General features: G+C 42.2%; 13 protein-coding genes across 31 annotated transcripts; 7 read left to right on the forward strand and 6 right to left on the reverse strand.

Annotated features, from left to right (window-relative positions):
- Positions 1-20,695: 20,695 nt before the first annotated feature.
- Positions 20,696-60,437, forward strand: LOC115112076 (PHD finger protein 21A-like). Of its 5 annotated transcripts, none has more exons than XM_029638839.2 (18): positions 20,696-20,954; positions 26,148-26,203; positions 29,338-29,436; positions 30,597-30,629; positions 31,701-31,766; positions 50,887-51,060; positions 51,162-51,416; positions 51,781-51,864; positions 52,520-52,846; positions 53,402-53,524; positions 53,654-53,705; positions 53,868-53,947; positions 54,206-54,266; positions 55,554-55,720; positions 56,276-56,431; positions 58,258-58,333; positions 58,442-58,545; positions 58,665-60,437. In XM_029638839.2, exons 2-18 carry the CDS (start codon positions 26,162-26,164, stop codon positions 59,061-59,063), a joined length of 2,298 nt encoding a protein of 765 aa, XP_029494699.1. In that variant the 5' UTR covers positions 20,696-20,954; positions 26,148-26,161; the 3' UTR covers positions 59,064-60,437. The 5 variants fall into 5 exon arrangements, with proteins under 5 accessions (XP_029494699.1, XP_029494700.1, XP_029494703.1 ...); XM_029638840.2 differs by having other exon boundaries at positions 20,696-20,937; XM_029638843.2 differs by lacking the exon at positions 56,276-56,431.
- A 2,565-nt stretch (positions 60,438-63,002) lies between these two features.
- zgc:110699 (uncharacterized protein LOC325371 homolog) lies at positions 63,003-67,097 on the reverse strand. 4 transcript variants are annotated; one of them, XM_029638845.2, is made up of 7 exons: positions 66,953-67,097; positions 66,427-66,548; positions 66,071-66,127; positions 65,900-65,973; positions 65,054-65,201; positions 64,378-64,471; positions 63,003-64,105 (listed from the first exon to the last, which is right to left on the reverse strand). In XM_029638845.2, exons 2-7 carry the CDS (start codon positions 66,503-66,505, stop codon positions 63,916-63,918), a joined length of 642 nt encoding a protein of 213 aa, XP_029494705.1. In that variant the 5' UTR covers positions 66,506-66,548; positions 66,953-67,097; the 3' UTR covers positions 63,003-63,915. The 4 variants fall into 4 exon arrangements, with proteins under 4 accessions (XP_029494705.1, XP_029494706.1, XP_064867921.1 ...); XM_029638846.2 differs by having other exon boundaries at positions 66,949-67,097; XM_065011849.1 differs by having other exon boundaries at positions 66,945-67,097.
- Positions 67,098-67,362: 265 nt separating this feature from the next.
- Positions 67,363-70,283, reverse strand: harbi1 (harbinger transposase derived 1). Its single transcript, XM_029636979.2, has 3 exons — positions 70,211-70,283; positions 69,227-69,913; positions 67,363-69,099 (listed from the first exon to the last, which is right to left on the reverse strand). Exons 2-3 carry the CDS (start codon positions 69,894-69,896, stop codon positions 68,723-68,725), a joined length of 1,047 nt encoding a protein of 348 aa, XP_029492839.1. The 5' UTR covers positions 69,897-69,913; positions 70,211-70,283; the 3' UTR covers positions 67,363-68,722.
- A 203-nt stretch (positions 70,284-70,486) lies between these two features.
- atg13 (ATG13 autophagy related 13 homolog (S. cerevisiae)) lies at positions 70,487-80,103 on the forward strand. 7 transcript variants are annotated; one of them, XM_029638849.2, is made up of 18 exons: positions 70,487-70,694; positions 71,148-71,228; positions 71,348-71,428; positions 71,538-71,657; positions 71,794-71,840; positions 71,939-72,079; positions 72,192-72,232; positions 73,706-73,802; positions 73,982-74,080; positions 74,226-74,316; positions 74,766-74,864; positions 76,113-76,220; positions 76,879-77,012; positions 77,142-77,262; positions 77,409-77,486; positions 77,602-77,715; positions 78,827-78,955; positions 79,223-80,103. In XM_029638849.2, exons 2-18 carry the CDS (start codon positions 71,157-71,159, stop codon positions 79,298-79,300), a joined length of 1,650 nt encoding a protein of 549 aa, XP_029494709.1. In that variant the 5' UTR covers positions 70,487-70,694; positions 71,148-71,156; the 3' UTR covers positions 79,301-80,103. The 7 variants fall into 7 exon arrangements, with proteins under 7 accessions (XP_029494709.1, XP_029494710.1, XP_029494712.1 ...); XM_029638850.2 differs by having other exon boundaries at positions 76,113-76,208; XM_029638852.2 differs by lacking the exon at positions 74,766-74,864.
- Positions 80,104-81,364: 1,261 nt separating this feature from the next.
- Positions 81,365-87,624, reverse strand: LOC115112080 (rho GTPase-activating protein 1-like). The gene is made up of 13 exons (XM_029638857.2): positions 87,469-87,624; positions 85,943-86,140; positions 84,793-84,888; positions 84,603-84,690; positions 84,294-84,425; positions 83,955-84,041; positions 83,773-83,871; positions 83,520-83,627; positions 83,330-83,406; positions 83,021-83,098; positions 82,727-82,855; positions 82,431-82,534; positions 81,365-82,211 (listed from the first exon to the last, which is right to left on the reverse strand). Exons 2-13 carry the CDS (start codon positions 86,079-86,081, stop codon positions 82,041-82,043), a joined length of 1,308 nt encoding a protein of 435 aa, XP_029494717.1. The 5' UTR covers positions 86,082-86,140; positions 87,469-87,624; the 3' UTR covers positions 81,365-82,040.
- A 268-nt stretch (positions 87,625-87,892) lies between these two features.
- LOC115112078 (prothrombin-like) lies at positions 87,893-92,855 on the reverse strand. The gene is made up of 14 exons (XM_029638848.2): positions 92,554-92,855; positions 92,216-92,376; positions 92,025-92,049; positions 91,658-91,729; positions 91,360-91,465; positions 91,116-91,249; positions 90,633-90,941; positions 90,398-90,508; positions 90,171-90,297; positions 89,084-89,251; positions 88,741-88,914; positions 88,456-88,634; positions 88,224-88,294; positions 87,893-88,122 (listed from the first exon to the last, which is right to left on the reverse strand). Exons 1-14 carry the CDS (start codon positions 92,627-92,629, stop codon positions 87,967-87,969), a joined length of 1,869 nt encoding a protein of 622 aa, XP_029494708.1. The 5' UTR covers positions 92,630-92,855; the 3' UTR covers positions 87,893-87,966.
- A 2,774-nt stretch (positions 92,856-95,629) lies between these two features.
- LOC115112081 (uncharacterized) lies at positions 95,630-104,756 on the forward strand. Of its 4 annotated transcripts, none has more exons than XM_029638860.2 (7): positions 95,630-95,717; positions 96,690-96,794; positions 98,286-98,392; positions 98,706-98,965; positions 99,119-99,374; positions 99,841-100,515; positions 100,643-104,756. In XM_029638860.2, exons 2-7 carry the CDS (start codon positions 96,736-96,738, stop codon positions 101,401-101,403), a joined length of 2,118 nt encoding a protein of 705 aa, XP_029494720.1. In that variant the 5' UTR covers positions 95,630-95,717; positions 96,690-96,735; the 3' UTR covers positions 101,404-104,756. The 4 variants fall into 4 exon arrangements, with proteins under 4 accessions (XP_029494720.1, XP_029494718.1, XP_029494722.1 ...); XM_029638858.2 differs by having other exon boundaries at positions 95,667-95,819; XM_029638862.2 differs by having other exon boundaries at positions 95,667-95,819; positions 96,690-96,791.
- Positions 104,757-105,209: 453 nt separating this feature from the next.
- Positions 105,210-127,583, reverse strand: syt13 (synaptotagmin XIII). Its single transcript, XM_029638864.2, is given in 7 exon segments — positions 105,210-107,509; positions 107,692-107,812; positions 116,545-116,846; positions 122,854-122,973; positions 122,976-122,990; positions 124,227-124,449; positions 126,738-127,583. Coding segments are annotated over 7 exon segments (1,260 nt in total). The 5' UTR covers positions 126,912-127,583; the 3' UTR covers positions 105,210-107,204.
- A 1,612-nt stretch (positions 127,584-129,195) lies between these two features.
- On the forward strand, positions 129,196-145,878 carry fbxo3 (F-box protein 3). 2 transcript variants are annotated; one of them, XM_029638866.2, is made up of 11 exons: positions 129,196-129,326; positions 133,450-133,539; positions 133,858-134,021; positions 134,410-134,524; positions 134,665-134,869; positions 135,830-135,875; positions 136,351-136,435; positions 140,284-140,406; positions 140,530-140,645; positions 140,865-141,055; positions 141,271-145,878. In XM_029638866.2, exons 1-11 carry the CDS (start codon positions 129,235-129,237, stop codon positions 141,400-141,402), a joined length of 1,359 nt encoding a protein of 452 aa, XP_029494726.1. In that variant the 5' UTR covers positions 129,196-129,234; the 3' UTR covers positions 141,403-145,878. The 2 variants fall into 2 exon arrangements, with proteins under 2 accessions (XP_029494726.1, XP_029494725.1); XM_029638865.2 differs by having other exon boundaries at positions 129,197-129,326; positions 141,268-145,878.
- A 1,025-nt stretch (positions 145,879-146,903) lies between these two features.
- On the forward strand, positions 146,904-149,921 carry cd59a (CD59 molecule (CD59 blood group) a). The gene is made up of 4 exons (XM_029638868.2): positions 146,904-147,002; positions 148,147-148,228; positions 148,754-148,855; positions 148,943-149,921. Exons 2-4 carry the CDS (start codon positions 148,174-148,176, stop codon positions 149,140-149,142), a joined length of 357 nt encoding a protein of 118 aa, XP_029494728.1. The 5' UTR covers positions 146,904-147,002; positions 148,147-148,173; the 3' UTR covers positions 149,143-149,921.
- Positions 149,922-152,813: 2,892 nt separating this feature from the next.
- aplnr2 (apelin receptor 2) lies at positions 152,814-154,694 on the forward strand. The gene has a single exon (XM_029636980.1). It carries the CDS (start codon positions 152,957-152,959, stop codon positions 154,283-154,285), a length of 1,329 nt encoding a protein of 442 aa, XP_029492840.1. The 5' UTR covers positions 152,814-152,956; the 3' UTR covers positions 154,286-154,694.
- Positions 154,695-156,331: 1,637 nt separating this feature from the next.
- Positions 156,332-173,626, forward strand: psmc3 (proteasome 26S subunit, ATPase 3). Of its 2 annotated transcripts, none has more exons than XM_029638869.2 (12): positions 156,332-156,439; positions 156,949-157,029; positions 157,218-157,343; positions 157,543-157,647; positions 159,049-159,111; positions 159,235-159,372; positions 159,470-159,613; positions 159,755-159,903; positions 160,036-160,132; positions 172,854-172,999; positions 173,096-173,177; positions 173,352-173,626. In XM_029638869.2, exons 1-12 carry the CDS (start codon positions 156,398-156,400, stop codon positions 173,460-173,462), a joined length of 1,284 nt encoding a protein of 427 aa, XP_029494729.1. In that variant the 5' UTR covers positions 156,332-156,397; the 3' UTR covers positions 173,463-173,626. The 2 variants fall into 2 exon arrangements, with proteins under 2 accessions (XP_029494729.1, XP_029494731.1); XM_029638871.2 differs by having other exon boundaries at positions 156,334-156,433.
- A 480-nt stretch (positions 173,627-174,106) lies between these two features.
- LOC115112086 (mitochondrial carrier homolog 2-like) lies at positions 174,107-190,562 on the reverse strand. The gene is given in 14 exon segments (XM_029638872.2): positions 174,107-174,359; positions 174,486-174,561; positions 175,953-176,020; positions 179,093-179,140; positions 179,656-179,749; positions 180,013-180,072; positions 180,165-180,216; positions 180,346-180,403; positions 180,786-180,808; positions 180,811-180,841; positions 180,962-180,988; positions 181,316-181,422; positions 189,354-189,438; positions 190,422-190,562. Coding segments are annotated over 14 exon segments (903 nt in total). The 5' UTR covers positions 190,509-190,562; the 3' UTR covers positions 174,107-174,272.
- Positions 190,563-223,474: the final 32,912 nt, after the last annotated feature.

Below are 223,474 nucleotides of genomic sequence, written 5' to 3' on the forward strand. Positions count from 1 at the left end.
GGTGACGACCCAATGAGGGTGCAGAATGCCTTCCAGAACGAGAACTGAGGACCCCGGTCGGAGACCATGTCAACTGGCACTCCATGGATCTGGAAGACGTGCTGCACCATGAGCTGGGCCGTCTCTTTGGCAGAGGGTAGCTTGGAGAGAGGAATGAAGTGGGCGGCTTTGGAAAACCAATCTACAACAGTCAGGATGGCAGTGTTGCCATCAGACGGGGGGAGACCCGTGACAAAGTCCAGGGACATGTGAGACCAGGGACGGTGAGGGACAGGCAGAGGTTGGAGGAGACCAGACAGAGCTTGCCAAGGAGTCTTGTTCTGTGCACAGACCATGCAAGTGATGATGAATGCGGTGATGTCAGGAACCATGGTAGGTCACCAAAAGCATTGTCGCGAAAAAGCCAGGGTCCGACGGGAGCCCGGGTGGCAGCCAAGCCTGGAGTAGTGGACCCACTCCAGGACCGTGGAGCGGACAGCGTCAGGCTGCGCCTCCCGAACCTGCTTCCCTATTCCCCAGCTGAGTGCCGTCACCATGCACGAGGTGGAAAGGATGGTCTCAGGATCCAGGGTAGTAGTCGTGGGGCTATAGCGCATCCGGCTTGACATTCATGGATCCCAGCCGGTAGGAGAGTGAGAGGTTGAACCGGGTGAACAGTAGGGCCCACCTAGCCTGCCTGGAATTGAGGCCCTTGGCGGTGCAGAGATATTCCAGGTTCTTGTGGTCGGTCCACACAATTAATGGATGTTCTGTCCCCTCCAGCCAGTGCCTCCACTCCTCCAACGCCATCTTCATGCGAGAAGCTCATGATTCCCCACATCGGAGTTCCTCTCCATGGTGTTGAGGCGGTGGGAGAAGGCGGCGCAGGGATGCAACTTGAGATCCAGGGAAGACCACTAGGACAGGACAGCCCCCACTCGCGGGATCTGAAGCATCGGCCTCCAACACGAACCGGCGGGACAGGTCAGGATGAACCAAGATGGGAGCTGTGGTGAAGTGGTGTTTGAGATCCCAGAACGCCTGGTCAGCAGAGGTGAGTGCAGACAGGGGGGAAGCCAGGGTGCTGTAGCCCTCCAGCTGTACTCTGGACATAGGCTCAGGCCAATCCATCACCGCTCACACCTTCCCGGGATCCATCTGTATGCTCCCTGCAGCGATGATGTAACCCAGAATGGGGATGGTGGAGCAATGGAATTCGCACTTCTCTGCCTTTACAAAAAGCTGGTTCTCCAGGAGGCATTGGATAACCTGTCAGATGTGATGGTAGCGAGTAGCAGTTCTTCACCGTGATGTCCTTGAGACCCTGGAAGTCGATGCAAGGTTTTGCACTTCTTCTCCACAACGAAGAAACCAGTGCTGGTGGGGGAGGCAGAATGACGGATGACCCCTGCAGCTAGGGAGTCCTCAATGTATGTCTTGGTCTCCGGACCCGACAGAGAGTATAGTAGTCCCCGGGGCAAAGTGGTGCCTGGGAAAAGGTCAATCCCTCAGTCATAAGGTCGGTGCGGCGGCAGCGAAGTGGACCGGGCCTTACTGAACACCTCCAGAGGTCTTGGTACTCCGCGGGAATGGCATGGGAGGCAGAAGGACAGATTAACCCTGCAGCTAGGGAGTACTCAATGTAGGTCTCCATAGCCTTGGTCTCCGGTCCCGACAGAGAGTAAAGTCGTCCCCGGGGCGGAGCGGTGCCTGGGAGAAGGTCAATCCCACGATCATAAGGTTGGTGCGGCAGCAGAGTGGGGATATCCAGCTCGGAAGCCAGGGTAGCGTCCATAATCTCTCATCAGCCCCGGAGATTTTGACTGGTTCCACCACAGCAACATGGCATGAAAAGGGATGCGATTAAGGGGAGAGGAAAAGTTCTCCGTATGGCCCACCAGAGTACTCGCTCCTACCGGTGAGCCTGGTCTTTTAGTGGACAGGTGGAGAAGAAATGACCAGTAGTCCCGCAATATTGGCAGCTCTTAGTGTGAATCCTATAGACATTCAGCTGGAGACAGCTTAGCTCTGCCTAGTTGCATGGACTCGGGAAGAGGTGGCTGAGCAATCTTCGGAGGCTCCCGGGGGAACTCGGGTAGCCTCAGGTTCTCTCAGCAACAGAGCCGTCGGGGGCTTCCGGGACACCTCGGAGGTGAGGTGGAGTCCTTGGAGGGGCGAGTGAAATGTAATCTCCTCTCCTTCCTTCGTTCCCGTAGTCGCACATCGATCCAAATGGTCAAGGCGATGAGCGAGTCGAGATCCGTTGTTAGTTCCTGGCCAGCAAGCTTGTCCTTTACGTGCAGGAACATGCCGAACAAAGCTTCCGGGTTCCAGGCACTCTCAGCTGCCAACGTGCGGAAATCCACTTCGTAGTCTGCCACGCTGCAGGAGCCATGCCAAAGCTGGAGTAACTTCTGGGCAGCCTCTCTCCCGGACAATGGAGCATCGAAAACCTCTGTTACCTCTGCCACAAACTCCTCCAGACTGAAGCATACGGCTGACTGTTGTTCCCATACTGCCGTAGCCCAGACGAGAGCCCTCCCGGATATCAGTGTGATGAGGTATGCTATCTTAGAGTGGTCCAAGGGGAAGGAGGAGAGCTGCAGCTCGATGATGAGTGAACACTGAGTGAGAAAAGCCAGACAGGTGCCCAACTCTCCATCGATGCGCTCCAGGGGAGGTAAGCAGGGTTCCCGGGAAGCTGGCGTGACCGGGGAGGCAGCGCTACTCAGGGTTACTGAGGGGCTGGGAGGTTACCGTCGTGGTAGGCTGCATAGTAGACAACCCATGGAATTGCTCCAGCAATATGTTCAATGCTTGGTCGTGGCGTTCGGCCAAGGTCTGGAACCCTTCCATAAGACCACGAAGTATGGTATGACAGGTATGACCCATATGCAGAATGTGTTGAAGAAACAAAAGTTTATTTCTAATAAAGGGGCTGGCAAATGACAGGTCAAAGGCAGGCAGGGGTCAGTAATCCAGAGAAGGTGCGGAGGGTCCAGAACGGCAGGTAGTCTCAGGGTCAGGGCAGGCAGGAGTCAATAATCCAGTGAGGTGGGGCATGGTATAGAACAGCAGGCTGGCTCATGGTCAGGTCAGGCAGTAGGGTCAAAACCAAGGAAGGACTAGGAAACAAGGGCAAGAAACAGACAGAAGCAGGGGAACAAACGCTGGTACAGTAGGTTTCATGAACAAAACGAACTGGAACAGACAATCAGAGAACACAGGTATAAATACACAGGGGATAATGGGGATAATGAGTGACACCTGGAGTGGGGTGGCGACAGGCACAAAGACAGGTGAAACAGATCACGGTGTGACACCAATAGCGCATGGAATCACTTAAAATTACACACAAACATGGAATGAGATTCAATGTTTGTTTCTTTCCATGCGTAAAATCCTGTTTTCGAGAACATAACATACTCCCAGATTCCCCAGACTATTGTTTACTGTATGTCTCCGAGAAGTGAGTCAACATTTTATTCTTATTTTCCTGAACAATATTTTTACCACTTGGAAGGTAATGTGCATATAATCTCATTTGTTACAGTAGCTTGAGGTTTATTCCCCTCACGATTTCTACTTCCCACCCAGACAAAGTTGCCAGATTTGGTGTTTTCCTCCATATTCCATTTTACTATGAATTACTCATATATATATTTTTTTATCTAGCATAGTGATTTACTCACTTTTTTCCTGTATTGGATATAGCATATCCAATGACATTTTCTTAAATGTCAGATTTTGAAAACAATACCGAGATACACATTTTTTGTCTGTTTGAACACACAAGGGGAAGCTTCAGGTCAGTTCTATATCAGATTGGCATTGGATTGCACCACTGCCCTGACTACTCTCTACCTGTCTTCATGTCATAAAGGACATTTCTCCATCTATTGAATATTGCACCAAACAAATATTCTCAAGATGTATTTAACCTCAATTTAAAAAAACTCACAGACTGCAATTCCGTTTCCCCATGTACTGTCCTGAATTGATGAAATGAATATAAAAAGGTTTAGAAAATGTGCTCCAGATTTAGGGCAACATGGGGACAAACAAAACAATTTGTTTTGTAGCAACATCTGTGTTCAAGAAATGCAACATTTTCATTTAAAGAAAAGCTTTTGTTTGAGATAAGGGGCTTATGGTGTGTGAGCAGAGACAGTAAAAGAAGACGGTCAGAATCAATGACCTGAGATCCATGGCCTGTTCTCTAAAGGAAACTGAGCACCAGAGTGAAACTGCCAGATGAAGCAAGGCGATGTGTGAGTGACTGGATGCATCCTATGGTAATCAAGGTCTTGGATGGGTGCTCACTGCACAGGCCAGCTGGAATAGGACTCAAAAGAGCTCCTTCAAAAACCATTACCAACAAATCGTCTGCAGTCTGCACCAAGGTCAGGTTATGTAAGGAGCATACATGACAAAACCAGTCCCGCCACCTTGCCCACTTTTTGTAGTTACTACAGGAGCACAGTGGTGAGGTTGTTGTGCGTGGTCGGGGAGAACAACACAAGAGGTTATAGCACCTGGACAACACCTTGTTCATGAGGCCATGTCACACAGCCTGACCCCAGGCTAAGTGTTTGGCTCTTTCCTTCCAGGCGCCCTGCCTGGGCTAACGTACTGCGTCTAATCAATCACAGAGCCCTGTAGTCTGTCCACCTCCATCGCTCATAGACGTAATACACTCCACCCTTTGGGCAAGCTGAAGGGTCTGTATCGAACAGTTTTTATCTCTGTACAGGGACCTGCTCTGTCTGGTCTCAGCTTTTGTTCTTGTTCCTGTGAAAGCTTAGTAGTAATAACTTGCTCTTATTTTTAGCTGGATTTGACTGATCCTCAGCACAGCATTGTGTTGCTCAGGGTATAGACCAGACCAGTGAGGGGACCAGAGGCAAGACGATAACCTAACCACCCCCCAAACCACCCAAGCAAGCTTTCATCAGTAATGTAAGCATGGACATCATTTTTCCTCTCACCAAGATAATGCACACATACAGTACTGTACATCTTCATAGCCTAAACTCAGATCTTCTTAGTTCACCCAGGGCTGAATAGATCCTCAGAACTGTTTTGATACAGGTATTTTGCAAGGTGTATCACATTTAATACAAGGTATCGCACAAGATATTCATCAGCATTTGTGTCATGTTTCTGAAAATTGCTTGGAAGGTGATGTGAAGTTGCAAGCCTTAGTCTATGATGCTGTCAGATCCTGCATCGTTTTCATTCAAAAACGGACCATAACAAACCTCTGTTTCTATATTTGCAGGAATACTAGTGGCGGGTGAGTCACCCAACTGATCACACACGTTGTGAAGCAGTGACCTTTCCTTTCCTGTTTCCTGTGTGATAGAACAGAGACGCATTATGGTGATCAGATCGGAAAATGTTGCCTCTGCCTCCCCGCTCTGAACCCTTTAGTTGAGTCAATACAGCTAACTCACTGAGACTTGATGTTTATGGACAGCGAACGTTGAATCAATGTACTTATCATGTACGTCAGAGGCTGGGCATTTATGTTGGTGATAATATAACCATTGTAGCTAGGACCATATGATGTGTACTATTGCCCAAAATTCTACTGAGAATATATATATATATATATATATATATATATATATATATATATATATATATATATATAGCACAGAGTTAAACCAATGTAAATATAATAAATATGTAATGCAGCAAATGTTTATGGACAGAACAACTGTATGTCTGTGGCTTACCAGTAAATGCTGCATTGGAAATACACTTTAAACCACCAAACTTGTCAGCAGTGAGCTAAGCGGTTGCCAATAAAATCATATACAGTGTAGAGGGAGACGAGCTAAATATACCTTTTAAACTAGATATAAAGATACACTATACAGTATATGCAAAGGTATGTGGACACCCCTTTAAATTAGTGGATTTGTCTATTTCAGCCACACCCGTTGCTGACAGGTGTATAAAGTCAAGCACACAGCCATGCAATCTCCATAGACAAACATAGGCAGCAGAATGGCCTTACTGAAGAGCTCAGTGACTTTCAATGTGGCACCTTCATAGGATGCCACCATTCCAAGTCAGTTTGTCAAATTTCTGCCCTGCTGGAGTTGCCCAAGTCAACTGTAAGTGCTGTTATTGTGAAGTAGAAACATCTAGGAGCAACAACGGCTCAGCCACAAAGTGGTAGACCACACAATGTAGACCATAAAAATCACATGTCCTAGGTTGCAACACACATCTGTCCTAGGTTGCACAAAGCAAGGTCCATACAGAAATGGTTTGTTAAGATCGGTGTGGAAGAACTTGACTGGCCTGCACAAAGCCCTGACCTCAACCCCATCGAATACCTTTGGGATGAATTGGTACGCCGACTGCGAGCCAGGCCTAATCTGGCTCGCAGTCCCCGCAGGAATGTTCCAACATCTAGTGGGAAGCCTTCCCAGAAGAGTGGAGGCTGTTATAGCAGCAAAGGGGGACCAACTCCATATTAATGCCCATGATTTTGGAATGAGATGTTCAATGAGCAGTTGTCCACATACTTTTGGTCATGTAGTGTATTTTGTTTGGTTGTTGCTTGTTATTTTTGAGCATGTCAATAGCCTTCTGCCTCACAGATCAACTCTATAAAGCAGGGTTGTGAGGTTTTGTTAGTTCATTCAAACCCATTTGATTCATCTTAGCAGAGTGCGTCCACATTGAGGCTGATTATAGTCCCCTGAATCACCTGCAGCCTATTCATTATAATAACATATCTTGTTCGTAAGAGACCTGCTCTCACACTCTTGACAAGAGATGACTCACCAGACTGACGTCACATTGACTTGGACATGCTCTGGTCAGAGAGACGCTTATTAACCAAGCCTTTTTCAATAACAAAGCGCTTGTCCTCTGTGCCCTATTAGAGCTTGGATTTGAAACATTTTTTTTACAAAAATCTATTTCTTCATGTAGTCTGCATGTCGATATCATATTGTTTAGTGAGAGGCACAACTTTGATCTCTGTCATTGTTGAAAGCCTGGCACTGGCTGGCTATTTCTATTAGTTATACAGACCAATGAAAGATAGAATTCCAGGAGAAAGTATCTGCTGGTGGCAGTTTGAGAGTATTGCATTCAGAACTCTTCCATTCCCTTTAGTTGACTTCAACAACGACAGCACTGGGAACATAGGAAAAAGTGACATGGTTTGTGTAGCTTGGAAGCCTAACACAGAGAAGACTAACAAACCACAAATCAAACCACTGTCTGGAAAGCATCCAGGTAGCTCCTTTATCCCATTGTTTGAGGGGAACGTTCGGTTTGGTAGTCCATCCCTCACTGAAGTTATTCCCAGACTTAGGTTCAGAGGTTCTCTCCTCAAGTGTTTCTTTTTATTTTGGTCTTGGAAAAGCCTAAATGAGAGCCTTCTGGCCATAGCCCCATCGCCACCCAGTAATAAGTGGGGTATTTATAGCAAGCCTCAGGGTCACTCTGTCTGCCTGTCTGGGGAGGCTGAGGCAAAGGGCGAGGCTGTAGATTCCATCCAACCATCCTCTCCTCCCCCGGTGTATCAATAATTATATCCATCCCAGAGACTGGCCGGGGCGTGGTAATTCGTGGTTGGTCCCAACTTCTCTCCCTGATGAGGCAGTGGTTCAACTTCACATTGATCTCACTGGTGGATGAGGTAAGGGTTTGATGATTCTAACATTTAGATGGGGCTGACTCATGACTGACAACCACAACAAAGCAGAGAAGAGTCATGCATTGTGTTTTTTGTTTTTGTCTCAATGCTGTGACTGACAGTGTATTATGAGGACCTATGCCTAAAGAAAATGTATACTTCTGAAGTACTATACACTGAGTGTACAAAATATTATGAAGACCTGCTCTTTCCATGACATAGAATGACCAGGCGAATCGAGGTGAAAGTTCCGGTTTGTGTCAAGAACTGCAACGCTGCTGGGTTTTTCACACTCAACGGTTTTCCGTGTGTATCAAGAATTGTCCACCACCCAAAGGACATCCAGCCAACTTGACACAACTGTGGAAAGCATTGGAGTCAACAGGGGCAGCATCGATGTGGAATGCTTTCAACACCTTGTAGAATCCATACTCAGACGAATTGAGGGTGTTCTGAGGGCAAAATGGGGTACAACTCAAAATTAATGTTTTCTACACTCAGTGTATATCCAACCTATTCATATGTATATGCTTTCAGTGGAGATGAGACGGGGAAACAACATCAGGGATTGAGCGTGATTGATGAGGAGGTTCCATATGCTGTCATTCCTGTGGATGCAGTCTGTCCCTCCCCCACAGTACCAGCTCCACTAGGCAGCCAGCCAGCTACAGTCTCTCTCGCACTCTTTCCCTCTTTCTCTCTCAGTGAACTCCAGACCAGGACCTCCAGAGCAGCATGTCTGGGCTACATCTGGAGAGAGCAATACAGCCAGATGGAGAGAACGCTAGTGAGTGAAAGGATAGGCAATTTAGATGGACAATGGCAAACATCTAATCAAATTGTATTTGTTACATGCGCCAAATACAACAGGTGTAGACTTTATTGTGAAATGCTGACTTACAAGTCCTTTCCCAACAACGCAGAGTTAAAAAGTATGTTTTTGTTTTGCAATAAAACAACGATATATACTAGAGTACTGGTACCGAGTCAGGGGGTACGAGATAGTTGAGGTAATTGAGGTAATACAGTATGTAGGTAGGGGTAAAAGTGACTAGGAAATATGCCTTTGTGTGTGTGTGAAACATATATAGTGTGTATGTGTCAGTGTAGTATGTGTGAGTGTGTGGATAGAGTCCAGTGAGTGTGCATAGAGCTGGTGCAAGAGAGTCAGTGCAAATGAAAATGGGTTCAATGTAAATAGTCAGGGTACCCATTTTATTAACTGTTCAGCAGTCGTATGGCTTGAGGGTAGAAGCTGTTCAGGAGCCTTTTGGTCCCAGACTTGGCGCTCCGGTACCAGTTGTAGTGCGGTAGCAGAGAGAACAGTCTATGACTTGGGTGGCTGGAGTCTATGACCATTTTTAAGGCCTTCCTTTGACACCGCCTGGTATATAGGTCGTGGATGGCAGGGAGCTCGGCCCCATTGATGTACTGGGCCATACTCACTACCCTCTGTAGCGCCTTATGGTCGGATGCCAGTTGCCATACGAAGCGGTGATGCAGCCAGTTAAGATGCTCTCAAGGGTGCAGCTGTAGAACTTTTTGAGGTTCTGAGGACCCATTTCTCCTGAGGAGGAAGAAGTGTTGTTGTGCCCTCTTCACAACTGTATTGGTGTGTTTGGACCATGATAGGTCCATTGTAATGTGGACACCGAGGAACTTGATGCTCTCAACCCACTCCAATACACCCTCGTAGATGTGAATTGGGGCGTGCTCGGCCCTCTGTTTCCTATAGTGCACGATCAGCTCCTTTGTCTTGCTGACGTTGAGGGAGAGGTTGTTTTCCTGGCACTACTTTTTATTTCTATTTATTTCACCTTTATTTAACCAGGTAGGCTAGTTGAGAACAAGTTCTCATTTACAACTGCGACCTGGCCAAGATAAAGCATACCAGTGTGAACAGACAGCAACACAGAGTTACACATGGAGTAAACAATAAACAAGTCAATAACACAGTAGAAAAAAAGAGAAAAAAAGAGTATATATACATTGTGTGCAAAAGGCATGAGGAGGTAGGTGAATAATGACAATTTAGCAGATTAACACTGGAGTGATAAATGATCAGATGGTCATGTGCAGGTAGAGATACTGGTGTGCAAAAGAGCAGAAAAGTAAATAAAGAAAAACAGTATGGGGATGAGGTAGGTAAATTGGGTGGGCTATTTACCGATGGACTATGTACAGCTGCAGCGAGTGATGAGCTTCGTGGGCGCTATGGTGTTGAACGCTGAGCTGTAGTCAATGAACAGTGTCCTCACATAGATACATTTTGTCCTGGTGGGAATAGGCTGTGTGGAGAGCAATATAGATTGCATCATCTGTGGATCTGTTGGGGTGGTATGCAAATTGGAGTCAATCCAGGGTGTCTGGGATAATGGTGTTGATGTGAGCCATGACCAGCCTTTCGAAGCATTTCATAGCTACAGATGTGAGTGCTACGGGGTGATAGTTATTTAGTCAAGCTGCAGTACTTTTGCATTCTTGGGCATAGGGACTGGGTCAAGGAGAGGTTGAAAATGTAATTGAAGACACTAGCCAGCTGATCTGCGAATGCTCTGAGTACGCGTCCTGGTAATCCGTCTGGCCCTGCCTTGTGAATGTTAACCTGTTTAAAGGTCTTACTCACATTGACTACGGAGAGCGTGATCACACAGTCGCCTGGAACAGCTGGTGTTCTCATGCTTGGTTCAGTGTTGCTAGCCTCAAAGCTAGCATAGAAGGCATTTAGCTCATATGGTAGGCTCGCGTCATTGTGCAGCTCGAGGCTGGGTTTCTTTGACTTAACATGGCGTCAAGTTAATGAAAGTATCAGAGAATGGAAGGGGATTGATATCCTTACACGCTGTTGCATCATACACAGTCTACAGGAGTTGCGTGTAATTTTTTGTTATTAAGAGTTTCACAGAATTTCCACAGTGTATCTGACACCCACTATAATATGTTTGTGTGTATGAAATGTTAAGCTTCTGACTCGAAAGCGTTACTGAGGACCGCCCACAAACCCACTACACACCAGGGCTTCCCATGTGAAGTTTAAAAAGAAAACTTGTAAAAGAGTATTTTTATTGAGGTCTCTTTTTAACAAGCCTACTTTTTTTGTTCTAAACATAAAAGAGGAAGTGCAAGCTTTGAATTGCATGCTTAAATTTGCTGAATGTTGAGACTATTAAATCTTGAGAGTCTTAAATCACATAAAAGTATGCCTCACGATGAGTCAGGCAAAAATCATACCAGGTTGTGCAAATTGTATGAGTGCTTTGAATTGTCTAATATTTTATACAGAAAATGTGTATTATTTTTACCTGAAAATCTCCAGCAGTTTAATATGCCATACTCTGAAGAATAGTCTAATCCAATGTAGAAGATTTTCTCCTTTTGTCTCTCCATCTCAACCCGTCTCAGAGACCAAATTGTCTCATTCTGCTCATAAGACCATACCACGGAGAATACTGCAGCACGAGTGATAGGCATCTCCATCTTTTGTGACCACAAAGATGAGTCACACCGTAAGTTTACACGACAGGCAAGTAAAATATATGATTATGTTTGTTTGGATGGTAGTGTTTGGAAGTTGAAAGTGTGTGGAAGTCAGTGATGTTTGCAAAGGGACAAAGGCAAGCTGTATCCTAGGGTGAGCTACGGATCAAATGCAAGCAGGAGGCCTGGGGTCTGGGAATTGAAGCTCTCCGTCCTCATTGTGTGGTCATACCAATCCAGCCACATGTAATTCAGTTTACTCAAGAGTTCAAGGATACTCCCTTCCATCCACAGGTATACTCTTTCAGTTTAAATCCCCTTCAAAAGACCAAGAAGAGATTATAAGCATTGTAACGACCTGCGCTTTCTGAAGGCCTGACATACAAGAAGATGTTATAAAACCTGCCAGATATACAACTTGGTGACCGTATGTTACCATTTCTTGCAAAGTTCATATAAAAACATAGTTCTTAGTTTGAACATGTGCTTTTCTTGGGCTATCTCATTATGAAGGAAATATCACGATTAAAGTTGAATGTTGACATGTTGACATGTTGACATGTTGAAGAATGCCCGGAGAAAAGCTTTGCGAGCCCATCGGCTTGATTCAATTCATGTTTTAATCTTATCGAAACTGGATGAAGATGCAGAGATATTAATTCAAACATCAAGTGGAACATTGGCTTGACTATTTGGATGTTTGTTTAACTGCTCAGCCCAAGGAATGATTAAGCCAAAGGGTATTACTTTTCATGACTTTTCATTCACCTCTGCTCAGTCTGGTAAAAAAAGAAGATGTGAAAAAACGTTCATTGAGTTCATTCATTGAGACCATGTAGATAGGAGTATGGCTCCATCCACAGTGAATGGACAGTACTGCATCCTCACAAGCAGCAAGTTCACAGGACTACGGATAAAACTTGAGAGGTGGATATGTGTGTGCTGCTACTTGAAAGATTACGTCAATAACTTAAAGATCCTATGAACGAAAACAAGCACTTGGCCTGAAAATCAATAGGCATATCATCAAAGTTGTAACAGATGAAGAATGGAAACCAGCAGCAGACGTTATTGATGAAAAGGACTTATTGAACTCATTCATGAACATGTAAAATCAATTCTGTGTGTCATTTATAATGGGGTATACTGTACGACGGCATAGACATAGGCTACAAAATACATAAATAATAATACAAAATATTAAAATATAAGTGAAGCCAGGACTACAAAAGAACTGAAACAGGAATAACAAATAATATAGGGACCATACATTAAATATGATTGAGCTCCATTTTTATGGAATGGTCTGCCTATCAATATGAGAGACGCAAACTCGGTCTCGACCTTTAAGTCTTTACTGAAGACTCATCTCTTCAGTGGGTCCTACGATTGAGTGTAGTCTGGCCCAGGGTTGCGAAGGTGAACGGCAAGGCACTGGAGCGGTGAAACGCCCTTGCTGTCTCTGCCTGGCCGGCTCCCCTCTCTCCACTGGGATTCTCTGCCTCTGACCCTATTACAGGGGCTGAGTCATTGGCTTACTAGTGCTCTTCCATGCCGTCCCTAGGAGGGGTGCGTCATTTGAGTGGGTTGAGTCACAAATGTGATCTTCCTGCCCGGGTTTTGCGTCCCCTCATGCTCGTGCAGTGGGGGAGATCTTCGTGGGCTATACTCAGTCTTGTCTCAGGTTAGTAAGTTGATGGTCTGTTGATATCCCTCTAGTGGCAAAGTGGGTGGGGTTTTATTCTGCCTGGTTTGCCCTGTCCGGGGGTATCGTCGGATGGGGCCACAGTGTCGTCGCTGCTGCTCCAGTTTCAACTGTTCTACCTGCGGCTATGGAACCCTGACCTGTTCACCGGACGTGCTACTCGGACCTGCTGTTTTTGAATCTCTCTCTCTCTCTATCGCACCTGCTGTCTCGACCTCTGAATTACCCTGCTGGTCATCTATGAATGTTTGAACATCTTGAAGAACAATCTGGTCTTAATGGCCATGTTCTACCTCCACCTGGCACAGCCAGAAGAGGATTGGACACCCCTCAGAGGCTGGTTCCTCTCTAGGTTTCTTCCTAGGCTCCTGCCTTTCTAGGGAGTTTTTCCTAGCCACCGTGTTTCTACATCTGCATTGCTTGCTATGTGGGGTTTTTGGCTGGGTTTCTGTATAGCACTTTGTGACATCTGCTGATGTAAAAAGGGCTTTATAAATACATTTGATTGGTTGACTGATTGAAAAAAGTAACAGGAAGTAATGGCAAAGCCATACTTTGAAAACTTAAAAGAAAGTCATTGCTCTAAACTGGGCCCTTGACTTATACTCTTCTAAGGAAAAGCCTTTGCATTACTACCCACTAGTGGCCTTTTCAATGCTCTGCAATGATGAGCTGCACTCAGAAGTGAATATTCTGTAGCACAAAACAATCAATCAACGGTAATGTTTCAAAGTCTCACGGACTTACAGTATATCTGATTGACTGTCTATACTCGAGAAGGAAAATAGGATTGGATTGTCATACATTTCCTTTGCAACTTAACAATGCATATCCTCACCTTTATCCCATCTTCACCCTCAATCACACAACCACAAAGATACAGCATCCTCGGACTGACAGTGGATGCGCTCACGTACCCACACATAGTCTCAAAACAAGTCACTGAGTTATTATAAATACTAGTAGAGATATTTCTCAGTGTGAAAACTGCACTGAGCAGAAAACTCCATTGCTTTATCTACAGAACAAACATTTAAAACCACCCTCAACTGTAAGAGTAGAAATAATGGTTTAATAACTTGGTGAGAACACGGTTAAAGGACAGAGAAAAGAAGACAGCAGCTGAGCTCCTGTGAGATTGCTGATATAGCTGTGAGAGACCTGTCATTTCTCTCAGGTGTGCATTTTGCCGTGACTGAGATTTTAACTACTCTCTCCTGTGTAGATGGGAATCTGTGCAGAAGAGAATAGGGCATGAGCGATTTGATAGGACCCAGAACAGTGGATTGGCCTCTCACTTCCTTTCTCCATCATTAAAGCACATAATAGGGGCACTTCTGTATCTGAACAGCGTCATTAGAACACTCAAGTGCCTTTTCATTAGTGAGGGCATGTATCTATGAAAGTATGAAGCCATTGTTCTCTGATATGTTTGACTATGAAATACAAATGAAATATATTAATAAAGTTTCTAATGCTTTACAGTACCTACAGTACCCCATGATGTCAAAATATATATATATTTTTTTTTTAAAATGTTTACAAATTAATAAAATGTCTTGAGTCAACAAGTATTCAAGCCTAAAATCAGGACTAAAAATGTGTTTAACAAGTCACATAATAAGTTGCATGGACACCGTCTGTGTGCAATAATAGTTTTTAACATGATTTTTTAATGACGACCTCATCTCTGTACACCACACACACAATTATCTGTAAGGTCCCTCAGTCGAGTAGTGAATTTCAAATGCAGATTCAACCACAAAGACCAGGGAGGTTTTCCAATGTCTTGCAAAGGACGACACATATTGGTAGATGGGTAAAAAAAAGCAGACATTGAATATCAATTTGAGCATGGTGAAGTTATTAATTACACTCCGGATGGTGTGTCAATACACCCAGTCACTAGAAAGATACAGGCGTCCTTCCAAACTCAGTTGCCGGAGAGGAAGAAAACCGCTCAGGGATTTCACCATGAGGCCTATGGTGACTTTAAAACAGTTACAGAGTTTAATGGCTGTGATAGGAAAAAAACGGAGGATAGATCAACAACATTGTAGTTACTCCTCAATACTAACTAAATGACAGAGTGAAAAGAAGAAAGCCTGTACAGATACAAATATTCCAAAACATGCATCCTGAAGAAAAATTGCAAAAAATGTGGTAAAGAAATCACTGAGTACCACTCTTCATATTTTCAAGCATGGTGGTGGCTGCATCATGTATTGGGTATGCTTGTCATTGGCAAGGACTAGGGAGTTTTTTAAGGATCAAAATAAATGGAATAAAGGTAAGCACAGGCAAAATCCTAGAGGAAAACCTGGTTCAGTCTACGTTCAGTCTACTTTCAATCTACTTTCCAACAGACACTACAATTGGTGCCCTTCTTTGCGAGGCATTGAAAAACCTCCCTGGTTGAATCTGTGCTTGAAATTCATTACTCGATTGAGGAACCTCACAGATAATTGTACGTGTGGGGTACAGAGATGGGGTAGTTATTCAAAAATAATGTTGACCATTGTTATTAAACACAGAATGATTACATGCAACTTATTATGCGATTTGTTAAGCATACTTTTATTCCTGAATTTATTTAGGCTTGCCATGACAAATAGGTTGAATACTTATTGATTTATTAATACTTGTTGACATTTCAGCTTAATATTTAAATGAATTTCTAAAATGTTCTGCAAACAAAATTCCACGTTGACACTATGGGTTATTGTGCATAGACCAGTGACAAAAAAATATCTAATTTTAATCCATTTTAAATTCAGGCTGTAAAGCAACAAAATGTGGAAAAAGTCAAGTGGTTTGAATAATTTCTGAAGGCACTATTTGAAACAGTCGATGTCATTAGAGTGACTCTGAGCTGAGAGCTAAATGTAGTTGCCTAACACTGTCATACTGTGTGCCACTATTTTGAATCATACTGTATTTTAAGCCATTTGTACATGACATTTAATACATGTTAGTGTCCTAAATTATAGTTGCGGAGTACATTGAGTACATTTGACCTTCCTTCATAAACCCTATTATGCCGCAGGCCAGGGTCAAGATCTGATGGGATTTTATACCAACTGAGCACCCTGCTCTTGCATCAGTAGGCTACACAAGACTGTCTCCAGTGATCCCAATAGCAGGGGTGTCAAACTCATTCCATGGAGGGCCGAGTGTCTGCAGGTTTTTGTTTTTTCCTTTGAATTAAACCCTACACAACCAGGTGTGGGGTTCCTTACTAATTAGTGACCTTAATTAGTCAATAAAGTACAAGGGAGGAGTGAAAACCTGCAGACACTTCTTGGCCCTCGGTGGAATGAGTTTGACACCTGTGCCCTATAGGTTCTACTTGTGCAGATTCTGTCCTTAGGCATGCTGTGTCTGCACTAATCATCACCACTCTCTGGCTGTTACAGTGGTGGATACAGTGGCTCACAAAGGAGATGTCAGGGCCACAGTAGCACTTTTGATGAGCACTGCTGAAGTGGCTGCAAGATCAATCTCAAACCCAGAGAGCGAACAGACTTTAGTCTACAGCCATAAGATGTTGTGCATTTAGAGTGCTCTGTGCCAAATTGGAGGTCAAAGAAAAAGAGAACTACACAATGACCATGCTGCAGGCACTCACTGCGGACAATCAAATCTCCAACATAATGCACATGATTGATCATTTCAGCAGGTCAATGTCTTATAAGACTGCATAAGTCTTGTGTTGCAATCCTTCCACTGCCATCTCGTTGACTAAAGTCCGAGGCTAACCTTTCTTGAACAAGACAACAGAGTAAAAATAACTGCCATTTGTGGACAACAAAATAGGCCAAAATAGAACCTTTTGATCGGGTAATTGTTTGCTTATTGTCCTTATGAAATAGTATTAATATATCTCTAAAAGTATGGTACATCTTTCAAATACAAAATTAATTAATGATGTTCAAACATCATATATTACTAATCACAATAGTAATCTCTATATTGTGTGAACAGGATTTAAAAAAATAAAACTAGAATACCCAACTTGCATTTTAGCCTATGGGAAAATATACACACCCTTTTAGCATACAAACATTGACATTTTGAGAAGAATGGATCGATTATTTTCAAGCTGTTCCAACATAATACAATGGATCTGGAATTCAAAGTATTTCACTCTAGAGTTTGCAGATGTTGAATATGATAATATCCACATGTTTTGTGGATATGATTAATATGCCTTAATCCTTTGCTTTTAAATAAATTGGCATATTTTATTTTGTAGGCATGTTTTCTGTCTAATTGTGTGATAGGGACTACTCTGTATTTTAATCTAAGCTTTAGGACGGGGCCTGTTATATATTGGCCTGTTCTGGCATTCAATTCCCACAAGGCGAGGGTGCCCACAAGCTTTGGGGCCCCCAACTCCCAAAAATGAATTTGCTTTAAAACTGCAACATTTTCTCTCAGCTTCATGGCAAAATTTGTAGAAAAGCAGAACATTTGTTCAGAGATTCTTGAAAGTCGGGAAAATCATTCTCCAGCAGGGAAAATTTATTTTTATAGTTGAAAATTATTCATTTTGTTGCATTATTTATTTTTGACATTTTAACCCTTTTTCTCCCCAAATTCATGGTATCCAATTGTTTAGTAGCTACTATCTTGTCTCATCGCTACAACTCCCGTACAAGCTCAGGAGAGATGAAAGTTGAAAGTCATGCATCCTCCGATACACAACCCAACCAAGCCGCACTGCTTCTTAACACAGTGCGCATCCAACCCGGAAGCCAGCCACACCAATGTGTCAGAGGAAACACCATGCACCTGGCAACCTTGGTTAGCGTGCACTGCGCCTGGCCCGCCACAGGAGTCACTGGTGTGTGATGAGTTAAGGATATCCCTACCGGCCAAGCCCTCCCTAACCCAGACAACACTGGGCCAATTGTGCATTGCCCCACGGACCTCCTGGTCACGGACGGTTGCGACAGAGCCTGACCGCGAACCCAGAGTCTCTGGTGGCACAGCTGGCGGTGCAGTACAGCACCCTTAACCACTGCGCCACCCGGGAGGCTTTTTTGTTGCATTATTTGATCTTAAAATGTACATTTAGGGGAATTTGATCATGGAAAATATTTGTTTTGGGAATTTTCAAAATACTTTCAATATTATTCATGTTGGCTCTATGCCTGGAAATGCCCTTGTCCGGAGCAAAGTTAAAAATTCTAAAAACTAGCAATAATGATTATTAACTGAAAAATTATCTTATGTATATAGTTTCTTGCAATAGCCCTCTGTGACTTTAATATTTCTCTCAAAAATGTGATTCCTAAAGGAATCTGGAGATTTGTATAAAATCCTAAATCAATCAGGAATGAGCAGGGTCAGCTATACTGTACCGTAAGGACCCCTTATTCATTTCGTAATTACATGTAGTGCAACAAGACCACTCATGGTCTGTAAAGTTTTCTACTTTTACTAGATTTAAACAAACAATATTGGAATCACCTTGGTCACAAAACTCCATCTGCCTGATAGATTAAGATAGTATAGGAATTTTGGTTCGAAACACCTTCCTATTATTGAGTTGCACCCCCATATTTTGCCCTTAGAATAGCCTAAATTCGTTGGGACACGGACTCTACAAGGTGTTGAAAGCATTCCACAGGACTTTAGTGCACAACTCATCAGCTGTCTGTGGCCAGGCAAAAAAAACTAACGTCAAAGTCAACATAGCTACTAGAAATAACACGTTAGTGGCCTCCTAAGTGGCACAGTGGTCTAAGGCACTTCATTGCAGTGCTTGAGGCATCACTACAGACCCAGATTCGACCCCAGGCTGTGTCACAACCTCTGTGACCGGGAAACCCATAGGGCTGCGCACAATTGGCCCAGAGTCATCCGGGTTAGGGGAGAGTTTGGCCAAGTGTGGCTTTACTTGGCTCATAGCTCTCTAGCAACTCCTTGTGGTGGGCTTGGCACCTGCAGGCTGACTTCGGTTGTCAGTTGAACGGTGTTTCCTCCTACACATTGGTGCGGCTGGCTTCGGGGGTAAGCGGGCAGGTGTTAAGGAGCGCGGTTTGGCGGGTCAAATTTTGGAGGATGCATGACTCGACCTTTGCCCCTCCCGAGCCCATTGGGGAGTTGCAGCAATGAGACAAGATCGTGATTGGATATGACGAAAAAATTTATTCAAACTAAGAAGAAAAATAAATAACGCGTCAGTAAACCCACTCAAATTTAGCAGTTACATCAACGGGCCAGGGTGGCAATAAATGTATAAAACCAAAACTTACCTTGACTTCATAGTGTTCCAGTGTTGGATAGCCATAGCTAGCTAGCTAACATATTGTAGCATCCCTCTATGTTTGAGATGGGTGTTTGAGTAGGCTAAACTAGCTAGCTGCATTCGCTAGCTAAGTGAAAGTGAAAAAGAAAATAGCACGAAGTATAGCTCTCGCTCTCTCTCTCTTGCTTCTCCTTCCATTTATAAATACATTAATTTGTTCCAAACTGTTCTACTATCGTCTTTCTCTCTCTTTGAGTCAACTACTCACCACATTTTATGTACTGCAATGCTAGCTAGCTGTAGCTTATACTCTCAGTACTAGATTCATTATCTGATCCTTTGATTAGGTGGACAACACGTCAGTTCATGCTGCAAGAGCTCTGATAGGTTGGAGGACTTCCTCCGGAAGTTATCATAATTACTGTGTAAGTCTATGGAAGGGGTGAGAACAGTGAGCCTCCTAGGTTTTGTATTGAAGTCAACGTATGCAGAGGAGGACGGAAACTAGCTGTCCTCCGGCTACACCATGGTGCTACCCTACAGAGTGCTGTTGAGGCTACTGTAGACCTTCATTGCAAAACAGTGTGTTTTAATCAATTATTTTTTATGTGAATATATATAGTTTTAATCTACCAATAGGTGACCTTTTTTGCGAGGCATTGGAAAACCTCCCTGGTCTTTGTGGTTAAATCTGTGCTTGAAGTTCACTGCTCGACTGAGGGACCTTACAGATATGTGTGTTGGGTACAGCAATGGGGTAATCATTCAAAAATCATGTTAACCACTATTCTTGCTTTCAGAGTGAATCCATGCAACTTACTATGTGACTTGTGAAGCACATTTTTACTCTTAAGCTATTTAGGCTTGCCATAACAAAGGGGTTGACTCATCATTTCAGAAACGTAATTCCACTTTGACAATATGGGGTATTGTGTGTAGATTAGTGGCACAAATGTAATCCATTTAAAATTCAATCAGTAACCCAACAATATATGGAAAAAGTCAAAGGGTGTGAATACTTTCTGAAGGATTTTGCTAAATACATGTATTTGACAATACTATACTACTGACAGCAATAGGCCACGCACCCGATCCGCGCCTATTGGTGTCAGATAGTTTGGTCAAGTCTTACATCATTATCAACCTCAATTATTCTAACAGTACATTTATTCACATTTGTAAGTAACAATGTCTGATTTGTACGTCTTTGTCTGTCTATGATCAAAGCTCCTGAATGTGGTATATCATTGCAAAGAGTTGGGGTAATTGTGTCCGACAATTCGTGAAAGTGGTCTGTTACTTTACATACGAAGCGTTTCATCAAGTCTACATCCGGGTTTTTTTCCTAGGCAATGGAGGCAAATCACCTCCGTTCCTTAGGCAAAGTGAAATAAATTCGCCGCACCGTCACATAAAGTAGTTCCTCTACTAAATGCGATTTAATCTGTATTTATGCATACAATCACAATATACTGAAACGATTTAATACTTTAATTATATTATTGAATCAATCAGAGCCATTGGTGACTTGTTTTGTGCTAAGTGCCCCTTAGTTTTTCTTGCCCCGTTCTCGCTCACTCTTCCTACGCGCATTGATGTGCAATGTGCTCAGGATAGGGGGGTGAATGAGATTGACGAAGAGTTCTTGTTCTGTATCTCAGTTTTTCTCTTTATACTCAAATTAAATAGTGGGAAAAATTATCGGGAAAATCACATCATATGCAATGGAGTGTATTTGGATATTAAGTGGATAAATACACGCTCTGGGCGTTTTTCGGTGAAGAAGTACTACGGTGTTTGTAAATATTTATTTAAATAATTTGTGTGAGAAGAGCAGGGTTGGCTGCTGCTCAAGTGAGTAAAAGAGGAGGGTAAGAACATCTCGGGATCTTTCTATTATTATAAGAACTTTCATTTTCATCTCTGCTACTCTCTTTATTATGTGATTAATATTGTTGTTTTAGATCAAGTGTATTCGCATTTTAGTCGAGGGAAAGCAGTCGCTGAGCAATCGTTTTGTTCATATATCCATATTCTAGGAGTTGGGTGATATTTTATAAGTGCCTTGCTATTGGAGGGCATTGAACGTAGTGCGTAAAGGGGCTGATTCTAACTTGCGCTAAGCTTTACGCCTCTGTTATACAATAAAAACACCGTTTGCAAAGAATTTCAAAGCACAATTATAATGTATTTTGTTGTGTAATGAACTACCGGACAGTCATCCATTTCAGATGTCTATGTTATTAAGTCGATTTGTCTGCTTTTTAGTTGAACGAATGCTTTGTTGCTTGCCCTCTGTTTCTTTTTCGTAAAGGAACGCTGTATCGCGACGAGTAACACGTAATAGCGCCACAAAAGCGTTAGTGAATGCTATTGAGTAGGTTACCATTTCACGTAAAAGAAAAAAACGTATCACACAAGTTATTGTATTTTATTCCAAAAGAGGTATAACATACGTATATCCTGTTCTTGCGTAGTTCATTTATGTTGCAAGTTAATACCATGTGATATTTGAGTTAATACTATACCATAACTAAGTGGATTCTCATTGGACAACCAACTTGCTATTTGGAGGAAGAACTCCAACTCGCGAATGATATTTAACTAATTTAGTTATGCTTGCATCAAGTGCACTAAAATAGTTTCTCCTGGTGCCCTACATACTAGCATACTCTGAGAAAGAATAAGAATATTTCCCTACTGAACAATATATAACTAATTCTCAGGATTCGCTATACAGTTATTTCCCCCCAAATAAATGTGGCCTAGCTGGTGAAATCGTGGGGGGTAGTTGTAGGCCCTATTCCACTCGAACGGCTGAGATTGGAACGTTTGATATTGTATCAGTTTTTCTTAATCGAGGCCCTTATTCTTAGTTTGATTGAGTAGCAGACAGGTGCAGTGACGTGTCCAGTAGGTCACTTTAGGAGTAGGACGTATAAATCGACCCAGCTGTAGTTTAAATTTCCAGTTTTGCATCACGTTCGTGTTTGGCCCCACTTTATATCATGTATTTAGACAGGTGCCGTGGAATTAAATTGTAGGAAGGGTACTCATTGTTGTACTCACTTACTGCACTGTTGGAGCTAGGAACACAAGCATTTTGCTACACCCGCAATAACATCTGCTAAATATTTGTATGTGACAATAACATTTGATTTGATAGTATGTAGGCCCAGCCTGGTCTCATAGACTAGACGTAACATAGTAAATGTAAAAACGGGAAATCCAAATTAATATGATATGTTACGTTTGATATTGTTTTGTTTTTTTACCCCCTTTTTCTCCCCAATTTTGTGGTATCCAATTGGTAGTTACAGTCTTGTCTCATCGCTGCAACTCCCGTACGGAGTCAGAAGAATCGAAGGTCGAGAGCCGTGCATCCTCCGAAACAAAACTCAACCAAGCCGCACTGCTTCTTTACACAATGCCAGCTTAACCCAGAAGCCAGCCACACCAATGTGTCGGAGGAAACACCGTACACCTGGCAACCATGCATGCGCCTGGCTCGCCACTGGAGTCACTAGCGAAGGGACAAGGACATCCCTGCCAGCCAAACCATGCCCTAACCCTGTTTTCGCCAACAGGACTGGATTTTTTCTGTTTGTCGCACCATTATCAATAAACCCTAGAAAAGTCCAGGAGGCCCACCGTTTCTGAGATACTGCAACCGGCACATACCATGCTCAAAGTTGCTGAAGTCACTCATTTTGCCCATTCTAACCTTCAATCGAACGGTTACGGGGTGGTTTACCTAAACCACTGAGTGTATGTATATTTTTTATTTTACCTTTATTTAACTAGGCAAGTCAGTTAAGAACAAATTCCTATTTTCAATGACGGCCTAGGAACAGTGGGTTAACTGCCTTGTTCAGGGGCAGAACAACAGATTTGTACCTTGTCAGCACGGGGATTCGAACTTGCAACCTTTCAGATACTAGCCCAACACTTTAACCACTAGGCTACCCTGCCCCGCCCCATATTATAATACATTAGTTTTCCGTATGGGTAACTTTATCCCCTAGCCTAGCTAATGTTATCTACCTAGCTAATGTTAGCTTTAGCCACCTAGCTAATGTTAGCCACAACAAATTGGAATTAGTAACATATACATTTTTGCTAATTCGTAACATATTGTACGCATGAGTTGGAACCGGTTCAGGGAACAGAACCGAAAACTGTAAAAGAATGAAATTATTTGATGAACAGAACCAGAAATGAAAGTGATCTATATTGTTCCAGAATAGAACCATTATTTTAAAAGTCTGGGACCCAGTTAATAACATTTATTTTACGTTCCTGACATTTTTTCCCAGTTTCCCAAAAATCGCAACCATGCCTATGCAAAGCCCTCACTGTCTGCCAGTGGATGTGTGTGTAGGCTACCTTCCCCTCCCCCTCAGAAGCATAGGTTACTGGAGTCTACTGACGACATTACAAACGTGATTCAGAAATTATGGAAAGATGTTTAATTATAGAAGAATGGATTAACTTTTTCAATGCTAGTTAAGGATATTATAGTTATCAGGTTTCACATTGGATTTAACTGACTACAAAAAGGTAAGATGAGTTTTTAATTCGAGTGCTGTTCTACACAAACAAGCTTGTTAGCTAGCTAGCTAACGTTTGCTCTGGTCCAACGTTAAACCAAATCGGAAATTCAAAGACATTCAAAGTTCCTCCATAGAAGCTGCTCCTCTGTAGGTATAATTCTGTGGGCCTAATTCAGATAATGCAACAAGATGCCCGGCGCTTCAAGGCAAGCTTCCTTCACCCTCTTGCTCTACACTGGTCTGTCTGTAGTGACTGGCAGCACCGTGTTTGTGCTTGTCTTTCGTTATGATTAAACCATGATGTTACGGAAAAATAAAATTTGCTCTTAACAACTTTCATTTACAGATTAAATAATGGTTCTGTTCAGGACGAAACAATTAGATTTTTTAAAGTTCCAACCCCTGATTGCACGAATTGCAATTTGTAACATGTATTGTACAAATTGCAATTCGTAACATATCATATGAAATGGATGATGGACATCCACAAATTAATACGTACCATATGAAATGTAACATATCATGCTAATTGGAGTGTTATGGATTTACATTTATTATGTTACGTATACCCCTGAGTCCAGGTTGGTAGGCCGTTATACCTATAGTACTAACATTAGTATGAGTATCATGCACAATTTCAAGGATTTCTGCAAAAAGTACAGGTTTTAGAAAATAAAGTAACTTACTGTTGATGATTTAGATTTTTCGCTGCAATGTCCTAACCCTCACTCTAATAATTGTGCATACCATCAAAGAATGGGCCACGAACAAAAACATAAACAACGGTGCAAATGCATTTAATACATTACATTTTTACGTGCAACTAGCACTCACTTTTTATCATATGTTGGTAGGCTATGATGTTCAAGCAATGACATTCCATGAGAGCGACATACTGTAACGTTTTTTGAAACATAATTTGAAGCTATACAAAATTGTTTACAAAGTTTTCTATGATATCAAAAACAATGGACTAAGTGGTTTTAATAATGTATTAACAAGTCATATTCTTCTAAATCAAGGGATATAGACTATTTCCATCATTTAAATGACTAGAACCTTACAGACTTAGTAACCTACAGTATGAAAAAGCAGTGTACTTCTGCTAGATTAATTGAATAGGTAGTAGCTCAGCTTCCTGATATGTACACTAAGGCTGGCGATTGCCAGGGACCTTCCGATATTATCACAATGCTTAGGACCCGATATGATATGTATTAAGATTCTCACAATTCTATATGTATTGCAATTCGACATTGCGATTTGATATTCCAAACATATTGCTCACTATTTGTCTGCAGTTGAGAGACAAGACAGAGCATGAGAAAATGAGTTTAGATCAGCCATGGAAGTAAAAGTGCTATTTGCACATAAAAATGTTATTCATTAAATGCATTTGCACCGTTGTTTATGTTTTTGTTCGTGGCCCAATCTTTGATGGTAACGTAACAAAATGTAGAAAAGGTCTAGGTGTCTGAATACTTTTCGAAGACACTGTATAGCAGCACCAACAAAAAAAATCATAAATATTTACCATCTGAACAAACCAAAACTAATTTGCAGGCTTCAGTATACAGTTATTTCCCCCGAATAAATGTGGCCTAGTGACATGTAACTGTATCGTATTCCCCCATCACTAATGTATACCTGTACTGTGTTTTACCTATATACCACCTTCCCCTGAAATTGGCATGTTCTCAAGGATAGTGAGGGAAGGATATGAGGAGAGCAGGAGAGAGAGATAGCCAGAGAATGGGAGAGGGAGGAAACCAGTCCACTCAGCCAGGTGGTAAGCCCATGTAATGGCCCCAATGTTATTATTGTTCTCTTGGCAAAAGGCCCTGGCCGGAAATCAATCCGCCGGCTGGGAGGCTGTAACACTGCTGTGATTTGACTCGCTCTCTTTCCCAGTTTTCACTCACTATGAAATGCTTACACACCGTGTACAAAACTAGTAGGATGTTTTGGGGAGTTTGCACATTCATCTCTTTTTATTTTCTCAGCATTATAGTTCATCATCAGAAAGCAGTAGGTTACTTTCAAATAAGTTGTACAGAACATCAACATCTGGATTTAAATGCCAACGATTATCAAACTGTCTTCATAAAGAAAATACTCCATTTGTTTTATCCATTTTACTCTAGACTAGAAAATGGTCTAATGCACTATTAATACTTTAAAGGCCCAACCAGTCCTAGAGAGCAGAGGGTAGTCCATACTATCCAAAGCATAGTAGAGTGAGATGATGTAAAACAAAAACAGAAAAATACTATTCCAAAACATTATGCTGAATATTCCTTGCACATCACAATCTAATGACTTTGTGGAGTAGCCTTGGGCCCTGAGGTCTTTGAATGGGCTCTACAGAGAGAGAAGAGAGAGTGGACGGCAAGTGTTTTGGGCCCCTGCTGTGGGTTAGGAAAGCCCAAGCTATGACATGCTGCTGGACGTCGCACTGCAACATTATTTAAGTGGAGTGGCTTATCTGATTGCCTCTTTTTTGTGTCACAGCTGCCACCCCCTCAATGCAAAATTGGATGGTGTTCAAAACTGAAGACTGTGTGAAGGTAAAGCTATGAACATTTATTGTGTGTGTGTGTGTGTGTGTGTGTGTGTGAACGTTTAAATGCAATCCTTAACATGAAGAAAAACCAATAACTGTAAATGTAAATAACAGTGCAGTTTTCACAAAACAACATATTATTATACGTGTTATAGCCTAACTAGACGATAGGCAGGATTAAGGCCTCGAAAGTTGTGTAATTTAAACAAAACCAGAGAGGAGGAGGTGAACTTTAGGCTGCTTTGGTGAATTTGCGAGGCATGCAAGACAAAACATTGAAAGATACAGATAACCAAGACATACAGTGTGTATTCAGGCCCCTTGACCTTTTCCACATTTTGTTACGTTACAGCCTTATTCTAAAATGGATTAAATATTGTTATTTTTTCAGCAATCTACACACAATACCCCATAATGGTTATAGTATCTGTATCTTTCAATGTTTTGTCAAAGTGAAAACAGATTTTTTGATTTATTTTGCAAATGTATTAAAAATATTAAACAAATACCTTATTTACATATGTATTCAGACCCTTTGCTATGAGACCTGAAAGACTTCAACATCCTTGCGATGTTTCTACAACTTGATTGGAGTCCACCTGTGGTAAATTCAATTGATTGGGCATGATTTAGAAAGGCACAGACCTGTCTATATAAGGTCCCACGGTTGGCAGTGCATGTCAGAGCAAAAACCAAGCCATGAGCTCGAAGGAATTGTCCGTAGAGCTCCGAGACAGGATTGTGTCAAGGCACGGATCTTGGGAAGGATACCAACACATTTTTGCAGCATTGAAGGTCCCCAAGAACACAGTGGCCTCCATCACTCTTCAATGGAAGACGTTTGGAACCACCAAGACTCTTCCTAGAGCTGGCCGCCCGGCGTAACTGAGCAATCAGGGGAGAAGGGGCTTTCATTAGGGAGGTGACCAAGAACCTAATGGTCACTCTGACAGATCTCTAGAGTTCCTTTGTGGAGATGGGAGAACCTTCCAGAAGGACAACCATCTCTGCAGCACTCCAATTAGGCCTTTATTGTAGAGTGACCAGACGGAAGCCAGTCCTCAGTAAAAGGCACATGACAGCCCGCTTGGAGTTTTCCAAAAGGCATCTGAAGACTCTGAGACCATGAGAAACAATATTTTATGGTCTGATGAAACTAAGATTGAACTCTCTGGCTTGAATGCCAAATGTCACGTCTGGAGGGAACAACTCCCTGGCAGGACCAAGCCTATGGCCTAGATAGGATAAAGCATGGACCTAGATGGTGGCTGTTCATCATAAGGTGAAAGCTGTAAGTCGCTCTGGATAAGGGGAAATGACGTTTTGGAGGAAACCTGGCAGCGGCGAAGCATGGGACTCATGCTGTGGGGAGGGGACTAGTCAGGATCAGGGGAAAGATGAACAGAGCAAGTACATAGAGATCCCTGATGAAAACCTGCTCCAGAGTGCTGAGGATCTCAGACTGGTGCGAAGGTTCACCTTCCAACAGGACAACGATCCTAAGCACAGAGCCAAGACATTGCAGGAGTGGCTTTGGGGACAAGTCTCTGAATGTCCTTGAGTGGCCCAGCCAGAGCCTGGACTTGAACCCAATCGAACATCTCTGGAGAGACCTGAAAATAACTGTTCAGCAACGCTCCCCATCCAACCTGGCAGAGCTTGAGAGGATCTGCAGAGAGGAATGGGAGAAACTCCCCAAATACAGGTGAGCCAAGCTTGTAGTGTCATACCCAAGAAGACCTGAGGCTGTAATCGCTGACAAAGGTGCTTCAACAAAGTACTGAGTAAAGGGTCTGAATACAGACATTTCTATAAAACTTAATTGCTTTGTCATTATGGGCTATTGTGTGTAAATTGGTGAGTACATTTTTTTTAAACACACACATTTTAGAATAAGGCTGTAATGTAACAAAATGTGGAAAAAGTTGAGGGGTCTGAATACTTTCCTAAGGCACTGTATGCACACCTTTTCTCTTTCCCTCGCGCTGGCTTGCCTGCTCTTTCTCTCTGCTAATGATGTAAGTGTGTGTAGAATATCCTAGCCTATTCATTGATCATAGGCCCTGCTTTACTGAAGTTGCGAGACATTGCAACCCAAGAAATGGCGAGTTACAGCATACCATTACGAGATGCAGCTTTTGATTGCCTAGTGCACTAGTTTGCCTAGTGCACTGACTTTGTATGCTTTGGTGTCTGACCTGCCTATACTGTGCCCCTCCCCTCTCACACTGTCCCTCGCTAGGTCGCTTTGAAAGTTGCAAGCGTTTTTGTTCTCGGAAGTACGCAACTAATCAGTCTCCTCAGTTCCAAAAAAAACAAACACTTGTCCCGTGGAAAACGGTGTGCACAGTCATTTTACCTTGAACTTCATGCTAGTTAAAGCTGCTGTCTCGGATCTTTACACCACACATACAGCACCCCGAGCTTGGCACACGCAAACCCCAATTCAGCAGTCACAGTCTTGACACTCAGAAATGGGAGTCGACATGCAAGGAGTTGAGGAATCAATTATTTTGGAGTCGCCTCTCCGCCACCACGTCAGTTGGAAAAATGTCAGAGAAAGGCGAGCGACAGCAGCGATGTGTGGCAATACTTTGAGCAGTTAAATGAGAAGGTGGTGAAGTGCAAACTTTGCGAGGTGGAATTGAGGTAAAGTAATGGTAGTTCACAGGTGCAACGCTTAACCATCTGAAAGGGACGCACCCTGAGACCCAAACCTTTGCTTGCATTGTGAATTCACATGAAATTGTAGTAAATTCTCGTATCGTTTTAATGGGAAAACCCCCAAAAATGTGTCTGTTTTAAACTTTAAGAAAAAAGTATTGTGTGTGTGTGTGTGTGTGTGTGTGTACAGGTTTATAAACAAATAATTAAATGTTTATAAACTACTTACAAACATGTTGTAAATCCTATTAAGTGTACTTCAATGTGAAGTGTTTTGGAAATGTCTACTTTAACGTCCTTAAAAGTAGATAAAAGATAACATGGATAACGGCAACATTTTTACAGTGTTCTATGGCCTGATGCCATTGCTTTGTTATAAGCACAACTTGATTTCACTGTTACAAGTCTTTATGTTGACATATTAGTATTCCTGTTGAATGAAGGGATAAAATATCCATCTTCCTGGCTGAACAGGCTGAAAGCTGTCCAGGACTGAGCTTCCGACAGAAGGGATCAATGATGGAATTACAGACCCTCCAAGAGTCCCTGAAAGCGGATATACAAGTTCATCAGGTAACAGCACTACAGCATCTCTCTGGTTTTCTGCCATTTAACCACCATTTGTTCACTTGATTCACCTGGAAATGATCAGACATGTTTCGGGAGGAAAGTTGATAACACATTCAACTGTGCGGCAGAATGTGGTTGGGTTTTTGTTCATTACACTCCATCAGATTCTTGTCCTCAGGCTGCGCCATGAATACTTCCTCCTTCGACTCATCCTATCTGTCAGCTTATCCACCTCCTTCTCTACTCTGTGTCCTCCTGCCTCTCCCTTCAGTGATTGTCCTTTAAGTATGGTTTAGTGTCGGGTTTGGGTCAGAAAAATATACTTCATCCTGTAAATGTATGCTCTACACTCTTTGAAAAACAAGTGCTACCTAGAACCTAAAAGGGTTATTCGGCTGTCCCCGTAGGAGAACCCTTTGAATAACCATTTTTGGTTCCAGGTAGAACCCTTTCCAAAGACGGAAAGGGTTCTGGAACCAAAAAGGGTTCTCCTATGGGGACAGCCGAAGAACCCTTTTGGAACCCTTTTTATCCCTCAAAGAGTTTATGTGTACTCTGTAGTCTTGTATTTCTGTGCCATCCATAATGTTTCTGTTTTGAGGTTTGGTGCATGATACCCTCCGTTTGGTTCAACCCAAATACGGAAACCAGAAACATGAGGAAAGCTTATCCTCGCACCTCTATCACCAGCCAGATGTGCTCCTTATAGCAAAAATGCAAACAGGGCATGTGTTGATTAAAATGAGAGTGATCACATTAGAGAGGCCCACATGCCAGTATGGTGTTCCTATTCGCAACCACTGAATGTACCTCCTTGTGTTTGTCTGGAATGTTTTGTACAGTGGGGAGCCATGAATGTGCTCTAAGGTTGCAGTATTGGAAGGTGCCTCTGGGGGCCACTGTGTCTACATTTGTATGGCTGTGACAACAAGAATGCATTGGGTACTGCAACGTTAAAAAGGGGGGGGGGGGTGAGCAAAAGGAACGTTCGCTCAGGAAACGTAAAAACCTATTGCAAAACCTTTTTCTCTAACCTTTAAGAAGCATGTGCCGTTAGGAACAAGTGACACAGCCTCTCTCCTTGTAGTATATTAGGTGTGTCAATGCATTTGTTATGTGGTTGTTAATAACTTATGTGTCTTTCTATGATTTCTCTCTCACAGAAACTAGTGTCCCAGATGAAACAGGATCCACAGGTAAGCCCCTCCTGTCACAAAGGCGGTTGTACCAGATTGCTAGGCCCAAATACACCATATGTTTTGGGGTTGACATCAGTTTTTCAAGCTTTTGAAAGAATGTAGTATCCCTATTACTCAAAATCTACACAGTTGAAAGATATGACTTAAAACAGCCTAAGAGGAAAACCAGAAAAAAGACCAGTTAAGATATAATGTTTTGAATTTTTTCTCCCCAATTCCGTGGTATCCAATTTTTTTCTTTTAGTAGCTACTATCTTGTCTCATCGCTACAACTCCCGTACGGGCTCGGGAGAGACGAAGGTTGAAAGTCATGCGTCCTCCGATACACAACCCAACCAAGCCGCACTGCTTCTTAACACAGCGCGCATCCAACCCGGAAGCCAGCAGCACCAATGTGTCGGAGGAAACACCGTACACCTGGCAACCTTGGTTAGCCCGCGATGAGACAAGGACATCCCTACCGGCCACGGACCTCCCGGTCGCAGGGCGACGGGCTCAGAGCCCCAGGGGCTCAGAGATTTTTGATTGGTTCCAAACTCCACCTCTTTTACTTTACTCTGTCAATGTTGAGAACTGCCTTGAAATCTCCCCAGAGCTCTTCTATCTCTGTAGTATCCGCCCACCATACTTTATCATCCTGCAGCCCTTTTATGAGGACTCAATGCTGTAGCAGCAGCGGCCCATCCCACATTTCAGCGGTGTCCCTACATCCCAGCTCTGAGTTCCCCCTCATGTGGCTGACAGCCGTGGCAGCCCAGTGACGCGAGGGGAGTGGATTACTCTTTCCACCTCACTTCACTCATCCCGTGGGAAACGGTGTGCACAGTCATTTTAACTTGGACTTCATGCTAGTTAAAGCTGCTGTCTCGGATCTTTACACCACACATACACACACACACACACACACACACACACACACACACAAATACAGCACCCAGAGCTTGGCACACTCCCCACATAACACGCAAACCCCAACTCAGCTGTCACGAATGAACAATTCTTCACAGCTATGTGTAAGTGAGCTATAACAGGCTTGTTGCTCTCTTCTTCTTTTTTTTGTTGCTGCAGAATGCTGATTTGAAGAAGCAGCTCCATGAACGTCAAGCCAAGATCACAGCGCTGAGTGAGCAGCAGGTAGGCAACTGAAACAGGAGAGGGGAGTGGTGGCTCTGGGATTTCATACACCATCACACTGGCACACACCAAGGTCTTTACCAGTCTTACATTACTGCACTGTGTGTTAAAATGCTAGAGGTTCTCTACATGACAGAGCCTACTTTCACTTCCTGTCTGAGCTATCCTTTCTTTCTTTTCTTCTTCTCTGTCCTTCTTCTGGAGAGTAGGCCTAGACAAGTCAATGTGGCAGATCTAAGAGTCCTGCATGCTTCTGCATGTGATTGATGATTTCTGTACAGTTGAGGGTGTGAGCCTTGGATCACTTTGAGTTGGGTTTTGTCTGCTTCTTCAGGCTAGGGGCTTAGAGCAGGTGTCTGACTGATCCAGTTTCATGGTGCTAAAAAGCACCACTCTTTGTGAAGCTGTTAACATTCACATCCATTGACAACCATGGGATGGTTAGAGATAAGAGTCATTTGAGACTTTAACAGTTTATAGGACCTATGTACAGCAGTGGTGTGAAGTACTTAAGTAAAAATACTTGAAAGTACTACTTAAGTTGTTTTCTATACTTTACTTTACTATTTATATTTTTGCAAACTTTTACTTCACTACAATCCTAAAGAAAATGATATACTTTTTACTCCATACATTTTCCCTGACACCCAAAAGTACTCGTTACATTTTGACAGGAAAATGGTCCAATTCACACACTTATCAAGAGCACATCCCTGGTCATCCCTACTGCCTCTGATCTAGGGGTCTCACTAAACACAAATGCTTACTTTGTCAATTATGTCTGAGCATGTGAGTGTGCACCTGGCTATCCGTCAACAATTGTGACGTCTGGTTTGTTTAATATAAGGAATTTGAGATGGTTTATACTTTTGAAAGTTAAGTACATTTGAGCAATTCCATTTACTTTTGACACTTAAGTATATTTAAAACATTTACTCAAGTAGTATTTTACTGATACTAATAGATTTTTACTTGAGTCATTTTCTATTAAGGTACCTTTATTTTTGCTCAAGTATGACAATTGAGTACTTTTTCCACCACTGATGTACAGTATATACAGTATATTTGTTATTGACTTACAAGTACAACTGGCATGCATGCAGGCTAGTGTTAGTGAATTTGCCCCTCAACCAATCATTTACATATTATTGTAAGAGGCTTTGTTTTGGCGATTTGAACTGAGTCAAACTTTTGGATATATGTTGTTTTTCCTCTTAACCACTTTGCTGCATATAAACTTACCCTGTTATTGTGGTTTAATGAAGTCTTGGAAATGATAGAGGTTTCTATTGAACCTCTGTTTACAATGTCCCTGGTGTCTAATTTTCTTTACAGACTAAATGAAGGGGTGTGATTCCTGTAGAAGTGTCCCATTTCTTTCCACCTGTCACTTATCGATCGTCCTCTCTCTAGTCTAGGGCCTCTGTCGGCTCAACCAAAGAGGTTTTTAAAACGTCAAATTTAAACGCTGTTTGGGAAGGGCCTGGATTCACTTTCAAAAGAAAAATAATTGCCATTTTATTTGTGCAGAGGCCGAAGCTTTTGTTGTACCTTAATTGAGTCTGTGTTGCTGTCTTAGTTTTGAGAGCCCTTAAGCTTTATGTTTGTTTAACGGTTATGCTATGAGAATATTTGGTCACAATACTCGCAGTGGATGCATGGGTATCTGATCTGAAGAGAAGTTCAACACCGATTGAGAGCTGTTCTTTGAGAATCAAGGGGAGCATTTTACTGGAATTAGCATCAAACCTGCATCCCCATAGTCCCATCCAGACACTGCTTGTGGCGGTGCACTTTCTCAGTCTATTCTTATTACCCCCTCAAGATATGCTTCTTAATACAACTCTGCTGTTGCAGTCTGTCCTGTATTCACTTTACATGGAGTCAATGTCTTCATTATTTAACTTACATGAAGTTGCTCCACACCTTGAGGCTCCTTAAGGGAAACATGTTTGACATATATTTGTTACTGGATTGTGTGTGTGTGTGTGCATTAGTGCTAAGCGGTTAGTGCTTTTTGATTTATGAGGTCGGTTCGGTTTCGGTTTGATTATAAAAAATAAAAAATTACGGTCTTCGGGTTTCGATTGAATAATTTTAAGCATTTAAATGCGCTATCCATTATGTGGGTTGAATCCTTTAACAACACAGAATAAAACAATGAATAAAAGTTCAACGATGGTAATGACCCATTGATACTTATCAGTTATTACCCTTCGTTTATTCACCTTACTATATCTGAATTAAATATTTGTTGTGTATATTACATTGGTTTTACTTGAGGACTTTATTATTTCATTCCGAAGTCATCTCTATAGAGCTGCCTATACTATGACAAAATCACTATTTTAGTAGTTTATAAAAGTAAATAAGGCATACTTTTATGACTGTTGAATACCAATGATCAACTACTTCGATCAGGGATGGGTAACTGATCAGGGATGGGCCTGTACCCAAATACACAAGCGGGTCCAGAACCAGAATTCAAAATAATGTCATGGGTCAGATCTGATATGATTGTCTCGGGTCTCGGGTATGTGTAATTTTTAACTGACTTTTCCAGAAGGACCCATATAGTTTTGAACGCAACTGCTGCAGTAGAGAGAGTGAGAGAGAAATTGTATAATTTATGCTGCTCCTCTTTGCTTTTCACGTAGGTGGCACGTGTAGCTTGTTGTTGTTGTTGTTGACCAATCATAAGCCATCAAAGCTGCAATAGGCTAGTTATAGAGCCTCTGCGTGGGGAAAAAGTTAGGAGATATCTATTCATTGGAAGATTCGTTAAAAGTTTAAGGAGAAGGATAGGCTACAACGACCTAAAGCCGACAGGTAGGCTGCTACTATTATATTATGAATGGAGTTGTTGTTGTTAGTAACTGTGTAGGACGAGAAAGCGCATGCAGCCTCAATTAGCCTAGCTAGCTAGATTAATTAGCTTCTCCAGGTTTGAAGACAGGTATTACATATAAATAACCTAGCTATGGCAGCTATTAGTCTACTATAGCGTGAGCCAGCTTGGTTGGTTGCAGTTTCTCATCTCTCCCTTCCTCCTCCCTGTTCCCCGGTCACTCGCTCACACTCATAGTAGCCTATAAACACAGCACTGGCCCCTGCTAGAGCGTCACTTCTCTCTACCACCTCCCCCTTGTGCTTTATCAGCTCCGGTTAATAAAGTAGCTTAAAATGTTATTTTTCTGCTGCTTCCCTCACTCAGATCGAACCGGGCCTGGATCCAACCAGGCCTATACGGAACGAGTCTAGCTGTTCCTCAGGTCCGTTTGGAACTGGTCTCTATATTGTAAAAGTTATCTTATGCGTATTGGGTCTGGTTGGGAAATCCCCAGGTCGGTTTTGGAACGGGTCCAACTATTTAGTTTCAAAACGGGCAGGCTGCTCAGGCCAAGTATTTCAGCAGCTCAGCTATGAATTTTTAAAAGTGTTTTTTATAAATTTACACTAGCAGCTGATTGCGTATAAGACCGGACCGATTTACATTTTTTATCATACTGAACTATTCATTGTCTGTATGAATAGAGGTAGGAGTGGTGAAAGGTAAATTGAGAGGGTCACTTCATTCTAGCACTATGTGAAAGACAAAATACTCCATCTGAGGATTCTCCGCTGAAATTAGTCACACCAATGTGCTTTTGGCTACACAACCTCCACCACTGCATTGTAACCAGAAGGAATGAAATATTAAAGTGCTGACTGAAGGTCAGGTTAGTTGTGTGTGGAGAAACCTGGATTCCATTTCAATGGACCTGAGCTGTTTTCATCTAGTGTTTCACGTTGTTCGAGAGGATTCTAGCTGACTTATTTGCTGGACTGGCTTGATTAGGAGTTAGATACTGCAAAGCTCGTGAGGAGTAGAATTGTCAATCTTGACAGATAAGTTGTGTAACACAGCATTCGACGTTCTGCTTATAAACTTATAAATCATTAGTTCATTGTTTGTTAACAAGCTTTTGAAAAAGATCATTATATGCCATTCGTTCTTGTTAGGACCTTCTCTTAGCCCCCATAATGCACCGATGACTTATTTTATGAGCTGAGAAACTTTTTCAGAAACCGTTTAGTTAACAATGTCCTGAAAGAGACTATTACAGTTCCACACATCAGCAGTTTTCATTGTGTGGACTGAAAAGATGTAGAAAACTCTCTCTCTCTCACTCACTTAATGAAAAGGCTCAACTCCAGGGATGTCACCCCACCGGGGCTATGGAAGCAGCCAGGCTGTGCTTCTATAAATCATGCTGCAATGATCCAGCCATCGATTTCAGACTGGGGTTGTCTTTAGCACAGTTGAAAACCCTTAAAAATGTCAATTATTTTATTGATTCCTGGATTTTCTTCCTAACTCTCCCCTGTCCCCCATTTACAATATATATATATATATATATATATATTTATTTATTTTACAGTTTTTTTGGTCAATCGTCTCTCAGTACTGTGTCTTTTTGTCGGTGTGATGTGTTATAATCTGGATTTACAGCGCAGTTCTTTCAACATCACTTCTTGGATTTAAAATAAACTGCCCTGCATTTCGCAGGGGTCAATACTAGGAGCTGTTCTTTTTACTATTTATACAAATGCTATTGGTCAATCTGTTAAAATGATTACATTTGAATCGATATGCGGATGATACTATTGCGTATGCAATTGACCCAACTACTGACTGGGCTGTGACAAGGCTACAGTCTGATTTTTGCAGTTGTGTAGGAAGCCCTCCAAGTAATCCTCGAAAGATGTTTCGATTGGATGCTTTGAAGTCCCTCGGACAATTCAGACAGCTGATTTTTATCATGAAGAATGTGTTAGTTTTAAATGAATGTGTTTTGTATCTTAATGTGTATATTGTCTATATGTTGTGTTTACCTGTACTTCCCTGTTGTATGTGCTTGTTTTTGTATGGCGCAGGGCTCATTTGTGAAATCGACGTTAGTCTCAATAGGACTTCCCCGTTGGAATAAAGGCAAATAATCGGAATATTCCTCTGAAAATCCTTTTTACTCTGGAAGAGGGAAGTCGCTTTTCGTTGTGATTTGTAGAGACTCAGAGGCTTGTCTTGTGTTTCTGAGCGTTATGGTAGCGCTCATGTCGGAGAGTTGTCTCATTTTCCCACAGATGACATTTGATTGGCTTTCGAGAGGCATACCGCTGAGGATGTTTGTGAGAATAAAATGGGTTCAACCTCTGGTCAGACCTGAACCTGATAAACTTGGGACACATGGGAGCAGAAAGTGCTGAACCTCCCTTCTCTAATAATGCACTCCAGGGAGGCTGTGTGTGTCAGTGAGCTGGTGTCTTATGTCTCTTTGTGAGTTGGCAAAGGATTCATCCATATTTTCAAGCAGGTTTCAAGCAGTGGAGTAAAGTTGCAGCATTCTGTATTTATGATACTATGTGGTGGTCCCTTCCTCTTTTAAGAGGTGTGCTATTCAACTTGCCCTGCAGAATTCATTTAAAAAGGCTCTCCTTTTAAATGAGGAAGCTCTATTGTCTCGGAATGCCTGTCTGCCTGTGTGGCTCCCTAGCTCCCACCCAGGGATAATAAAACACCTTGAGCTCCTCCACCGTAGAAATAATGACCCATGGCACTGAAACGAGGCACAATTGAATCGATTTAGCTGCAGTCTGTCCTTTCTTTGACTGCCTCAATGGTTTGAATAGTACGGGGCATTTTATGAGGAGACGGAGCCCTGTGGATCCAGAGAAATGGCACTGCGATGAATGCTTGGGCAGGTCTCAACTGGCCTGGCCAGGACTGAATACAGGGGAATCAGACAGACTGGCTGTGACATGTGACGTTATGGCTCACTGTAAAAGCCTCACAGCTGTTGATAAGCTAGTTGCACTTGTGCCATTTGTGAAAACATGAGGAATAGAAAGACCATATGATAATATGCAAAATACTGGAAGGACTAAAACATTGATGCCAAGGAAAGAACCTGCTCCCCATCTATTGTCAATGCTATTGTTCTTAAGTCACACACATTATCAATATGTTGTAAATGGATTTACACAGACTTGCTATGCCCTTCTATTCCCCTGGGGACACAGATTTGCTAGTGGGGCATTTTTGGGCAGGGCTGTTTTATGGCTACTTCAGGGATGGTTCAGGACTACTTGGGGCTGGTTCAAGGCTGGTGCAAGTTTGGTTTGGGCTTGGTACAGCAGGGGTAACCTGGCACTCAGTCTGAGCTGTATTTGCAGCCTCTAACGAGAGTCCCTGCTGCGAGGCCCAGATATTATCACTGCTGCTCCTCCATGCACGTAATCTGGACGTGTATCTCTGCTGTGTGCCCAGGAAATAGAAGAAGGAGGTAGGGAGGAGAGAGAAGGGTGGGCATAAAAAGAGCTGGAAACTAAAAGTGCTTTAGTGTTGTTGAGGGATGACTCACAGTATTGCCCTGAAATGAACCCCCCAAAAATTCCTGCATACAATATATGGTCGTCCTCCGCTGCTCTCTTCTAAATGCAAAATATGCAGACAAGCATTGTTTCACGTAATGTCCAATCGAATATACATCAAATTAAGTATTCTGACTCTTTTTAATATACTTTTTAATTATTACCACACTCTGAGGCTGTACCACACATCAAGTTGTACTTTCCCCTCCTCACACCTTGAAAGCACACACAGTAGAAGCATTCACATTACATTCAGCCCACCAGGTAGACTCCTATCTCTTCTCTGTGTTGGATACCTGCGTTGGAGTTAGCCTGCACAGGGTTCAGTGATCACTGTTCCTTAGCAACAGGTGAGCCATATGGTCATTTCTGGCACAGAGTCAGTCTTTTTGTGAGCAGCTGCCTAGAACTTTTCGTTTTTTTGTTCTGTTGGCGCTTGTAGGGCAATTACGGTTGCGCTTGTGGCCGGTACAGGTGTACTGTATGTCAGTGATCTCCCGGTCACCTCCCAGGGAGTGATGACACATCTCCCTTGGACATCTAGCTCCGTCTCAGAGAGGAGAGTAAAGAGCCAGCCCCCTCACTGACTTCTCCCACTTCCCACCTACAGTTCAAAGGTTGGTGAAGTAGCTACGCCTCCATTCTACCCTACAGCCAGTTTAAGAACATCCTCAACACTTTAGAAGCTAACGGGGGAAGAATGCGTCTAAAGCCTGAAAAGAAAATCCCTATTCCTGAGAAGTGCTGCGGCAGCACGCTGCTAAGTCACCGTCTTGAAAGCAGAGGGAGGGAGGGAGTGTGTGTGTGTGTGTGACAGGAGGACGTGCTATCATCCAGCAGCACGGTGCATCTTAGTGTTAGAATGTCAGCTCCACTCTTCCACACAGATGCTCCCTGCTGTGTGGTCTGGAGAGGAGACTGTGGCAGGCCAGAGGAGAGCAGGAGAAAGAGTGCAGCCTGGCTGGCTGTCACTGGGAGAGTGGGGCCAACTACCGTGCTCTCTGGGAGCCGTGTGGGGAGGAGTTTCGTTAAGACATGCCCCCGCACTTTTCCACTGCAGGCCTGTTCTGTCCGCCCCCGGAAACCTAAAACTACAATCCGGGATAATCTCCTTGATGTCTGACTAATACAGTGAAAATACAGAAATGAGCCTCGTGTACTACCTCCTGGGGTGTGCTTTCCTCGCTGTGTTCTTAAAACTAATGACCCCCACCTGCTAGTTCACCGATCCTTAAATCTCCATCCTCCCGGTAGATTAACATTTGCTCAGGCTGAATAAGCGACCAGGCCAAAGTCTTTGACTCAATTGAAAAGTTCCTCCAAAAACACATTTGTTTGCCATGTTTGCCATTTATAGAAGCTTTGAAGGTGACTAAAGACACTGAGCTTGTTGAGTAAGTGGGTAGATGGATGCTGTTTTCGGTTTCCTTTCTATTGTTTCCTATTCTGTACTAAGAAGGATTTGCAGTGTGTGTCATACAAGAAATGCTGGAGGTAATTACGAAAGAGTATGAATCACACTACAGCTCAGTGCTAAGAGGCGTCACTACAGACCCTGGTTTGATTCCAGGCTGTATCACAACCGGCTGTGATTGGGAGTCCCATAGGGCGGCGTACAATTGGCCCAGCATTGTTAGGGTTTGGCCGGGGTAGGCTGTCATTGTAAATAAGAATTTGTTCTTAACGGTCTTGTCTAGTTAAATAAAGTTAAATTAAAATGTAAATTATTTTGAAAATGTTAGAAGAAAATAAACAAGTCACACAATTGTTAATACTATTAGTTGCTTTATCTATATCAAAGCAGATAAAGCACTGCTCCTGGTAGACTCAGTAAATTGATTTTAGAAATTAAGTATGAACCAGATTAAACACATTCATGGAAATGCTAATCCTTTTCCTGCTCAGGGGGCAGTTTACATTGTTCAGCACATTGTACTTTGAAAGTAGATTCGTATTCAGTGCCCTGCACTTCCTCCCACCCCACTAGAGCGTATCTGCAGGGAGCAGGGCTGTCTGGATAGAGAAGAGGTTTTATACCTGCTTAACCCACTTTCACAGTGCTCTGTGGCTGACTGAGAGACTGACTGAGTAAAAGAGAGCAGCGCCTACCCCATGATGCATGTAGTTGCTGAGTAAATACTCAATTCTGGCAGTGATGTGCACTGTGCCAGGGGCTGTGTGTGTTCATGAGGAGACTGTAGAGCTTTTACTGTTGTTTCCACCCAGATTTTTAGCTCTAGTTGTTGTGAACAGGATGGGGGGGGTAGAGCTAGGTCTGCTGGGTTATGTTTAGCTATAAGGCTGATCTGTAGATCTGCTTTGCCAGAGGTTTAAGTAAGGCAGATTGTCGCCTAAAACCGCTACTAGCTACTACTATGCACGTTTATCGGATGCAATTGATAAATTTATATATCTTTTTTTACTCCTATGCTTGTGTATGATTTTAGAGAACTTATGATTCATTTACTTTCCGCCCTCTTGTTCAACCTCTCTGTCTCCACTCCTATCTGAAATACAAAAAAAGAAGCTGCATTGTCTTTAACGCTCCCGGCTAATTGTAATTAATTACTACCATTTAACGCACAACAGCATAGTAAATATCCCAGGATCCCAGATCCTTTACAATTCGCCTGTTGTCCGCCATGATGCCATCTCACGGTAGCTCTGACTTTAACCTCCGCTTCAGGCTCTCGTGAGAGGAAGATGAAACTGACGGGATGACCACGGCTTTATTCACTCTCTGTAAGAAAATGTCTACCATTTACTATTGTCAAGCAATCCTTTCATAATGTAACTAATAATAATGTCATGCGATAATGTCAAGTAACAATGTAACAGGGTAGATGGATATCGATGCGGTATGAAATCACCACAATATAGTGCAACTGAGGTGGCCTGGTTGCGTTTTTTTTATTTTATCACACTCGTACTTACTGTAATATGCATTCGTCACTCTGTCTCCGTGAAGAGCGTTGTCTTGGCAGCGGAGGGTTTGACAGTTAGGGAAATTGACTATAACTATATTGGGTGATAATGAAAGGCACAGGGAAAGGGGTTGTGTAGAGGAGCTACGCGATGTCAGGCTAGGACAGGATCACCGCTCCTCCTTTCCTGTCACACTCAATGTCTCATCAATATCAAGTGTCATCATCTTTCACTCGTTCATCTCAGTATTTTGCACACAATCTCTGTCAGTTTGTTGCCATGTGAAAAGAGTGAAAATATGACCTTGACTTCATTAGACAGCTGTGGTGTGAGAATAATCTCAAAACAATACAGCTCTACCTGACACTTGGTACTTTTGAATTGACTGTGTGGGCGTAACTGCGTATGTGTGGTGATAGGGTCTTTTGAGCAGTGAATAATTGTTGCTGACGCATTGCATCCTCTGGTGGTGATTACTTCCTCACTATTCTTTGTTGCGAAACAAAAGGACAGTTAGTAGCCCCCTAACTCATGGTTTCCCAACCCCCTCCCCAGGCCCACTCCCCCCCCCCAGATGTTTTACATTTGAGTTTTAACCCTAAACTGGCACACCTGATTCAATTAGTCAAAGGCTTGGTGATTAGTTGACTAATTGAATCAGGTGTGCCAGTAGGGTTAAAACAAAAATGTGAAATGTCGGGTGGGGCCGAGGAGAGGGTTGGGAAGCCCTGTGTCTAACTGAGAAAGGCAACAGAAGTCTACTGCAGGGGTCGGCAGTTCCGCAGGCACCCGGAGTTTCTCGTGCACTTCCTGGTTTTGATTGAACCGACCTGGAAGACCAGGTGTGTTGAATTTAGTCAGTCACTGAGATAATTAATTAGTTCAGTTGCCTAGTTGGAACAAAATCCTGCAATACCTTCTGCACTCTGGGAACAGGGTTGCCTACCCTTGCTACTGTGTGTACAGATAGCCCAATGTAATCTGTAGTTTTTGTGTGTGCGTGCGTGCATGTGCAAACATGCCAGTATGTGTTACAATTACACACACTGGCTGCAGTAGGGAGGCTTTGTATGTGTCATATGGATCTGCCCAGATGGAGCGAGAGGACAGTGTTAATGTGTGTCTGTGATGGGTTTAGTTCTAGCTCAGAGAGATAGCGAGGGAGAGCGGGAGGACTGTGAGGCAAGAGGTAGTGTGAGAGGAATTTCAATCAAGGGCTCAACATGCAGTTTAAATACCATCAGCACAAAAGGGGAGGGGAGACTGTCAAGGGGATAAATCCTCACACCTGAGAGGCTGAGAGGAGGCAGGCAGGCTGGACGGAGGCAGGCAGGCTGGACGGAGGCAGCCCCAGCCCCAGCCCAGACCTCCCTCCACATGGCTGGAAAGCGCCAGATGTGCCGCTCACATTTCATCCTGTTTCAGAGGAAGATAAAAAATGAAAATATAAAGATGAGGAAGAGATTATGGAGGTAGAGGAAAGCCAGAGTCAGCAGGCCTTAAGCCAATGACGATGCACAGGATCGGGTTTGTATGGAAAAAGATACATCTTAGGGAATGTTGATGATTGATACTGGATGCCATCATTTATAAGTCTTTATCTTGAGAAACTCAAATTTCTAGTTTTTGTCACATGCCCAAGTACAGTGAAATGCTTTTCTTGCCTTCTCTTTCCCAACGATGCAGTAATCAATATCAGTAGGACTATTAAAAAAAGTAACTTGAATAAAAAACACACCAAAAAATATAATTAAGAAAAATGTACGTAAGCTATGTACAGGGTCAGTTCCGAGATTGGAGATGTTGTATAGAGCTGCCTTTCCCTATAAAAAAACACTCACAAAATTTGAGTTTGCTATTCACAAGAAACATTGCCTGATGTGAACCATGCCTCGGACAAAAGAGATCTCAGAAGACCTAAGTTTAAGAATTGTTGACTTGCACAAGTATCTCTAAAAGCGATCTTCATCAGTCCACGGTAAAAGAAATGGTCTAAATGGAGAAAGTTCAGCAGTGTTGCTAATCTCCCTAGGAGTGGCCGTCCTGCAAAGATGACTGCAAGAGCACAGCGCAGAATGCTCAATGAGGTTAAGAAGAATCCTAGAGTGTCTGCTAAAGACTTACAAAAAATATATTGAACAAGCTAACATCTCTGTTGACGAGTCTACGATACGTAAAACACTAAACAAGAAAGGTGTTCATGAGAGGACACCACAGAAGAAGCCACTGCTGTCCACGACTGCACTTCTGAAGTTTGCAAAAGGGCACTTGATGTTCCACAACGCTACTGGCAAAATATTCTGTGGACAGGTGAAACTACATTTGAGTTGTTTGGAAGGAACACACAACACTATGTGCGGAGAAAAAAAAGGCACAGCACACCAACATCAAAACCTCATCCCAACTGTAAAGTATGGTTGAGGGCGCATCATGGTTTAAGGCTGCTTTTCTGCCTTTGGGCCTGGACAGCTTGCTATCATCGATGGAAAAATGAATTCCCCAGTTTATCAAGACAGGAGAATGTTAGGCTATCTGTCCGTCAATTGAAGCTCCACAGAAGTTGGGTGATGCAACAGGACAACGACCCAAAACACAGAAGTAAATCAACAAAAGAATGGCTTCAACAGAACTAAATACACCTTCTGGAGTGGCCCAGTCAGAGTCCTGACCTCAACCCGATTGAGATGCTGTGACATGACCCCAAGAGAGCAGTTCACACCAGACATCCCAAGAATATTGCTGAACTGAAACAGTTTTGTAAAGAAGAATGGTCCAAAATTCCTCCTGAACGTTGTGCAGGTCTGATCCGCAACTACAGAAAACATTGGATTGAGGTTATTGCTGCCAAAGGAGGGTCAACCGGTTATTAAATCCAAGGGTTCGCATACTTTTCCCACCCTGCACTGTGAATGTTTGCACAGTGTGTTCAATAAAGACATGAAAACGTATACTTTTGTGTGTTATTAGTTTAAGCAGACTGTGTTTGTCTATTGTTGTGACCTAAATGAAGATCAGATCAAAGTTTATGCCCAATTTATGCAGAAATCCAGGTATTTCCAAAGAGTTCACATACTTTCTCTTGCCACTGTGTATGCCATATGTACAGTATTTGACCCAGGTCTGCTGTACATGGTTTCTATGGTACAGCATGTCATGATGAGGGGGAGTGGGTCTGAACAGAGTGTACCCCTTCATTCCATCTGTTATATCCCTCCCCTGAGATGAGATGGGGAAATAGAGGAGCTTGTGCTTTTATAAAGTCAACCTCATCTGTGAGTCACTGCTTCCCCTCCCATTTGTATGCCATTTAAAATGACAGCATTCTGTCCCCATTGACAGGGGGGATGGCCATCGAGGGCCGTGTGATGAAGTGCCATTTACCCTTTCCTGTCACACGCACTGTAGAGATCCCAGTGAGTGTCGTAGGGGACTTATGACAAAGAGGTCTGACAATGTCACCTAATAAATGCCTGAATTACGGCAATGCAGATGAAGCAAAGAAAACATGCGCTATGGGTTTTGACACTCCCCGAGGAAAGCTAGCAGAGGAAACAGCTGATGTTGTGAAGCCAGAGACTGAGGACCATTTTAGCAGAGCATTGGTTCAGATTTTTTTTCTCCCGGCAGGCAGCCTTTGGACTTTCCACCATGTATAATTTGTAAACTACAGACCCTCCCAGAGAAAGTGGGAGGTGGGACAGTTATAGGGCGCACTGCTGTGCCTGCTGAGTGAGCACTGGGCCTTTGATTAGCCAACCACTGCTTTGCGGCGTATGTTCAGCAGCCAAGTCAGCACTTCAGCAGACACACGGGGCTTTCTCCCAAGGCCTCAGCACACCCCAACAAGCATCTGGAGATGACTCGCGTGTGGTTTAAATCTATAACTGGAAAGGAATTGTTGCTATGGTCTCTCAACAAATTATTTTAAGAAAGTACATCGCACTCATTGTGTGTAATATTTATGCTGTATGTAATTGTCCATTCTTGTCTTGGTTTTTTGAGAGGTTCAGGTCTTTTTGACTTCTTGTTTATTCAGAATTGATCATTTTAAGCCTTGACCACGTTTTCTGTACGTACAACTTATAAACTTTGATTTCAGTCTTCAGAGGCTGTAAGACACACGTGACCATATTGTGCCCTCTGGAGGTCATCTCTGCCTGTGCATGTTTCTTACCGTACTCTACTGTGTTCTCTCATCAAAAAGCATTCCATCTCTAGGGAGACCCCCCAAAAGGAAATGCAACTGGCCGACCTACCGCATGCCCAAGGACTTCTGCATAATGAAACATATAAAGGTGTGAAAATGGTCTCGGAAAAGCTGTCAGCTTTGTCTAGCTATTACTGAGCATCAGAGAATACTGAATGGTTATGCTAAAAGATGAGGTACATTGAAGATGACAGTAGTTAACAGGACAATAGTTCACATACTGTAGCTGTATGTGGAGTAAGAGATGTGGAACATTTGAGGATGATACAAGATGTCTTTCATTCGCCCGAGATGTCCCAAGACCTTAGCGGCTGATAGCTGTTGTCTGAGAAGGACAACTGTCAGAATCATGAGGGTAGTCTCTGATGAAACCTGTCTCACCGTGGCAGCTGTCCTGCTGTGTGTGTGTGTGTGTGTGTGTTTGCATGTGTGTGTGTGTGTTTGCGTGTGTGTGTGTGTGTGTGTGTGTGTGTGTGTTTGTGTGTGTGTGTGTGTGTGTGTGTGTGTGTGTGTGTGTTTGCATGTGTGTGTGTGTGTGTGTTTGCATGTGTGTTTGCATGTGTGTGTGTGTGCGTGTGCGGCATAGAAAGTTATTTGTCCATCAACTCAATGTAGCTGATGGCAATAACAGCAGAGAAAGCTTGTGCCCAATTCTTCTTTGTGGAGCACTAAAGGGCAGCTCATACATATGCATCACTGACCTTGCCAAATCAAAGCTACAGCAATACACTGGCTTTTAAAAAGAATGCAATTCATGTAGAGTCCTTTACACGATCGACTAATTAGAATTCCCATAATAAGCGGACTGTAAAAGGCTGATTTTTAAAACGAAATCATTAGTTAAACCACAAAGAATAAGCGCAATCACTGCATCAGTCCTCGAGGTTTATTAACAGGAGTGCACTGAGCAGATTATGAAATCCCAATGTTGATCCTTTAGTGGTTATTAGTAGTGTTGCACGGTATACCTAAACGTCTGTACTTATTCTATACTATAACACTAAGAATGGTTCGGTACTAGATTTTGTGTTATTTTCAGTACTTCTGATAAATGTGTCTCACGAACCAAGCCTGTCTATCAGCGCAGCCGACCCTGTATTATTTTACGCACCCTGCTTTCTCCACTTACTCATTAGCCTGTACTGGGAGTCTGGGCTGCCTCATGTTAGCTCCCACTCATGCTGCGCAGAAGTTAACAGACTTGAATAATGCGACACGGCATGTAGAAATGTTGAAACTGTTCATTACTGTTTGCGAAACGGGCTAGTCTATTACAGGCTCGAACACTTTACAATGGAAGAAGATACTGGTAGATTCCAGCTTTGTAAGCAAAATATCTTTGCTAGCTAACAGCTAAAGCTAATATCAGTTCACTACCCTAGTACTTTGTTTGTGATAATATGCAACTAACTAAACTAAAATATGCAGTTTTTCCAAGCTGATTGCCACCAAAGACATGGTTCGCTCACTTATTTGGTCTCTCGCTCACGTCTCTCCCAAAGATGATCTATAGAGAGCATTTGTAATGGTGTCTTTTTGGAGGCACTGTAACGTTCATCGTTGGTAGAAAGAGAGGAGGACCATTGCGCAGCGTGGTAAGTGTTCATAGCTTTTAATGACGTACTAGAACACTGAACAAAACAATAAATAACGCACGAACAGTCCCGTAAGGTGAAAGACAAAAACACTAAACAGGAAATAAGCACCCACAACTCAAAAGTGAAACCAGGCTACCTAAGTATGGTTCTCAATCAGGGACAACGATCGACAGCTGCCTCTAATTGAGAACCATAACAGGTCAAACACAGAAATCCCAAATCATAGAAAAAATAACATAGACAACCCACCCAACTCACGCCATGAAAATACTAAAACAAAGACATAACAAAAGAACTAAGAACGTGACAGGCACTATCTCCACCATGGATCGTTGGACAGAGCCTATGGGGAAAATTAATGCAGTTTTTCGAGGGGTTTTGGATTAACGCAGAAGAGAAGGTCTGTGGTAAAAGCAGGCTTAGGAGATCTTACACGTCTTGTTCTATGAGATCATCTTCATCAACTAACGTCACTTTTTGTGAATTTTGAAGAATTGATGTAATAAAGCACATAAAGGCTTCATAATTCATAAAGGTCATATTATCTTAAATGGAAGGAAAACTGATTTTTTTATTTGTCATCTGTAGCCCCATGAAATCAGTCAAAACAAGCTCAATAACTCAATGCATGCACAAACTCCTATTGAACATGCGTTCACCTGTATTGTGGATATGCCTAAGCTACATTTCATTTACCCAGTTTATCAATATAAATGTACCATTGAAATAAATGATTGCCATTCTGTAATTGGACTGGTAAAAACAAGGTCAAATTGACTGTATAATTGATTCATTAATGCACACATGGTTGTCTCAGAATTTGTATTTTGTAAATGTAATGATATTGAACTCAAAAGATGCGGCAGGTAGCCTAGTGGTTAGAGTGTTGGGCCAGTAACCGAAAGGTTGCTAGATCAAATCCCCGAGCTGACAAGGTAAAAATCTGTCGTTTTGCCCCTGAACAAGGCAGTTAACCCACTGTTCCTAGGCCGTCATTGTAAAAAATAATCTGTTCTTAACTGACTTGCCTAATTAAATAAAGGTTCAAATAAAATACAAAATGATAAACAAAAATGCCCAACAATTAAACAGAGCAGTAGCTGAGTTTATCTGTATGATTCAAGTGCCATTCTTTGACTGGCTAATATGCCTACCAAAGGGCAAAAGGCCTCCAGCAGGGACTGGGGCTGGGATGAAAAATATAGGACAAATCACACAACACGACAAGAGAGATACCTCAGGCAACAACATAGCATAGCAGCAACACATGACAACACAGCACGCTAGCAACACAACATGACAACAACATGGTAGCAACACAACATGGCTGGAGCACAACATGGTAGCAGCACAACATGGCACAAACATTGTTGGGGCACAGACAACAGCACAAAGGGCAAGAAGGTAGAGACAACAATACATCACGCAAAAAAGCAGCCACAACTGTCAGCAATACTAAACCTGGTATCGGTATTGAAGTCAAAATTCTGGTATTGTGACAACAGTACTTATTAGTCCTTCATACATATTTCTCTATCTTTTGATTCATTATGGGGGTGGAAAGCTGCAGTGCCTGTAGCAAACAGTTAAATAGGCCTGATGCAGAGGAGATAAGGGAATGGGAGAGCTGACAGGACCCTCACCTCAAACCCAACGGAAGATTCAATTAGAGGTGTGCAGTGGTGGGATTATAGATCCGAGGGTAGATGGATGGAAGGGGAAAGTCACCGGCTAGTACGGATACATCCACGCTTGTTAAACTAAACACACAAACACAGCGGTCATTCACCACAGCACGTCGAGAGAGAAAAAAACTCATGCTTATTGCTCTTCCCCGGAGCTGTGTATTTCACGTGCACAGGTTGGCCTTTTTGCTCAGACACGCCTGTGTTTGGTTTTTAATTGAGGGCGTTTGCAGTTCCCATGTGGCCTCAGAGAGCGTTTGTGGGTGAGCGTCAGATCTATTTCCAAACAGGCTGTTCCATATTGTACTACTGCTTGGTTTGATCGACAACAACAAAAAGATTCAATTTCATTGAATAGAAAGAAACATAAAAAAGGTTGTTTTCCTATGGGGGATGAAATGAAGTTGAAATGGTATTACAGTGAAATGCTTACTTGCAAGCTCTTTCCTCAACAGTGCTCTATTAATATAACAATTGTCAATGCCTGTAATATCTTTTTTCAAAGAGCACGGTCAATACTGTACGAAGTCAGATAAAAGGTAAGAAATAATGTACATGATTTGGATTTATATTTATTTGTTAGCGGTTATATTTTCCTTGCGAAGCCACAGTTGGGTGTTTTCGCTTGCTCTGACAGAATTCACATAGACGGTCGGTTACCCGTTGTTCAGATGCAGCACCCTCCAAGAAGTTTGGCTCAGCCTTGCCCGTGGCTTTCCCGAGAGGACATTGGCTCACTTTTCACCGCAGTGAGTGTGGGAGAATGGACAGAGGTGAACTCGAGCGGTCAGACTCTGTCCCGTCTTATCAGACGCAGGCAGCAGAGAAGGGGGGAGCGCTTTCGCTGCATACGTCAATGGAGTGAATGTGAGGGGAGAATGAACTGCCTCATTGTGCTGCCGTCATCATGCGTGTCCTCTCCTATCTCCTGGCTAGGCCCGCGAGAGGCCGCGGCAGTGCCAGAGTCAATGCAAACTAGTCTGAAGCCAGGCCAATTGGCAACTGGAAACTGTTTGTGAATGTGTGTTTATGCACGTGTGCTAATCTGAGGGATAGAGTGTGTGTGTGTGTGTGTGTGTGTATTAATGTGAGTGTGTGCGTGTGCACGGTTCTGCAATTAGCTCTCTGGTCATAAAGGAAAGCAATAAATAATTAGAAACCGTAAAGCATTCTATGAGCCTACCAGAATAGGGTTGATGCTCACTGTGTGGGTAAGGTTGCAGATAATTGAGAATGTTTGTGACTTGCTGTGTCAGAACCAGTATAAACCTGTTGTTGGGGGATGGAACAGATGATTTGCCTAGAAGCAGGCTGCTCATGACTGGGGTAGGTGTCCTATGTGCAGTAGCCAGGGGGAATCTGGGACACCTGCCACTTTGCTTGCTGTCAAACTGGAAGCATGTGGGGGGGTGAGCCTTGTGTGTCTTTGTCACAGTGTGAGTAAAACAGTTTCAGGCTGTATTTTATTGGGACAAATTCCCAAGCTGAATTTCAGCACTGGTTCTGCAGGAGGCTTAAATGATTGTTCATCTTCATTGACTTTCTGGTCATGTTTAGCTGTGGTAGTTGGTTGTGGTTACTATATAAACATATAATACTAAATCTGTGCCTTTTATTTGCAATAGCAAAGGGATAGCTAGAAGTATCCAGGGCACTTCCTGCTATTCCACAGTGAGGGCTACTCTTGCATTTATATCTAACAGGATTTAGGCCTACATGCGTGTGAAACAAATCCTCATGTCATTTTAATAAGGTCTCTAGTCAAAATAAAAATGTGGATACATGGAACATAGTTTTTTTTCTTCAACAATCAACTGGATAATGTACACAGTTTGGATTCCATCATTGCCTTAGTTCAGTGCGCGATGTGGCCATTTTTTGTTGTTGTCATCTGATCTATTTTCAGTGTGAATTTAACCTGAGGCAGATGCTGTTCCTCTCTCTTCTCACTCTTTCGGTTCCCATTTACCTCACCACCTCCCTCTGCCTTAAAGCAGAAAGCATTTCTGTTACGTTTAAGCAAACAGTGCCTTTATTTCCTATGAAGATAAAAAAACGAAAATGACTGAGTCGGCAACAGAGGGAATTGGGTTTGTATGAGGTAAAGAATATCATTTGTCAAGGACAGTTGCTTGTCTCTTTTTCCTTTGTTTTGTGCTTTTGATATTCTGGCACTGGACAGTTTTTTGTTTGAGTCATCATTATGTATGTACCTCTCTAGCACAGCACAATCCATATGAAAACTCTGAATTCCTTCTGTTGACTTAAATCTGTCGGTCTCCTCTGTCTTGCAGAAGAAGGTGGTGGAGCAGCTGAGGAAAGAGCTGCTGGTTAAACAGGATCATCTGGAGGTCCAGGCCCATCAGCAGCCCCAGCACCCAGTGCAGCCTGATGGGAAGGCCTCTGCCCTGCCTAACCTCCACACCCCACCCTCCCTGCCCTCGCCTGACAAACTGAGCACGCCACAGGTACTTGCTCACACACACACACACACAGCTGTAATAGTAATCTGTTTGTATGTGTTGTTGAAGGGTAGCACCATATTCAACTTAGCTTCTCTCCTGATCAGAACACGATGACGATCACCCCGGTCATCACCACTAAGACTCTACCTCTGGTACTGAAAGCTGCCACCGCTACCATGCCTGCTTCTGCTGTGACGCCGCGACCCTCCGTCGCCAAGGTCACAGCCATCAGCAACACGCCCAAGGCCAGCATAGGTCACCCTGACTCACTGAGTTCACCTATCAACCTTCAGACATCCAGCAAGTTGACCAATCAGGGAATGGAGCCAGTTCGGATAGTCTCCAAGAACACTGTTGTTGTAAGTATACTGTATGTCCCACATGTAACTCACTCAGCTTCATTGTCTGCACATAAAATGAATTTACACTGAACTGTCCCTGAAGTCCTGATTGTGTTAATAGTATATGTCTGATTTGTAAACAAACATTTTAAATCACAGGGCACAGATGGGGTTGCTGTCTTCTTTACATAAGGATAACGTGTCACCCTTTTCTGTGTCGTTGCAGGGGTGTCTGTAAATGCAGATTTCACAAAGAACCTATTTCTCTTTGCTGTGTGAATTGTACATTTATGAGTGTGCTCTCATAGTCCATCTCGTGGAGACTGCACAGCTCTGCGTTTTCACATTCTCTAACGTGTGTAAACGGATGGTTTCGTCACAGGTGCAGGCCACCGCCCAGCCTATCAAAGTTCCTCAGTTTATCCCTCCACCTAGACTGATGCCTCGACCTACCTTTGTACCGCAGGTTCGTCCACATGGATCTCCCCTCCCCTCACCCCGCAGCTTCTCTCCAGTAACACTAACAGGGGGTGTTTAGACTGGATATCAGTCCTAGAATGACCCGCTTCTAAGCTCGCAATTCATTAGGTATCATCTGACATCATGTAACATCAAATGTACTCAATTTGAGGCAGTTTGATTGCGTAGCCTACCAGGCTACAATGGTTTTCTATTCAGAGGCCTGAATAGGGATTCTACTGGAGGGGACTGTTGGAGCAAGTTCTTTTAAATTTGTTGTGTTTGTCTCGTGTCCTTTTTTGATGTGTGTTCCTGCATTCATATGCTTTTTGTTCAGGACCGGAGGCTTGGCCCAAGACCTGTTTCAGTGGCATTTTCGTAACCCCTTGCTAACTACCTGGCTTCACTATCTATGTCAGCAGTGTTGTTCCTTACCACGTGCTTTGGCTGTTCCTTCAATCTACCTGCCCAGGGCCAGCCCACCTCCTGCTAACCTTTATTGTGAATGTGGCATGCCCTCTGTTGTTGCTGCTTTGTGTGTTGATTACAGAGGGTTAATGACAAAGCTGTGTAATTGATATGCACTTTTTCTTGCTGTTTAAAAGGCATTGGCCCTTACAATACTGTATACTCACTATCCTCCTGTCTATGTTGTGGGCCAGGTCCGACCAAACCCAGCCACACCTACGCCCACTCCCACGGTGCCCATCGCCCCTGCGCCCCCTCCTCCCATGCTGGCTGCCCCTCAGCTCCTCCAGCGGCCTGTCATGTTGACCACCAAGCTGACCTCCACCTCACTGGCCTCCACCACCGGGCCCATCCACCAGGTACGCATTGTAAACGGCCAGCCCTGCGCCAGCATCACCAAGACCCTGCCCTCTGCCCAGCTGACTGGCATCGTCATCACCTCGCCAGCCACCATTACGGCCACCACCCCCCTGGCAACACATCAGACCCTTCAGATCAGAAGCCTCAGCCCTGACACCAAGGTGAGAGCAGGGGGGGAACGAAGAGGGTGCGGGCGAACTTGATTTGTCTTAATTGCATTCATCTCAAAGGATCCAATCAAATGAAATCTTATTAGCTTCCAGGTAATATTTTGAGTAGGGCCTTCGGTAGTATGATTACCATTTTCATTGCTGTTTAACCAAGAAGCAGGCAGCTGTTAGCCTTGCTATTTTGTGTTCATCACAGGCTTCTTACTTAACTCAATTTGGTCTGCATAGGCACCCTGCTTTGTTGATGTGCATGGATAGGTACTTGAGCGGCTGCTACAACTCTCTTCCAGAGAGTGAATTCTTAGATACAGTGAAATATTGGAAGACGTCCCAATAACCTCTCAATAACGTTCATGAATGGAGAGTCCTCCACCTCCATAAGCTCAGGTTATCACATCCCTCTGTCCTGGTTTGCTGTGTGTTTTCAAAATGTGTGTTTTTCTCGTCGAGAGAGAGAGAGGTCGCACATGAAGGGACGTAGCACCCACCGTGGAGGGACTGTGACTCTTGAAGTGTGCGTCTAACTCTGTCACTTCCGTCCTCCAGACTGTTAAAGCTCGGGGTGTTACCGTGCCAAAGGCATCGGCCAGTGCGCCCTCCTCCCCCTCGCACGCCACTAGAGGCACCCCTCCACCCCTGCTGAGGAACAAAAGAGAGGACAACCCCCAGGTGGGCCTAAACTCTATACACAGATGCAATGAAAACAAGAAAATGAAAAGTATATGGTCAGCTTTTGTGGGCCAGTCTTGTTTTCTGGCACGTTTGAATGAACATTTGATTTCTTGTTCTCTCCCACAGAAACTAGCCTTCATGGTGTCCTTGGGACTTGTGACATATGACCATCTGGAAGGTTGGAAGACCCAAATGGAGCTTTGTTTTTTCATAACACCCCCACCCTGTTCTGTATATGTTTTTTTTTTTTTACAATAATGACTGAACTTGCAAGAGCACAATGTAACATTAGATATGTCCATAGTGTTATACAGACCTGGTCTATTCTATACCTGTGCAGAGATCCAGAGTCGGAGGCAGGAGCGCAAGCGGAGAACGACAGCAAACCCGGTATACAGTGGAGCAGTGTTTGAGCCGGAGGTACAGTATATAGACCACTAAGCTTATTATTATGGCATTACGGTGATACTGTCAGGGTTGGGCTCAATTCCATTTAAATTCCAGTCAATTCAGGAAGTACATTGATATTCCGATTCAAATTCTCTTCCATGGGGAAAATGTGGAATTGGAATTTGGTTTACTTTCTGAATTGAAATGGAACCGACTCCCTACTGTACCCGTTCTAGCTCTGCTGTGAGAGAACCCTACCCAAGTAGTAAACACAACCTATATTCACAGCGTAAGAAGAACGGCGTCACATACCTGAACACTCCTCTACACCAAGGCACCAGGAAGAGAGGTCAGTATGAATCTCTTGTCAGGTTATGGAAACACCTAGCTACTCAGGGTTGTGTGGAGTGTCCCACCTTGTAAACCTTGTTAACACCATGTCAATTGGACCTCCCAAATACCAGGAGGAAGGCTATGCTGTCATATCCCATAACTGCGGAGACTAGTTTACAGCATGTTGTTGTACTGTGATACTGCCCCATCACAGACTTACTTTGGTAGCTATTTTGGTGGCACTGTCATGCTAATGCAATGTAGCTGGCTCTTTCTTTGGCTTGCATTTCCTGCTTTAATGCCACTTGACTCTGTGCTTTTTTTGCCCTGTCAGTAATTCATGCTACTTAACCAGCTCTCTTTGCCCTCTCAGTAAGATGTCTTCCCAACCCACCCTGCTCTGAATGTATTGTTGAGGATGACCTCACAGCTCTGCTCTGCCTATACTGTATGTGCTCACCCCAGGACTCCACCAAGCAAAACCCCCATGTGGATTTGAGCCACGTCTCAGTCTGAATGCTATGGGTATGGCATTAGCCTGGGTACCAGTCTGTTTCAGTTATCATTCCAGTCCTTGCCGCTCCTTGTCATGTTTAGCATGACACAGAGTATATGGAGTGGAATGTTAACAAAAACAGGTTCTGGATTTCAGGCTAGTATGGCATGCCAAGTCAGGTCTCACTGCTCATTTGTTTGTAACAGACTTAAGAGGCCTGTTTTGTGACAGGTTGAGTGGTTCACTGCAGTTTTGTGAGTAGAACATGTAGGAGAATTGATCCTCGTATGAACCAAGCATTTGCTTCCCACGTTCTGACTGACAATGTTGAATGTAGCTGTATTCGACCTATTGTTTCAAATAGTACATTGAAATAGTGTTGATAATAGCTGACATAATTAGATTTGACATTTGTTTCAACAAAGTTCTGCTCTGCGGGTCGATACGATGTGGCTTATATCTTGCTTTGACCTGCTTTGTTCTCGGAACTACTGTCTAATTAACTGTCAGCTTCTTTGTTCTCCGAACTACTGTCTAATTAACTGTCAGCTTCTTTGTTCTCCGAACTACTATCTAATTAAGTGTCAGCTTTGCCCAGCTCACCCTTCCTCTTGACCCGACTTCATGCTGTTCCCTCTCGCTGTGTACTAACGCTTCTGTCTGTGCTCCTCCTCTTCCTCTTCCTTATGCGCTAGCCAATGAGGACCCCTTGTCACAGGTATGTCATGAGAATGTTTTTTTTATTTTGTTCTCCCATTTTCCTTTCTTTTGTTTTTGTTTTGTTTTGTCGTGTCTCATCTCACTCAGGTCGCCCACCCAAATACAGCAGTGTTCCTGAGCTGGGTCTTCACACCCCAACATCCCCCACCAGCAGTCATTCCGCCTCCCCGGGCCACCACCGGCCAGAGAGGGGGGGCTCTCACTTCCCCGTCCACCCCCACACCCTCCCTCTGCCTAGCCCCAACTCCGGGGATGTAAGTAGCTGATGAAGAGCCCACTGCACCTACCAGGACTAGAGGAAGCCTCCCCCCAAATCACCCCTCAGTGGTATCTCCCTGAGGCCCTATGGTTTCAGGACAGACCATACCTCCTTACAACATGAAACCTTCCACATCCATTCACTTTTACACCCTTACATGCCATTACATCCATCATTCATTCATGTGTGACAATCTATGTGTGTCCTGTTGTCCATAAGCTTACAAAGTGAAAAGTCCCTCCCTACATTTGGCTGAGGATGTTTGGATCAACGCATCACACATCAGTGTTGTTGACAGTGGTGTTTGGGGTTTGGTAGGGTATCTTGACCAGCAACATTACTCGCGGTCATCCAGTGAAAACTGGGGAGTGTGAACAACCCCCAGTGCCCACAAACACAATTACAATGTGGACAGTTTGAAAGCACAGTCAGATTGGACAGGTGTCCTTCAGTGAAGTTCGACTCCCCTCTCCTCTAGTCCCACATATCCAGTTATGATCGGTTGGGCGTAGTGGGCCACAATACTGATTGATGCAATTCTTCCTGACAGGGAGACATCCATGAGGACTTCTGCACTGTGTGCAGGCGCAGTGGTCAGTTGCTCATGTGTGACACATGTGCACGTGTTTACCATCTGGACTGCCTCGCTCCACCTTTGAAAACCATTCCCAGGGGCATGTGGATCTGCCCCAAATGTCACGACCAGGTAACAGCAGCATCTGTCCCTGCAGTCTCAGCCACTTAGAAGCTCCCCCAGCAGTTCCCGGGCCAGTTGTAAACTAAATGCAGCTAATATAAGCTCCAGCTGAGCCACAGCCACCCCTGTTTATCCGAGCCAGTTTGTAAGAGTGCGATATTAGAAGGTGAAACCTCAGTATGAACCACTCGTGCCACCGTGTCCTAGTGCTCTCAGGAATCTCAAGAGCGTGTCTTATTGTAGGGCGTCTGAGCAATAAGACTGTTCCTAGTTTTGTGAGTTCTCCCAACAAATGTTTTGAACGGGCATGAGAAAGCGACCATGCATTTCACTTCATTATTTGTACAAAATGCTTCTTGCACTGCCATCTTGTTTTTTCTTGTCCGTCTGGTCTCTGAAAGATTATTGCGATGTGTAAGTGCTCCACGGGGGCCCTATATGTGTCCCTGGGCTTTTGGTAGCTTGGTTGAAAGGGAGGACGTGTTATGTTGATATCCCTCTCTGCAATGTTTCCATAACATACAGTATGATAACCTACAGTAACCAATAATCATCTGATTCATGGCCTTGTCTCTCTGTCCTAAAATCCCCGACAACAGCGTTCAGAGTCATGATTGTATACATATCTGAAAGTTGGTGAAGATATCAGGCAACTTCAACTAAAGTATATACAGTGCGGTCCAAAATTGTTGACACCCTTGACAAAGATGAGCAATGATGACTATAAAATAAATGATTCAAATACTGAGCTATATTTTATGCGAAAGAAAAATGGAAAGTATATTCTTTTATACTAACACAATTGTTTAGAGAATGATTTTGTTCAACAAGTAATGTTTTTTTTAAAAATTTTAAGGTAGTCGTCAAAATTATTGACGCCAATAAATACTTGTGGAATTAAAGTAGTCAAAAGGTTATTATTTGGTCCCATATTCATAGGACGCAATGACTACATCAAGCTTGTGACTACAATGCATTTGCAGTTCATTTGGTTGTGTTTCAGATGATTTTGTGCCAAATACAAATTAATGGTAATTGAATGTATTGTGTCATTTTGGAGTCACTTTAATTGCAAATAACAATAGAATATCTAAACACTTTTACATTAATGTGGATGCTACTGTGAATAATGAGGTGTGATGAAGTTACAGAGGGTCAGAGATCATACCCCGAAAGACATGCTCTCACCATTACCAATAACAGGGGACGTTAGCATGTGTTGTGTGTATAACCTTTGACCCTCTGTAACTTTCTCACTCATCATTATTGCCGATTTCATTCAGGGTTATCCGTAATCATGGTAGCATCCACATGAATGTAGGAGTGTTTAGAAACATTATATTCTTATTTACAATAAAAGTGACTCCAAAATGACACTACATTATTTACCATCAATTTCTATTGGGCACAAAATAATCTGAAACAACCAAAACAAACTGCAAATGCATCCAACAAGTTTATAGAATCACATGTAATAGTAATATGGGACCAAATACTAAACCTTTGACTACTTTATTTCTAAGAATTTTTAGGAGTGTCAATCATTTTGACCGACACCTTTTTTGAGAAGAAAGAAAAGTATTACTTGTTAAACAAAATCTCTTTCTCTGAGCAATTTTATTCTTATAAACGAATATAATTTCCCAATTTTTGGTGGGAGCATACATTATATAGCCCAGTATTTGAATAATACTGTATATCTCCACTCACCTGACTCCACCAAAAACCACTGAAACACAATTTATGGTTGAATGCCTATTACAACATTATAAAAAAGAAGCAGAAGAACTAAGCCCATTGACATGGATTCAAATGTTGTTCTTTTTCTTCTTTAGATTTTGATGAAAGATGAGGCAATCCCATGGCCTGGAACCCTCGCTATCGTTCATTCCTACATTGCATATAAAGCAGGTACAGAAGGAGCTCGAACTTCAAAAAAAGCTACCTCAAATGAATTTGTGTTAATATAATGAACACTTAGTGTTGACAGTAATGGTTTCTCTGTCTTCTGGCTGACAGCTAAAGAGGAGGAGAAGCAGAAACTGGTGAAGTGGAGCTTGGAACTGAAGCAGGACAGAGAACAGCTAGAACAAAGGGTCAAACAGCTGAGCCAATCCATAACAGTAAGCATCACACTGCATGACACTGAGGCTAACACTGAAGGCGTGTGAAGTCATCTCAGAAACAGTACATGAACTGGATGGTTAATTACTAATGAGTCTGTCCCTATTTCCCTCTAAAGAAATGCATGGAGAACAAGAACACTATCCTGGCCCGTCAGAGGGACATGCACAACTCCCTGGAGAAGGTCAAAGGCCTGGTGCGTCTCATTCAGGGCATCAACTTCTGCCCATCCCCCGAGGTCTCGCCGCCAGCGGTCCAGACCAGCATGTCAAATGGAGGAACAGACGGTGCCAGTGCTGACCACACGGGCGACACAAGTCCTGAGGATCACAAGAACATGACTGACAATAGCGGCGACGACCTGAACAACAACACAGACGGGGCGACAGAGGAGGAAGAGAAGAAAGAGGACGTTAAAGAGATGGACAACCTCAACAGCAGCAGCCTTGGCAAAACCTTAGAGCCTCCCCAGACTATAGTACCGGCCCTTGTGGATGTAGCAGAGGGAGCCAAATAACACCCACCCACCCACCAAGTCCAGGGACAGGAACCCCCAAAGAGAGGGAAAGAAAAAGATAAAGCACCCCATGAAGTTGCCAATCGATTAACACACACCGACATATATATATATATATATATATTTTTTTTTTTTTTTGGGTCGTTGTTATTGCAGTTGTGTATTATCGGATTGTCTGTGAGGACATACGTTATGAGTATCGGAACGGGAAATGGAAAGGGACGAAGGAGGGTGACTTATGGTACCAGTGGTATGCCAATCGAGGTCAAAGATTATTATTCAAGTCTGATGATATTGACGCTCTTACTAATAATAAGGATATTGTTAATAGTAATAAACATCACACCAATGTGTGCCTCCAATAGTCGCCATGGCGTCTCTTTGTGGGGATGGTTTCTTAGGGTGTCTTAGTCTGCAGATTCAGGGGAGATGGATCCGAGAAGTCCAAAGACAAGACCTGCCCGCTCGCCTGAAGATCCACCACCTACACCACACCAGAAACAATTGGATCAACCAAAACACCATAACAGCCATTTGGAATTTGAAAAACTACCAGGGGACTTAGGTTTTTGTTTGCTGCCGTATTTGTCAACAGTTTTGAAAATCACTAACAAAGTATTGCCTGAGGGATATGATTGGTCCCAAATCACACTTTTTGTCTTACAGGAGCTCCAGCTCACCTCCATCCATCTATCCCACCTGCCCCCATTACAACCACCACCGAAAACTCTGACAATACAGCTTAAAGTAAGATCACAGGACAGATGATGGATCAGCATAGGGTTAGCCTCGCGTTCAAGTTGCATCCACTGTCACCTCAGTGCTGCCTGACAGACAGCCAGACAGACCGGCTGCAGTGGGAGGAGCCCAGCATTCGGCTTAATTCAGATCTGTGGTCTTCGGCTGCATCACATGGACTCATTGCATGCTTCATTGACATTGGAGGTGTTTTTCTTTTCAAGGTCATTTTATCATGACTTGTGTTGCATTGTCCATTGTTGCTGAACTTAGCATTCCTTTTTGCTTGTTGAGAATATGATTGACCAATTTGTTGAGTGATACATTCAGAGACATAGCACGAAAGCGGCTGCATCAATATTCCATTTGAACGATAGAGGCCATGTGAATGCAGCTCTAGGCATGCATGGGGATTTAGCAACTATCAGTTCAGATATTGTCTGAGAGGTTTTTTTTTGTGTCCGTTTGTTATGCCCCTGGGATCTGTTGCTGAAGGAAACTAACCATTTATTCTGGGGGAATCTGTTTATATTCAGGTCTTCCTAGTTTTGAAACATGGAGATATGCTTCTTCAAAAGTGCTTTTCTGTTTCGCATTACCTTGGTTTCGTATCAAATATATTAGAACTGGAAAATACTATGTAAATAGCTTTCTTTCTTTTTTGATGTTCCTTGCAATTGAATTATCATTCAATATGCTGAATTCATAACTGCCAAATGCTATTGTATCCAAATACAGCAGGGAAACAGTCCTATTTTCTTACATAATGTTTTTTAAGATTTCAATTAGGAGTCCCCATAGATAGGCACACATTTTGCATGGCCGTTCCATGCATACAAAAGAGAGTGTGGCCATGACATTGTTCCGAATGTTGTTTGGATAAACTGTCAGGAACCCTGTAGGAAAAGCACAAACTTTTTGGCAAAAGAAACTGGAACCGAACCACATACCCTCATCCTGCCATAAACATGTCTAAAGTAAATATGAACATTTTCATTATTTATATTTTACACCACAACACGGACAAGTCACTTTTCATTTGACACTTTTGTACAGTACGTGTAGCTTTTGTTTATAATCTGCCATTTTACATGTTTAAGTCCTTGGAGTTGCAATGAAATGTCGATATATTAGTTGTGAAACACTTGAGAAAGTAGGGACATTAAATGGAAATGGAGGAATAGGTTGCCAGTGAACATATCCCTTCATCGCAGCCTACTTGCTGTACTACACCATACGGTATGGGTTCCCCTGGGGTGCCTTTTTCTAGAGAGTTTGAAGGCTTTTTATATTTTCTCTTGACATGAAATGACCAACCATGTTTTAGACGGGTTAAGTTTGAAAAAATGGTTTCAAAATAATAAAGAAATCGGCATAATAATGCAATTAACTGGAAAGCACAAGAGAAGATGCGAAGCGGTTTGAATCTATAGTCAGATCAAAAGGAAAGCGTTAGTTAAAGAATAAGTGATGGCCCAGTCCAATGTCTTGTGTTGAGGCCATTCTTCCTTTTGGCCTACAGTACTTGTCATCTTTATAGCAATTGCCTTAAGAAATTCTTTCTCCTTGTGAAGAAAATGTGTTCGGTGTATTGTTGGTCTTGTTTGAGTGTCACAAAAAAAAATTCTCTGAATTATGGAAATATTGTCTATTTGTGATGAACCACTTCAGGAAATCTACTTCTCTTTGCACCAAACTGAAAAGATAGGCTAAAATTGGAATCTATTGTTTTCACAAGGGGTCAGTTGCTCTTAGTCATCATGTAAGAGAGTTCTGATTTAGTTTTGACTTGACTTGCCAGTGTATGAAAAATACGGATTTGTGATTTGAACTACTATTTGAGTTTTCCCTCTACCAAGTCCCTCAAATACAAGCAATTAGCAAATATTATAATGCACCTTTGGTTGAACACGCAACAGTGTTACATCCTTTAGTTCTCTCCTGGCTGTACATTTGCCATCTTCACAGGGCAAGATGCAAATGATAAAAGTGACAGCAATGATGACACACACCATGAATGTGTGTAATTAGGGCCTGATTTCCAAGCTTTTGAAAATTTCCTGAATATTGTTAAATAGTTTAAATGTGATTCTTCATCGTTTCTTTATAATCCTTTTTGGTGTATTTTATTGGACCTTTTGTGCAGAAGCTTAGACCATGTGGCTCTCAGTGCCTCAATAACGCAATAGAAACGATAAGGATTTCAGCAAATACACTCCCCTCTCTGTGCTCAGCATGGTGAGCCCAACATCAAAACTACAGCTGTCAAAACCTCAACTAATCTATGCCTACATATGCAAATAGATTGTATGGACATGATTATACTTATAAAAACCATTCCTACTTTTCATATATTTAGAACTGGATTTCGCCCTTTCCAACCGTGGTAACACTTTACTTTAAGGTGCCTTTCATAAAATATGTATAAGTAGTTTATAGACTGTTATTTAGTAGTTTACAGATTTGAGTTCATAACCCATTATAACTAATAAGTAACACTATAGATCAGTGATGGAGGGTATAGGGTACCTTAATGTAAAGTGTTACAGCAGCCTATTGAAAACTACAGCTGTACAATTAAATGTTTCATGTACTGTATACGTACCCCAATTACTCGTGTAGGAAATGAAATATTCCTATCAATTAGTGACTTTTATTGGATCATAACTTTGAAGGCAAAGTGCTGAATATTATGGGCGTTAATTGTTTTTATTTTCTGATTTAGGAAGGTAAATCGGGGAGGATGTGGTATGGCCAACTCAAATATTGTGTAGTGCTTTGTGCTGTGAAAGAAAGTAAATGTCATGTTGTGGTAAAAAAAATGGAAACAACATTAATATCCAAAGAATGATTTGAAAGCCTTTTTTTATTTCCCATTTATGATGTACACCAGCTAAATAATATTCACAAACGAGAGCAACCAATTAGGAAAACAATATTGAGCAGATTCTTCATCCATACCAGTGTATTACTTTGGATTCACTGCATATCTTGATTAGTTCTGAAAACAGTTGTTCTCATGCTATATCATGTCACATCGGTGGCCTTCAAGTATTCTGCATTTCATTGCCATCAATATGGAGACCCCCCCTTCCTTGTAACCACTGTCCCACCTCTAACTTCATGCACTCATATCATTTGATTAATTTAGAAGGCTTTTTCTCAACGTAAAGTATTCTTACATTTACATTTAAGTCTTTTGTTAAGATGCATTGTAGCAAATCAAGCAAGTCAAAGGCACTAATGTGCCGAATATAGTGTAAATGGTTTATTACACAAACTGCATACTCTCTTGTAATATTTGTCAGTTGTATTTTTTCACAGTTTTTTTAAAGAAGTATTTCTTTATTTTTGACTACGGTTTTGTTACCAATCCTTTTTGTTGCCTGTGATCCACTGATTTCCTTTATCTCTTTCCTGTACTTGAGTTATTTTATGTAGCTAATTTGTATGCAGTGTTTGGCAAATTCCATTGCAGTGTCAGAGTAAGTCAAGATTTTTGGAGCATTCGATCAATTTGTATTTATTTATTTGACCATTTTTAAATAAAATTACAAAGTTGTAATTGTGACTTCTCTTCTCTCTGAAAAAATGTATCCTGATTTTTATAAACAGCCATCAAGATTTAGTGTGTGACAGTTCTCCTTATGAACACTGTAGACACCAAAATGTCTAACAAAATAACATTTTAGTTTACACTCAAGGATGTCTAATGTTTTTGTAATAATGGAGTTACCCATAATTCAATGTCAAACAGGTGATATTAAGAGATAATACCTCCTGGTCAAAGTGCAACTTCCAATCCATTTTCAGCTGCTTTCTTTCAAACTCCCATTGATGTTGTCAAGTGTCATATCAAAGCTGTGTGAACCCTTATGCAATTGTGCATTAACCCAAATATGTAGCCATAGACACACAATGTTTATATATATATATATAATTTCTGTGTAATGCTGTCCATTGTGTTCTTCTCCAACTTCTGTGTGCTTTTTTATAAGGAAACTAGCCACTGACCTCTCACTGTCAACTTAAAGCATAATGCAGATGAAGATAACAGCGTTGGCTAAGTAGATCTTCAGGCCTGTGCTCAGGGGGCCAGACTGAACTGCCTTGGTCACCACTGCATGGTCTTGCTGCGGGTAAGCTTGCGGCTCAGTGCGTGCCTCATCTGGAGCATGCGTGAGCGTTTGTCCATGGCCAGTAGGTGGCGCTGGTACTCCAGGCGCACCTCTCGTACCAACTTCTCAACCGCTAACTCCACAGCCACAGAACACTCCGCCACAGACAACTCAAAGAAGCTGCACCTGAACATACACAAGAGGCTAAAGATAAGTTCTCCATTCCTCATCACCCACGGAAAACAATTGGACATTGGCAACTGGTCAATTTAATGTATGGATATGGTTGAGGGACAAATAAATGGTTTTCCAGCATGGATCATCCACCACTGGCTGATAATATTTTAATTCACTTGTGTTGGCAAGAACTTTTACCACATCTTACTTCACGCATCTTCAGAATGTAGTATGATTCAGGGTTCCAAGATTATTTAGAATATAACCAAATGGAACGTCACCTCAGATCACTGGCAAGGGCCTTTCCTTCTTCTGTCCGCACCACCCTTCCATTCTCCATGTCACATTTATTCGCAACTATTACAGTAGGTATGCCTGATGAAAGAGCATAAAGCAGAGTTTAGAAACCTATTAAAGGCATACAAACCTCACACAAAAGACACAAAACAGGCAGAGATGATCTTGTTTAAGATTGTATATCTTGTAAGGAATTTGAGGCGATGCACCGTCGTAAAAGTGACAATTGAGAAAAGACAACCACCACATAACGTTTGCAGTTACAATAAGCAGACCTACTGTTTTATAAACCTTGCCTCCTGGATTCATTGTACTGGTGTGTAACAGTGGATTAAGTCGTTTGTCACAGCAAAAGCAGTAAGCAGTCAAACTCCGCTTAACACAGCCTTGATAAAACCAGTTCCCCTGGTCACGAGTGATTTAATGGAATCATTATGATACATTTGACAAACATACAAAAGCAGAATACCCTTCAATGAAAGGATAGCTGGACTAGCCTATGTAAAGTAGGTTCCGTAAAAATCATGGGTGGGTCGGGTTCTAGGCTGCCCTATAGCCTCTTAGAAGATGTAACCTCTACAATAATGAGATGCCCTCCACCCCAGACTCTATTTGATTGCCCTTTCCTGGTGTTTCCACTGGTCATAATTGCTGTCTCACCTAGGGTCTGCTTGACATGATCAATAAGCCTCTTTAAGTGTGAGACAGACTCAAAACTGCTCCGGTCTATGATGGAATACATAATAAGGAAACCATCGCCCCATTTAATGGAACTCTCCAGAGAAGGTGCTGCAGAACCCACACACTCCTGCAGAGAGAGAGAGAGAGAGAGAGAGAGAGAGAGAGAGAGAGATAGCAAGAGATATGGGTGGGACCACAAAGGTTGAGTTTTCATTTAATGAAGAACTAAATACATTTACACACGGGTTCATGCTCTCAAAAGTGGTCTGTTCATGGCAACATTTAGACTCTAGCAGGGACATAGCACTTTTGGGAGCATATGCCAGTTTGTTTTGTTCTCTACAATTGTTTGTTTAAATCAAGCATCTGGGACATTTTTTTTTGCAGGATGTGCACATACCATGTCCTTGACCTTGCTTGACCTTGCTAAGACATGAGATGTCTGTTTACTCTTCTGTTTAATCTTTATTCAAAACTACTGACAGTAGATGGGATATTTAATCCACTCAAATGGCCTTGCGTGTTATTTTCATTGTCGCATCAGATGTTTCTTGTCCTCAGTACCATTATATTTGATCAACGTCAACATTGTTGATATTATGTCCAAGACACTTTAAGGCACCATGATTCAAGAAAACAGACTTGAAAGGAATGGTATGGGGGCCTGGTTGTTGTCTGAGCCTGAGAGTCATCTTCCTCTTTGGGTTTATAGAGGTCTGACACAAGGGCAAAAGAGAAACAAATCCCCAAAGCAGTACAATATAGACTGAATTCTGAGGTTAAATTAAAGCAAAGGGCATGATGACCTCAGTCTTTGGATAGTACCTTGTTGGCTGTGTCCAATATCTCCAAATCGATGGTCTCCTTGTCGACAGTTTTCCGACACCTGTAAGTTACTTCTGTATGAGAACACCACAGACAGAATACTGTCAGCCTAATATAGTCAAGAGGCAACTTACATACGGGACAGTAAAATTAGATGCAGTATGTCTTTACCCTTTTTATGGTCATATTCTCCTATGAACCGCTTGGTGATGAATCTAACACACAGGGCTGCAGTTTAAACAAAGCAGACCATGAGCACTCAGGTATTTTAAATATTTCCCCTTGCATGTACCTCCCCACGTTAGCTAAGCCTAGGCTACTGATAGTAAATATTAGTAAATAGCATAGTAAACATCATACTAAATTAACATAGTATCAACAATGTAGAGTATTATTATTTTACATTCATTTTTGTATTGCAGATATGTCTCACATTTAGAGTTTTTTCAGTCAGCCCTGGATGTGCCATACAATAACACACTCAATTTAAGCCATCAGTCTCCAACTTAAAACATTCGTTTCAATACCTGTCTTTCCACAGTTGTCTCGTCCAAGTATCACTAACTTTGCCCGTGACATTTTTCTTGACGGTCCAGAATCGGTCATGGCTTGGATGGTGTATTAATAACAGGCTGCATTGTATCAATATCTAAAACATACAACAAGTTATTGCTCTCCGGCAAGCCTATTTCAAATTGTGTGGTCATCATGTTGGTGCTTGCGAAAAAGTTCAAATTGTGTGGCTGGCTACATCGTTATAACAATACAAATCAATTGCATGCCCCATCGACAATTTCGACCAATGTTTGATTCGTTCTTTATAACTACTAAAACATCTATGTACGTACTTTACAAATACTCACAGCTCGTCTAAATGAGTTTAAACCTGTTTTCTTTAGCCTACAACAATTAGTTCAAAACCAGGATTCAGTACAGTTCTGAGAACTCCTACTACGTATGTTCATGCATATTGTTACATTTTTAAAACCGTGCAACAAACACTGGACGTCATTTTACGACTATATGAAATATTGTATATCCTTACTCACTCACTTCGCTATGTCTGGTTCTCCAATTACTCAATAAGATGTTGGGAGACAAAAATGTGTTTGTTCTCCATCACTTGCTCAGGTTTTCAGCTCACTGTTCAGTCCAGCCTTTAGTTTCCCTTTTCAAAATGAAACCATTTCTTCTTCTTTTAAGGCGTGCCCCTTCCAAGACTCATTAAATGTATTTGATTTATTGCTGTTGGTGGCCAAGCATGCTGTTCGATGAAGACATCTTGGTCTTTACACTTAACTCAAACAAACCCTTGAAATGGCTAATGAACTTTCCTATCAAACCGTTTTTGGAAATAACATTAAACGGTTTCGTTTTTTACATAGTTGTGCATAGTTATGCGTATCTCTGATCAGATTTGAAGAAAATGTTGGTTATAAAGAGTAAAAGAAATTAAACAGGCATGTACACATGTATTTATTGGAGCATATAAATCTTGCACACCACACCACACTTTGCACTCTTGCAGACAATTCACGTGTCTGCAAATACATAGTGCCTTCAGAATGTATTCACACCCCTGGATTTGTTCCACATTTTGCTGTGTTACTGCTTGAATTTCAAATGGATTAAATCGGGATTTTGTGTCACTGGCCTACACACAATACCCCATAATGTCAAAGTGGAATGATGTTTTTAGAATTTATTACAAATTCATTAAAAATTAAAAGCTGAAATGTCTTGAGTTAATAAGTGTTCAACCCGTTTGTTATGCCAAGCCTAAATAAGTTCAAGAGTAAACATTTGCTTAACAAGCCACATAATAAGTTGCTGGATTCACTCTGTGTGCAATAATAGTGGTTAACATGACTGTTGAATGACTACTTCATCTCGTTACCCCACACATACAATTATCTGTAAGGTCCCTCAGTTGAGCAGTTCATTTCAAACAGAGATTCAACCACAAAGACCAGGGAGGTTTTCCAATGCCTCGCAAAGAAGGGCACCTGTTGGTAGATGGGTAAAAAAAAAAAAACAGACATTGAATATCCCTTTGAGCATGGTGAAGTTTTTAATTACACTTTGGATGGTGTATCAATACACCCAGTCACTACAAAAATAGAGGCGTCCTTCCTAACTCAGTTGCCGGAGAGGAAGAAAACCACTCAGGGATTTCACCATGAGACCAATGGTGACTTTAAAACAGTTACAGAGTTTAATGGCTGTGATTGGAGAAAACTGAGGATGAATCAAACACATTGTAGTTACTCCACAATACTAAGATAAATGACAGAGTGAAAAGAAGGAAGCCTGTACAGAATACAAATATTCCAAAAACATGCATCCTGTTTGCAATAATGCACTAACGTAAAACTACAAACTATGTGTCAAATAATTAAACTATGTCCTGAGGACAAAGCATTATGTTGGGGGAAAACCAACACAACACATCACTGAGTGCCACCATATTTTCAGGCACGGTGGTGGCTGCATCATGTTATGGGCATGCTTGTCTTCGGAAAGGACTAAGGAGTTTTTTGGGATACAAATTTAATTTTAGATAAATTCACAAACATTTCTAAAAACACTTTGTCATTATGGGGTATTGTGTGTAGATGGGTGAGAAAAAAATATCAATTTAACCCAACAAAATGTGGAATAAGTCAAGGGGTATGAATACTTTCTGAAGGCACTGTACATATACACCTCCTACAACCTATATTATTCTGATTATACAGAATCTGGTGTCAACCACTTCTCTATTGCAGGCAGTGTCTCTGTGAACCATACAGTGTTTTCCACGTTGATTCTGAGCATGCAGACCTAGCTGAAGTGACTAACAATGAGCTCCTGACGGATTCGGACTGCCTCGGAGTCCACAGCCTCTGGCTTACAACTGCCCTCCTCCGACTGGTCTGGCATATCAGTCCTCTCAAACGTCCAGGCATCCAAGCCTGATTGCAATGACACGTTGTGCAAGACACAGCAGGCCAGAATGATGTGAGAGCACTTCTCAGGTAAGTACTGAAGGTAGCCTTTGGACCCATCCAGGCAACGGAAACGGGTTTGAATGGCCCTGAACGTGCGGTCCACAATCTCATGAGTGGCAGTGTGAGCCAAGTTGTATCGAAAGTCTGCTGAAGTTTCTGGGTACTGGACAGGTGTCATCAGCCATTTCTTTAAAGGATAGCAGCAGTCTCCTAGAAGACAAGACTTGGCTAGGTTAGACATTATAAAAGAGGGAGGCTTGAAGAGCAAAACAATTTGTTTTTATAAATTGTATTTTCAACAATGAAAGTTTAAATGGAGGATTATGAGCTATATTACCTAAAAACCAGCCTTCATGATTTTCCTGTTCTTCCAATTCCTTGTACACTGAAGACTGCTTTAATATGAAATCATCCTGTAAGCTGCCAGGCCAGTTAGTCTCTGCACTGAGCAAAAGTCCCCTGGCATCACACACAAGTTGGCAGTTAATTGAATGGAAGCCTTTCTTATTGACATATGAAGAATCCTCTGCATTGGGTGCCTTAATGGCTATATGGGCACAGTCTACAACACCCATGACGTTTGGTATTCCCGCTACCCTGAAAAACTCCTCTTTGGACTGCTGTTTTGTAGCTTCGTCTCTCATGAATACTATGCACTCTGGAGCTTTCTCAACCAGTGCCTTGGTTACATTTGTCACACAGCGACTCATGGAAGCCTGGCTAATGCCAATGGCATCTCCCATCCTCGTCTGGAAGAATCCCGAGGTATAGAATCCTAAAGCAGCAAGAATCTGAACTTCTGGGCTTATTGCTCGAGACCGTTGCGTACGTCGTGATAATGTGTCACGCAGTAGCTCCACCAGGTAGTAGATGAAATCTCGAGGGAATCCAAATGTTGTTAATAGGAACTCGTCTGAAACGGTCTCTATATCAAACCTGTCGAGAGTTTTATGTCCACGACCATGAAGCAGCAGGTCACAATCCAGGATGGCTATTTGTATAGCCATTTCTACTTATGTATATTCTGTAGGGGGCAAAAAGAGAAAGGCATTGTTGAATGCATCAAAACAGAGCCTGGTGTTTTCAGCATGGTCTATTTCTTTCAATATTATGTTCTGGTATGATATGCTTCTCTAACATTACTAGATATAAAAATGATTGGTTTTCTATACAAACGTTACAAGCTAGCTAACCAGCTAGCCTAGCAATTTCCTTATCAGACATTTCTTTGGGAACAGTGAACCCGAGATGGTGCAAACTTAGAAGAATGCGAACTATAAATATCATGCATTTGTAAAAACACGTCGAATTTGAATCCTACCGGCGTTTGCTGTTGTTGTTGTGACTCGTCTGCGTAAAGTACATTGCGTATATCACTTTTCTGATAACTAGCAAAAATATGTGAGACGCAGTTTCGATCTTATTTTAAAATAAACAAAAAAAAACAAATGAACGGAATTATTGTTTCCAAAACAACGTGTAATATGTTTTTATTGATAATAAAACACTGACATATCGATATATGCAATTTTGCAGATTTTATAGACCGCCGTGTTGGAGATGAATGTGCTTCTCAAAATACAACTCTTTCGAAACACGCCATACCCCCAATGAAAATAAACAACAAATGGGCCAGCTGGTTAAGGCTTGCGTCCCAATAACATAATGCGACGGTGTGAACTTAGCCAATATAAGAATATGTCAAATTTAGGCATATAGGTAACCAGAACTACGCTGTTCAGTACGCTATCAGCGCAACATTCAAGTACAAGTTGTGATTTTCGGATGTGATGAGCTAACGTTAAGTACGTACATGCTAGCTAGCTATCTTGCTATCAAATTAATGAGATAGATAGCTACCACCAATCTTGAATGTTTTCTTGTCATTGACAGCCAATATGTTTTACTAAAATATTACCTAGCTAGAGTCTGAGTTAGCTAGCTGTTTTTTGTCAACACACACAAGCTTAATATGGACACACTATAGAGTTCTTAGCTAATATGACTATAGTCACTCTTGCTTTTGGGGGGGTTGTTTTCTTTCAATGTTGGTTAAGGGCTTGTAAGTCAGCATTTCACTGTACGGTCTACACCTGTTGTAGTCGGCGCATGTGACAAATAACATTTGATTTGATTTGAATGGTGCTAGACAAAATCCAGCATTGTTTTGACTGTGGCAAGCCGTCGATATAACCTGCCAACAGTTGTACGATTCATTTGTCTGTCCTTGCTCACCAGAATGTGTTTTTACATTACAGGGGCATTCCATGATGGACAGTGATCTAAGTCCTCAGGATAAAAAAGACTTGGACAAGTTCATAAAGTTTTTCGCTTTGAAGGTACTGCCTTTAATTATACGCAATATTGCCACACTTAGATTATCAAGCACTTTCTACAGTATTCCTGAGCTGATGAATTCACTGAGGTTGATAATTCCCTAATTTCTCTCTGTCATCAGACAGTGCAGGTGATAGTCCAAGCGCGACTTGGGGAAAAAGTATGCACACGCTCCTTGTCTTCACCTACTGGCTCTGATTGGGTAAGTCACAATGAATTCTTTGCCTCTCAACTCATTAATTTACCTGTGCCAATTTTCTCCTGAAAGGGTTGTGGATTCAAGTCTCATAAAACTCAATTATTTTCACCAGTTCAATCTGGCAATCAAAGATATCCCAGAAGTTACACACGAGGCAAAGAAAGCTCTGTCCGGGCAGCTTCCTGGCATCGGACGATCCATGTGTGTTGAGATCTCCCTCAAAACCTCAGAGGTAAGATAGCACTGACTGGTGTTCACAGACAGTTCTTGAGACAAGTGGTCTGGATCATTGGGCATTTGTTCATCAATCAATCCAAGTGACTGTAAAGGTTAGAAAAACATGAACATGTTTTTGTCATATTTTACAGGGAGACTCAATGGAATTGGAGACATGGTGTCTCGAAATGAACGAGAAGTAAGTAATGAGAAGTAGTTTTGTGTTTTCTTATTTTAGTGCTTCAGTTTTTGTAGTTGGACCGTAACACTCAACATTTCTGATTCTTTTTTTTTCAGGTGTGACAAAGATATTAAGGTGTCCTACACTGTCTACAACCGCCTGTCATTACTGCTCAAGTCACTGCTGGCCATTACAAGGGTAACCCCAGCCTACAAACTCTCACGAAAGCAAGGCCATGACTATGTCATACTGTACAGGTTTGTTTTCTTGTATACAGATAAGTGTTATCATTATTTTGAACGGTATTGCTAACAATGGAGTTTTATTGTGTTCGTAAACAATCTGACTAATAGATACATTATTTTGCAGGATATATTTTGGAGAGGTTCAACTCACAGGATTGGGAGAAGGTAACCATGCCCGTTATATTATTTACAGTGCATTCGGAAAGTATTCAGACCCCTTGACTTTTTTACATTTTGTTACGTTACAGCCTTATTCTAAAATGGATTAAATTGTTTTTCCCCCTCATCAATCTACACACAATACCCAATAACGTCAAAGCAAAAACGTTCTTCTTTGAATGTTTTGCAAATGTATTAAAAATAAAAACACGTATTACATTTTCAAGTATTCAGACCATTTACTCAGCACTTTGTTGAAGCACCTTTGGCAAAGATTACAGCCTTGAGTCTTCTTGGGTATGACGCTACAAGCTTGACACACCTGTATTTGGAGAGTTTCTCCCATTCTTCTCTGCAGATCCTCTCAAGCTCTGTCAGGTTGGATGGGGACCATTGCGGCAAAGCTATTTTCAGGTCTCTCCAGAGATGTTAGATCTGGTTTTGGCTGGGCCACTCAAGGACATTCAGACTTGTCCTGAAGCCACTCCTCCATTGTCTTGGCTGTGTGATTATGGTTGTTGTCCTATTGGAAGGTGAACCTTCACCCCAGTCTGAGATCCTGAACACTCTGCTTCACCATAGGGATGGTGCCAGGTTTCCTCCAGATTTGTCCAGTCAGGCCAAAGAGTTCAATCTTAGTTTAATCAGACCAGATGCTATTTACTGAGGAGTGTAGTATTCCATCTGGCCACTCTACCATAAAGGCCTGATTTATGGAGTGCTGCACAGATGGTTGTCCTTCTGGAAAGTTCTCACATCTCTACAGAGGAACTTTGGAGCTCTGTCAGAGTGATCATCGGGTTCTTGATCACCTCCCTGACGAAAGTCCTCCCCCGATTGCTCAGTTTGGCCGGGTGGCCAGCTGGAGGAAGAGTCTTGGTGCTTGTAAACTTATTTTGTTTAAGAATGATGGAGGCCATTGTATTATTGGGGACCTTCAATGCTGCAGACATTTTTTGCTACCCTTCCCTAGATCTGTGCCTCGACACAATCCTGTCTTGGAGCTCGACGGACAATTCCTTCGACCTCATGACATGGTTTTTGTTCGGACATGCACTGTCAACTGTGGGACCTTTATATAGACAGGTGTGTGCCTTTCCAAATCATGTCCAATCAATTAAATCTACCACCGGTGGACTCCAAGTTGTATAAATCATCTCAAGGATGATCTATGGAAACAGGATGCACCTGAGCTCAATTTTGAGTCGCATAGCAAAGGGTCTGAATACTTATGTAAAATGTCTAACAACCTGTTTCATTTTGTCATTATTGGGTAATGTGTGTAGATTGATGAGGAAAAAAATGATTGTATCCATTTTGGAATAAGGCTGTAACGTAACAAAATGTGGAAAAAGTCAAGGGGTCGGAATACTTTCCGAATGCACTGTATACATTTTGTTGGTTGTCTGGGTCTTTTGGAAGTGTTGTATAGGACTGTGAAGATTTTGACGTTAGTTTTTTCTGAATGCTGTTTTTCAGGGTTCCAGACAGTGCGTGTAGGAGTTGTGGGAACTCCCATTGGAACAATCACCTTGTCTTGTGCTTACAGGACAAACCTGGCCTTCATGTCCACCAGGTACAGAAGCTGTTCTTGTTCACAGCACTGCATGGGCTCACTCCTCAGTGGTCAAAAATGCACTGCCTGTAAAATCTGCCACCATGTTTTCCCCTTTTCTTCCACGTCCTCTCCTTGTTCTCCACTGGTTTTAGCTATACACTTCCATTATTCATAATTCTATATTCATAATCTCACAGGCAGTTTGAGAGGACGGCTCCGATTATGGGCATAATTATTGACCACTTCGTTGAGCGCCCCTTTGGCAACATGGGACACATGCGTCCATGTAACTACAGGTGGGTTAGCCCTCGCCCAAACACCTATACTGACCCAATACAGATTTGTGCATGCCTATTATTTATTATCATCGTTAGTGATGGTATACATTTAAAGGATTGAGTAATAATCTGGCCATGTTTGTTTGCCTTCCCTATACTCCAGAGCACCCGGGGAAGATGAAGGAGCATACAATGGGGTGGAAGATTCTCAGGAAGTGTGCACCACGTCCTTCTCCACTTCTCCACCCTCACAAGTACGTATGTCACCGCTTAGCAAAGTCGATCTTTGCAACATGTGTAACTTCAGAGGTGGTGTCCATGGTGAGGTTTGAGATTTGTGAATGTTTACTTAGACACACCCATATGTAAAGACTCCCTCTCATGTCATAAATCACATCCAAATGGGTCAGGTGTTTTCTTAAACGATTATGTCTGGCACCGCATTCAAATAGACATACATGTTCAAACATTTGACCCATATTGATGATCATGCATCCAACTGTTGTGTGTATTTGTGGATCTGGTGGTTTGGTATTCTCATACCCAAAGCTCATTTCACAAGTCTGGCTGTGGGAAAAGTAGATGTTTTGTGTTGGAGACATTACCAAGCCCCCATACCATATTTCTCCTTTCTGTTTTCTGTATAAGTGCTTTCATCTCTTAGCCCCTTTTCCCTCTCTCTCTTTCTGTGCTGTCTGTGTAGTGTGTGTTCACTGTAAGTAAGGCACATTTAAAGACCCCTAAACCTGCAGTGATGGACACTCTGAAAGTCCCCATGATGGGCCTGGCCTTCTCACACCAAGTGAGTCTTGCGTGTGGGCATGTATCTCACTCACTCACAATGCCTGAGGTGTTCCAGGACTTTTTGGCCTGTCTTCTATTACCTGTTTAAAAGTAATAGAAGTATGGAGCGCTTAAAAGCTGATCAATGGAAGCAATCAAATGGGACAGCTCTGTCTCCCTTACATTAGGGCGTCCAATCAAAAACGCATCTTTTGACCAATGGGTAAAATAATGTTTTTCTGTGTAGATATTCCTCTAAGAAAACCAATGGTCCTAACCTCGTATCTCTATAATAATCTGTTGAACCCTTCCAGAATTAGGGTGATTAAATCAATGGAGTCCAGAGAGAGAAAAAAAAAGTGCTAAAAACTGAGGGAAATTGTGCAAGAAACCAGGTTTACTGACTACCTGACAGGCTCACTTTCCCATTGAACTCATCATATTTCTTCTCAAATCCGCAGGACATAAAACAATATAGATGTAAGATGGATATGAGTTTCGAGACGTGACATTAATTATTTTCATATTTTAGTATACGCTTTTCATATTCATCTGAAATTCCTGTTCTTTTTTTTGAAGATTTCTCACAATAACGGGCGTATCTCTGTGAAATGTCAACGGCGCACTGAGCATTTTTTTTACCAAGCTTTTTATTTTCAAAGCCTTTTACATTATTTCATTCAGCTCGTGTCATGCTAATTGCGCTTTTTGCGACCCGCGGAAACAACTTTGAAGACGATGACCACAAAATGTAAAGTGCTCACAAGTTGTCACAAGAAACGTGCACCGCTAGGTCAACAGAGCTCGGTGCTTATTATCGGATGTATTACGTTACGAAATCCAACTTTTTGTATGTAATGTTAATGATATGTTAGAGAGAGTCCAGTTCATTAATAATCACATTTGTCTTGGTAAAAGGTATTTTATAACATAAGGAAGTACTTATGTCATTATCAACTGACTGCCCTAGAATTCCGAACCTAAATCCTTTCCACATTGGTTTGCTGATAATGATTCCTTAACAAATAGTTAGTCGTCACTTAAATATATGAAGATATTAATCACGTTCATTGTCAGGGTAAGTCAAATCTGCCTTAGAATCTTTACCCTGTCCTCTCTAATGCTATACTTTCTACCTCCTGCTGCTTGCTCCCATCACCCCATTTCTCCTCTGTGGATTAATTCATGTTTTAGCTTGCTCACTCTTTCTTACTTTTCTCTCTCTTTCTTACTTTTTCTCTCTCTCTCCCTCTTCTCTCTCTCTCAGCTCTACTGCTCTCGTCTTTCTTATCAGCCTCCTGTTCTTGTCGGAGCTGCTGACTTCTGCCACCCTTCCACCTTAAACGCTGCCAACCCACACCAGGTAACCACCCAGGTATTGAGCGAGTCAAATCACATCTTATTTGTCACATGCTTAGTCTACACCTGCTGTTTACAAACAGTGAAATGCTTACTTACGGGCCCTTCCCAACAATGCCGAGAGAGACGAAAAATAGAGAAATAATAGAAAAGTAATAATAAATACACAGTGAGTAACGATAACGTGGCTATATACACAGGGTACCAGTACAGAGTGGATGTGCAGGGGTACGAGGTAAATATGCACCTACTGTATAACTAGGAATAAAGTGACTAGGCAACAGGATCAATAACAAATAAGTAGCAGCAGCGTATGTGATGAGTCAAAGTTAGTGCAAAAATGGTCCATGCACATATTGTACATATATGTACATATTTAACTAACTATTTAGCAGTCTCATGGCTTGGGGGTAGAAGCGGTTCAGGGTCCTGTTGGTTCCAGACTTGGTGCATCGGTACAGTCTATGACTTGGGGGGCTGGAGTCTTTGACCATTTTTAGGGCCTTCCTCCGACACTGCCTGGTCAAGCAGTTGCCATACCAAGCGGCGACGCAGCCAGTCAAGATGTTCTATATGCATGGATTTGAGGGCCAACACGGGAAACAAAGCTTTGCATAGGTGTATCAACATGACTCAACCTGTGCTAACTATGGTCTTTCACACGTCCTATGTAGATGGGAATCCCAGGGAAGGAGGGGGGCGTACCCCAGCAGGTGCCTGTGCAGCCTTGTCATGGTGCCCAGGCAGAGCATGGACGAGTGTCCTCATGCCCCCCCCCTGATCATGTTCCCGCCACTACCTCCAGCAGGTAAGCCCCAGTCTGCCATGACCCCCATGTGACAAAAGCGAAACACCCCGTGGGACTGTGGATCACCTGAGATTATACTTGCTTGGGAGAAACCTGTCGGTTACAACTTTGCCATGTTATCTTTCAAAGTGGTGAGGGTGCAGAGACCTTGTCGAGGAGCATTGAGGTGAAGGGTGTCTCTCCCTGTGATGTACTGGAGACCACCTTCACCAGGAAAGTGGGTGCCTTTGTCAACAAGCCAGGCACACAGGTAGGGACAACCTTATTATGTCCTTGTTTAAGTACACACCTTTGATATTTTTTGCTGGAAGTACCCATTTGTACGAGTAATGGACAAAATACCAGTGAGTATTATACCGTTGTAATCACTGCCGTATTACTCTTTGTCCATTGCAGGTAAGCACAGCAAGCCTGGACTTACCATTTGCAGCATTTGCTCCCAGAGCCTATGACCTCGAGGAAAATGACCCTATGGTAAATCAAATATTCACATATATAATTGTCACCCTTCAATAACCATTTTCTGGGTTATGATTAGGAGTCATTTTAGTGCAGACATGGTAATAATACCACTTCTCCTTTATCCAAGGTTCAGCCGCCGGAGTCCCCAGCCACGTCCTCTCCCCTGCAGGGCAGTTTACACTCCCAGGGCTCTGGTGAGAGTGGTGGCCCGGCACAGGACGACTTTGTTATGGTGGACTTTGTAAGTACCCTGCCTTCAGTAACAGAGTAAAACACAGACTGCATTTTGGTCAAGGATAATAATAATTAGATCAATCTAACCTCATTTCTATGCCGTATCAAATGTTGCTACGAACAAATGTCTGTTTATGTCTGTCAATTGCGGATGTTATCTGCAGAGGAAGAAAACATTCATTTTCTTCGTGTAGAGATGAGCATTACTTACGTCACTTAGCAGTGGTCATTTAATGTGCCTGCATACTATCTTCGATTTGCTCCTAGCATAACTCGGCTAGACGAAGTGAATGTCCGTGCCTCGCAATACTCCCTTTAATTAAAGACCTTCGCTGGAAAAATGAGCAAAAAAAAGCAGCAATAGTACTGTTTGCCCCTCTTTAGATGCCGTAGCAGTATACACTAAGATAACTCAAGAAATCTGTAATAAATTCCGACATTTCTGCGGAGGAGGTCTTAGTCACGCAATTTTACAACTAACTAATATGTTTGATGCAGTATTTCTCAACTGAAACAATGTGCATGTCAACGAGTTATCTCTCGTTGAACGACATCAAACACTTCATTGAAGAATCCCTACCGTTGACCAGTCACCTACAAAAGGGGAGTAGACTTTGGCTACTGAACTTCTGATTGCCTCAGGAGAAAATAAATTGTGTGCATGAACAGCCGAATAAACTGTTTCGGATGGGAAGCATGCAGATGCCTTCAGACAGTATTTCTTTCTGGCCTGTATCTGGGCTGTAGTGACCATGAGAAATGAAATGCAAAACAGTCAAAGGCGAATGCGACAAAGCACATAGCAAGGCTTTTAAAGGAACAGAGGGAGAGATGTCAGCTTTGAATATTTTAGATAAATGCTTCTGATGAAGAGAAAATGAAGCTTATGGGAATGAGTGTTCTTAATTAAAATCTCTGACCTGTTCTCTTGTGGTTAACAGTTGAGAATTAATTAGGACTGTTGCTGGCAAGAACATTTTAAAAACGGAACCTCTTTGGGAATAATATGTGCTGCTGACAGCAAAACCGTAGGATCGATCGTCTATTATTAAGGAAGGGCCTGTTACAGTTGTTGCCCTGCACATCTGATTGTGTTCTGTGTGCTCTGTGTTATTCAGAAGCCTGCGTTCTCTAAGGATGACCTGCTTCCCATGGACCTTGGCACATTCTACAGAGAGTTCCAGAACCCCCCACAGCTCGCCAGCCTCACTATTGATGTCAGTTCTCAGTCCATGGCAGAAGACCTGGTGAGATGAGACACACTTCTGACTTCCAAAGAGAGATGGTTTCTGTTTTGTTGCCAGGTGGGGTGGTGGGTGTTGGGGTCTCCTTGTGTATGAAGTGGTCCTGTTGGAATTTAAATGATTGACGGATAGTAGTGAGAGGGGAACATAGTAGTTACCATTATACGATTTACTGTGTGTTTGAATGTATCTTTTCTGTGGTGCTTTTTAGTCTAATAAATCAATATCTTAGTCATGTGTTTGTAATGATGTTGTTCATTTTCCCAACAGGACTCTCTTCCCGAAAAACTTGCAGTATACGAGAAGAACATTGATGAATTTGATGCATTTGTGGACACATTACAGTAGGGATAGAAATAGATCCACTGGCTGCAATGACAAATTATCCCATTTAGTCCATCTGCAAGGTCCTGTTGTCTTTCGAGCTTGTTTGCATTCAGTCTGTGTATGCCTCTTCTTTCTTCTCTAGATTTGAAATTCCACATTGATTTGTAATCGGAATGTTCCTCTTCAAACCTCACAGGTTGATGTATTGTAGAGTAAGAGAGCATGTACCCAACAAAAGACATCTTTAGAAAAGTTTTTTTTTTTTTCCTGATGTGAGAAACTACAACATTTGCTCTAGTGTTGAGCAGACTGTCATAGTGTAAATACCAAATCCTCTCTCACCTTGCTGTTATAGAACTTAACACACAATAACAAAACATTCAGTTCATGAAAGCGATTTTGTCTAAATAATGTCAGGAGGCATTGTATTATTGCTGTCCCGTGTGACACGGAGAACGTTCATAGCGCCTATGGAGTCAGACATGGCTATGTTTTAGTAGATGTGAAGAAGCCAAGCTATGTATGGAAAATGATCAGTAGTAGTCAATCTATACCCAAGAAACAACATACTCTATCTGAATCTGTATATTGAAAGAAGTTCTTTTTGTAAATTGGGAGAAATGTTGTCCTCCTACCAACTTTAGGACAAGTATCACTACAAATGATGTACCATATAAAGGAAGTTTACTTTTTCCCCTTATCTGTAAAAAGGCTAAACATTATTTGCACTTTCAATGTATCAATCTTAAGTCCTCTTGATTTTCCCAATGCTTTGTTAATATACAGTAGCATGGTCATGCGTAATAAAAGTTATTTCAAATGGCCTATTTTGTATTATCGGAAAGGAATAAGCCAGAGGCCCTATATATATATATTTCTGATTGTGGTCGTTTGTGATTTATACCAGCACACCACGAGTGATTGTATTTGTCGCCCCTCTTGAAGCTTAAATACAATAGAGCATCAATACTCTTGTCAAATGAGTACGCCCCTCCACCCAACTGAATAAATCAAACAAAGGCACTTTTAACCATCACCTTTTATTTATACTTTATATTCACAACATAAAAAAAAGATCTTGAAAGTAAGATACCTAGAACTGAGGAAAATAGTCTTAAAGAGGCATTTCATTTTCACTGTAGCAACCAGGAAATACTATTTGACAATACAGATAAACAGTACAATAAAGGTGGATAAACGGGCACAATTTTCACGAGATATGACAAGTGGTAGTTACTCGCCTGTTTCCTTAAGGCACACAGACGCAAATGGGGTCAAAGGTTCTACTAAGCCACTGATCTGCATGTCAATGCAATTGTTTCATTGACATGATTAGGAAGTTTTCATAATAGACAAAACATAGAAGCACAACAGAACTCTTACTTATTCAGTCTTAATATTAGCACGGTTCTTGTTCAGGATATGTTCATTACAAAGTCATTCAGGATTACAAAGCACAGGAGTCGTACCCCCAAAAGTTTGGCCACTGCAAATAGAAAAAAATGTATGTTTTAAGGTTAAAAAAAATATCAAATGGAACCCTCTTAGTGTTCTCCAACGCATTTGGAATTGAACAAAAGCAACGGACGTCAAAATTGACAAAATAAGGCTCAGAAAAAAACTAATCTGACAGTTAACATACAGAACAAAAACAAATACAGTATGGCCTGAGAGCCCAATGGGTCTGTAAGTACACAGCATTTCAGTCTATCCATGACTAGGAGCCCTTTTATTTCCCCTACTGACTTTAAGGCTTCATAAAAGATCTTTCGCCAGCAATGACACTAGCCATCAAAGCCTTTACATCTGGATAATGATTTTCAAGGAATAACTGCCATAGGTAGAGTAATAATGCACACAAAAGTAGAATATGTATCATGAACACTGTCCTGCATTGAGAAAGCAAATCAGGCATAACATTAATTGTAGAAGTTACACGATTAAGACTAATAGAGTTTTTTTTAATAGTTGACCTGTAGAAATGATAAAAAATTAAGACTTGGCAAATGTAATGCAGCAGAAAGAAACAAACAAAGGCTTGCTGGAAATATTTAAAAAGGCGATATGTGACAAACATTTAAAAAAAAACGTAGATACACACTTATGGTTTTATTTTGCGATAGACTGTAGCTTTACGCATAACCATGATACTTAAATAAGACGTGCCAAAATATAAACTCCAGAAAGAATTTAGACTACATCGAATACCGGAGTACACTGGCACATTGAGTGTAGCGACCGATCATTTATGAAATTCTAAAATGATTTGTTCCAACGCAAATAGGACTAGACATACCAAGTAAATTAATATGAAATATATTTTGCTCCCCAGATACAAAACATTGCATAAATGTTCTCAGAAATCTGTACCATCAAAATAAATATTTGATATGATTCAAACCAGAACAGATGTGAACTGGTTTCGGTTATTCCAATTGTTTTAAAGACCAAATCGTGTACACTGTGTTGAACCTTTCCTGAGTGATAGATATCTGGCGGAGACATTAAAGCCTTCTTCATACCTGACTTCTAAACTGACTTTTGGCCTCTTTTGGCATCTTCAACGGTTCGTCTCCCCTGTTTTCCTTCTCTCTCTGTGTCCTCAGTCACAATACACTCATGCATTTGGCAACACTACTAGGGGACACTGGGAGAGACACAGTTACACTGTACTAGACCAATACAGAGACAGGGTCAGAGATGGGGATTTAAACACGGAATGAAATGTGGCGTGGTTAGAGATAGCTGTACAGGAGACGTGTTACGGGGAAAAGACCTTGTGGTGTTGGTCCAACAGAGTTCTGGTGAAATTATTGATGGGGCCGATGGCACTGAGCGTCATGGCCGCGTCTTGTCCCCATAGCAGATTGGGTCCGAACACCACTGCCAGGTTGGCGTTGTTCATCTTGTTGATCTCACTCTGTGCAGACACCTACATGGGCAAGCATGCATGTTTGTAGAATATCAATAAGAACAAAACAACTCACTGGTTTATTTACACAAACCGGTAAGGGCCAGTGTCGCCAGGCAGTATTAAATGCCAAGATCGAAGACTATTTTAGACAGAAGCCTAAAATAACAGGCCTCAAAGAAAAAATGGAGTGTTTGCAGAGCTTCTGAGAAGTATTCAGCTGGGGATATGAAAACATACCTGCACCAGGAACTCAATGAGGAACTTCAGGGAGGCATAGTTCTCCTCAGGGAGCATTGCCAGCATGTTCCGGATCGCAGTCACTTGGGAACTGCTGTCAACATCTGAGGAATGAGTATAACAAATACACTGTTTATATTATACTGCTATGACTTAAAACTATCCTCTAAGGATTACGACCTACAAAACAAATTGACAGCTATAGTGATATTTTGTATACCTATAGTAAATCAAACGTAAAAATATATCCCCATTGTCTACTGTGTGGAGGATAAGAGAGTCTTCCCCAGACTTACTGTGGAAGTTGACAATGTCGTTGTAGAGCTGGTAGGTGAGGAGGGGTTCTGGTAGTTCTCTGAGGAATGTCTTGAGGATGACAGCTGCCAGGTGAACGTCCTCCATCTGGGAAAAACTCACCTCCTCACCTGGAGCCACAGACGGACACAATTACAGACACAGACAATCACAGTCTTACTAATCCCACAGCTACAGCCAAAGAGGTAATTAGGTCTACCCAGGGATTTCAAGACCAGATATATATATTTTTTTACATATTCATTTAAGAGTAACAATGAGTGAAAATCATTCACCCGAGTTATATCTGTGCTGAACATCCTTAACGAGGGTCACGTTGGCTGACCGCCGGAATATCCCCTCAATTTCAAGACCTAAGACAGGACAGAAAATGGGGGAAACCATAGAAACAAAACATTTTGTAAAACAGAACCAAATAACAGAATTAGCCTTGTTTTGCAAGTCAAATACTAATCCAGGTACAGTATCCATGAAATTAGAATGGAATTGTCCAAAAGATGATCATCAGAACAAAGACTCAAAAGTTGAACCCATCATCATCAAGCAAAATTACCACTGGTAAAACATGCAAAAATGGTGCTCACCTTGTTCCATTAAGAAGGCCACTGTGTCTTGCATCACTAATGGAACTGCTTCGTTGTCAGATCTTCTCGCTCTTAGCCTTGACAAATCAACAAGAACAAAGCACTTAAAAACCTTTGAAACATACACAGGAGAATATCTTACGTACGTATTGAGGGAGTCAAATGCAACAGCCCTCATCCAGCTACCTACATTGGCAAGGGGACTCCAAACTGTTGATTGGGCAGTGGTGGACTGCGGGGGGGGGACATCTGGGCCTGAACTGACGCTTTCAGTGAGGCTCGGATTTTTTCATCATAGCTAACGATTTTGGGTGTGAGAAAGCAGAGTAACGCACTTGATATAGTCAGATATCACAAATAGACATCCATTACAAAAGAGTGAATAATTCAATGCCAATGTTGAGATACAGTAGTCACACGTAAAGTGTGAGAAATGTTCTTACTCTCGCACCCGGGTGGGTATCACTAGCTGCTCACACTTAACAATGTCCTCCAGTTCACTCAGGTAGTTGATGTAGTTGATCTTTCGTCCAAACTTGAAGCTAGAAAAGAAAGGATTCATCACAAATGGCAAACACTTTACAGTTAAAGGAATAGAGCGCATATCTGGTGCTGGAATGCTAACCTGATGAGAGGCTTGAAGAGGATGAGAAGAGTCTTGATGAACATGGTGGGGTGGACAATGTACAGTGCCTTGATGTTCTTCTTGTACCTGAAGAAAACAGAGCAGTCAGCAAAAGTAAACTTTTGTTGTTAGAGAAGTCAAGCCATAAGTGCAAATAAAGCACGTTTTTATAGACTTAAGTATGGGTGAGGGCAAAGTCCACTTCCTCTTCGGCTTTAGTTTTCCGATTCAGATCTCTGGTGAAATGGAGTGCATCTCATCATTCATAGGTGAAAAACTAGCAAATGTGCTTTGCAACTATGGTCCCCAGTGTCTGGCTAGAGGTAGGCGGGGACTCACTTCCGGTCAAATTCTCTGTAGGCGTCTCTCAGCCAGCTGAGAGATGGCTTGTTCTCACTGGTGAGGCCATTATGGAAGTAGATGAGGGTGTAGTCGCTCTCAACATACTGGTCTAGGGTGGCCTTCAGATACCTGGATGATAGTATGATAGTTGAGAAGTCAATCCTCATCACATGAAAACACAAACAACGACGACTACTGACTTGACTAGCAGCGGAGGGGGGGGGGATCAAAGCACAAACAAGAAGCAATTTATTAGAAATTTGGCAGTATGAAAATGTCTCAATAATCTCTAACAGTAACACCCACATCAGTAGCTTGTGGTGGTCCAGTTCGTGGTGAGGGGGCATTCGACAGGCGTTGAAGACGATCACCTTCCTGCCAAAGTTATCGTCACCTTGACAGCAGATTGAGAGCGGAAAAACAACGTCAACGGGATCCAAGACTGAACATGATATTCAGCACAGAAAAGCTACACAAGTAGAGACAAAGTTCTTACCTGCTACTTCTACAATCTGATGCCTGGCAATATCATAGTATGGGTGGTCCCAGGTCAGGTGTGACCCCTCCCCCAATCGCTTGGATATGTCCGTCTCTGTTGAGAGATTCAACCATCTCACACCAGCTCATATCTTTGGAGGCAGATCGCTCAGAATTTCACAACTCAACGTTTCGGATCTGCCCCGTCACGGACAGTATGTGCTCACACTGCTCAGGCACTCTTAGAATGAGTTTGCAAACACACTTTGAGCCTCTTCTCAATGCATCCTGAAATAAGTAGATGGGTGTGACATTTCATTTTACGGGCTTAACCCACACACATGACCACGACATCCGCATTGTGTACTTCTGCCAGCAGCAATCTGCAGGCCACACTGACTAAACCAATGCCCTTCTCACAGAGTTAGTCATTAACATGCAGTTGCCCGAGGCGGGGTGAGACAGTGTGCGCTTCATTTGGTATCTCATAAGATGAACCCTTGTTCCCTTCTCTTTTATCATCTGTTCATGAATAATTAGTAATGATTTTGAGAATAATTCAAACTCTAAATCATGGTGCTGTAGATGCATCCATTAGCCACAAATAATGGCGTTCGTCTTCAACCTCCCCACCCCTCTAACTCCAATCAGACAGGGTCTGGAGATCTGCTGTGAAACAGAAATTTGACTGTGCCTACAAATAGGATGCATAACTAATGAGTGCACACTGTGTCAGAGGGCAATATGCAACGATGTTGCGATAATATGACACGAGTAACAAACGGCTCACTGCATTGGGCTGTGAAGAAGGCTCTTTTTGACTCTTCCCTTGGACTAAAGACAGATTGGCGTAAAACTATGAGACGGTAAAGATGTTTAGAGAAATAACAGCAATAGTAATGGTCCTAAAACAACGTTCCATTTCTAAAAACTCAGCTGATCTTACAACAGGCTGATTGGTATCATATTACAAGGGCAAACATTATTTTGCCAGGAATGTGTCTTTTTAAAACCGTGATCTCATGATTTTGTTTTACTCAAGGGATTAGTTGGCTTTTAGGACACTAGAAATTCTTTAAGCAATTTTTACATTTCAGGAAGCTATTTGATTTGATTTCTGACAGCACAGAGAGGTCCAGCTTTCCTTTTAATTGCCTTTAGGTTCTTACCAGACTTGCTCATACTGGAGTCATCTGGGGGCCACAGCTTGTCCCCCATTGGAGACAATTTGAGCAGGTCCAGCGCATTGCTGGGTGGATCATCTACTCCAAGGTCATCATTGAGGTCAACCAGAAGGTCTGAAGACATGGTGGTGTACTATGGGACTCCACACGGAATAAAGTCTGGTCAAGTGCTCAGCCAGCCTCCTGTCACAGAAACAAGTGTTAAATTCTGGATGGATGTTGATTATCTAATGCAAAGAGATGGCACCTTATCTCAGCAGTGGGATCACTTTAAATATCTTGTTTTTTAAGAGTCTTCCTCAAAAGAAAAGCATTCTTCTGACTGTGTCGATTCCCTCCCTATAGCCTAAGTTAGACAAATAAAACAGCTAATAAGTGTTAAACAGGCACATTTTTTAAACATGCATTTTCTATTGTGCTTTGTGGTAATTTATCACTGTTGTAATGGACCCTGTGCGAAATCCATGCAACTAAGTTACCATATTTTAAAGCTGTACTGATGCGTCATAACTGCAGAAGAACAACTTCAATGGGGCCAGAAAGGACAATGCATATGAAACATGGACGGAAGAAACAAATAGGTCAATAAGCGATTGTCCTTTAGACTAGGCCTATTTCACATCTGCAACCAGGTTAGCATCATTTGAATACATGCCTGTCGAATGCAGCAACAATTTCATGGCTGGTTTGTTTGTGGGAGGCCCACACAACATTTCACACACACACCGATTTTCACATGGAATGACCCAATCTATTTTACAACACCACAGGGGTTGTGATGGAAGAAGAAGCGTTGTTGTGCTACCCGACGTTCTTCATTTGGCTGCAAGGCTCAAATACAGTCCTCCCCATCTATGAGATGCAATCTGTTCTGATATGTTGGTTCTTTAAATATCACGACTGAAGTCAGAAACGCATTCCTGTATGCGCAGTCCACGGGAGTAGAAATGCATTCAGGCAAAGTGCAATAATTTTACACATCTAGCTCAATTAGCCATAAGGGTATATTACGAAAGACTGCTACTCTCATGTAACGTCAGCAACCAAAATAAGGTGATTCGCGTCTTAGCTGTTTATCTATCGTTACGCAAAACAAGTCTGCAATTTGTCCCGAATCTTCTAGCTAACGTTAGCTATTTCACGTATGCTCCATTACACTGCGATGTCGATAGATTAAAAACAACAAAAAACGTTGCGTTGGCCAACGTCAGCTACCGACGGTACAGCAGTAGTTCACCTAACTACTCAACAATGTTTTACAAATGTCGATAGATTCAAATAAACGTTAACTAGCTAACATGTAGGTGTAGACTGTAGTTAGCTAAATGCTTGTTGAGTAGCTAGCAAGGCACAGTATGTTGTTACCATTATTTTTCCTCGGCTGGTAAGGCTAACCACCTGGTTATAATTGGGATAATCCAAGTTAGCTCGTCTAACGTTTATGTCCTAGCTAGCTACAATAACGCGCAAAATACATTGATTATTTCATTAAAATAAATTGTCGGATTTACCGTACAGTCTGTGAAATCGATCCCCGCTGAATGGCTTTCTAAGATGTTAGCTGGCTAGGCTACTAACGTTAGCTATGCCAGTGACAGCTGCTTGCTTCACTAGTCACAAACATCCGGTTTTCGTTCGGCGGGTGGAGAGCTCTCCTTCTTGGCAAACACACTACTATACTTCTGACTCCGAAAACGAGACAGAGGCATAGGTGGAGGTATGCGGATGTGTGATCAAGGCCTATCTTCGATTATGATAGCAGATATAGTTTCAAACCTGCTTGCTTTTACTTCATCATTAGATCTGTATCCAAAAAAAGTTTCGAAAACCTTGTGCACAAAAACTACATGCAGAATTCTAGTGGCAGTCTCAGATCTGAATTAAGTTTTTGTTAATTTCTGTAAAAGATACTATTGCTGAGTAATAACAAGCAGATCATGATCAGGAACACACGTTTATTTCCAATATTACATCAGTTTGCATGTAGAGAAAATGAGAAGAAATAACAATCAATCATCATCATCACCACCTGTTTTGTCAATAACTTTCTTCATCCACCTTCTCATACGGAAAAGATGGGTGTAGAATCCATATTTCCCATCCCTGTCACATCCTTCTCCCCAGGACACAATGCCGATCTGATACCAACGGTTGTCATCTGGGTTCTGTGAATGAGGATATAAGTCATTCTCATGCGTATATCAAATATAAAGGGGAATATGCAAGACATCTAATGAGTGAAGTTTGTGTTTCTCTAGTTGTATACCTTCATGACAAAGGGACCACCGCTGTCCCCTTCACAAGCATCACCCATTTTCTGTTCCTCTGGTTTGAAGCCTGAAAAGTACATGGGCATTATGAGGAAGTGTCATACTAATTGAAACACTTTTGTGGTTCACCAAGTCACACTGCACCAATTCACTTTTGGTTAACATATTGGATGGACTTGAGCTACAGTATACAGCAATTCTCATTCTGAGATGAGAACTGCTACTCACCAGCACAGAACATGTTGTCAGTGATGCGGATAGAGGTAGAGGCTCTGCAGATATCCTGTTCAACGATGGGTAGATGGATCTGTTGGAGAACTGTGGGTTGAGACTTGGGGGAGGAAGTCCATGTCTCATAAAGGTTCCCCCAGCCTGTCACACGGCCTTTATAGCCAGCAAACATCAATCTAGGAGAAATAGAAAAAAGGATGCTACCATTGCTAGTATGTGAAAAAGCTCAGAAATGTTATTTCATATTTAATCATTACTGATAGCTACATTACACTCTCTTACGTCTTAGCAACCTGCTTGGTTGGTAGACAGACAGGATGAATCTCATCGGTGAAAGTAACGGGCCTCCTCATGTGCAGCAGAGCGATGTCCCGGTTCATGTTCTCCTTCCAGTTGTACTTGGGGTGGACAATTATCTCATCAATGGCCACAATCTTCTCTGTGCCCTTCTCAAACCTGGGATTAGGTTGAAATAGGGTATTATCCAAGAACGTTTTGGTATGGCTATATTATTGTTTTGTCACGTCTTATGGCATGTCTTGGTTCACTGTTGCACTGTGCAAAAGTCGATGTGTATTGTTTGTTTAATACAGATAAAATGGGAAAATAGGAGATAATCACTCACTTAGCTCTGTTATGTTTGCCAAGACGGACCAGGATGTCATTGATGGTGAAATTTTTGTTCCATGGTGGGTAGAGGATGCAGTGGGCTGCAGTGAGGATCCACTCATCACTGATTAGACTGGCCCCACACAGAAGCTCCTGGGGGCTTTTCTTGTACAACATCACCTGCCTGACATCAAAGCAGCCATGAATAACAGGCATCATCATTTTCTTCTGCCAATTACATCTGTGTCTTTCTTTTAAGGCCGAGGCTCCGGATTGGACTTTTCCGGCCTTGTGCATTTGTCACTGTCAATTGGGAAATTATAATTATTCAGGTTTTACAGGTGAAACATCTATGCAGCATCTGCATACCAACCATCTGATCTCAATGAGTTCCATGGGGATATGCATTTAGGTCTTCTTGAGCTATAGGCTACTGTTTAAAGTAGCCTACAGTTTTGTTTTGAATGAATGTATTGTGAGTGAGTGTATTTTTAGAGCAGATTGTGTTAACAAACTGTAGCATAGCCTACCTGTGTTTAGTTTCAATCGAAGCACATATTTTGCCTAGTGGCGTACTTTAGAGTTTTGGCCACATGAGAAAAAAAGACACTTTCAGACACAATCATCTTAAAATCTCATAAGAAATTAGGTGGTGTTTTTTTGTCTTACAGTAACGTTACTATGCTATTATATTTGGGTTAGTTATGTAGAATAGGCTCCTGTCATTATGTGTTCTTGCAGACATTGATTCAGCATTGATCTAACGTTATTAAACGGGCCCCATTCGCCAGAGTAGTCCTGTTCTCTATGAGTAGAACAGAGACTGTGTTTAAAGTAGAGAATCTCTCATGTGCAAAAGCTTCGGGCCTTTAGCTGTCTGGAAGAAAGGTGCAGAAAAGTCAGATCGGCAGCCACTCCATTCTTTTAATTGGGCAATGCATTGACAACCCCAAAACATATCCTCTAAATGATAGACAGAGATAACTTCCTTTCCCGCTCCCACCGTGTATATGGTCAAACATGATGACCATAATCCTAAGTAGTAGTCCTACGTAATGCAATAGAATAAATGTAGTGTTTTGAATATCTATTCATTTCATTACCATGGTGCACTGGCCACTTCTGCATCAATCCCTTTAACAATACGGCCTCCTTGGTAGGAGTCAATCAGTTCTTGCTCTCTACCGTCCTTCTTACTTATCTTCTCAAACATGGGTCGCTCCCCGCACACTGAAAATAAAACAGAGTTTAATTCAAAGTCATGAAAATAGACACTTTCCTCCTCGGTCTGCCGTACCTTACACTTTATGTCCAAAATTATACTACTTACCCATCTCTCCACTGCCAAAGCTCCGAGGGCTGAAGAAGGTTGTTCTGGGCCCAGAGAGTGTTGTCCTTTCCCTTCCCCCAGCCGCCTCCGCATAGTTATCTATTGGGTCATCTGAAAGAGAACAACAGTCCAGCACTCACAATAAAGAGCATTTATGATACCTGTCAGATATTTTTCTTCAGAGTCCTAATATTTTAAGTGAATCGTTTACAACTGGAACAAGTGTTCAGCTCACCACACATTTCAAGGTCACAGTAGTCCACAGTGGTATTTCCATGCTGGTCCACAAAGCACCAGGGTCCCTCCATATCTCCGTCAGGGTTTCTACAGTGGTTCGCCACAAGTTTGACCTCTGGGATGAAATCCTTTCCTTTGCTGAGTGCCAATGCCTTTGGGGAGGCCCAAGGCAGACACTTTTGGCCGTTCGTGGTAACTGAGAGATCCCCAGTATAATCCAAGCCATTGTTGGCCATGCAGTCCTTCTTGGTGTACGTGGCTTTCCCATCCACTGCAGTGGGTACTTTTGGGGGTACCCAAGGCTCCCCTGTAAGGGAACAATCACAATAGAGGACCGCGAAGACATATTGCAACATGCTCTGCACTTTGTTGTTGAGCAAGGACGCATAGAAACTACCGTATTGTCAGTGTAAAAGCACACTCAGCTAAGCAACAACATGCAGCCAAATGATGGTTATTTTATGCAGTAGGGAAATCATACCACATTTTGGAACGATACATTGCTCTCTCCTGACTGTGGGATCCCTGGTGAAGCACCAAGGTCCTTCAGGAGTTTTGTCTGGGTTCCTGCAATAGTTCTCATACAGGGTCTCATCCAGCAAAGTATTGAACTCCCTATAAGAAGAGATGTTTACCCTCAGCAACGACACAGCAAGAATGGGACAACTTTGAAATTACATCCCTCAAGTTATGGGGTCAATACAAGTTATGGGGTCAATACATACGTAATTCTGTGTGGGAAGTTACTGGACCAGTACTGGCATGTTTTTCCTGAGGAAGTAGTGAAGATGGTACCGTTGTAGTTCTCACCAATGCCCACTGAGCACCATCCTGTAAGATGCAGGCCCACATAATATTTGAGAAACAGGATGTCCTGCTCAAAAAAATGGATCTTTAACATTATACAATTTTCCTGGTAGATTCCTCACACTTTTTAGCTGGTTTCAACACAAACATAAACCTTTTGTCACAAAATCATTGACATATTTGAAATGCACAGTGTAATCAGGCCATAAGTATTACCATCGAGATGAATACACCCCCTCACTGTATTTATATTGTCCTTGGTTCTCAGCAGTGAAGTGCCTTTGCAAGCTGTGAAGAAGACAAGCAGAATTAGAAAACATGAGGAAATACTTGCCTCTACTTGCTTATCACTGCCAAAGTCGATATTCATGTTTGTTCTTTAAGTATAAAGAGCACAGCATGTGTGGGAAGAGCAAAACATGTGGGGTCACCAACACTGGGGCTAAAGCCTATTCCTCAACCAAGTCGACTCACATCTCAGTTGCACTTTGTTCTGGTTCAATATCATATATTTACATTGGTGTTGTGACTCATGACTGCACACATTTCATGGATAAGGTTTTGATAGAAAACACATACTTACCCAAATAGTTGCCCCAAAAGGCCTTCTATATTGAGAAAGATCAATTTAGACAGTTATTTGGGGAGAAATACTATAATCATACTTTATTTAGCAAGGTAAACATAAAGCTCATGTTTTAGTTACTAGTAAACCAAGGTGAATATGAATTTGCTTTCCATAATACTTCAATCTAACGAGCCAGACATTCTCACCGTCTTGTCAGGCTTTTCAAAGACTTCACGGGCTTCTTCATGGTCACAGATCTCCTCGATGCACTCCCGTTCCAAGTTCCCAGGTTTCAACTCCTCAAGGAAGGAATTTGCCCGTTTAGCACGGATAAAAACCTGTGAGGCCTCTTTGCTATTAAGAAATACTATAAACAAATATTTGATAACTCAACACATTGTTTAAAGATATTAAAACAGACAAATAGCCTAATTCACATCAAGGAGTAACAGTTTAAGGGGTATACATTTTCTAAATATCGATATTTATGAAACTTTCTTGCTTTTGTGCTCTCTGGGTTGGCAAATAAAAGCTGGTATCTTACCATTTTCACAAAGGGTGATCTGAAGAGTAGAAGAAAATAGTAGAGTGAAAATGAGAGTTGCGGGTATTTGACCCATTCTTATGGATAGTTAAGACAGAACTCCTTGCAAAACCTAGGACATCACCAAACCTTCTCAACCCCTCAAAATCCAGTACTCATTGAAACACCCCACTTTCTGTTACATTGAATCCACCTGGTTAATATTGAACCACTATACTAAGACTGACTCGGGGCTGCGCCTCCCATCTGGGCCATGTCACATACAATGTTGCATTCAGTATTTCCATTAAAGTTTAAACTACTACATATGACCATGGATAAGCTTTCCACACAATGTCAAGAATTGCTTTCTCAATTGTTTATTTTCTGTCAGGGCCTACTCATGGATTACTTTATATATATATATATATAAAGAAATTATATTCAGTAATTACAAGCAGAATACCAAATGATAAAGGCAATGACTTAAAGGCAATGTCAAAAACAAATACACAATAAATCAACCTTTTAAAACACCCCTATCTGCTAATTTAGACTATGATAGTGTGTGCCGCTAAGCTGCATAGACAGGCATAGCAAACACACACTCCAAACCAGAATGTTTGCTGATTCAGTCTCGGACTGTCCCAACCATCGAAAAATGTGCACCCAAATATTGAATGACGCATTGGAGAAAGAGGTGAAAAGTCAAAAGTTGTGTTCAAAAACACATATAACTGTTGTAAAGACACCACAGAGGTACTTATTTTCTCTCTTTTAATTGGAGTCTTCAACAATAATGATAATATTGTTGATGGGCCCATATTTACAACAGTGTGTTAAAATACAGTAAAGCTATTTAAAAAGCCTTCATAAACATTCTCCAGAGATCAAATATATTTTGGTCAGATAAAAAAGAAAACTATTTATGAGGATTTCTCTTTGTAACCATCAAGACATTTCCTAAAATACAGGGGCAGGTAGTTTTAGTAGTCCTTGAAAAGAACATTTGCTGCAGGTAGTGGCTAGATAAGGTCCACCACAAATGTGAGTCAATATTAGCTTATATCTTTAACTCGTTCACAGCTGTCTCCCTTCTCCAGTAATCTAAATGGAGTATCCTGATGGTGATATCATAACATATTTGATATTCATGAAAAAGGTATTTTCCAAGTAAGTACTGCTTATGGTCTTCTTTTAGGTAAAGTACATCTAGAATGCAAAAATAGTTTTTATTTACATTCTTGATTTTATTTGAAGATTTAATTAAACAGCAACAGAAAGCAAAATGGTGTGAATTGCAGTTTTAAACTCCTGTTTCGATCTTTATTGTCTCTGCCACAGAGCTCAGTCCATCCTCGCCATGTAGAATCACCAGGTTGCTGTGTGTTTTGTGCTCCCTTACCACAATGCACTTATCATTAGAGTCTGAGACAATTATCTCAATGAATTGGCTGGAATTGGCCCTCATCCTGTTCCAAACCTCTATTACCACAGGAGATATGTCACTATCGTGATATGAGTCACAGGTGCTGACAATAACCTCCCCTGAATTAGGCAAGGTTAAGTCTTCAATGGCCTGAACATACACTACTGTCTGACTCTCCATGTTCTCTTCAGGGACATCGACCCATGGCTTGACCTCTGTATTGCGAGGGGTCTTTCTAGGTCTACCTCTAGCAGGTGCAGAGTGGCTAGACTCCAGAGCTGCTAGGGCGTTAGCTAGCTCCCAAGATGTCCTATCTTCTCTCTTTTGATGGGAGAACTGGTGGCGAACCAGGCTCTGCATTAGCGTGTAGCCAGCACCACATGTCGGACATTTGTAGGACTTCTCCTCAAGGTGGGACTTCACGTAACATTTCAGAAACAACTATCCAAATATAAAATGTAATCATTTCATAACATAAAATCCTTATTTGTACAATATTTATTAGTTAGTGTGTATTAAGAATGCTATTGAATGTGGGTGTCAGGCTACCTATAAGCTTGAGCTCTTGCTCTGTGGAGTTTACACCTGGGGATCCATCCTCTCTGGACTTGCGAGGTGTAACTTGTTTGCGAGGTTTGCCTGGTGTTGTTAGTGACCCTCCTTGGCTTCTATACGTGTTCCAGAGGATCAGCTAGGAAACTCTAAAGGAGAAGCTCTGTCCTTGGTTGATGTATTTGCAGGCCCTTAGAAAGAGACTTCCATTCACCTCATGAACAGTAATATTATGTTCATCTTTCCCCCTTGCATTACAGGCAAATCTGCATAAAACAAAGTTTCTCCGACAACAAATGTGTTACATTCAATACACTTGCAATGTTATAGAAACTTGAGCAAGTGTGTGCCTCCGCCATCACAACCACTCTGATACATACCTCTGTAAAGTCTTCACTTTGGTCAAAGGTGTTGCTTTGGTCCTCCACGCCCAGAAGCATCCCTTTCTGCAGAGTATGTCCTACACACCAGAGCCCCAACTGGCCATCATTTGCTAGAGAGGGGCCCACTGTCAGTCCACGAGGAACAGCATTCAGCACACTGTGTAGTGAGTCCTGGTTTAGGGATGGGCCCCTCATTCCCAGAGTCCATCCTATCGAGTGGCAGGTAGCCTAGTAGTTAGAGCGTTGGGCCAGTAACTGAAAGATTGCTAGATTGAATCCCCAAGCTGACAAGGTAAAAATCTGTCATTCTGCCCCTGAACAAGGCAGTTAACCCACTGTTCATAGGCCATCATTGTAAATAATAATTTGTTCTTAAACTGACTTGCCTAGTTAAATAAAGGTTAAATAAAAAATAAAATAACCATAGCCACAAAATGTAGAGACTCACAAAAATGCAAATGTTTTGAATGTCGTGTAAATGTCAAGCTTACAATGACACAAAAATGCACGTTTTGGATATCATTTATAATGACTAGCTACATAGGAAGTGGAAACGTATCTCCTTGACTTGTGTTTCAAGCTGTCAATGCCAGTATAATACAGTACTGTATAAGCAACTGCAGCCACATACACAACGTATATACCATAGGAATATAGCTAGCTGAGATTTATGGCCATCGTGTATCAATAATTGTGTGTGACATGCATACGTGATTGCTTGGAGCTGCCAACATGAGTCCCCCGGTGGGTGGCAAGATTCGTCGTGATAATGTATGTAAGCCTGAGCATGCGCGGACAAGGCAACACATTTCAGCGCTAATGTAAGCCCCTGACAAAACAATTAGCTAATGTAATCGAGTTTGCTCACTAACAATAGTTGGCCTGCTTAACTGGAAATAGTACACGTCGACAAGGGGCCGTGAGTAAGTTTGTCAATGTCTTCGTGACACAGGCAGCAAATTATTATGAAGCACAAGCCAACTATTAACTGGCGAGTTAGCAAGCTAACTAGCTATGGTTTCAGTAGATCGCCGGTACAGGCTTGAGTATATGTCAGAAATCTAGTAACAGTAGTTATTTAACTTGGTAGTTAGCTATTAACGAACGTTATCAACGCGTTTTTATTCATTATTGGTGGCACTGATGATGCTAACAAACTCAAACTAACGTTACTGTATTTGCGTTATGCATGCAACATTGTTGTCTGACTAACCAGTCGACGACAATGTGGACATGATACTACGCCGGTTGGGATATAAAACATCTTTCAAATAGACGTTCGATTCGCGGCAATAACTCGAAAATATTATTTCAATTAACTCAGGATTTCCACAGGTTCTTGGCCAATTTGTAGCATTGTTTTTTTCCATTTGAAAACTCCGGGAAAATCATCGTTCTCCAGCCAAGGACAGAATCCGGAAGTCCTCAAGTTCCTGTCTTTCTAAACATTCCGACAGGAAACGTGTCCTTTCTCGCACATCGTAAATGCTATATTTATCATAATTCGAATGGTTAGAAAGTCACATGATTACGTGATATAGGCATGGGTCATTAGCTACCGTGCTTTGCTGTTTTTGTTATTTCCCAACTAGCTAATTTACAACAGTTAATTTGTCAGCGGCAAGAGGAACTCGTGTATGTTATCTCATAGAGCAAGCACCGTAGTCCGGTTTATGGTTTTGTCACTGCCAGACTGAAATTGAATGTCGAGTTTATTTTAAAAACTTGGCCTAAATGTATTACCTGAGCCACCTGTATATTATGTATTATATTATGTTTTTTTCTACCAACAGACCTGCCATGGTATGCTGAGGTGGAGAGTCTGGGGACCTATGCACTATGGCAGAGTCATTTGCCATCCAGGACCATTCAACAGAAGCAGAACTATGCACTAAGTAGTAATATGAATCAATTTGGCCTAGTAGCCAGCAGATCCGACCCGCTTGCTTACAGCTGCAGACAGGCTAGGGTCGGTCAGGCTTCCTGTGTAAATTAATACACCGGGGTGCCGGCGCGAGATATGGCTCTGGAAAAGTACCTCAGTCCAGGGATGACAAATGTGTTGTACTCCGAATTGTCCCATTATCCCAACTGTTAAACAGAGAAGATTGAACGAATGCTCCTAGATCAATCGTTCAATATTCTCTGTGTAACAGTTTTGATAATGGGACAATTCGGAGTACAACGCATTTCTTATCCCTGTATGAGGTATGTTTTGCTAGTGGTGTAAAGTACTTAAGTAAAATCACTTTAAAGTATTACTAATGTATTTTGGGGGGTATCTGTACTTTACTTTACTATTTTTGACAACTTTTAACCTTTACTACATTCCTAAAGAAAATAATGTACTTTTTACTCCATATATTTCTCCTGAACACACAAAAGTACTCGTTACATTTTGAATGGCTAGCAGGACAGGAAAAGTGTCAAATGTATGCACTTATCAAGAGAACATCCCGGGTCATCTCTATTGCCTCTGATCTGGCGGACTCACTAAACACAAATGCTTCGTTTGTTAATTTTGTCTGAGTGTTGGAGTGTGCCCCTGGCTGTCCTTAAATTAAATAAAAACAAGAACATTTTGCTGTCTGGTTTGCTTAATATAGGGAATTTGAAATTACTTTTAACAAGTATATTTGACCAATTACATGTACTTTTGATACTTAAGTATATTTAAAATCAAATACTTTTACTCAAGTAGAATTTTAGTGGGTGACTTTTACTTGAGTCATTTTCTTTTAAGGTATCTTTACTTTTACTCAAGTATGACAATTGGGTACTTTTTCCACCACTGCGTTTTGCGAGCCATGTCTTGCGCCGGCTCCACTGTTATTTGAAATAGCAGTTGTTCAATCTTCTCGGTATAACAGTTGGGATAATGGGACAATTCGGAGTACAACGTATTTCTCACCCCTGGATTGAGGTATGTTTTGCGAGCCATATCTCGCACCGGCCCTGATGTGTCTTAATCTACACAGAAAGCCTGTCTGACACTAGTGCAGCTCTAAGCAAGCGGGTTGGATCGGCTGGATAGCCTAGTAGTGGCTATGTGTTCTATCCTCTACTAATCAATGACCTGCTGTTTTGATCAGTGGAGGCTGCTGAGGGAAGGACGGCTCATAATAATGGCTGGAATGGAGTAAAAGGAATTAAGCACATGAAAACCAGGTGTTTGATACCATTCCATTCTTGCCATTATTATGAGTCGTCCTCCCCTCTGCGGCCTCCACTGGTTTTCATATAACCGAGTCTGTTTTAATATCTGCTGCATTGATAGCCCATCTTTGCAGGTTAGTTGAATTAAAAGGATGCTAATCGGGTGCAGTTATACAAATAAAATAAAACGTTTGACACTCAGCGATTGTATTTTGATATGCTATATCTTATAGTGAAATAAAAGACATGGAGTCCTTTGAGACTGAAGGAGCCAACCAGAGATTGAAAGTCGACCACTTGCTTTTCACCATTGAGAGACATCAAAAATGTTACTTCTGGTGTGAGTATTAGCTATTTCTGTCCATTGCCTTTACACACAGACTTGTACAAAGAGCCTTAGACTATGACTAAGAGCAGCAAAACTATGTTTAACTGTTTCATTTGTTCTGATACTTTGATACATTTCCCAGTGCCACTAGGCCTATAATTTTTTTATGTGAATATTGCATTTTTATTGCTAATGAAATGTACTCTACAACTTCTATTGTTGCTGTTGTATTATTTTTTCATTCATGCATCATTGCTGTAATTTAAAAAATGTATTTTACCTTAAAATTATATTACCTAAAATGTACCCTTGTCATGTCTTACAGTTTGTGAAGAGTGCAAAGAATATTTTATTGATGAATGCCCCACACATGGCCCTCCAGTTTTTGTGCCTGACACCCCTGTGCCAGTGGGCGTCCCAAACCGTGCCGCCCTTACTACTCCTAATGGCATTGAGGTCATTCAGGAAGGCAGCGAGGTGGACGTATGCTGCGTAGACAAAGACATTCCCAGGGGGGCACTATTCGGTCCTTACCAGGGTGAAGTGATGTCACAGGACAAGTCCTCTGGTTTCCTCTCCGGGATGGTGAGTTGAATCCACAAACCTTACTATGTTCTGAAAATCACTTTTCACTAGTATATGGTATGCCTCATGAAATTGTCTTCCTAACTTCATGCACCATTTGTAACTTTAAGGCTCTCGCATCTATGTATTTATGTCAATGACGTTTATCCCTAGTTGGTGGACAAAAACAACTCATACAAATCCATTGATGTTAGCGACGAAACCAAAGCCAACTGGATGAGGTATGTCCGAAATTCTTCAGAGGACATTGAGCGAAACCTGACAGCCTTCCAGCATGGCGAGCACATCTACTTCCAGGTGTGCCGTGACCTGTCAGTGGGAGAGAGGCTGCGGGTATGGTACAGTGATGACTACATGGACCGATTACACCGCATGTCCCAGGACACCATCGGCAGCAACTTGGCCACAGGTAACACACCTACCAGCCTCATCCCTTTGCCAGCCCTCTAGTTAACTACCAAACTTATTTTATTGCTTTCCAGAGTGCTACAATGTGTGTACTTTTCTACCCATATCACTGATCTAAGATCTCCTAAATAGTTACTCTAAGAAATTCATTAGTATGAGTGACTTTGAAGGAAAGATGAAGATCATTTAAATACATTTTGACCACCAGGGGGAGCCATGTTGCAAAATACATGGAGAAGCTCAAACAATGAATGGCAATATCAAACCCGTTGTCACCTTTTTGAAATGAATACTTCATATATCAACATGTCGTTTTTTGCACAAATATAGTTAATGAAGAGGATCATTTTATTATGTAAGAATGTTTGTTTATATTGTTATAAGCAGTTTTAAGGTGCTTACGCGTCAGAGGCTGATCAAGTTGAACTTGGGGTTTTGAATTATCATCTTGTCTCCCTCCACAACAGTTGAAAAGGACTCACGAGTGTGGTCAAGCCCCTGGAATGTTACAGCCCGGGACCGGGAGGCCACCCAGACCCTCATCGAGCACTACGGGTCCCCAGAAATCCAGAGCCTACTGAACGACCGGACAACCAGAACCAAGCAGATCTTTGAGATCATTGCCAGTCGGATGGAGGCACAGGGCTTCCTGATCAGTGAGAACTCCTGGCAGGCTGGCAAGCGATGCTTCCAAAAGTGGCGCAACATGGAGCGCACGTACAAAGACTATGTGCTGGCGTCCAAGAGGACTGACGCTGGACGCAGGAAACAGCCCGAGTTCTATGACCAGTTCCATGCACTCATGGGCCAGAGGCTGAGCTCCAAGCTGGCTGCTGCTGACACCCCAGCCAGGGCGTTGGCCAAGCTGAAGCCTAAAGCTGTAGCACCAACTCCAAGCTTGCCCCTCTACGCTATTGTAGTCCCATCAGGCCATCCAGTCAACCTCGGTATACCCTCCACCTGCAGCCCAGAGGCAGAGATTGGAGTCCATACAGGCACCACTGAGCCTGATCCGCTAGCCAGGAAGTCCAGGAGCGAACGGGTCCCACATCCCAAGATACTCCAGTCAAATGCAGAGGAGGAGAGGGCAGAGAATCAACTCCAAAAGGGGAGGAGGAGGTCATGGCTTGGGGATGACAGAGGTAAATTTGTTATAATGTTGAATCTTAGCAGTTGGCTTATAACTGAAAAGGACGCAGCCATTTTCAAAATCACTGACAGTATTTACATAATAAGTCTTTATTTTTGTCTTCCTATCCATGTCTCCAGCTGCTGAGAACGGTGGGTCCCTGCCTGTGTGGTCGGAGCGGAAAATGATTAGTCAGGACATTGAGGCAACGGAGGCTTTAGTAGAGCTGTACAGCTCTCCAGAGATCCAGGGACTAATCAGGGAGAACAAGACCCGAACCAAGAGGATCTTTGAGATCATAGCTAGCAGGCTAAAGGAGCAAGGCTTCCCCATCAGTGATGTGCCTGAGCAGGCAGGGGAGCGATGCTTCCAGAAATGGCGGAACCTATCGAGGGCGTACAAGGAGTACATCCTCCACCCAGAGAAGGCTGACATGGCAAAGCGGAAGCTTCCGGCCTACTTCAACAGGCTCCAGGACCTCATAGGCCACCGGCTCAGCCTTCAACTATCTGAAGACTCCCCCGAGCCTGATGGCAGCATGGGAGATGCTGAGGCTGATGCAGGGGTTGAGGACATAAGCCAGAATCTGTTACACATTGTGGAGGTGCCGGCGAGCCCCACTGACATTGTCAGTCCCCCCTCCACGTCTGCCTCCTTCTCCTCTTCACATACAGGAAACCCCCTCCATGTTGGAGCCAGTGGGCGGAAGAGAAGGAGGATGGCAAACATATTGGATGTCTTTCAGGGTTACAGGGAGGAGGACAAACGATTGCAAGAGGAGAGGGAAAGGAGGGCAGAGGAGCGCTTTAATCAGCTGCGAAGCCTTCTGCAGCAACAGCACACAGAGACTATGGCAGTGATGAGAGAACTGATCAATTCCATGAAGATGAAAAAACTATGAGATATACTGTGAATAGAGTTGAAGTCCGAAGTTTACATACACCTTAGCAAAATACATTTAAACTCAGTTTTTCACAATTCCTGACATTTAATCCTAGTAAAAATTCCCTGGCTTAGGTCAGTTAGGATTTTAAGAATGTGAAATGTCAGAATAATAGTAGAAAGAATGATTTATTTCAGCTTTTATTTCTTTCATCACATTCCCAGTGGGCCAGAAGTTTGCATACACTTAATTAGTATTTGGTGGCATTGCCTTTAAATTGTTTCAGGTTTCAGGTAGCCTTCCACAAGCTTCCCACAATAAGTTGGGTGAATTTTGGCCCATTCCTCCTGACAGAGCTGGTGTAACTGAGTCAGGTTTGTAGGCCTCCTTGCTCGCACACACTTTTTCAGTTCTGCCCACACATTTTCTATAGGATTGAGGTCAGAGCTTTGTGATGGCCACTCCAGTATCTTGACTTTGTTGTCCTTAAGCCATTCTGCCACAACTTTGGAAGTATGCTTGGGGTCATTGTCCATTTGGAAGACCCATTTGCGACCAAGCTTTAACTTCTTGACTGATGTCTTGAGATGTTGCTTCAATATATCCACATAATTGTCCTTCCTCATGATGTCATCTATTTTGTGAAGTGCTCAAGTCCCTCCTGCAGCAAAGCACCCACACAACATGATGCTGCCACCCCCATGCTTCACGGTTGGAATGGTGTTCTTCGGGCTTGCAAGCCTCCTCTTTTTCCTACAAACATAACGATGGACATTATGTTGAAACAGTTCTATTTTTGTTTCAACAGACCAGAGGACATTTCTCCAAAAAGTACGATATTTGTCCCCATGTGCAGTTGCAAACCGTAGTCTGGCTTTTTTATGGCGGTTTTGGAGCAGTTTCATCCTTGCTGAGCGGGGTTATGTCAAAATAGGACTCGTTTTAATGTGGATATAGATACTTTTGTACCCGTTTCCTCCAGCATCTTCACAAGGTCTTTTGCTGTTGTTCTGGGATTGATTTGCACTTTACTCACCAAAGTGTGTTCATCTCTAGGAGACAGAACGTTTCTCCTTCCTGAACGGTATGACGACTGCGGTGTCCCACGGTGTTTATACTTGCATACTATTGTTTGTACAGATGAACGTGGTACCTTCAGGCATTTGGAAATTGCTCCCAAGGATGAACCAGACTTGTGGAGGTCTACAATTTTTCTGAGGTCTTGGCTGATTTCTTTTGATTTTCCCATGATGTCAAGCAAAGAGGCACTGAGTTTGAAGGTAGGCCTTGAAATACATCCACAGGTACACCTCCAATTGACTCAATTGTGATACAGTGAATTATAAGTGAAATAATCTGTCTAAACAATTGTTGGAAAATTTACTTGTGTCATGCACAAAGTAGATGTCCTAACCAACTTGCCAAAACTAGTATGTTAACAAGAAATTTGTGGAGTGGTTGAAAAACGAGTTTTAATGACCCCAACCTAAGTGTATGTAAACTTTTGTCTTTAACTGTGTATACACTACCGGTCAAAAGTTTTAGAACACCTACTCATTCATGTGTTTTTTCTTTATTTTCACTATTTTCTACATTGTAGAATAATAGGGAAGACATCAAAACTATGAAGTAACACATATGGAATCATGTAGTATCCAAAAAAGTGTTAACAAATCAAAATGTATTTTATTTTTGAGATTCTTCAAATTTGCCACCCTTTGCCTTGATGACAGCTTTGCAAACTCTTGGCATTCTCTCAACCAGCTTCATGAGGTATTCACCTGAAATGCATTTAAATTTACAGGTGGTCCTTCTTAAAAGTTAATTTGTGGAATGTTGTTCCTTAATGCGTTTGAGCCAATCAGTTGTGTTGTGACAAAGTAGGAGGGGTATACAGAAGATAGCCCTATTTGGTAAAATACCAAGTCCATATTATGGCATGAAACATCCACCATTACTTTAAGACATGAAGGTCAGTCAATCTGGAAAATTTCAAGAACTTTGAAAGTTTCTTCAAGTGCAGTCGCAAAAACCGTCAAGCGCTATGATGACCGCCACAGGAATTAAAGACCCAGAGTTACCTCTGCTGCAGAGGATAAGTTCATTAGAGTTACCAGCCTCAGAAATTGCAGCCCAAATAAATGCTTCACAGATTTCAAGTAACAGACACATCTCAACATAAACTGTTCAGAGGAGACTGTGTGAATCAGGCTTTCATGGTCGAATTTCTGCAAAGAAACCACTACTAAAGGACACCAATAAGAAGAAGAGACTTGCTTGTGCCAAGAAACATGAGCAATAGATATTAGACCGGTGGAAATGTGTCCTTTGGTCTGGAGTCCAAATTGGAACATTTTGGTTCCAACCACCGTGTCTTTGTGAGACGCATGGTGGGTGAACGGATGATCTCCACATGTGTATTTCCCACTGTAAAGCATGGTGCTTTGCTGGTGACACTGTCTGTGATTTATTTAGAATTCAAGATACACTTAACCATCATGGCTGCCACAACATTCTGCGCTTAGTTGGACTATCATTTGTTTTTCAATAGGACAATGACCCAACATACCTCCAGGTTGTGTAAGGGCTATTTGACCAAGAAGGAGAGTGATGGAATGCTGCATCAGATGACCTGGCCTCCACAGTCCCACGACCTCAACCAAATTGAGATGTTTGGGATGAGTTGGATGGCAGAGTGAAGGAAAAGCAGCCAACAAGTGCTCAGCATATGGGGGAACTCCTTCAAGACTGTTGGAAAAGCATTCCATGTGAAGCTGGTTGAGAGACTGCCAAGAGTGTGCAAAACTGTCAAGGCAAAGGGTGGCTATTTAATTAGATTCTAAAGATTAGATTCTAAAATGTCAAATGTATTTTTTATTTGTTTAACACTTTTTTGGTTACTACATTATTCCATATGTGTTATTTCGTAGTTGTGATGACTTCACTATTATTCTACAATGTAGAAAATAGTTGTTTTTTATAGCTCATGAATGATTAGGTGTATCCAAACTTTTGACTGGTACTGTGTGTGTGTGTGTGTATGTATATATATCTTCATTCTATTATTTGCATTTGCTATCTGCCCTGTTATTTGTATTATGTATTGTTAATGTGTCATGTATTGTTGAAGACTATAGAAAGTCGCATAAATGTTTATATAATAAGGGTTGTGTCTTTGGCATCCACAGTTCACTTTTCTACATTTCACTTGGAAAATATACTGTATCTCACTTCCCGCGAGTGCCATTCTTTTTTAATGCCAACTGATTATTTAAAGGTGCTTTAAGTCTAACCCAGTCTGTATTGAGCTAGAACATTTGAAACTGTGGCTTATTAGTCAAAATAAACCTCTTGGTTCGAGCTAGACGATACTTGATTTTGGTCATTTTATTTATTCATTACACAATGATGTCACAACTGTTAAGCCTCATCACATTGTCCTACATCAGATTTGACTCTGACTAAGACAATGGGCGCTTTTTTTCCATTTTAAACTGAAAAGAGACGTATCAGACCCATGGGACAGGCTGATCTAGTCAGTACGTTTCACTTATTAATGAATCAGTGGGTTTATTTCTTGGTTCTCATTATTGCAATTATTCTTCCAGGTTCATGTTGTCCTTGCCAGGCAATGGATTTAAAAAATGTCCCATCGTTTTTCTCTCTTTTCGTTTAGGGGCCATGATGGATATTGAGGTTGATGAACTGTGAACTGTAATATTTGGTTATGTTATATAACCAGCACATTGGAAACAAGGATTCATTATTCATTCTGGCCATGTCTGCAGCTGCAGGGAGATTGTAATGTATAGTTCACAGAAGACAACTGCCTGGAAATGCTGGATGATTTATTGTAGCTTTATATCCAACCACTGCATCTGCACCAGTTATTTTACATAACAATGTAGCTACATCATTAGTTGGAAGTGCTGTTGTTTAGGGCTATAAAGTGTATGCGCTTTGCACACCATCGCATGCATAATGGTTGCACTACTTACACAGTAGATTGATCATATCTTAACAAATAGGCAGGAATTTAATGGCCATGGCATCCTAAAGCAATCTGGCAAATGATCAATCAGTCTCATGAAGATGTCTTTAAAAAATGACTAATATCTATAAATGATGACCTAAGTACAATAAGCACACACAATAAGACATTTGTTGAAATAATTTCATCCCCAAAAAATATACATTTGTTTTAAAATGGAAACTGCAATACGTTTTTTTTTTCCAGCAGAAAATACAAGCCTGTGATTGTGAGTCAAGGAGTAGGCTACGTACTGTGAATAGGATTTACGTAGGTGTATTGAGAGAGATGAATCCCTTGTTGCACTTGAAGAGTGACATGATTTAACAACAACAAACAACTCAGCATACAGTATTACCAGTGTTCTTGTAAATACAACACGTGCATGTGAACTAGCCATAGTTATCATTATAATAGGTTGATTATATTCTGGTCTGTTACAGTAAATCTGAGTTTTTTTGTGAAATGGCTTGGATGGGTGATATTAATGTGTAACTTCATCTCAGCGTGATAAGGGTAGTGCTCATTCAGCTATGAAATGCTAGCTACTGTATAGCAGGTCAGGTCCAAAGTTATATCAGTTATGCATAATGAGCTCTGAGTATAGGAAGTATCAATATATATTACATCAATGTCTGGTGTTATGGGCTGATACTGTACATAGTGCTCTCTGGATGCCTGGGTATTTGCACATCCTCAGTTTAATTAGACTCGAAACAGATATTTCGAAGATCGTGCAGGTAGCTTTTTTTATTTTCACACACGTTGTGTGTCCGTATGTAAAGTTTCAAATGACACAGTATGTTTCTCACTGGCTCAGTCTATAGCACTTCACTTGACAAAAGCTACGTACAAGCAAAACTACACTGGAGAAAAATACCTTTTGTACATAATAACTGAAGCAAAGTGGGTTGAATGGAAACAGGTGTGAAATGGGATAAGTTGATAGTTGTATTGACCTACTTTGAATATAACACGTGTAACAACTCTCGTATTCTCCAAAGATAAAATACAGCTGCGCATATTCATAAAAATGACAAATACCGTATATTACCTGATTAAACCGATTTTTTTTTTATACATCATTTGTATAACTTTAGCTGCCGTTTTGAGGCCCTGTGTAATGAGATCAACTTTAAAACGTATAGTCGCCTGTAAGTCCATCACAGGGCTTTTGAATCTCCGATCCATTCAATATTGGCAGGCTTTTTTACTTTCTGCTCGGCGCATTTTCTCCATTGCTTTCCAAGTGTGTGAATACATCACTTTACAAATACAATGACAGCTCTACTGTAGAATAATTCACTTGTGTTTATCATATCATTACATACCATACACATAATCCCCTATACCACAGAAACACAGACATTACTTATCATGTTTATTCTGTTCAGCTATAAAAACAGATCATAGAGGTGGTTAAGTATAGGTACTACAAGTATTACATTGCATTGATGAGTTTCGTTGAATATATCAAATGTGTTCATAGTTGGAAATCTTGGGAAATTCTGTGATATCCAGTGATATGTCAGTTCGGTGTATGCTATTGTTGACATGTTATAGGATGCTGTGGGATAAATAATGGCAGGCAATGGGATAATTTCCATATAATTTCCATATATATATATATTTCCATTTCCATATAAGTGGATACATAGATTTAGGCTCTTAAACCCTGATCCAGGAAGGCAGGATCCGGAATTACTCAGTCCAGCCTTGTATGGTTACATTTTTATGTGTGGTAATACTATTTGGGTATTTGGAATGGCAAAGCGGACAGGTGGTTATCTTACTCATACAGTGGGTGCCACATGGCGATCTGCTTACGGGGGTTGTCTAGCATCTGCTGCCAGTGTTGGAGGCCAGTGTTAGAGGCCTGTAAACCCAGCTGACAGCGGCCCAGGGACTCCTGCTCACCAGGACCTGCCTGATTCAACACCTCCAAGTCCAGACTGGATTTAGACAGCAGCTCGCGGGGAACCTCCAGCATCATCATCTCATTCCACACTGGGTTCATCTTGTGCTTGACCCGTCGCGTCTGCTTCTTCTTCAGCTTGGTAGTCTGGTGCTTCAGGGCCAGTTTCACAGACAGGTCTAGCAACAAGGAACAAATCCGTCACTGCAGTGAAATCCACCAACAACAATAGTTTTCAATTTTAGTATACTCTGTCATCAACCTGTGGTTGAATGGTTGTTCATGGTTGTATGATTTGAAGAGCAGTTGTAGGCATCTTACAATATGAGCTGCAATGGGTCATATTAATAAACAGGTGTACCTATGGAGTCCTTCAGCTTGTCCGACTGTAGTCCTCTAGCCTTCATCACCACTACTCCCAGCCGGTTGGCCGCAGGCAGGTAACTTATGGACAGCAGGAGCTCTCCAGCTGACTGGACATCCTGCTGATTATAATCAATCACACCAGTTCACTGTGATTAGAACAAGTCACACGAAAACCTTTACTCTGCAAATAATGTCAAAAACAGCGCAGAAAACTTCAACAGACTTTGGTACACATAGGTTAGAACAAATATCACAATAAGCAATTGTCCATTTATGAATGACAATAAGGTGTGTACACGTGCCTGTTACCTTGACACCATCATTAATGGACACAAAGGTCTGATTCACTAGTAAATGGACTGGATGAATGGCTGTGTGAGTCACCTCTGTGCCTCAGGAAGATTCATTAGGCACAAATCATTATAATCACTGCTATTACACTTCTGATGCTACCGGTGAATCTCACATTGATCTGAAATCGTGCCACTTTCGTAAATGGTCTTCGTGCGTGGGTTAGCGGCATACTGCAATATGCACCAATATGTCACTTTACTAAGTGCAATATCAGAGACTCTTATAACCAGGAAAGAGTCTAGGAGAGGCTTTACAGTCAACACTCCACCTTTTGTCAAACTGTTCTCATGCATAGCCAACTATGTGGAGGGTTGATTAGTGAAAGTGATTGATATCTAGGATCTTTGGTCTTCCAGTAGTGCACATAAGAGGAAGTGGTTTGTATTATGTCCAAACAGGCCACACAAAAAATAGGGAGTCAAGGGTTATGCATTAGTGAATATGCAGTGTAGACGAGGCATAATTGGCTTTTTTAGGGGGTGCTTGAAAATGACATGTTAACTACATAATTTTAACAGCACCAAAGAGCACAGTACAGTTTTACAGCTTGAGCGTCCCTTTATAATCTGCGATCGATGGCAAGTAAACACTTTAAAGTAGCAGCCTGACTTACTCTTGGATTCGCTGTGAGCAATATATCAAAGGAGTGGTAAGTAATCGATGCAAAGGGAATGGGGTAGTCTTGTTCTTTGAATAGTGTTCTTCTCTGAGTCAATAACTCCATACAACTAAACTCAAAACAAACAAAAAAATGTCGCTTTTTCAGGACCCTGTCTTTCAAAGACAATTAGTGAAAATCCAAACAACTTCACAGATCTTCCTTGATAAAGGTTTTAAACACTGTTTCCCATGCTTGTTCAATGAGCCATAAACAATTCATGAACATGCACCTGTCGTTAAGACACTAACAGTTTACAGACGGTAGGCAATTAAGGTCACAGTTATGAAAACTTAGGACACAAAAGAGGCATTTCTACTGGCTCTGAAAAACACCAAAAGAAAGATGCCCAGGGATCCTTCTCATCTGTGTGAATGTGCCTTAGGCATGCTGCAATGCTCCTCACCAAACATCACTGACAACAACGTCGCCTATGGGCACAAACCCACTGTCGCTGGACCAGACAGGACTGGCAAAAAGTGCTCTTCACTGATGAGTTGCGGTTTTGTCTCACCAGGGGTGATGGTCGGATTCGTGTTTATCGTCGAAGGAATGAGCGTTACACCGAGGCCTGTACTCTGGAGTGGGATCAATTTGGAGGTGGAGGGTCTGTCATGGTCTGGGGCGGTGTGTCACTGCATCATCGGACTGAGCTTGTTGTCATTGCAGGCAATCTCAACGCTGTGCGTTACAGGGAAGACATCCTCCTTCCTTATGTGGTACCCTTCCTGTAGACTCATCCTGACATGACACTCCAGCATGACAATACCACCAGCCATACTGCTCATTCTGTGCGTGATTTCCTGCAAGACAGGAATGTCAGTGTTCTGCCATGGCCAGTGAAGAGCCCGGATCTCAATCCCATTGAGCACGTCTGGGTCCTGTTTTGTCGGAGTGTGAGGTCTAGGGCCATTCCCCACAGAAATGTCTGGGAACTTGCGGGTGCCTTGGTGAAAGAGTGGGGTAACATCTCACAGCAAGAACTAGCAAATCTGGTGCAGTCCATGAGGAGGAGATGCACTGCAGTACTTAATGCAGCTGATGGCCACACCAGATACTGACTGTTACTTTTGACCCCCCCCCCTTTGTTCAGGGACACATTATTACATTTATGTGAGTCACATGTCTGTGGAACTTGTTCAGTTTATGCCTCAGTGGTTGAATCTCGTTATGTTCATACAAATATTGACACGTGCATTTTGCAGAAAATGAACGCCGTTGACAGTGAGAGGACGTTTCTTTTTTGTTTGTTGCTGAGTTCACAACCAAATCAAATGTTTAATGAAAATGTTTGTCTCTCTTTCAGTGGACATCTAATAAATTAAATATCTCCCATCTTTCTTCAGTGGAGTATCATAGTGTGTGATTTCCTGAGGAGATATAGCGCAGTCTACTGCTGCGTGTGTCATCCTTGGCTTCTGTCAGCCCCATCTGCTCCTGCGCTCTCTCTATGCAGCTAGGACCATTAAATAAAGAGCTGAGAAACTTCTCACTGTGCTCAATTAGAAAATAATTTATAGCTATTTTTCCGCAGCGGCGTGTATCACTTGCGTCACAACCCACATCATACAAACTCTCGCCTACATCCCTCAGCCTCCTCCTGTCCTCTGTCTCTATCTGCTCGTCCTTTTCATCTTTGGCATGACTTATTTATCTCATGTCATCCTCGTATCTCTCTCCGTCATCTCCCACTCCCTCTCCAGCTCTCCATCATCCCTATTTGTGATTCCTGGCAGGACTTCAGGCTCTCTTGCGCATCCCTGAAGAAGAAAAAAAATCCCCAGGGTTTGTGATGACGTAGATTCTGATCTGCTGCCTAGCTCGGAGGCTCACGATGCAGCAGCCAGGAAAGACTGGAGAGTTGGCTGTTTTTTTAATTAAATCCTTATTTTCACACAGGTGTCCCTGTAGCTGATGTTTTAATTGAATAACAGCTTGTGGGTGGACAGAATGAGCTGTTTTGACAGAAAAGAGAAACCAGATGAAATTGGGTTTCTTTACAAAACCTTTTTTTAAGGCTTCCCAGCCTTTCAAATGGATCAGAAGCTAATAAACTGAAAAGGACTTGCAGTATACATTTTCTCTCTGTATGTACTCAATCCTTTCAGAGATTTCAAACAAAACGACCAACAACGATCTCTCTTTCAACTCTATATACAAATCCTCCCTGTGTCACTGAGACTGAGGCGTGAAATGGATTGCATTTTTCTATAGCAGCTTGAGTACCTGTCCTTTTTACTAAATCATCTTTAGGTTACCATAAAGGCGGATGGTTACAACTGTATCTTGAGGAGGCTTAAAAGTGCTTGTTACAGGGTAGCCATACAGACAGGCAGATCAAACCTAGCCATTGAGCTAAATTAGTTTGGCCTTGAATAAAAAAATATATTTTGATCACAGTGCCTTGTATTCAGTTTCACCAGATCTACAGAACAGTTGTCTTGTTTGCGAGCTGGGATGGCTCAAGTCACTATCAGATCACAGAGGGGTAGGGTCTCTCGAAGGATGCCATGGCAACGCCTACTTTTTATAATGGAACACCTTCTGACAGCTCAGAGAAGCAGAGGAGAGACAATTAGCACAGGTTCGAGATAGTTAGTGGAAACACACTAAACACACAGTGACGCATCTCACCCCAATTCAGAATCACTCATGATTCCACCCAGTCTTCAAAAGAAAATAAACAGTTATAGTACTCCTCATGACTAAAAATTATATAAGTGATGGTCTTGAAGAGGAACACAGTCCAACACAATTCAATTGACAAAAACTAAAAAAATCACCCGTGATTTCGCCTCGTTTTTTGGCTTGCTTACGGCCATCTAGGAGAGAGGAGAGGTTCATGGGTCTGTTCAAGATGGTCTTTGACCATCCTCCAGAGGGCAGAGAAGGAGGGGAGTGACTTCTCCAGCTCCAATAGGGTGCCCAGACCGCTGCGAGGTACGCCCTCAGATTTCAGATTGTGGCAGCCTCCAGCAGATGGAATGAGCCGGTGAGGACTGCGCGAAAAGAGGTCCAAACGGAGTTGGCGTGTCGGGATGACAACCTATCCTTGGACGCACTAATCGCGATGGCCATCCGTCTGGATAACCTTGTTTGGGAGCGCCGGCACCTACCCCTCTCCTCGCCCTCCTCCTTTGGCTGTTGTGAGACAGAGCCTGAACCCATGGAGGTAGGGGCCACACACTTCTCCACGGCAGAGCGGTGTCGCCGGAGACAGCTGGGGCTCTGTCCCTATTGTGGCCAGGAGGGGAACCAGCTTCAGTGGTGTCCGGTGCGTCCTAACCCGGGGTCCACTATGGCAGAGGGACAGCCCTGTGATCTTCCATCTCCCAGGGTAGGCTTTGAGTATCCAATCATCACTGTTTCCTGCCAAACCCTTTCTGGTTTCCATTTCACTGGCTGGCTGTCCCTCATGTGTTGTCTCTACAGCACTAGTGGACTCCGGTGCCGCGGGGAATTTAATCAACCAGGCCCTCGCCTTGTACCCGCTCTCCTCTCCTTTTCCAGTCCAAGCCCTGGATTATCGACCATTGGGATCTGGCACTATCACGCACATCACAGCACCACTCACCCTCACGGTGGGACCATGCACCAGGAAAGCCAAAGTACACAAAGTCATCCTCGGCCTCCCGTGGCTCCAACGACATAACCCCACCATCTCCTGGTTGAAGATGAATATCACCGCCTGGGGAACAGGATGCAGGAGGACCTGCTTTCCCGTACCCTGTGGTTCCACGTTGGTTGAGAGTTCTGTGAGTGCCCTTAAGCCCATCAATCTGTCCTCCTGTATTGTTGGCCCCTTGTTTTGGGATGTAGACGTGGACATCCACCAGGCTCTGTAAAGGGAATCCGCTCCGGATACCTGTCCTCCAGAGCACATATACGTCCCCACGGGGGTAAGAGATCGGCTGTTGACCTGGGCACACACATCCCTCGCCGCTGGGCACCCAGGTATCACCTGCACCATCCAATCCCTCTCCGATAAGTACTGGTGGCCCACCTTGGCGCAGGACGTTGCCCCCTATGTCAACTCCTGCTCTGTATGTGCACAAACCAAATCTCGCCGGCACGCTCCAGCAGGGCAACTACTTCCCCTTCCCGTGCCTCAGCGGCCTTGGTCCCATCTGTCCATAGACTTTGTTAATGATCTCCCCCCTTTCTGATGGTTTCACCACTGTTATGGTTGTTGCTCCCCCTCTCTAGCGCTCGACGTCGCCAGTCTACTAACCACCGGCCCTACAACCATCATTAAGTACACCTGCTCCCCATCATTACGCACACTTGCTTTCCATCATTACGTACACCTGGACTTCATCATTACCTTGATTACCTTCGCTTTATTTAGCCCTCAGTAGCCTCAGTCATCGGGCAGTATTGGTTTGTTTTGATTCATGTTCTGTACGCTTCTCGTATTTTACTTATCTTCATCATTATTAAACTCACCTTCTGCACCTGCTTCCTGACTCCCGGCGTATACGTGACAATCCTTAAGAAATGCCGGTGGCTATGACAGAAAACAAATTCGAGGTGGCTTGGGGGTGTGGGTGTGGTTTGACGTGGGTGTATCTTAGGTGTGTCCTTGCCACCACCAAGACACCCATCTGTCAGAAGCTTGCCCGCAGCTGTGCTCCCCACCCCCCACCCCCACCCCACCCACTCAATCGCAACAAACCTCCTAGAGGGTGAGTTCAACAACTACATATGTATGATGAGATGCCGGAGGAAACTTTGAATAGGTCAGTAGCCTACAGAGTAATACGAGAAGAATGCAATTGCTATTGCATTCTTGTAGACATTTTTAGGTTTTTGATAACTTTTAAATGTAGTAGCAGAAAGATGTAGAATAAAAAAAACTTTACATAATACCATAGAAGCAGTGTTCTGCTAACATAACAATGAACACCTTTCATTGTCATTCCCAGCCGATACAGACACTGTGCCTATCAGCATGCTTGTCTGGTGGTAAAGGGGATACCTTGGCAAACATGTCAGAGTGGTCATACAGTACCTTCCTGTGTGGTATCCCATATACAAAAGGAGTTCCCTGATCAGATGCAGAATACACATGGTTTCTCCCTCCCCATGTTCACTGATACCATTCAATTCAATAATTAAAAAAGACAATACAAGTAAAAGTTGTTTCTAGTAAAAATGTTTATGCAGAGTGTAAGCTCTCTCTCCTTTCAGAGACATCAGTATCAAGCCCATCTGTCAGTCTGGACTTCATCACATCATCTTGCAAGTCTCCATGTACTGGCCCCATACATGTTTCTGTAAACACATATGCACATAGTCACTGTTCTATTACCAATGGCAGTTAGGATAGGTAATATCTGATGTACAAACAGGTACTATGTTGACGTTTTAACAGGTCAGACTAAACCTACCTAATGCTGTTCTCCCCATCAACGACAAGTGAGGTATTTGCCAGAGCCCCTTTGATGGGCATAGCAGCGTAGATCAGCTCCTGGCCCCTCATCAAAGATACTGGTCGGTCACACACACACGCACACGCACACATGCACACATGCACACACACACACACACACACACACACACACACACACACACACACACACACACACACATCACTGATTATGATTAGCCTGGTGAAACCAACCTGATCGCTGCGTTCATCTTTCTATTTCACTTCAGATCAATCTTGTTCTACCAAGCTAGGTAATGCTCCGGACATTATATGCATCTAAAAAGTAGAAAATAAGCAACAAGTAATGTCAGTTTACATCAATTATGTTTCACAATTGGGTTATCAAATGTATCAAATGTAATGAAGTGGGTTACCTTCTGTATAATTTTTTTTACAAATGATGAGCCTCTGAAGGCTGTTGCCGCAGACAGGTGAAGGTTGCTGGCCGGATACTTGCAATTGGAATGCTCACAGCGAGGGCCCCCTTGCTGGTCTCTATACTGCATGTTTGGTTGCAAAAAGGACATCTCTCGAATAACAATATGTGTATTGTGCCCTCGACACTAACTTAGAGTCTCATGGAAATATGATTACATCGCTAGCCAAATAATTAGTAGGAAACAACTTTGCCATAGTATGATGTCGTCAAATAACATCCGCTATGCTAGCGATGATCGTGATAATGATTATCAATATACATAACCAGATACATAACCAGCAGTCTATGGTCTAACTAGCAGTATACTCACCATCACTGGGGACCAACAAACTCCAACCACCTATTCCGCATGATAGGGTCCTTCGGCAGGACATGCAAACCATAGTTGTTGGCTGTGCATCTTGCTGGAAGCATGCGTTGCATGGTCAATCCGTTTAAGTCTTTTCAGTCTCAAACGGCCGTGATCCTTTGAACGTGTTGGTTGGGGAGCCCCATTCAATGAAGGTAGGCGAAGTGGGCGGAGTGGACATATGGCCTTATGTACACTTTGTAGTCAATTTTGATACTAAAATAAATGTTTCTGACTCATAGTCCTGAGGACCATGCCTCAGGACTACCTGGCCTGATGACTCTTTGCTGTCCCCAGTCCATCTGGCCGTGCTGCTACTCCAGTTTCAACTGTTGTGCCTGCGGCTATGGAACCCTGACCTGTTCACCGGACGTACTACCTGTCTCAGGCCTACTGTTTTCAACTGTCTAGAGACAGCAGGAGCGGTAGAGATACTCTGAATGATCGGCTATGAAAAGCCAACTGACATTTACTCGTGAGGTGCTGACCTGTTGCACCCTCGACAACCACTGTGATTATTATTATTTGACCCTGCTGGTCATCTATGTGTTACGTTCCCCAGTTTCTGTGTTGAAGTTTGTGTATTTGAGTGTGTGTTTCAGGAGATGGCTTCCTGAAATTCCCCAAGCAGCTGATTGGTCGACTCCACGGCTAATTGGAGCTGACCCCGCCCCCTCGTCAAGTTACAGCTGTATCCGATTAATCTCCTTCTGAAGCTACATAAAAGCCAGTGTTCTGTTCAGAAAAGAGATGATAGCTGGGAGGTGATTGCAGAAAGATTGATTGTGATATAGAGAGATGATTGCTGAGAGAGGAGGCTGATGGCTCAGGGTTATTTACTGTGTTGGTTGTAGCTGGGAGCAGTTGGTATGTACTGTGTTAATTTGTTGCTCAGTCAGATAGAGCATATTTTATGTCCTGTTTCTCAGTTTGTGAAATTGTTTAATATTCTGTTTCATTTGTTCCCAGGAGGGAAGGGGAAGGCACCTAGGAAGTGTTTAGGCAAGAGGCCCGCGGGCATACATATACCCGTAGTATATTCACCGTCTAGGCACACTACGTAAGACCTGGGCGGACCACACCCTGTATTTTGGATAGGGCACCAGGTGACGCTAAATTAGGTAAGTAGTGGTTAGGCAGGTAAGATAGGAGAGGGGGCTCTGATATTTAGTTTCTTTGCTTTGGTTCCGTCCAGCCCCTTTTCCCCATATTACCGTGTGAAGGAATAAATTCCTAGTAAGCGGTCAATTCTGCCTTTTTGTCATCCTTACTCGCACCTACAGTCCATACCTCTTTCACTTCACGGGGAGTTGAGTTGTAGCAGGGTGTTGCATTCCCTCTTCACAGAGGCATGTGTAACATATGAACATTTGAACATCTTGGCCATGTTCTTTTATAATCTCCGCCTGGCACAGCCAGAAAAGAGGACTGGCCACCCCTCATAGCCTGGTTCCTCTCTAGGTTTCTTAGGTTCTGGCCTTTTCTAGGGAGTTTTGTGATTTGATATCGATGCCACATAGGCCACAAGGATTTGATGTTTTTTTAGGGGCAGTCACTCTTTAACTTTGCAGCCAATGCCATATACTATGTATCAATGGTAGGAACAGGGTAGTCTACCTGTTTTGGTGGTTGAAGGTCGACCCAGCAGTCTGCATTGGACATCATGCCCACATCAACCAGCTTGAACCTCATAACGCCCAGGTTGGTGTTCTGGGAGAAGCGGTCACAACTGTGCAGGGAGAGAGCCACTTCGCCCTCCACCTCATACCCTCCTGGCAGGGAGAACACCAATCCTTCCTCCCAGCGGGTGTGGTTGGTCAGGCGTCGCGACGAGGTCTGGGCCTCCCTCGGTCCTGCTGCAAAGGTCAGGACTCCGGCCACATAGCCCTCACAGCCCGACCCCACACACAAATGCTCCGCTACAGAGAAAGACGGAGAGGGGAGGCAACAGAGAGAGGGGAGCAAACCCTGAGAATAGCAGTCTATTGATGTAGTTTTAATGACATTTTACATTTTAGTAATTTAGCAGATGATCTTATCCAGAGAGACTTACAGTTAGTGCATTCATCCTAAGATACAGTAGCTAGGTGGGACAACCACATGTCATAGTAAGTACATTTTTCCTCAGTGAAGTAGCTATTAGCAAAGTCAGTGCTAGTAAGGGGAGGAGTAAAGTGTGTGTTTTGTCATAAAAGGCATTCTTGAAAGGGGGGATTATTTAAGATACTCTTTGAAGAGGTAGGGTTTCAAATGTTTTCGGAAGATGGGCAGGGTCCAGGGTCCTAGCTTCTTCCACCATTGGGGTGCCAGGACAGAGAAGCGCTTTAGGGGTGGGAGGGCTAAGAGACCAGACGTGGCACAACAAAGTATTCGGGTTGGGGTGTAGGGTTTGAGCATAGCTTGAAGGTAGAGAGGGGCAGTTCCTCTTACTGCTCTGTAGGCAAATACCATGGTCTTGTAGTGGATGCAGGCTTCAACTCGAAGCTAGTGGAAGAGAGATTCTCATTAGCTGTTCCCAATTCCCTATTTCTGAAATAAGCATATATGACAAAGTCTGCCAAATCTTATGTAGAATACACTGATGCTAGAACTGTATAGGATATGTATTAATAAGGAGAGGATGTGTATGCCAGGCAGGACTCACAGACAGCTGGCCTGCAAAGAAGAGGGCACAAAACCTATTCCCCCCTCAGGAGACTGAAAAGATTTGGCATGGGTCCTCAGATCCTCAAAAGGTTCTACAGCTGCACCATCGAGAGCATCCTGACTGTTTGCATCCCTGCCTCGTATGGCAACTGCTCGGCGTCCGACCTCCAGTCATTACAGAGGGTAGCGTGAACGGCTCAGTACATCACTGGGGCCAAGCTTCCTGCCACCCAGGACCTCTATACCAGGCGTTGTCAGAGGAAGGCCCTAAAAATTGTCAAAGACTCCTGCCACTCTAGTCAGACACTGTTCTCTCTGCTACCACACGGTACAGGAGTGCCAAGTCTAGGTCCCAGAAGCTTCTAAACGGCTTCTACCCCCAAGTCATAAGACTCCTGAACTTCTAATCAAATGGATACCCAGACTATTTGCATTGCTCCCCCCCCTCTTTTACACTGCTGCTACTCTCTGTTGTTATCATCTAGGCATAGTCACTTTAATAACTCTACCTACATGTACATATTACCTCAACTAACCAGTGCCCCCACACATTGACTGTACCGTTACCCCCCTGTATATAGTCTTGCTATTGTTATTTTACTGCTGCTCTTTAATTACTTGTTACTTTTATTTCTAATTCTTATCTGTATTTTTTAAAACTGCATTGTTGGTTAGGGGCTCATAAGTAAGCATTTCACTGTAAGGTATACAGCCGTGGCCAAAAGTTTTGAGAATGACACAAATATATTTTTTTATAAAGTCTGCTGCCTCAGTTTGTATGATGGCAATTTGCATATACTCCAGAATGTTATGAAGAATGATCAGATTAATTACAATTAATTGCAAAGTCCCCCTTTGCCATGCAAATTAAATGAATCCCCCAAAAACATTTCCACTGCATTTCAGCCCTGCCACAAAAGGACCAGTTGACATCATGTCAGTGATTCTCTCGTTAACACAGGTGTGAGTGTTGACGAGGACAAGGCTGGAGATCACTCTGTCATGCTGATTGAGTTTGAATAACAGACTGGAATCTTCAAAAGGAGGGTGGTGCTTGGAATCATTGTTCTTCCTCTGTCATCCATAGTTACCTGCAAGGAAACACGTGCCGTCATCATTGCTTTGCACAAAAAGGGCTTCACAGGCAAGGATATTGCTCCCAGTATGATTGCACCTAAATCAACCATTTATCGGATCATCAAGAACTTCAAGGAGAACGGTTCAATTGTTGTGAAGAAGGCTTTAGGGTGCACAAGAATGTCCAGCAAGCGCCAGGACCATCTCCTAAAGTTGATTCAGCTGTGGGATCGGGGCACCACCAGTATAGAGCTTGCTCAGGAATGGCAGCAGGCAGGTGTGAGTGCATCTGCATGCACAGTGAGGCGAAGACGTTTGGAGGATGGCCTGGTGTCAAGAAGGGCAGCAAAGAAGCCACTTCTTTCCAGGAAAAACATCAGGGACAGACTGATATTCTGCAAAAGGTACAGGGGTTGGACTGCTGAGGACTGGGGTAACGTCAATTTCTCTGATGAATCCCCTTTCCGATTGTTTGAGGCATCCGTAAAAAATCTTGTCCGGAGAAGACAAGGTGAGCGCTACCATCAGTCCTGTGTCATGCCAACAGTAAAGCATCCTGAGACCATTCATGTGTGGGGTTGCTTCTCAGCCAAGGGAGTGGGCTCACTCACAATATTGCCTAAGAACACAGACATGAATAAAGAATGGTACCAACACATCCTCCGTTGAGCAACTTCTCCCAACCATCCAGGAACAGTTTGGTGACGACCAATGCCTTTTCCAGCATGATGGAGCACCTTGCTATAAGGCAAAAGTGATAACTAACTAAGTGGTTCGGGGAACAAAACATTGATATTTTGGGTCCATGGACAGGAAACTCCCCAGACCTTAATCTCATTGAGAATGTATGGTCAATCCTCAAGAGGCGGGTGGACAAACAAAAATATCTAAAGACACTGAGGCAGCAGACTTAGTGAAAATTAATATTTGTGTCATTCTCAACTTTTGGCCATGACTGTACACCTGTTGTATTCGGCGCATATGACTTATAAAATGTGATTTGATTTGAACCTGTGCCCTTCGTTAGCATATCTCAACAAGCGTATGATGCTGGTGTGAACAGAGTGACATCTTGCAACCCTACCCCCACCACCAACTATCACCCACCCACCCGCAAGGCAAAGTAGATGCATTGCTGACCTTTTCATTGGGCGACGCATCAGCATCTACAGTCGATAAGCGTCCACATACGGGGACCAGCCAACAGAGTGCCAACGCAAAGGCGTCCGAGCTACTCAACCCCTTATCAAATTACCCACAGTCTTATGAAGAGGGGAGACCGGAGGATTGCTTTGTCTCACCACAAATTAAATACATTATTTTGTAGATGGAGGACATAAAAGAAGTAAGGCAGAATATTGAAATAGATGAAGCTACTGTGGTAGTGTTTGTGCGTCATCACTTTGCCACTTTATTTGCTTCGGGAATATTGCTCCACAAGACACGATGCACTGAGGGGATTGGGTTGTGAGGTCTCCATTTACAATTTCCTGTCACACCCTGATCTGTTTCACCTGTCTTTGTGCTTGTCTTCACCTCCCTCCAGGTGTTCGCCGATCTTCCCCATTATCCCCAGTGTATTTATACCGGTGTACTCTGTTTGTCTGTTGCCAGTTAGTTTTGTTTCGTCAAGCCTACCAGCGGTTTTCCCGTGCTCCTAGCTTGCTCTAGTTCCCGTTTCCGACCATTCTGCCTGCCCTGACCCTGCCTGCCGTTCTCTACCTTGTCACACCACCCTGGACTACTGACCCCTGCCTGCCCTGACCCTGAGCCTGCCTGCCCTCCTCTACCTTTTGGACTCTGCTCTGGATTACTGACCTCTGCCTGCCCTTGACCTGGTGTTTGACTGCCCCCGTTTCTGTTATAAACTTTTGTTACTCCGAAACTGTCTGCATCTGGGTCTTCTCCTGAGCCTTGAGAATTTCCATCTATTTGTTACTCTTGATTGACTGTTGCCTCACATTGATTTATTATATTCGTTTTTCCCCTAACTTTGTTTTCATTTGCAGAAGACTTCTGCTTGTTTACCTCTTTCGATAATGTTAATAAATTAGGTTTGACAAAGAAATGCACTGTCATGTAAGTACTTAAATAAACTTAGCAAAAAAATAAATGTCCCTTTTTCAGGACCCTGTCTTTCAAAGATAATTAGTAAATATCCAAATGACTTCACAGATCTTCATTGTGAAGGGTTTAAACCCTGTTTCCCATGCTTGTTCAATGAACCATAAACAATTAATGAACATGCACCTGTGGAACGGTCGCTAAGACACTAACAGCTTACAGACGGTAGGAAATTAAGGTCACGATTATGAAAACTTAGGACACTAAAGAGGTATTTCTACTGACTGAAAAACACCAAAAGAAAGATGCCCAGGGTCCCTGCTCATCTGTGTGAATGTGCCTTAGGCATGCTGCAAGGAGGCATGAGGACTGCAGATGTGGCCAGGGCAATAAATTGCAATGTCCGTACTGTGAGACGCCTAAGACAGTGCTACAGGACGGACAACTGATTGTCCTCGCAGTGGCAGACCACGTGTAACAACACCTGCACAGAATCGGTACATCCGAACATCACACCTGCGGGTCAGGTACAGGATGGCAACAACAACTGCCCGAGTTACACCAGGAACGCACAATCCCTCCATCAGTGCTCAGACTGTCCACAATAGGCTGAGAGAGGCTGGACTGAGGGCTTGTAAACTTGTTGTAAGGCAGGTCCTCACCAAACATCACTGACAACAACGTCGCCTATGGGCACAAACCCACCATCGCTGGACCAGACAGGACTGGTAAAAGGTGCTTTTCACTGATGAGTCGCGGTTTTGTCTCACCATGGGTGATGGTCGGATTTGTGTTTATCGTTGAAGGAATGAGTGTTACACTGAGGCCTGTACTCTGGAGCGGGATCTATTTGGAGGTGGAGGGTCTGTCATGGTCTGGGGCGCTGTGTCACAGCATAATTGGACTGAGCTTGTTGTCATTGCAGGCAATCTCAACGCTGTGCGTTACAGGGAAGACATCCTCCTCCCTCATGTGGTGCCCCCTTCCTGCAGGCTCATCCTGACATTCTCCTCCAGCATGACAATGCCACCAGCCATACTGCTCATTCTGTGCGTGATTTCCTGCAAGACAGGAATGTCAGTGTTCAGCGAAGAGCCCGGATCTCAATCCCATTGAGCACGTCTGCGACCTGTTGGATCGGAGGGTGAGGGCTAGGCCATTCTCCACAGAAATATCTGGGAACTTGCAGGTGCCTTGGTGGAAGTGTGGGGTAACATCTCACAGCAAGAACTGACCAATCTGGAGCAGTCCACGAGGAGGAGATGCACTGCAGTACTTAATGCAGCTGGTTTTCACTTGTTCAGTTGTTTCAGTTGTTGAATCTTGTTGTGTAAATATTTGTATGAACATATGTCAAGTTTGATGAAAATAAATGCAGTTGACAGTGAGAGGAAGTTTCTTTTTTTGCTGAGTTTATGTTTAATAGGTGAACTAGGGTCAACATCATGTTTAGTGATACCTCACCCTTCATAGTTTGGCCCTGTCCGGGGGTGTCCTCGGATGGGGCCACAGTGTCTCCTGACCCCTCCTGTCTCAGCCTCCAGTATTTATGCTGCAGTAGTTTATGTGTCAGAGGGCTAGGGTCAGTTTGTTATATCTGGAGTACTTCTCCTGTCCTATTCGGTGTCCTGTGTGAATTTAAGTGTGCTCTCTCTCATTCTCTTTCTCTCTTTCTTTCTCTCTCTCGGAGGACCTGAGCCCTAGGACCATGCCTCAGGACTACCTGACACGATGACTCCTTGCTGTCCCCAGTCCACCTGGCTGTGCTGCTGCTCCAGTTTCAACTGTTCTGCCTTATTATTATTTGACCATGCTGGTCATTTATGAACATTTGAACATCTTGGCCATGTTCTGTTATAATCTCCACCCGGCACAGCCAGAAGAGGACTGGCCACCCCACATAGCCTGGTTCCTCTCTAGGTTTCTTCCTAGGTTTTGGCCTTTCTAGGGAGTTTTTCCTAGCCACCGTGCTTCTACACCTGCATTGCTTGCTGTCTGGGGTTTTAGGCTGGGTTTCTGTACAGCACTTTGAGATATCAGCTGATGTACGAAGGGCTATATAAATACATTTGATTTGATTTGATAATTTACATGAAGTGGACATACTGGCAGATGATACTGTTGAGATCGTTGCCCTACCTTCTATCACGGTGATATGTAGCTCGTTCTGGTCAGTATAATAGGTGAGAGAGAAATGCAGCTTAGGGTGGAAGATGGAGCTGCTTGTTGTCATCCCATTGGTAAGATCCCTGGCACAGGGGTTTTGTCCTTTGAGTCTGGGAAAAGAGTCTGCGTTAGGGCTGGGAAATTCTACAGTTACAGGTTTTCATTGAGACTCCAAGCAAAAACCATTGATTTCAAAGTTTTACAAACCATACAACTCCCTCCACGAGGACTACTTTTAACAATTAACACTGAAGATTTTACAAAAAACACATTTACTGGAAGAAATATGCAGATGCAAAGTTTGGAAACAGAATTTCGGTAAAATATCCAGTTTTTTTATGTGTCCATGTTTTCCAAAAACTCTTAAATATGTGCTCTGAATTAAGATTTAACGGTGTCTGCAGAAATAATGAAAGCTATGACATGACACATTGACTTTGAAAAAATATATTTTGGTCATTGAACTACAGCAAGTGAAGTGGATTTACACCCGGTGACGGAATTTATTCATGGGTCGTGGATCTGTACTACACAGGAATGCATAATTATGGATATGAATGTCATTCTCTTCATGGTGACGTATCCTAAATAGGTATACAAAGGTAGAAATATGCAATATACTCCTTTGCATATTTGGGTATTATTCTATACACTGGCTATTATTTTAATGAGCTCTGCCCCCAAACAGGACAAATTTGGTTGGTCCATACTTTTTCATGTTGTTTGTCTGCCATTTTTGTAATGACTTGGTGCTGCCTATCTTGGCCAGGACGCTCTTGAAAAATGGATTTTAAATCTCAATGAGCCCTTCCTGGTTAAATAAAGGTTAAAGAAAAAAAAGGAAAAAAGGAAGCACCAAGAATAGCAGTATGAAGCTTTTAGCCCTGTGGGACCAGTCCTATCCATCATGCATTAGGTTCCATTGACTGGACACATCAATAACACTGAGTGGATGAGTGTAGGGACTAGGGAGGGAAGGAGGGAGAGCGGGGCAAAGCCTTTGATCACAATGCTCTGGCAGGAGGAGAGGTGCGTTAAGTAACACAAACAATTATCTAGACTGAGTGAGTGGTAACACTAATAGTAGGAAGTGATTAATTACAGTAATTACAAACAAAATGTGTTTCTGCCAATAATTGTTTTTCCGATTTACAGCGAAAAAGTGGATGCAATCCAAAAATCCATTTAAATGTACAATTTCACCTGAAAAATGTTGAATCTAAATAACTGAAGAGTATTATACATTGTATAACATGGTGAAGGCATATTAGCTATGAAAAGAACAGGAAATTATAAAGGTATTTCTTTTGTTCAATTCAGGGTGTTTGTTATTGGTTGGGGTTTACCTTGTCTGAGGATCGTGAACGTGTCAGAGCTGTCCGTTGCTTGGTTACCAGCATCAGGCTCAGTCGAGGGTCCCTCGGGAGAGGGTTCGCCCCCCTTCTCTGAAGCATGATCAGGGTAGCTGATGACCTCAGATGAGGTCACAGACGGTTTGGGCTTGTATATTTTGGGAAATTTCAACAATGTCCTTGGTTGGATGGGCTCTGTGGATTTTTCCACACTGAACTAGAGGAGGAGGAAGAGTTGGTTAAAGACAGGCTCATAAAACTGTACTATGATACAATGTGTGGTGAGAAATCACAAATAGTTTGTAGACTGCTTTCATGAAGATTTAGTATTGGTTGTGCAGTTCAAAGACAGCATGTCTGCTGTATGCAACCAATCCCAGAGGGGTTCAATACGGCCATAACAGTCCATTATCACTGCAGTCTGGCAATTCACAGGAAAACATGGAACACCAATTTACAGTGAATGCACCTCTCTGGCAGTCAGCTAAGTGTGGGCCATTCAGATGGGTGAGTTATGGTTATACTGATAAGAATTTCCATCCATTCTCCTGGGCTTGCACCATTACTCTCCCAAATCAAACTCTAAAACTGGTAACTGGTAGCCATTATATTAAAGTATAGAACTTGATTAATGCTTGTGGAATAAATTGCACATTGTTAAGTTACATTCCATAATGGGATATAAACATTTCAGAGGAGGACTAAAGAGTAAGGTTGTTATCTCTCCAACCAGCAAGTGTTCTTTCACCTCCTTAGCAACACATTTAAAGTACTACAAAAAGCAAGCTGACTGGAACATGGTGTACCCCTGGAGCATGCATCATGTGTGAGGGCCTGTGTAAGCTGAGGAAAGGAAGACTGTGTGCAGCCTGGTCTCATAGACTAGACTTAACATAGTAAATGTAAATCTGGTATGATATATTACATTTGGTATGGTTACATAAGACAGAAGGTTAGGAGTTAGGTTAAAGGGTTAACGCAAACGGCACGGACAACTTTAACATTTGAGCTAATTAGCAACTACTTAGCATGTTAGCTTAACCTTAACCCTTTAACCTAACTCCTAACCCTAATCTTAACTCTAACAATCCTTTAGCTTAACTCCTAACCCTAACCCCTAACCTAGCTATTGTTAGCCACCTAGCTAACATTAGCATTAGCCACCTTGCTAACGTTAACCACAACAAATTAGAATTCGCAACATATCATTACAAATTGGTAAAATATTGTACGAATTGCAAATCATAATATTTCATAAGAATTGTAATTCGTAACATATCATACAAAATGGATGATGGACATCCACAAATGAATAAATACCAAACAAAACTTAACATATCATACTAATTGGAGTGTCCCGGATTTACATTTACTATATAAGGTCTACCCCTGAGTCCAGATTGTAGCATGAGCTGCACGGGTACCCTGCTCCTCCCTCCTCCCCAAATTACACTGACACAGATGTGCAGGGAACCTATGCATTCATTATTAGGCTAGTTCTAGCAGTTTTTTCCCGCTCATCATCTCGTCACAAACTCATGGGATGGGTATCTGCTTCTAACACCATTATTTAGCCATCTTCAAATGAGACACATATGCCGGAACACTATACAGCCCATAAGGAAATAGGAATTTCAATTAAACACACTGTAGTTCTTCAAAGTGGTTGCTGAGGTGTTAAGTCTGCTTCAAAGCTGTGGAATCTCACTCCATGACTAATCAGTCAAGGTCAAATGTGGACATACGTGCGACACCTTTTCTTTGGCTCAGAGAGAGGATGTATGGGTTCACTCTAAAGGGGACTGCAACAGACAGTCAACCTTTCCCACAGAAAGGACACGGTTTGTGAGCAGAACTTTGACACAATGCCACAAGTCGAGTCACAGATTAAGACTCCTGCAGCCCATTGCAACATGAATACAGTGCTCTACTAACTGTACTCCAGTGCCCATAACAGTAAAAAGACTACAACAAATGATCATCAGAGGAGCCAAATGGAGGGCTCTATCTTACCGCAGTCCATTATTGTAATGTAACCCCTATCTGATGTTTTTTAACTGCTGCATTTCCTGTTTTACAATCTATATATCAGTTAAGGGTGATATCAAAGGTTGTCATAAGCAGATATGGCAAATCGTCTTCGCCCACTAACTTCCCTGTTCAAAACTCTAAAGATTAGTTGTTATATTAGTGTATTAACCAACTGTAATTAGCTATATTATTTACCAGGATGCCATGCCACTCAGAGTAACTGTACTTACTCAAATCAAACATACAGGACAAAGCTTTCTGCACTACAATTATAGATCACCTATGAGATAGCTCTACACGTGATATGACATTTAGTCAATGGTATCACTCAATAACCATGGCATTCACTCCAGTCACATAAACCTAGTCACACAGATTCACCAAGTCACCTGCGGTGTTGGTAATTACCCTCCCAGGAAAGTAAGTTCTCCAATATCTGAGTTCATGTGCAAGTACTGTAGTAGGGCAGCTCACCTGCTCTGAGGAGTGCAGAACACTGGGTTTAGCCTTCTCTGGGTCTGCATCTTCACCACTTTCCAGCTTGCCTTTCTTACAGGACCTGCAGATCAGTGAGAGCCCACAGAGAGTGAGGATGCCTGACGCAGTGCCCAGCGTGGCACCAAGGACAGCAGCTGTGGTGAAAATCATGCTGGTCAACAAGGGCAACACAGGAAAAAATAAAGAGGAAGAAGAAAGGAAGCTAAATATGTCCAAGTTACTCTTCAGGCAGCATTACAAATAAAGATGCGGAGATGCTGATTGGTTAGTCTGCAGCAAATGTCCCACAAAAATAGGACGATTTTTCAGGAGACAGGCTGCACTTCATTCGGGTCCCAGCAGTTGGTTGCAAGCACTTTCAGTATGCAGTTCCCTCATCCAGAGACAGAGGGATAATGTTCCTGTCTGCAGAAGAGAACAGCATGAGAGAGAGGAAGCCCGCCTTGTCTACTTGCATATATTCAGTGAGAGGAGGGATGAGAAAAGACAAAGGGAGAGAAAGGAGTGGGAGGGTAGAGGCTGGCTGGCTGCTAGCTGGTTAGGACAGAATATGTATGTTTCATTGATGCTTCCCTTCTCTGTCTCTTTGTGCTCTTTAGCTCTACGTTCCTTTCTCTTCCTTCCTTCTCTTCCTCACTACCACTTTCCTGTTGCCCTCAGACCCATCCATGTCTGGCATCTGAATGACGTCAGAGGTAAAAATCCTACTCCCCAGAATAACCTTTTTTTTTTTTACACACCAACAGAAAGTTTTAAAAAAATAGGCTGATCTCATTCCCCTTCTCTCAACGCACTATCCCCATTATGCTGTTCAGCCAGGAGAATGTGCACCACCACAATATTGCTGTTAATTCCTCATGGTTAAGCAAAGGATACCTCTCTGAATTAAACATCTCTCTGAATCTGAAATTGCTAGAGTAAAAAGACATTTCATTTAGCCACATGAACAGTCAAAAACAAATCTATTCTCGCTGAGGGGGAAAATCTCCCATCAAATTCTATATTTGGTCCCCCAACTTTTGCATTAATATGCAGTTTCCATGGAAACAACATAACCCACACTCCAAACAGACCCTCAAAATCTGTGAACATCTTGGGGCAAAGCACTGTTCTTAGCACTGCCGTAACCAAAAGCATAGTACTTGAACATGACAAATAAAAAGGCTCCATGGCTCATTACTAACAACAGTAGCTGACTGCAAGTAGTTTCGCTTTGCAAGCTCTTCTGGAAACATGCTGTATAATGAAAGCCATCATCATAGCTGTCTGGATAACTTAATAACACTTCAGTCTTCTTTTACATTCCATCCCCATGTCTAGATGAATCACATCCTGAAATGTCCCCCAGGGCACTGGCCATCTCTCCAAACTGTGTGATGATGTATGACGTATGATGCCTCAGTTTGGTTTTCCTGACCACTTTCATTCAGAAGGCAATACTGGTTCATAAATCTGTTTTTTTTAACACAGTTTATCTATACATTTTAAACAAAAAGATAGCATTCTATAGGTATACATGTATCCAGCAATCTACGTCCAATGTTACACCCGCAGGAGGCCTTTTGCCTTTTGGTAGGCCGTCATTGTATATAAGAATTAGTTCTTAACTGACCTAGTTAAATAAAGGTTAAATAAATAAATACAATATTATCATTTCAGACAGTGAGGGAAGTCCCTTTTAAGACAACACTCATTCATGGATTTGAATTGAACATGCAAGAGGACAATATGTGAATTGAAGGATTACCCAATGCAGAAAATAGGCCTAATCTTTGATGCCATCTTGAGGATGTAAGAGAAAGTAAAATCTGCAGTTGCTTCATTCATTTTTGAACGTATAACTTAATGATATGTAGCCACTGATTCGTGGAGAATGCAATTTATTAACGCCGCATGAGCATAGTTCAACTGTAGTACCCCATCAGAACCCCAAATATAAGATTGTTTTACTCCAATGTTCGTAAAGAAAGTAAATGTAAACATCGGAGGCTCCCGAGTGCCACAGCTGTCTAAGGCACTGCACTACCAGCTATAATAATCTTTGGTACTATACACAATGATATAATGTCCCGATAATTTTATGTGCCACACAGGCCTCTCAACCAAGCTTGGCCAGAAGACCGGTCTCAAATACAGGGAAACTACTACACAGTATGCTACACATTATAGTGCACACATGCCTATAATTGGAAATTCCCTGAATAGGGCATACAGTTGGTGAAAGTATTTTATGTCTATTCATATCAACCACCTACGTAAGCATCCTACTAGTTTGAAGTAATCCATTGCTAATATAATGTGTAAATGTTTACACAAGAAGTTGAGATAGATGAGAACAACCTGATCACATTTTTCATATCAACTTCTCTCAAGCCCCACTCCCCATGTGCGAACTATTTGATAACAAGAAAGCATGCGGAAACTCTGTCACAATAGATGGGGCGGGACTTGAAGCGAAACTCCAGGTTCCAAAATGGCAGCGTCCATGGAGCTAAGCTTGAACAATTTACCCTCCGATCCTTTGCTGTTAATGTTATCTTTTCTTGACTTTAGAGATTTGATCAGGTATGTATAACACGCTTCAGAGGGATAAATGCCTGTGCACAAAATACATTACGAGTTTATGTTGCGTAATAGAGCTATGCTTAGCTACAGAAGCTGGTTATAGTTAGCGTTCTCAAGATGTTGTTAGCTAAGCAAATAATTCACTTTTGTTTACTAGCTAGCTTGCTATTGCATGACACTGTGTTGTCTTTCCTGATTGTTTGGTCATTAGTCTTATTCAATATGACAGTTGCAGGTATATTTATTGCATAAAAATGTAACTTTCAATTAGCCGTGAGCTAATTTACCGTCGCTAGCTAGGGTTGGCTAGTAGCTAGGCTAATGCTGCGTTCCTAACCAAGTGGGAAGGTGGTATTTAGTAGTTACATAAAGAATCCACTTTAACGCCCCTCCAACTGGTAATTACTAATGGGCAATGTCTATCCATTGCCCACGTCACCTACTAAGAAATGACCTAGATAACAGCATTTTCGGCAGTAACATTTATTATTTATAAAATAATACACTAATTAACACTAATTTGTTTACAAGCATGATAGCTCTACTTTAAGTTGATTGGGCTTGTTGGCCATCAGCCAATCAGTGTTTCTCAACGAGTTCAAAGCACTTGAATGCAGCCAACTTGTTTTTATGACTTCACAGCTGATAATTACCACCTTCCCACTTTGATATTAAAGCAGCATAATGGTTTGTTTTGGTTTCAGATGTCTTGTTGTTGTAGCTAGCTAATGTTACTTCTCCGCTATCCCATTCAAATTAGACTGTAAATGTTATTAGACATTATACCGCGTCTATTCCCAAAGCTGTCTGCCGCCTGTAGACGCTCCGACGCTGTACACAAATGCTCTGTATAAACAAAAAGAGCCCAGCACGGGATACAATTTTCGAAACATTTGGAACTTAAATGTGCGATATGCAGAAATCGCTCCGCCATTTCCTGGTTGCAAATTGTTTTGTTTATATGACAAAGCAATGCATAGTGTTGAGAATCATTCCACAATCTAAACCGCTGTGAAATATATTTTCAATAACCGAACAATATTGTTTTTCAGCTGTTTGAACCTGGTGTACAACACCAAATGTAAAAGACTCAAAACTAAATTTAGGAAGAGGAATCATATAAATAGCACACAGAACAGATCTACCGTTTCTTGTACTTGCTTTAAAGACAGCATGACAGAAAACAGCCACAATGGGCAGAAGCTGGTCGTTCCTGGGTATGAGAGTACTTGAATCTAAATAATTATTTGTCTAGATTTGTTTTTTGTGCAGCTGAATAAGATTAATTTACATGAAAAACTGCAGACCCTAAGTGTATATTTTGTATTTTAAAGATTATTTCTCACTAGTATGAAAGTTAAGTTCCAAATGTTTACAATACCTTATCGCTAGTGAGGTGTATTTGCGTTTAGACAGAGTGTCGGTATTGAACGGAGAGCAGGGATTATAGTTCATGAGGGAGTCACCTGTGATCAGTACTGTGAGCTGAGAACCCAAGGGGTGCAGGCTGTAATCTGGGTATACCCAAAGACGAAGAGAGGCCCAACTCGGCTGAAAATCTTTGTCCCTCCAGCGGGTGGTGTTTTTTAGTTTTGCCCACCAAGCAAGGTGTTTTTGTATGGAGGTCAATGAGAGAGTGTCAAATTTGGTCATCAAAAAAATGTATGGCTTATTTGTTCTGTGAGATTTATTTGATCGAATAGAAGTTTGGTAATGCTTATGTTGTTACGGAGTGTATTGATATAAGGAAGACATTTACATCCGGGCAACTTTGAGAACACTTTATATCAGAATGGCAATGCATATTCATGACATGAGGCTAGTAACATAGCATCTCCATTGAAAACAGGCGGAACCGATAGGCTGGAGCTTTACAGCCTGCAGTGCCGCTTTGTGGACATTGTTTTTTATTTTTATTTAACTAGGCAAGTCAGTTAAGAACAAATTCTTATTTACAATTGACGGCCTACCAAAAGGCCTCCTGCGGGGACGGGGGTTGGGATAAAAAAAAAAGTATTTATTTATGAGGACAAAACACACATCATGACAAGAGACAACGCAACACTACATAAAGAGAGCCCTAAGACAACAACATAGCTCGGCAGCAGCACATGATAGCAACATGGTAGCAACACAACATGGCAACAGCACAACATAGTACAAACATTATTGGGCACAGACAACAGCACAAAGGGCAAGAAGGTTAGGGCGGAGAGACATGTATCTTTACAGTATATCGATAATGTTTGGTATACACCTTGGGTTCTTGAGAGCTACTTATTTGCCAGACTATTAGCGTCCGAGCTAGCTAATGCTAACCTGGATCTATTGATTTTATAAGCCTCAAATTATTCTTCCCTGTATGAAGTGTGATTTCAAGAGAAATTGGCTAGCTAGTATAAATAGCAAGCTAGCTTTGCCGTCTTATACAGTTGAAGTCGGAAGTTTACATACACTTAGGTTGGAGTCATTAAAACTCGTTTTTCAACCACTCCACAAATGTCTTGTTAACAAACTTTGGTTTTGGCAAGTCAGTTAGGACATCTACTTTGTGCATGACAAGTAATTTTTCCAACAATTGTTTACAGACAGATTATTTAATTTATAATTCACTGTATCACAATTCCAGTGGGTCAGAAGTTTACATGCACTTAGTTGACTGTGCCTATAAACAGCTTGGAAAATTCCAGAAAATGATGTCATGGCTTTAGAAGCTTCTGATAGGCTAATTGACATCATTTGAGTGAATTGGAGGTGTACCTGTGGATGTATTTCAAGGTCTACCTTCAAACTCAGTGCCTCTTTGCTTGACATCATGGGAAAATCAAAATAAATCAGCTAAGACCTCAGAAAAAAAATGGTAGACTTCCACAAGTCTGGTTCATCCTTGGGAGCAATTTCCAAACGCCTGAAGGTACCACGTTCATATGTAAAAACAATAGTACGCAAGTATAAACACCATGGGACCACGCAGCCGTCATACCACTCAGAAAGGAGAAACGTTCTGTCTCCTAGAGATGAACGTACTTTGGTGAGAAAAGTGCAAATATATCCACAGTAAAACGAGTCCTATATCAACATAACCTGAAAGGCCGCTCTTCAAGGAAGAAGCCACTGCTCCAAAGCCACCATAAAAAAGCCAGACTACGGTTTGCAACTGCACATGGGGACAAAGATCGTACTTTTTTGAGAAATGTCCTCTGGTGTGATGAAACAAAAATATAACTGTTTGGCCATAATGACCATCTTTATGTTTGGAGGAAAAAGGGGGAAGGTGGCAAGCCAAAGAACACCATCCCAACTGTGAAGGTGGCAGCATCATGTTGTGGGGGTGCTTTGCTGCAGGAGGGATTGGCGCACTTCACAAAATAGATGGCATCATGAGGATGGAAAATGATGTGGATATATTGAAGCAACATCTCAAGACATCAGTTAAGCAGGAACTTAAAGCTTGGTCGCAAATGGGTCTTCCAAATGGACAATGACCCCAAGCATACTTCCAAAGTTGTGACAAAATGGCTTAGGACAACAAAGTCAAGGTACTGGAGTGGCCATCACAAAGCCCTGACCTCAATCCTATGGAGAATTTGTGGGCAGAACTGAAAAAGTGTGTGCGAGCAAGGAGGCCTACAAACCTGACTCAGTTTCACCAGCTCTGTCAGGAGGGATGGGGCAAAATTCACCCAACTTATTGTGGGAAGCTTGTGGAAGGCTACCTGAAACGTTTGACCCAAGTTAAATAATTTAAAGGTAATTCTATCAAATACTAATTGAGTGTATGTAAACTGCTGACCCACTGGGAATGTGATAAAAACTGAAATAAATCATTCTCTGCTATTATTCTGACATTTTATATTAATAAAATAAAGTGGTGACCCTAGCTGACCTAAGACAGGACATTTTTACATGCATTAAATGTCAGGAATGATGAAATACTGAGTTTTTAAATATTTTTGTCTAAGGTTTATGTAAACTTCTGTCTTCAACTGTAACAGCTAATTTGAGCTAGCTAGCTGTCAGCTGATTGAATTTCTACAGGTATCGCACCATCACATCCTGATATACCGAAATTCATGCAAAGAACCTGCTAACTAGCAATAACTTTTTTATTTTCTATCCATAGTTGCAGTTTTGTGAGTAGACGACTCAACGAGCTTTCCGGTCACAACCCATTATGGAAAGGCCTCTGTTTGAAACATTGGCTCTTAACTGAGTAAGTCTGTTGATCAACAACAAAAAACATGGATTTCATCAGCCTATGGACAGTGTAAAGCCTGTGTATGAGAATCTTGTCTAGCAAAGAGTAGAGTTTGTAGTTAACTTCCTCTGGTTTGTGGTGAAGAGTAACAGCAAAACATTCACATAAAAACGTTTCAAATTGAAAAGGATTCAAAATGGGTTGGACCAACATTCTTTTCATCTCTTATTTGATGTAATAATTAGGAATGTTTGTATTGAATGTGTTTATTTTGCAAAAAGAAATTATACAGATATTTTTTATTAAGCTAAATATTTTGTTGTTGTTGAGCAGGTCAGACAAAATTCAGAAGGTTCAAACCTGGAAGGAACTCTTCCGAGAGTTCTATGCTGACTTGGGTCGTTACATTGATCACTATGGCACCCTGAAGAAAGCCTGGGATGACCTGAAGAGATACCTTGATCAGCAGTGCCCCAGGATGATTGCCTCTCTCAAAGGTAAACCTCCACAAGGAATACACATCACCACTTTAGGGGATTTGATAGCTGTGGGATGGTTCAATGGAACCATTAGGCCTTATTGGGGCGGCAGGTAGCCCAGTTAGAGCGTTGGGACACTAACCGAAAGGTTGCTAGATCGAATCCCCGAGCTGACAAGGTAAAAAATCTGTCGTACTGCCCCTGAACAAGACAGTTATCCCACTGTTCCTAGGCCGTCATTGTAAATAAGGTTTTGTTCTTAACTGACTTGCCTAGTTAAATAAAGGTTATGTAAAAAAAGTAGAAAATGATCTTAACCTTCAACCAATATGTTGATGGATTTCCAAATGTATTGGATAGAAAATCCATACCTTGCCTAAGTCATTTTATGATTTCCCCTGAGCAGAGGGAGCAAAGGAGGAAGAGCTGGATGGCATTGAGGCCCAGATTTGTTGCAAGCTTTCAAATGACTATCGGTGCTCATACCGGATACACAATGGGCAGAAGCTGGTCGTTCCTGGGTATGAGAATTCATCAATTCAAATAATTGTTTGTCTATTTATTTTTTTGTGCTGCTGAGCTGAATAAGATGAATTTACATGAACAAATTTAAATAAAAGTATACTTATGGTAAAAATGATCTACCCCTATTTTCTTCCAGGTTAATGGGAAGTATGGCCTTGTCTAACCACTACCGCTCAGAGGACCTGCTGGATATTGAAACGGCAGCAGGTGGCTTTCAGCAGCGCAAGGGCATGAGGCAGTGTTTGCCCCTCACCTTCTGCTTCCACACAGGCCTCAGCCAATACATGGCCCTGGAGGGCACTGAGGGCCGCAGCTGCAGCGAGATCTTCTACCACTGCCCGGTCAGTTTTCATATGAGACCCCGGCCCCCTCCCCAATTACAACTAGGGGACAGCCTTTTATTCTCACACACAGGTTAAGGATGAAAATAATAAGGAAGTGGGTAGCATCGCTTAGTAATAATAAACCACTCCTTAATTTGAGTGTTATAACTTTCAGTATTTGGGACAGATATACCCATTGCAACTGGGGGGAGCCATTTTCTAGCTATCTCACCACGTCAGTTGCAAACAGCTTTCAGTGTTTACGTTTCGTAACTTGTCTGGGGCAAGGACAACTCTTTGCCACTGGGGGCAGCCCTTTTCTAGCTATGGTATCTCACCACAGGCAGGAGATAATGTTGAATAATGGAAATTAACTAATGGCAGTGGTGGAAAAAGTACCCAATTGTCATACTTGAGTAAAAGTAAAGATATCTTAATAGAAAATGACTCGAGTAAAAGTCACCCAGTAAAATAATACTTGAGTAAAATTATAAATATCTTAAGATATACTTAAGTATAAAAAAATTAATGAAGTATAAATAATTTCACATTCCATATATTAAGCAAACCAGACAGCACAATTTTTATTTTTAAATTTAAGGATAGCCTGGGACACACTCCAACACTCAGACATAATTTACATACAAAGCATTTGTGTTTAGTGAGTCCGCCAGATCAGAGGCAGTAGGGATGACCAGGGAGGTTCTCTTGATACGTTTGTGAATTTGACAATTTTCCTGTCCTGCTAAGCATTTGAAATATAACGAGTACTTTTGGGTGTCAGGAAGAATGTATGGAGTAAAAAGAACATTATTTTCTTTAGGAACGTAGTGGAGTAAAAGTTGTCAAAAATATAAATAGTAAAGTACAGATAGCCCAAAACTTCTTAAGTAGTACTTTTAACAATTTTTACTTAAGTACTTTACACCACTGACTAATGGATGACTAATAGGATTGTTCTACATTTTTCTATTATAGGATCAAATGGCACAAGATCCATCTGCAATTGACATGTTCATCACAGGTATGATGAGCTATTAGTTTGTTACAAATATTTCAGTTAGGTTGTGTGAAAATGTTTCATTGCAACATCTCACTGCAAGTTGAGCAATTGTAAACTTTTATTTGGACGCTTAACAACTAGGTTATTATGCACTTCTTGGATTTGTTCAAGGTACAGAGGATGCAGCGCCCGGTTAATCTCTCACCAATCTTACTTAAACAGGAAGGCACTGCTCCTATTCTTCAAATATAAATAAATACAACACAACACTCCATGAATGGAATCATTTAATTAACCTTTATTTAACTAGACAAGTCAGTTAAGAACAAATTCTTATTTACGATGAATAAAAAAATGGAACTCTGGATTATTTGCTAAATTAATATTTATTGATATTCAATGTGTTAGTTCCTCAACATATGGGTTTGAACTTCTAATGCAGTGTCTCACACTTTCTCATTATTTTGCTTCCTCTTACTCTAATTTCTCACTTTAGGGTCCAGTTTTACTGAGTGGTTTACCTCATACGTCCATAATGTGGTAACAGGAGAATACCCCATCATCCGGGATCAGATCTTCAGGTAACCTCCATTAACTTTCCCTTTCTGGAATACCTAACAGGCACATGCAGGAAGGTCGTAGTTTCTGTGTCATTATGGCAATATGTAGTAAGGCTGACTCCATGTCGTCGACTGGTCGATTGTTTGGTCGATAGGCTGTTGGTCGACCACGATTTATTTAGTCGAGCAGTAGCAAAAAAAGATATACAGTACCAGTCAAAAGTTTGGACACACCTACTAATTCAAGGGTTTTTCTTTATTTTTACTATTTTCTACATTGTAGAATAATAGTGAAGACAAACTATGAAATAACACATGGAATCATGTAGTAACCAAAAAAAGTGTTTAACAAATAAATATATTTTATATTTGAGAATCTTCAAAGTAGGCACCCGTTGCCTTGATGACAGCTTTGCAGACTCTTGGCATTCTCGTAACCAGCTTCACCTGGAATGCTTTTCCAACAGTTTTGGAGTTCCCACATATGCTGAGCACTTGTTGGCTGCTTTTCCTGCACTCTGCGGTCCAACTTATCTCAAACATCTCAATTGGGTTAAGGTTGGGTGCTTGTGGAGGCCATGTCATCTGATGCAGCACTCCATCACTCTCCTTCTTGCTCAAATACACAGGCTGGAGGTGTGTTGCGTCATTGTCCTGTTGAAAAACAAATGATAGTCCCACTAAGCACAAACCAGATGGGATGGCGTATTGCTGCAGAATGCTGTGGTAGCCATGCTGGTTAAGTGTGCCTTAAAATCTAAATAAATCAGACCGTGTCACCAGCAAAGCACCATAACGCCACCTCCTCCATGCTTCACGGTGGGAACCACGCATGCGAACATCATCCGTTCACCTACTCTGCATCTCACAAAGACAGCGGTTGGAACCAAAAATAAAAAAAATGTGCACTCTTCAGACCAAAGGACAGATTTCCACTGGTCTAATGTCAATTGCTTGTGTTTCTTGGCCCAAGCAAGTCCCTTCTTGTTGGTTTCCTTTAGAAGTGTTTTCTACAATTTGACCATGAAGGCCTGATTCACGCAGTCTCCTCTGAACAGTTGATGTTGAGATGTGTCTGTTACTTGAACTCTGTGGCTTTTATTTGGGCTGCAACCTCTGAGGCTGGTAACTGTAATGAACTTATCCTCTGCAGCAGAGGTAACTCTGGGTCTTCCATTCCTGAGACCGTCCTCATGAGAGCCAGATTCATCATAGCGCTTGATGGTTTTTGCAGCTGCACTTGAAGAAACGTTCAAGGTTCTTGACATTTTCCTTAAAGTAATGATGGACTGTTGTTTCTCTTTGCTTATTTGAGATGTTCTTGCCATAATATAGACTTGGTGTTCTACCAAATAGGGCTATCTTCTGTATACCACCCCTACCTTGTCACAACACAACTGATTGGCTCAAAAGCATTGGGAAGGAAGGAAATTCCACAAATGAACTTTTAACCAGGCACACCTGTTAATTTAAATGCATTCCAGGTGACTACCTCATGAAGCTGGTTGAGAGAATTCCAAGTGTGTGCAAGGCTGTCATCAAGGCAAAGGGTGGCTACTTTGAAGACTAAAATACATTTTAGATTTAACACTTTTTTTGGTTACTACATAATTCCATATGTGTTATTTCATGGTGTTGATGTCTTCCCTATTATTCTACAATGTGGAAAATAGTCCAAATAAAGAAAAACCCTTAAATGAGTAGGTGTGTCCAAACTTTTGACTGGTACTGTATATCTACAGAAATAAGACAGATCCTGCTTCTGTTGCCTGTTTGAGTGTTTGTTTAATAGCCTACTGATTCCATGAGCACCAAGCATCACGCAATGACATGTCAAGTAAACAATTTCACATATTTGTCTGTTTTTAATCTTTGCTTTGCTGTAATAAAGGCTTTACACTTAATTTTGTCATAACAGCATATCTGGTATTGTTTATAATTTATTGTTTACACTGTTCAAATTATATTATTGATAATTATAATAATGCTCCATGTAATGTCATTATCATCTATTTTCATAGTCTTGTATAACCACCATTTGATTTTCAGGCCTAAGAGCGTATCCTGTTTAGTCTTAATACCATAACTTACTTAGGCTGAAAACATCCCCACAGCATGATGCTGCCACCACAATGCTTCACCGTAGGGATGGTGCCAGGTTTCCTCCAGGCGCGACGCTCAGACCAGAGAATCTTGTTTCCTTTTGGCAAACTCCAACGGGCTGTCATGTGCCTTTTACTGAGGAGTGGCTTCAGTCTGGCCACTCTACCACGAAGGCCTGATTGGTGTGTGTGCTGAGTGCTGCAGAGATGGTTGTAAACAATTGTTGGAATAATTACTTGTCATGCACACGAAGTAGATGTCCTAACCGCCTTGCCAAAACTATAGTTTGTTAACCAGACATTTGTGGAGTGTTTTAATGACTCCAACCTAAGTGAATGTAAACTTCTGACTTCAACTGTAGTTTTGGCAAGGCGGTTAGGACATCTACTTTGTGCATGACACAAGTAATTTTTCCAACAATTGTTTACAAACAGATTATTTCACAATTCCAGTGGGTCAATAGTTAGTTATAGTTATATACACTACGTTGACTGTGCCTTTAAAACAGCTTGGAAAATTCCAGAAAATGATGCCATGTCTTTAGAAGCATCTGATAGGCTAATTGGCATCATGTGAGTCAATTGGAGGTGTACCTGTGGATGTATTTCAAGGCCTATCTTCAAACTCAGTGCCTCTTTGCTTGACATCATGGGAAAATAAAAATAGATCAGCCAAGACCTCAGGGGGAAACAAACAAGCATACTTCCAAGGTTGTGGCAAAATGGCTTAAGGACAACAAAGTCAAGGTATTAGAGTGGCCATCACAAAGCCCTGACCTCAATCCTATAGAACATTTGTGGGCAGAACTGGAAAAAGTGTGTACGAGCAATGAGGCCTACAAACTTGACTCAGTTGCACCAGCTCTGTCAGGAGGAATGGGCCAAAATTCACCCAACTTTTTGTGGGAAGCTTGTGGAAGGCTACCTGGAACGTTTGACCCAATTTAATCAATTTTAAAGGCAATGCTACCAAATACTAAATGAGTATGTAAACTTCTGACCCACTGTGAATGTGATGAAAGAAATAAAAGCTGAAATAAATAATTCTCTACTATTACTCTGACTATTACTCTACTATTAATGTGGTGATCCTAGCTGACCTAAGACAGGGAATTTTTACTAGGATTAAATGTCAGGAATTGTGAAAAACCGAGTTTAAATGTATTTGACTAAGGTGTATGTAAACTTACGGATTTCTGTTTTATTTTTTAATACATTTTCAAAAATGTCAAACCTGTTATTGCTTTGTCATTATGGGGTATTGTGTGCAGATTGGTGAGGGGAAAATGTGTAATCCATTTTAGAATAAGTCTAATGTAACAAAATGTGGAAAAAGTCCAGGGGTCTGAAAATTTTATTTATTTAACTAGGCAAGTCAGTTAAGAACAAATTCTTATTTACAATGACGGCCTACCCAGACGACGCTGGGCCAGTTGTGTGCCGCCTTATGGGACTCCCAATCTTGGCCGGTTGTGATACATGTCTGACGCCTCTAGCACTGAGATGCAGTGCCTTAGACCGCTGCGCCACTCAGGAGCCCCGAATGCACTGTAGTTGATTCGATTAAAACACATAGGATGTGTCTATATATGGAAAAATACACGTTAAAAAAAATGTTGGCCAATCGATTGGTCGAATGAACAGACAACTCTTGGTCGACCAAGATTTTTGTTGGGTCGGGACAACCCTAATATGTAGTTAACAAACATTCAAAGCAAGGCTTCCAACGGATTTTGAAGGTTTAATAAGCTTTTTCACTATTCACAGGTACGTCCATGATAAGCAGTGTGTTGCCACCACGGGGGATATTACTGTTTCAGTGTCTACCTCTTTCTTACCGGAGCTTAGCTCTGTGCATCCTCCACATTTCTTCTTCACCTATCGGATCAGGTACCACTATTTCACCTCCTGATTTCAGCTCCTGATGATGATTTTAAAAGATAAATGTGTAAATGGATCATAATACACCTGTCATAACTTCCCCTAACCTTATGCATTAAATTCTACCCTCAGGATTGAAATGGCAAAGGATGCCCTCCCTGAGAATGCTTGCCAACTGGACAGTCGTTATTGGAAGATCACCAATGCTAATGGAAACGTGGAGGAGGTCCGTGGGCCAGGCGTTGTTGGTAGGTGACTAGACTAGAGAGGATTCCGTAGACTTACCATAATGTTTCATTGTTAATTGTCTCCATTTGGTAGCAGAGGGCAAAAACCTGTTATGATCAAAGAATGATTTACAGCTAACAGATTACTAATGTAATTGTCATGTTATACTAATTAAATGAGTTAACATTTCATCAGTAATTTATGCAAGAGATATACTAACCGCATGACATTGTCTGCAGGAGAGTTCCCGGTGATGACTCCGGGTAAAGTACATGAGTACGCCAGCTGCACGACCTTCTCTACTACCTCAGAGTACATGGAAGGCCACTACACCTTCCACCGCCTCAAGAACAAAGAGGAGATCTTCGACGTCTGCATCCCCCGCTTTCACATGGTTTGCCCTCCGTTCCGTGAGTCAATTGTACGGTCGGTAAGTGTTTTATGGTTTATGAGATGGAGATGAGTAACAATTGGATTCAGTTTTAAGAAACTTGGTAAATCAATGATCAGGGCCAACTTTTAGGTTAGGGTTATTCAATTAAAATGTTTTGTTGGTCTTTTTATTTGTCCATTTTTGGTAATACAACAAATGGTAAAGTTTTGAAACAAGAACTTGGTTTAATATTAGCTCCCCCCCATCAGCAGGGATCGGCAAGGGATGTTTCAAGTGCATCTTTTAACGAAGACAACTCGTCAGACACCGATGACCATAATGAGGGTGAGCTTCGAGGCATTAATATGGCAGCCCCAGGGGGACGATGCCCACGCCACATCTGATACACTTTTCTCACCACAGGACTCAATTAGGAAAGGGGCTAGGAAGGACTTTCACAATTACATAAGAGTAAATTTTGTTTTTGTTTGTAAAGCTGTATTTACCATTGGCTGATAGTCATTGCCCTGTGTGAACTTTTCCACCCCAGCTCGATGAGATACTACCACAGCCTCTGCAATATGCCCTCCCATGTAAATCCCAGATCGCTCCATTGTTTGTTTTCTTTTTTTTCAACAATGGAGCGATCTGGAACTGGACATTGTCTATTGAGAGCAGGGTTGTCACCTCTTTTTCAATAGTAACATTGTTCATTCTCTAGCTGGCTGCCTAGTGCATAGAGCTAAAGTGTAGATTGGTGCTCTATCTAAATCCTGAGTATTCCCTTTTTTCCTTGGCGTATGTAGTGTGTGTGTGTAGTCATATTCCTTGTATAAAAAGCCACAGCATCTCTACAGGTCCACTGTGGATGTATTGTCAATGCATCATCAAAAATGACTTATTTTTACATTGCAGCTGTTTCTGCAGCAGTGTAAAAACATGTGTAACTATGATGATCTTAATCAGAGATGGTCACTGCCAGTGGTTTTCAAACCAACAAAAAAAAACAAGGAATTATATGGAAACACACAACTCATAAAAGCTGGGATGTTTGCATATGCTAACAACAATGACAAAGAGAAGCCCACATCAAAGCTGTTGTGCTACATTGGATGCTGTCTGTATATCTAATCGATATTCAGGAACATGTTAATGTGGGCTTGACTCTGTCATGCATTATCTCTGTCATGCATTAATGCATATCATATTTTATTAATTGCAATGTGATTATGACTATGATCCTTTGAAAGTCTGCAGAAACAAACAACTGTTTAGTAAAGCAGCCAATCAGTGTGCAGTTTCTCATAGAAATCTGAATGTTTGAACAATGAGCTACAGCATCACACCCCTCTGTATTTATTTGGACAGTGAAGCTACAATTAGTAAATTTGGTTCTACTCCAACATTTTCAATTTGACATCAAGTGTTTTATATGAGGCGACAGTACAGAATGTCACCTTTTATTTGAGAATATTTCTATACATATCTGTTTTGCTGTTTACAAATGAATGCACTTTATGTACAGTGCCTTCAGAAAATATTCCCACCCATTTACTTTTTCCACATTTTGTGTTACAGCCTGAATTTTAAAATTTAATAATTTGAGATTTTGTGTCCCTGGCCTACACGTAATACCACAATGTCAAAGTTGAATTATGTTTTTAGAAATGTTTACAAGTTAATTAAAAATGAAAAGCTGAAATGTCTTGAGTCAATAAGTATTCAACCCCTTTATTATGGCAAGACTAAATAGGTTCAGGAGTAAATTTGTAAGTGATTTGCTTAACAAGTCACATAAGTTGCATGGACTCACTCTGTGCAATAATAGTGTTTAACATGATTTTTGAATAACTACCTCATCTCTGTACCCCACACATACAATTATTTGTAAGGTCCCTCGGTTGAGCAGTGAAAGTCACACAGATTCAACCACAAAGACCAGGGAGGTTTTCCAATGCCTCGCAAAGAAGGGCACCTGTTGGGTATTTTTTTTTTAAAAGCAGACGTTTAATATCCCTTTGAGCATGGTCAAGTTATTAATTACACTTTGGATGGTGTATCAATACATCCAGTCACTAGAAATATACAGGTGTCCTTCCTTACTCAGTTGCCGGAGAGGAAGGAAACCGCTCTGGGATTACACCATTAGGCCAATGGTGACTTTAAAACAGTTAGAGTTTAATGGCTGCAATAGGAGAACACTAAGGATGGATCAACAAGATAGGATACTGAACAAAAATATAAACCCAACATGCAACAATTTAAGCAAATGTACTGCGTTATAGTTCTTATAAGGAAATCTCATTAGGCCCTAATCTATGGGTTTCACATGACTGGGCAGGGGCGCAGCAATGGGTGGGCCTGGGAGGGCATAAATCCACCCACTGGGGAGCCAGGCCCAGCCAATCAGTATTAGTTTTTCCCCACAAAGGGGCTTTATTACAGACCGATCTGCGGTTGTGAGACCGGTTGGACGTACTGCCAAATTCTCTAAAATTATGGTAGATAAATTAACATTAAATTATCTGGCAAAAGCTCTAGTGGATATTCTTGCAGTCAGCATGACAATGGCTCGCTCCCTCAAAACTTCTGTGTTGTGTGACAAAACTGCACATTTTAGAGTGGCCTTTTATTGTCCCCAACACAAGGTGCCCCTGTGTAATGATCATATTGTTTGATCAGCTTCTTGATATGCTACACCTGTCAGGTGGCTGGATTATCTTGGAGGAGAAATGCTCACTAAAATGGATGTAAACAAATTTGTGCACACATTTCAAGAGAAACTTTTTGTGCGTATGGAACATTTCTGGGATATTTTATTTTGGCTCATGAAACATGGTGCCAACTCTTTACATTCTGCGTTTATATTTTTGTTCAGTATAGTTACTCCACAATACTAACCTAATTGACAGAGTGAAAAGAAGGAAGCTTGCACAGAATAACACATATTCCAAAACATGCATCCTGTTTGCAATAAGTCACTAAAGTAAATCTGCAAAAAATGTGACAAAGAAATTAACTTTGTCCTGAATACAAAGAGTTATGTTTGGGGCAAACACATCACTGTGTACCACTCTTATATTTTCAAGTAGGTGGTGGCTGCATCATTTTTTGGGTGTGCTTGTCATCGGCAAGGACTAGGGAGTTTTTTGTAGGATAAAAAGAAACGGCATAGAGCTAAGCACAAGCAAAATCCTAGAGGAAAACCTGGTTCAGTCTGCTTTCTAACAGACACTGAGAGACAAATTCACCTTTCAACAGGACAATAACCTAAAATACAAGGCCAAATCTACACGAGTTGGTTACCAAGATGACATTGAATGTTCCTGAGTGGCCTAGTTACTGCTTTGACTTAAATAGCCTTGAAAATCTATGGCAAGACTTGGAAATGGCTGTCTAGCAATGATCAACAACCAATTTGACAGTGCAAAAATAATGTGCAAATATTGTACAATCCAGGTGTGCAAAGCTTAGAGACTTACCCAGAAAGACTCACAGCTGTAATCACTCCCAAAGGTGATTTTAACATTCACACGACTCAGGGGTGTGAATACTTATGTTAATGTTTTTTATTTTCAATACATTTGCAAAAATATCTAAAAACATGTTTTCACTTTCTCATTATGGGTTATTGTGTGTAGATGGGTGATATTTAATCTATTTTGAATTCAAGCTGTAACACAACAAAATGTGGAATAAGTCAAGGGGTATGAATACTTTCTGAATGCATTGTATCTAGTCTCATTTGTTTGTTTTTTCCTCAAGTCTTTGGACAAATTCAAAGAATTTACAGAAGAACAAGAGAAAGTGTAAATTACAGAGCAACAAAGATCATACCCCCGCAAAATGCTCCCCTCTCACAATTACCATAAACAGAGGCGGTTCTCATTTTTCCCGGGGTATGATCTTTGTTCTTCTGTAACTTTCGCAGTCTTCATTATTCAATATTTGTTCATGATTATCCATAAGCATGGTAGCATCCACATTAACATCTATTCTTATTTACAATAAAAGTCACTCTAAAATGACACTACATTATTCACTGTTCAGTTCCTATTGGGTGAAACATAAACTGAAACACAACCAAAACAAACTGCACATACATCCAACAAGTATGTAGTCACAAGCTTAATGTATTCATTGCATGCTAGGAATATGGGACCAAATACTAAACTATTGACTACTTTAATAGAATAGAATATACCTAAAGTTCTTTCATTACTAAACGGTAAAACAGATATGTTTGAAAATACCCTCATATAAAAGGAGATATTATGTGCTGTCGCCTCATATGAAACATTTGATCTCAAATTTTAAAAATGCTGGAGTATAGAGCCACATTTAAAATAAATGTTGCTTGACTGTCCAAGTAAAATACATCGGAAAGTGTATATTGTCCGGTTTATATTGCTTTCTGGTGCAATTTCAGGTCATTAGAGGGACATTATCTCAACTTTGAGCACACGTGTACCACTCATCTCAGCACGTACTTAACTGGACATGAAAATACCCTGGCTGAGCTGAGCAAATTCAGTTTTTCCAAGGAGATGTTTTAGCTTTGACATTGTTGCCAGGAAGATGTGTGCTGTTATGTATTATTTGAAAATAATTTCCTCAAAATATGGAATTAAGGCGTTTGCCTTCTGTTCTTCTTGTCTATGAATGGCTAGACATATTTTGTGGGTAATAACTGACTGTTTTAATCCTGTTTTCCCCTTGTACTTAGCAAAGCTGTGCAATAGTGTCTGGCTATTCTCTATGATAATTTCAAACCTCATTTGATTTGCATTTAGGTATTTGTTCAGTATCACTGTTTTTTACTTCATAAAAGTGTGTTTTTGTTTTTCTATGTTTGGGGTAAATAAACACTAAATGCTGAATTTGTAAGCACATTGATTTTTGTTCATGAATTGTTGTGATGGATTTATTTCATCGATATCATTTGTGTTTTTATATTCTATTACCTGCGGCTACTGAGAAATAGATTCATAAGAATCAGTTGGAAATTGGATGCGATCAATGTTTTTAAGACACTCTTTGATAGAGAACAATTGTGCATACAGTACATTACACAATCTCTACAGAAGTAAACGTTGAACCAAGATGCCTATTGAAGAATATTGTACAAAATGTTTCTTAATAGGCCGATCTTAGTTCAACTTTCACTTCTGCAGAGATTGTGTCAGGTTGAACGCACAATTCACAAAGAAATTCATCAAATTGTTTCATTAAAATGACAAGGGTGGTCCCACACAAATGGCATACTGAGACAAGCTCACAATTGTCTATTGTTTGTTTTGGAATGTGTCTTGATGTTGCCAGATATTCCTCAAGTGGTCTCTGTTGTGGCCCGACCAATGTTCCTTTGTTCAGCTGTTGTGTTGGCCTACTGGTGTAAACCAATAGCCTCATTTCACCCATTCATGTCATGATAACTAATGTAAAGTAGGGTGCAATAAGTTGGTCTTTCTTATGACTAGAATTCAGTCTGATATGACAACTGTATTACAGTTGTCAGTTTCAGTTCATTTTGTCCTCTATATAGCACATTCCAAGGATGCATTGTACAACCCAGCTGTTAAATTTACTCTGATATTCATTTTCTGAAACAGACTGGTGCAGACAGTTGTGGGGTCAGTTAGCCTACCTGAAGATAGGAGTTTCAGCCCAAATAGTTGGCCATTTTGAAATGCATTTCAACCTCCAACTTGGTATGGTTCATGTCATATGTAGATGAATAAATAATGAATCAGTCATTACTAACCCTCATACAATATTAGGAAATGGAAATGGTTGTACCCTGAATATAACATCCCACCTTGAATAATACTGAATGATTTATTAATAGGTTGGTGTGTCACCACCAATCTGGATAAAATAAGGTCACCGCCGAACCACGCTCCCCAGCAGTGGTCAGTTTATTTTCTAAAGGGGAGGGGCCATGGTTATTTTGGGTTCCGAAGCGCTTGCTTGTCATTTTGCTCTCGTTGTTCGATGAAGCAGGGTAAGTAAAATTCCTCTTTCGTTAAAAATGTCCAGCTTCCTAATAATTACTTAACAATAACTATAGGTGTATTTGAACCAAAAATATGAACAAACGTAGCTATTTGAGAGTTAATGTGATGTGGTTGGCTGTCTAGCGTGCATAGATTTTAGCTAACTTTACACAACTAATGTTAACTACTGCAGTTAATTTAATTTTAGTACGGCCAGTTGATCAAGTTGTTTGGCCATCACTAGCTACTCTGTTGGTCAGGTTACTGTAAACCATATCCATATCATATGCAGATAGAAATATAAAGCTGTCTCTCATCTCTGCAGTGTTTTAACAAGGCATGGACCATAGGCAATACATTTGTGTGTAATCCGGAATTCGTAATGGCAATTTTAGCTAGACATAGGAATTGCCAGTGACGTCACGATACGATATTATGTGTGTTCGTAAATTCAATTTGGAGTGCCATATTTACTTCTCGGAGAGAGCTTCCAGGAATGTGGGCTCTGAATTTACGAAAAAGACCATATGAGCGCACTCTTGCACTCCAGATTGAATTTACGAACATGCATATCTCCAAGCATATCTCACCATATGGCTGCTGTCGATGGACAAGAAAGAGCCATGATAACTATTTTTGATCAGTCAGGGAAATAAAAATGCTGAAAAAAATTAGGTGCCTATTTAGAAAGATGGTGAACAAACTATGAAAGAAACATACTGGGCTTCTGGTGAAGGTACAGAAAATTAGCGCAAAATGTATATTGTGACATGGTCAAAATGATATGATATATCGTCAAACATAATATCCAGATATGTAATTGAATAGTTTTTTAATCCCATCACTAGTTATAACCAGTCCTTAATCGAAACAATGACAAAGCAGTCACCACACCCCAGTTTTGGTAATACGATGAGGGATGTGGCCTGGAGAAATGTGACCACTGTAACCACTTACACATTTACATTGTTTACAAACAAGTTTATATGTTGGTCTCTGATGGTGTACAACAGTTGACCTAAATTCGAGGCCTTTATGTTATTCTTCAATAATTAATTGGTATATATCATTAATTTATAAGTCCAAAAATTGATGTAGCAACTAAGGATTCCAGCTTTAATAAATTATTCTTGTCTCCTTTTTTCTCTCCAGACGTGACAGTCAGAAAAAATCAAAATCATGAACAATTATTCTGGGATATGCTTAGTGTTCTGTTTTGCAATATTTGGATTGGGTAAGCAATACTTTTTGTTGTCTTCACACTCTGCCATTGAAGTTGGTTATTTTGATACTGTTGAGTCTCGCCTAGCTCTCAAACTGAAGGCCGTATAGCCATAGGGATCGCATTTACAATGCTCTGTCTAGCAGTTAGTAATCACTGCATGCAATACGGTTTTGGAATCCTCAAACTGTACTTTCATAGCACCCGAAAATCATTTTACAAATACAAAAGATGCATTTATTGTGCACCGTTCTAAGATTCCCACAGAGGTTTTTTTGCGTAGCTCAGGAAGTGCAATACAAACACATCTGTGGAAATTTGTGATAAAACAGTAAGTTTGTTTTGTACCTGTGAAGTTATTTTTGGATGATAATCAAGTTCAGTGTTCAAGTTTTCCAAAACTGTATCGCAATCAAGGATACATGTTTTTCTAGATGAATCACTCCACTTCCCTTTTGATTAGCTGCTGGGATTTGGTCCAATGTGAAATGCTCAGAGTCATGAGAAGGTGCTAAGTGTCTCACCTTGTTTTCTCAGGATCTGCCATCCGCTGTGTCAAATGCAAGGATTACACAGGGAGCTGCACAAAATCACAGGACTGCAGTTATGAGGATGCCTGCCTGACACTGACTGAGAGAGGTGCAGTAAAATTTGTAATCTGAAACAAATTATGAAAATCCTCCATGTCTCTGCGTTACCCTGTAACTCCTATGTTCTTTGGCACAGGGGGACAGACGTATCGGCAGTGCGTCAAGTACTCTGACTGCGACTACAATCGACTGGCCCAGATGTTCCCAGCTGTACCAAACTTCTACTTCAACTGTTGCACCGGTGATCTATGCAACGGAGCCACATCCATTGGCACTGGCAAGCCCTTGCTGGGCCTTCTTGCCTCATTGGCAGTGATGTGGTGGTGCATGCACTAACTTCTCCTCACACTTACGCCTTAGAAGCTCTAATGCTGCCACTCGACTGAACAGAAGCCACTGATGGACGGCAAGCAGGAAGATATGGGTTAATGGCTCATGCTGAAATTCTGCCGTATTAGTATTTGCCTGATTTACTGCTGCACATTTCTAATATTGAATTAGACTCTTTGCACTAATTGGATTTTTAAAGCTTTCTACGATAACCTATTGGTTGATTACCAATGCTTTGTGCTTCAGCCCAAAGGCTGAAAATAAGAAATGTGCTCACAGCTCATGAGTTTGAAGAAGGGATATCATTCAAACAATCCTCTTTTGAGGCTAGTATAATAGACTTTGGCACTTAATTTCCATCTAAGGGGGTTTATTATAGGTTGTCTATAGTTTGCCGACCAAAGTTACTGTAACGTGTTTAAATGTAAGGGATAATTTGAGAAATGTTTTAGTTTTTGTGTGTCTGTGATTGAGTGGACAAAGTATTGTATAATTCAAAATGCAAATACTGTGGAATTGATGATGTGGAATTTAGAACTAAAGGTTGATCCGTTTGGGAGAGATGTTTGTTCACACGCAATGCCTTCACTGCTCTTTTACTGCCTAGCGGCATACCCTGTTACATAACATTGCTTTTCCTGTTTAATAGGAATCTATTAAACCAACCAAATATTTTTTAAAGGGCACAGTAAAGACCTTTTTGGATTAAATATTTCATGTGGATGGTGTTGTCTTTTTATTTTAATCTCTGGCCAATAAAAAAAAAAATTGCCAAATAAGCCATATTTATTTGTCAGAAGGATGCCTTCATGTTTATTCTGTTTACCCTCCTGTTTGGATTCAGAGGAATGTATAGCATCGTTTGACAGTGGACTTCAACAATCTTAGTATTGACGAATGGAGTTTGTTTTGTGAAGCTCTCAGCATCTTCGGTTAGAAAGAGGAGCTAGAAGAGTAGTGCATACTTATTAATTTTCCTAATCTACAGCATAACCCAAGGAGTCCCTGTAGTGGTGAACTAATGGTGTATCTTATAAGTGAAAATAGCATGTTCTTGAATGTGATTAGAGATATGTTTCAGAAATTGGTTTTAAAATGTATGCTAATATCTCAGCAAAATGGTTGATTATAGACTTTTATGAACAGGGCAGGATCTCAAAATGTGTTGAATACTCCATTACTTTTAGTATGTTAATCAAGAGTTAAACTGAGCAAGCATTGAGAAATGCATCATACAGAACATTTGCAGAATGGTTTACTGTTATCCGGTGAATTTGATCTCCCAAAATGCCTACCTGGATGGCAGTCTGGGAAGTCTGACTTTGAAATTAGTGCATGTAATCCATTCAGCTTTATTTCCCCATTTCCTTTTACACTCCTACTGATATGTTCTGTTGTGAGGGAGTTTGTCACAGAGTTGGCTTTACTTATCCATACTACAGCCAAATCCAAGGTCCTTAACTATGACAAGGTCCTTAACTATGACAACATCCATGGCTTATCATTTACCTAGTAGAGAGAGGCCATATTCCCCCATAACCTACTGTTTGACCCATTTACATTTTACATTTAAGTCATTTAGCAGACGCTCTTATCCAGAGCGACTTACAAATTGGTGCGTTCACCTTAAGACATCCAGTGGAACAGCCACTTTACAATAGTGCATCTAAATATTTTAAGGGGGGTGAGAAGGATTACTTTATCCTATCCTAGGTATTCCTGAAAGAGGTGGGGTTTCAGGTGTCTCCGGAAGGTGGTGATTGACTCCGCTGTCCTGGCGTCGTGAGGGAGTTTGTTCCACCATTGGGGGACCCCATGCCCTTCATAAATGTCATCCTGTTTGGACAGCTGGATGAGCCAAATAGCAGAGAACAAAGAAAGGAAGTAAGTGAGAAAGCAGAGAGCAATAGCAAATAGAGAAGTAAAAAGGACGCACAGTGGTAGGAACTTGGTTTTGGTGCATTGTTAAGAGGTTACAAGTTAGTATGGCTTGAGTGGGCACTATCAAACAGCTTTTACTTGGTGTCTTGATGCCTGATACTTGATACTTTTCTAAATGGCATGAACAACAGCTATTAATAAAGTAACCCATGATACAGAGCACAGCAACAAAATGCATTATGGCCCTTGGCCTGTGTCAAGTAGATTTGTCAAATGCGATTTTCAAAACTTGGACCTGAGATTTGAAATATTCCTTCATAAATGCTGTGTATCAATCTGAGCAACCTAATTTGACAGAATAAGCCTAAATCACAGTGTTTTAGAAAAAGGTTGCTGAGATAAACCATTCTGGGGGACAAGATGTGGCCACATGTTGTTCTTTCACACATTTGAGAGGAGAAAGTGGTGTTTCAATATTTACACAGTGTCACAGCGACATCCTATAAACCCTTGGCCCATTGGTTATGCTAACGACATGCCACAGTCTTAACTCAAAGGCACTCATCCTCTATTGACATGGTCTTTTCACCCTCCCAGACCACAGACATAGGGCCCAGTGTTGTGTGAGATGACTCAATGTTTGTGCTATTTACTGTTAAATGAAAAGAATGTGGGATGCTCTGGCAACAGATGTGTGCCATCACAACTAGCAAATAAATTGTAACCCTTCGGGTCAAATCATGATGCTGACCAAGCCTGTAGAGACACATTATTACAGGAATGAACTGTTAATCAGTTTCCAGGACATAGGAACAACTGAAGGCTGTACAGTACGACACAATGATGTGTATTTCCATATTGACAATAGTAACAATAGTAGGATTTATGTGTTAACCTAGTGTTATTAACCTGTTATTAAAATGTCTTTAATTTCTGCTGAAGCACTTATTGGATCTATTTCTTTATCAAAATTCCCCAAAGGTTTGCTGGCATAGTAAGTCACCAGTCTAAAACAGGATACACAGCCATCCTGACCTTGGAGATTCCCAGAAATTCAAATGTTAGTACTCCCCTGAGTATCATCAAGACAACAGCACAGACTTATATTGTATGTGCCCCACATTTCCGGCATGTATTTGCCCTGGTGAGCATCTATTAACAGACTGTTTAATGTTGGCAACTCTTATTGTCTTGTATGCTTCAATGTGACTGCCATTGTTCAGACATTGTGCAAAGGAGAGTCTTGGTAGGTATACATTGTGTATATTTTGTTATATTTGTGCACAGTTAGTGTGTACTGTGGGACAGGGATAATGAGGTCTGTTTGCAGGTCTCACAAAGCTTCTCTGGGGTGGTCTGAGAAGAGGAGAGTAGGGGAGTGGGAGGGGCTGAGGGACAGGGAGATCTACTATATCTGGAGCAGGGGGATTCACAGAGCACTAGTGAGACACACCTCCAAGCCTGGACAAAAATGACCTGAGACAAGAGAAGACTGGTTTCAGTGGAATATGGGAACAGGCTATCATCACTAAAGTCCGTTTTCAACAAGTTCAGAAGAAGAAGACCCTGATCTTCAGGTGTTGAGGTAAGCCTTGTAAACATTTACGTACATATTGTTATTTGATGTACATACTCTTCTTGTCAAACACTAGATTCTTATTTACTTGACCGATGGTGATTCTGTCAACCCCCTAAGTTCTAGGTTTCTGTTATATGGCATACAATAGGAGTATATATATATATATATATACTTTCTTAAAAATATTTTTTTTCCTTCAGATGCGGTGTACAAGACTCAACACAGAAGTTGTCATAAAAGCAGAGACATTGACCTGGAAACATTGAAAACAAGAGAAAGAATATAATTTTCTTAACCCTGCAACAAAAGACAGTGGCTGGTCATAGACTCTCACATTTATCCACTCTGCCCATCCCATTTATGTCGGACTCTAAGCTGCTGCCCTCAGCATCCCCCTCTCCGCCCCCGTTTCACCAGTGTGACTACAGAGAATGGAGACCCACATGGGTAATCATACCCTCAGTCTATCTCCTGGTATTTGTTTTGGGCTCCCTGGGAAATGGGCTTGTCCTCTGGTCATACCTGGATCGACCTGAGGGTAAACCAGCCGGCGTGGGGACCTGCACCAATCGGCGTCTTCAGCAATCTGGAAGGAGTTCTACCCCCAAGTTGTCTGACTCCTCCCGTTCCCTTACTGACTCACTCATTGCCAGCCTGGCAGCAGCAGACCTGGCTTTTGTGGTAACCCTGCCCTTGTGGGCAGCCCACACAGCGCTAGACTACCACTGGCCCTTTGGCAAGCCTCTTTGCCAAGTCAGCAGCTATTTAGTGGCCCTCAACATGTATGCCAGTGTGTTCTCCCTTACGGTCCTGAGCATGGAGCGTTACTGGGTTATTGCTGGCCGACGGCGGTCCAGTAGGGCCCAGGGGAGTGGAGTCTGCCGAGCTGCTTGGGTAGTGGGGAGCGTTTGGGTGGTGGCAGGTATCCTTGCTCTTCCTGCGCTGCTACTGAGGACTGTAAGGGAGGTGGATGTAGGGGGTCAGTATGAAGAAGACTGGCAGACAGCTGAGGAAGAGGAACACTCGGATCATGATCACATGCCCATGTTCATATCTTCCTGTATGATGGACTACTCTGGTCTGATCTCAGCAGAGCTGGAGGAAGATGACAGGGAGCAGGCAGAGCTACTGTGGACGGCGGCTCTAGGACTTAAATCCACCCTGATTGGCTTTCTGTTACCTCTGATCATCTTATTGATATGTTACTGCTCCCTAGGCCGCCTCCTCAGCCGCCATTTTGGACAGGGTCCTCGACCCGACCGCCGACGCCAACGCCGCCTTTTGCGAGTTATCGTCACCTTAGTGCTAGCCTTCTTCCTCTGCTGGCTTCCCTTTCATGCCAACAAAACACTTTCCATGCTCGTGGATTTAGAGCTGCTGCCCTACTCCTGCCTATTTGACCGGACTCTGGTTGCAGCTCACCCCTATGCTACCTGTCTAGGGTATGTCAATAGTTGCCTCAACCCCCTTCTATATGCTTGTTGTGATGTGGCCTTTCGGAAGCGCTGCCGGGCCTTACTGCAGTGGTTGTGGTGCAGGGGTAGGTGTGGGTGTGGGAGTCCAATGACAGTAAATGATGATGACAATAGGGAACAAGCCAGCCGGAGTTCTGCAATTCCTTCTGGAACACGCAAGGAAACAGGAGATGGAATTGAGGGGAAGGATGACGTGAGGCATGGCAGAGACTGAGAGGAGGGTAGGAGTGCTGTGGAACCTCAGTCAGAAGAGGACACCAATAAACAGAGACGGATATCCTGGGAAATGTGCAACCCTTACTGTATTCACGTAACCCCTCAGGAGATACATAAACTCAATAAATTCCACTGGGAATGTGTTTGATTGAAAAACTGTCATTTCTTCCAAGGAGATAGAAAGGAGACCTTCTAGAAAGACACTGGCAATAAAGAAAATGTATATTATGTGCTTCCAAGCCAACAGATGGGTTTTCTGTATATATTTTTTTATGTACAGTACCAGTCAAAAGTTTGGACACACCTACCCATTCAGTACTATAGCTGCATAACAATAAGTATGACATACACATTACAATTGAATACTAAGAATTGTGAATGTAGTATCCCTTTTTTTCTAAGTGCAATAAAATGAATGCTTCTCTGTTAAGGACAGTGATGTTCACACAAGCTTTCTCCAGTCCATGAGAATCATGTGTCCCGCTGAGGTGGAGGCGGCAGAAATGTTCTTAGCAAATGAAATCCTTTAGCCATGGAACTGATACAGCTCATAGTTTCTCACGGAGACACATGGCACTCTCCCTGACACACACACACACACACACACACACACACACACACACACACACACACACACACACACACACACACACACACACACACACACACACATATATATGTATATGTGTGTGTGTGTGTGTGTGTGTGTGTGTGTGTGTGTGTGTGTGTGTGTGTGTGTGTGTCAGGGAGAGTGCCATGTGTCAGGGAGAGTGCCAGAAGTAACCTTCTGTCTGGTGTAACCATGCCAAACATAACATATCATATAAATTTGAGAGTTATGGATTTACATTTTCTATGTTACATCTAGTCTATGAGACCAGGCTGCCAGAGGTGGTGAGAAGAGCGAAAGAAGGGAACAATTTTGAATAAACTATGGTAGGTGGATTTGAGACACCATTAAATGTTCCTCGCCCAGGATCCTGACATGTTGTATGTTAAAAAGTTGCACTTTGTATCGTTTATTTTATTGGTTATAAACGGCACAGTGCAAACAAAGGGGAAATCTGAGAAAATAGGCATCATAGTTAGTGATTCTGGCTAAACATTTTTTGGACCTAAGGGATTTTACAGCAGAGGCATTACAATCAAATAAATTAAAATAAAATGTTATTTGTCACAGGCTTTGTAAACAACAGGTGTAGATTATCAGTGAAATGCTTACTTACAGATCCTTTTCCAACAATGCAGAGTTAAAAGTAGCAGGAATAAATAACATTATTGAGTAGGCGTAAAAATAATATGTCTATAAACAGGGAGAAAGAGTACAGAGTTGATGTGCAGTAATACAAGGTAATTGAGGTAGCAATGTACATATGGCATGGGTAAAGTGACTAGGCAACAGGATAGATAATAGACAGTAGCAGCAGCGTACTGTGTGTGTGTGTGTGTGTGTGTGTGTGTGTGTGTGTGTGTGTGTGTGTGTGTGTGTGTGTGTGTGTGTGTGTGTGTGTGTGTGTGTGTGTGTGTGTGTGTGTGTGTGTGTGTGTGTGTGTGTGTGTGTGTGTGTGTGAACGTATATGCAGTGTGTGTGTGTTGGGGTGTCAGTCTAAGTACAGGTATGTGTGAGTGTGCAAGTAGAGTCCAGTGTTTTCATAGAGTCAATGCGAGAGAGTTAGTGGAAAAAAGGGACAATGCAGTGATGTACTGGGCTGTACTCACCACCCTCTGCGGCGCCTAGTGGTCGGGTGCCTAGTAGTTGCCGTACCAAACGGTGATGCAACCAGTCAAGATGCTTTCAATGGTGCAGCTGTAGACTTTTTTTTAAGGATCTGAGGGCCCATGTCAAATCTTTACAGCCTCTTGAGGGGGAAGAGGCACAGTCATGCCTACTTCACAACTGTGTGGGTGTGTGTGGACCATGTTAGTTCCTTAGTGATGTGGACACAGAGGAACTTGAAGCTCTCAACCTGCTACACTACAGCCCCATCGAACGTTTATCTCAGTCACTACCCGTACAGTAGGTGGCGGTAATACACCTCATCGGTTGTAGTCTGCCGATTAACCTCAAAGAAGAAGTAGAAGAACTACCAACACGAAGACAAGAGGAAAGATGGCGTCGCTGAATGACAGATCAGTTTGGGATGAGGTGGAGGTTTGTTCCTTGAATTAACAGATTTGAATGTGTTCATCAATTTATTTTGATTACAACATCTATTATTTGAATATGATCGAAATTATGAAGTTAACATGTATCCAATAAACGAAAGAGCTTATACTGATGTCAGCTAGCATAGCTACAAGCTAACGTTAGCTAGCCTGTTAAATTGATGGGACAGTGACACAGGACATTTTCAAATTTTCTTTAACGTTAGCTTGGTCACATAAAACAAATGTTTTTCTTGGTATTTAGCCTGTTAACATAGTTAACACCTTTCTGGTCACTTAAAAACGTTGTTAGCTAGTAACTAACGTTACACACACTGAGACTCGTACACATATCTGCAAGTTGTTAGCTAACGTTAGCCTGGCTATTTTGCTTGTCTTATTAGCCGCCAGCTAGTTAGCTTATAGCCAGGAGTCATGATTACTGTATTTCGTTAACGATAGTAGCTAAATATCTACGTTGTATCATAACATTACAATTTTGTTTGTCAACAATAGGATGGGATCGGCGAAGAAGTCCTCAAAATGTCCACCGAAGAGATCGTTCAGCGGACACGTCTTCTGGACAGTGAAATAAAGGTAGATAGCTAACTAGTTATTTTAGCAGCTATTGGTGTATCAGATGGCCCTCACTATTCTCCATTTTTTTCAGCTTCTTATCTGTTATGTCTCCACCATATACTTGACCCTTCCTATTTTTAAATGATGATATGAAAATTATGAATAAGTTGCTTAGGTCTATACATTCAATTGGACTTATGTTGTAGATCATGAAGAGTGAGGTATTGAGGGTAACCCATGAGCTGCAGGCCATGAAGGACAAAATCAAAGAAAACACAGAGAAGATCAAAGTGAACAAGACCCTGCCGTACCTGGTCTCCAATGTCATCGAGGTAGGAGCATGAAGAAATGTGTACACTTTTGTCTCAGTGCCAAATTGTTTTATTGTATTGAACAGTTTAGTATCAAAAGCGCAATTCTTGTGAAGCTCACTTTTGTGATGGGTGTAGAGCTAATTGTCTGTTTATGACCATACAACAGTGTCTGGATCATCACAGGTTAGGTTTGAGATGTCTTAAAACTGTCTTGCAGCTTCTGGATGTGGACCCAAATGACCAGGAGGAGGATGGAGCAAACATTGATCTAGATTCCCAGAGGAAGGGCAAATGCGCTGTCATCAAAACATCTACAAGACAGGTAAGTAACAACTGGGAATATGTCCAATCCAGTGTTTTCTGCAGCAGTCATTTAGCTGTGGTGGTGTGCACCAACAAAATTATTGCCGCCACACCAACAAAATATGGAACATTAAACAATATTTATTCCAAGGAGCACTTTGAAGATGCTGGAACGGTCCACATTTACTTTTCCTCTGCAAACAAACAAGTAATGAATAGAAATGTCTGACAACCCCATAATAGAATAGTTTATCCATTTAGCTAGTTGGCTTGTTTTTTGTTCTATGCGAGATTAATAATCCTTTTGAGGTGCATTCAAATTACGAGTGCCGTAGGGAGGGGGAATTCCCAAAATTGAATATAGGCTGTGAAAATAGGCTTTATTTAGTAGGCTAATAACTTTTACCAGCCACACCGGTTTATACTTTATATGGCCTGCATATGGTATAATGAACTAATGCCTGAATTAATGTAATAATTAACTGAATTATCTAAACCAATAGGCCTACCTGCTTACAGGCTGTTTATCCATCTACTGTGTTGTCCTTCCAAACTGGGGATTTCACTCGTGCAGCACCGTTTCCACTATATTTTTGTAGTCTGTTCCCTTATCGTAACTGCTATTTTTATTTCTCCGCTTAGGCCTACGTTAGCCATTTTCGCGTGAGCTAGGCTATCCAGGGAAAGTAAACTTGGCAAAGTTTTGTATTATCACACGGAGAGAGGGAACGTTTTAGCACCACACAAATAAGGGACAGTTCCCGGCTCCACACTCAATGCATGCGTGGCTGGTAGCCTTATGTCTGGCTTTCCCGCTCACAGAATGGAATTCGCAACACAATAAACTCCTGGGTTTTTAAAATGTGTATTATTTTGATTTAAAATGTTTCCGACCATCATTTAATTGTTCTGAACTGTGAGCCGACCCATGGGGTTGAAAGAATGTGGGTATCCGACCTGATGCTCGACTACTAATGATTAGCCCAATAGGGTAAATGCAGATAGGAAACCCCATTCTTCAGCCTATTTATTTATAGCCACTATGCTGCATCAGTTGGGCTACAGGTGATAATATATCAAAATAATTGTAATTTTACCAATATGTTATTTTTTGTCATTTCTTGAGGTTTAAATTATATTTTAGATGGTGTCATCATAATTTTCTTTTCATTCCTTTTGGACTAAAATGTATATTTTTAATGTTACCAGAACAAAATAAAATAAATCAGCCCCTCTGTGACATTTTCCCCACACCGCTACCAATTCTCCCAGAGGAAACACTGGTCTGATCTCCTCCCAAGTTCAACTGCATTTTGATCAATACTTTTCCTGTGTCGTTCTTAGTAAATTAAAACAGTTATTAATAGGTGTTATTCAGCAGTTGTAGTTGACAGCGGTTGCCCCTTTTGTGCTCTTGCAGACATACTTCCTCCCGGTCATTGGCTTGGTGGATGCAGAGAAGCTGAAGCCGGGAGACCTCGTGGTAAACCCCTTATGTTCACTTGAGTGTCCTTGAATAGCAGCTCCCTCTGCTCAACAAGCTATGGATTTATTTTTTGTTTGTGCTTGAGTGTCACTTTTTCTCTTTCCCTGTGGTGATGACCAGGGTGTAAACAAGGACTCATACTTGATCCTGGAAACCCTGCCCACAGAGTATGACTCCAGAGTCAAAGCCATGGAGGTGGACGAGCGCCCCACTGAACAGTACAGTGACATTGGTGGATTAGACAAACAGATCCAGGAGGTCCGATATTATCATTTGTATCTTATCTCTTTAGACACTCGTATGTGAATGTAATTGCAGTTTTAACAACATGTGATGCTATTCTTTTGACTTTCAGCTGGTGGAAGCAATTGTTCTGCCCATGAACCACAAGGAGAAGTTTGAGAACCTGGGTATTCAGCCACCTAAGGGGGTTTTGATGTATGGCCCCCCAGGCACAGGGAAAACCCTACTGGCTAGGGCCTGTGCTGCCCAGACCAAGGTAAAACAAAACATTGACCTTATGGCTTGTATTTTAGCAAGGGGTTATTTGTTTGTGCAGGAGTGTCAACTCCTTTTCTGTTTTGGGTAAAATTGTGTAGACAGGCAGAGTTTGATTTATTTATCTTTCATCCTACTACAGGCCACATTTCTCAAGCTGGCTGGCCCACAGCTGGTCCAGATGTTCATTGGTGATGGTGCCAAGCTTGTCCGAGACGCCTTTGCCCTGGCCAAGGAGAAGGCCCCCTCTATCATCTTCATAGATGAGCTGGACGCCATTGGAACCAAACGGTGAGTGGTGCAGTTAAACTGTATGAGTCCTACACACTGTAAACCAGCTACCGATGAGAAGTTTCACAGTTGCTTTCTATAGCTGTTTTAATAGCATCGACATAAGCCTCTGATCCCTTTTGATTTTTCCAGGTTTGACAGTGAGAAAGCAGGTGACAGGGAGGTTCAGAGAACTATGCTTGAGCTCCTCAACCAGCTGGATGGGTTCCAGCCCAACATGCAAGTTAAGGTATTACTCAGTTCTTTAAAAACAAATCTTCACTTCTTAGTGATCCCTTCCCGCTCGAATCCCGGTAACGGGATTGATTAGACAACATCCAGTGAAATTCCAGCGCGCCAAATTCAAAAACAGATACTCATAAAAATTCACAAAACATACATGTGTAACACATCAAAATAAAGCTTAACTTATTGTTAATCCAGCCGCAGTGTCAGATTTCAAAAAAGCTTTATGGCGAAAGCAGACCATGCGATTATCTGAGGACTGCGCCCCACATACCAACACATGAAAACATATATAAACACACTTATTTCAACCAGGCAGGTGCTACACAAAAGTCAGAAATAACGATATAATTCATGCCTTACCTTTGAAGATCTTCTGTTAGCACTCCAAAATGTCCCAGAAACATCACAAATGGTCCTTTTTGTTCGATAAATTCCTTCTTTATATCCCCAAAATGTCAATTTATTTGGCGCGTTTGATTCAGAAAATACACTGGTTCCAACTCGCCCAACATGACTACAAAGTATCTAAGTTACCTGTAAACTTGGTCCAAACATTTCAAACAACTTTCCTAATCCAACCATAGGTATCCTAAAACGTAAATAATCGATAAAACTTAAGATGGGATAAACTGTGTTCAATACCGGATGAAAACAAAGTGAAGCGCGTTCCAGGTCGCGCGCACCAAAATACTTTTTATTTATTTATTTTATTTCACCTTTATTTAACCAGGTAGGCAAGTTGAGAACAAGTTCTCATTTACAATTGCGACCTGGCCAAGATAAAGCAAAGCAGTTCGACAGATACAACGACACAGAGTTACACATGGAGTAAAACAAACATACAGTCAATAATACAGTATAAACAAGTCTATATACAATGTGAGCAAATGAGGTGAGAAGGGAGGTAAAGGCAAAAAAGGCCATGGTGGCAAAGTAAATACAATATAGCAAGTAAAACACTGGAATGGTAGTTTTGCAATGGAAGAATGTGCAAAGTAGAAATAAAAATAATGGGGTGTAAAGGAGCAAAATAAATAAATTAATTAAATACAGTTGGGAAAGAGGTAGTTGTTTGGGCTAAATTATAGGTGGGCTATGTACAGGTGCAGTAATCTGTGAGCTGCTCTGACAGTTGGTGCTTAAAGCTAGTGAGGGAGATAAGTGTTTCCAGTTTCAGAGATTTTTGTAGTTCGTTCCAGTCATTGGCAGCAGAGAACTGGAAGGAGAGGCGGACAAAGAAAGAATTGGTTTTAGGGGTGACTAGAGAGATATACCTGCTGGAGCGTGTGCTACAGGTGGGAGATGCTATGGTGACCAGCGAGCTGAGATAAGGGGGGACTTTACCTAGCAGGGTCTTGTAGATGACATGGAGCCAGTGGGTTTGGCGACGAGTATGAAGCGAGGGCCAGCCAACGAGAGCGTACAGGTCGCAATGGTGGGTAGTATATGGGGCTTTGGTGACAAAACGGATTGCACTGTGATAGACTGCATCCAATTTGTTGAGTAGGGTATTGGAGGCTATTTTGTAAATGACATCGCCAAAGTCGAGGATTGGTAGGATGGTCAGTTTTACAAGGGTATGTTTGGCAGCATGAGTGAAGGATGCTTTGTTGCGAAATAGGAAGCCAATTCTAGATTTAACTTTGGATTGGAGATGTTTGATATGGGTCTGGAAGGAGAGTTTACAGTCTAACCAGACACCTAAGTATTTGTAGTTGTCCACGGAAGGAGAGTTGTATGGCATTGAAGCTTGCCTGGAGGGTTGTTAACACAGTGTCCAAAGAAGGGCCGGAAGTATACAGAATGGTGTCGTCTGCGTAGAGGTGGATCAGAGACTCACCAGCAGCAAGAGCGACCTCATTGATGTATACAGAGAAGAGAGTCGGTCCAAGAATTGAACCCTGTGGCACCCCCATAGAGACTGCCAGAGGTCCGGACAGCAGACCCTCCGATTTGACACACTGAACTCTATCAGAGAAGTAGTTGGTGAACCAGGCGAGGCAATCATTTGAGAAACCAAGGCTGTCGAGTCTGCCGATGAGGATGTGGTGATTGACAGAGTCGAAAGCCTTGGCCAGATCAATGAATACGGCTGCACAGTAATGTTTCTTATCGATGGCGGTTAAGATATCGTTTAGGACCTTGAGCGTGGCTGAGGTGCACCCATGACCAGCTCTGAAACCAGATTGCATAGCAGAGAAGGTATGGTGAGATTCGAAATGGTCGGTAATCTGTTTGTTGACTTGGCTTTCGAAGACCTTAGAAAGGCATGGTAGGATAGATATAGGTCTGTAGCAGTTTGGGTCAAGAGTGTCCCCCCCTTTGAAGAGGGGGATGACCGCAGCTGCTTTCCAATCTTTGGGAATCTCAGACGACGCGAAAGAGAGGTTGAACAGGCTAGTAATAGGGGTGGCAACAATTTCGGCAGATAATTTTAGAAAGAAAGGGTCCAGATTGTCTAGCCCGGCTGATTTGTAGGGGTCCAGATTTTGCAGCTCTTTCAGAACATCAGCTGAAAGGATTTGGGAGAAGGAGAAATGGGGAAGGCTTGGGCGAGTTGCTGTTGGGGGTGCAGTGCTGTTGACCGGGGTAGGAGTAGCCAGGTGGAAAGCATGGCCAGCCGTAGAAAAATGCTTATTGAAATTCTCAATTATGGTGGATTTATCAGTGGTGACAGTGTTTCCTATCTTCAGTGCAGTGGGCAGCTGGGAGGAGGTGTTCTTATTCTCCATGGACTTTACAGTGTCCCAGAACTTTTTTGAGTTAGTGTTGCAGGAAGCAAATTTCTGCTTGAAAAAGCTAGCCTTGGCTTTTCTAACTGCCTGTGTATAATGGTTTCTAGCTTCCCTGAACAGCTGCATATCACGGGGGCTGTTCGATGCTAATGCAGAACGCCATAGGATGTTTTTGTGTTGGTTAAGGGCAGTCAGGTCTGGGGAGAACCAAGGGCTATATCTGTTCCTGGTTCTAAATTTCTTGAATGGGGCATGTTTATTTAAGATGGTTAGGAAGGCATTTAAAAAAATATCCAGGCATCCTCTACTGACGGGATGAGATCAATATCCTTCCAGGATACCCCGGCCAGGTCGATTAGAAAGGCCTGCTCGCTGAAGTGTTTCAGGGAGCGTTTTACAGTGATGAGTGGAGGTCGTTTGACCGCTGACCCATTACGGATGCAGGCAATGAGGCAGTGATCGCTGAGATCTTGGTTGAAGACAGCAGAGGTGTATTTAGAGGGGAAGTTGGTTAGGATGATATCTATGAGGGTGCCCGTGTTTAAGGCTTTGGGGAGGTACCTGGTAGGTTCATTGATAATTTGTGTGAGATTGAGGGCATCAAGTTTAGATTGTAGGATGGCTGGGGTGTTAAGCATGTTCCAGTTTAGGTCGCCTAGCAGCACGAGCTCTGAAGATAGATGGGGGGGCAATCAGTTCACATATGGTGTCCAGAGCACAGCTGGGGGCAGAGGGTGGTCTATAGCAGGCGGCAACGGTGAGAGACTTGTTTTTAGAGAGGTGGATTTTTAAAAGTAGAAGTTCAAATTGTTTGGGTACAGACCTGGATAGTAGGACAGAACTCTGCAGGCTATATTTGCAGTAGATTGCAACACCGCCCCCTTTGGCAGTTCTATCTTGTCTGAAAATGTTGTAGTTTGGAATTAACATTTCTGAATTTTTGGTGGTCTTCCTAAGCCAGGATTCAGACACAGCTAGAACATCCGGGTTGGCAGAGTGTGCTAAAGCAGTGAATAGAACAAACTTAGGGAGGAGGCTTCTAATGTTAACATGCATGAAACCAAGGCTATTACGGTTACAGAAGTCATCAAAAGAGAGCGCCTGGGGAATAGGAGTGGAGCTAGGCACTGCAGGGCCTGGATTCACCTCTACATTGCAAAGAGGAACATAGGAGGAGTAGAATAAGGGTGCGGCTAAAAGCAATAAGAATTGGTCGTCTAGAACGTCTGGAACAGAGAGTAAAAGGAGGTTTCTGGGGGCGATAAAATAGCATCAAGGTATAATGTACAGGCAAAGGTATGGTAGGATGTGAATACAGTGGAAGTAAACCTAGGTATTGAGTGATGAAGAGAGAGATATTGTCTCTAGAAACATCATTGAAACCAGGAGATGTCATTGCATGTGTGGGTGGTGGAACTAATAAGTTGGATAAGGTATAGTGAGCAGGACTAGAGGCTCTACAGTGAAATAAGCCAATAAACACTAACCAGAACAGCAATGGACAAGACATATTGACATTAAGGAGAGGCATGCTTAGTCGAGTGATCAAAAGGGTCCAGTGAGTGGAGAGGTTGGTTGGGGGTCACAGCGATTTAGACAGCTAGCCAGGCCATCGGTAGCAAGCTAGCATAGGATGGAGGTCTGTTGTTAGCCACCTCTTGCGTTCCGTCAGTAGATTAGTGGGGTTCCGTGTGGTAGAGGGGATTAATCCAAATCACACAACAACAACAAAAATAAAAACAATAGATATAGTTATAGAGGCCCAAGAAGAAACATAATAATAATAATAAAAATAAATAAATTGTCCGCTTGTCTATTCAGATAGCAGCCGGTAAGACAGCTAACGGTTAGCAGGCCGCAGATGGGCGTTCAGGTAACGTCGCGACGGAGGAGCCAGCCGGATCTCCTTCGGGTAGATAACGTCGGCAGTCCAGTTGTGAAGGCCCGGTGGGGCTCCGCGTAGGCAGTAAAACGGGTCCAGATAGGTGACTGCAGCCCAGGAGTGATTGATGGAACTCAGGAGTGATTGACGGAGCTGGCTAGCTCCGGAATAATTGATGTTTGCTCCGGAATCGACGAAAGCCGATAGTCACACGGATAGCAGCTAGCTAGCTGTGAAATCCGGGTATGAATGTCCAGAGAGCAGTTGAAATCCAGGGACATGGAGAGAAAAATTGGTCCGGTATGTTCCGTTCCCGAGCCGCGCAAAACTGGCGATAGATTTTCGAGCTAAGGGATAGCTGATGACCACAAACCGTGGTTAGCTGAATACTAACGATTTGCCAGTAAAGAAGCTAACTAGCTTCTGAACTAGCTTCTGATTAGCTTCTGGATTAGCTTCTGGGCTAGCTTCTGGCTAGTTTCTGGCTAGCTTCTTGGAGGATTACAGATTTGAGGTAAATAATACTTTTTTATAAATATAAATTGGTGAGGCGGGTTGCAGGAGAGTGTTTTGAAGATGAGTTGATGGAAAATAAAAATAAAATGTATGTGAAAAAAGTTGTGTATATATATATATATATACAGGACACGACAAGACGAGGACAAAAGACGTCTGAACTGCTATGCCATCTTGGTTCCACCTGAGTCCACCTGGAGTGACACATATAGCTTATGTCCAGCTGAAACTGGTTCCAGCTGCTCACCTCACAGGCTCCTGCTACTGAGGAGAGAGTTTAAAAGGAGCTGTGGACGGCTACTGTTGATTGTGAAGATGGGAGTTCTTCTTCATTGAAGTAAAATGAAAGTTAGAGGAAAAAGAGTACAGTGAAAAGAAGCTGACAAATTTTTATATTGTAGTGGACAAAGATTATTGGCGGGGCCAAATGGATTGTGTGCGACTCACTATTCAAGTTTGATACAATTTTATACCTGTCATTTATGTATTTTTGAATTTATTATAAATTGTTTTTTCATTAATAATTATTATAAGCTTGTTGTAAAAGAAATAGCATTAGCCTATTGCTGTCGTTTGGTAGGCCGACATTCGGTATTGCCTTTGTTGATAATAGGTGCAATATATGCCGAGCCCGTTAACTTCTTGCGTCGAGCCATCCCGGATCCGGGATCGTGACTACAGCCTCAAGCCCATTACCATAACGCAACGTTAACTATTCATGAAAATCGCAAATGAAATGAAATAAATATGCTAGCTCTCAAGCTTAGCCTTTTGTTAACAACACTGTCATCTCAGATTTTCAAAATATGCTTCTCAACCATAGCAAAACAAGCATTTGTGTAACAGTATTGATAGCTAGCGTAGCATTTAGCGTTAGCATTCAGCAGGCAACATTTTCACAAAAACCAGAAAAGCATTCAAATGAAATCATTTACCTTTGAAGAACTTCAGATGTTTTCAATGAGGAGACTCTCAGTTAGATAGCAAATGTTCAGTTTTTCCTGAAAGATTATTTGTTTAGGAAAAATCGCTCCGTTTTGTGCGTCACGTTTGGCTACCAAAAAAAACGAAAATTCAGTCATCAAAACGCCAAACTTTTTCCCAAATATTATTAATAATAAAATCGACTGAAACATGGTAAACGTTGTTTAGTCATTTAGCAGACGCTCTTATCCAGAGCGACTTACAAATTGGTGCTTTCACCTTATGACATCCAGTGGAACAGCCACTTTACAATAGTGCATCTAAGTCTTTTAAGGGGGGGGTGAGAAGGATTACTTTATCCTATCCTAGGTATTCCTTAAAGAGGTGGGGTTTCAGGTGTCTCCGGAAGGTGGTGATTGACTCCGCTGTCCTGGCGTCGTGAGGGAGTTTGTTCCACCATTGGGGGGCCAGAGCAGCGAACAGTTTTGACTGGGCTGCGCGGGAACTGTACTTCCTCAGTGGTAGGGAGGCGAGCAGGCCAGAGGTGGATGAACGCAGTGCCCTTGTTTGGGTGTAGGGCCTGATCAGAGCCTGGAGGTACTGAGGTGCCGTTCCCCTCACAGCTCCGTAGGCAAGCACCATGGTCTTGTAGCGGATGCGAGCTTCAACTGGAAGCCAGTGGAGAGAGCGGAGGAGCGGGGTGACGTGAGAGAACTTGGGAAGGTTGAACACCAGACGGGCTGCGGCGTTCTGGATGAGTTGTAGGGGTTTAATGGCACAAGCAGGGAGCCCAGCCAACAGCGAGTTGCAGTAATCCAGACGGGAGATGACAAGGTGTTTTTCACATATCTCTTCGATGATATGTCGTTCGTGGAAGTCTCCTCTCTCCTCTCAATCACATGGAAGAATGGTTGCAGCTGAAGATTGCGCACCAATTTCAACAAAGGACACCGGGCGGACACCTGGTAAATGTAGTCTCTTACGGCCAATCTTCCAATGATATGCCTACAAACACGTCACAATGCTGCAGACACCTTGGGCAAACGGCAGAAAGCGTAGGCTCGTTCAGGGCAAATTCACAGCCATATAAGGAGACAATGGAAAACAGAGCCTCAAAAATTCTGCTCATTTCCTGTTTGAGGTTTCATCTTGGTTTCGCCTGTAGCATCAGTTCTGTGGCACTCACAGATAATATCTTTGCAGTTTTGGAAACGTCAGTGTTTTCTTTCCAAAGCTGTCAATTATATGCATAGTCGAGCATCTTTTTGTGACAAAATATTGCGCTTAAAACGGGCACGTTTTTTTAATCCAATAATGAAATAGCGCCCCCATAGCTTCAAGAGGTTAAACTTTTTTTTTCTGTTGAGACATTTTCATTAGGCAAATTAAATTCCAGCTGTAATGTTTGCCATAATATAATTACTGGTACTAAAAGCATGAAAAGGATAAACCAAAGATGGCAAAATGTAATTTAATGCCGCAATATAATAACCTGTTCCTGTTTTCCATATAAACAATGACTTGACTTTTATTACCCTAATAAAGCTAAGCAACTTTTTGTGAAGGTATGGTTATTATTAGGCTTAGCTTACTGCAGGCATATGAAGGCAGTGCGCACTGGCACTCCCAACAGTTTTATGCCTACCAGAGTTACTCCAACAATATAATGCTTATCTTCATTTAGAATATTCGGATTGAAAATTAACGAATTAGCCTCCTGTACACCCGTATCTATTTAGCAGTAGTAGCCTATCTGACTAGTGTAAAGAAGTCGGTTTCGTCTATCTTTCTCTGGGGCTATGCCTAAGCTTTGATCCCTTAATAAATATACATACATATATACATACATATATATACATACATATATATACATACACTGCTCAAAAAAATAAAGGGAAGACTAAAATAACACATCCTAGATCTGAATGAATGAAATATTCTTATTAAATACATTTTTCTTTACATAGTTGAATGTGCTGACAACAAAATCACACAAAAATTATCAATGGAAATCTAATTTATCAACCCATGGAGGTCTGGATTTGGAGTCACACTCAAAATTAAAGTGGAAAACCGCACCTACAGGCTGATCCAACTTTGATGTAATGTCCTTAAAACAAGTCAAAATGAGGCTCAGTAGTGTGTGTGGCCTCCGCGTGCCTGTATGACCTCCCTACAACACCTGGGCATGCTCCTGATGAGGTGGCGGATGGTCTCCTGAGGGATCTCCTCCCAGACCTGGACTAAAGCATCCGCCAACTCCTGGACAGTCTTGTGGTGCAACGTGGCATTGGTGGATGGAGCGAGACATGATGTCCCAGATGTGCTCAATTGGATTCAGGTCTGGGGAACGGGCGGGCCAGTCCATAGCATCAATGCCTTCCTCTTGCAGGAACTGCTGACACACTCCAGCCACATGAGGTCTAACATGGTCTTGCATTAGGAGGAACCCAGGGCCAACCGCACCAGGATATGGTCTCACAAGGGGTCTGAGGATCTCATTTCGGTACCTAATGGCAGTCAGGCTACCTCTGGCGAGCACATGGAGGGCTGTGCGGCCCCCCAAAGAAATGCCACCCCACACCATGACTGACCCACCGCCAAACCGGTCATGCTAGAGGATGTTTCAGGCAGCAGAACGTTCGCCACGGCGTCTCCAGACCCTGTCACGTCTGTCACATGTGCTCAGTGTGAACCTGCTTTCATCTGTGAAGAGCACAGGGCGCCAGTGGCGAATTTGCCAATCTTGGTGTTCTCTGGCAAATGCCAAAAGTCCTGCACGGTGTTGGGCTGTAAGCACAACCCCCACCTGTGGACGTCGGGCCCTCATACCACCCTCACGGAGTCTGTTTCTGACCGTTTGAGCAGACACATGCACATTTGTGGCCTGCTGGAGGTCATTTTGCAGGGCTCTGGCAGTGCTCCTCCTTGCACAAAGGCGGAGGTAGCGGTCCTGCTGCTGGGTTGTTGCCCTCCTACGGCCTCCTCCATGTCTCCTGATGTACTGTCCTGTCTCCTGGTAGCGCCTCCATGCTCTGGACACTACGCTGACAGACACAGCAAACCTTCTTGCCACAGCTCGCATTGATGTACCATCCTGGATGAGCTGCACTACCTGAGCTCTAGACTCTGTGGGTTGTAGACTCTGTCTCATGCTACCACTAGAGTGAAAGCACCGCCAGCATTCAAAAGGGACCAAAACATCAGCCAGGAAGCATAGGAACTGAGAAGTGGTCTGTGGTCACCACCTGCAGAACCACTGCTTTATTGGGGGTGTCTTGCTAATTGCCTATAATGTCCACCTGTTGTCTATTCCATTTGCACAACAGCATGTGAAATGTATTGTCAATCAGTGTTGCTTCCTAAGTGGACAGTTTGATTTCACAGAAGTGTGATTGACTTGGAGTTACATTGTGTTGTTTAAGTGTTCCCTTTATTTTTTTCAGCTATGTATATATATGTATGTATGTGTATATATATGTATGTATGTATGTATGTATGTATGTATGTATGTATGAGACAAAGTAGAATCGCAATTCAACGGCTCAGACACGAGAGGTATATGGCAGGGTCTACAGTCAATCACGGATTACAAAAAGAAAACCAGCCCAGTCACGGACCAGGATGCCTTGCTCCCAGGCAGACTAAATAACTTTTTTGCCCGCTTTGAGGACAATACAGTGCCACTGACACAGCCCGCAACCAAAACATGCGGACTCTCCTTCACTGCAGCCAAGGTGAGAAAAACATTTAAACGTGTTAACCCTCGCAAGGCTGCAGGCCCAGACGGCATCCCCAGCCGCGCCCTCAGAGCATGCGCAGACCAGCTGGCCGGTGTGTTTACAGACATATTCAATCGATCCCTATCCCAGTCTGCTGTTCCCACATGCTTCAAGAGGGCCACCATTGTTCCTGTTCCCAAGAAAGCTAAGGTAACTGAGCTAAACGACTACCGCCCCGTAGCACTCACTTCCGTCATCATGAAGTGCTTTGAGAGACTAGTCAAGGACCATATCACCTCCACCCTGCCTGACACCCTAGACCCACTCCAATTTGCTTACCGCCCAAATAGGTCCACAGACGATGCAATCTCAACCACACTGTACACTGCCCTAACCCATCTGGACAAGAGGAATACCTATGTGAGAATGCTGTTCATCGCCTACAGCTCAGTATTTAACACCATTAGTACCCTCCAAACTCGTCATCAAGCTCGAGACCCTGGGTCTCGACCCCGCCCTGTGCAACTGGGTACTGGACTTCCTGACGGGCCGCCCCCAGGTGGTGAGGGTAGGTAACAACATCTCCACCCTGCTGATCACCACAAGGGTGCGTTCTGAGCCCTCTCCTGTACTCACCCACGACTGCGTGGCCACGCACGCCTCCAACTCAATCATCAAGTTTGCGACCGACACAACAGTGGTAGGCTTGATTACCAACAACGACGAGACGGCCTACAGGGAGGAGGTGAGGGCCCTCGGAGTGTGGTGTCAGGAAAATAACCTCACACTCAACGTCAACAAAACTAAGGAGATGATTGTGGACTTCAGGAAACAGCAGAGGGAACACCCCCCTATCCACATCGATGGAACAGTAGTGGAGAGGGTAGCAAGTTTTAAGTTCCTCGGCGTACACATCACAGACAAACTGAATTGGTCCACCCACACAGACAGCATCGTGAAGAAGGCGCAGCAGCGCCTTTTCAACCTCAGGAGGCGGAAGAAATTTGGCTTGTCACCAAAAGCACTCACAAACTTCTACAGATGCACAATCGAGAGCATCCTGTCGGGCTGTATCACCGCCTGGTACGGCAACTGCTCCGCCCACAACCGTAAGGCTCTCCAGAGGGTAGTGAGGTCTGCACAACGCGTCACCGGGGGCAAACTACCTGCCCTCTAGGACACCTACACCACCCGATGTCACAGGAAGGCCATTAAGATAATCAAGGACAACAACCACCCGAGCCACAGCCTGTTCACCCCGCTATCATCCAGAAGGCGAGATCAGTACAGGTGCATCAAAGCTGGGACCGAGAGACTGAAAAACAGCTTCTATCTCAAGGCCATCAGAATGTTAAACAGCCACCACTAACATTGAGTGGCTGCTGCCAACACAGACTCAACTCCAGCCACTTTAATAATGGGAATTGATGTAAAATATATCACTAGCCACTTTAAACAATGCTACTTAATATGTTTACATACCCTACATTATCTATCTCATGTATACGTATATACTGTACTCTATATCATCTACTGCATCTTTATGTAATACATGTATCACTAGCCACTTTAAACTATGCCACTTTGTTTACATACTCATGTCATATACGGGGCGGCAGGGTAGCCTAGTGGTTAGAGCGTTGGACTAGTAACCGGAAGGTTGCAAGTTCAAATCCCCGAGCTGACAAGGGACAAATCTGCCGTTCTGCCCCTGAACAGGCAGTTAACCCACTGTTCCTAGGCCGTCATTGAAAATAAGAATTTGTTCTTAACTGACTTGCCTAGTTAAATAAAGGTCAAACATCTACTGCATCTTGCCTATGCCGCTCTGTACCATCACTCATTCATATATCTTTATGTACATGTTCTTTATCCCTTTACACTTGTATATAAGGTAGTAGTTTTGGAATTGTTAGCTAGATTACTCGTTGGTTATTACTGCATTGTCGGAACTAGAAGCACAAGCATTTCGCTACACTCGCATTAACATCTGCTAACCATGTGTATGTGACAAATAAAATTTGATTTGATGTGTGTGTGTGTGTGTATGTATATATATATAGCGACCAGTTGGAGGTTTCTTTCTCTTTCTACTCTCGGATCTGAACGGTCTCTCAGATCCAAACCAGCACTGGTCTGTTTGCCATGGTCCTTTTCGGGAACAGGTCAGACTGTTCTCGGGTCCATTCGGAACAGTTCTCCGTTTAAAAACACATCGGGTCCGGTGGGAAAGCCACAGATCCATTTCGGAATGGGTCTTGTTTTTTTATACCAGTGAAGACCTACTTTAAACTGAGTTTCATAAGCTGTTTATTCAATTGTGGGGTTTGAATAGTGAGAAGACAACACAGGGTATAAAGTCCAGGTTAATTAATAAAGGGGCAGTAGCCTACATCGGGTGTACAATTTTCAATTACAGTGTTATTTAATCTGCAGTTTTTATTCTACCAATAATATTGACATGTTAATTATAATCAGATTATAATATATCTTCTAGCTTCCAAAATGTGAGTAGGTATATCTAGCTGTACAATAAAGTTGTGATGGAATGGCTGGTCCTGCACTTTGTAAAAACAGAGTGCATTGAGTGGGACGACAAAATAGGTGAAGTGAACTGGTAAAAAAGTTGAGTCCTCGGTCAAAGGCAGTGTGAATACAAAGTTTATTTTAAAGAGGACTGAGATTGGTTATTTTAAACACCCTCAAATGTTTTAGGAATGAGACTTCTCATTGTTTGGATTTGAAAATCCAACAGTTGTAATGGAAGAGGGTGGCGACCAGGGGCTGTGTTTGATTGGTAAAAGCACAGCCCCCTTCGTTATCGACGTATCGTGCCGACAACATCGTCTTTCCAGACTGAGGTCAGGAGGACTTCGAGTTAGGTGTTAGCCAGACTACTATATTGTACGCTGACGCCTTGACTTTCTGATCCTCTTCTGCCAGGTTATTGCTGCCACTAACAGGGTGGATATCCTAGATCCCGCACTGCTGCGTTCTGGACGTTTGGACCGTAAGATTGAGTTCCCAATGCCCAATGAGGAAGCACGAGCCCGCATCATGCAGATTCACTCACGCAAGATGAACGTCAGGTTCGGACCAATCCGCTATGCTTCATCAGCCAAATTGATATGAATGTTATGATTTATAATTAAAAATACTCTAGCTCAACTCTGGTCTTCCCACAGCCCTGATGTCAACTACGAGGAGCTGGCCAGGTGCACTGATGATTTCAATGGCGCCCAGTGCAAAGCAGTGTGTGTGGAGGCGGTGAGTCGTACTAAACATGCACAAATTTGTGAAAGAACCAGCCCAATAACTAAAGTTACGTTGTTTCCTTTCCCCTGGTGAAACTGTTCAGTGACTTAATTTGCCCATTTGTTTAAAAAAAAGACCTAGATACATTTAGGAACAAACATGAATTTAACTTTCTTTCTCTTCCAGGGTATGATCGCCCTTCGCAGGGGGGCAACTGAGCTCAATCATGAGGACTACATGGAAGGCATCTTAGAAGTACAGGCCAAGAAAAAGGCCAACCTGCAGTACTATGCCTAAGGCCCTGGATCTTCAGGGGAAGGGTGCATGTGATACTCTCCAGATGTGTCCAAAACATGAACCAATCTCTGTACTGTTAGTGTGCAACATTGTCACTTCTCTCTCGTGTGAGACCTGTTTTGGCTTGTTTATGGTCCATGAAAGAATAAAGGCTTTACATTTGCCCTTTGGCTGGATGGAAAAAATAGCTCTGCATTATATTTCAGATGTTCCCATTTGGGGAAGTCAAAAAAAAAAAAAAACATCTTTATTTGGATCAGTCAATGAGTTAATACAAGCACCTGACTGCTTCGACAAGGCGATAGACATTTGTCAGCTCAGTGTGGCCCAAAGTTACCACACATCCCTTTGAAGTTGTAGCATGATCACGTAAATAACAAATCCCTTTTAATGAAACATTACATGCACATTTTCAATAAAACTTCCATCTTAAACTCAACAAGGAGAGCCTCCATTCCAGATATACCGAGTATTCTGAAACTATATATTGGCAATAGGTGACATAAGATTCAGTCTCCCATCACAGAAAGAGGAACTGTGCACTAATTGCAATCTTGTTTGTTCCTGGATTTAGTTGAAACGGCTCCATTTAATTAACCTGCAGTACAGTTTTACAAATGTCTATTAAAAGGAAGCTCTTCACATTTCCAATCAAAGCAGTTTTATCTTTACTTGATGACAGGTAAAAAATAAAAATAAAAGTATAGTAAACAAGTGCATACAAAGGATTAGATGCCAGCGATCCACCCCCATTCAGGCAATGTCAATTTATATAATTACAATTAGATTCTATGCAGGTAGTTCAAGACTTCAAAAAAATCTCTTCTGGTCGATTGCATACGTCTTCCCCACAGGCAGCTTCCGGAAAAATAAACTGTTGCCTCTGCTCATGTTTCCCTATAAATAGAGAGGGAATACAAAGACAAAACAGGCACAAATTATACATAATTCACCAATTTAGAAACACTTAACCAAGGATCTTGTTCTTTGTGTAGCATTAACATTTTGAAAGCAGCAACCTACCTCTAGGCTCAGGTGCCTCCAGCAGTCCACCCAGGTTGGATATATAGAAGCATAGGGAGGGAGACCGCCAGCCAGCCTGTAAAAGACAGGAGTGCTTATGTGGAAAGCCAGCCTTAGATAAACTTTTTTTTTTAAAGGTCAATGGTCTCAAGCAAGAATTTTGCTAGGACTGTCAGGGTGGTCTGAGTGAGGAATCTATTTAGACAAGCCTAATGAGAGAGATATGTAACCTGAAAACTAGCTGTCATTGGCAGAGAGGTTTGAAACTATGGATGGGTGATATGGCCTAAAAGTTAAATAAGCTTTGTTGTACAATTAAATCATACACTGCATTTCAAACAGTCAACAATAATTAAATGAATTCAGGGCTTGTGAAATTATACCTAGGCTAAATAAGCCTTCCATAACCATAGACCCACTAATAATATAATCTAGTTCAACCTGCTTTTTTTTGAATAATTACTGATCTGGTGTTCAACTGAGTATTAAAATGCCCTTTTTGTTAATTTAACCAGAACCACACATAATGCACATTCACTAATGACTAACATCTTGTAGCAGGCTTGCGAGACAATTAACACAGGTCTCAATTAGAGGTTGACCGATTAATTAGGGCCGATTTCAAGTTTGCATAACAATCAGTAATCGGCATTTTTGGACACCGATTACATTGCACACCACGAGGCAGGCTGACTACCTGTTATGCGAGTACAGCAAGGAGCTAAGGTGCTAGCTAGCATTAAACTTATCTTAATGTTGTTACTAGTTTATCTAGCTTGTCCTGCGTTGCATATAATCGATGCGGTGCCTGTTAATTTATCATTGAATCACAGCCTACTTTGCAAAAAGGGTGATTTAACAAGCACATTCGCGAAAAAAAAGCTGCCGTTGCACCTATGTGTACCTAACCATAAACATCAATGCCTTTCATAAAATCAATACAAAACCTGCATATTTAGTTACCGTTTCCTGCTAACATGAATTTCTTTTAACTAGGCAAATTGTGTCACTTCTCTTGCGTTCTGTGCAAGCAGAGTCAGGGTATATGCAGCAGTTTGGGCCGCCTGGCTCGTTGCGAACTGTGTGAAGACCATTTCTTCCTAACAAAGACCGTAATTACTCAATTCTGTCAAAACAGGCTGAAATATCAGGTGTTCTTTTCCACCAGTTCTTACACTAAAATGGCATAATTTTTCACAGTATTATTCCAACCTCAATGTGGAAAAATATATCAAACACTGGGCCTTTAAACCAGCAACGTTTCGTTTAAGACGGGTTAAGATCCAAATGTGTACCTGCACAGAACTAGTTCAGGAAAAACAATTGGGAAATAAAAGGCTTCCTCAAATGGCATGAAAACCGATGATGCAAACGCACGTATTGCAACTTGACATCTTTCAAAGCGTTCTACATTTTGTAAATAAACTAAAACCCAAAAGATTAAAAACATCCAACACAGCTACTTACCCGCAGTCATTGACAGCCATGAGGTTTGACACCAAAACAAAGGGGTATGTGAGCATACTGGCGAAGAACTGGAACACAAGAGGGTGAAATTACAGAACTAAAACAGTCCAACAAAATTGACAGAACATAAATAACCAAAGCAATACATTAACATTTTAGTCATTTAGCAGACACTCTTATAAAGAACGACTTACAGTAGTGATTGCATACATTTAATTAATTATGTACTGGTCCCCCGTGGGAAGTGAACTCACAACCCTGGCAATCGCCATGCTCCATTAACCTTTTAGGGACAGGGGGCAGCATTTTCACTTTGGATGAATTGCGTGCCCATAGTGAACTGCCTCCTACTCTGTCCCAGATGCTAATATATGCATATTATTATTACTATTGGATAGAAACTTCAGAGTGTTTTCTAAAACTGTTTGAATTATGTCTGTGAGTATAACAGAACTCATAGGGCAGGCAAACTTCTAAACAGGAAGTGGAAATTCTGGGGCTGGTTGATTTTCAACTCATCGCCTATTCACATGGGGCGGCAGGGTAACCTAGTTGTTAGAGCATTGGCCAAGTAACTGAAAGGTTGCAAGTTCAAATCCCTGACCTGACAAGGTACAAATCTGTTGTTCTGCCCCTGAACAGGCAGTTAACCCACTGTTCCTAGGCCGTCATTGAAAATAAGAATTTGTTCTTAACTGACTTGCCTAGTTAAATTTTAAAAAACAACATCCAAATAAGATATGGATCTGTTTGCACTTCCTACGCCTTCCACTAGATGTCAAGTCAGTAGAACGTGGAATGAAGCCTCTAGTGTGATGTGGGACTGGATGGCAGCTATTTGGATGGCAGCTATTTGAGTCACTGGTCTGGCAGAATGCCAGTTCCTGGTTACACGCAGTAGTCATTATATTGCCTTGCGTTCCATTACTCTGTAGACAAAAAGAATGCTCCGGTTGGAACGTTATTGGATATATATGATAATAACATCCTGAAGATTGATTCTCTACTTAGTTTGACCAGTTTATTCGACCTAGAATATAACTTTTTGAAGTTTTCGTCCGAGTTCGCCTGGACCAGTGCCAGGTTTTGGACATGTGAACTAAACGTGCTAGCAAAAGTAGCTAATTGGACACTAGTAATGGACATTATGGAACAAAACAACGATTTATTGCGGAACTAGGATTCCTTGCACTGCATTCTGATGAAAGATCAAAGGTAAGGGAATTTTTATGATGTAATTTCGTATTTCTGTTGACTTCAACATGGAGAAATACACTGCTCAAAAAAATAAAGGAAACACTTAACACAATTTAACTCCAAGTCACTCACACTTCTGTGAAATCAAACTGTCCACTTAGGAAGCAACACTGATTGACAATACATTTCACATGCTGTTGTGCAAATGGAATAGACAACAGGTAGAAATTATAGGCAATTAGCAAGACACCCCCGATAAAGGAGTGGTTCTGCAGGTGGTGACGTCACCACAGACGACTTCAGTTCCTATGCTTCCTGGCTGATGTTTTGGTCACTTTTGAATGCTGGTGGTGTTCACTCTAGTGGAAGCATGAGACGAGTCTACAACCCACACAAGTGGCTCAGGTAGTGCAGCTCATCCAGGATGGCACATCAATGCGAGCTGTGGCAAGAATGTTTGCTGTGTCTGTCAGCGTAGTGTCCAGAGCATGGAGGCGCTACCAGGAGACAGGCCAGTACATCAGGAGACGCGGAGGAGGCAGTAGGAGGGCAACAACCCAGCAGCAGGACCGCTACCTCCGCCTTTGTGCAAGGAGGAGCACTGCCAGAGCCCTGCAAAATGACCTCCAGCAGGCCACAAATGTGCATGTGTCTGCTCAAACGGTCAGAAACAGACTCTGTGAGGGTGGTATGAGGGCCCGACGTCCACAGGTGGGGGTTGTGCTTACAGCCCAACACCGTGCAGGACGTTTGGCATTTGCCAGAGAACACCAAGATTGGCAAATTCGCCACTGGTGCCCTGTGCTCACAGATGAAAGCAGGTTCACACTGAGCACATGTGACAGTCTGGAGACGCCGTGGAGAACGTTATGCTGCCTGCAACATCCTCCAGCAGGGGGGGGGGGGCGCACAGACCTCCATGTGCTCGCCAGAGGTAGCCTGACTGCCATTAGGTACCGAGATGAGATCCTTAGACCCCTTGTGAGACCATCCGCCACCTCATCAGGAGCATGCCCAGGTGTTGTAGGTCATACAGGCACGTGGAGGCCACACACACACACACGACTGAGCCTCATTTTGACTTGTTTTAAGGACATTACATCAAAGTTGGATCAGCCTGTAGTGTGGTTTTCCACTTTAATTTTGAGTGTGACTCAAAATCCAGACCTCCATTGGTTGATAAATTTGATTTCCATTGATAATTTGTGTGATTTTGTTGTCAGCACATTCAACTATGTAAAGAAAAAAGTATTTAATAAGAATATTTAATTCATTCAGATCTAGGATGTGTTATTTTAGTGTTCCCTTTATTTTTTTGATCGGAGTATATTTACGTCTGAGCGCCGTCTCAGATTATTGCATGGTTTGCTTTTTTCGTAACGTTTAAAAAAAATCTGACAGCGGTTGCATTAAGAACCAGTGTATCTTTAATTAGATGTAAAACATGTATCTTTCGTCAAAGTTTATGATGAGTATTTCTGTTATCTGGCGTAGCTCTCTGTAATTACTCCGGATATTTTGAAGGCATTTCTGAACATGGCGCCAATGTAAACCGAGATATGTGGATATAAATATGCATATTATCGAACAAAACATAAATGTATTGTGTAACATGATGTCATATGATAAAGGTTAGTGATTAATTTTATCTCTAATTCTGCTTTTGTGACTATCTTTGGCTGGGAAAAATGGCTGTGTTTTTGGGGATTTGGTGGTGATCTAACAAATATATGTTGTGTTTTCGCTGTAAAACATTTTTTTTAAATCGGACCCGATAGGTAGATTAACAAGATGTTTCTTTCATTTGCTGTATTGGACTTGTTTATGTGTGAAAGTTAAATATTTCAAAAAAATATTTTTTAAATTTCCCGCGCTGCCTTTTCAAAAATAAAAAAAATCCCATCAACTGTTTGTTTATTATTTAAAACATATTTTACACTTACCCCAGTCACAGCCTGAGAGCAGTTCTTTATTTCTCCTGTGTGACTCATCTGTGAGAAAAGGAAAATGTCATAATTCACATACCCATGCATTCTACACTGACATACAAATGCACTTCAGTACAGGGTATTTTTTTATGCGAGGGCCACATCTACTTTAAAGGCCCAATGCAGCCAAAAACGTGATTTTTCTACATTAAAAAATATACATAGAATACCAAACTATGAGGTTGGAATAATATTGTGAAAATTATGATGCCCTTTTATTTTAGTGTAAGAGCAATTTGAAAAGGCCACCTGAATGGTGTTTTGGTGGGATGGTGTTTTGGCCTGCCTGGTGACGTCACCAGGTGGTAAATTAGTTAGACCAATAACGAGTTCCAAACCTTTCAGCCAATAACGGATAGTTTTCAGTTTCCCACTCAGACTACTCCTAGACAGTCCTAGCAAATCTGTTGCTTGAGAAAATGCTCTTTGCTAAGAAGCTATTTGGATGGAGATAAAGATAAAGACGGCTGCATTGGACCTGTAAACAAGTGGCAAAATCCCAAATCCATCTGACTTACTGAGTCATCAATGGCGTATGTGTTGATGAGGTGGGCAAGCATGTTGCAGATCCACAGAGAGAGCACGTCACCCAGCAAACGAGGAATAAGGCCCCTGCACGAGAGCACAGCTATTAGTCGGCGGTTAAGACGACAAGGAAAGAGAAGTCATGGCACAGACATCCAGAGGAAACGGCATTCAGAAAACAAAACATTTGCAAGATTCTGGAGCAAGCATAAACCTACTTTTAAAAATAACTTCAAAAAGATTGACTGAATTTACTGAGGTCAAATGTATTCTAGTAATTTAGCAAGTCAAGAGTAAAGGATGCCCTTGATGAGACATTGGTCATGTAGCCAAAGGAAGATCATACTTACGCAAAGAATCCCAGAACTCCTTCATTCTTGTAGACAGTGACGATGGAATCAAACACTCCACTGCAAGACAACAAGAAACATTTGTAATATTCAGTATTACATGGCTATAAATCATATAAACACATATTGAACTTAGGTTAAGAGAAACTCACCTGTACTTGGTTTCTCTACCGATAAACTGGACCATGCATCTCAAGGTGATCACTTTGGTACAAACAGAAAATAACCATTAAGAACCCAGTATCCATGCAGTAGTCATTATCCTATGAGAAACCGCATTTAGGGCAAAGGATAACAAGACAAAAAGTTGCCCGACACAAACAGTACAATTACCATGGAAGGGGTGTGTGACGATCGTGGCACAGGAGCGGGCTATCATCTCTTTGGTTGTCTGTGGTAAAAGAAAAACAGAAAGAATGGTGATGCAGAATTTAGGAAGAAATGAGAATCCAACTTGGACAGCTTAAGCTGGGGATAAATCCCCTTACACCAAGAACCATCTGCGCACCAGATACGAACTTACTCGCGTACGGTGAAGAAAAAAAAAACAACACAGCCAAGCGATTAGACATGCTCAGATGATGTCCACGGCAATAAGCCACAACTCAATTTATAGATTACGGTCTGTTCAACCCACATCTAACAGAACTGTGAAACAAATCTGAATATTTCGATTGGAACAAATTTGACACACCCAAGATCAAAGGCAATAACATGCTAAAAAAACAAACATCTGTCAAACCATCTGCTTTACTGGATAAATTAATACATACCTCATTCACAACATGCTGTAAAGTCCCTCTTCAGCTTTCTGACTGGTTCCAGACACCTAAAAAGCATTGTAAAACTGACCATAAATATCTACAGCCTGCATTTAAAAAGATAAGTTTAATTTAATAAATAAGAGTCAATTATACAATTAACCCATAACCAGGCCAAAAATATTTACCTCATATTTGCCTGCATCCTGGCATCTCTGTAAAAGACAAGTGATTAGTTCAACAGGGATCCAGTTTCATAATGGTGTGTCGACATTTTGCCATCCAGAGCATTTGTCAGTTCATAAATTTAGAAACAAATAGCATTTGTCAAACTCACCATCCTAAAACAGTGAAAGGCCAATCCAGCTCAAGTCAGAGTCAATTCCCAAGCCAGTATATAGCTTATTCTCTGACGAGCACGACTTTCCACACAGAATGTGATCACATTTAGGGATTGAGGCTAGACTACTGCTGAGGTCTGAAAACGTCAGATAACATTTATTTAGGAAGCTACATTAAGCTAGCGTGTTAGTTAGACCCACCTGCAAGACTCTGCTGTGTACGAGGGTGCCGATGGTCCCTGCACAGAGCCGGGGGGCTAGGCCATTAAAGAGACCTGCCTTGCCATCAATCTTTATGATGTGCGTCGCTAAAAAGACAGAAATTACAGGATCAAAGAACAGACACATAGAAAATCAACACGTTCATTGGCCTGTCTGTACCATACAGTCTGACCAGTCTTATTTCCAGTTGCCTACTAGTTGGAGTCAAGATAAGTCTAGTTTAAATCAATTACTATTAGTGATGCTCAGGTTGACCGATAATTATATCTGCAGGGTGGGCTGGTTTAGGGTCATGAAATAGTCTGGATGAAGTCCAGGTTGAAATAAGACCAAACAATACTTAGAAATGATATAAAATGTATAACTCTTGAGCAATAATATCTAAAGGCAAAATATTTTTTTCCCCCTTTCATTATTTTAAGCTATCTGGCATTAGCTTGTAAGCCAATAAGCTTTAGGGCCATAACTGTACACCCACCAAATAGCCGACACGCCAATAGTCAAATGCTTTTGCGAACGGGCAGAAAGAGTTAACGTGGATCCACGGAGGCAAAAAGGACAATGTCAGAGTTGAATTCAATAAGAGAAAAGCTGCGAAATGGAGAGTTGAAAATGAAGAGAAGGGAGGGCCAGAAAAGTCAATGTTTGGGAAAGATTTGGCAAAGTGGTAAAAGAGGATCATATGTAGTATGATATGACTGAGGTGTTATACTAATTGGACAGTCAAGGTGGGGACTTCAAATAGACCTATTGCACGTCAAGGGAACTGTAGCCTACTGTTCTGATGGGTTAAATGAAAACTGAAATCTGGACACTGACTGTAGGTCTATAACCTCTCACATAGCCTTAATATTAACTCCTGCAGAATTAATCATTTATTGCAGTAAAATAATACACCAAACGTAGGACACATTTTGACTCAGAAATAGGAGTGGAGAAATTATTTCTTTCAGCATTTTGAGAGTATGCGAAAGCGCATTTAGATGCCGTCTGTAGAGATGCTATTGTTATCAGCATCATAAAAGCTGATAGTATTTCAACCACATAAAATATGCATCCATGAAGAAGCAGGGATGTCAACCAGATTGCATTCTAACGATTTATGACGTTCTGGTGAGCATGGGCTTATTTAGTCTTCTAGGACAATATAAGTGACAGAAAATAAGCTGCATGCATCTTAATTATAAGCACCAACATCTTAAAATCAGGCTAAATAAATCCTGCACCCCATGTCAAAAAATAGTTTGCCGTCTGACTGTAGTCTACAGTGCATTCTATATATTATGCTTGAGCCGAAAGTGTGTTCGGGGGCTCTGTATGGAGGTTGACACACAATTGTGGAACCTCCGGAGGCATGCAGAGGCAAAATTGAGATCTGTACCAAATGTAACAACACGGAGGGCTCTGTATAGCTCTGGATTGACGGTAGGTGGGGGTGAAACAAACTCACTTCCTTGCGCTGCTCCATGAAGTGCAAGTAGTACACTACATGACCAAAAGTACGTAGACACCTGCTCGTCCAACATCTCATTGCACAATTATGTGCATTAATATGGAGTTAGTCGCCCCTTTTCTGCTATAACAGCCTCCACTCTTCTGGGAAGACTTTCCACCAGATCTTGGAGCATTGCAGCGGGGACTTCATTCAGCCACAAGCGCATTAGTGAAGTTGGATATTGATCTGGGGCGATTAGGCCTGGCTCGCAGTCAGCTTTCCAATTCATCCCAAAGGTGTTTGATGGGGTTGAGGTCAGGGCTCTGTGCACTCCAGACAAGCGCTTCCACAACAATCTCAACAAACCATTTCTGTAGGGAGCTCACTTTGTGCATGGGGGCATTGTAATGCTGAAACAGGAAAGGGCAACCGCCAAACTGTTGCCACAAAGTTAGAAGCACCGATTCATCTAAAATGTAATTGTATGCTGTAGCGTTTAGACATCCCTTCACTGGAAGGAACTAAGGGGCCTAGCCCAAACGATGAAACACAGGACCAGACTATCATTCCTCTAACAAACTTTACAATTGGCACTATGCAGGTAGCCTTCTACTGGCATTCGCTAAACCCAGATTTGTCCATCAGACTGCCAGATGGTGAAGTGTGATTCATCACTCCAGAGAACGCGTTTCCACTGCTCCAGAGTCCAATGGCGGCGAGGTTACAACACTCCAGCAGACGCATGGTGATCTTAGGCTTGTGAGCGTTTGCTCGGCCATGGCAACCCATTTCATGAAGCTCCCGACAAATAGTTCTTCTGATGTTGCTTCCAGACGCAGTTTGAAACTCGGTAGTGAGTGTTGCAACCCGAGGAAAGACGATTTTTACGCTCTTCAGCACTAGGGTGGTCCCGTTCTGTGAGCTTGTGTGGCCTAACACTTCGCAGCTGAGCCGTTGTTGCAACCTAGAGGTTTCCACTTCACTATAACAGCACTTACAGTTGACCGGGGCAGCTCTAGTAGGGCAGAAATTTGACTAACTGAATTGTTGGAAAGGTGGCATCCTATGACAGTACCATGTTGAAAGTCACTGAGCTCTTTAGTAGGGCCATTCTACTGCCAATGTTTGTCTATGGAGATTGCATGGCTGTGTGCTCGATTTTATATACTTGTCAGCAACGGGTGTGGCTGAAATAGCCGAATCCACTCATTTGAAGGGGTGTCCACATACTTTTGTTATTTATAGTGTATGAATGCCCCAACTTCTATAGAAGCAGTATCCCCGTAAATGCTGCATGGCCAATGCAGACATTGGATTGATCATGCAGCGCATTTTAGGGCCGGTTGGGGGCCTCAACCCATATAGTTGGGTGGATGGGTTATTAGCAATTGCAGGCGGGTATGGGAGAACAAACAGCTGACCCAAACACCACTAAATCACTAGTACCATCAAGGAACAAGGACTGATTGCACAAGTCGAGCGTAATCTTAAATGAATGGTCTTAAATGTTAGGTCGGCATAGCTGCGTCTGACTTTGGGATCAGAATTTACACGTGCTGCGCTTAACAAAAATAAGACTAGTCGTAGCTAAGGCGTGATCCTGGACAACACCCTGTCGTTCTCAACTAACATCAAGGCGGTGGCCCGTTCTTGTAGGTTCATGCTCTACAACATCCGCAGAGTACGACCCTGCCTCACACAGGAAGCGCGCAGGTCCTAATCCAGGCACTTGTTATCTCCCGTCTGGATTACTGCAACTCGCTGTTGGCTGGGCTCCCTGCCTGTGCCATTAAACCCCTACAACTCATCCAGAACGCCGCAGCCCGTCTGGTGTTCAACCTTCCCAAGTTCTCTCACGTCACCCCGCTCCTCCGCTCTCTCCACTGGCTTCCAGTTGAAGCTCGCATCCGCTACAAGACCATGGTGCTTGCCTACGGAGCTGTGAGGGGAACGGCACCTCAGTACCTCCAGGCTCTGATCAGGCCCTACACCCAAACAAGGGCACTGCGTTCATCCACCTCTGGCCTGCTCGCCTCCCTACCACTGAGGAAGTACAGTTCCCGCTCAGCCCAGTCAAAACTGTTCGCTGCTCTGGCCCCCCAATGGTGGAACAAACTCCCTCACGACGCCAGGACAGCGGAGTCAATCACCACCTTCCGGAGACACCTGAAACCCCACCTCTTTCAGGAATACCTAGGATAGGATAAAGTAATCCTTCTCACCCCCCCCTTAAAAGATTTAGATGCACTATTGTAAAGTGGCTGTTCCACTGGATGTCTTAAGGTGAACGCACCAATTTGTAAGTCGCTCTGGATAAGAGCGTCTGCTAAATGACTTAAATGTAAATGTCTAAGCCAGGCATAAGCATTGCACATTCATGAGATTTGATGATTCATAATGATGGTTGCTAGGCAGTGCCCTTTGCTAGGCTGTTATCATCCTCATGGCATGTTCCATCACTTCGCAAAGCCCACCAGTATGCATGCACGTTTTCTTAACCACAACTGGAAGGATCAATCGATAATTACCTCGGAAATGAATATCACTGAATGATGAAAACACTGGAATAAAGTAGACTAATGCCATTAATTTGATCTTCACTCAAGTAGTAGCCGAGGCTATATCCCAACTAAAAGCCCTGGGCAGAATCACATTGATTATCATGTAACTGAATCTCAGTCTGTATATTTTGTTATTTGATCTCTGGCTGGCAAATAAGTGGAGGTAGCAGCTCATCTATTAGTTTGCTAATATCTGCTCAGACACATTTAACATGCTATAATGTGGCATAAATCAAGTGTATTATCAGAGTTTCTAAACGCAGAGGCTCATCATTGCGAGACTTCTGGGAACGTTTGCAGAACAGACCAGGCCAGTGTTCAGGGATTGAAAGGTCAGAGAGAAGTGAAAAATTCTTCCTTAGTAGTAAAATTTCCTCAATCTAAAAGACAACCTAGATTCGAGAAAATGTCTTAGGTAGTTGAACATGTTATTACTTCAACCTTGTGAAAGTGACAAACTGACACGTTATCATTTTCGTCAAAAACAACTTCATATCGAAGGAGAGCCTTTGATAAGACGGCTTCCACATGCACATTTCAGGTCGGGACGACCTTTAAAGCCCTGATTACGTGTTTCTATGCATAAGCTTAGCTAGCCAACGTTGCCTACAAGTGTGGTCAAGAATTTCTAATGGAGAAGCAGTTTTAGCCTAGGGCTGGGCGGTATACCATGTTTTACAATATACCGGTATTGATGCATGGTTTGGGTTTTACTTTACCTTCTAAGAGTATTTGTATGTTTGGTTTGTTAAAATGTGATACGCTGTGTGTAACATCCATTTTTACAGTTTACTTCGATACCCTCTCGCTCTATACCTTCTTTCCACACAGACCTAGCCCCGACCGCTGTCATCAAGGAGCACATTTGGTGTTCCTCTACCATGACACTTGTGTTCAGTCTTTGCATGGTCAATGTAGCACATGAAACAATGTTGTTCTTAATATAAATTCCCTAGCGTTATATACAGTGGGGCAAAAAAGTATTTAGTCAGCCACCAATTGTGCAAGTTCTCCCACTTAAAAAGTTGAGAGGCCTGTAATTTTCATCATAGGTACACTTCAACTATGACAGACAAAATGAGTTTTAAAAAATGCAGAAATCACATTGTAGGATTTTTTATGAATTTATTTGCAAATTATAGTGGAAAATAAGTATTTGGTCAATAACAAAAGTTTCTCAATACTTTGTTATATACCCTTTGTTGGCAATGACAGAGGTCAAACGTTTTCTGTAAGTCTTCACAAGGTTTTCACACACTGTTGCTGGTATTTTGGCCCATTCCTCCATGCAGAGCTCCTCTAGAGCAGTGATGTTTTGGGGCTGTTGCTGGGCAACACGGACTTTCAACTCCCTCCAAAGATTTTCTATGAGGTTGAGATCTGGAGACTGGCTAGGCCACTCCAGGACCTTGGAAATGCTTCTTACGAAGCCCCTCCTTCGTTGCCCGGGCGGTGTGTTTGGGATCATTGTCATGCTGAAAGACCCAGCCACGTTTCATCTTCAATGCCCTTGCTGATGGAAGGAGGTTTTCACTCAAAATCTCACGATACATGGCCCCATTCATTCTTTCCTTTACACGGATCAGTCGTCCTGGTCCCTTTGCAGAAAACAGCCCCAAAGCATGATGTTTCCACCCCCATGCTTCACAGTAGGTATGGTGTTCCTTGGATGCAACTCAGCATTCTTTGTCCTCCAAACACGACGAGTTGAGTTTTTACCAAAAAGTTATATTTTGGTTTCATCTGACCATATGACATTCTCCCAATCTTCTTCTGGATCATCCAAATGCATTCCTCATGAAGCTGGTTGAGAGAATGCCAAGAGTGTGCCAAGCTGTCATCAAGGCAAAGTGTGGCTACTTTGAAGAAAATAAAATATTTTTTGGTTATTACATAATTCCATGTGTTATTTCATAGTTTTGATTTCTTCACTATTATTCTACAATGTAGAAAATAGTATAAATAAAGAAAAACCCTTGAATGAGTAGCTGTGTCCAAACTTTTGACTGGTACTGTACATCTGCATGTTTTTTGTGAAGCAGTAGCTTCTAAATCAAAGAGGAATACGCAAAGCAACAATATGTTAGCAAAATTAAGTAGTTAAGCGAAAACATTCAATCTAGCCAAAGATTAGTGTCCCCTAGGAAACACTTGTCAACACGTCTGTTCCTTTAGTATTTATTTTTAAATGTAACCTTCATTTAACTAGGTATGTCAGTTAAGAACAAATTCTTATTTACAGTGACGGCCTACCAAAAGGCAAACGGCCTCCTGCGGGGACGGGGGCTAGGATTAAAAATAAATATAGGACAAAACACACATCGACAAGAGACAACACTACATAAAGAGAGACCTAAGACAACATAGCAAGGCAGCAACACAACATGGTAGCAGCACAAAACATGGTACAAACATTATTGGGAACAGACAACAGCACAAAGGGCAAGAAGGTAGAGACAACAATACATTACACAAAGCAGCCACAACTGTCAGTAAGTATCCATGATTTAGTCTTTGAATTAAGAGATAAAACTGAGATAAAACTGTCCGGTTTGAGTGTTTGTACCCTGTATTTGTTGTTATATATATACACGTAGGCTCATGCGATTAGCAAGAGGTTGTATGTAACAAGAACGTTTCCCAGGACAAAAGACATATCTGATATGGGCAGAAAGCTTAAATTATTGTTGACGTAACTGCACTGTCCAATTTACAGTAGCTATTACAGTGAAATACCATGCTATTGTTTGAGGATAGAGTGCACAGTTATGAACTTGAAAATGTATTAATAAACCAATTAGGCACATTTGGTAGTATTGATATGACATGTATTATTTTTTTTACCCCCTTTTCGTGGTATCCAATTGTTAGTAGTTACTATCTTGTCTCATCGCTACAACACCCGTACGGGCTCTGGAGAGACAAAGGTCGAAAGCAATGCGTCCTCCAAAACACAACCCAACCAAGCCACACAGCGCGCATCCAACCCGCACCAACGTGTCAGAGGAAACACCGTGCACCTGGATAGTGTGCACTGTGCCCGGATAGTGTGCACTGCGCCCGCACTGCGCTGGTGCGCGATGAGACAAGAATATCCCTACCGGCCAAACCCTCCCTAACCCGGACAACGCTAGGCCAATTGTGCGTCGCCCCACAGACCTCTCGGTCACGGTCGGCTGCGATAGAGTCTGGGCGCGAACCCAGGGTCTCTGGTGGCACAGCTAGCCCTAGACCACTGCACCACCTGGGAGGCCCATTGATATAACATTTTGAACCGAAATACAATGGTTCATTGAATCAGTCTAATACTTTGCACATACACTACTGCCATCTAATGGACCAAATCTAAATTGCGCCTAACCTGGAATATTATATTTTGGCTTTTCTCTTATTTCAAAGTCGCATGTTTTTTTCTTTGTATTATCTTTTACCAGGTCTAATGTGTTATTTTCTCCTACATTAATTTCACATTTCCACAAACTTCAAAGTGTTTCCTTTCAAATAGTATCCAGAAAATGCATATCCTTGCTTCAGGTCCTGGGCTACAGGCAGTTAGACTTCTTTATGTCATTTTACCCATTGTAATCAATTAGAATGTATGTGTTGCCACCGTAGGGTCGGTCACACACTACTCAAAGCAAATGTTGAACTTTTATTATTCAAACATTTAAATACCATTATATGATATTTTGGCCATTTCGCCCAGGCCTATCTTAATACTGTACTGTCTTTGGTATTATTTTGCTATTGAATCGGGCATAGGCACCTCAAAAAGCAGTTGTGAAATATTAACACAAGACTCACATCCTATTGGGAAAAAAGTATATTATTTTCTGTGCATATCATGAATTATAGTCGCAATTTAACACCCTACGCCTGCTCCCCTACTAGGCGTGGCTTACGCCCAGGTGGGATAGCCCGTAGTTACGACCCACTTACAACTAACTGGTGCAACAGCCCGATGCTAATCGAAAACTAGCTAGCCATTTTGCAAGTGGGTAGACTGGAATTTAGGTCTCACCATAGGCAAACAATCCAGGTAGCTGGTACACTTGTCTACCAAACAGGTTTCTTCCAAGGGAGGGAGGGAGAGGTTCATGGCCAACCTGAAAAGGAGTACATGAGCAATTGCCACTTATTAGGTAATGACATAATATATTGGAAGTGAACGCCAGTATAAGGCCAAGTGCTAGTCAGTTCTAGTTAGGGCTAGTACCATTTCATACGCTAGCTAGATTAACAATATGCAACATTTGTTTTACTTTCTTTGCAGACATTTGACACAGTACAATTGTAATACATTTTAAGATAACAGCGCACACAGTTATGATCCAGCGAAATACCCTGTCCTTTTATAACCTTAGCTAGCTAGTTCGCGTTACACGGGTGAGTGGGCCAAAGGGCGCCCATTGTGTCCTGAACGTTTAAAACGTGACTTAGCTAGTTACGTTAGCCAGTCGTTATTCTCATGGTATTTATAATGTCGCACAAATTAACATGATAGCTGGTTAAATAGGGGCATATCTAGTTTGGAACTGTTTATCAAATGTTGGTAAAAGGTAGATTGTTTTGTTACATTTTAGCTAACCCTAACCTAATTCTCACAACCGGTTACTTTGATTCTCATAACCTGATGCTTTAAGTACATTTTGACAAAAGCTGTAAACCTTTTAGACATAACGGCTAGATAAACAATTACCTTGTTATACAATTATTTCTATCTGCGCAAAATGTAGAAACCACTTCCGTAGACAGCTAACAAGCTAGCTTAGCTCTTCGACCTTTTCGTGACGTCTACCCCCTAGCTACTAATTTTAGCTAGTTATAGAAACATACTGATTGAAACGAAGTGAACTGCTGTTTATGTAATATTTTACTGAGATCAGCTTGAATTTATCGGCTGTGTGGAGTATGAAAAGTTCAACACCGGAATGTAACGTTTGAGTTCTATTTAGCTAACTAGTCGTTACGGCTGTTGTGGCAGCTAACTACAGTAGCCTGTCAGTTACAGAAACGGTCGCGGAGTAAAGATAGCTGGATCAAAACATTCTGGTCAGTTATGTTTGTTTAATCTCAATATATATCTTACCTGAACTAGAACTTTGATGTACATGAGGGGGTGGGAAAGGATCGTTAATCCAGACCCCAGAAGTACTTGGCCACACGTGTCCGCCATGTTGGAGCAAACTGACAGGATTCTTCTCCTCCCACCAGCCGGGAAGAGAAGAAGGAAGCTTCAGTAGGTTAGCCACTCAACTCACGTGACACCGGAGAGACCGCCCCACCGGACAGACCGCAGATTCTTCAGATGACTTTGGCCAAGACTTCATAGGACCCGACTGTGCTAGAGTATAGACGTTTGAAATAATTTATTTTCATCCTCTGAAAGATTAGTGGTTATATCAATTTAGTGCATAAACATCCATTTTTAGTAGGCTTAGACACGTGCGGGAAGTGTTATGCTCTTAGCATCTTGAGGTGAAAAGAAGACCATGAATATAAAAGTAAGCGCACCCACCGTCAGCCCTGCAGCTCTGCAGTAGCCAAGCCGACCTTCGACCAGACCAGACCAGAGTTGACCCATTGACCAGACGAGCTGCCCTTCGACCATTGACCAGACCAGCACTGAGCAACCCAACCAGACCAGCGTTGACCAGCCGACCAGACCAGTTGACTGACCAGCTGACCGTCGACCAGACTAGCGTTGACCAGCCGACCAGACCAGCGTTGACCTGACGACCAGACCAGCGCTGAGACACCTGACAAGACCAGCACTAAGCCACCCAACCAGACCGTCGAGCAGACCAGTGTTGACCAAACTAGCACTGAGCCACCCAACTAGACCAGTGTTGACCAGCCGACCACTGACCTGACCAGCTGACCGTTGACCAGCTGACCGTCGACTAGACTAGCGTTGACCAGCTGACCAGACCAGCGTTGACCTGTCGACCAGACCAGCACTGAGACATGTGAGGTTCTGTGTTATACACTATAGCCCTTACCATATCATATGTGATGGAATATTATTTGCTGTTGGCTTGTGTGGGTATATATGTGTTATGCAACATAGCTGACTTGAGACATTGTTAACAGTTTCAGGGCCATGGGTCTTGCTCGTGATGGAAAAATACAGAATAACATGAAGACAGGAACTGTGCAATGAGTTGTGAGGGCACATTCAGAACATAGTGTTGCGGGAACAAACAGTCTTTTGTTAGATAACAGGAGCCAGGTGTGAGATAACTGTATTGAGTGTGTGAGTGCATAGATATTCTACACAACTACAACGACTGACCGCTGAAGCTCCTAGGAGGCTGGGACCAGCCTGTGCGCCAACAATCAACGATAGGCTGGGTGAGTTTAACCCACGCCCAGTCTCTACTCTGACAGGCCGGCTCAGAAGCAGGAACTACTTCTGTCATCAGAGTATATTATAATATCTTTGTCAGGAACAAGTCAGTTCTCTGTTTGCCCTGCAAGGTGTGACAGGTCAGTTATATTTGTTTAATCTCAATATATATCTTACCTGAACTAGAACGAAAATTGCATTTACCACTTATTGCTTAGCTAATAAAAAATACATAGCATACAATGCGGTGACTCATTGTCATATTTATCCTGATACCAGATTATATTGACGCAACCCTAAAAGACACCTGACAAGACCAGCGCTAAGCCACCCAACCAGACTGTCGAGCAGACCAGCGTTGACCAAACTAGCACTGAGCCACCAGACCAGCCTGGACCAGACCAGCATTAACCACCTGTTGACCAGACCAGTGCTGACCAGCATTGACCTGCTCACAGTGATAAAGAACCCTCCGTTGCTCGCTACTTAAATGAAGAAGACAAATCAATCTTTGCCAGCATAGATGGGTGAATTTGGCTTCAATACGATGTGCAAGTGACGTCATCCTACATCATACTTCCGGGTCCTGTCCCTTAATCTTTTGAATAGGCTTGATGATTATATCATAATATTTTTGAAAACGCTGTAATTTATTAAGATGTATACAGTTGAAGTCAGACTTTTACATACACCTTAGCCAAATACATTTAAACTCAGTTTTTCACAATTCCTGGCATTTAATCAGAGTTAAAATTCCCTGTCTTAGGTCAGTTAGGATCATCACTTTATTTTAAGAATGTGAAATTTCAGAATAATAGTAGAGAGAATGATTTATTTCAGCTTTTATTTCTTTCATCACATTCCCAGTGGGTCAGAAGTTTACATACACTCAATTAGTATTTGGTAGCATTGCCTTTAAATTGTTTAACTTGGGTCAAACGTTTCTGGTAGCCTTACGCAAGCTTCCCACAATAAGTTGGGTCAATTTTGTCCTATTCCTCCTGACAGAGCTGGTGTAACTGACCAGGTTTGTAGGCCTCCTTGCTCGCACACACTTTTTCAGTTCTGCCCACAAATGTTATATAGGATTGAGGTCAGGGCTTTGTGATGGCCACTCCAATACCTTGACTTTGTTGTCCTTAAACCATTTTTCCACTACTTTGGAAGTATGCTTGGGGTCATTGTTCATTTGGAAGACCCATTTGCGACCAAGCTTTAACTTCATGTCTGATGTCTTAAGATGTTGCTTCAATATATCCACATAGTTGTCCTTCGTTATGATGCCATCTATTTTGTGAAGTGCACCAGTCCCTCCTGCAGCAAGGCATCCTCACAACATGATGCTGCCACCCCCATTCTTCACGGTTGGGATGGTGTTCTTTGGCTTGCAAGCCTCCCACTTTTTCCTCCAAACATAACGATGGACATTATGACCAAACAGTTCCATGTTTGTTTCATCAGACCAGGGGACATTTCTCCAAAAAGTATGATCTTTGTCCTCATGTGCAGTTGCAAACCGTAGACTGGCTTTTTTTATGGAGGTTTTGGAGCAGTTTCATCCTTGCTGAGTGGCCTTTCAGGTTATGTTGATATAGGACTCGTTTTACTGTGGATACTTTTGTACCTGTTTCCTTCAGCATTTTCTTAAGGTCCTTTGCTGTTGTTCTGGGATTGATTTGCACTTTTCGCACCAAAGTACGTTCATCTCTAGGAGACAGAACGCGTCTCCTTCCTGAGCGGTAAGATGGCTGCGTGGTCCCATGGTGTTTATACTTTCGTACTATTGTTTTTACAGATGAGTGTGGTACCTTCAAGCATTTGGAAATTGCTCCCAAGGATGAACCAGACTTGTGGATGTCTACACATTTTTTTTCTGCGATCTTGGCTTATTTCTTTTGATTTTCCCATGATGTCAAGCAAAGAGGCACTGCGTTTGAAGGTCGGCCTTGAAATACATCCACAGGTACACCTCAAATTGACTCAAATGGTGTCCATTAGCCTATCAGAAGCTTCTAAAGCCATGACATCATTTTCTGGAATTTTCCAAGCTGTTTAAAGGCACAGTCAACTTAGTATATGTAAACTTTTGACCCATTGGAATTGTGATACAGTGAATTATAAGTGAAATAATTTGTCTTTAAACAATTGTTGGAAAAATTACTTGTGTCATGCACGAAGTAGATGTCCTAACCGACTTGCCAAAACTATAGTTTGTTAACAAGAAATTTGTGGAGTGGTTGAAAAACAAGTTTTAATGACTCCAACCTAAGCGTATGTAAACTTGTGACTTCAACTGTATATATATATATATATATATGTGTATATATATGTGTGTGTGTGTGTGTGTATATATATATATATATATATATATATATATTCAAAAGGCACTCACACATCTGAGCAATCCTTTTTGTAGGTGCATGGTAACAGTTTAATAAAATGAGAAAAAAAGAAGGAACCCACACACTGCTCTTTATAGTATCACTGCACTTTAATAAGCCTTACGTATCGGCCTCACGGCCTTCATCAGAGCTTTTGTGAGTTTTTTAAATTAGCACCGTTTTGTAGACCTTGCCCCACCCACATCTGTTCCACACATCGATGCGCAATAGGTTTCTAAGAAGAGGCTATTCTCCACAATGTGTGGATGAAGCTCTTAATTTGGCATTGGGGAAAACACGGGATTAACTGCTACAAAAACTACCCACTAGAGCTAAAGAACACTGTAATGTTCACAACCACATATACTTTGAACTTACGAAAAGTGGGAGATGCTGTCAAGAATCCCTGGCATGTTTTATCATCAGACCCAGCTTTACCTGCTGAATTTAAGAATCCACCACTTATTGTATATAGGAGAGGTTGCAATTTACTCAAATTGGTTCTCATTAAGATATATATACAATTACACTGAACAAAAATATAAACACAACATGTCTAGTGTTGGTCCCATGTTTCATGAGCTGAAATAAAAGATCCCAGAATTTTTTCACATGCACAAAAGGATTATTTCTCTCAATTTTGGTGCACAAATTTGTTTACATCCCTCTTAATGAGCATTTCTCCTTTGCCAAGATAGTCCATCCACCTGACAGGTGTGGCATATCAAGAAACTAATTAAATAGAATGATCATTACACAGGGGCACCTTGTGCTGGGGACAATAAAAGACCACTCAAAAATGTACAGTTTAGTCACACAACACAATGCCACAGATGTCTCAGGTTTTGAGGGAGCCAGATAAATGAATGTTAATTTCCCTATCGTAATCCGCCTCCAACATCGTTAGAGAGAATTTGGCAGTACGTCCAACTGGCCTTACAACCCAAGACCTCGACATCTGGCTTCTTAGCCTGCGGGATCGTCTGAGACCAACCACCTGGACAGCTGATGAAACTGAGGGTTTGCACAACCAAAGAATTTCTGAAAAACTGTCAGAAACCTTCTCGGGGAACCTCATCTGCATGCTCATTGTCTTCACCAGGGTCTTGACCTGACTGCAGTTCTGGGTCGTAACTTGGGTTGCACATTTTGGGGAAAATTCAGAGGTGGAAACTTTCCATGGGAATATATGGGAATTAACAGACGTATATGCAAATTAATGTCAATACCATTTAAATGTAGATGCTTTTTTGCATTGGATATATTTTCCATATCATGTGCAGACATAAACCTTTTACCTTATCATAAGTAGACATAATTGCAAATATTAAATCCTTCCAATAGAAATTTTTAAAACAATTTAGTTATGAATTGAACTTAATTAAATGAATGGACTCTTCACATGGGATGATTTCACTGAACAACAAAAGAAAGGGAATATTGAATGATCCCAATGATCCATCGCATCTCCCAATTTTTTTTAAACATACATCTGTAAAATGATGGTCTAGAAACTAAAGCTTTGTTTGTCTTCCTCTCGGGCTTCCATGTCTTCTCCCTGGACCTCCTCAATGTCCAGAACATCCGACTGAGGTCTCATCTTCACTGTCACTTTCCAACTTTGTTGAGGATGGCTCGTTGTCAGGCTCAAAAAGCCTCAAATTTGCCCGGATGGCCACCGATTTTACGATCCTTGTATTGGTCAGCCTGTTGCGTGCTTTGGTGTGTGTGCTACCAAATAAGGACCAATTGTGCTCTGAGGCGGCTGATGTTGGTGGGATTTGGAGGATGATGAAGGCATCAGGGGAAAGAGCCTCAGTTCCACAAAGTCCCTTCCACCAGGTGGCTGGTGAGATATGTTGGTACGGCTGCCATATTGCATCTACATCCCAAAGCCCTTGCTTGGAAGTGTACTTCACCAGACTGTCAAGAACCTTGCCCTCATCCAGGCCAAGGTGGCAAGACACGGTAGTGATGACACCATAGGCCTTGTTGATTTCTGCACCAGACAGGATAATCTTGCCAGCATACTTGGTGTCCAACATGTACGCTGCAGAGTGTATGGGCTTCAGGCAGAAGTCTTCACGCTTTTTGATGCATTTCAGAACTGCAGTTTCCTCTGCTTGGAGCAACAGTGAAGTGGGCAGGGCAGTATGGATTTCTTCTCTTACATCTGCAAGCAGAGTCTGAACATCAGACAGGATGGCATTGTCTCCCTCAATCTGTGCAATGGCTACTGCTATAGGTTTTAGGAGTTTCAGGCTGCTTACCACTCTCTCCAAAAATACATAATCCAGGAGGATCCTCTTGATGGGGCTGTCCATATCGGCAGACTGTGATAGGGTCATTTCTTGGAGAGACACCTTCCGCTCCAGAACACTGTCAAACATAATGACAACACCACCCCAACTGGTGTTGCTGGGCAGCTTCAATGTGGTGCTCTTATTCTTCTCACTTTGCCTGGTGAGGTAGATTGCTGCTATAACTTGATGACCCTTCACATACCTAATCTTTTCCTTGGCTCTCTTGTGGAGTGTATCCATTGTTTTCAGTGCCATGATGTCCTTGAGGAGCAGATTCAATGCATGAGCATCACAGCCAATGGGTGTAATGTGAGGGTAGGACTCCTCCACCTTAGACCAAGCAGCCTTCATGTTCGCAGCATTGTCTGTCACCAGTGCAAATACCTTCTGTGGTCCAAGGTCATTGATGACTTCCTTCAGTTCATCTGCAATGTAGAAACTGGTGTGTCTGTTGTCCCTTGTGTCTGTGCTCTTGTAGAATACTGATTGAGGGGTGGAGATTATTCCTTACCCACGAACATTCGACCACCCATCAGAGATGATTGCAAGTCTGCTTTCCCTATGATTTGCTTGACCTTCACTTGAACTCTGTTGAACTCTGCACCCAGCAAATGAGCAGATAAAGCATGTCTGGTTGGAGGGGTATATGCTGGGCGGAGAACATTCAGAAGTCTCTTCCAATACACATTGCCTGTGAGCATCAGAGGTGAACCAGTTGCATACCCAGCTCGAGCAAGATATTCATCAGTATTTCTCTGACTACATTCCTCCATTGAGTCAAAAAAACTTCTGGTTCCAGGAGGACCATGAGCTGTTGCTATCGATAAGGTGTCTGATTCATCATTTTCACCTCGAATAGAAGAAGAGGGACTTTTGTCAGAGGTTGCTTTTTGTGAGCGCAGATAAATAGTTAAGCAGTTAGATTAAACAACTAATTTGTTTAAAGTTTTAAAATGAAACATGTATGGAAACAGGTGAATTCACACTCCTCAGTTAGCAGGCTCAAGCAAGCTAAAACCTGCATGGTAGCAAAAACTAACTAGCAGAAATTGCTAACAAGTTAGAAATGATTTAAACATACTTTGCTGTAGGCTACTATTTACGAGTTAACAAAACAATAATTCATGTCATATCAAATATATTCACCCAGTATTGTAATCAAATGTACCAGAAAGCATGTAGTCCTTGGCTCAGAGAGTGTAGTAGTGTGGGCTCAATAGCATATCATTAGTGTGCAAGATGTTAAGAATCAGCTGTACATGTGATGGAAGAGTGCACTGTGCATGCAGAGGGTTGAAATTCCATTGAATTTGGGATAGTTTAACCAAAATATGCCACAAGACCTAGAATTGCCTTATGTGTGTATCCCAGAAAAAAAGGTTCACTGTTATAAGCTAACTGTTTTGATGAATTTAAGCAAAATTCCTGGGCTTAACCTCCCATGGAAATTTACCAGAAAGTATCCGACCCTTTGCAACCCTAGTCTTAACCGACTTCAGTGGGCAAATACTCACCTTCGATGGCCACTGAAACGTTGGAGAAGTGTGCTCTTTACAGGTGAATCCCGGTTTCAACTGTACCGGCAGAAGGCTTCGTGTGGGCGAGCGGTTTGCTGATGGGGTTATGGTATGGGCAGGCATAAGCTACGGACATCAAACACAATTGTATTTTATCGTTGGCAATTTGAATGTACAGAGATACCGTGACAAGATCCTGAGGCTCATTGTCGTGCCATTCATTCACCGCCATCACCTCATGTTTCAGCATGATAATGCACATCCCCATGTCACAAGGATCGGTGCACAAATCCTGGTAGCTGAAAATGTCCCAGTTCTTCCATGACCTGCATACTCACCAGACATGTCACCCATTGAGCATGTTTGGGATGCTCTTGATCGACATGTGCGACAGCATGTTCCAGGCCAATGTGAGAAGGGTCTTTAATCAGGTCAACACCCACAATTCTGCGGCCGCTGACGGTATTCCAGGGTGCGTTCTCAGAGCATACACAGAACAGCTGGCAGGCATATTCACTCTAATTTTCAACCTCTCCTTGTCCCAGTCTGTAATCCTCACATGTTTTAAGATGACCACAATCATCCCTATTCTTAAGAACTCTAAGGCTTCATGCCATAATGATTACCGCCCTGTAGCACTCACTTTTGTAATCATCAAATCAAATCATATTGTATTTGTCACATGCGCAGAATACAACAGGTGTAGACCTTACCATGAAATGCTTACTTACAAGCTCGTAACGTGCAGCCCATGCAGTTCAAGAAATAGAGTAAAGAAAATATTTACTAAATAAAATATAGTTAAAATAAAAAGTTACACAGTAGAATATGTTGTGTCTTTGCTATGCCGGATTAAGTGATATGACATGCTATTCTATAAAATAATTTCTGCGTAATTAATATTACCTGATTAAACTAATCATGTAAATGTAATTAACTAGAAAGTCGGGGCACCACAAAAGAATGTTTATAGGGCTGTTATCTTCCGAATAAACTCTTAAAGACCTGGTAATCTTTTACATCAATAGCAGTCAATTCTTAATCACCTTATTCAGTCTCATCTGAAGTTGTAGAATTCTTGGTTATTTTCACGAACCCTGGCTAACAAGTTGATTCAGCAATAGAACATTTGGTTTAATTATTTATTTACTAAATACCTAAACAATCACACAGAATTACACATACCCAGGATGGGTCATACATTGATTACTAATTATGTCATAAAAGAAAACGTCCCTAATGGACGGAACAGATATGACGGCTGGTTACACAAAGAAAGGGGGTTGGGTTTTGAAGTAAATTGTGGGAAGACTGAGGAACAAAGGAATAAGGGCTCTGATCGGACCTTGTAAAGCTATGCTATTGTAAATACCGAATCTTATGCATTCTAAATAACCGCCCATTTGGAAAAGTAAAATGTAAGGAATATTTACTCTGAGCTGTGATTCAATAGGTTGGTCATAGATGGAAGGCCGTGTTTGTAACGGCTGTCGTCGGTGGAAGGAGCGGAGGACCAAAGCGCAGTTCTTTTTAATAAAACTGAACACTTCAAAAATACAAAACAACAAAGTGACAACCGAAACAGTTCTATCTGGTGCAGACACACAAAGACTGAAAACAACCACCCACAAAACACAATTGAAAACAGGCTACCTAAATATGGTTCTCAATCAGGGACAACGATAGACAGCTGCCTCTGATTGAGAACCATATCAGACCAAACACAGAAATAGAAAATCATAGAAAAACTAACATAGACAACCCACCCAACTCATGCCCTGACCATACTAAAACAAAAGACAAAACAAAGGAACTAAGGTCAGAACGTGACAGTGTTGCCCAACAGAGATCTTCCTATCCTTTGAAGAATGTGTGGTAGAACGGATGCGTTGTAGTACCGTTGTGTGTTTGGTGGAAGAGATACTTTGTCCATCCTTCCCTAGCCCACGTTTACAGCTGCTGCTGCTCACTGAACGGCTAGGAGTTATCACTGCTTTAGTGAATAAGATTTCAAAGTTCATACCAAGTTGCCATACTTTAAGCTCACGCTGAAGTTGGCTTAGTTCTGTAGTTTGATATTAGCGGTGGGTGAGTCTCTCCTTACTCCCATTCCTTGGTAGAACCACACGAGTTAAATAAACAGTGGGATTAAGAGAAACCAGAAAGGCACCAGAATCACTTTCAGCACGACTCGTATGAGCTTCCACCAACACCATCATTCCAGCATGTTCAAGGACAGTTACAGTCATTTTCTTACAAATATAAACAGTAACCAAAATCATCAAACCTCCCACCAGTATAGGAATAAACAACGAAAACAGAGTCAACAACTTTTCCCATCACATTTCCAAATTTAGCATTAAACCTGTCACCAATTTTGTCAAAAACAGATTTTTCAGATTTTGAGAGTTTTACTAAAATCAGCAATCGTATCAATTATTTCAGTCATATTCTTAGAGGAGTCAGGGAGGAGCATAACACCATTTTCAGGATCAATAATACCTAGTACGTTACAGTTTCCTCCTTACTTCGCCAAAAGATCATCTAAAGCCAACTCAAGGCGACTAACTACTGCTTTCTTATTTTGGACATCTAATGAGAGTTGGCTAAATCCTCGGATCATTAAATTCATATGGGTCTGTAAAGAGTAGGTTAAATTGTTAACCCACTTTCCTAGGACAGCCACGGCCCAGGAGGGTAGGACATGACCACAGGCTTCCTGATTGTCTGGGATGAGTCGTTTGGCATGCTTCAGTACCCCAGAGTTGGTTTTTACCTGTTTCATTGAAAAGATTGGTGACCGGCATCCTTAACAGGTACATTTCTGTTCTTCCCAAATAACAACACCCCCCCCCCATCCGGGAGGTAAAGTGAGATACTCCTTATCACTGCATACTCACATTCATTCAAAAAAGTGCTCCCATGCCTTCCTCTATCCTGGAAATGTTTACACCTGTCACCTGTTGCTGTAAGTCTAACACACTACAATCCCCTTTATCATAGTTTATCCTATCACTATACTCTTCTCTCAGTTCATGACAAGCTCTAGTATCTCTCATATCTTCCCTCTGCCACATTAGGTAAGTTTGCTCCCTTCTTGTGACCACCCCCAACATACATGTGTCCCATAATCCCCAAATGTTCAACAGTCATTCTAGCCAAGCACTTTATTATACATAAATCAAAAGCAAAACACAGTAGTCCTACCAGGAGCGGAACAATCATGGCAGTCACGGACATCATTACCTTACCCATCACGGTTTCCAAATACACCATTAAACCAGTGTCCAATTTGGTTAAAGATGGTGTTGTCAGCTTTTCACAGAGTACCTCCTAATTTAGCCAGGTAATTAATAATAGCTGTCATGTTGTCAGAGGAGTCAGGAAGCAACATGACACAGTAATCCTCATCTTTTATTCTAAGGGACCTGTCTTTAGCCAATATGTGCCATTTCGTCTCTGGTCACTACTGCCTTCAAATTCGGCACATTTAGAGACAACTGAGTAAAACCCTGTTTTATCAAATTAGTAAGGACCTGCATGGAGTATGTCAAATTATTAATCCATTTACCCATTACTATAACTTCCCATGCTGCTTTCTTCCCCCTTTGACCAACTTGAATTTTACCTTTATTTAACTAGGCAAGTCAGTTAAGAACAGATTCTTATTTTCAATGACGGCCTAGGAACAACATCAAAATAGTATAATTGTTTTTCTTTGTCGAGCCCTAGTTTTGTTCCTTTTCATAAAATGGAATAATCTACATCCAAAATCATCATTTCTAATTGGTACTGCCTGGGTTCCACACAGAAAATCTGTGGAGGTGGGTTTCTGGAAAATCATTACCTGTGTGCCAGATGTGTTCCCCCTCCCCTGTAAATCCTATGTATGTCACTGTTTTCACCCATTTATTATTCTCCACATCCCCGTCCACAAAGGGAACGGGTAGATTTGGAGAGCAACAAATGGATATTTGCATGTGTTTTTCCATGGTTGCGATTATCTTGTTTCACAACCATAGAGTGTGTGTATGATGGTTTCCTCGACATCTGATGACTCTTCAGGTTCTGTGGCTGAACCCTCTGTTGGTTCATCTGGCCTTTGGTCTCTTCCTTCTGCTCCTGTCCTTTGGCTCTGACTTTTTCCTCCTTCACATGTTCTCGGGGCCCTGCTCTCCCACCAGTCGCTCATCCATGGCTTCTACTCTGGGAGATGCTTGCAGTGGGAGAGATGATGCCAGCCTGACCTCTCCTCTACCCGCAGGGCTGGTGGTGTTACCATGGTTACCTGGAACAGACCCATCCATCGTGGTTGGTTCCATTTTCGCTTTTGGACCCTGAGTTTCACCCACTCTCCAACATTCATGGGTTGCTCGTCAGGGTCTTCACCTGGGATTGGTTCTGCTGCTTTCCTAGTGTGAGATTGGAGAAAATTTACAACAGAAGTTAGTTCCTTTATGTACTCAAGATGGTTACACTATATCTCAGTTATGTCTATCTATCGGTCAGTCGTAGGTCTCACCCTTGGGGTGTTCATTGGTCGTCTTGTTAACATTTCATAAGGTGTACACCCAATACATTTGTTAAGGCTGCTGCGTATTTTCATGAGGACAAGAGGTAATCCCTCTACCCATGTCATTACTGTGGAATGGCATAGTTTGACAAGGGAGAATAACATGTTCTTTTTAGCCCTCAGTAAATCTCGTTACTCCGCGGTTGATAGATGGACACAAACTTCTGGTCAACACCCATCATTTTGGCCATTTGGGTAACCACATCTCCTATGAGATGGGTCCCATTGTCTGCAGACAAACCTCAGGCACTCCGAACCTGAGTATAATATTCCTAACTAGCAACTGTTCGCACAACGCAGTTGGATGGTTCCACCCACCTGGTAAACCTGTCAATTATCACCAGGCAGTATCTCTTTCTTTTCACTCTATCGTGTCTATAAAAATCCATAGCTATGTGGACAAAATATTCTTTTGGAGTGGGGGACTTCCCTGGTTGCAGTGGATACATTAACTGTTTTACGTGCTGATTCAAATTTTGGGTCAAATTTAAATTTCAAACATTCTCATCCTCCTCCATTCTCCTCTCATATCCCCCTTTGACGAATGGCTCACTTCAGGGCATGCCAGACAAAAGATGTAGCCATAAACCAGACCTAGGACAGAGAGCACACCCTCTCTCCCTCCACACCTGGTGATTGAGAATATCAGACTGCTGCTGTTTCTCAAGATCAGTAGTTTCAAATGATACAAACGACAAAAAAAAATCAAATGCATGTGTGTGACAAAGGGAAACAGCCAATTTGGCCGCCTCATCAGCTATGCTGTTACCAATTCTAGCATTATCACACCAGCCCGTGTATGCCTCAACCTTAACAATAGCCAGTGTGTTAGGTTTTCACATAGCTTCAATCAACTGTTCAACAAAAGGCCTGTTATTAATAGGTGTGTCTGTGGTATTAGTAAACTCTCTTGCTCTCCAAATCCTACACCATGACAAACAAACCCCAATAACGTATGCCGAGTCAGAGTAGCCAGTAAAGGCCTTCCCTTCCCCCAATTCACAAGCTGTGGTCAGAGCTAATACATCTGCCTGTTGCTCTGATAAATGGTCTGATAGGGGCCGTATAACCTCAATATTACCTCCCAAATCCACTACAGCTAATCCTACATGTTTCTACCCTGTGCTTTGATCTATGTAGGCAGATCCATCAACGAACAGCAACATGTCAGAGTCAATCAGAGGTTCAACAAACACATTTTTGTCCAGTACACATTCCTGGGCTGTCCAGATGTCCCTGTTATTGTTACTGATGGTTTGCTCAGGGAAGCTCTCCAACAACCTTATCCAGGTTTGCCTAAACAGGAACAGTGAGCTTTGATGTCTATTATAAATGATAGGTCAAGTCCTTAACAGTAAGAGTATCCATTGGCTCTTCTCTTCCATCATTGAATTCATACTGGAGTAGGGGAGTCAGGCACCTTCATTGTTGATTCTGAGGGAAATGAGAACTGTTGGTGTCCTGATTTTCCATTGGCCATGGCTGTCCTCTGTCATTAGCAAAGTGTCCTCTTCCATTTCCAGGGTAACTTTTTCCTTTGCCTCTGCTATAACCTATTCCTCTTCCATTTCCCCCACACTGTGAACTTATATGCCCCATGTCACGACTTCCGCCGAAGTCAGCTCCTTTCCTTGTTCGGGTGACATTCGGCGATCGACGTCACCGGCTTTCTAGCCATCGCCGCTCCATTTTTCATATGTCCATTTGTTTTGTCTTGTTCCATACACACTTGGTTTTCATTCCCGAATCAATCTACATGTATTTAGTCCTCTGTTCCCCATCATGTCTTTGTGTGTAATTGTTCATTGTTAACTGTGTATGTTCACACAGGATACTTTTATAGTTTATGTTCCGTGTTTTTGGGCACTTATGTCATTTTTTGTGCCTATTGTTGAACGGAATAAAAGTGTGCCTGTTTACTCTGCTCTCCTGCACCTGACTTCGCCTCCCTTACACAGCCTTAACACCCCAACTTCCCACAGGTCCAGCATTGAGTGTTGTTCCAGTCACGAGGAGGTCTGGCGGGCCCATATCCTCCTCTGAATGGGGAAAGACACAGACCCTGCAGGCACCAGGTTCACGGGTACCAGATGTGACTGTGGGGGTGCTGCAAGTCGTGATTGTGGGGAGCCTGTAGGAACAAATTGAGCAGATGTCTTGCGTCTTCCAGTCTGTTCCTTTTTGTAGAGTGAGTTGGGGTGGTGAGGGAAACTCCCTGCAGGAACTGTGCCTCCTTTTTCTCCCAGCACCATCATTCCCATCACAGTTTCTGAGACAAGGGCACTCGTCATCTCCTTCTGTTTGTCCATTTTTCTTGTCTGAATTATCTCCTTGACCAAATCCAACCTAGTCTTGTTGAATGAACCAGCTATTGGATATCTACTTTCTCCTGCCATCTCAGTCCATACATGCCAGTTCTTAAAAAATAACTGTAAATTCCACAGCAGGAAACTTATTTTGCATATATTCAACAGGCGTGACAGGCTTCATTGCTCCTATCTCCTCATTCTGGCTTGACTGTGGCATGATGCTCCGTTTTTTTATTTAGATAGTCTGCGTGTAATGTGTCCTCTAACCTCTATATACTTATCCTAAAGGGGGTGTAATATGTATGAATATACCTATATAAATTCCTCTCTATCTCATTTCAGTGTGTGTTATATAACAGTGGTTGATACTGCAATCCTAATTCTATGCTCACTTAATCCAGGCTATAGGAGTTGGTTCTACTAAACTCAAATATATTTCACACACGGGCCTCACAAAGAAACCCGAATGGTAAACTTAAATTTCTAATGTTTTATATCAAGAGTGTAGAGTAATAGTTATATATTATACACCAGTACCACCTGGTGTAGGATCACAAAATAACTTATTTTTATTTATTTTTATTGTCTACAGAAAAGTCTTGATAATTCTCTTACTGATATACTAAGGGTTTGTACATTTCCAAGACTGTCTTATGGTAGGAAATTGTCACCAACAAATACGTTCAATCTTTTATTAGAATAACTTCTGTCCTACTCCTAACTTTGTATTCCACTTTCGGGTCATTCCCCAATAACTCCCGCCGTAATCCACAGCCAAACAAACAATGAAGCATACAACGCACCATTCATAAACAACTCAACTCATTCACTGGGTACCTTTTCAACATAAACACTACAAAAATTTACTTAGTTATATAGTAATGGTCTCCCGCATTACAACTCAAAATAAAATCAAAACCAAAATAACTAGTATTAGTAATGATCATCTATTTCATTTTGGGTGTGTAATACGGGTCACTATTACCATTACTAGTTCTTTCGCTTTTGAAGAGATGGTACAGCATTGATCTTCCATTATATTCGGAGTAAGGCAGCGACCATTACTCATCTCTTTTATTTCATTTTGAGTTGTAACGCGGCATCCATTACTATAATACTAGTTATTTTCTTTAGGAGAGGTGGTTCGGAGATAATAATCACCTATTTTTTTTTTTTTAGAACTTTTTGCAAACTTAATGATGGTGTTGGAGTCATGCTTGGCCACGCAGTTGTAGGTGAACAGGGAGTACAGGATGTGTTGTTACCTGTGTTGAGGATCAGCGTGGCAGATGTGTTGTTACCTACCCTTACCACGTGAGGGCGGCCCGTCAGGATGTCCAGGATCCAGTTAATGAACAGCATTCTCACGTATGTGTTCCTTTTGTCCAGGTGGGAAAAGGCAGTATGGAGTGAGATTGACTAGGCATATATGATAGCCAGACTTCTTTAATATTAGACATCGCGCACCAGCAGTTAATGACAAATAGACACACACCCCCACCCCCCGTCTTACCAGACGAAGCTACTCTGTCCTGGCGATACACAGAAAAACCAGCCAGCTCTATATTATCCGTGTTGTCATTCAGCTACGACTTGGTGAACATAAGATATTCAAGTTTTTAATGTCCCGTCGGTAGGATAGTCTGGAGTGTAGATCATCGAGTTTGTTTTCCAGTGATTGCACGTTGGGCAATAGAACCGATGGTAATGGTGATTTACTCACTCGCCTACGCATCCTAACAAGGCATCCCAACCTTCTCCCTCTGTATCTTGGTCGCAAATGGGTCTTCCAAATGGACAATTACCCCAAGCATACTTCCAAAGTTGTGGCAAAATGGCTTAAAGGACAACAAAGTCAAGGTACTGGAGTGGCCATCACAAAGCCCTGACCTCAATCCTATGGAGAATTTGTGGGCAGAACTGAAAAAGTGTGTGCGAGCAAGGAGGCCTACAAACCTAACTCAGTTTCACCAGCTCTGTCAGGAGGGATGGGGCAAAATTCACCCAACTTATTGTGGGAAGCCTGTGGAAGGCTACCTGAAACTTTTGAACCAAGTTAAACAATTTAAAAGCAATGCTACCAAATACTAATTGAGTGTATGTAAACTTCTGACCCACTGGGAATGTGATGAAAGAAATAAAAGCTGAAATAAATCATTCTCTCTCCTATTATTTTGACATTTCACATTGTTAAAATAAAGTGGTGATCCTAACTGACCTAAGACAGAGAATATTTACTCGGATTAAATGTCAGGAATTGTGAAAAACTGAGTTTAAATGTATTTGGCTAAGTTGTATGTAAACGTCCGACTTCAACAAAATATCCTTCGCGTCGGACTCATTAAAGAAAAAAATCTTTGTCTACTTCGAGGTGAGTAATCGCTGTTCTGATGTCCAGTAGCTATTTTCGGTCATAAGAGTCAGTAGCAGCAACTTTATGTACTTGTACAAACAATGCGAAAAAACAAAACAAAGTGGCACAGTTGGTTAGGAGCCCGTAAAACGTCAGCCATCCCATGTGGCGCCGTTTTCCCGATCATGAAGCGCTTTAATCATGAAGTGCTTTGAGAGGTTGGTTATGGCACATGTTAACTCCTACCATCCCAGCCACCCTAGACCCAATCCAATTTTCATGCCGCCCCATCAGATTCATAGACAACACAATCACAATTGCTCTCCACACTGCCCACACCCACCTAGATAAGAGGAATACCTATGTGAGAATGCTGTTCCTTGACTACAGCTCAGTGTTCAACACCATTATACCCTCCAAGCTTGTCACCAAGCTTAAGACACTGGGTCTGAACACCTCCCTCTGCAACTGGATCCTGCACTTCCAGACCGGCCGACCCCAGGTGGTGAGGGTAGGCAACATCACTTCCAACATGCTGACCCTTAACACAGGGGTTTGCTTAGTCTCCTCCTGTGCTCCCTGTTCACCCACGACTGTGTGGCTACACACACGTCTCCAACACCATTATCAAGTTCTTTGAAACCGCGACAGTGGTAGGCCTGATCACCAGCAATGATGAGTCAGCCTACAGAGAGGAGGTCACTGACCTGGCAATGTGGTGCCAGAGCAACAACCTCTCCCTCAAAGTCAGCAAGACCAAGGAGATGATCGTGGACTATAGGAAATGGGGGGTCGAGCACGTCCCCATCCACATCCACATCGACGGGGCGGCAGTGGTCTGTCCAAATCACAAAAAATGGTCCAAACACACACGCACAGTCGTGAGGAATGCGCGACAGAGCCTCATCCCCCTCAGGAGGTTGAAAAAGTTTGGCACGGGCCCTCAAATCCTGAAAAGGTTCTACAGCTGTACTATTGAGAGCATTTTGACTGGCTGCATCACTGCTTGGCACTGCTTGGTATGTTAATAGCGTGGACCTACAGAGGATTGTGCGGACAGCCCAGTACATCACTGAGTCTGAGCTCCCTGCCATCCAGGACCTCTATATCAGGTGTTTGAAAAGAAATCCCTGAAAATCATCAAAGACCCCAACCGCACGTGTGCCATCACTAGCACATTAGAAGCTGTTGCCCTATATAGACTTGAAATCATCACTGGCCACTTTAATAATGGAACGCTAGTCACTTGAATAACGTTGACATATTTTGCATTACTCATCTTATATGTACTGTATATACTGTATTCTATCCTATTCTACTGTATCTTATTCTATGCCGCTCTGACATTGTTCGCCCCAATATTTATACATTCTAAATTCCATTCCTTTACTTTAGATTTGTGTGTATTGTTGTGAAATTGTTAATGTTTTTTTGTTAGATATTACTGCACTGTTGGAGCTAGAAACACAAGCATTTCGCTACACCCCCAATAACATCTGCTAAACATGTTTATGTGAGAAATGAAATTAGATTTGATTTTCTCTGCTGCTGCATGTCAAGAGGTACCGGTGCATCAAGTCTGACACCCAGGCTCTTGAACAGCTTCTATCCCTAAGCAATACGACTGATAAATAGCTAACAAAATATCTACACGGACTGAGTTTACCTTGTATCTTTATTGAACTTTTATTTCAATATTTGCACTGTTTCTGTGCACACTCACAAGGCCCTACAGACTCACACACACTGTCACTCCAATCACACATACAAACACTTACTCCATCATTTGCTCACTCACACATAATATGCACATATAATTTAGACTGACTCTACACACCCGCACACCCACTTCTGCTACTCTGTTTATCTTAAATCCTGTTGCCTAGTCCCCTTACCCCTATACTGTACATATCTACCTCCATTACTCCAGTATCCCGGCACATGTCAACCTCGTATTGGAACTGACTTTTTAAATACTTCCTATATTATAGTATGCTTGCTTACTTTCTTTTTTATTATATTTCATATTTCCTATTCTTATTTGTCGTGTGTTTTCTTTGGTATTAATACGTTGTTATTGATTATTGCATTGTTGGGTTATGAGTTTGCAAGAAAAGCATTTCACTGTACTTGTGCATGTGACATTAAAACAATATTCCACAGGCCACAATCAACAGCCTGATCAACTCTATGCGAAGGAGTGGTGGTCACACCAGATTCTGACTGGTTTTCTGATCCACGCCCCTACTTTCTTTTTTAAGGTGTCTGTGAATAACAGATGCATATCTGTATTCCCAGTCAATGTGAAATCCATAAATTAGGGCCTAAGGAGTTTATTTCAATTGACTGATTTCGATATATGAACTGTATCTTAGTAAAATCATTGAAATTGTTGCATGTTGCGTTTATATTTTGGTTCAGTGTAAATTCGTGGTTGTGGCTGAATTTACCTCTACCAGATGCCTTTTATAAAAAATTGCGCTGAAAACCATTGTGCTACATTTTTACCCATTGAATACCATTAAAAAAAACGTCAAAAGTTTAAAAACTACAAGGCTACTTCCTGGAAAGCCATGCGCCACTTTCATACGGTATCGTCCCTAATATGGTTTACAGTTAAGGGGCCCATTGCGGAAGAAAATGTGACTGGGATGTTTGAGATGAATATGGGAAACACTGGGCTAATGATATCTGAGGGCCATCTCCGCAGATGAGAGTAAAGTACAAAAGCAATACAATTATGCTGGGCCTGCCTGCTGCAGAATATTGCTTCGTTATTGGAAAAATTCAGTATCCCCGTTTAATACCACTTCAAAATGGTTTCTCCTTACGGAACACAACCTCAATTGATCCAGTAGGTGGTAGTGTTGGACCTAACTGATGACAAGGTTTGATCATAAATCTAAGGGTGGGATCCCCATTTGGGAGACAAGATTTTCTCCAAGGGGATTTTTTTCATAACCCTCAATAGTTATTATTATACTGTACTCTATTCTAGATGTTCTGCTACTCTACACTGTAGGCTATATTTAATGTATAGGCTACAATCACTCTACACATCTTATGTTCCATAATCCAATCCGGACAGCAGCCTCAGCAAGCACTGTAAACACTTAAATAACAGAACAAGTTGAGGAGACTAAAATACTTGGTGTTACCTTAGATTGTAAACTGTCATGGTCAAAACATATTGATTCAATGGATGTAAAGATGGGGAGAGGTCTGTCCGTAATAAAGAGATGCTCTGCTTTTTTGACATCACACTTCACAAACCAAGTCCTGCAGGCTCTAGTTTTATCTTAACTTGATTATTGTCCAGTGATATGATCAAATTCTGCTAAAAAAGGCCCAGTTAAGCTGCAGCTGACCCAGAGTAGAGCGGCAAGTCTGACAGTAGTGAAGAGGGCTAATATTAATACTATGCATGCCAGTCTCTCTTGGCTAAGAGTTGAGGAAAGACTGACTGCGTCACTTCTTGTTTTTATGAGAAACATTCATGTGTTGGAAATTCCAAATTGTTTCCATAGTCAAATTACACACAGCGCTGACACACACACTTACCCCAGCAGACATGCCACCAGGGGTCTTTTCACAGTCCCCAGGTCCAGAACAAATTCAAGGAAATGTACAGTATTATACAGACAGCAAACCTGGTTTCAAAAAACAAACAAAGCAACACCTCATGGCACGACGCCTCTCCCCCATATGACCTACCTGTTTTGTGTATGTACTGACATGTAGTAGGTGTAACTGATAGATGCCCACACACTACATGTTAATGTTTTTAAGTGCATGTAAATTGTAAAGTCTTTTGTCTGTAATGTATTGTTTGTTATGTCGGACCTCAGTAAGACTAGCTGTTGCCATTAGCGTCTGCAAATGGTTGATTCTAATAAATCACATTAAAAAAAAATGTAATACAAAAATGTAGCCGGAGGGAAATGAAATGAAATGGTTATTTTACCCAGAGTGCCATCATTCACATACTTATCTACTTCACTTTGCGTAATGGAAGATAACTCAGACATGATGTAATTGTGGCTTTGATAGGCTTATGGATTTACATAAAACATGACTAAAAGGCTCAGAAACACAAGACAGTAGTGAAGACACATGGAGTGTGTTAGTTAGACATCAACAAGCTCCCGAGTGGCACAATGTTCTAAGGCATTTCAGTGCTTGAGGTGTCACTGCAGACACCATGGTTCGAATCCAGGCTGTATCACAACTGGCTGTGATTGGGAGTCTCGTAGGGCGGTGCACAATTGGTACAGCGTTGTCCGGGTTTGGCTGGTGTAGGCTGTCATTGTAAATAATCATTTGTTCTTAACTGACTTGCCTGGTTAAATATAAAATAAAGCCGGTAGGTAACAACTTTCTTATTGTTTTGCTCAGATACTCGAAAAGAACCGCTCACTATTAAATGCTTTTTTTTTAAGATGGTCACCTGAGTGTTTAGAGAATGTAGGTTGACGATTGGGAGGGATTTTGTAAAGGGGTTGAAGAGGAACACTGCCCATCCATTTGAAAAGTGGAAACCGATGTACTTCCAGTGGATTTTTTATTGGAAACAATGAATACAATGAACCCTACCTGTGGGTTGATTATTATATTGATGTTTTAATTCCTTTAGGGAATTATTGTTAGGAGCAAACAGGATCATTGCCAAGCCGAATGTGTGTAGTTGTGCAGTTCCATTTCCAACATAAAGACAAGCAAGTAATGAAGATAGAAAAATAGCTTCAAATATGCATTTTTGTTGACTATTACTTAATGTACAGTTCCGTTTTAGTTTTTTATTTACATTTTATATTCAACACTTTAGGTTTCAGTATTATTTAACTCACTAAACTAAGCTTAACTGTTATTAATATTTGTATTTTATTTTATCTTCAATGTATCTTCTATCTTATCTTATATTCTATCTTATCTTATTATATTAACAGCTGAAAAAATATATATTTGAAGAAAGTGGAAACCTACTGACAATTTATTCATGAGTTATGACTACCAATATGTATACTTTCTAAAAATATAAATATATATAAATATAAATATTTATAACAGCATATAATATCCTCAAACATGCAATACATAGTAAGAATTTTTTAAAGTTAATAGAAGGATATATTGGGATTTTTTTTATTTATTTCAGGGCCTCAAAATCTGTAGCCTATCATTGGTATAGTGAGTAGCTGAGCTAATTCAGAAAAACAGGGGGTGTCTTTTGTCCCGTTTTAACATTCCAAGTCAGAATAGAAATTGGAAACAGATTAACTATTTAAAAATACAAAATGAACATAGTGTCTCAAGATCCCTTTCAGTGTTTTCATCTGTTTCTTTCTTGTTAGCATTTTCCCATCCTGGAGTGTGAGACTTTATGGGAATCTGTGAGAGAGAAGAGGATATATATAACAATTTATCATAGATACTATCTATGTACTATACACATAACTCTATCCTCATTATCATGATTTATACAACTTAGGCTTAGCTAGTTATGTTATCTACTGCTAGTTAATAATAATAATAATATTATCTATCTGGTGTTTAACATTACTTGCTAAGACTAATATTTAGCAACCACAGATTAAAGGTGTTTGCTAGTTATCACAACTTTGGCAAATACACTATCTAGTAAGGCAGTGTTAACATTGGAACAAAATGTAATGTACAAAATGTTTACACACCTCACAACATGTCATGTTTCACACACGTTTCAAGGATTTCCTGCAGAATTCCCACCTGATGTGCACCAACCTCGACTCAAGATAAAATGTCCTTATCTTTCAGCATATTCGTGTGCCCATATTCCCTTATTTGGGGGTCCGTTATCTACGGGTAATGCCTGAGGAAACAGAATCAAAAACGACCCCAACTACTGCCATTTCACCCATTACTTCTTGGAGCTCTGAGGTAAGCGATGTGCTCAGTATTGTGGTGGTTAATTTCTTTACTATCAAATGAGAAGAAACAAACTTATCACACAGAGTTACATACTTAAACTAAATCTTTCTTAACTTATTAATAGGGCAGAAGGTCAATACAGCGCACACATATAAAGTGAATCGATTGAGTGCTCTACGATTATGACGGCTGGTCGATGAATCACCCTCAGATGATTCATTGAGAGCCCCGAGACAAAAGTACAAAGGTATTTTATAGCCAAGATACACCCCTTTCAACCTATAAGATGAATAACAGATGTATGGAATGGGTCACAAGGTTAAGATTTGTATGAAAGATACTTATAATTCACAGCAGACAGTATCTGCTTTAAAAACAGTTATCTTTGTGTAGAGACCAAGGTCTGGCCCTGGGGTCATCTCTCCCTGGTACCATATAGAACAGAAACATTAACTCATGCTCTGGAATGCGATCTCTTTAGGTTTTGTCACCCAAAAGACATAGTAAATCTCCTGTCAGTGTTATCTTCCAAAGGCCCACTTTCAGTTCACACAGACACAATATATATGAACCTTCTATTACGTTGCATAAAACAACCATTTAATGCAATAAAAATATTATAACATAATCTTGTAATTTCCACCATAGTATTCATACTGTGTGTGAGCTTCATTGAATAACACTGTTTTTAATGGTTTTCCCTATATGTTTGTATTCATCCTACAGTCCTTTTGCTGCCATATTTCAAGTTCCCTGTGGGTCTCCTGGCCCTGATACTTGTGAACTCCTTTGTCTGGGTTGAGGAACTGACTTAGGTAGGTGACACAGGATACGGAGCAACCATGCCATAAGATAGACGCTTTGCTAAAGTCAATCGAACAGTCAATGCATTTTCAAAGTAACACTGGGACCTACTGGGACCCTAGTAACAGCGGGACCCCCATTTCAGACGACCAAAATGTATTTGGACAAACAGTGCATTCAGAAAGTATTCAGACCCCTTGACTTTTCCCACATTTTGTTATGTTACAGCCTTATTCTAAAAAATATTATTTTTTGTTTCCTCATCAATCTCCACACAATACCCCATAAAGACAAAGCAAAAACTGGTTTTTAGAAATTGTTGCAAATGTATAAAAATGCAAATTAAGAAATATCTCTTTTACATAAGTATTGAGACCCTTTTGTCAGTACTTTGTTGAAGCACCTTTGGCAGCGATTACAGCTTCGAGTCTTCTTGGATATGGTGCGTCAAGCTTGGCACACCTGTATTTGGGGAGTTTCTCCCAATCTTCTCTGCAGATCCTCTCAAGCTCTGTCAGTTTGTACGAGGAGCGTTGCTCAACAGCTGTTTTCAGGTCTCTACAGAGATGTTCGATCGGTTTAAATTTTGGGCTCTGAATGGGCCACTCAGGGACATTCAGAGACTTATCCCCGAAGACACTCTTTCATTGTCTTGGCTTTGTGCCTAGTGTCATTGTCCTGTTGGAAGGCAAACCTTTGCCCCAGTCTGAGGTCCTGAGCTCTCTGGATCAGGTTTTCATCAAGGATCTCTCTGTACTTTGTTCCGATTATCTTTGCCTCGATCCTGACTAGTCTCTCAATCCCTACCACTGAAAACATCCCCTCAGCATGATGCTGCCACCACCATGCCTCACTGTAGGGTTCAATCTTGCTTTCACCAGTCCAGAGAATCTTGTTTCCTTTGGTCTGAGAGTCCTTTAGGTGCCTTTTGGCAAACTCCAAGCAGGTTGTCATGTGCCTTTTACTATCACGACTCAGGATGTGACCCCGATGCAGACACGGGAGGTGGATGTACAGTTCTCAATAATTTATTAATGCACGGAGCAAAGGGCAGGTCGAGGACAGGCAGAGGTTCGAAATCAGGTCAGAGTCAGGCAGGTACAGGATGGCAGGCAGGCTCGGGGTCAGGGCAGGCAGAAGTTCGTAATCAAGTCAGAGTCAGGCAGGGACAGGACGGCAGGCAGGCTCAGGGTCAGGGCAGGCAGAAGTTCGTAATCAGGTCAGAGTCAGGTAGGTACAGGACGGCAGGCAGGCTCGGGTCAGGGCAGTCAGAAAAGGTCAGAACCGGGAAAACTAGGAGATAAACACTTGAGAAACAAGAAAACGGTGGTAAGCACGCTGGTAAGACCTGACAAGACAAGATGAACTGGCAACAGACAAATAGAGAACACAGGTATAAATGTTCATGGGATAATGGGGAATGTGGGCCACACCTGGAGGGGAGGGTGGAGCACAAAGACAGGTGAAACCGATCAGGGTGTGACATTTACTGAGGAGTGGCTTCCATCTGGCCACTCTACCATAAAGGCCTGATTGGTGGAGTGCTGCAGAGATGGTTGTCTTTCTGGAAGGTTCTCCCATCTCTACAGAAGAACTCTGGAGCTCTGTCAGAGTGACCATCATCCCATATTCCTAGCACGCACTGACTACATCAAGCTTGTGACTACAAATTTGTTGGATACATTTGCTGTTTGTTTTGGTTGTGTTTCAGACTATTTCGTGCCCAATAGAAAATAATGGTAAAAAATGTATTGTATCATTTTGGAGTCACTTTTATTGTTAATACGAGCAGAATATGTTTGTAAAAACTTTAACATTAATGTGAAGGCTACCATGATTATGGATAATCCTGAATTAATTGTGACTAATAATGAGTGAGAAAGTTGCAGATGCACAAATATCATACACCTCCCAAAATGCTAATATCCCGTTATTGTAGTGGTGAGAAGTTAGCTTGTCTTGGGGGTAAAATATTTGTGATATGTATGAAAATACTCTCAAATTAAAGCTGTCAGTCTGCACTTTAACCTCATAGTCATTGTATCGTTTCAAATCCAAAATGCTTGATAGAGAGCCAAAAAAATAACACATTTGTCACTGTCCCAATACATTTGGAGTTCAATGTATTTCTTGTGTGAAGAATTTTTAAGGTCCCACTGTTACTGGTGTCCCAGTAGGTCCCTGTGTTGGAGAGCCATACCAGGCGATGATACAGCCCGACAGGATGCTCTCAATTGTGCATCCATAAAAGTTTGTGAGGGTCTTCTTCACCACACTGTGGTACTGTCAATGTGGATAGGGGCGTGCTCCCTCTGCTTTTTCCTGAAGTCCACCATCATCTCTTTCGTTTTTTTGACGTTGAAGGAGAGGTTATTTCCTGGCACCACTCCACCAGGGCCCTCACCTCCTCCCTGTAGTTTCTCGTCATTGTTGGTAATGGTTGTGTCATCTACACAGTTGATTGAGTTGGAGGCGTGTGTGGCCACGCAGTCATGGGTGAACAGGGAGTACAGGAGGGGGCTGAGTATGTACCCTTGTGGGGGCCCTGTGTTGAGGATCAGTGAAGTGGAGGTGTTGTTACCTCCCTTCATCACCTTGGGGTGGCCTGTCAGGAAGTCCAGGACCCAGTGTTGAGGATCAGTGAAGTGGAGGTATTGCTACCTCCATTCACCATCTGGGTGTGGCCTGTCAGGAAGTCCAGGACCCAGTGTGTTGAGGATCAGTGAAGTGGAGGTATTGCTTCCTCCATTCACCATCTGGGTGTGGCATGTCAGGAAGTCCAGGACCAGGTTGCACAGGGCGGGGTTCAGACCCAGGGCCCCAAGCTTGTTGATGAGCTTGGAGGTACTATGGTGTTAAAGGTTGAGCCATAGTCAATGAATGGCATTCTTACATAGGTATTCCTCTTGTCCAGGCATTTTGCTACACTCGCATTTACATTTGCTAACTATGTGTATGTGACCAATAACATTTGATTTGATTTGATTTAATGCATAGTACATTTAAAGAAAAATAAATAATTCAACCTACATTCGAAAACCATGATTATTTTTTAATACCGAACCGACCTCAAAAAGCACCCATCGTTCAGCACTCGTGTGCTGACAATTGATTCAAGCTAGCTAACTTACCAGCTACCTAGTGTCACGACTTCCACCGAAGTCGGCTACTCTCCTTGTTCGGGCGGTGTTCGGCGAGCGACGTCACCGGCTTTCTAGCCATTGCCGCTCCAATTTTCATATATCCATTTGTCTTGTCTTGTTTTCATACACACCTGGTTTTCATTTCCCCAATCAATCTACTTGTATTTAACCCTCTGTTTCCCATCATGTTTTGTGTGTCAAGTGTGTCATGTCAAGTGATGTTCGTTAAGCGCTTTACTTTATTGTTCCGTTTTTTGAGCGCGTTTGTTTTGTTGTGCTCCCGGTTTGGAACTATAATTAAGTGCGCTTTATTTAATCATACTCTGCTATCCTGTGCCTTCATACACATCTTGACAGAATTACACACCGATTGAATGGAGTCATCAGGCTCAGGTACCCCGGTTAGAGGAGTCGAGGAGCGCATCGCGTTGTCCAGACCATGGACCGCTGGGAGAGACAGGAGGTCTCAGTGCCTCAACCAGCACAACCGGGGTTGTCTCCACCCATTCCACCCGGGGGGGATTCTGGGGGGATGTGTCTCTCCCTTCCCAGGGAGTATGATGGAACGGCAGCACAGTGCCAGGGATTCTTGCTACAACTGGACCTCTACCTGGCCACTGTCAACCCAGTTCCCTCGGGAGGGGAGAGAGTGGCCGCTCTCGTCTCCTGCCACACAGGAAGAGCGCTGGAGTGGGCAAACGCTATTTGGGGAGAAGGAGACACGGCTCCAGACCACTTAGAGGATTTCACCCGTCGCTTCAGGGCTGTCTTCGACCATCCATCTGAGGGCAGAGCGGCGGGGGAGAGGCTCTTCCATTTGAGACAGGGGATGAGGAGCGCCCAGGACTTTGGCCTTGAATTCCGAACCTTGGCCACCGGAGCAGGCTGGAACGACAGAGCCCTCATCGACCACTATAGATGCAGCCTACGAGAGGATGTCCGACGTGAGCTGGCCTGCAGGGATTCCACCATTACCTTTGACCAACTGGGGATTTGTCCATCCGGTTGGATAACCTGCTGGTCACCCGCGGACGTCCAGAGGGGGCTCTGTTGGTTCCATCATCCAGCAACCCCGCTCCGGTGCCCATGGAGTTAGGAGGTGCAGCGCATAGGGACACAGGAGGAGGAGCCATCACGTGCGACATCTGTGGCCTCGTGTTGGTTCCTCTGGGAGTCGAGGCAACAGGCAGGGCACTCTGGCATCACCCCAGGTGAGTTTGCACCACACTCATACAGAGTCCTCTGTTGATCAACTATTTGTATCTGTTTGTTTCCCTGAGTTTCCCCCACATTCCCAGCATAAGGTGCTCGTCGATTGAGGTGCAGCTGGGAATTTTATCGACAGGGCATTAGCCATTAGGTTAGGGATCCCCATTTTTCCTATAGTTAGATCCTGCCCAGTACACGCTCTGGATAGTTGACCATTAGAGTCTGGGCTAATCAGGGAGGCCACCATCTCCTTGGCCATGGTTATGTCTTTTTGTCATTGACTCACCTGCATTTCCTGTGGTACTAGGCCTTCCCTGGTTGGCTCTGCATAACCCCACTATTTCCTGGCAACAGAGGGCTCTCACGGGGTGGTCGTGAGAGTGCTCAGGGAGGTGTGTAGGGGTTTCTGTTGGTGCTACTACGGTGGAAAGTCCAGATCAGGTCTCCACCGTGTGCACATCCCCCCAGAATATCCCGATTTGGCTCTCGCCTTCTGTAAAAAGAAGGCGACTCAATTACCACCTGGCAGACGCTGCGCTTCCCAGGAGTCACGTGTATCGGTGGCTATGGATACATATGTCTCTGAATCCCTGCGTCAGGGGTACATTCGGCCCTGTACTTCACCTGCCTCCTCAAGTTTCTTTTTTGTGAAGAAGGATGGAGGTTTATGCCCGTGCATTGACTATCGAGGTCTCAATAAAATCACGGTGGGGTACAGTTACCTGCTACCTCTTATCGCTACGGCGATTGAGTCAATGCATGGGGTGTGCTTCTTCACGAAACTGGATCTCAGGAGTGCGTATAACCTGGTGCGTATCCGGGAGGGAGACGAGTGGAAAACAGCGTTAAGTACCACCACAAGGCATTATGAGTACCTTGTCATGCCGTACGGGTTGAAGAATGCTCCATCAGTTTTCCAATCCTTTGTAGAAGAGACCTGCACGGACAGGGTGTAGTGGTGTATATCGATGACATTCTGATTTACTCTGCTACATGCGCCGAGTATGTGTCCTTGGTGCGCAAGGTACTTGGACGACTGTTGGAGCATGACCTGTAAGTCAAGGCTGAGAAATGCCTCACCTTCCTAGGGTATCGCATTTCCACATCAGGGGTGGAGGTGGAGAGTGACAGCATTTCAGCCATGCGTAATTTGTCTACTCCCACCATGGTAAAGGAGGTGCAGCGGTTTTTAGGGTTTGCCCATTACTACCGGAGATTTAGCAGGGGTTTTGGCCAGGTTGCTGCTCCCATTACCTCATTGCTGAAGGGGGTCCTGTAAAGTTGCAGTGGTCGGCTAAGGCGGACAGGGCCTTTGGGCAGCTAAGAGCTCTGTTTACTTCGGCTCCCGTGCTGGCAGTGGAGGTGGACGTGGACGTGTCCGAGGCTGGGATAGGAGCTGTGCTCCGCCCCTGTACTTTATCCTATAAGAAGCTCAGTCCAGCTGAGCGTAACTATGATGTGGGAGACCGGGAGCTGTTGGCTGTGGTTAAAGCGTTGAAAGCGTGGAGACATTGGCTTGAGGGGGCTAAACAACCTTTCCTCATCTGGACTGACCACCGTAACCTGGAGTACATCCGGGCAGCGAGGAGACTGAATCCTCGTCAGGCAAGGTGGGCCATGTTCTTTACCTGTTTTGTGTTTACCCTATCCTACAGACCAGGTTCCCAGAGTAAGAAGGCAGATGCACTGTCCAGACTGTATGACACAGAGGAGTGGCCCATGGATCAGACTCCCATACTCCCGGCCTCCTGCCTGGTAGCACCGGTCGTGTGGGATCTGGATGCAGACATTGAGCAGGCACTGCATACGGAGCCCGATCCCCTCCAGTATCCCATTGGGCGTAAGTACGACACATTGGTGCGGCTGGCTTCCGGGTTGGATGTGCGCTGTGTTAAGAAGCAGTGCGGCTTGGTTAGGTTGTGTTTCAGAGGACGCATGGCTTTCGACCTTCGTCTCTCCCAAGCCCGTACGGGGGATGTAGCGATGAGACAAGATAGTAATTACTAACAATTGGATACCACGAAATTGGGGAGAAAAGGGGGTAAAATAAAATTAAAAATAATAATAATAAATAAAAAAGGTTGTGCTATAAATTATCGGACAACCCAAAGATTCCTAGATGTCCTTCCAGACTCCCTCCGCCTACCCAAAGATGTCAAAGTACAAAAATCAGTTAACCACCTAACTGAGGAACTCAATTTAATCTTGCACAATAGCCTAGATGCGGTTGCACCACTAAAACAAAAAACATTTGTCATAAGAAACTAGCTCCCTGGTATACAGAAAATACCTGAGCTCTGAAGCAAGCTTACAATCCAAATGTATTTTTGATGCTGTCGCAAAGCTAACTAAAAAGCAGCATTCACCAAGAAAGGATGGCTTTCACTTCAGCAGTGATAGATTCATGAAGTTCTTTGATGAAAAGATCATGATCATTAGAAAGCAAATTACGGACTCCTCTTTAAATCTACGTATTCCTCCAAAGCTCAGTTGTCCTGAGTCTGCGCAACTCTGCCAGGACCTAGGATCAAGGGAGACACTCACGTGTTTTAGTACTATATCTCTTGACACAATGATGAAAATAATCATGGCCTCTCAACCTTCAAGCTGCATACTGGATCCTAGTCCAACTAAACTACGAAAGAGCTGCTTCCTGTGCTTGGCCCTCTTGTTGAACATAATAAACTGCTCTCTATCCACCGGATGTGTACCAAACTCACTAAAAGTGGCAGTAATAAAGCCTCTTTTGAAAAAGTGAAACCTTGACCCAGAAAATATAAAGAATCTCCCATTCCTCTCAAACATTTTAGAAAAAGCTGTTGCGTAGCCACTCACTGCCTTCACGAAAACAAACAATGTATACAATACGCTTCAGTCTGATTTTAGACCCCATCATATCACTGAGGCTGCACTTGTGAAGGTGGTAAATGACCTTTAAATGGTGTCAGACCGAGGCTCTGCATCTGTCATCGTGTTCCTAAACCTTAGTGCTGCTTTTGATACCATCGATCACCACATTCTTTTGGAGAGATTGGAAACCCAAATTGGTCTACATGGACAAGTTCTGGCCTCGTTTAGATCTTATCTGTAGGAAAGATATCAGTTTGTCTCTGTGGATGGTTTGTCCTCTGACAGATCAACTGTAGATTTCGGAGTTCCTCAAGGTTCCGTTTTGGGACCACTATTGTTTTCACTATATGTTTTACCTCTTGGTGATGTCATTCAGAAACATAATGTTAACTTTCACTACTATGTGGATAACACACAGCTGTACATTTCGATGAAACATGGTGAAGCCCCAAAATTGGATGGAAGTGGATGGCTGCAAATGTTCTACTTTTAAGCTCGGACAAAACAGAGATGCTTGTTCTCGGTCCCAAGAAACAAATAGATCTTCTGTTGAATCTGACAATTAATCTTGATGGTTGTACAGTCGTCTCAAATAAAACTGTGAAGGACCTCGGCGTTACTCTGGACCCTGATCTCTCTTTTGACGAACATATCAATACTGTTTCAAGGACAGTTTTTTTCCATCTACGTAACATTGCAGAATTCAGAAACTGTCTGTCCAAAAATGATGCAGAAAAATTAATCCATGCGTTTGTCACTGCTAGGTTAGACTACTGCAATGCTCTACTTTCCGGCTACCTGGATAAAGCACTAAATAAACTTCAGTTAGTGCTAAACACAGCTGCTAGAATCTTGACTAGAACCAACTAATTTGATCATATTACTCCAGTGCTAGCCTCTCTACACTGGCTTCCTGTTAAGACAAGGGCTGATTTCAAAGTTTTACTGCTAACCTACAAAGCATTACATGGGCTTGCTCCTACCTATCTTTCCGATTTGGTCCTGCCGTACATACCTACACGTACGCTACGGTCACAAGACGCAGGCCTCCTTACTGTCCCTAGAATTTCTAAACAAACAGCTAGAGCCAGAGCTTTCTCCTATAGAGCTCCATTTTTATGGACTGGTCTGCCTACCCATGTGAGAGACGCAGACTCATCTCTTCAGTGGGTCCTGTGATTGAGTGTTGTCTGGCCCAGGAGTGTGAAGGTGAAAGGAAATGCACTGGAACAACGAACCGACCTTGCTGTCTCTGTCTGGCCGGTTCCCCTCTCTCCACTGCGATTCTCTGCCTCTAACCCTGTTGCAGAGGCTGAGTCACTGGCTTACTGCTGCTCTTCCATACCGTCCCTGGGAGGGGTGCGTCACTTGAGTAGGTTGAGTCATTGACCTGATCTTCCTTTCTGGGTTGCCCCCCCCCCCCCCTTGGGTTGTGCCGTGGGCAGAGATCTTTGTGGGCTATACTCGGCCTTGTCTCAGGATGGTAAGTTGGTGGTTGAAAATATCCCTCCAGTGGTGTGGGGGCTGTGCTTTGGCAAAGTGGGTGGGGTTATATCCTGCCTGTTTGGCCCTGTCCGGGGGTATCATCGGATGGGGCAACAGTCTCAGCCTCCAGTATTTATGCTGCAGTAGTTTATGTGTCGGGGGGCTAGGGCCAGTCTGTTATATCTGGAGTATTTCTCCTGTCTTATCTAGTGTTCTGTGTGAATTTAAGTGTGCTCTCTCTAACTCTCTCTCACTTTCTCTTTCTCTCTCTCTTTCTTTCTTTCTCTCTCTCCCTCGATCTGGGGCTCCACGCAAGATCTCACCCCGTGGGGTCAAAATGATCACAAGAACGGTGAGCAAAAATCCCAGAACCACACGGGGGGACCTAGTGAATGACCTGCAGAGAGCTGGGACCAATGTAACAAAGCCTACCATCAGTAAGACACTACGCCGCCAGGGACTCAAATCCTGCAGTGCCAGACGTGTCCCCCTGCTTAAGCCAGTACATGTCCAGGCCCGTCTGAAGTTTGCTACAGCGCATTTGGATGATCCAGAAGAAGATTGGGAGAATGTCATATGGTCAGATGAAACCAAAATATAACTTTTTGGTAAAAACTCAACTTGTCGTGTTTGGAGGACAAAGAATGCTGGGTTGCATCCAAAGAACACCATACCTACTGTGAAGCATGGGGGTGGAAACATCATGATTTGGGGCTGTTTTTCTGCAAAGGGACCAGGACGAATGTTCCGTGTAAAGGAAAGAATGAATGGGGCCATGTATCGTGAGATTTTGAGTGAAAACCTCCTTCCATCAGCAAGGGCATTGAAGATGAAACGTGGCTGGGTCTTTCAGCATGACAATGATCCCAAACACACCGCCCGGGCAATGAAGGAGGGGCTTCGTAAGAAGCATTTCAAGGTCCTGGAGTGGCCTAGCCAGTCTCCAGATCTCAACCCCA

This window comes from Oncorhynchus nerka, linkage group LG27 (genome assembly GCF_034236695.1).
Source record: "Oncorhynchus nerka isolate Pitt River linkage group LG27, Oner_Uvic_2.0, whole genome shotgun sequence".
Taxonomy (NCBI): Eukaryota; Metazoa; Chordata; class Actinopteri; order Salmoniformes; family Salmonidae; genus Oncorhynchus; species Oncorhynchus nerka.

Coding starts and splice junctions, on each gene's coding strand:
- fbxo3 (XM_029638865.2), top strand. CDS start 129,235: ATGGCAGCGTCCATGGAGCTAAGCTTGAACAATTTACCCTCCGATCCT. Junction 135,876..136,350: donor AATTGACATGTTCATCACAG/GTATGATGAGCT, acceptor TTCTCACTTTAG/GGTCCAGTTTTACTGAGTGG. Junction 140,407..140,529: donor TTCTTCACCTATCGGATCAG/GTACCACTATTT, acceptor TTCTACCCTCAG/GATTGAAATGGCAAAGGATG.
- psmc3 (XM_029638869.2), top strand. CDS start 156,398: ATGGCGTCGCTGAATGACAGATCAGTTTGGGATGAGGTGGAG. Junction 159,373..159,469: donor TAGACAAACAGATCCAGGAG/GTCCGATATTAT, acceptor TTTGACTTTCAG/CTGGTGGAAGCAATTGTTCT. Junction 173,000..173,095: donor TCACGCAAGATGAACGTCAG/GTTCGGACCAAT, acceptor GTCTTCCCACAG/CCCTGATGTCAACTACGAGG.
- aplnr2 (XM_029636980.1), top strand. CDS start 152,957: ATGTCGGACTCTAAGCTGCTGCCCTCAGCATCCCCCTCTCCGCCCCCG.
- LOC115112080 (XM_029638857.2), bottom strand. CDS start 86,081: ATGTCTTCAGACCTTCTGGTTGACCTCAATGATGACCTTGGAGTAGAT. Junction 84,691..84,792: donor TCAGATTGTAGAAGTAGCAG/GTAAGAACTTTG, acceptor TCTGCTGTCAAG/GTGACGATAACTTTGGCAGG. Junction 83,872..83,954: donor CTCTTCAAGCCTCTCATCAG/GTTAGCATTCCA, acceptor TTTCTTTTCTAG/CTTCAAGTTTGGACGAAAGA.
- cd59a (XM_029638868.2), top strand. CDS start 148,174: ATGAACAATTATTCTGGGATATGCTTAGTGTTCTGTTTTGCAATATTT. Junction 148,229..148,753: donor TTTTGCAATATTTGGATTGG/GTAAGCAATACT, acceptor TTGTTTTCTCAG/GATCTGCCATCCGCTGTGTC. Junction 148,856..148,942: donor CCTGACACTGACTGAGAGAG/GTGCAGTAAAAT, acceptor TCTTTGGCACAG/GGGGACAGACGTATCGGCAG.
- harbi1 (XM_029636979.2), bottom strand. CDS start 69,896: ATGGCTATACAAATAGCCATCCTGGATTGTGACCTGCTGCTTCATGGT. Junction 69,100..69,226: donor TCATGAAGGCTGGTTTTTAG/GTAATATAGCTC, acceptor CTTGTCTTCTAG/GAGACTGCTGCTATCCTTTA.
- atg13 (XM_029638849.2), top strand. CDS start 71,157: ATGATGGACAGTGATCTAAGTCCTCAGGATAAAAAAGACTTGGACAAG. Junction 71,841..71,938: donor TGTCTCGAAATGAACGAGAA/GTAAGTAATGAG, acceptor TTTTTTTTTCAG/GTGTGACAAAGATATTAAGG. Junction 74,865..76,112: donor GCCTGGCCTTCTCACACCAA/GTGAGTCTTGCG, acceptor TCTCTCTCTCAG/CTCTACTGCTCTCGTCTTTC.
- LOC115112076 (XM_029638839.2), top strand. CDS start 26,162: ATGCAAAATTGGATGGTGTTCAAAACTGAAGACTGTGTGAAG. Junction 31,767..50,886: donor CAGCGCTGAGTGAGCAGCAG/GTAGGCAACTGA, acceptor TCTGTCTTGCAG/AAGAAGGTGGTGGAGCAGCT. Junction 53,706..53,867: donor GACATATGACCATCTGGAAG/GTTGGAAGACCC, acceptor ATACCTGTGCAG/AGATCCAGAGTCGGAGGCAG.
- LOC115112078 (XM_029638848.2), bottom strand. CDS start 92,629: ATGGGTCAAATACCCGCAACTCTCATTTTCACTCTACTATTTTCTTCT. Junction 92,377..92,553: donor GATCACCCTTTGTGAAAATG/GTAAGATACCAG, acceptor ATTTGTTTATAG/TATTTCTTAATAGCAAAGAG. Junction 92,050..92,215: donor TTGAAAAGCCTGACAAGACG/GTGAGAATGTCT, acceptor TTCTCAATATAG/AAGGCCTTTTGGGGCAACTA.
- zgc:110699 (XM_029638845.2), bottom strand. CDS start 66,505: ATGACCGATTCTGGACCGTCAAGAAAAATGTCACGGGCAAAGTTAGTG. Junction 64,472..65,053: donor TCATGTCAAGCAGACCCTAG/GTGAGACAGCAA, acceptor CTCTTTCATCAG/GCATACCTACTGTAATAGTT. Junction 64,106..64,377: donor GCCCTTGCCAGTGATCTGAG/GTGACGTTCCAT, acceptor GTGTATGTTCAG/GTGCAGCTTCTTTGAGTTGT.
- LOC115112081 (XM_029638860.2), top strand. CDS start 96,736: ATGGCAGAGTCATTTGCCATCCAGGACCATTCAACAGAAGCAGAACTA. Junction 98,393..98,705: donor TCAAAAATGTTACTTCTGGT/GTGAGTATTAGC, acceptor CATGTCTTACAG/TTTGTGAAGAGTGCAAAGAA. Junction 100,516..100,642: donor ATGGCTTGGGGATGACAGAG/GTAAATTTGTTA, acceptor CCATGTCTCCAG/CTGCTGAGAACGGTGGGTCC.